We start from the raw sequence: 288,358 nt of genomic DNA on the forward strand, positions 1-288,358 counted from the left end.
GTTTTCCTGAGCTATGATTCTCAGTTTCTCAGGCTCTGTTCACCCGCTTGTCTCCTGGCGGCAACTTATATTCTAGCACACTGGCTTGTTTCACTGCAGCTATTCACAGGCCTGCTTCTCTGACATCCTCTCAGAAGGTCCCAATGGCACCTCATTCTCCACTCTGCACAAAACTGTCACTTACTTCCTGCCCCCTCCTCTCAGTGCACCGCTGAATACCACAACGCTTGCCAGCACCCGTCTCTGTATAGGCCTGCACTGGCACTTGTCCTCCTGTAAGCTAAAACATGGCTACAGCACTACTAGGAACATTTACTATCTGAATTAAAATTGCAGATCTGTCATATTTACTAAGGCCTCATGTCCACGGGTGGGTCGGATCTCGCATATAGGAGCACACAGAGGAATCCGAGCCTGCCCACTACTAAGGACGCTACGTGCCTGTCTGGGTCTTCTATTTTCTGTACTGCAAATGTGTAGGGAAGCAGCAGTCAGCAGGCCGGAGCACATGTGCAGTTCAGTTTTTTGGTTTTTTTTTCACTCCTGCTTTGCCGCAGAATCCATGGCCCATCTGCAATGCGAGTTGCGGATGGGCCGTGGATTGGACGACTTCCATTGACTTCAATGGAAGCCGTCCACACAGAATCCGCCCTAAAATGGAGCATGCTGCAATTTGTTTACCGCATGCGGAGTCCGGAAAACAAATTCACATGTTTTAATTGAGGTACAGACGCCCCTGCTCCCCTATGAGCGGCTTGAATTGCGAATCTACTGCACGAATTCCATAAATCAAATCCACCCGTGGACATTGGATCGAACTGCATAAAAGGGTTAAGTTTAATTCTGAATAAAATATGTGGGCCCATCTGCCATGGCAAGGCAACCTTATGTACATACGACCCTACACTAATAGACTCACCTCTACTTGGACCTAAGTACCCAAATGCTTTTTTGGGAAAGTGGGATCTTGCTATATACTCTAATTAAAAGGCTATGGGATAGATGGGGGAAAAAAGGTACGGCAGATAGGCAAGTTTATCAAGTGTCTAAAAGAGAAACTGTCTGTGCCATACATAGCAACTAGAGATGAGCGAGCGTACTCGTTTAGGCAAATTACTCGAGCGAGTATGGGCATTTTCGAGTACATGCCTGCTCATCCGAAAAGATTCGGGGGCAGGCGGGGGTGAGCATGATCTGAGAGATCTCCCCCCCGTTAAGAATATTCATTGCAGGTTTTCCAGAACAGAAAAACCTGCAGTAAATCCACACCAAATACGCACCTAAATGCTACAGATTTGGCTGCGTCTATCACGACAGATCTGTTGCGGGATTTAACATTTTGAAAATCTCTCCGTGTAAACGCCCCCGCTCAGCACTTCACGCAGAATGAGACATATGTTTTGTTCCTCCCACAAAAATAAAAAAAATATACATTGAAGACAACATAAGATAACTTTCGTAACATGTTGGGCTCAGATACAGCAGCTAGTGTATCTCTAGTAGTGAGCTTAGCACATATCGGTCAGATACTAGTTCTACACAGTGATAGTGATTACAGTGCAGTTACCTCCACTGGTAACATCAAATATGATTAGTATTACTTTCTGTGTACATTTCACCATTTGCGGTTTTTGTGCGTTTTAAGGGCTTATTCAGACTGGCGTATTTTGGTCGGGGTTTCACGTCCGGACAATATATGCTGCCCCTCTCTGCAAGGGGAGGAGGCGGGATGGGCCTGGAGCTAGTGCACTGAGCTTTCGCCCCCTCTACACTGTTTGCAATGGAAGGGGCGGGGCAGAGCGAAGTTCCGCCCCGTCCCACCTCCTCCCATTGCAGAAAGGGGCAGCATATATCGGCCGGGTGTGAAAACCTGACTGATATACGCCCGTCCTAAAACATATGTGTGGTTCATGAAAATGCATATTTTTTTATGGTTTTTTTACTGCAATTCACACCCTGATTTAAATGGCTATTTAGCCTAAGGAGGTCCAGATGTGTTTCTTCACTGAATTTTGCAGCATATCGCGCATTTTTGTGCATAAATGCGTACAAAATAGAGCAGGTGCTATTTTTTTGGCATGGGGAGAAATATCTGCACAAAAAATGTGTAGGAAATGGGTTCTATTCTCTGCATATTGCAGAGAATACGCCCATCCGAAGGAACTGTTAGGCTACCTACACACAGGTGAGCATGATATTGGACCATGAAACTCGGCCTGATATGGTACTTGTGAATGTGCAGTGTACCCGCGGTTGTGAGGCGTTTTTCAGGTAAAACGCCTTGCATCACATCGGTAAAATTTCACGAACGATAGAGGATTGGAAGTATTTCCCATTGATTTCAATAGGAAACATCACATCGCACTCACATGCACATTGCAGTCTGTGCAGCATTAAAGCTCCCATTGAAATCAATGGGCGATGCGTTCCGAGGAATGCGAAATGTTAGAATATGCCCCATTTTTTCCTTCAAAAGAATATGGTTTATATTCATGCAATATTTGTGCATCTTGCAACGCACAAATCTCCTGAAAACTCCTGAAACAATGTAACTTGGGCTAGATTCACATTCATTTCTTGTGTACTACTCCTTTAAATAAATTGCAAATGACAGGGCTGTGCGGATTGATATGATTGGCATAGAATATGATCATAATTCTGACTGTGTGGGCAAAGGTCTCTTTGTGCATAGGTGTCTTCGTTTCTGGTAGGTGTAGACTATAGTGTGTAGTGGGTGTATACCTGTCATAGCTCCAGGCGGGCAGCAGGCTCTTCTGGTTGTGCAGCAGTGAGCACAGCCCAGGGAGGATGAGGACCATCCGCTGCTCCTACACTGCTCTGGTGAGTGACAGCACTGCATGAGCAAGCACTACAAATGCCAGCATTTACTGCAATAACTGCCTGGTGTGATACTGCAGCTGTATGTGTGACTAGATGTCGTGTCGCTGTGCTTTCTGCCTATTATGTAGATTTATTGCAGTTTCTATGTCAACTAGGGAATATGAATAGTATTGAGGGAGCTTGTGAGATCCGTGTAATCAGTTCTAGAGTCCTAACATTAGTCACTGGGAACCGCTGATTGGGGAGCATATAAGGTGGCCATACATATTAGATAAAAGTAGGTTGATGGTTGAGCAGCTGCTGGATGAATGCTTTTGTCGTCCACGCAGCCATACACATTTTAGTCCATGTTGGCCGTAGCTCATACTGGTCATACATGGTCAATAACACCAGGCGAAGCATGATTAATCTTTTTGGGAATGTACTTTCTTGTGGGCAAAAGATCTTACGCCCGATTCAGTGGCTGACTTATCTCCATACAAAGGCGATGTCATCGGTCAAGCAAACCGATCAATAGTTGTTAACTTTCACACAGTTGTCTTGGTTGAAATTGGCCCTTGATATCAATGTCAAGATGCAGGTCTTGGGAATGCAGGTCTTGGGGTGGTCAGCTGGTTGTCTTGAGTCCTGGTCTTGGCACCCCTGGCAAACAACTGTTTTTTGCCGGGAAAAGCCAAAGCCAACATGGCATTTTCCTGCAGTGGCCGTTGCAGGGCAAATGAAGTATTACAAAAATGGCAACCCGGTAGCAACGGAACGGCAGGAGGTCCACCAAAACAGGAGCCACTCGGTTCAGGGACATAGATGGGGTTCCTGAGTGGCAAACTTGCTCTATAATGTTCATATGCCCTAATAGGACATATGAACAGAGGATGCCATCTTGACACAACCCCTTACTTAGAGAACTACATGTCTTCAGTATTGATATATAATTATAGAATCCTTTTACTTTTAACACTATGGGCCTGCTGTTAATGCCGGTAAAAAAAAGTGGCATCCCAAGAGTGCTGGATCTTTGTACTTCCAACAACTCCTGTTCATGGCATAATGATGGTGGTGCATTTTTTCGTATCTTATTTTGCATAGTATATGATATCACTGACCTGTTATACAGTGTTGAAGAATACCAAAGTACCCGTATCGTTACTGTTGTGGGTAGCACCTTGCCCAAAGAGGCATAGCTTGGAGTTCCCTGATGTACCATCTGTTACAGGATCTCCAACTATTACATGCCATTTTATAGAACTGGTGCCACCTTGTGGGACAAAAGGGCACTTGGGCCCACTATCCGCAATAGTGAACCCAGACTTATGAAAACACTGTTGTGTGAATGAGTCCTACGTAATGCGCAGGTTTGCAACAGGGAGAACAATAGGGATGTTGTTTTTCATGTGTTATTTGTATGCATAACCATAGTTATTGTTCAAGTATGCTGTGTAATTTTTGGAAGGGTGCAGCAAAACACCTGCATTACCAGAGAATACGTGGCATAGACCTGTCGAGTATTGTTATAGTCAACGTCTATGATGTCGTGCATCTTGGTGGAAAGAAGCAGCCCGTATGGGGTGGTAGAAAGTCTAGGTTACCTGTAGTGGAATTTATTATGGCCAACGGCCAACTGAGTGGAGCAGGTAAATGCTGCAGCCCAGATTGAGTCTATGTATCCAAATATTGCTTTGATGGTAATACTATATGCAGGGGCGTAGCTAGAGGCTCATGGGCCCAGGTACAAGAGTTTAGCTTGGGGCCCCCTTCCAGACCCCTCCAACTTTTAGCTACATTGCTGTTTTTTTTTTTTTAAATGACCCAATGGATCATTAGTAATCAGGGGTTTTAGCAGAGTTTTAAAACATCCAAAACACAAGCCTCAAGGCATGCTTTGCTTCCCCAAGAAAGAAAAAAGTTAAATTTAAATTTAAATATATATATATATATATATATATATATATACATACACACACATACATACATACACACACACACACACACACACACACACACACACTGGAGACAGCATAATAACAATATATATCAATGGACTGTGTGTAGATATGCAAGAGAAATAAATCCCAGCATGCTCTCTTTCTCTGCGTACCACGCAATGTGAGCCCTGTCCACTTGTATGATACACTGCCCATACGCAATACATTGTTTCCATACGCATTGTCACTCTAAAAAGCGTGGGGAATTTAAAAAAAATCCCACTGTGCATGCGCAGCGCCACACAAAGCCATATGCGGTCCCTACTTGCTGCGTGCATGGCTGGAAAATGTGTGAAATGTTGGTGGTCTCCCACAGCGTTATACGCTTACGGCTGTGGCATTGAACCCTCAGTCACCAATACAGCAACTCAGTTCTAGCATACCTCTAATACTGGTCAGGTGCCAACTCGCTGATAGTGATTACCAGGCAATTACCTACAGTGATCGCTGGTGACGGTCACTTTCAGTTTTCATCTCTAGCCGGCCCAGACCACCATTAGGGCTTTTTCCAGGCACCATTAGTCTCTGCAGAATTCGAACAGACATGTTTAGCTACATGGTTTCCCAACACGCTGCACACTGCTAACAATTCCCTCCTTCTGCTCTTTAACCCATTAAGTACACGGCTTATTTTGGCTATAAGGATGCAATGATTTTTTGGGGTTTCACGTCTCCACTTTCAAAAGCCATACCTTTTATATTTTTCCACCAACATGGCGGTATGAGGGCTTGTTTTCTGCGTGGCAAACTGTAGTTTTTATTGGTATCTTTTGTGTGCACATAAAATGTATTGTAAAACTTTTATTCACTTTTTCTGAGGGCTGGGAGAGAAAACACATCCATTCTGCCATTTTTTACGGCACTAATCATGCAGCATGAATGGCATTATACAATTTTCTGTGGGTCGGCATGATTATAACAATAATATCTCACAGAACACTCCTCGTTGTCCTCCCCCCACTCCCCATCACACAGGTCACCGCTCGTTCTCCTCCCATAACTCCCCATCACACAGATCGCCCCTCAGTCTCCTCCCACAACTCCCCATCACACAGATCGCCCCTCGGTCTCAACCACTACACAGGACACCCCTTGTTCTCCCCCCCACTCCCATCACACAGAACACCCCTTGTCCCCCTCCCGCTCCCCATCACACAGAACAACCCTTGTCCCCCTCCCACTCCCCATCACACAGAACACCTCTTGTCCCCCTCCCACTTCCCATCACACAGAACACCCCTTGTTCCCCCCCACTCCCCATCACACAGAACACCCCTTGTTCCCTCCACTCCTCATCACACAGAACACCTCTTGTCCTCCCCCACTCCCATCACACAGAACAGCCCTCATTTCCCCTCACTCCCCATCACACAGAACACCCTTGTTCCCCCCTACTCCCCATCACACAGAACACCCCTCATTCCACCCTACTCCCCATCACACAGAACACCCCTCGTTCCACCCTACTCCTCATCACACAGAACACCCTGCGCTCCCCCCCCCCCCCCACTCCGGAACACCTCTCGTTTCCCCCCAATCCCCATCACACGGAACACCCCTCGTTTCCCCCCACTCCCCATCACACAGAACACTTCTCGTTTCCCCCCACTCCCCATCACACAGAACACCCCTCATTTCCCCCCACTTCCCATCACACAGAACACCCCTTGTTCCCCCACACTCCCTATTACACAGAACACCCCTTGTTCCCTCCCACTCCTCATTACACAGAACACCCCTCGTTTCCCCCACTCCCCATCACACAGGATGCCCCTTGTTCTCCTCCCCCCACTCCCCATCACACAGGATGCCCCTCGTTCTCCTTTCCCCCACTCCCCATCACACAGAACACCCCTCATTTCCCCCCACTCCCCATCACACAGAACACCCCTTGTTCCCTCCCACTCCCCATCACACAGAACACCCCTAGTTTCCCCCACTCCCCATCACACAGGATGCCCCTTGTTCTCCTCCCCCCATTCCCCATCACACAGGATGCCCCTTGTTCTCCTTTCCCCAACTCCCCATCACACAGAACACCCCTCAATTCACCCCACTTCCCATCACACAGAACACCCATTGTTCCCCCCCACTCCCCATCACACAGAACACCCCTTGTTCCCTCCCACCCCCATCACACAGAACACCCCTCGTTTCCCCCACTCCCCATCACACAGGATGTCCCTTGTTCTCCTCCCCCCACTCCCCATCACACAGGATGCCCCTCGTTCTCCTTACCCCCACTCCCCATCACACAGAACACCCCTCATTTCCCCCCACTTCCCATCACACAGAACACCCCTTGTTCCCCCCACTCCCCATCACACAGAACACCCCTTGTCCCCCCCCACTCCCTATCACACAGAACACCCCTCGTTTTCCCCACTCCCCATCACACAGGAGGCTCCTTGTTCTCCTCCCCCCATTCCCCAACACACAGGATGCCCCTCGTTTTCCTTTCCCCCACTCCTCATCACACAGAATCCCCCTCATTCTACCCCCCCCCCCTCTCTATCATACTGAACACTCCTCGAACTCCCCCATCACACAGGATGTTCCTGCTCACTGACCACAATTACTTTCACTAAGGTCTCTGCGTGGGCGGGCAGCTTCTCCTGCACACCGGCGCTTCCTCCCGGACCTCCGCTCAGACTCCTCCCCTATCTGGTTCTCCTGCACTGAGATCATCAGAGGGGAGGAGTCTGAGCGGAGGTCCAGGAGGAAGCGCCGGTGTGCAGAAGAAGCTGCGGCTCACTCAGAGACCTTAGTGAAAGTAATTGCGGTCAGTCAGTGTGTGGAAAGTAGGCCCCCTGGGCCCCCGGGGGCTTAGGGGTTGGGTCGCCAGCGACCCCTATATGTACGCCAGTGACCATATGATAGTTATGTAATGTTTCAAGTATCACATGCAGCTTGGATTTTGATATCCAAGTCACAGAAAAGAAGAATTATGTCAACTCTTAGTAAGATTCTGTGCTGAAACCATGTCTGGCTTGCAGATTCTCTGGGCTACACTGAATCCACGTGCGGATCCGCATGAAAAGCCTCACATTCCTGCTGTGGATTGTCAGATTCCCACTAGAAAAAATCCAATACGAATCTGACACTGATCATATGCACGAGGCCTTGTTGTTCCGTTTATCAGGCCACATTACCACGAGGCAGAATTTGCTGCAGAATTTCCCCAGTGGACGTTGCAGAGTGCTAAATTCGCACTACTTGGGGTGGATTTTGACATCCGGTAGTTTTTGATCGGAATTTGGTGCAAATTGGGCAAATTCACAGCTAAAATTGACAAGTTGCGGGTTTAAACTCCATATAGTAGGTCTATTTCCGCAGTTTATGTACAAGATTTTGAAAACCTCATCCACATGGCTGCTACTGGAAATGTTGTGGATTCTTTGTGCGGGGATGGACAATTCATGGCAAATCCACCCAGTGTACGCATGGCCTTGTATTTCATCTATTTTAATTCAGCATAAAATCCTTTTTGCTAAAAAAAATGAAAGATCAATGCCTTGTGTACACGACCATATTACAATCCTGTTTTGTATGGGGCTTTAGTAGAGTACCAACAAACATGTGTGACCCTCAAATGGACCTTTGTGCGAACCAACAGGAAAAAACTGTGGTCCTTCGGCGGCATCAAGTTTATTTAAAGATTGTGGCCAGATTTGAAGTGTATTTAGGAGCTAGAAATAGACTCTGAATATGCCAAAAATAACACAAAAAGTTGGAACACTATGCTAAGCTAGAATGTGAGGGACAGGAGGTCTTGTTAACCATGTTGCAAGAATGCCTGTTATTTTAAACTAGGAATATATGGAGATGCTAGGAACATTTAACTTTGCTTATTTAGTAAGCCTGTTGTATCTACCATTGTCTGAAGCAGCTGATGAATCTGCATTTCTGTTCACTCCATGGTTCCCAGGGGTAGAATTCCCAGTTGGTTATTGTAACAATAGAGTAATTACCAGACTGCAGCTACTCAATGACTCCTAACTAGAGATGAGCGAGCATGCTCGTTTAAGGCTGATGGTTGAGCGAGCATTGGTCTTCTCGAGTAACTGATTACTCATCCGAGCAAATGCAGGGGGTAGCGTCGGGGGGTGAGCAGGGGGGAGAGAGAGATGAGTAATCAGTTACTATGGTCGGACGAGTAATCAGTTACTCGAGAAGACCGATGCTCGCTTGAGCATCAGCCTTAAACGAGCGTGCTCGCTCATCTCTACTCCTAAACCAATGAATTAACCACAATTAAGATGTACATCTAAAACGCTGTAGAAATGTAGTAAAACTATGCTACATGTGCCATGTTAAAACCCAGCTTAAGACTTCTTGTAAGCAAACAGGTAAATCAAATTTTTTATGGAAACCTGTCATTAACTATAAGCACCATAAACTAAGTTATGGTGCTTATAGTTTAAGAGATGTGTAGTCCGAAGAACCATTTTTTATACTCATCCGCTGCCCTGTTCCTGAGATGTCACCCGGTGATATCAGCACACGCTCCACAGCTTGACTCTTTTCAGAAGAATGAACGCACATACTCCCATAAAGCAATTTTCTAACTACCTAATGGACACTATGTACTCCTCTCTGATTGGCCAGTACTGATCATGTGAGCAGTTCTAATCAATCAGAGAGCAAGTCTAGTACATTGGTAGTCAAACATTACAATGCACTGTTGTGATTAGGTAGTCTGAAGATTGCGTTGGCCATTTTGGACAGCTAAAAACAGAACCTGGAACCAACAGAGAGGCAGCAGAGAATGACAACTGTAGATAACATATCTTCTCTGGTCATGGGACAGAATTCTATGCTGGAACCAGAGCGCTGCTTTAAGAAATATTATAAAAAACAGATATAAAAAAAAAACAGCCAGATAAATTATGTTAAAGAGGTTGTCCTGCAGAAAAAACTTGACCACACTTGTGGATAGGGGATTTCTCCAGCGGTCCCTCAGAAACGTATGGTACAGTAGTGTGTATGCATGACCTTCGCTCCATTCAATTAGGGACACATGGGACCACGGTTGTCCTGATTGGTGGATGTCTCAGCAGTTGGATCTCCACCGATCACATACTAATGTCCAATTAGGGTATAAATTCATGGGATTATTCCTTCAAGCCTTTGGTGCACCGTTTCTTTTTTACAGATTACTCAATACACAATCATTTTGTCTGACAGCGGACAGTCTGCTGATACCACTAGGAGTCCCATCCATATAGAATTGTATACAGCGCATATTCAGGTCAATAGGAAGTTATAACCAGAGGTACAATTTTCATTGACTGAGCAGCACCTAATCATCTTCTGAGAAAATAATTAGCATCAGTTTAATGAGCCATTAAATGTCTGCTGGACTGAATGAACCAAAATATTTACTAGTCATTTTCCTGTTTAATACAAGACGATACTGTTGTCGTTGGAGCGATAGCAGACCAGCCAGGCTTGTAATCGGAGCTTATCATGTAATAATTTTGTACAGCGCACTATTTACACGACAAGACTGAACATGTTTAGCCAACACAGCGCCATTACAAAATGTGTTTATAGCCACAATACGACAGGTCACTGTGCTAGGGGGAACGTGTTACCAAAAATTCCAGATCTTTTGCTGCGAGGCAAGGAAGTGCGGCGGTGCAGACCACTTTAAAGGGGTTTTCCCACAAGTTAAAACTGCTTCACAGCCACTCTGTTCTTCCTGGTAGCGCTAACCAGGACATGTGACTACTGCAGCCAATCACTAGCTATAGAAGGTCACTGCTGTGGCCACTGATTGGCTGCAGCAGTCACATATCCTGGTCAGCAGCAATCAGATAGGACAGAGTGCTTGTAAAAAGCCCTTTAAGCCTACATATAAACAGCGTCTGAATTGTAAATTGTTCACTACTTTTACCTATGTGAAACAGGATTTATCGTATCTCAAGATATGTTCCAGCGTGAAAGACGTAAGGTACAGTATATCCATTAAAGGGGTTGTCTGGTTTGGGGAAGACCCCTAGACAGGATGATTATGGGGGAACTGTTATTGGAACCAATTCATTTTTGTTGATTTTTAAGAATAGCAATGTTGTAATGTATTAGAAACACATTTACATAAATTTGCTAAAGTATTCATCGCCTTGCTCACCACATCTGAAAGAAATTTGCTGGCTTCAAATGCTTCCAGCAGATCAGAGCAGACTTGCACTCTTCTTTTCTTCAAATCGGGTGTCATCTTCCGACGTACCCATTTTGTACACATTTTGCGATATTCTAAGTCTTTCACCACCTTCCATAAGGCATACTGACCGTAGTTCAGTTGTGCAGCAAGCTCAGAGATTGTCACTTGACTCTCAATCCAAATCAGTTTATCCACTCGCTGATGATTTGTGCGAGTGGTCAACATGGATGGTCTCCCGCTGCGTGGTTTGTCTTCAATGCTGGCTTCCCCTTCTTCATCCATCTGTGCACATCTGCTTTTGTCAGTAGTGTTATCTCTGTAAACATTCTGTAGCCCTCTGTGAGTGTTGGAAGAGTTTCTATAAAAACATGTGCAATTTGAATGATCTTTGTCAGTTCCTAAAAATATTTTAAGCAGTTTTGCATTACTTTTGGCCCAACCCTCATAATAGACATTCCATATCGGGATGAAACTGAAAGGCAGGAGACACAGATTAGATATTTTAAAAAAATCTGACAGTGAGGGTGATCAAGGAGTGGAACAGGTTACCACAGGAGGTGGTGAGTTCTCCTTCAATGGAAGTGTTCAAACAGAGGCTGGACAAATATCTGTCTGGGATGATTTAGTGATTCTGCATTGAGCAGGGGGCTGGACCCGATGACCCTGGAGGTCCCTTCCAACTCCACCATTCTATGATTCATCCTTTAAAAGTGAGCATCATGTAAATTGTAAATGTATATTTTAGATAAACAACCAATACTGCTATCAATAACTTTTATGTATGCACAATTCGTTTTGATATACCCTAAATGATCATTTATGAGAATTTAGACTACGCAATAAGCAATTTGATTGCTCGAAAAGTAACAATTATTGCTACTTACAGGAGTTGTCCAATTAAATCGATTACGGATGTTATGGAGGAGGGTTTCCTGCTCAGGACTGTTGGGCTGTATTATATGGTCTCTACTTCATTTCAATGTATGTCAAGTAATATCACATATTTCATGCAGCAGTCGTCAAAGGAAAAATGTGAAGCTGCCAGCACCTGGTGATGGAGATAGAAATCTGTTTCCCAGGGCTTTCATTCCCATGTGATCAGCTGATAGGACATCCTCTTCAGGCTCTTTTACATGAGCCGGGCACGGGGAATAAACATCCATTTGAACATTAGTTCACCTGATCATTGCCCTGTGGGAATGTGCTGATGGTCAGCCAACAAATGGCAAACAGTTGTTGACAGGTGATCGCATTTCTGTTATGCGGCACCAAAAATCATTATCAGCAGCACATCTTGCAATGTAAATAGGGGATGTGCTGCCGGCAATGATAAAAGTGCATGGGGGCAAACGACTGTATTACAATTTGCTTGCCCTCCATACATTATCCTGTGTGAAGGCCCTTGAAATCCGTGCCAATATCATTAATTATATTGTCATTTGGCAGAAAGGAAGAAGATTTGATGTAAAATCACACTCAAATCTGTGGCAAACTCTATTGTGTGAACAGCGCTTAAAGACCCTTTTACGTGGAATAACTGTTGGGCACTAAAGCATCCAACTGCCGTCCCAGCCATATTCGCTCCTACGCTTTCACACAGGAGCGATCATTGCTCAGTGAGTGGAGGCCAGCGGGCCAGAGATCACCCCATCCCCCTCCCTTTTGCAGTAAATAGGCAGTAGATGTTTAAACAGCTGCCTATTTAGACATAATGATGCAGCGGCAGACCAACGAAGATCTTTAAGTCTGCATGAAAAATCAGATCATCGATCTATCTCTGATCGTTCTTTCACTGCCCTTGTTTACACCTAACAATTTTGGTGCAAACCGTTCGAACTAACGAGCGTTTTGCACAATAATCGTACCGTGTAAAAGAGCTGGTCATGGGCATAAGAATACTGGTGGATACAATGGCTGCTCAGCCGACAGCTGTTCTGCCTGACTTCTCCATGTACAAGAGTCAGCCATTGTTTATTCTAAGAGGTAATGGGATAAGGGGTTGCAGGACATATTTGGGCTTACTGTGTTACGCCTCTGTTTAGCGTGACTTGTCCACTGTAGAACCAACAGATTAAACACCTGTCTGATCCTTCATCATGGGGTAGACAACACACCCGGCAAATCTCACATCTATTTTATAGGAGCAAAAGTCTTAGGCCACTCTCACACGAGCGTTGTTTTTTTTTGCTGCGTATTACTCGCATATTTCACAAGTGAAATATGCAGCAATAGACCTGCATTTATTTCAATGGGGCCTCTCCCACTTGCATTTTTGCACTGTGTATTGTTGCATAATCGCATGCTGCAAGACCTATTTTCGGTGTTTTTGTGCATATTTCACGCACTAAATCGCCCATTAAAATGAATAGGGTGTGTACAAAAACACAGTAAATATGCAATTGCATGCTTAAAACTGCCTTCTTTCACGCAGGTTACTATGCCACCGAGAGGGAAACAAAAAATTGTGCCATCATCAGCTTCCTTGCCAGCGTTGCAAAAATACATTGTAAAAATGCAGGCAAATGTGCACAAAAACGCAGCTCTGCACGCCGTAAAACGCAGCGTTTTTACGAACGCTTGTGTGAGAGCGGCCTTAATCTCAATAGACTGTTTGTTCCTCAGTTTATATACTGCTTTCCACAGTTAGTAGGTTATCACCTACAATCAAAGAGCAGAGGGAAGCAGTGACATAGAATTACACGACACAAAAGGACAAGTAGATAATAATCTTTGTCTCCACCCTCAGTCATAATTTGCTGGTGAATTGCCAACCGCCTCTGCACTTGTCGTAGAAGACTAGCAATGACCGATATCATTATTATGCCTGAAAAATCATATTTAACCCAATACACTGCCACACGTCACTTTTGTTTTTAGCAACAATAAGATATTTTCGAGGCCTTGTGGGGGAAGTTTCTCTAAATTCCCATATTGTGAAATACTATTGGGGGTAATAGATAATTTGACACAGAAAACGTTCTCTAAGGGCTTATTCAAATGGCTGTGATTCTTGTCTGTGTGTGCAATGGACTTCAGATGAACACATGATAGCCGATTTATACTATTTACACGTGATTTTTCACATAGATGTAAATAAGGAAGATGGAACAATACCTCCACAGCGCCACCTATTGGATGGCAGCATTCCTTCAAATCGATGTACGACTTTTAAACAAGTCTGTAGAAAAATGATTGGAAATGGGAAACCAAGCCAGAAAACCATACAGGGACAGCTGTTTCGGGTGTTTGCCCCTCATCAGTGTGCAGTAGGTTTCTGGCTTAGCTGGTGAAAGGCCTGTGATGTTGGTCAAGAGGGGTGTCGCCTCTCCTTAAGGAGAGCACCCAAAAAGTGTGTGGAGACATGTAGGAAGTGATTGGGTCGGGGGATGGCATCGTCTCTCCCCAAGGAAAGCACCCTGTGAGAAGACACCGGAAAAGTGAATGAGGAGACTTATACGGCCAAGCATGCTCCTCTGGGTAATTTAGGCAAATAAGGATGATGGAACGATACCTCTGCAGCGCCACCTATTTTCACATAGACAGATAGTCTGTTTGAAAAAATCGTAGCGATGTCTTATTCTGTGCTGCCGACAATGATAAAAGTATATGGGGTCAAACGATCATAGTAAAATTTGCTTGTCCTTCATACACTCTGCATTAGCCCGTGCGAAGGCCCTTGTAATAAGTGCCAATATCGGTAATTATCACTTGTTATTTGGCTCAAATCAAGCTGTGTAAAAGGACCTTAATGTGATGTTCACAAAGCACCATCTGCCATTATCCCCTATCCACAAGATAGGGGACAACTACCTAATTAGTGGGTGTCAGACTAGTGGGACCACCACCGTTTGCCAGAGTCCTCGTATTCCCCCTGGCAATGAATGGAGTTGCAGCACGCATACTCAGCCACTGCGCCATTTCTTTCAGTACAAGCACAATAGATTTCTGAATGCTGAAACTCCGCTATCTCCAGTGCGGACACTGAAATGAATGGAGATGCAGCGGGCTTGTACAACCATTGCTTCATTCATGCAAGCCTTCAGGATCGGTGGGGGTCCCAGTGGTGGACAAGGGATAACTTTGAGTCTGGATACAACCTCTTTAAGACTTCATTCAGATGGTCATTATGTGCCCATATTTTTCCATCCATATTATGGTCATAAAAGTTGGCCAGACCATGGGTCATGTGACCAAAATCAACGGAATTATAGATTTCTACTGTTATGTCCAAGCCGCACACTATACACCTCATCTGGATAAAATGTAACAGTTGCCCTAAAAGGACAAACATACACACTATATATAAATTCAGAGAACAAAAGTGTGAATAACGAAACATGAAAATGGGAAAAGGGAAATCTCACCCTATCAAACTAATACGGAGAAACCTAGAAGTGGGGCAATCACCCTGACAAGGGCGGCCCCAAGTTCGGAACCTGGTACATCCTAGACTATCCCTAAGTGCAGACAATTGATAGATGTAATTCAAAATTGGCACAACAGTGCTAAGTAGCAAATATTGCTAAACAAATCAATATAAACACCACAGACTTACCTGAAGTAAGCTGACACCAGCAAGATGTTGAACTCCACCATGCAGATGAATAACCAGCGCCCTGTGAGAGGAGGGCCAGAATACATAAACTATGGCAACAGTTGATTGGTCGGCTGGGGAAACCACCTCGCCACTGACCAATCAGTAGAGAGTGTTCACGTCAGTGCCCAGAGCTGAATGATAAGGCGCATGTGCCGGTATCACATAAGCCCGGGCTGACATCATGACATCACCCTGGACCCGCTTCCAGGTTGCTGCAGGCACAATGTAACACCTGCTTGTTACTTCAACCTCAAATCAAAGATTTGCAACCATAAAATGGGTGCAAAAATATGCCTGCATTTTGCTCGTGCCCTCATATGCAGAAAACATAATACTTTATAAAATTCAGTCCTTTTGTGTCCAACAGAACAATAACCTGCATGAAGCAATCTCCAGTGATGACTCTGATTATGATATTATTGATGAATCGGAAGTTAAGAAACACAAAAAAGGATGTGGGAAGCCTAAAGAAGAAGTGGATGAGCCAGTTTTAATCGGAAAAAGCCAAATTCTAGGAAGTGATTATGTCAAACAGGTGAGCAATCATTGTTTTAATGCTAAAAATTATTCTCTTCAATGTCAGTTGGGGGGGGGGGGGGAGAAGTTAAGGACTTGTCCATAACAAGAAATCAGGTTGTGGTCTTCACTTTGCTAAAGTTTTTGAAAAATGAGAAGCTCCTCCCACAACGCGATTGCAGGATACCAATGGTCTAGCATAGCAGCCCGAAGCCGTGAAGGCTCCCATGACTGCCAAGCATTGATGCCTATCAAGCCTTGCCTGTGGCATGGCTTAGTAAGCAACATTAAAAATCAATACATACTGCAATACTAAAGTATCCTGAAGTATTACAGTATATAGTACAAGCTATCAAATGATCGCTAGTTCAAGTCCTCTGTGGAGTCTAAATAAAAATTTACAAAAAGGTTTCATAAAGTAAAAAAAATATAGAAAATATTGAAAGTTCAGGAAAAAACCCTGTTTGCTTTTTTTCCTATAAAAATCTGTGGATAGGGGATAACTGTTAATTTTTGTACAACCCCTTTAAATAATAGCATAAAAATATACAACTTGTCGTGCAAACACAAGCCCTGATACAGCTGCGTCAATGAAAAATAAAAAAGTTTTGGCTCTTGGAAGGCTGAATGAAAAAAGAAAAATAAAAAAAATCTGGTCTTTAATCGGTTAAAGACTTCTGAAAACGAACTAAACCGCATCGCTAAATATATCGTAAAATCTTTATAAATATCATAACGTGGAAAATGTGGCAACTGCACACATGATTATATAAATGCTATTTATAAAGAAGCTCTGGCCACAGAACCTGCGAATGGTGGTTGACGCTACTGGCTGAGCTCCAGTAACTTGTGGAGAACCAGCACTTAAGGCTAGGAAGGGAAAGATGCAGGCCAAGACTGTTTTCACTTTAACATCAAAGTGATTTTCTGGGCTTTTAACTTTTTTTTTCTAAATGAAAATTGCTAACCTTATTCACTGGTCAGCCATATCATTAAAGCTACCAACATATGAATTAAATAACATTGATTATCTCATGACAGTAGATCATGTCATGGGGTAGGATTAGAGCAAGGAAAATGGAAAAGTCTAAGAATCTGGGCAAGTTTGACAACAGCTTAAGGGTGCATTCAGACGACCGTATATCGGCTGGGTTTTCACGCCCAGCCGATATACAGCGTCTCTCTCTGCAGGGGAAGGAGGCTGGAAGAGCCGGGAGCAGTGCACTGAGCTCCCGTCCCCTCTCTGCCCCCTCTCTGCCCCTCTGCACTATTTACAATGAGAGGAGGCGGAATGAGGGCGGGGCTAAGTTCTGGGAAGTAGCTCCACCCCCGTCCCGCCTCTCCTCATGGAGAGGAGAGGCGGGGTGGGGGTGGAGCTACTCCCCAGAAATTAGCCCCACCCTCATTCCGCCTCCTCTCCACGGGAGTGGAGTGAGGAGAGTGATGAGTATAAATTGTATTCTATATAGTTGACAGACAACCAATGCATTGACTGTGGAGGCATCAGTGCAGTGACTGGCACAAGGTGGAGGCATCAGTGCAGTGACTGGTACATGGCGGAGGCATCAGTGCAGTTACTGGTACAGAGCTGCCTCTGATTGGTCACAGTGCTCAGCCAATCAGGGGTAGCCCATTCAGCAGGCAGGAATTTAAAATTCCACAGGTTGCATATAGTATTACAACTCAGTCCCATTCCCTTTAGTGAAGCCATACTGCAACACCAAGCATGAACCATGGATGGCTTTGGGGTTGTTTTTATAGAAGAAAGCAGCCATGTTTTTCAAATCCTGCACAATCCCTTTATGGCCCAGATTTGCCCCATTCTTGAGGGATGACACTAATGGCTGACCTGTCTAGATGAATGATGCAGGATGTTTCTTTATATACTATAATGCCCTAAGGTACAAATACACCGCATTGGAAGCATACAGATGAATAATGCAGAGTTATGAATATGTTCCTTCATTCTGATAAATCAATCTGATTTCAATCTTTTAGATTGCTGAACAATTACCACCTAAAGTCATCGGTCATAACTGGAGACTGCAGTACAGTACAGATAAGCATGGCTTTAGTCTGAGGACCATGTATCGTACTATGCAGGCCATCAGCTCACCGGTATTACTGGTTATCAAAGACAATGAAGGAAAGGTAAGATGTTTCCCAGAGAATATAGCAATATTACATGTTTTGTAATCCAGTATGATTCACGCATGTCATTTACATCAAACATGTTTCATCAAGTTGACCTTATTGAACTATAACTTCTTACCCCATATCCAGTGCTGTTACTATAGGAGAGGCAGAGGTTGTAGCTGTACCTACTGTAAAAGAAAAGAAAAACCCGTCTGGCACATAATAGTAATACAGGGGTAGAGCATAGTGTCCTGATAATTGGGCACTAATGTCATAAGTGTAGACAAAACTATCTTAAAACTCTGAAGACATTATGATTTAAGGCTGTACAGTTCCGATGTTGGAAGACATCTGTCAGGGTTCTCTTACTGTATATTGCCAGCCTCTCCACTGTCGGGGTCTATCCAACGTGTCACCTCATACAGTACTGCCAGCATATAGCGCTGTTTTATAACGGCAGAAAAAGAGTAAGCCCCCCTAGGAAAACCAGGATACAAATTGGATTGGAAAGGGTTAAAGGCTAGAGATGAGTGAGCACGCTCGGTAAGGTCAGTTATTCGAGCGAGCCTCGCTCATCTCAAGTAACTGCCTTCTCCTCCGAGTGGTGTGGGGTAGCGTGGGGGAGAGAGAGATCTCTCTCACTCTGCCCCCCATTCCCCTCCGCCCCGCCCCCCGCTGCCCCCCCCCCCCCCCCGAGCACGCTCGGAGGAGAAGGCAGTTACTCGAGATGAGCGAGGCTCGCTCGAGTAACTGCCCTTACCGAGCGTGCTCGCTCATCTCTATTAAGGGGTTATCTTCCACAACATACCATATCTATGAGGCTGACGGAGACAGACCAGCTCTGTATTCTACTGTCTCCTCATTCAAACTTCCCTTCACTGTGTATTGAGAAGGAATGGAGGCACAGGACCCCCTATTCCAGTGATCATGAGAGATCCTTTTGGTGGGGCTCAAAGATTTATCACCTATCCTGCGAATAGGTGATGTGTCCATTGTGTGAAAACCCCTTTCAATTTAAGACCATGGTATTATACCATTCAAATCACTGTTTTAGGGCTCAGTCACACGGGCGTTTTAATGCACAAATTTTTGTGTGCATAACGCATGCATTCAAAAATTAGTGGGACCGAAGCGGGCGAGATGCAGAAAAAAACGGACCAGGATGCGTTTTTTCGCACAAAAAGTGCGCTCCCGCTATCCCCTGCTGTGGCTGTGACAGTTGCAGCAGGGGATTCCTTGGATGTGTAACCTCTGGATTCTGTCACATCCAGGGGTTTCACCTTTGGTCAGTCGGGCCGGTGGCAGCAGCGGCGGCCCCACTGGCATACAGAGAACATCGCGATCAAAGCTGTCAAAGCTATGGCAGAGGATTTCTTCATCTCCGCGGGGAGTCCCCTTGTCACTGAACACTGTGACAGCATTGTGACAGTGTCCAGTGACAATGGGACTTATCGCAGAGATAAAGAAATCCTCTGCCACAGCTGTGGCAGAGGACCGCAATGTTCTCCCATTGAATTCAATGGAGCCGGCGCTACAGCCGGCTCCATTGAAAGCAATGGGCTGCCGGCAAGCCCTGCAGTGATTTTCAGGGAAGGGCTTTAAATATAAGCCCTTCCCTGAAAAATCATCCTTAAAATGTGTAAAAAATAAAAAAAAATATATATACTTACCTCTCTGCAGCTGCCGAGGCTCAGGCACGTCTAGCCAGGTCTTCTTCTGAACTGCTATGAAGAGCTTTCAGTGGGCGGAGATTTAAAATCCCTGCCTGCTGAAAGGGCTGCCTCTGATTGGCTGAGCACTCTGAGCAATCAAAAGGCAGCTCTCAGCTATCGCATGACAGCAGAGAGCTGCCTGTGATGGGTCCCTGCGCTCAGCCAATCAGAGGCAGCACTCACCCATTCATTGAATTCAGCCATTGATTGATTCACTATTATCTTATCACAACAAAAAGTGATTGAAAAACTATTAAAAGGGCAAATAAACTGTGGCACAAAAAGTTATTTTAATGCGTTAAGCATCAAGCTAAACTTTGCAACATCTACAGTATATGTACAATATATTGTCAAAGTGGATGTTGTGTCATAACCAGTACATATGGGCATAACTGAGGGCACCTGTGGCAAGCCACAAAGCAAACCACTGGTTGGGGGCTATTGGTCTAACATGGATTCTCTTTCAGGTGTTTGGAGGCTTCTGTTCCAGTGAGCTGAAGGTCAGCCCTACTTTCTATGGCACAGGAGAGACTTTCTTATTTAGCTTCTCACCGCAGTTAAAGGTAAGGGAACTACATATAGCTCTTGTCTCTATTATTTCTTATATGTGGGTTTTCTGATCTGAATGATGTGGAGAGAAAAATAGAGTACTTACATTTGGTCCCATTTTATTTTCCACTGTTCCCACTAATGGGACATTTTCCCTTCTGGAGTCTGTAAAATATATTATTGAAGTAGAGCTATCTAGATGTGTTTGTGAATTGATGCTTTGAAGTCCCTTTACTGCTTTTCCGTATACCAAATCCCAGGAACATTCTATGACAAAAATCAATTTCTTCTCAGATATTTCGATGGACAGGGGACAATAATTTCTTTGTAAGAGGGGACATCCAGTCATTGACATTTGGTGGAAGCAAATGGTATGTAATAAATAAAGTACTTCTTTTAAAGTAAAGGGTTGTACCAAGATTGCAAGTCATCCCCTATCCATAGGAGAGAGATGGTTTGATCGCTCCTACAGTATGATGTATTACCATAGTATTACATTACACCACGATCTGACAGGCAATCTATCAATCCATGCCATAGAGATAACTTCTATAGGCTCTGTATCGAAACACTGTCCCCACGCAGGCATTGCGAGAGGGCAGCGTTTCTAAACTGAGACCCGCATTGAACAGATTGGGGAATTAAAAAAAAAAAATCACACTGTGCATGTTCGTGACGCCAGATTGCTGGACATGCGCAGTGCGTACTCGGCCCATACGCAGTCTCCGTATGTGTAAAATGGTGTAGTTGACTGCGAAACAATGCTGTATCAAATAACTAGATGGTGGAAGATGAGCTGGACTAAAAACTAAGCCTAATTGTACTATGAGCAGGTGTGGGGCAGATGATTGGATGGTGAGCACAATATAACAAGACAGTAGTGTACAAGGTACAGGATGATAGCTCATGTGGGTTGGTGAGAAGATCAGCATCACCCCACATCTTCCAACAGTCATACAGCCCTCTGTGATAGTAGTTTTCAGATGTATCACAGGCTATTTTTTTTATCCCCTTTTACTCATGACTTGGAGAAAATGTAATAAACAATTACATGCTGCTTTCCACAGACTGCACTTCCCTGTGTGGAAGACTCATATGAATTTACAAATGACAGACAATGTGCTGCCACCTGAGTGGTCGTCTCTCAGAAATTCCTCAATGTGTAATATACCCTCCCTCATAGGGAAGGGTCTGAGCAACAACCCACCAGTTTACTCTCACTGACAGAGTTTGCTAAAATTGAATTCCTCCAGTCCGCAATGTTTTAGAAAATGATACAAGCATAGAAATCAAACAATCAGAGGTTTTTAATGAAAACTAATTACAAAAAGTCTTGATTTTCAAAAACACATTGTGCAAAGGTGTGCATAGCCTTTAGTGACAACATTTTTTATTTATCATGTCCCTTATTAACTAAATGCATATGCTGTTTTGTTTTTTCTTCTTCTTCACAGTGGTAATTTTGGTCTTTGGTTGGATGGAGATTTGTATAACGGAAGAAGTCAATGGTGTGAAACTTTTAATAATGGCATACTATCCAGCACTGAACAGTTCCGCATTCACAGCCTTGAAGTGTGGGCATTCACATGAGCTTTATCTTCCTATCTTCTCAAGAGACTGTTAACATCTTTTGCAATCTAATAGAGACGTGGGGCGGTCTACAATCAATGTGATGGCCTGGCAGCTTGCAGATGATTCATTTATCAGACAATGAAAAACTTGGATCACATCTTTCATCTGCAGGTGACTGCGAGGGTTAACCAAAAATGTGAACAGAACTGCGAACTTTTACAAAAGGCCGATGAACTAAGGATGTCCATTAAATTTATGTATAAAGATAAGTGTTTGACCCCTTTGTTATGTATCAAAATATAATAAACCAAACCTAAAAAACAAGGCCAGGAGTGCTGATCCCATGTTACGTCATTCACAACGGTATTTGAAACCGGATTACTAATAAGGAATATAGATTTTTTTTTAACCACAATACAGGACAATTACATTAATATGTTTTAGTGATCATTTAATAATATCCATATGGTGCAGGGGTCAAAGCATAACATCCCTGGTGGTCTTGAGGGCTTAATAGTATGTGTGGTGCCCTAGGGTGGTTTTAATTAACGTTTGCACCCTGGGGGTCCGGGGTAGTGTAGGGGTTAATATATCTAGTGGTGTAGTGGAGTTTAGAAATTCATATTAAAATTCTTGGTGGTCTTAATTTAAAGGGGTTGTACCAGAATCACAAGTTATGGCCTATCCACAGGACTGAGGATAACTTGTTGATTTGTGGGGTACTCACCATTAAGACCCCCAGTGAACCTGAGAACAAGAGTCCTTTGTCCTGCTCAGCCTGTCACTGTGGGGTTGCAGAATGAGAAGAGTGCTGGCGGAGCATGCGATTGCCTTTTCACTATCTCTGGCAGTCCCATTGAAAATAAATAGAATAGCAGCACGCTTGTACGACCGTCGCACTGTTCGGTCTCCTCTTTACTGCAGTAAGCCCAAAGTGAGTAAGACGGGGAGGGGCACAGGACCCCTGCTATTGGAATCAGTGGGGATCGCAGTGTTGAGATCCCAATCGATCAGCAAGTCATCCCCTATCCTGGTAGAACACCTTTAAGGATGGATATGATGATGACTGGTGGTCTAGGGAGGGTTAAGAGTACACAAGCAATACACTTGGTGGTCAGTGGTAACTTAGGTGGCTAGTTTTAATGATTCTGGTGGTTCAGAGGTTTCTAATATTCTTTCTGTATTATTTCCTCACTGCTTATAATATCTCTTCTTGCAGTTATTTGATAGCACATTGATGGAATAATCTGTCCTGGTCGTGTTATGGAGTCGCACCGACATGTGCTGGTACCGTACATTTATCAAAGCTGTGCCTTGTAATGAGTTGTGTCCATAACATGACCGGGACAGATATTATCCGCTGGAAGTAAGCAATGAAGATTTGTATTGGATGACAGCAAGCATGGGTCCTCAGAAGATGGCCTCAAGGGCCTAAAGAGCCATCAGGCCGCCATTAGTGCAAGGCTTGTATTCACAACTGCCTGAACTTGGTGGTCGGATTAAAAATGCAACTTGGGACTCCACTACACTGAAGTAGCGGTGGGATGATTGCTGTCAGTGCGTGCGATCATGGAGGATATAGCTGGTGCTCTAGAAATAACAAGGATGGTTACACGCACATTCTCTTGAAAAATCACACATTTTTCCAGCAAAAAAACGCAGTGGCCAGAGGACCACTGTAAGTCAATGGGAAAATATGAAATGCACTACAAAAAGTGCGGTTTTTTGGGTCACTGTGATCTTCTGCAATCGCAGAAAGCTGGAGGTTTGGCTTTCTTTTGCAATTTTTGCATAAGCTTCTCTATAGGTAAAAAAGGAAGAGGATAGAACAAAGTATGTCAAAATGTGTGAATACAGGAAAAAGCCACCAAGAATAGCCTCTAAGAACACATGTAGTGGTTTAAAAAATTGCTGGCTTTTTTTTTTTTTTACATGTGTTTTGGGGTCCAAAGGTGCCCCTAAAAAGTGTGTGCAGGAGGACGAGTCTGGACTGTTTCTGGAGATTTTCCGCACCCAAATTCTGCAACTATGTACAGTACAACGTTAGTGAAAGGGGTTCAACAAACCTTATCCACTAATAGGGAAAAGATTCTGCTGGCACTTCGTAACGTGGAAAGGCTTACCTCCACGTCAGGGTTCCACACGTGGATTTTGCCCATTGAAAGGCCGCCTGCAGACGGCCGGGTCGGATCCCCCGTGAGCATTTTCGCAGCGGGATCCGATCTGCGTCCCTGCAGGGACCAGTGCGACTCTCACCTGCTCCCGCGGCTCCAGCTCTGTGATGTGACGGCTGCCACCCAAATGGCGCATGCGCAGAGCGGAGCCAGCGCGCTGGGAGTGACATTTCTGTACAGGCCTCTGCGAGACCCGCACAGAAATAGAACATGCCGCGATTTGTTTTCCGCATGTGATTTCACGCTGACAAATCACGGCCGTCTGCATAGGATAGCGTTTTGTAATGCAATCCTATGCAGGCGGGCACGGGCGGAAATTCTGCGGGAAATCCCGCCGTGGTATTTCTGTCCGTGTGCAGGGGGCCATAGGCTGTGGATTTTGGAGGCAGAACTCATGCGGAACATTCCACAGTGAATTCCACGGTGCAAACATAGTCTCGGGGTGCTTCACACTGGTGGAGTTAGCCAGCATTATGCACTACAAGACGCGATAAATTCCGCACCCAAACCCACAGCTTTCGTGTGAATTTTGATGAGGAATTGAAAATGGCGTGATTCTGCCGCCAATTTCACATCACAATCCACATGTAGGCCTGCAGAGTTTATAGTGGACTTCCACAATGGCAGATTAAGCTGCGTCTTTTGGTGGGTATTGCAGGCTAATTCCGCCTATGTGAAAGCACCTTAAGGCTACCTACACACAGCGGCCTGTGCAACTCGGCCTGATATCGCGCTAGTGAATGTGCGTTTTTCCCCGTGGACGTGAGGCATTTTGCAGGCAAAAACGCCTCGCATCGCATCTGTGAAGTTCTAATCCTCTAATATGAGTTTCACATGCGATAGAGGATCGGAATTGTTCCCCATTTATTTCAATGGAAAACCTTGCATAACATCCGGATGCAGATCGCATGACATGCGAGGCATTAACCCTTTCCAATTCACTGTCTTAAGTCTTGCAATATTCTGATTGAAGCCTGTACAGCTCTGATGTCGGAAGACGTCCGATAGGGCATTTTTACTGTATATTACTGGCCGCTTTGTTACATACTGCAGTACTGGCTCTAGCCAGCAGATGGCGCCATTGTTAAATGCCAGAAAGAGAAAGCCCTCTAGGAAACCTTGAATCAAAAATTGGATTGCAAAGGGTTAAAGGTCCAATTGAAATCAATGGGTGATATGGGGGGGGAAAAAAAATCACTCAAAAGAATGGGGTTCATATCCACGTGCGATTTGTGCGTCTCGCAATGCACAAATCTCACTCAGTCGTGTGAAACCGCCTTAAGGGGCCTTTTACACAGGCGGATTCTCTGCATGTTTAGTTCCCTTTAGAGCGGATGATTATTGGACACTTAAGCGCCCAACATCCGTCCCAGTGACCGTCTGTCATCTGCTATCACACAGGAGCGATACATGATCAGTGACAGGACGCGGCGGAGACTGCTGATCGCCCCGGCCGCCCGCCTCCAGTCTCAGTAAACAGGCAGTTGTCTAGATGAACGTTGCCTGATTACAAAGGCCGATCATCGTCTCATTTTTATGCTGCAGAAACCGAATGACGAATGATAAGTGAACATATTATGGCGTGCAGCTCCGTCTCCAGCAGCGTTTACACGGAACAGTTACGGTTCAGGTTCGTACGATCCACCAATACGCAGAACCATCATCGTTCCTTGTAAAAGGGCTCTTAATGATTGTCAATATGGCGTGATAGATGAGTCTCAACTGGGAGCTGAGCCTACATCACCAACCGGGCCGCCGCACCTCGGACTGCGCTGCCCGGTATCAGCCGATCAGAGGGGATCCCCATCAGTGGCGGACCCCTATTGATGACCCGTCCTGAGGATAGTAAAGCCCCGGACAACCCCGTAATATGACCAATGATTGGGCCGATGACACGTAAACATGTCCGCAGTCAGCGAGCAAACATGTTTTTTACCTAATCTCATTGTTTATGTAGGCAAAAAAATGTCAGCCTACCAACAGCGCAAATCGTCGTATTAACGATTGTTCGTTCCTACACTGACGAGGATGTGCAGAATGTATACGCGCTAACGAGAATTAATCAACAGGCTATATACTCAATAGTGTCCTTTTACCAGCTTTGTATCTAAGCTCTTGCTGTCTCTAACACGGCCATGTTTAAAACTACAAGGACTACAGAAAACTGCAGCCAAGTCAGCCAACAAGGCGCCCAGCTGTTCTCTTCGCGGCTGCAAATCATTACATGACGTTTCACCACTAGAGGGCAGCAGCGTTTTTCCTAATCAGCCTCACTGCACTGATTGGAAGCTAATCAGAAGAGGCGGCGCTCGCTGATTGGCCGCTCCGCATCTATGGTTTCCTCAGACGTCTGGGAGTTGTAGTCCTGAGCCCCTGGTTTCTGGACAGAAAAGACTACGCGCCCCAGAATGCCTTGCGCAGCCAGCCTTCTAATTGGCAGTTTCAATCCTTCTGCTATGTAAGCGCATACACAAAAGGCTGATCCTGAGCGGCAGGTAGGATTGTCATGCTGGAGTGGACGTGGGCAGATGCCAGTGTGTGCCACCATTGTGCTCGCTGTCTCCTCCATCTTATGTCTGTCATTAGCTGCTGCATTGGGAATTGGGCACTGTGTATAGTCAGTAGTGGTGTGGGGGAGGGGGGCACAAACTGGCATTAAAGGGGATGTATGTACCAGAATGATGAACCCCCCCCCCCCCCCGAAAGCTGGCAGCAAAAATAAGAAACTTTGTAATGAAGCTTTAGGACATTGTGTTCCGCTCTGCCGCCCCCCGGGGTCCCTGATGTTAGAACTGACCGGCAGTCATGTGACCTCATTAGGGTCATCGTGGCTTGTAGGAATGGACAAAAATGATAAAAGTGAATTTCTTACAAAATGTAGTCATTTTGCTGGTTTGCGCTACTTTTTGGGGTTTTAATATTTACAAAGTCTCTGTTCCTTTTAAGAGGGTTTCCTCCAATGCGGTGGTCTGTAGGTCCTGCTGTTGTAGAACCACAACTCCCAGCATGCCCGGAAGGCCTGCAGCTGTCGAGGCATGATGGGAGTTGTAGTTCTGCAGCAGCTGTAGAGCCACGGAGTGGAGACGAAGGCCGGCTTGACACAGGCGTATCTGTGCGCCCAACATTTGCGCATGCCATACACAGAATAGAACTCATCAATTTCAGTGAGTTTGTGCTCATTTCAGTCACGCGCAAAAAAAAATAGAACGTGTTTGCGCACAAAAGGTCTCTATAGAAATCAATGGGAGGTTGCGCAAATGTATGTGCAATACACAAGGAGAGGCGTGAAACGCTGCGTAATTGCGCTGGAAATAATTAGCCGTTTCGAATAAATGTGGGAGCGGAGATACAGTAAAATACGCCGACACGTGACGAAGAGCATTATTTTGAAAACTGTAGCGCAAATGTGCTTATGCCTATGTGAAGCCGACCTTTAAGACGTGTTACACTCAAATTGGAAGGAGCGTGCGACCAGCGGCGCCGCAGCCATCGTATATCATTCGCTAGGCAGCTGTTACACGGAACAATCACTGGCTACTTTAGATCGTACGGTGGATCATGCAGGGATTTCGGGTAAGGGGGTCACCGCTACCGTAGACATAGATGGCGCCATAATGATGTACGGCCGCTCCAGCACTCCGTAGGAGTAAGATAAAAATGGATCCACTGGGTAGGTAGGCTACACGCACGCGAGCGAGAACCTCACGCTGCACAGAGCTCGCACGAATATGAACGCCATTCGTCTGAATGGACTTAATCACACGGGCGATTTTGGTTTTTTTTTCTTTTCTTTTCTTACAGCGACTCTGCGGGGTTAAGATTCGTTGAATGTCCAATTTTTGGGCATTCCTCGAACACCTCACTCATTGTTTTCAATGGGACCTTTAAAGATATCACATGGCTCTCACAGGCCGTATGATGCGCGTGCGACGTGATGTTCAATGGGAAACCCGTGCCTGAGGATCGCAGCTTCACAGAAGCGATGCAAGATGATTTTGAATGAAAACCGCCTTGCACCTGCGTGTAAAATGGCAAGCGTGATATCGGGCCGGGTGTCTTGCCGCAATATTGCGCTCGCCTGTGTGGATGAGCATCGCTACAAAATGCATGTGCGTGAAGCCCATGGGATCTGCCCTCTAGCCCCACCCCTGCTCTAAGGGAAGCCCTGGGAAAGCCCTCTAGTCCCACCCCCTATCTCTCCAAATATGGGGAGATATATGAGATCCCCTGTAGCTCCACCCCCTCGCTCTCCATACTATGGGGGATTCCAAAGCTCTTAGGCTATCTTCTCCCATTGATCTCAGTGGGCCGGCAGTGCTGCTGCCGACCCCGTTGAAAACAATGGATGATATCGCAGATTTTTTTCCTGCAACTTGCAGTGAGTGAAAACATCGCAAATGAGATGTAGACAGGAGGGACCCCAACTTGCATTTCACTTACTTTCTCAAAGGGTGACGGACAAACACTCCCACACCTACTGTTGATGATGTGACAAGAAAATGGCGCTGGAGAAAAGGCATCACATGAGCCACAAATCGGCGCCCGATACCAAGCAGTCAACGGTCCTAGCGGGCGCAGACCATGAGAGGTCACACATGCGCCAAGTGATAATTGAGGCTGGAAAATGAGCGCCCAGGTGATCCCAATCCAGCGCACAGGAAGGGGGATAATTTTATAACCAGTGGTGGTCTGACTGCTGGACCCCCACCATTCCAGACAACAAGGTTCTGGTTGCTCCCGAGTGAATGGGGTAGAGGTTGTGCCGGTACACTGCTGCTCCATTCACGTCAGTGACAACGCTGGAGATCATGGAGTTCAAGCACTTCGGTAATCTCCAACGCTGTCTTTGAAGTGAGTGGAGCAGCAGTGTGCCTGTACAACCTCCATTCACTAGGCCACCAACTGGACCCCCATTCTCAGGATCAGTGGGGGTCCCAGTGGTCGAACTCCCACTGAGCATAAAGTGATCTCCTATCCCATAACTGTATAACTTGGTACAACTCCTTTAAAGTCTTGTCCAATGAACTCATGCGTTGTCCATTTTTCCTTAGTCAAGTATTTGAACTTCAAAGTGGTGTCCCTTGCTCAGGGTTTCTACTATAAGCCAGAACAGAGGTCTACTCTATGACAGTGGCTCGCGCTCTGGTGCTCTCGAGCTGTCCATGTATAACATGGGCAGCCATTCATCATGTAATACTTCATGATGTTTGTGAGGGGTGCCTGCATTTTGAGAGAGGTTGAAGCATCCTGCGACTCCAGCCCCAAAGCTCCGCTCTTGCTATGATGTCTTTACAGGTTGGGGTGAGCATGTGCGCAGGACATCGCATGCTGCTGAAGCCAATCTCGGACCTCAGCGCTTGACCATATGATTGGCTGCAGCAGCCTGTTTACAGAACATATCTACACAGACTCGTCGCGGTGAACACAGGTAGCAGAAATGTTAAAATATATATTATCTCGGACAGCCCCGCTAAGAATGTAACATCTATATACTATATTATAAACATATTCCACACACATTACGCATAGCTTCCCTGCAGAGCTTATCTCTGCAATCCCTCCACCTCCCTCTTCTGTCCTCGCAGAGCTACTACCTGGATTAAAGGGGTTGTCCCGCGCCGAAACGGTTTTTTTTTTTTTTTTACCCCCCCCCCCCGTTCGGGGCGAGACAACCCCGATGCAGGGGTTAAAAAAACAAACCGGAGAGTGCTTACCTGAATCCCGGCGGTCCGGCGTCTTCATACTCACCTGCTGAAGATGGCCGCCGGGGTCTGCTCCCTCCGTGGACCGCAGCTCTTCTGTGCGGTCCATTGCCGATTCCAGCCTCCTGATTGGCTGGAATCGGCACGTGACGGGGCGGGGCTACACGGAGCCGGCATTCTGCACGAGCGGCCCCATTGAAGACAGCAGAAGACCCAGACTGCGCAAGCGCGGTTAATTTGGCCATCGGAGGCCGAAAATTAGTCGGCACCATGGAGACGAGGACGCTAGCAACGGAGCAGGTAAGTATAAAACTTTTGATAACTTCTGTATGGCTCATAATTAATGCACAATGTACATTACAAAGTGCATTATTATGGCCATACAGAAGTGTATAGACCCACTTGCTGCCGCGGGACAACCCCTTTAAGTCACTGACAGACGAAGGAGGGCAAGGCTGCACTTCCAGAAACCCAATTCCTGTGCCTCCTTCGCATCTTTACCTGACTGTGCCCAGAACAAGTGCCCCCCTCCTGGCTGCGGGGAGTAAAAGTTAGTGGCTTTAATATGGACGCTAAAATGCACCTTCAGTATGGCTATGTTAATATGGCCTAAGTGTATGTTCACACGTAGCAGAATCGGTGCAGAGTTTCTGCAATGGAAAATCTGCACCAAATCCAATGAAAAAAAAAAGTGCACCATTGGTGCCAATTTTTTGATGTGGATCCACAGCAAACTTCACCTCTTGATTTACACCTGTCTTAAGAAACCCTATATCTACAGTTCTTACATGACCCAAGTTCCTGATGTTCTATGATGACCACTGTGTGTCAGGGCATTGGTGTGCCTGTAAATAAAATGAACACATTTTATACCACTTCCCTCAAAATGCCGTACAGATATGCATAACGATCACTTAGGCCAATTGAGACCCAATGATTCTCGCTCAAAATTCACTCAAAGCCGTCTTTTGAGCAATAACCGTTGCGTCTAATTGCATAGACATCGTGCAGTTTTCATGCACGATTCGTTCCTCGCTCAATTCTAGTTTTGTTGAATTGTGCGATGAACTCTTATCAGAGGTGCAGGCTGTTATCACAGTTGGCAGCGCTGATAAGATTCTTACAGCCCGTGTCCCGCTGGTAGTTCACAGCGGGACGCAAGCTGTAATTGTAGAAAACAATACAGCTGTTTGTTTATGCAGAACAGCTGTATTGTTTGCTGAGTTATAGCGACAGTGTCTTGCTCTGCCTGCATAGCTTCTAAGTAGCTACTATAGACTATGCAAAGATGATACTTCAAAACTGTCACTCAGACTATCGTTTGAGTGACTTTTGAGCGATCATCTGTCAGTATAAATGGGGCTTATGCACAGCTTTGAGAATGTAGGGGTATTGTCAGAATGTAGGAGTATTGCTTTCAATTACAGTCACCAAACAGTCAGAATTGGGACTCAAAAAATTGTAAAAACATTTACAACTATATAGGAATGCTTTTTTCCATGCAATGACTTTAAAATACATATATGTACAATAAACTTTATTCAGTTTGCTGTTTTTTTTTTTTACCTATTCATGTTCTGTTTGCAGCATAAACCTTTGCTGGATGACATTAGACCTTTCATTCTCACTGGTCACAACAATGGAAACCTCTGATTATGGGACCATAAAGGACTGGGGCAAGTCTAAGTCAAAGAAGATGAGAAGTTCATCCAAAGTGAGCAAATCCAATGGAACGGCAAATCTTGCGCCTGACAGCAAAAAGGCAAAGGAACAGAAAGCAACACAAAAGCTCTCTTATAAAACAAAAGAAGCACAAAGTCGTTTGTCATTAAGAAGTCAACAGAATGGTCAAACAAAGCAATCGTCGGGCAATGTCAAAGTGAAGAAGGAGGTGGATGACTCTGTTTGTGACCATCAAGAACATGCCCTTGAAAAAAACAAACCTTACTCATGTGCTATATGTCAGAAGAGTTTTGCCCAGAAATCCAACCTTGTGACTCATTTCAGGGTCCATACTGGGTCCAGACCCTATATGTGTATGGAATGTGGGAAAAGTTTCAGTACTAGCTCAAACGCTGTGACGCACCAGAGGGTGCACACCGGGGAAAGACCGTACAGTTGTGGAGAGTGTGGGAAAAAGTTCAGCATTAGCTCTAACTTGGTGACCCACCAGAGGGTTCATACAGGAGAAAGACCCTATGAATGTACTGACTGTGGAAAAAGCTTCACTCACCGCTCAAATCTGGTCATTCATCAGAGGGCACATTCAGGGGAGAAGCCTTATGCTTGCGTTACGTGCGGAAAAACATTTACTCATAGCTCTCACCTTGTGGCCCATCAAAAAGTCCACCTTTAGATAAGGAATGAGTATTGCCTACAGTGATCTTCGACATGGTGGCCGACCTTAGTATGATGCTCTCGCTATTCAAACTGGACTGAAAAATGACTTCTATTTTCACTCTGTTCTAAACATTATGACTAATGTGCCATGTAGCGCCAGAGCCTATTTTGTAATCCAATATAGGTGAACATTCAACCCAATGATGGTTATGTTTTAGGAAAAGTTCCACTTCTTCTCGAAAGTGAAGACAATATTAGTTTTCTAAGTATACTCTAGTAGTTTTTCTTGACATGTATGATGTGCACATCTAGCCTTTAGTAATATCAGCCACTTGAACTCCACACTGACTAGCCATTCTATAGAGGACGGAAGCATACTACGTTGTGGAAGAATCCAAGAATGAAGGTAGAGTTTAAGAGAAGTAAACGAGCATGTAGAGTTTTTGTAAAGTGTAGATAAAAAGATAGTAATGTAAAGCTGACTTCAGTGAGAGGGTGAGGATGGTATTAATCTGACAGTATATACAGCCAAGGATGTTCTAGGTTTTGTGAAGTTGGTTTGTACAGTCAACTGCCTTGATTTGTAATTTTTATCTTTTCATACCCAAGAAAAATGACCACTGCAACTTTTTGACTCAATTGCCCAATACAATTGAAGAATGGGCAAATGAATATCTAGTTATTAGTTAATACATATGGGTATTCCCTGGCTGTAGGGAAGACAATGAGTGGAAACCTGCTGAAACGGATAGCGTTGATCAACAATGAAAAATTGAGTTGTTGGTCTTCAATGAATGATGGAAATTAGGTAGGACATGTCTTACTCCTTCATGACACTGTAATGATCATGGAGTGACGCGAAGAGTAAATTACACAGGTTTGTGAGGCCTTATTGAATCGCTCATTAAAAATTATGGAAGCAAAATGATTTGGCCTTGATGTGAATAGAGTAGGTATTCTATTCCTTCCCTTAGATAGATGTAAATTATTGCTTACGTAATTTCCACAAGCACTTCTGACCATCTTCATAAGAAGGATGAGATCTCTAGGTTTGATATAATGCTCATCCTCAAATGTGAACGATGTGACTTCTACTGATGAAGGGAAAATGGACAGGGAAAAAAAGTAAAAATGATTTTTTTTGAAGATGCATATGATATGACCAAATGGAAGAAGGATCTACTACTCTACCTATTAGCACAGCGTCTTTGGAATGCTCTAAACCTAAACCACAGCTACAGTGTTAAAAAGTTGGGGCCCATAGCTATAAAATATAGAAATCTACCACTGTGTAATGTATATTAATTACCTCTGTTGCTTCCTCAGTCTTGTTTTACTGATAGGTGTATTTGGTCAAGTGTGCATGTGTTCTCATAATGCTTTCGGCAGAGGGGAATAAGCTGGTGCCAAACACCTCCTGGAGGCAGTTTATCTCCCTTGAGAACAAAAGTATCGGGCATGTTGTGCTTCAACCATTGTTTCCCCCTTACATCTGCCATCAGGGAAAAAAATGGGGCACTTCTATATATACTAGATGGTCAGCTGAAACTGGCATGCTCAGCCAACATTCATCTAGTGTGTGTATAGCCACCTTTACTGTAGGAGAAAGCACCCTTGTACAATAGTGGGGGTGTGAAGTTTGCATTAGTATGTGCTACAATACAGTTTGCTCAAATCCTAGGAGGGTGCTCTTATGTCACACATCGCTGAGAGGGAATGCTCACTGGGCTCTCATTTTGAACTTCTCTGAGAATACATCCTTAAAAGTAGGACATGCAGAAAGTCAGATTTGCAAATGAACTCCTAATGCATCCTTAAAAAGGTACAAATACTCTATAATCCATTCAAAAGTGACAAAAACTGATTCTTTTTTTACAGTCTTACTAAACTTTCTGAAAACTTCTGACATGTCCTAAGTTTTGATTGTGTGACTGTGGGTGCCAAAACCCCAATCAGTCTCTAAAATGAAGGTCTAGAAGTGCTTATCTAGGCGCTGTGCCCAATCGTGGTGTACAGACTCAATAGGAAATCTTGAGTCTGTATGCCACTTGCAGTTCATAGACAAATGGACACCGTGCTCGGCTCATATGTGCAAGTTTGTTTTAGCGATTAGTGGGATTCTTGGTCATCCACAGATCAGAACTTCACATAGAATCACAGAATGGTAGAGTCCTGGAAGGGACCTCCAGGGTCCATCGGGTCCAACCCCCTGCTCAGTGCAGGATTTACTAAATCATCCCAGACAGCTGTCTGTCCAGACTTTGTTTGAAGGCTTCCATTGAAGGAGAACTGACCGCCTCCTGTGGTAACCTGTTCCACTCATTCATCACCCTCGCTGTCAAGATAGTTTTTTCTAATATCTAATTTGTGTCTCCTCCCTTTCAGTTTCATCCCATTGCTTCTAGTCTTTCCTTGTGCAAATGAGAATAGGGCTGATCCCTCTGCACTGTGACAGCCCTTCAGATATTTGTAGACCGCTATTGTCTCCTCTCAGCCTTCTTTTTTGCAAGCTAAACATTCCCAAACTCTTTAACCATTCCTTATAGGACATGATTGGTAGACCGCTCACCATCTTGGTAACTCTTCTCTGAACTTGCTCCAGTTTTCAATGTCTTTTTTAAAGTGGGGTGCCCAGAACTGGACACAGTATTCCAGATGAAGTCTGACTAAGGAAGGGGGGTAGAGGGGAATAATTACCTCACATGATCTAGACTATATGCTTCTCTTAATACATCCCAGAATTGTCTTTGCCTTTCTTGCTGCACCATCACACTGTTGATTCATGTTCACTCTGTGATCTATTAATATACCCAAGTCTTTTTTCACATGTGCTGCTGCTTAGCTCGATTCCTCCCATTCCATATGTGCTTTTTTTTCATTTTTCTTGCCCAGATGTAGGACATTGCATTTCTAGGTCATTTACAAAAATGTTGAACAACACTGGGCCTAGGACAGAGCCTTGTGGTACCCCACTTGAGACGTTCACAATTACATGTTGGAAGTTTTCTGAAAGTTTAGTTACTTTTAAGATTAGTACTGACTTAAGATGTGAAGGTTCACAGTTTATACTTAATGTTCTGGACTGTATTAATAGACTTGACAGTTGTAAGTCAGGTAATCTCATTGTTTATGCAGACAGAAGTGATACAACTGTAATCAAAATTGTTTCTGTATTTCTGGTTAAGTATTCCAGTATGTTTATGCTCTGCTTTAGCACATTTACTTAATAGAAGTTGGTACCATTTGAGACAAAATTGAATTGTTCACAAAAATGTTGCTACAGATTAAATAAAAATCAACAGATTTCCATTTGAACACTTGTCAGAGAGTAAAGTTTTACTGGAAAAAGCTGGGTGGTGTTTTCCTTATTTTCGGTTTAGTTTTATGTTGGATGTTATTGGATTTTCGGTTTTATTTTTTATTTTCCTTTTCCTTTAAGTATGTGGCCCTTTTTTTTTTCCTATCCACTTTCAGAAATTTTTTAAATGGAGTGAAATGGAAGAAAATGCAATATTCGGAATGGGGTTTGTTTTTATGGCATACACACTGTAGCAAAAATTACATGATAACTAGTGTTGCTTGTAGTGATCGGCTGGGCGATAAAATCGGAACGATTTTTGCTTAATTGGACCATATCATGATTCAATTTTTAGCAAAACTCGACAAAATTTTGGCTCTCTGCTTTTAGCAGAAAGGACAGATGTGTTGTTTTTGTTACTGCTGTCTTGCAGTTCTGAAGTTATGGGTTTGAATCTGACTACCTCAGTGCTAACCATTGGGCCGCTGTCACCACCACCACCACCACCTCCTCCAGTGTTATTCTAGTTTTACTCCTATAGATTTTAATGGAAGTCTGACTCGAGAGTCTGGATTCACAATTCTTTTTTTAAATTGGGTCGGTCACTCCCGACGCGATTATTTCAACAATCGCTTGACACTAATGATAACTTGCTTCTGTGGGTCAGTATGATTATAATAATACAAAATTTTATATATTTTTTTAATTGTTTTACTTATCTAAAAAAATCCTTTTTTTTTTTATCGCCATATTCTGACTACCATAACTTTTTACGTTTTTGGCGATATAGCTGTGTAAGGGCTCTTTTTGGTGGGATGAACTGTGGTTTCAATTGGTACCATCCTAGTTACTTGTTGTGAGAGGTTCATACCTTTACAGGAATAAAAGACTTAGTAATAGGAGAAAACCAAGGTGGCTCAATAAAGATTTAAAGGGGACAATAAACGGCAAAAAGAAAGCGTTTAAACTACTAAAACAAGAAGGTAGTGAAGAAGCACGAAAAACGTATAAGGAAGAAAATAAATTATGTAAAAATCAGATAAAAACAGCAAAGATGGAGACAGAGACTTACCGTCAAAGAGTAAAACTATCCCTAAACTGTTCTTTTACTATATAAATAGTAAAAAAGTTAATACTGGAAGCAGTGGCCCTTTAATAAATGTAAGAGAAATTGTAGAGGGTGATGAGGAGAAAGCAAACCTATTAGTTTTTTTTCTTCAGTGTATCCACAGAGTAAAATGAAGTGTCAGATAAGATGCAGAGTGATAAAGTAAACTACACTAAATGTCACCAATCTAAAGGCCCATTTACACTGGGTGAATGTCAGGCAAACGATGCCCGATACTCGTCTCCGCACATACTCCTGCGCTGCTGCACACGAGAGAGTATTGCTGGCCCTGACAGAGCCCGACAGAGCCCAGTGTAAATGGGCCCTAACCAAGGAAGAAGTGCAGAGTCCTCTTAAAAAGATTAAGGGTGCCTGCACACGAGCAGAATTTCAAGCGCGTGATTTTAGGCACATAATCCGCCCCAGACCGCAGCCAATATACTCCTATGAGGATCCGCAGTTGTCCCCAGACGGACGGATGTGTATCGCGTTTTTTCACGCGCGTGAAAAAATCTGCGACCTGTTCTAATTTTGGTCAGATCATGCGCGTGAAGCCTCCAATACAAGTGAATGGGTGCGTTTTTTCACGCAGTACATCCGCAGTGCAGCTGCGGATGGAGTCACTGGTTGCTATGACTACAGGAAGTAGGCATGGTAGGAGGCGTCCCAACACACAGCACAAAGCTTCACAGGCACATTTCAACTGCAGATCTGTCCTTTCAGTCCCCTCATCTACCAGAGAGCAGCCAGCAGACACCAGCCTGCCACAAGCCATAATGATCGACATGGGGAAACTTGTGGCAATCATGCAGGACTTTCCCAGCCTATGGGACAGTAACTCCCCAGAATACCTCGACAAGAACAGAAAGGAACAATCCTGGCGTCTACTGTCCGCGCAGGTTTATGGGGATGCGTGGACGAACGCAGTAGAAGCAGAACAGAAGAACTTGCGTGAGTATTATTCGCTATTGCGTCAAATGTACTTTTTTTTTCATTTTAACCCCTTAGTGGCCAAGCAGTTTTACTTTTGTTTTTATTGTGCTTTTTTCCATCCCCACTTTTAACCCCTTAGTGACGGAGCTTTTTTGCTTTTTTCCTTTTTTTCCCCCTACTCCCTAAAAAATCGTAGTTCCTTTATTTATCCATCGACGTCGCTGTATAAGGGCTTGTTATTTTTTTGCGGGACGAGTTGTATTTTGCAATGGCACTATTTATTGTACCATATAATTTACTGAAAAACCTTTAAAAATTGTAATCGCAGAGAAAAAAAAAGACTTTCCACCATCTTTCGGTGCGTCCTGTTTCTGCAGCGCGCAAAGTGCAACAAAAACAACCCGATATTTTTATTCTATGGGTCAGTACGATTACTACGTTACCAAACTTATATAGTATTTTTATAGTACGTCCGAAAAAAGTTACATGGATCAACCATGCCCACAAAGACATCTGCTCACCGGGTGAAAGCATGTTGCCAGAATAATTTAACAGTGCTCGCACAAGCAAGAGGGACAAAACGGAGTCCAGGTGTTGGTTTTTAAGCTGTTTTCCAGGGAATGGGCAGTTCTCTAGGGGTTGGGTTTACAATAAGGGTGTCTTCCGGATTTTTCTGCGCGTTTTTTTCCGCAACACATCCGCGTATATCCGCGCGTGATTTTTCACGCATCTGCACCTATCCGCAAGCACATTTAGGTACCATACGCGCGTGAAAATCCGCTAGTGGAATCCGGAACGCTCGTGTGCAGGCGGCCTTAAATAGACAAATCGCCAGGTCCTGATGGCATACACCCCTGGGTTTTAAGATATTTAAGTAATGTGATACACAGACCCTTGTTTCTTATATTTAAGGACTCTATAGTGATGTGGTCTGTTCCTCTGGATTAGTGCATAGCTATCGTGGTGCTGAGATTCAAAAAAAGGGTCAAAAAGTGAACCTGGAAACAACAGGTCTTACTGCTATTGTGGGTAAAATGTTTGAAGGGTTTCTAACAGATACTATCCTGGAGTACTTCAAGGAAAAGGGCTGTATAACTCCACATCAGCATGGGTTTGTAAGAGATCGCTCCTGCCAAACCAACCTGATCAGCTTCTCCGAGGAGGTAAGTTCTAGACTGGACCGAGGAGAGTCACTGGATCTTATGTATCTGGACTTTTCCAAAGCGATTGATACTGGGCCGCATAAAAGTTTGGTGTATAAAATGAGAATGCTTGGTCTGGGGGAGAATGTGTGTAAGTGGATATGTAACTGGCGCAGTGATGGAAAGCAGAGGATGGTTATTAATGGTACATACTCTGATTGGGTCACCGTTACTAGTGCGGTACCACAGGGGGAAGTACTGGGCCCTATTCTTTTTAATAGGTTTATTAATGACCTGATTGAAGGGTTGCAGAGTAAAATATCAATATTTGCAGATGACACAAAACTATGTAAAGAAATTAACACGAGAGGATGCAAGGAGATTACAAGAGGATCTGAATAAGTTGGGGCAGGAAAGTGGCAAATGAGGTTTAAGACTGATAAATGTAAAGTTAAGAACATGGGCAGAGGAAATACTTGTTACCACTACACACTAAGGGTGGCTTCACACGAGCGTGTTTTTGTGTGTGCATAAGCGCATACAAAAACATGCATCTATTAGAACCAATGCATTCCTTATGGTGTGTTCACATGTCCGTGTTTTACAGGCGTGCGCCTGCAAAGATAGAATATGCGTGCACCATAGGGAATGCACACATTGTCTCCAATAGAGCTGCGGCTTCTGCCGGCGGCTTCATTGAAGACAATAGGCTGCCGACACCCCGTAATTGTTTTTCAGGGAAGAGCTTTAAATATAAGCTCTTCCCTGAAAAACAACAATTTTAGTGTAAAAAAAAGATTATATACACACACACATACCTGTCCACCGCTGCCGTGTACTCCATGGGTTCTTCATCCCCGCGGGGAAAAAGAATTCCCTGCTGCACCTGCCATATCTGTGACAGATGCTGCAAAGGAATTCTAAATCCCCACGGGGAATAAAGAATTCTCTACCACAGCTGTCACAGACAGCTGCTTCTGATTTGGCTGGGCACCTCAGCCAATCACAGGCAGCTCTCGCTGAATAAATGACAGGCGAGAGTTGCCTGTGACTGGCTGAGCGCCTCAGCTAATCAGAAGCAGCTTTTTCAGCAGGGGGGGATTTTAAATCCCCACCTGCTCAAAGAACTGCATTGAAGAGCCGGGGACAGCGCAGAGAGGACGCGGCTAAGCCCCGGCAGCTGAGTATTTTTAACACTACTTTGCCTTGCTTTTCAGGGAAGGGCTTATATTTAAAGCCCTCCCCTGAAAAACAATTACAGGATGTCGGCAGCTTGGTCCTCTACCGCAGCTGTCATCTGTGACAGCTGCGGTAGGAAATTATTCCCCGCAGGGATGAAGAATTTCTTTGCCGCATCTGTCACAGATGTGGTAGATGTAGCAGCAGGAAATTCTTTATTCCCCGCATGAATGAAGAATTTCTTTGCCGCATCTGTCACAGATGTGGTAGATGTAGCAGCAGGGCGGACAGGTAAGTATGATTTATTTTACACTAAAATTGGTGTTTTTTAGGGAAGAGCTTATATTTAAAGCTCTTCCCTGAAAAACAATTACAGGGTGTCGGCAGACCATTGTCTTCAATGGAGCCGCCAGCAGCAGCCATGGTACTATTGAAGACACCGTGTACCTGCATACACGCGTGTTTTTGCACGTATAGGAGTGCGCGCATATATATGCGTGCACACACACACACGCTCGTGTAAAGCCACCCCAAATGGGAAACCATTGGGTAACGCTGACATGGAAATGGACTAGGAGATTTTAGTTAACTGTAAGCTTAACTGGCGCAACCAGTGTCAGGCAGCTGCTGCCAAGGCAAATAGGATTATGGAGTGCATCAAAAGAGGTCTAGGGGCACATGACGAGAACATTGTCCTTCCTCTTTATAAGACACTGGTTAGTTTTGGGCACTGGTACTCAAGAAGGACATATCAGAGCTTGAGAAGGTACAAAGGTGGGCAACAATACCCAGAGAGGTTATCAAAATTGGGATTATTTAGTTTAGAAAAAAGACGGCTGAGGGGCGACCTAATAGCTATATATAAATATATCAGGGGACTATACAGAGATATGTTGATCTTTTTATACCCATGACTGTGACTGTAACAAGGGGGCGCCCTTTACAACTAGAGGAAAGAAGGTTTCTACACTGACATAGTAGGAACTCTCTGCCGGAGGACATGGTGATGGCAAATTTGATGAAAGAGTACAAGAGGGGCCTGGATGTCTTTCTTGAGCGATACAATATTATATGTTGTAATCATTAATAACTTCAGAAGGGTCGGTGATCCGGGGATTATTCTGACTGCAGATTGGAGCCAGGAAGGATTTTTTTTCCCTTGAATGGGGAAAATTGGCTTCTATCTCATTGCGTGTGTGTTTTTTTTCCTCTCCCCTTTGCTCTGGATTAACATTGGGGTGTATACTTAAATGTAATAATTCTCAGTGTTACTAAACCAAGTGTGCATTAACAGGGCGGATTTCATATGTGGTTTCTGTACGGTAGCGATATTAACATGCTCGAATTCCATGCATAACACATATCTCGCAAGAAATCGCCCATTATAATCTGTGCGATCTTGAAAAAAATCTCATCGCACTTCCATGCTATGCTATTGGCATGCGAGTGTGTTGCGACTTTTACCATTGAAACTAATGGACCCACTTGTGACTTTTTTTTTTTCAAAAATGCGCATGAAAAATCATAAGTGCATAGATAAATGTGATGTGTTTTTACAAGTGTGACGTCTGTCCGAGTTTCTCTGACTGGTATTGCGCTCGCTCGTGTGAATGCACCCTAAAGCAGGCAGCATTAACAAACTCCATTCACATATAGTGGAAAGGATCTGCAGCGGGTTCTAGGCATATAGTGGATTTTGAGATCCTCAATATGCGCCATCTGGTGTGGCACGGTCATTCATTGTAATGCAATTTGCGGTTCTGTCCGCCACGAAATCAACAGCTAAATTCGCATGTTAAACATTTAGATTTCACTATGAAGTTTTAGGCCGGTTCCACAAGTTAATCTTTACATTATGTATAAAATCAGCCCAAGTGTAATCTTGCTGAATATACTCTTTGTACGTTATATTGTATCCTGTTTCTTGATGACTGATTTTTCTAATTTTTTTTGCGTGCCTATTATAGCATTGGTTTCCTATGAAGTGTTCACATGCCCAATTTTTAGAGGCACAAAATACTCACACCTGCAAAAGAAAGGACATGCGTGCCTATAATGCGCGCCGGTAGTGTCTGTGCTGCGCGTAAAGACATCATGCAGAGACGACGGGATGAGGGGACTCCCGGAGGGTTTCCTTAATCCCCGCGGGGAGTCCTCTCATCAATGAACACTATGACAGCACTGTCACAGTGTTCAGTGATGAGGGGTCTGCAGCAGGGACAAAAGACTCCCCTACCACAGCTGTCACAGAGTACCGCAATGCTATCCCATTGCTTTCAATGGTGCCGGCGCATTGAAAGCAATGGGATGAAGACAGCCCCTGCAGCGATGATTTTCGGGAAGTGGCTTGAAATATAAGCCCTACCCCGAAAATCATCCCTACCTGTTAAAAAAAAAAAGAAAAATATTAGCTCACCTAGAAGCGCTGTCCGATTCTTATCCCCGTCAGTCTTCATCTGTATTCTGGTGGCCGGGATTGAAAAATCCCTACCTCCAGAAAGCACTGCTTCTGATTGGTCATAGCGTTCAGCCAATCAGAGTATTCATTGAATGATAGCTGAGTGCTGCCTCTGATTGGTCACAGTACTCAGCCAATCAGAGCAGCGCTTTTTTAAATTTCATATCTTATTCATTCTAAACAGGTTTTGGTGGTGAAAAATATGTATTTTTTTAATTGGACTTTTTTCCTTTTAAGTGTTTCTTATGCTTTTTTTTTTTTTTTTTTTTTTTTTTAAAGTCCCTGATGGGGACTTGAAAATGTGATTGCATGGTTAGATAGAACACAGCATTATTTTTGTAGTGCATTCTACTAAGCCTTTGAGAACAGCCTATTAGACTCTGTGGGAGGCGGGGCCTAATAGGCTGAGTTACATAGCGAACATCGAGGCCTTTGTCAGGCTTCGGACTGTCATGGGAACCCATTGGTACCATGCAATCACACTATGGGGTGCTGACGGGTCACAGAAGCAGCCCCTCCCTCTGTCATTTGTTTACATGCTGCAGTTGCTATTAATTGTGACATGTAAGGGGGTAAACTACCAGGATCTGAGGTTCCTGACTGTTAGAGCAGAAGCCTGACATCAGTAGTAGACTGGCAGGGGTTCGTTTTCTGGGTATACTACCGAATAGCTGTTCACCTGGACAATGCTTTCATGTGCAGAACAGAATTCTACAGGTAGCAGACAGTGCCGTTCTAACTTCAGTGGCCAAGCTTGGTATTGCAGGCCCAGTTCCCATTAAAATAAATAGGAACTTTGCCTGCAATACAAGGCTTGGCCACTGCAGTAGGACCTAAGAAATCGGCTCAGTTCACAAGCACACTGGCCTCACAAATAGCTGATTGATAGGGGTCCCAGGCAGTGGACCCCCCCCCCCACCACCACCACCAATCTACTATTGATGACCTACCCTGAGGATAGCCCACCAATACATTATAATCGGACAACCCCTTTAACATCATCTGGGTTTATAAATGTAGACATTCTAAATGCACCTCTTGCCAGGTTATATCACCAGCCAAATTTTTTTCATCATGTGTTCCTGGCAAAGTGTATCAAGTTAGGATCCTTTTAGACGGAACGATTATCATTAAAAAAAAAAGTTGAAACAAAAGTGAATGATAATCGTTCAGTCTAAATGTGAGCCAATGTCTGAATGAAAAATGTTCCCTTTTCGTTCGTCACTCATTTTATGCAGGCATAGAAACCACTGTTGGCTCGTTTGCTTATCGTTCGGTTTAAACAGCAATCGTTCAGTCCTTATATGTGCTTATACGATTCTCACTTGAACGAGCCAGCAATGCCTCTGCCTGTCTAAACAGACTGCACGAGAGCGAACGCGCTAGTGATGCCCTCACTCCCTCGTTCAAACGAGAATCGGCTCATCTAAAAGGACCCTTAAACAGTACTATATGTGAACCCCTTATGTGGTTTATTTGATCATATGCATCTCTTGTACGCTTTAGTATGTTGGCCATATGACTATAAGCTTGAGGTCCGTATTAGGCGACCTATTTCAGACATATCACATAGAATGGAAAGAACCGTATCTACGATTTCTGTGCTCTTTTCTATTCACGGTGGAGATTATTTCTCTCTTAGCGCGAGTGGCATTGAACGGGTTAATGGCCCGTCTCGAGGCGAGGACTATAACCATAAATTACTGCAGAGAGAAAGAGCTTTTGGATGTTGGCTTTAAAAAGCTGTCTACCTCTAGGATTACATTATAAATTCGATTTAATTTTACATCAATAATATGTTTATTATTACATGCTTATTGTTTATTATGTTTATTTTGTATTCATTGATTGTTTGTAAACTCTATGTAATAATAACTTATGTGTTAGCACTAGAGATGAGCGAACGTGATCGGCTCCGCCCCTTTTTGCCCGAACACCGAACTTTGCGAGCAATTCCGTGCTCGGGCGAAAAAAGTTCGGGGGTCGCCGTGGCAGCGCGGGGGGTGCGGCGGGGAGTGGGGGGGAGAGGGAGAGAGAGAGGGCTCCCCCCTGTTCCCCGCTGCTGCCGCCCGCGCCGCCGCGCCTCTCCCCGCCCCCCGGCGCCCCCCGAAGCTTTACGCGCGGACACTGAAGTCCTCGGCAAAGCCGGTGTCCGGGAGCGTAAGTGTTCGTTAAGAACACGTTCGCTCATCTCTAGTTAGCACCCATATTCTACAACTGGTCAGTGGGTGGGTGCTTTGTATCTCTGTCCTGATGGGAGTTTATGCATTCACATAAAGGACAAGTATCTAATGGATGCTGGATTTACCCCGTTTGTGCCCGCTTTGAGCCCAGGGGTCCCTGCCATTGGCATTTTCCCCCAGCATGGCTTGCAACATGTTACACAAGATAATTAGGAGTATTTTCCCTTTGAACACTATATGACAAGGCTGTTAATCCATAATGCTTCTGAACCTGAGAATGGCCCCTATGCAGGCAAGATGCACTAAGAATCTAAGGAGAACGGCCCCTCTCTGCAGACCCCCCATCACTTTATGATATGCACTGCAGCTTATCTCTCCGCTAATAGTCTATGCAGCTGTAGAAACTGCTTTTGAGCAGAAGATGCAGCAGAAAGCATTCTGGGATTTGCAGTTTTGGAGAATGTGCTTGTTTGCATCTGCCAGGGCATAAAAAGACCATCATCCCAGAATGCCCCTGTGAAGAAGCTGGGCATGAGCAGTATGATTTAGTGGAGCAGATCTCCAGCCTGGGTTGTGTAGGTGATTGCTGGTATGTCTGTTTCTCTCTGGAGTGATGTAGCAGTGTGCAGCATGCGGCTGAGTCACAGCTGGATCTTGCAGCACTGCAGAGGTATTATTACACTGCAGACCCCTCCAGGCACCCACTGATTACATTACGTACACGCAGTATGAATTCTGGGGCGCAGGTTGAATCGTAATATCAGAAACGTTACTCTGTGTCTGATGAGAGCTGCGGGAAGATCTGGCTGCTGTTTACTCAAGGATGTCCATTGCCTGAAGGCACTGTGAGCCTGAGAAGGTGAGTTGATACTTACTAGCGGGGGTCTATTATATGTTCTATCTATGTTTTCTAGTCTTTAAATATTATGCTCTTTGAAGGCCGAGATCACAGGTTGTGTTTAGTTGTCTGTTTTCTTTGTCTGTTCTTTGTTTGCTTCAACAAGAGGCAGGAATGGATTCCAGAGAAGAGTGAAGAATAACCGTTTTAAAGGTGTATATGTAGACAAAAATGCACCGTTTAAGGCTGAATGCACACGGACGGCTGGCACGCCGCCGCACATGTGCAGTGCAGAGAATGACATGCCGGCGATGATGCAGATCCGCGGCGATTCGCTGTGGGACAGACGGCCTCCATTGACTACAATGGAAGACAGCTGTGCGAGGTTCGCACTAGAATAGGAAATGCTGCCATTTTTTTCCCCCTGCGAGCGGAAAAGTTTTTTGCAAAGTTTTGTGTGGGCAGTATTTGCTGCGGTATCCTGAGGCGAACGCTTGCTCCGGATCCCACAGTGCAAGTACGGCCATGAGCATTGGGCCTAATACAGGTGTTTGAAAGCAGTTTTACCTATATATAAAAGACACTGACATGCAAGTTCGGATGATAATCTCAATGATAAATTACATTTTGTCGTTTCTGAATACAATATTTCCCGTACTTTAAACATTGTATATACTCAATAAGAGGTAAGAATAAAAGTGACAAGGTCATGCAATTACATTACTTAAGGTACTGGGCTGTAGTACTTAATTTGTAGCTTTGCATTTTTACCTGATCTTTCCTTAAGGCCTCTTTCACATGAGTGTATATCGGCCCGCCGTTTTCACAGTCAGCCGGTATACGCTGTGATCTGATGCATTGGATTCCAATACATCAGATCACATGGCTGTATTCCCATGACGTAAAAGCGCCCGGATGGCCAATATAGCGCTGGGCGTTTTTACGTTGGGCCCAAAAGATAGTTCTGTAACTATCTTTTGGGCCGGAATGCGTCGGGCGCTGCATGGGCTCCTATGGGAGCCAATAACAGAGGCGGGAGAAGGGAGGTGGGAGGGAGTTTAGCAGCGTGACTCCGCGACCCATGCCACCCCCTCCCATTGCAATCAGCCAGAGGAGAGAGTAGGTGAGCTGGGGAGGGATGGGGCAACGGCATGGCGGCCTCGACATACATGCGTCGGGGCCCATGCCGTCTGAACGGACACACAAACGTTAGATTTGTGTGCCTGTTCAGGAGTTTTAACTGCTCAGATTGTAACGTATATCGGCCGCCCGTGAAAATTGCATCCGATATACACTCGTGGGAACAATGACTTACCCCTTAAAAACCAGAGTGCTTTGGTCCTAAACGACCAGACACTTTTAAGCTATTTTTACGGTGGTTTTATGACCCTATTTTTTTTTTCCTGGCCTGCCAGAATTATTTTTGCTGAATTTTTTTTTCAATACATAAGAAGCTGCTTTTTAATACCTTTTTTTCACTGAATTATTTTATTTTATTTGGGCTAATGTGTACAGTAAGTTAAAAAAAATAAATAAAAAAAAATTTTAGTTCTTCATTTTTAGAATTCAGAGTTAGGCCACCTGCACACGGGCAGATTTGCATAGCGGAATCCGAAACAGGCGTCTGCCTCCGGATTCCGCAACAAATACCAGGCATAGCATGCTCTATTTTTAGGTGGATTCCGTGCGGACAGCCTCTATTGAAGTCAATGGAAGCTGTTCGACCTGCGGCCCTTCCGCACTCATCATTGCAGAAATGTCACAGGGACATAGAACGGCAAAATCTGTACTGCACATGTGCGCCAGCCGGACCATCCACAATACAGATTAGAAAACTCCAGACAGGTGTGCAGAGATCACCAGCCGGACACAGGGTCGGGTTCCGCTGCGGAATCCAAGCCGTTTGTGTGCAGGCGGCCATAGGGACAGCGCTCTAGAGATATTAGAAGATATATATGTAGGTTTTGGGAGGGGGACTCGTCTGGTGTTTGTGGCCGAACCCAAAAGTATCGGGCTGACTGCAAACTTTGCCTGGGTCCCAGTTGCAAATAGACAGATCTTAAACCTTATGTACAGCGTACCTCCACCAGGGATGGAGAGCAGCCAGACCAGCACCAGGCGACACATAGGGTGATCCAGGAATAAATGCGTATGCAAAGGAAAAAAGGTTGGTCCTCATAAATTATGGTATTTGGAGGAATAATTAAAGTAGAAGAACTTACTTAAGGGGCGGTCTCTTTGCCTGAGACATCCCTAAGCGGATTCCAAGTGAGATATCTAAATCCAGTCCATCAGTTGACTAGACGTATTTTAATGGTCCAATTCGAGGTACATATAGATGCACAGAGAAACATAGAAGTTCTGTAGGGGATGCAACGCGTTTTGGAGCGATTAAAAGCCCCTTTATCAAGCCAGACATGCTGCGAAAAGAGATTCCACACCACATGTGAATTTCCACACTAAAAACAGATTCTTTCCCACAGCATGTGGGAAAGAATCTACCTGCAGCTGCTCTGGGTACCTATGCTGTACAAATTGTGCAGTCGCTAGGCGATGAGGTGGATTCTGCGGCCTGTCCGCAGAGCAGCGGATGCCCACTCCGGTTTCCGCAATGCAAATACGCCCGTGTGCATTAGGCCTAAAGTGTCCAGCACTGGTGAGAAGCTGCACTGGTTCTTGGCTGGCTTACACAATCACAAGTATAACTTTGCTGCCCGTGTGCAAAAAGATGTGGCCCGTTTGACTGGGCTACTTGGCATGTGTGACCACCAGCTCTTCTGGATGTTCCAAAAGGAAATCAAGAGAATACCACTTATTCTGATGCATGCGCCTTCGTACAGTGTGGGAGCCTTACTGTCTGATGACCGCACGGCCCCTGCTCTAATAGTCGGACTGCTAATCTGCCCTTTAGCCATTTACATGCCACCGTCAATGCAACCATGGCATGTAAAGGGCTGACAGAGGAAAGTGGCTCCCTCTGTCATGCATCGCCCCACCACCCTGCGATGTGATCACGGGCTTCCCATGGGTTGCTATGGCACCCGGAGACTTGAAGATGGCCTCCAGGTCTGCTATCTAAGGTAACATATTGATCTCAAATTTTCAAGTATTGTAGTGTATTATATAAGCAATCACAAGTTGTAAAATTCAAGTCCTCTAATAAAATGGCAGAAAAATAAAAAAAAAGGCAAAACCCCACATTTCCCCATTGGTATGAAAAAAACCATGGAAAAAAAAAATCGCCACAAATTTGGTATTGCCGTGTTCGTAATGACCCATGTAAATAGTATATTATTTAATCCATATGGTGCAAGCTGTGAAAAAAAGAAATGGTCAAAATAACAAATTTTGCATAGCTTGCCTTACAAAAATAGAAAAGAAAGCTATCAAATAGTAATGGATCACCAAACAGTAGAAGTAAACAGAACAACTCGATCTGCCCAAAAAATTCCCTTGAACAGCACCAGTAACCCTTTCCAATCCAATTTGTACCCTGGTTTTCCTAGGGGGCTTACTCTTTTTCTGCCGTTATACAATAGCGCTATCTGCTGGCTAAAGCCAGTACTGCATGAGGTGACACCTTGGATAGGCTCTGACAGCAGAGAGGCTGGCAATATACAGTAAGAGAACCCCGACGGGCGTCTTCCAACATCGGAGCTGTACAGCCTTAAATCATAATGTCTTTAGACGTCAGGCAATGGATTGGAAAGAGTTAAACATAAAAAAAAAGTTAGGGGGTCTTTCAATGTGGCAATAGAACAAAAATACTTTTTTTTATATCTATGATATTACAGTATTAAAGGTAATAGTAATTCTTTCCTCTTCCTTTCCAGTTCTCCACCCGGGTCACAATGGGCTGTCAGGAGGTGCACGCAGTGACTTTATTTGCATTTGTATGCGGGACGGCCTCCATAGCTGGTCTCTTTGCCGCTACTCTTCTACCCCAGTGGAGGCTGATGAAACTTTACACATTTAACAGGAACGAGAAGAACCTGACAGTCAGCATGGGGCTCTGGGTGAAGTGCACTCGGCTAGAGTGGAGCAGGGAGTGTATGATCTATGACACTGAGTGGTACGCCAGCGTAGACCAGTTGGATATTCGCATCCTACAGTTTGCTCTCCCCTTCAGCATCCTGACAGGGGCTTCCGCTCTCATCCTGTGTTTGACTGGGATATGCAACACCACATTTACCTCTAATGTGCCCAGTCTGAAGATTGCCAAGTGTCTCGTCAACAGTTCCGGCTGCCATCTAATAGCGGGCATGCTATTTATTTTAGCGGGTGTCATGAGTATTACCCCATCTGCCTGGGTCATATTTTACAACCATATCTTAAATAGCAAATATGGGCCATACTTCACCTATGACATTGCTGTGTTCGTTGCTATTGGAAGTGCTGGGGGGATGTTCTTCACAGCAGCATTGCTGTTTGTGTGGTACTGTAACTGTAAATCTTCATCCTCTGCTTACTGGCAGCCCCTCTACTCACATATCCCAAATATGCAGAATTACATCCCCCCCTCTTATTCTTCTCAGTCCCACCTGTCAGCCATTGACATAGACTTTCCGGTCACCTACACAGTTTAGTTTGCAACATTAAGGATTAATTTCACACATGGTGCTCTACGCGCCTGAATAAGAGGGATTGTTAAATGGGTTTTCCGCACGAATACAATTGATGACCTATCCTCAGGCCAGCAATAGTTGATCTGCTAGGGTCTGCCATTCAGGACCCTGGCCAATCAGCTGGGCGGGCGCCTACTGTCAGCACCGCAGTACACAGGGGTCATTAGCAGAAGTAGATGGCTCTGACCCGTGTAGTGGCCGACACTTGTAATTGCAGTCTGGGGTCTTGGTAAAATAAATGACAGTTGCACCTGCAATACAAGCACCAGCCATTACACAAGGGTTGTGGCTATCTGCTTCTACTCCGACCCCTGTGTATTGTGGCACTGCTCAGCCAGGGTCCCATCCCATCAGCTATTGATGACCTATCCTTAAGATAGGTCATCAATAATATTTGCCCATAAAACCCCTTTAAATGGGTTCTTCTGGACTAGAAAACGGATGGCCTACCTCCAGGCCAGGCCATCAATATTAGATCAGTAAGTCTCCCACTCTCAGCGATCCCGTGTCCCCTTCATCGTCTGGTAATGAAGGGGTTGCGGCACTCCAGCACTTTTAATTAAACAAATTGCGTTGCGTGTAATTTGGATGGCAGAGCAGCAGGAAAAACAAAATTCTCTGCTGCAGCTTCTGGGTCCCTGTAAAGGGGACAACACATTAGTAAAATATTGGTGGGTGACGGGGGTAAGAAAAATAATATATATCCCAATACTCGCCGCACATACTGCCCTCTTCTGGTCTGTGCTTACACTGGCTGCAGCGATGATGTATATGTTTACCCATGTGACTGCTGCAGCCTAAGACAGAACTTTATCAAATGATGATGGCTTCTACAGCCCATGTAACTTGTATACAGAAGCTCTCTGGGGCCAGAAGAGCCAGTGATCAGGGGCGTAACTATAGAGGATGCAGGGGATGCGGTTGCACCCGGGCCCAGGAGCCCTAGGGGGCCCATAAGGCCTCTCTTCTCCATATAGGGAGCCCAGTACTATGAGTAAAGCATTATAGTTGGGGGCCCTGTTACAGGTTTTGCACTGGGGCCCAGGAGCTTCAAGTTATGCCTCTGCCAGTGATGTCATGTGACCTGATACCAAAAGGGCACTCTAGTTGCACAGTGTGTAACTTAAGGTTTAGATTTTTTTTAAAAAGTAATTGGAAAACCCTTCTAAAGCAGTTCTGTCAGATCTCCTTTGGGCTAGAGATCCAAAAAAAAAAAATCCAGAAAAATCACATTGTCTAAATTCTATATATTTATTTGCATTTTGCACAGAGAAATAAATATTTGATCCTTCTGGCAAACAAGACTTTATACTTGGTGGCAAAACCCTTGTTGCCAAGCACAGCAGTCAAACTGTTTTTGTAGTTGATGATGAGATTTGCGCACATGTCAGAAGGAAATTTTGGCCCACTCCTCTTTGCAGATCATCTCTAAATCATTAAGATCTCGAGGCTGTCGCTTGGCACCTCTGATCTTCAGCTACCTCCATACGTTTTCTGTGGGATTAAGGTCTGGAGACTGGCTAGACCACTCCATGACCTTAATGTGCTTCTTTTTGAGCCGCTCCTTTGTTGCCTTGGTTGTATGTTTTGGGTCATTGTCGTGCTGAAAGACCCAGTCACGAACCATTTTTAACCCCTTAATGACGCGGCCACTTTTTTTTTCCATTTTCGTTTTTTCCTCCCCCTCGTAACTTCTTTATTTATCCATCAACGTCGGTGTACAAAGGCTTGTTTTTTGCGGGACAAGTTGTATTTTTCAATGGTGCTATTTAAAGTACCATATAAAGTACTGAAAAACTTCTAAAAAATTCTAAGTGGAGTAAAATGAAAAAAATTACATTCCGCCATCTTCCGGTGTATCTTGTTTCTACGGCGCACAAACTTCAACAAAAGTGACATGATATCTTTATTCTATTGGTCAGTACGATTACTATGATACCAAACTTGTATAGTTTTTTTTTTAACTGTACTTTTTTTTTTTTTTTTTTTCAAAGACATTGAATTTTTAAAAATTATTTTCTGCGTTTATCTTGTGCACGTAATAACCTTTTTATTTTTCTGTCAACATAGTTGAGTGAGGGCTCATGTTCTGTAGTTTCCGTTAGTACCAATTCGGAAAATATACAACTTTTTGATCCCTTTTTATTGCGTTTTTTCTGTGAGACAGGGTGACTGAAAAAGTGCATTTCCGGCGTTCTTTATTTTTATTTTTTCAGACGACATTCACCCTGTGGGGTAAATAATGTGCTACTTTGATAGATCGGACTTTTATAGACGCGGCAATACCAGATATTTTTTTTTTTACTTTACTTTTAAGTCCCCCTGGGGGATTACAACATGCGATGCTTTGATCGCTTCTGCAGTATGGCGTAATGATACAGCATTACGTCATACTGCAATTTGACAGGCAGCCTATCGAGCCACCCAATGGGGATAGCTTGATAGGCAGTCTGCTAGGGCAGCCCTGGGGCCTTTCAGAAGGCTCCCGGCTGCCATGACACCTGCACTGCTCCTCCGATCTCACCGCGGGGAGGCCGTACGGGACTCCCGAACATCGTTTGGGGGATTTAAAGGGTTAATAGCCGCGATCGCGGCTATTGCCTGCGGGTGTCAGCTGTAATAAACAGCTGATGCGACCATGCGGTATGAAGAGAGGTCGCCCCGCAACCTCTCTTCATACATACCCCGATGTTTATGTCCTGGAGCGGGAAGGGGTTAATGTCCTGGTGGAGGGAAGGAGGTTGTCACTCAGGATTTTACGGTACATGGCTCCATCCATTCTCCTGTTGATGCGGTGAAGTAGTCCTGTCCCCTTAGCAGAGAAACACCCCCAAAACATAATGTTTCCACCTCCATGCTTGACAGTGGGGACGGTGTTCTTTGGGTCATAGGCAGCCTTTCTCTTCCTCCAAACACGGCGAGTTGAGTTAATGCCAAAGAGCTAATTTTTTTTGTCTCATCTGACAGCAGCACCTTCTCCCAATCACTCAGAATCATCCAGGTGTTGATTTGCAAACTTCAGACGGGCCTGCACATGTGCCTTTTTGATCAAGGGGACCTTGTGGGCCAGCAGGATTTTAATCCATTATGGCGTAATATGTTACCAATGTTTTTTTTGGTGACTGTGGTCCCAGCTGCCTTGACATCATTAACATGTTCCCCCCGTGTAGTTTTAGGCTAATCTCTCACCTTCCTCATAATCAAGAATACCCCACGAGGGGAGATTTTGCATGGAGCCCCAGATTAATGCCGATTCACAGTAATTTTGTATGTCTTCCATTTTCTTACTATTGCACCAACAGTTGTCTCCTGCTCGCCCAGCGTCGCCCATGTTGTAGAGGTTAGAGTCTGACTGAGTCCTTTATACCAGTGACCATTTTCGGCAGGTGGCTTTAGTGCAGGTAAGAAGTTGATTAGGAGCGTCTAACGAGTCTGGAGAAGGCGGAACTCTTGCTGGTTGGTAGGGGATCAATACTTATTTCTCTGTGCAAAATGCAAATAAATATATATAGTTTAGACAATGTGATTTTCTGGGTTTTGTTTGGGGGATATTCTATCTCACTGTTAAAATTAACTTACGTGAAAATTATAGACTGTTCATGTCTTTGACAGTAGGAACACTTACGAAACCAGCAAGGGATCAAATACTTATTTCCTTCACTGTATGTCACATCTCATGATTGCCAATGATGCCACTTTGCAACCTCTGACCTAACACAACTGCAAAATGACAGTCACAGAAAATCCAAATGGGGTGGATTTCATTCATAGGTCCAAAAGGCACATGCAACATTTCCATTAGAAACATCAATGTAAGTCACGTATGACTGTGTCTTGCCTCTAATTTGGTTAACAGCTAAGTGTTTGTTTAGACTGGCCTTCAGCCTTTGTCTCTGTTCCATTTTCGGAAAAGACAGATGGAATTAAAATATATTTATACAGATTCTTTTTTTTCTGCATTGATTTCAATGGGTTGTTAAAGAAATGGAAATCTTTCAGTCTGCTTCTGTTCCATTTGGTTTCTGTTCTTTAATGGAACAAATAAAGCTGCAGATTGTGCTATTTGCTCCGTTAAAAAAAAAAAAACCTACTAGAACTGAAAAAAAAACAGGTTTTTAAAAACGGAAAAGCTTTATTAAAATCAATGTGGGGGAAAAACAAAACTATTCAATTCCATATCTCTGCTCCAAAAATGGAACAGACAAAGCCTGATTGCAGACTGGACGGCACTGTTAACAAGCTTTAACCCTTTGCAATCCAATTTTGGATTCAGGGTTTCCTAGGGGGCTTTCTCTGTCATTATACAATGGTGCCATCTGCTGGCTAGAGCCAGTACTGCGATATGGGACATGCTGGAGAGGCCTCCCAAAAACAGAGCCGCTAGTAATATACAGTGAGAATACCCTGCCGGATGTCTTCTGACATCGAAGCTGTACCGCCTTCAATCAGAATGTCTTCAGACAGTGGATTGGAAAGGGTTAAGTTAGTTCTAAAACAGTCATATCACAGCAAGTGGCACAAATGTTTTGGTCACAAGACTATGTTGCATGCGACATGCCACTTTTTGACATGAATTTGCCCCATTGAAACGGGCTAAATCTGTGTCAGAAATCCACATTACCCTTCATTTTAATCATGTGAACAAAGACTTGAGAATCAAGTCATGGGAAAATATATCAGAGTTCAAAATCTCCCCTTCTCTTTGCTAGGAGACCCGAGGGAGCTGTTTTGTCCTAAAAATGCATAGAGGCACTTACCCTGGGTATTGTAACAGTTGTTCAGCTCTCCCTCTATACCCTGGGTATTGTGACAGGTGTTCCGCTCGCTCTCTATATCCATTAGTTCTGCCGTGGACTTACCTTTACAGCATTTACAGTACAAGTGGAGATTTCAGAAGAATCCTTAACATGCAAAAATTTTTATGCTGTGGATTTTAACCATTGAAAGGGTTAAAATCCATAAAGGTCTCAAGTAAATGCATGGCCAAATACACTCTATTTAGGTGTGGATTTGGCCGCAGTGTATGCATTGTGGGTTTTCCATTGCAGAACGCCCAAAGCAATTACATTTCGTGTGAAGATGGCCTTCATGTTCAACCTAGAGGTGTTTAGTTCTTCCAGAATTAGTACAAATGACTTACTATCCTACTACATTGTATCTCCTTGGATATTTTGGGCTGCTCTGACAATGTGAAAACGTTTGAACTGTGTAGCCTCCCGCTGCTCCCACAATGCACTCCGGTCACAGTGGTTGTTGACTAAATGCAAAATTTTGTTTTATTGTTGAAGGCCAAATAGCCGATAAATCAAAGTTGTTAAATGAAATAATCTGATGTTTTTCTGTAAATGTGAAATGTTGTAAATTGTTGTTTGTAATTAACTATTCTTTATATTCTGTTCTATACTAACGCTTTGCAGCAAGAGTAGCATTTACACGGTACAGACCAGATCTCTCCTAGATGTAAACAAATCATTTGTATTGTTTTTAGAGTTTTGTAGATAATTTATGCATCTGATACATTAAGTGTCTTAGTCATTAATTTATTTTATCTGTAATTATGTTCACCCTCAAATAAAGATCTCCCTGTTGTAGCAGAAATCGTGAGTTCTCCTTTGTACTCCTTTAGATTCTGATATTTTATAGTGCTTAAAAGGGTCCTCTAAGGACGCAGCTCCCTATGGGCCACAGCATGTTTTAGCGCACCCCATCATGGTGATGGGTGAGGCGGTGCGTTAAACTGACAACTATAGAGTAGACTCAGTTTGAAAATGTGGGAGTGCATGTCTGCGAGGCCCTGCCGATTTAAATGGGAGTGTTATACCGAGATTGACGCGGCATTCAAAACGCTGGGTCAATTGTGGTATTAAGCGCCTCTGTGAGAGCCGCCTTACAATTAAGGACCTGAGGGCTCACACACATGCATTTTGTACCGCGACATTTTGAACACAGCCTTATTCGCGATAACATTCCCATTGAATTGAATGGGGCCTCACCGACATGCACAAAACTTTCGAGCGCTGCCTGCTCCATTTTGCCACATTTATGGAACCTCACCCATCACAATGATAAAATCATGGCGTTTTTCCAGGCGCATGTGTGAAAGTAGTCTGACCAAAGATTATTGCACCTATGCTTTCACACAGGAGCGATAATTATCGTTCATTGAATTGAGGCACAGTGTTCCAGAGCTCTTACAGCCGCCCGCCTCCGTTCACAGAAAACAGGCAGCTGTTGATAGATTAAACAACTGCCCTTTCATACCCAGGACTGTGACTAACAAGGGGGCACCCTCAACGGCTAGAGGAAAGAAGTTTTCTACATAGACATAGAAGAGGGTTCTTTACTGTAAGAGCAGTGAGACTAGATAGTCCTCAGGCAGAGTTCAAAATTCTACACAAGTACAGTATTCTATGTTCTAATCATTAATAGCTTCAGAAGGGTTGGTGATCCAGGGATTATTGTGATTGCCAGATTGGAGTCAGAAAGGATTTTTTACCCCTAAATGGGGAAAATTGGCTTCTACCTCATTGGTATTTTCTTTTGCCTTCCTCTGAAACAGTTAGGGGGACAGCATGGACATGTGTCTTCTCTGCCTTACATACTATGTTACCATCTTTTACACAGACCACTTATGCAGGCATAAAAAACAGCAATGATGAATGATAAGCAAACAAGTTAGCATTTGATAGTCAGTATTTACACTGATCATTCAGTTTTGCTTAGTGCACTTAACGATAAATTGCTCTGTGTAAAAAAGGACCCCAAGAGCTATATTCTTAGAAAGCGAAAACCTGACAGAATACATGAATGACGCTACATTGTGTGCATTGTCTACACTGTTAGATCGTCATGTAAGTGGTGCCGGCTGCGTAGCTTTGTAGATGCAGACCTGCTGACTAGGTCTTTCCCACTACTCCCTCCTGTTCCCCCATATGGGCTCTTTGGGTCCCTTTAAGGGAAAAAAATTAAATAAATAAGCTGTTGGGCACCTAAGCGCCTGACCGTTGTCCCAGTGATTATCTCTTGTGCCTTCACACAGCAATAATCGCTCAGTAAATTGAGGTGAATGGAGGTGGAGGAGCTGAAGATGGCTCTTGCTATCTGCTTCCATTCATAGATTACGGTCTGCTTGTGTTTAACAGGCAGGCGCTAGTTTTATTTTTATGCACTAACTGAATGATAATTTGTTTGCTGATCATTCAGTCACTGGCAGCATTTACACTGAATGATTATTTTTTTGAGTTGCATGATCCAGTGAGATTCAGTATAAAAGGATCCTTAGTCTCAGTGTGAACATGTCAGATGTTTGAGGGAGCAGTGGGGATCACCCAAGTCTGACATCACCCATTGCCAGTGAGGATTGCCCACTAGACACATCCACAGCTCTGGGAACTGCAACAGAGACACTTTAGGCCATTTTCATGCTCACATCAAAAAAAACTGAAATTTCTGCAGTGGATTTTGAAGGGAAAAAAAAAGTAGCATTTATGAGTACAAGCGACTTGGAGATTTCCAAAAATTAGATGGTGCAGAAATGTTTCACAACAAAGCCTCTACAGATTCAAAATCCACAGCATGCCCATTTGTGCTGCAAATGCAAGGGTTTAAAGTCTACAGCAAAATCTGAACCATTTTAGAGTAGATTTACCCTAAAACAGAAACTGAAGGGAATGGTGGGAAAAGACAGAGCTGAGCAGGCTGCAAAGCCATGCAGCTGGCCTCTCCAACATGACCCCTTTAAGAACAGCGGGGAGTGCTCAGATGGAAGCGTATGTAGTCTGGTTGTGAAACCGTCGGCCGATATACGCTTGTGTAAATAAGCCCTTAATCATTACAGCAAAAAAAGGGCATGTTTTTCTGTTGGTCAGTATGACAAGATATTTTAGGGTTTTTCTATAAAATAAGCATTCTGCCTCAGTTTTGTTTTTTTAACTATATAACCTGAACCATAACCGCTAGAATACATTGCAGGACTTAACCATTGTAAGCAATAAGGCATTGCAGTACAAATCCTAGACAGTGGCAAGCCGTGATGCCAATATCTGGCATCCTGTTGCCACAGCAACCCATCAGTGGTCAGATGACGTCAAAGCGCACACTCCCTCTGTGAACCCTTTACATGCTGCAGTGTACATAACCACCTGCATGCTGCGATCTAACAGCAGGAATTGCTGTTTATACGTACTCGTGCTGTTGCAGCAGGATGGCCATCAGTAGCAGTTGGCTACCGCAGCGGAATGGCATGGGCTCAGTTTCTGATCCCGCACCATCCACATGGCCCAAATTTACATCCTGTTGCGTTAAGTACCCTGCAGCTAGTACGGAAACCAACGTCCTGTGGTAAGGGTTTAAATCCTTTTTACTGGGGGCAAAAATCATGAACAAACCTTTTGCCTAATCACTGCCATTTATAAGAGGCAATTGTGCTGAAAGATTTTTGATGGCACATCTCACTGTATTGAACGATTGTCTGTACATGGAATGTATTGCAGAAGATAGTATACGGGGAGATGAACAATTGTCTCCTTTGCAGTCTGAATATCCATTGTCACATCCTCCAGCTTGTATCTACGTATGTAAAAGCAGTTTGAGCTCAATTACTTCCTACCACCTACATTAAGCTGCCAATGTCAGTCTGGTGAGGGGAGATTTCCCTACACAACAATCAGCAAAATAAAAGCCATTCAGCCACTGATGATCAGAAGGCCTCACATAACCCCATTTAAAAAGCCCTTTCCAATCATTCCCTTTTAGAGAATGGAGGCCCGAGTAAGGCCTCTTTCACACGAGCGCTATCCATGTGCAGTATAGCCATGTTAAAGGGTTAATTCCTGCTACTTGAAGTAACCCATTCACATGATCAGAGGTGCGTCCTTTCCAGCTTCCATAGGAGTCTATGGAAAGCACACCAAAGATAGGTCGGGTCCCATCTCTGCGTGCACCATGAAGCTTAGATGCCAACTGCAGTCACATGTCCTATCTTTGTTAGGTGTGCGAATGTAGCGCACCTAACAATTGTTCATGTTAAGACTTCTATAGGAACCCATTGGTTCCTGTAGAAGCGCATCCTGTGCGCGCCTTTAATGCGTGCAGACAGCGCTCGTCTGAACGAGGCCTTATCCAAATGTTGTCAGAGATCAGCACAATGTTTCACAGTTGTAGAAGTATGGTGTAATGGTTGCCAAGCTGCTTTTTCTGCTAGTTTACCATCAGAGCAGTGCCAATCTAGTCTTGAAAACAAGCAGATAGCCAGGCAGCTTAAATGGGTCAAAAAAGCGCAAATCCTTTTGCAAATGCCCACTTCTGGCCCGATTCTTATACTGGGTCACATGGTATAGCCCCTCTGTGCAATCAAGGGGGCTGGTTGTTTGGCTCCTCTTGACCAAGCCAGACCTCCATCTCTGTATTGGTTGTAAAGGAGGGAGATGGTTTAGTTTATCGTGCTTCTAGTTGATGACCTGTTCTCGTTTAATAAGTTCTGGAACCTATAAATTTAGGAGACATGGAATCTGGGTAGCCCTTTGCATACTCATCTGTTCTTGTGGTGTTCCCCAGTAAAGTCAGCGCCGTTTGTTCCCAGGAAAAACCCTAGCTTTTCCTCAAATTACTCGGATGTTCTAAGGTTTGATTACAGGCAGAAAGGATTAGGAGGTTTGGTAAAAACTAAACCATAATAATGAAAATCTGAGAAGTCATTTCTTTTTCACTTTAATTGACTAAAGTGTTAAGTCAGTCAACATTCAATTCTGCCACTGCACAATAAATAACGAAAACGTTATCGCACACCGCACCCTTCTAGAAACAGAAGAGACCTCACTGTAAAAACCGGTCTAGTTTCTTCTGGATGTTATCAAAAGAATGCCTTCCCATGTAATCGATATGCCCTTCTTCCCATTTCCTTCGTTCTTCCTCAGCTTTCAGCACTTCTTCAGCTTCTTGGATGGCCAATTCTGACACAGACTTTGAGACATGAGGCTGGATAAAACAGATATTCATACATTAGTTATATAGCCATGATTGTTTCCACAGTATGTTCTACACAACAGGCTCCTCAAATTTGTGTAGAAGAATAAAGTTTGGTACAAAAACAGCATATTTATGAGATGTGCAATAAGGCATCAACTGCAACTCCAGATGCTTAACAGCCAAGTACTCCTGAAATGCTCATTTGTCATTACTCATCATCCAGGTTGTACTAGCATTGGCTGTAGAATGCAGCAGGGTAACTTATTCCTGCCTCCCAATGCTTACTGTATGGAGCTGGAAAGTTAGACTGTGCTCTATCCATACTATTGGCAAAAGTAGAGCCTAGAAATAGGAAATTGGGCAAGCCTGTGGGACACTTCCTTCCTTGTCCTTCAAAGCAGGGGGCAGGAATCTGGGTCAATATAGACATTGCCCCTTGCATTAAAAGGTTTGTCACATGACAGCTCCTGTCCATACGGCTATATGGACACTGTAGATAGAGGTCTCTCCATGAGCCAGAGCAGTGATCCGCTCTACAAGCTGCTACTATTCTGGCAGGCTCAAGACAGGCATTTTTCTGAGTAGATGCCATGTAATACTACACTTCTACTAGAGGAGCCACTGCAGGTGAAATGCCTGGACAGCAGTTTCTTCTGGGAGAGATACCCAGGGTGAACAGCTGATTGCCCCAAGGCTGCCCCCTTTTGTAGGAGAAAGCCTGTGTATGGGCTCTGTCTGGCATTGTATATCAACTAGTCATTAGAAATTCAATACCAGACATGGCTCATTATATAAGTGTATTAAAAGGAATATTCTTTAGGATTACGTTATCCCACATCCACAGTATAGGGAATAACTATCTGCTTGGTGAGAGGCCCACTAATTGCCAGAAAGGGTGATCTGTATACCCCTGAGAGACTGGCAAAATAAAGGGAGCGCATGTTTGGCCAGCGCTCAATTAGACCACTGGAGTTAGTCGAGTGCTTGAATTCTGCCATTTTATGGCCCTCCAATTGCAATGAAGGAAGCAGTGGCCGAGCACATGTGCTGCTGCTTAAAGGAGATGTCCCGAGGCAGCAAGTGGGGTTATACACTTCTGTATGGCCATAATAATGCACTTTGTAATATACATTGTGCATTAATTATGAGCCATACAGAAGTTATAAAAAGTTTTTTACTTACCTGCTCCGTTGCTGGCGTCCTGGTCTCCATGGTGCCGACTAATTTTTGGCCTCCGATGGCCAAATTAGCCGCGCTTGCGCAGTCCGGGTCTTCTGCTGTTCTCTATGGGGCTCCGTGTAGCTCCGTGTAGCTCCGCCCCGTCACGTGCCGATTCCAGCCAATCAGGAGGCTGGAATCGGCAGTGGACCGCACAGAAGAGCTGCGGTCCACGGAGGAAGAGGCCATCTTCAGCGGTGAGTAGAGAAGTCACCGGAGCGCCGGGATTCAGGTAAGCGCTGTGCGGGTGGTTTTTTTAACCCCTGCATCGGGGTTGTCTCGCGCCGAACGGGGGGGGGGTTTAAAAAAAAAAAAACCCGTTTCGGCGCGGGACATCTCCTTTAATTCATTTTACCAGTATCTCAGAGTTATGGAAGCCTTCATTCTGGCGATCGGTGGGGGTCCCAGTAGTTGGACTCCCATCAGCTAGTTATATTCTATGGATAGTGTTACTCTTACGGAATACTCATTTAAACAATCCTGCTGCTATGTGTTATAATATGTATTGACAATTTGGTATATTTGATCAATATTGTAGTGCAGCAATAAAAGTCACTAAAAGAAAGAATTCAAAAGCTCAGCTTTTCCCCGAAACAGGGTTTTATACTTTTTGAACTGAACGCACAGGTCCATAGGACTGCAGTATGGGTGTGCATAAGGGGTTGAAGGGAGGGGAGGGGAGGAAAAAAAAAAAAAAAAAGTTTATAAAAACTTAGCAGCTGAATGAGAACATTCAAAAAAATAAAGTATACCCCACACCAGCTAGAAAGGCATGCAGGCATAAAAAAAAAAAAAAAAAATTTAAAAAAAAAAAACCATATCAGCACAACCTGTAGGTAGTTTTGGTAAGATTAAGGTTTTTCATTATAGTACGTTATGCCAATCCTTGCATTGTTGGTGAATATAAACACAACAAACCCTCCCCCAAAAAAGCTCAGAAGCCAGACACAGAAAAACATGGCGAATATACACATTATCTGGTTTTCAATTCAATCTTTAAAGGAGTTTTCCCCACTATAACTACCGCCTCATTGGCCAATGTGACTGCCAGGATCTCCACAAATGGGACCTAGAACAGCTTCTTTGAGTAGAGCAATGTTCAGTTCTCTGCATACCGCATTTCCCCGAAATTAAGACAGTCTTATATTATTTTTTGTTCAAAAAGGTTTAACTTTTTTACATGTATAGCTGCCTGAACACTATTTAAATTGACTTTTAATTAACTGTTAGCAGGGCTTAATTTTGGAGTAGGGCTTATATTTCAAGCATCCTCAAAAAGCCTGAAAAATCATTTTGCATCCTCAAAAATCATGCTAGGTCTTATTTTCAGGAAAACAGGGTAGCAGGCAGCTGGGAGCTTTGAAAAACAGATATGCAGAAGTGATCTCTGGCCCTTTGATTTGAGGGTTCTGATCCTGAAAACAAAGTAGTATATACAAAGTGATTATACTGGCTATATGGCTTAAACTTTTTTAAAATGGTAGTAATGCTGATTAAGTTATTTTATTCCATGGTGTTACTGCATACAGGAGAGAGCTACAATGGAAAGAAGCATAATTATACAAAAAGAATCATAATGCAGAGGCAAGATACCAAGGCCGAGTTCATCTAAGTAATTCTGAAAGCAAAGAAAATTAAAAATGATATATAGAAAGAGTGCAGAAGAAGCAGGTGATGATTGAGAGCCAACGGAAATACCATATGGACGGAGTCTTCTTCAGTTACAGGCTGAGGGCTGAGCTGGGAGGGGAGAAGGTCTTCTCCATGAAGGTGGTCATCAAGTGTACGTTGCTCAGAGCTACTACTGGGTTGCTAAAAAGAAAGTAGTTAGATGCATAACCCATTTCTACAAGCCATCTTTACATTGTATTCCATGTAGTACTGTGCAGGTTCTAGGCAGGTGTAGAGCAAACGCCGCAAAGCAAGAATGCCTTCAGAGAAAGTAGTGTCAGTTTATCGTCAACTAACAAGATACAGCGTGAACAAGAGAAACTTAAAGGGGTTGTCCCGCGGCAGCAAGTGGGTCTATACACTTCTGTATGGCCATATTAATGCACTTTGTAATATACATTGTGCATTAATTATGAGCCATACAGAAGTTATAAAAAGTTTTATACTTACCTGCTCCGTTGCTGGCGTCCTCGTCTCCATGGTGCCGACTAATTTTCGCCCTCCGATGGCCAAATTAGCCGCGCTTGCGCAGTCCAGGTCTTCTCCTGTTCTCTATGGGGCTCCGTGTAGCTCCGCCCCGTCACGTGCCGATTCCAGCCAATCAGGAGGCTGGAATCGGCAGTGGACCGCACAGAAGAGCTGCGGTCCACGGAGGCAGAGGATCCCGGCGGCCATCTTCACAGGTAAGTATAGAAGTCACCGGAGCGCGGGGATTAAGGTAAGCGCTCCGGTGAGCTTTCTGTACGTCCCTGCATCGGGGTTGTCTCGCGCCGAACGGGGGGGGGGGGGGGGGGGGGGGGGTGTTGAAAAAAAAAAACCCGTTTCGGCGCGGGACAACCCCTTTAAGTCAAATCAATTTTTGGTGTGACTAGGGGTTTTGAAGGAACTCTGCAGGGAGATTCTTCCAAAATATATTGGAGAACTAGCCACAGATCTTCTGTGGATGTAGGTTTGCTCAAATCCTTCAGTCCCTTCATGTAAGACTTGATGTTGAGATTAAGGGCTCTCTGGAGGCTATATTACTTCCAGGGCTCCTTGTTCGTTCTTAAGCTTCTTTCCCACGAGCGTATATCAGCCGGCCGAAATATGGTACGTTGGGAGAGCTAAAACTGGTGATCAAGCGTTTGTGCACCTATTTAGACGGCATGGGTCCCGGCGTATATACGCCGAGACTACCATGCCCTTGCCCCTTTTCACTTCCCATCACAGGCTCACCTGTTCTCTCCTCCCCGCTCGTTCTTTGCACTGGGAGGGGGTGGAGCTAAGCAGTCCCATCCCGCCTCCTACTATTGATGGCTATGCCTTTGCCTGTGAGAGACCTTGCCGAGGCAGTATAACTAACTTGTGTTGCTGAGCTCCGTCTTGCCATGATGAATGAATGCCCTGTGGCATGAAAACAGTCCTCCACAACCTCCCCTTTGAATTTGACTGTTCCTCACACATACAGCTTATTCACATGAACGTATATCGGTTGGCTGATACACACTACCATCTGATGCATTGGAATCCAATGCATCAGATCCCACAAGCATATTCCTGCAGTGTAAAAGCACCGAGCCGGCACATCTAGCGCCAGGCGCTTTTACACCAGGCAGCAGAGATGGTCCTGGAACTATCTTTGTGCCAGGAATGTGTCAGCCGCTACATGGGCTCCTATAGGAACCAAAGACAGCGGCTGGAGAAGGTAGGTGGCATAGAATTTAGCAGCGTAACTGCTAAACTCCCTCCCCCTGATCTCCGGCTGTTTGCATGTGAGGGTGCGGAGCTAAGCTCCACCCCTGCCATTACTGGCTGCGGACAAGGGGTGGGTGCTTAGCTCCACCCCATCCCACCGACTCCAATTGCAAACAGCTGGAGGGAAGGAGAGGAGGTGAGCCGGCGAGGGAGGGAAGGAGAGGAGGTGAGCCGGCGAGGGAGGGAAGGAGAGGAGGTGAGCCGGCGAGGGAGGGAAGGAGAGGAGGTGAGCCGGCGAGGGAGGGAAGGAGAGGAGGTGAGCCGGCGAGGGAGGGAAGGAGAGGAGGTGAGCCGGCGAGGGAGGGAAGGAGAGGAGGTGAGCCGGCGAGGGAGGGAAGGAGAGGAGGTGAGCCGGCGAGGGAGGGAAGGAGAGGAGGTGAGCCGGCGAGGGAGGGAAGGAGAGGAGGTGAGCCGGCGAGGGAGGGAAGGAGAGGAGGTGAGCCGGCGAGGGAGGGAAGGAGAGGAGGTGAGCCGGCGAGGGAGGGAAGGAGAGGAGGTGAGCCGGCGAGGGAGGGAAGGAGAGGAGGTGAGCCGGCGAGGGAGGGAAGGAGAGGAGGTGAGCCGGCGAGGGAGGGAAGGAGAGGAGGTGAGCCGGCGAGGGAGGGAAGGAGAGGAGGTGAGCCGGCGAGGGAGGGAAGGAGAGGAGGTGAGCCGGCGAGGGAGGGAAGGAGAGGAGGTGAGCCGGCGAGGGAGGGAAGGAGAGGAGGTGAGCCGGCGAGGGAGGGAAGGGGAGGAGGTGAGCCGGCGAGGGAGGGAAGGGGAGGAGGTGAGCCGGCGAGGGAGGGAAGGGGAGGAGGTGAGCCGGCGAGGGAGGGAAGGGGAGGAGGTGAGCCGGCGAGGGAGGGAAGGGGAGGAGGTGAGCCGGCGAGGGAGGGAAGGGGAGGAGGTGAGCCGGCGAGGGAGGGAAGGGGAGGAGGTGAGCCGGCGAGGGAGGGAAGGGGAGGAGGTGAGCCGGCGAGGGAGGGAAGGGGAGGAGGTGAGCCGGCGAGGGAGGGAAGGGGAGGAGGTGAGCCGGCGAGGGAGGGAAGGGGAGGAGGTGAGCCGGCGAGGGAGGGAAGGGGAGGAGGTGAGCCGGCGAGGGAGGGAAGGGGAGGAGGTGAGCCGGCGAGGGAGGGAAGGGAAGGCAACGGCATTGCGGCCTCCGTGTACAAGAGAAAAAAAAAAAAGCCTACAGTCATGGGAAAGAGCCATTAAGCTTCCTACACAGCAGTTTCAACCTACATATGAAAATGAGGATCACCTGTTTGGTATAATTGGTTACTCATACACCTGACTACAATCCTACTAAATCCCAGACTTCTGCAAGAGTACCTAGAAGAATTGATGCAGTTTTGAAGGTAGAGGACGGTCACAAATATTGATTTAATTTGGATTTTGCTTTTGTTCACTTTCATTTTGTTAATTGACAAAATATTACCCATTACCATTTTTTGAAAGCATTCTTACTTTACAGCATTCCTCTCCTCACCCTTACACCGTACTGTACGCCAGATTAAAGGGGTTATTTGAGATTAGAAGAGACACTTATTTATGGCCTTCACTGGAATGGAGCTGATCTTCAATACCGATAGACAAACCTTTTAATAAGTATTAAGAAAGATTCTGCACTTGGTAATTTAATATTAAGTTTCAAGACACTGTGGGCACATTCCAATATTAACCTGTGGAAAACTTCAAATCCCACAGTTGCCCAGCAGACCAGTGGATTACTGAATGCCCGCGGATGGGTCTGCAAGCAAGAAGGAAGGGCAGCTCTTAAACACAGCCCTGCATTCATTCTGTGCATACAGGGTAGTTTCCACAGAACTCAACCATCCCGACCAGTTTAGTTTACTCCAGTGGCATCACCCAATGAAGCAGGAAACTGGTTGGATTGACATTGGGCTGCTGGTTGTGTAAATTTATATGCTTTACCTTACTATTTGTAAATAGGATGAAGGCCCAATGTCCAAGGGCATTCACGCGGAAGATAAGCATTTCAAGCCACCCATAGGGAAGCATGGGCATCCGCACTTCAATTTACACATGCAGATTTGTTTTCTGGATTCTGTAAGCGGAAAACAAAAGTTGCAGCATGCTCCATTTTAGTGCGGTTCCCACATGGACTGTTTCCATTGAAGTCAATGGAACCCGTCCGATTTGCGGTCGGGCCGCGGAGAAAGCAAGATTTAAAACAAAATCACTGTACAGCGTATGTGTGCTGGCCAGCACTTCCTCAGTACGGAATACATGGACAGGTTAGCAGGGTTGCCAGTGGATTCTGTGGGATTCCCCATGCAGAATCAATGAGTGCCTGTGGACATTAGGCCAAAAGTAAAGTGAAATTTTATCCTAAAAGGTGCTGCAGTGTCCTGTTCTCTATATGCACAAATGCAGTAATCTTCTCACAGTAGTGCAGGACAGACCAAGAACTGGTGGAAAGAGACGTGTTTGAGATGAACAAGCCAGGCCACATACCAGTTTCTAGAGATCTGGAAAACACCACTATTGGTGACAGGACACCACAGTAACCAGATGGTGCAATTCTCTTGTGGAGGAGTGTTGCACTACCTATATATAATCCAACAGTGAGCATATAACTGCAGTGTTGTATTAAATACAAGTTGCCCTGGAGCTTCTCCTTTGCAATATATTAATCAGTGTGTCCCAAGAGTCTCTTCTTACCACATCCAAGCCATCATCGTTTGCCAGATCAGCTGGCGCAGTAATAGTCTCATAACATTCTGACGCAACAGTCAAGGTTTCTTGGATGCAGCTCTTCAAAATCTGTCATAAGGTCGCAAAACATAAAATTCCTGCAGGTGTTGAATATGTTAAGCACAATACAGCATTACATCACCGGCCTATTTCATAGACGTGTCCCATTGTATTAACCCAGCTCATATGTGTGACACAGTAGGGTGCCCAGAAGGGCATACGATAAATAGGAGTTCTTGAAGAATTTTTCCACTTGCTAACAAAAAAAGGCATTCGGTAAACATTATAGCTGTCCGGATTACACATCAGAATTTCATGCAATTCCTTTGTGCAAAACACACACAAGAACTTACAGTGTTGCTTGGACTGTCCGAATGATCTTCCTTGGCGCAGTCAGAGGACACATTGTCACACTTCATCTGAAGTTCAATTCTTCCAAATTGATGCTGCAGAAAATAGCAGGTCATTAATGCGTATAGCACTTTTGAAAACTTATGTGGAGGGGGGGGGGGGGGGGGTAGAAGGGATGTAAAACTATCCAACCTAGCACTGAAAAGGGAAGGCGAGAATGCTAAAACAAGACAAACACTAGAACCTTCATACAACTACATCAAAAAAAAGAAAGTTATGGTCATCAGGAGGCAAAACAAAATGCCCACGTTCTACAATGGCTCAGCTCAAAGCAGAGCAGTACACCACGTGGATTTACCTTGTTTGTGCAGTCAAGCCCCTCCTGTTCCGTTAATAAAGGCAAGATATCAGTAGTGTAGATCTCCCACCAGTGTACGAGGAATAAAAGGTGCTGATTTCCACTAAGTGATTCCTCCTCTACAATGCATTTAGTTTGTGGGTTATATTTACAATTCCAGGGCTTTGGTGTACCTATAAAATGAACCACCTTTGCCTCTGACCCAAACCTAGAATAGAGAAAATTTGAATTTTATATAGGTTTGAGACACACAGTTTTAATACGATTTAGCATTGGAAGAAAAAAAATATAAATAATTTTTAAATGGGATACCCATTGTCACTGAATTCATCATCTTATCACTTAAAAAGGTCCATGCCCATCTTGTAGAGGGATATGGCAGTATATTACTAGAATGTGCCATTTCCTTAATTGGTATAAATCTAACCTCCGAGACATCCATGATCCTGAAAAGTGGTCTATAGTGCTGGCTTACTGCTATGCACCCTGCAGTTATTCCCTGCACAGCAGCTCCCAGCCACTGAATCTGCAAAGAACCGCAGCCCACCAGCTTCATAGTCATTCATATCCAAATATGGGAGAGCAGTATGGCCATTTCAATATCACATGTGGTTGGGGGGGGGGGGCGATCAGCCATAGATTTTGCAATTTGCCACATTACATATTTTTATAGTCCCGATGAATAGACATTTGTGTTCTCCAAACATACTTCTGTCCAACATCAACGTGCAGATCACCGAGTCTCCCTGACACTCCAGTGCAAAGGATGAGCCGACACCCCTCACAAATAAGGCTGGACCTGACCACTGTTTCTTACCTCTCCAAATTTTCCAGGGGTGGAGGTAATAAGAATATAATCAGCTATAAGCTCAAGGTTTGAGCCCATAAACAATCAAAAATTGTAAGGGATAGAGAGTTGTGCCATACAACACAATCAGCTCTGTCGCACCTGATAAGCAGTATCAGTCAGAACATTGGTACTTACTGTTTAAAGGCAGGTATATAAGTGTAAACAGAACTTATGCTCAAGTTATAGATGAAAGGCAAATGTTTGCTGATGTCTGCTGTCGCCCAGTTACTGAAGAAGCTGTTTAGCAGGCCCTGGTCACCACCTGAAAAGTAATTGGAAATCTTATAACAAGCTCAACAGCAGATGGGTATGGCTGCATACAGCATAAGGGTGCATTCAGACGACCGTATATCGGCCGGGTTTTCACGCCCAGCCGATATACGGCGTTTCTCTCTGCAGGGGGAGGAGGCAGCAGTGCACTGAGCTCCCGCCCCCTCTGCCTCCTCTCCACCCCTCTGCACTATTTGCAATCAGAGGAGGCAGAATGGGGGTGGGGCAAAGTTCCAGGAATTAGCTCTGCCCCCATCCTGCCTCTCCTCATTGAAGATAGTGCAGGGGGGTGGGGGGTGGAGAGGAGGCAGGAGCTCAGAGCACTGCTCCAGCCTCTTCCCCCTGCAGAGAAAGACTATGTATATCGGTTGGGCGTGGAAACCCAGCTGATATACAGTCGTCTGAATGCACCCTAACGCTCAAGATTTTACAGTGGAATGAAACGACAACACAAAAACCTCAATCCCCTGTGACCATTTGCTCTGCAAAGTGTGAAAGTTGCATTTTTGTTGTAGAATATAGAGACATTTGATATTTTTCTGTGGCTGTATCCTAAGTGCACATTTTTTATTTCCACCAACATACATGCTCTAGGTACAGCTTAGCTATAGAGTTTGTCTAGGCTGAAGGGAGACAATGTCCATCTTGTTCAGACTATTTCCCCCCCCCCTCCTTGTTGATCCAGAGGAAGGTAAAAAAAAATAAATTCCCAGTGAGGCAGAAGTCAATTTAGGCTATTGGGGGAAAAGAATTCCTTCCCGACTCCATAATAGCAGGCAGAATAATTCCTGGATCGACATTTTGAAACTTCCTACCTGACTCCAAGACCCTGAACAACCCTGTTGATTATTTATAGTCTATATCCTGTAATGTCGTAGCGCTCTAGAAACGCCATCAATTTTGCCATCACCGCATCCTCGGGCAGAGAGTTCCACAGTCTCACCGCTTACAGTAAAGAACCCCCTTCTATGTTGGTGATGAAGCCCTTTTTCCTCTAGACGTAGATGATACCCTCTTGTTTACCGTTGCATACTGTAGTCAGAGAACATTTGTACTGAAATAAGCCTTACCATCAAAGCTGCCATGGTCTCTTGCATACTGTAGAATGTACTTGAAAGTGTCCAGTGAAGGTCTAAAGACAAATACTCCACTGTTAAAACAGTCAGGCCAGCCAGAATCAGGAGCAGCTGAAAGTTCTTCCCGATCAAATAATTCATCAATATTACGAAGAGCCTGTTAAATGCACAAAAAAGTAACAGTCATGCTTTAATACAATCTGGTCCTATTAAACCCTGTCCACTAGCTTTTTATTTTGCCTTTTCAGCGTTTTTCTTTTTTTAATTGCTGCTTTCAAAAATTCATGATTTCCTCGATAACATGACACACACACCAAGTCATTATCTGACAGCACCATTTGATGTATTACATAGTATTGAGAAGCTTGATGTGTTATCTTAATCCTGTGGGCCAGTCTGATTATAGTGATCCTAACGTGAGGTCTCACTGCTTTAAAATACACTTTGACTTTCGTCTCCCATAACTTTTTCCATCCAATTGATGACGCTGTGAAGGTTGTGTGGGGCAAGATATAATTGCCATTAGCACCATTTTGGGGTATTTTTAATTGAGCAGACTTTACAGATGCAATGCTACCAATTCTGTTTCTGTTGACTTTAGACTGGGATTTTTTTTTTTTTTTTTTAACTTAAGATTTGTTAACAAAACCAAAACCTTTTTCCCCTTAGTCCTGTTAGGGAACCTGAAATAGTCTGATTGCTTATACAATATACTGTGACAAGCAGGGCTTAGTGGGCAGAAATCCATTGTAGGCATGGGGGCCTTCACTAGATCCCAGGCTACCGTGTCAATCCTAAAGGCACCCCACAATCATGTCCAAGGAAAGAGGATACATGCTCATGGGACAGATGGACCTCCCTCCATCTCACCATATAAATGCTATGGTCATCACTGATCGTGGCATTTAACTAGTTCAATGACCAGGCATCAGCTGTGTTTTATAGCACTTTCCACATATGGATTGGAGCTGAGCCCGCTCCATACTTTGCAACCTGACACTTGCTGTACATATTGTGAAGGGGCTAAAACCCCTTGGAAAAAAGGGCAGTTTACAAAGTACATGAACACACCAACATCGAATACCAGGTAGTAAGAGTGCACTTACAATTGTGTCAGCATCCATATACACACACTTCGTATACTGTGTGAGCGTCCAGCACTGAATTTTGGTAAAGGTCACCCCAAGCTCTGGACGTTTGAGTAATAGCAACCGCACCGAATCAGCACTGTCTAGAAGGTCCACCTCCAAGACTTCATCAAAAACTTTACCAAGACTTGTCCTTAAAACAGAATATATTGAGACTGATTAATGACTGCTGTTCCTTTAACATGCTTGAATTATGGAGCACTTTGGGCAGAACTGATGTGTTATGCCTAGTATTGTGCCTGAGGAAGAACAAGGCTTTTCTCTAGTGTTATCCAGGAATCTCAGGCACTACACTGACCATAACAGTACATGTGTTATCCAGAACGCCCCTTTACAACTGAACAGTGCCTTTAACACTATTGATGGCCTTATCCACAGGCCAGACCATTAATAGTGGGTCCGATGCCCAGGATTGCTGCTGATTAAATGTTCACCAGGCTAGTGCACTGAGCAGATTATCACTGCAGTGACCAGACTTGGTATTACATGCAGCGTTTCCATCAAAGTGAATGGGAACATTGCTTGTAATACCAAGTCTGGCCACTGCAGTGAGAGCAGAGCAGTTTGCTTCCTGCAAAGTCAGTAGAGTGCATGGGTGCACTGACCTGACATACAGCTGATCAGGGGTCCCGAGTGGCAGACCCCCACCAATCTAGCATTGATGGCCTATTCTAAGAACAGGCCATTAATAGTTTACAGCCCCTTTCAAGACAAATATTCTGATAATGAAGTCACATGACTGCTCATCTGATTAGGGCAAGTCTTTGGCCGCCATTACAGAGCAGCTCGTCGCCGCTAAACACAAGCAGAGAAACTCGATTGCATCTGGCACCTTGTCTGTTCAATCACGCTGCAAGTTCAGATGCCGTCCGCAATCAGCATAGCTCTGCCTGCACTTAGAGGGGGAGAAAAGCTTGTGTAATAATACTCTGTGTATGCCTGGTCTTACCTCATATGACTGGAGACTTGAGGTGTAATCATTACTACCAGCTGCCGGGAGGTTTCATGGTTCCTTAACGACTTCCCCAAAACCAACGCACCTTGACAGTATACGTCGTTTGTGGAAAGGGTCACAAATGCTTGGTCTGTGACTGGAAAATAAAGCCATAAAATATTAAACACTGTGGGGAATCACATAATCAACTCATTTAACCCCTTCCTGCTCCATGACGTATAGGCAAGTCATGGAGCGGCGGGGTATGTATGAAGAGAGGTTGCGTGGCAACCTCTCTTCATACAGTGCGGGCGTCAGCTGTTTATAACAGCTGACACCCGTGGGCAATAGCCGCGAGCGGCCGATCGCGGCTGTTAACCATTTAAATGCCACTGTCAATTCTGACAGCGGCATTTAAATCCCCCGAACGATGTTTGGGGGTCCCACACGACCCCCCCGCGGTGAGATCGGGGGAGCCGTGCAGGTGTCATGGCAGCCGGGGGCCTAATGAAAGGCCCCAGGGCTGCCTTAACAGACTGCCTATGAAGCCATCCCCGTGTGGTGGCTTCATAGGCTGCCTGTGAAAAAGCAGTATGACGTAATGCTATAGCATTACGTCATACTGCAGGAGCGATCAAAGCATCGCATGTTAAAGTCCCCCAGGGGGACATCAAAGCAATGTAAAAAAAAAATAAAAATCTATAAAGTTTTTTTTAATTAAAAAAAAAAAAAGTTGCAAGTTTAAATCACCCCCCTTTTACCATATCTATTAAAAAAATCTAAATCATAAATTAAAAATATGTATTTGGTATCGCCATGTCCATAAAAGTCCGATCTATCAAAGTAGCGCATTATTTTTCCCACACGGTGAACGTCGTCCGAAAGAAAAAATAAAGAACGCCAAAAATACACTTTTTTTAGTTACCCTGTCTCCCAGAAAAAACGCAATAAAACGATCAAAAAGTCATATGTATTCCAAATTGGTACTATAAGAAACTACAGGACAGCACGCAAAAAATGAGCCCTTGCTGAACTATGTCGACGGAAAAATAAAAAAGTTATTGCGCGCACAAAATGACAACAGAAAATTGAAAAAAATTTAAATGTCTTTGAAAATAAATAAATAAATAAATAAATAAATGAGTATAAAGGGATTAGAAAGGTAACCCAATACTTCATCATGCAAAAATAAATACTTGCTTGTACAGGCAGCTTGTTTTCTATAAACTTTATTCCTACCCTAATAAGACGTCTGTTAATGAGAAATAGGGCCAAGCTGCCATTTACACTCCATCAGGATGACCATCTGACTTGTGCCAAAACCTGCATGTGTACACCCAGCCTGATCAAACATCCACTCCCAGACTAGTGACGGAACACTTACCAGGCATGCTGTGGAGTCTAGGAATCAGTAACTGCAGAAATATATCCCACCAGGCAACATATAGGAATCCGATCGAATGTCTAAAACAAAAAGTCATACAAGGGTTAATGACAAATGGCATTCATCTCAAGGTCACATGACAGTTTTCTACTTTTCTGTGCGAAATTCCATTCTGTAAATCATTACCAGTGAGTGGGCATACGAGGCTGGATGCAGAACCCGTTTTACTAGTGTGGCATTTTGGGGTGCTGATGTGCCACATATAGCTATATCTGCTAGACGTGGTTTAGCAGTCATGAGCCATCAGTGTGGGGACACTTGGGAGGGGACGGTAGCTGTTGGCACCTCTGCGCCGTCATAGGCTTACAGCAGAGAACACTTTGCAGCCAAACAAAGCTGGCATCCAAAAGATCCTGTACCCCGCCCTGCATTAGCAGGGTGTCACTTCTCCATAGAGGGCAAGTCCCTAGCATAACAGTCCTGGCAATCGCCATAGTTGGCATTCATGTGCCAAGAGCAAGACCAGCATCTCCTTAATACCAGCTGGGACTAGAATGGTTCAGTTCAGTGGGGGCCACAACTTCTGGACTATCACCAATGTGTCCGCTTAACATGTCAAAACTAGTGGGAAGAGGAAGAGGTCTGATATTTCCAGCCATCAACACCTGTTGGTAAACAGAGTCAGCTATTATCTCAGTGGAAACAGTGGATTCCTTTGCAGTTTCCTATGTGAAGGATAAACAGAGCATGAATGGCTGGTAGGAGGCTGGAGGTTATTGCACTGGTCTGAGGGTCCTGAAGACCTTTGGCCGAATAGAATACCAGACTAATGAAATTCAGTGGCTCAGAAACATGTATTATATATCCTGCTCCCTGACCACTCAGCCAGTCCCAGGCTGGCTGAGTGGTTAGGAGCACAAATAGTGGGAACAGCAGCTCCAGCACTGGACAAGGAACAGCCGGAGCAGAAAGTACAGATTTTTATTTTCCATTTTCTGAGCCAGTGAATATTTTATTTATTTTAAATGTTTCAGAAACCCCCTTACCGACATGCTAATGAGGTCAGCTAGCCCATCTACAGGGGGTGGCATTTATTACCTCCAGCACTAGCAGTGTATAGAGTTTAGTCCAGTCAGTAGTGGCGCCTGCGCGTACTTGCTGTCACCATCATTTCTAGTGCAGATGGACCCGGCAGGTCACCGTCGCACAGTACCGTTTTCACCCCCCCCCCCCCCCCCCCTTCATGCTCTATAACATGCTGTATGCAGTTTGGGCTGACAGATTCCCTCTAAAAGGTCTGTGCGCCCTCCTTCACTGAAGACCTATCCTCTGAATAGGATGTCTTTCGCCTGGGACCCAAACATCCATTAGATTGTCCAGCCCGCTGTCCAGTGTAGCTTCAGTCCCTTTGAAGTCAGTTGGAGAGCCGCGCTGCTACGGCACTTCTTGCTTCTCTGCTGGTCAGGACCGTGCTGTCCAGAGAAGCAGGAAGTGTCATAGCAGCGCGGCTCTCCCACTGATTTCAATGGGGCTGCAGCTAGTACCAGTACTTCCTACCCTGCCACCGATATCCTCCGACCCACTGCACTAGACAGACAGACAAGAGCGGTCCTAAGCGGCAGGCGGAATCTCGCTCCGGATTTCACAATGCAAATCCACCCGTGGGAAGGAGGACTAAGGCTACCTACACACAGGGGAAAGCTAGGACATACCACGATTCCACCCCCACTCTGACACTGCAATTCGAGAAAACATAGCTCATGTACAAGACTCCATTCAAAAGAATGGGGTTCATATTTGCACAAGTTTTGCGAGTCTCACAATGCGCAGCGTGAAACTGAAGATTATGGATTAACCCATTCCAATCCACTGTCTGCCATCTAAAGACATTAAGATTTAAGGCTGTACAGCTTCAATGTTGGAAGATGTCCGTCGGGGTTCTCTTACTGTATATTGCCAGCCTCTCTGCTGTCTGAGCCTATCCAATGTGTCACCTCATGCAGTACTGGCTTTAGCCAGCAGATAGCGCTGTTGTATAATGGCAGAAAAAGAGTAAGCCCCCTAGGAAAACCAGGATACAAATTGGATTGGAAAGAGTTAACAATTTTGTCAGTCCCCATTGGGGACTTTAACGATCAAGATATGAGTGATCGAAAGTTCGGCAGTCATGGCAGCCTGAGGTCCTCCTGAACACCAATGAGGGCATTTAAGTGATCAGTACCGATAACTGCTGTTGTGGGAAGTATAAGCTGTCAGACAGCCGGTTCCTGCTCCTGCATGCCCAAGACATAAGCATACATCCTGGGGTGTGAAGGGGTTAAAGGCCCATACAGACAGGTGCACTGTCAGTCTACTTACTCCACAGACAGCAAACAAATCCGTAAATGGCATAATAGGCTATTCACAAGGACTTTACCCCCCACATAGGCAGACGGCTCATAGTAGGAGAGAAGAAAAAATCTACATGTCCTAGGTGAATGTAACCAAGAGAGAAGCGGCCACCAGGATGGACTCCTTTAGGCAAGACCACCCCTTCGCTATGTCTTAGCACCTCCTTGGCAGGTCTACAGGTCACATCAGCCGCTCCTTACAAGATAAAGCCGCTCAGCAAAAGGAGTTCACAGTAGGGCGCTGCATTAGAAGGTGTGGCTTTACAAGGGACAACTATGGGCCAAACAGTTACACGAGAAAGCAAAAATAAGCGAGAGTTCTGTACAAACCCGGGCACCAACCGGGTGACCAGCGGGACTTCGTTCACTAGTCGCTTCAGCTCACCGAAAAATAGTCAGCATTTCACCGTCGATGTCCGGCAACGCCTAGGTGTGCGCTTGCAGGCAACTACAAGAGACCGCAGCAGCGACTTCACTCAGACTGCTTGTGTTCGGTGAACTCCGTAGCCGAACGGTAAGCATCAGGGAGGGGGTCTAAAGACATCTGCCAAAGACCTTCACTCCCCCTAACTTGTCAGCGAAGCGCATTTCTGCCCATGCAAGCGCTCCCAACAATTCATTGCCAGGGCGGCATCTGCGCTCACGGGCGTCACCTGACAGTTGTTGGGAAAACCCATAAGTGCCAGTATGGCAGAACCCAAAAGGCACTATTAAATGAGTGCTGTTACTGCTAGTGGTTTACCAATCATCACCAGGCTGCGCATACAGGCATCCTAGCAATTAGCGCCATTATACACCATTAACACGTGCAATAGCGCTAGTTGCCAGCAGGTGCAGCCTGGCAGCTGCCACCCAACACTTAGAGCCAATTTCCGAGCACTGTCTGCTCAACTTTAGCGCAATTAATGTACTACACTCATCAGAATGATCGGACAGCGAGTTTTGATGCAGCCTAGGCAGGAACCGGCGTCCGAAGACAGAAGGAAAATCGCAGCAGAACGCAGTGATCAAATTCGTGGCGGTCTGCCGACAGCAGATGAGAGAGAGGCCTGAGGCTCTAACCACGGAACAACGCCAACGATTACAATGGGACCGAGTGGACATGCGCTCACATGGGGCTTTAATGCCACAAATTTAAAGCACTTTCTGTTCTATTTTTGTGCACCTCATCACAACGAGGAAGGGGGGGGGGGTGTCTTAATGAAAGCTCCTCCCCCCTTTAAAAATTTTACCTTACAAATCGTGAGATTTCTATAGAATTGCATTGATGCCTAAGAAATGCAAAGTACTGCAGCGGCCCGCACTCTGCGGCGCCCCGCGGCAGCCTGCACTCTGCGGCGCCCCGCGGCAGCCTGCACTCTGCGGCGCCCCGCGGCAGCCTGCACTCTGCGGCGCCCCGCGGCAGCCTGCGGCGCCCCGCGGCAGCCTGCACTCTGCGGCGCCCCGCGGCAGCCTGCGGCGCCCCGCGGCAGCCTGCACTCTGCGGCGCCCCGCGGCAGCCTGCACTCTGCGGCGCCCCGCGGCAGCCTGCACTCTGCGGCGCCCCGCGGCAGCCTGCACTCTGCGGCGCCCCGCGGCAGCCTGCACTCTGCGGCGCCCCGCGGCAGCCTGCACTCTGCGGCGCCCCGCGGCAGCCGTATGCACTGTAGCAATGAAGAACAAAAATAATAAATATATATGTCAAGTATAAGGAAAATGTTAGAGAAAACAAACAGCCCCCCTCTGCCCCCCAGGTAACCCTGCCTGGACTCGGCGTGCACTTTCTGCCCCCCAGGTAACCCTGCCTGGACTCGGCGTGCACTTTCTGCCCCCCAGGTAACCCTGCCTGGACTCGGCGTGCACTGTGAGGGGCTGCCCTCCTGTCTGCACGGTCACACACGCTGCAGTGTATAGCGCCTGTATGCCGGGACTCCCCGCAGCACATGAGCTCTAGAGTCCACCAGCAGCGGGGGACGGGGCACAGTACACGGCGCCATTAGTCCGGGAGACCTGCTCAGTGACGAGTCCTCCAGCTGCCCTTGTCGTCAGGCTTCCTGGCGGGGACGGTGACAGCACGGCGCCGGTCACACGGCTCTCCCCGGTTCTCTGACGTCTCGGCGTGGAGCTGCAGGGAGGCGGGAGCCGTTATTTAAAGGCGCCTCCCACTAGTAGCCCAGCAGCTGTGCAATCACCGGCTGGCTGCAGGCATTGGGAAGGGGGGCAGCCGGTCACATTTCCCCTCACAATTTTTTTCCCAGAGGTCCTATGAAAAATGGAAGCAGAGATGTGACTGGTTGCTACGGGCAACCGCTGCTCTCGCCCTCCATTCAGTCCCTTCAGGGTGGTCTCTGGTGGCCATAGAAACAATAGTAGGAAATGACCGGTGTGTTCAGTCGGTGCCGCTAAAACCACGTTAAAAAATGGAATAAAGGTTTTGCTAGTTTATCCGGGTTTTTGGTGTGTTTTTTACCTCTACCACATCCATAATGGTGTCAAGTTGTGGCGAAGCTGCTGCCTGTGACTAGACCCCAGGGGTGGCCCTCCGGCTCCTTGGGGCATTCTGACTGGCATTGGGGGGCACACTTTAGCTGGACCGGTTTGGGGGTGTTCAGGCACACTTCAGAGGGCACTATAGTATAGGCAAGTTGGCAGGCCGCCATTTTGGAAAAGCATAGAAAGGGTCAGGCTACCTTCACACGGGCGAGTGCGATATTGGGTTGTGAATCACGGCCTGAAATAACGCCAACATGCGAGGATTTTTATATCAAAACCGCCTCACATCACTTCGGGGAAGTAGTGATCCTCCGGTGTGGCTGTGAGGAGTTACTCCCATTGTTTTCAATGGAGAGACATCATATTGCAAACGTGTGCACCTAGCATGTGGTGCGCTGCTGCTGCCGCCGGCGCCATTGACAACAATACAAGATGGGATGTGAGGGCACACCAAAAGATAGGACGTACTGTGATTTTCCCCAAATCGCAATGCAGGAAAAACTCGCCCATGTGTATGACCCCACGCAAAAGAATGGGGTTCATATCTGTGCAAAATGTGTGCATCTTGCAGCGCGTAAATCTGGCCCATGTGAAGCCGGCCTAATTTATTGGTGGTCTATTGTATGGCGCCACAATAACGAGGGAGCGTCTTGTTGCTTTGTCCTTGTACCCGGCTGTGGTTAGGGTGGGAGGGCTGCAATGACCGGGAGGTGGCTAGTGCCGGTGACAGACAGGTGTCCCAGGCTGGCTGCAGAGTTACAACCCAGCCGGTGAGTCACTGTCTCGGCCAGTAACTAAAGGCCCATTTAGACACAACGATTATCACTCAAAATTCGCTCAAAAGCCGTCTTTTTAGCGATAATCGTTGTGTGTAACTGCACTGACATCGTTTAGCTTTCCTTATGCCATCGCTCATCGCTGTCTTTCAGCATGCTAAAAGACAACGATGAGCCTTATCAGGGATTCACAGCGGAATAAGGCCGCCTGCACACGGGCGGAAATCCCGCGGCGGGATTTCCGCCGCTCAAAGCCTGCATAGGAGTGCATTACAATACACATCCTATGCAGACGGACGCAGTTTGGCCGCACGAAATCTCGCGCGGCAAACAAACCGCGGCATGTCCTATTTTTGTGTGGGGCTCGCAGAGCCTCGCACAGATACCTCACTCACCCGGCCGCCGGCTCCGGTCTGCGCATGCGCCGGCTGCCGGGCAGCCGGCGCATGAAAGAGTCGGGGCCGCCGGGCGCGGGTGAGTACGCGCTCGTCTCTGCAGGCGCTCAGGTCGGGTCCCGCGGCGAGAATTCTCGCTGCCGGATCCAACCCGCTCCTCTGCAGGCGGCCTAAGGCTGATACTGTGGTTTCAGCTGTATCCTGCTCCCTGATGACAGGTCCAGCTCTGTTCTCTGTACCCTGCACAGACCACTCGGCTGTAAAACAGCTGGGCGCTACGGGACACCCCGCTTGTCTTCTGCATCCTCTGCTGGCAGCGCAAAGTGATCGCTCATGTGCCGGCAGCCGGCGCATGCGCAGACCAGAGCCGGCAGCCGGGGAGTGACATTTCTCTGCGGGGCTCTGCGAATCCCCACAGAAATAGAGCATGCCGCGATTTGTTTTTTGCGCGTGATTTTGCACAGACAAATCGCAGCCGTCTGCATAGGATTACGTATTGTAATGCAACCCTATGCAGGCGTGTATGGGGCGGAAATTCCGCCCGTGTGCAGGGGCCTATGACTCCTTATTTACTAGAGGAGGCTAGTGCAGCTTGTTATTCATTACTCAGGGGCACTGTGAGCTGAACTGTTCTAGAATATTTAGGGGAAGCTATGTGTGGCACCAATAAACGTTTATCTTCATATAGGTATTAGGGTGCCTTCACATTGGCCATGAAATTGCACAATTTCCCAGCGCTGCGAGACTGCGAGAAATCACAAAAATATGAAGCTCCATGCACATGTGCAATGTTGTAACGCTTGCAATGCAGTGTTTAACGCTTGTGACAGCAGTGGCAGGGGACTTCCTGTGGCAGAGATTTTCGGGGGGGGGGGGGGGGGGTCTTGAAATATAAACCCCCCCTGAAAATAATCCATGAACTGTAGAAAAAAATAATATATTACTCAAGCACCCTTTTGTCTTGCCCAGTAGCTGACTATAAGTATCCTGACCCGAACGCATGCCACGCACCTTGTACACAATGACATTATGTACTGTCTGCTTCCCGCCTACAGCCATGTACTATCTTGTGTACATAAGCATATATATATCTATATATATAAAATTGAATGTATGTCTGTCTGTGTGTGTCTGTTTGTCCTTTATGCGCTACTACACCATTCATCCGATCGCCATGAAACTTTGGGAAGTTGTTGAGTACACTCCTGGGAAGATTATAGGCATAGTACATTTATGCTATGATAAATGGCGCGCGTGCAAGCGCCATCGACAGTTACGCCCCCCCCCCACGTAGATCGTTTGATTTCCATCATTGCCACTAATTCTCTCACTTCCCGATGTCGTAGAAACTTGAAATTTGGCATGAGCATTGATTATGTCATAAATAGGAAAAGTTAATGGGTCCTAACTCGATTATTCAATTTTAAGCGCCAAAGAATTAGCGTCCAAATTTTACGTACGGAATCTAATTTTCTCGCATCTCAATGTCATAGAAACTTGAAATTTGGCACGAGCATTGATTATGTCATAAATAGGAAAAGCTAATGGGTCCCAACTCGATTATTTAATTCTAAACGCAAAAAAAAATTAGTGTCCAAATTTTACGTACGGAATCTAATTCCATCACTTCCCGATGTCATAGAAACTTGAAATTTGGCACGAGCATTGATTATGTCATATATAGGAAAAGTTAATGGGTCCCAACTCGATTATTTAATTCTAAGTGCTAAAGAATTAGCGTCCAAATTTTACGTAGTACGGAATCTAATTCTCTCACTTCACGATGTAATTTGGAATGGGCATTGATTATGTCATAAATAGGAAAAGCTAATGGGTCCCAACTCGATTATTCAATTATAAGCGCCAAAGAATTAGTGTCCAAATTTTACGTACGGAATCCAATTTTCTCGCTTCCCAATGTCATAGAAACTTGAAATTTGGCACGAGCATTAATTATGTCAAAAATAGGAAAAGCTAATAGGTCCCAACTTGGTAATTCATTTCTAGCGCAAAAGAATTAGCGTCCAAATTTTACGTACGGAATCTAATTCTCTCACTTCCCAATATCATAGAAACTTGAAATTTGGCACGAGCATTGATTATGTCATAAATAGGAAAAGGTAATGGGTCCCAGCTCGATTATTTAATTCTAAGCACCAAAGAATTAGCGTCCAAATTTTACATATGGAATCTAATTTTCTCACATCCCGATGTCATAGAAACTTAAAATTATTGAGCATTGATTATGTCATAAATAGGAAAAGCTAATGGGTCCCAACTCGATTATTCAATTCTATGCGCCAAAGAATTAGCATCCAAACTTTGCGTAGTACGGAATCTAATTCTCTCACTTCCCGATGTAATTTGGCACGGGCATTGATTATGTCATAAATAGGAAAAGTTAATGGGTCCCAACTCGATTATTCAATTCTAAGCGGAAAGAATTAGCGTCCAAATTTTACGTACGGAGTCTAATTCTCTCACTTCCTGATGTCATCTATATATATATATATAAATGAATGTATGTCTGTCTGTCTGTCCTTTATGCGCTACTACACCATTCATCCAATCGCTATGAAACTTTGGGAAGTTGTTGAGTACACTCCTGGGAAGATTATAGGCATAGTACATCTATCCTATGATAGGTGGTGCGCGTGCGAGCATCATTGACAGTTATGCCCCCCAGACAAAGATCGTTTGATTTCCATCTTAAGCACGAAAGCAAAAGGCATTACGAGCAAGCGTGTTCAACTACAAAATGGTGCATCTGCCGAACGTTTCGCAAAACAATTGCTGGATATTGAGAATGCTAAGGTAAAATGAATGCTGTGCTGTGATTGGTTGCTATTTCTTATACTGCTGAGGTAACTTGGAGGTTGTACTGTAATTGGTTGCTATTTCTTATACTGCTGAGGTAAAATGAATGCTGCGCTGTGATTGGTTGCTATATATTATACTGCTGAGGCCACATGAAAGTTGTGCTGTGATTGGTTGCTATTTCTTATACTGCTGAGGTAAAATGAAAGCTGTGCTGTTATTGGTTGCTACTTCTTATACTACTGAGGTTACATGAAAGCTGTGTTGTGATTGGTTGTTATATATTATACCGCTGAGGTAACTTGAAAGCTGCGCTGTGATTGGTTGTTATCTAGATATATAAAAACGAATGTATGTATGTATGTCTGTCATCGCAGCAACGCGCGACGGGTACGCTAGTATATATATATATATATATATATATATATATATATATATGGAGTATATCGCGCGTTCTAAGTGCCAAGATAGAACATGCTGTGGTTTTTCTTATACACATATTTCACGCATTCGTGTGAGCGGCAACATGGCCGTCTATGGTGGAATGGTACAGCGTATTACACGGGCAAGACCCACGTGTGGATTACACAGTACCAACACGCTCATCTCATAACTATACAGCATATGCTGAATGTTAAGGTTTAACATGGTGTGAAAAGACCTCTAGTGAAAGGCTCATGGCAGGAGGCATTTTAGTTGGCACTGAAGACAGAGGGAAGGAGTCTGGATCCTCTGCCAAACCAGTAATAGGCAAACAACCTCTATTCATCCTGGTCTGAGAGACTTCCTTAGTGTTCTGGCGTGTAGGACGTGTAGTTCATAGTAAGATGCTGAAAGAGTTGGGAAAAACACCTTCATGCCATGAATCCCTAAGTATCACACTGCTGCCATGGTGTGAGTACAGTGATGGTATTAACTCAGCGGGGTTTATAGTAGAAATCTTCAGTTTTTGGTTCACACTTCCATAAACGCTATAAGAAGACTGAAATCTTACACTTTGATGTGGCGGCCATGCCTCTGAAGTGATAACAGTTGCTCCAATAGAAAAGTAGTGGTCAGTCACCACAAGTTCCTGCTGGTAAGTAAGGTTCTAAGGTGACAGATTTCTATGGTTGGTTGAGGTGCCTTGTATAATTACTAATTCAGTGGTAACTATGGCTAATCCAGTAACACGTAGACCTCTCTCACTATGTCTTCAAGATGCTATTTTTTGACACAAGTCCCTTTATGGCCCTTAACCCCTTCCCTCCATATGACGAAAGGGTACGTCCTGGAGGCGGGGTACTTCCTGCAACTGGATGTACCTTTACGTCATAGGGATAGCGCGAAGTCATAAGAGACCTTGTGCTATCTGGCAGCAGGAACCAGCTGTCACTGATACTGCTGCAAAAGTGGGGGTGCATCGGAGATGCACCCCCAGCTGTTAACCCCTTCCCTGCCGCGATCTAGATCTGTAGATCACGGCATGGGAAGGGTTCACAGAGGGAGCGCGCTCCCTCTGTGACATTGCTGTGCTCTCGCGATATAATGGCAGAGAGCCTGGCTGGTTGCCATGGCAACAGGACGCCAGGTACTGGCATCCTGTATTGCCATTGCCTATGATCGTTGTAATAAGTGATAAGGCATTGCAGGAGAGAAGTCCCGCAATGCCTTATCTTAGCGATTAGAGCTGGTATGGTGCAAGCCCCTCAGAGGGATACAAATGGTGTAAAAAAAAAGAAAAGAAAAATGTACAAAAAATAAAAATGTAAAAAAAATGTAGAAAAAAACCTTTTTGGCGGGCTTTTTCTTATATTAGCATAAAAATAAAAAAATTCAACATATTTGGTATTATTGTGTCCGTAACGACACGTACAGTAAGTTGAACACACTTTTTTAAAAATTCAATAGTTTTTTTATTGAGAATGTGCTAGGTTACAAACAAGGTATATATTTAGAGATACATTTCCAAGAGAAATAGGTCTAGCATTAGGATTATAGCTAGAGATGAGCGAGCGTACTCGGAAAAGCACTACTCGCTCGAGTAATTTGCTTTATCCGAGTATCGCTGTGCTCGTCCCTGAAGATTCGGATGCCGCTGCGGCTGACAGGTGAGTCGCAGCGGGGAGCAGGGGAGAGCGGGCGGGAGAGAGGGAGAGAAAGATCTCCCCTCCGTTCCTCCCCGCTCTCCCCTGCAGCTCCCCGCTCCGTGCCAGCACCAGAATCTTCAGGGACGAGCACAGCGATACTCGGATAAAGCAAATTACTCGAGCAAGTAGTGCTTTTCCGAGTACGCTCGCTCATCTCTAATTATAGCATATCGCAGTAATGTATTATCAAAAAAAATATACTCAAAAATACAATGCACATAACACTGTTTCTAAAGGGGAAAATAGAGGGATAGAAAGGGCAGAGAGAGGATGGGCCAATCACACTTGGGGGAGGGGGGCGATAGGATGGTGAGGAGGGGGGGGGGTAGGAAAGGGGGGAAGGGAGTACAAGTGGGTGTTATGGATGACATAAGTCTTAACCTGAGAGCTTAGCAAGGTCTATCAAACGTTGTATGTTTAACAAGAAAGATATTTAACATGGAAAAATATTTAACCACGGATTCCACATGTCGTAAAACTTTGTGACAGAGTTGTTGCGCATGGCTATAATTCTTTCAAAAATACTGTGTTCAGATACCAGTTGAATCAGATCTGTTAGGGTTGGTATTATATTAGATTTCCACTTTCTGGCTATTAGGTTCTTTGCACTTAGAAGTATGTGTCCTATGAGTTTTTTAAGGGGTAAATGTATTGCGCCAGGGTCTAAAAGTAGTAAGGCCAATTTTGGTGAGAAGGGTAGTTTAATGCCTGATACTTTGTTGATAAGATTAAATGTATCAATCCAGAATGGGCGAAGGATTGGACATGATCAAAATATATGTATCAAAGATCCTGTTAGTCCACATCCTCTCCAACAGTATTCATCAGTAGATAGGCCTCTTCTAGTCAGGATCGTTGGGGTGTAATACCAGCGTTTCAGGGTTTTTATATGAGTTTCTATCAGAGAGACTCCTTGTGATGCTTGACCCGCCCACCTGAAGGCTTGTAGCCAATTAGCTATGGGGATTTTTTGGTTTAAATCTTTTTCCCAATTAATAATATGACATTTTCCTGGGGTTTTTACGTTTCCCGAGAAGGTGTCATAGAACAACCTGGTGGGGAATTTTTTGTTAGAAGAGTTTAGGAGAGAGTGGATTATGTTAGGGGGTTTGATATTCTGAAGGTTGTGAATGCGTAGGAACGATGTCACTTGGGTGAACCTGAACAATTCGCTTTTTGGAAGGAGATAAATTGTCTCCATTGATTTGAAGGTGTGAAGGGCGTTTTTTAAATACAAGTCAGAAATGTGGGTTATTTTGTGTCCTGACCATGACTTTAGTTGCAAGTTGGGGATAAAGTATTCTAGAGTTTCCAGAGGGATATCTATAGGAGTATCATGTAGATCTTGGTTGGCATTTCGTATTAGATCCATCCATGCCTCGAGCGAGGCCTTCATTGGCATTGAAATAGGTAGAGTTTCCAAAGATTTCAACAGAGGAGATATGTGGGTACAAATAAGGGCTGCGAATAAAAGAGATTTTAGCGGTTTTTGCCTGTTTAGTTCTTTTTCTATTGATGGCCAGTTAAGTTTTGGGTTTCTCCGTATCCAGGGAGTTAAATGGCTTAATACGGTGGATTTGTGGTATGATTCTATGTTGGGAAGTCCGAGTCCTCCTTGGTATCTATTTAAGGTTAGTATGGAGAGTGCTATCATAGGTTTTTTGTTTTGCCATATGTATTTAGATAATTGTTTCTGGAAACTGGTTAAAGTTAGTTTAGGAATTGGTATGGGGAGTGTGCGGAAGTAATGGAGAATTTTAGGTAAAATTAGCATCTTATATAATGCGACTCTACCCAGCCAGGAAAGGGGTTGAGATTGAAATTGGTCTAGGTCTTTTTGGATATCCTCAAGAAGCTGGGGAAAATTGGCCAGAATCAGATCCGAAGTAGGGAAGGACAGATTGATTCCTAAGTAGGGAATGTTTTTTGTTTGCCACTGGAATTGGAATTCGGATTGTATGGCTTTTTTTGAGATTTCATTGAGATGAACTCCAAGGATTTGGGATTTGTTTGCATTTAGTTTATAGTAGGATGTTTCGGAGAAGTCGGACAAGATCTTTTGGGTGGCTCTCAGTGAGTGGATAGGATTTGTCAATATGAGAAGGACATCGTCGGCGAATAGGCTAATTTTATGTTGTCTATGTGCTGCTGGAATGCCATGGATGTTTGGGTCGGTTCTTATCTTTTCGGCCAGGGGCTCCATTATTAGTGTAAATAGTAATGGTGAAAGTGGGAAGCCCTGCCAAGTACCATTTGTTATGGGGAAAGGGCTAGATAGCATGCCGTCCACCAAAACCCTTGCCGATGGATTCGTATATAACGCTTTAATCGCGCTGAAAATGTTGCCCGAGAGTCCGAACTTACGAAGGGTGGCGAATGCATATTCCCAGTGGAGTCGGTCGAATGCTTTTTCAGCATCAAGTGTGACCAGGACTGTTGGGTTATTTTCGTGTTCCAGTTTGAATAGAAGATTTAAAATTCTTCTGGTTGCGTCTGAGGCTTGCCTGCCCTTCGTAAATCCCACCTGGTCTGAATGTATTATTTCCGGCAATATCTCTAGGAGTCTTTGTGCTAGGGTTTTTGCATAAATTTTAATGTCACAGTTTAAAAGGGAAATGGGTCTAAAGTTGGATGGGGTGGTAGGGTCTTTGCCTGGTTTGGATTTGGTTACTATTGTTGCCTCCAGGGATTCACTAGGGAAAAAGCCATCTGAGAAGCCATCGGGCCCAGGGGATTTTTGAGCCTTTAGAGTCCTGATAGTTTTAATAATTTCGGAAGGAAGTATTGGGGAGTTTAGAGAGTTTAGTTGAGTTTGAGAGAGAGTTGGGAGTTCTATGTCGTTGAGGAAGTTGTTAATAATGGGGATAGATGGATGGAGGGGTGTTGGTATCTTTTTTCAGGTTATATAGTTTTTCGTAGTATTGTCGGAAGGCATCTATGATCTGAGCTAGATGGGAAATTTTAATTGAGGGATTTTGAGGGTCCAAAATACAGGGAATTTTAGATTTTTGGATCTGTTTTTTAACCATTTTGGCCAACATGCATGTTGGTTTGTTGTTGGAAGCATAGAATGTAGCCCTAGATGATCTCATTTCTTTGTCGTAGTTATCCATTAAATTTAGTCTTAGGGATTGTCTTAGGTTGAATAGTTGTTTGTGCAAAGTTTCGGATGGGTCTTTTAAGATCTGAGATTCAGTGAAGGCTATTTGGTCAATTAGATCTTTAGTGAGTAGAATTTTTTCTTTTTTGTGCTGTGCGCTGATTTTAATGAGAACTCCCCTAATGAAAGCCTTGTGGGCGTTCCAGATTGTTAAAGGAGAAACTTCAGGAGTACAGTTGTGTTTGAAATAATCTTCCAGAGCAGACGAGATAGTACTAGAATATTTGGGAAGTTTTAAGAGGAAAACATTGTTTTTCCATTTTTTGGGCTGTGGTGTTGTTTCTGAAAGAGAAACGGAAATCTCGACCGGCGCATGATCAGACCATGTGATTTTACCAATTTGGGCTGATTTGACTAAGGATAGGGTAGATTTATTCACTAGTATTAGATCTATTCTAGAAAACGATTTGTATCTATGTGAATAGAAGGAGAACTCCTTTGAAGAGGCATTCAAACATCTGAAAGAGTCTAGTAACGCTTCTTTGTGTAGCCACGGCGCTAGCGAAGGGGTTGATCTTTGAGGGCCTCTGGTGGAGTCTAGTAGATTGTCAGGTGTTACATTAAAGTCACCGCATATAACAAGGTTACCCACCTCACATCTTCTAATCTTTTTGATAGTTCTGTTTAAGAACCGTATTTGACCTCTATTGGGGGCATATAAATTAACTAGTGTAAATAGTTTAAGATTTAAAAGGCCTGACAGAATCAGGTATCTGCCTTTCAAGTCTATTTCTTGATGTTTGATATCCAATTGGATTGAATCTTTGAATGCGATTAATACGCCAGCTTGCTTTTTGGTCGAGGAAGCTAGAAAGATTTTTGGGAAGTTCTTGTGGGAGAATTTAGGGGTTGCAGAGGATGCGAAGTGGGTTTCCTGAATGCAAACAATATCTGCTTTAGATCTTTCCATAGGGAGGACCTCTTATATGGTGAGTTTAAACCGTTGGCGTTTAGGGATAGTACTTTGATCGTCATTATGGTATTTAATTTTGAGGATACGAGTATGTGGAAATTCCTGTATTAGGAAGAGAAAAGTTTGGTTGAACTTCAAAGGTTGTTAGAACAAGTATCGGAACGGGAGCTACCGTGTACGATAACCTGTTTTTTTGTAGTTTAGTTTTGGTGTGAAACAGTGGTAAACAGTTGAAACAAAACAACTATAAGTATACTGTTAGTAGTAACAATACGGTGGAGAAACTAAAGGAGTGACAACCGTTCAGTCCTGTTTCTTTTGAAGAGGGGGGACAAAAAGTTCGCCTGGGAGGGAGATTCCCCGAGTCACCCGAAGTAGGTATCATTGGGTTCAATTTCGGGGTGAGAGTTTATTTTTGAGACTATTCTTGGAGTTGTTTCCTTGGAGTTTTGGTGGCCCTCTGGGGACGAGGAACTGAAGGCAGATCTATTCCCCATGTTTTGAGTAGGTGAGCGGCATCTTCTGGCTTGAGTAGAGCATGAGTTGTGCCATCTTTATGAATCAAAATCTTGATAGGGAATCCCCACCTGTAAGGGATATTAGCTTGCCTCAATGCGGAAGTGATTTCTGAAAATTTTCTTCTTTCCGCCATGGTTGCTTGGGATAGGTCTGTATATAAGCGGATGTCTGAGTATGGAGATGGGAGTTGTTTTATCTTCCGAGCTGCAGCCATAAGCGCATCCTTGGTATGATAAAAATGAATTCTAGCTATTATGTCCCTTGGGGTCGATTCAGTGATAAACTTAGGTCTGGGAAGTCTATGCGCTCTGTCGATAATTAGGTCTTGTAGGGGCGCTTCAGGAAGAAGCGTGCGCATTAGTTGGTTTAGATATTTGGCGATTTCAGGTGTTGTAATAGACTCTGGAATGCCGCGGAACTTTATATTATTTCGCCTATTTCTATCTTCCAGGTCTGCGAGTTTTGATTTAAGCTGGGAAACTTCATCTGCCAGGTCGTAATGAGCGTCTATAAGAGAGTTGTGAGACTGCGTGATCTCGCCCATTTTATTTTCCGTATGGGCCACCCGTTCTCCAATGGACTCTATTGTGGCTGTGAGAGAGGTATTAAGCGTAGAAAAGCTTGTGTATATTGAGTCGCTTAAGGCAATAATCATATCTTTTATGAAAGCTTCAGAAGCAGGTTGGGTTGAAGATGGTAGTGCTTTAATGTATTCCTTTATGAATGGGGTTTGAGGGGATGAAGGATTTGTGTTTCCCTTTCTGGGTTTTTGCTTGAGAGGGCTGTCAGAGGGGGAAGAAGCGCCCCCCCCCCCCCCCCACACTAGGTGATGTTGAGATCGCCATTTTAGAGGCTATAGTAGCTGGCTGTGAGCTATGGCGTTCTCTTCCTGTATGCCCGTGTGATAGGGGAGACGAATGAGCACTCACCACCTCTTCTGCTCTTCTCTCCGGAGGGGAGCCAGCTGCAGAGTCGGAGGGCGCGCTGTCACTCTCTCTCTCCTCCGCTTGTGCTGCAGGGCCGGTCTGGCTGTTCTCCTTCTGGGCGCGCAGGAGCTCCGACGCTGAAAAGAACTCCTCCAGGCGCCGCAGTTGAGAGCGGGATGGTCTGCAGCGAGACATGGTTAGCTGCAGGAGAGGTGAGAGGCTGTTTCACAGCTGTTTAAGTCCCCGATCGCTGTTGTGAAGTCGCTAAGGGTGAAGTCTCGGATGGAGCTCTAAGTTTACACCGCCATCTTCCCTCACGGCCAGGCCACGCCAGTTGAACACACTTTTTATCCTGCACACCAATAAGCGTAAAATTTTTTTTTTAGCATTATGCCTCCCAAAAATGCAATAAAAGTGATAAAAAAGCCATATGTACCCCAAAATGGTACCAATAAAAACTACAACTTGTCTCGCAAAAAAATAAGCCCTCACAGAGCTCTGTCCATGGAAAAATAAAAAAGTGATAGGACTTTGAATGTAGCGATTTAGAAAAAAATAATTCCAAAAGAAGGGTTTTATTGCAGGAAAGTGGAAAAACCTAAAAAAAATAACAATTTTGGTATCACTATAATTCTACCGACCCGCAGAAAAATATATATTGTGTCATTTATGCTGCATAATTTAAAAAAAAACTCTAGGGCAGAATTTATGTGTTTTCTCTACCTGCAGTTATAAAAAAAGTATAAAAGTTTTACAATATAGTCTATGTACCCAAAAATGGCAACGATAAAAACCACAGTTCGCCACGCAAAAAACAAGCCCTTATACGGCCGCGTCAACGAAAAAATAAAAAAGTTATGGCTTTTGAAAAATGGAGATTAAAAAAAAATTGTTGCCTCCTTAAGCCATGTCCTTAAGGGGTTAAAGGGGTTGTACCAAAATTGCAGAGGGGATAGTCTGCTGATTGGTGAGGATCTCACTGTTGAGAACCCTGCCAATTTCAAGAATGGGGGTCCCGTGTCTCCCGTCCTCCTCATTGTAGGATTACTACACCCTCTGCAGTGAGGAGGAGACTGAATGGAGAATAACTTGCAATTTTGGTGCAACCCTTTTAAATGTCCCTGTTTTTGACCCAGGAAATAGATTTACATTACTAAACTTGTATATTATTGCATCATATGACGCAATTTGGGTACTTAAAAATTCTATATTCTGATGACTTTGTGCTAATATTTAAATTAAATGCATTCAAGTACATAGCAATGGATCTGTTAAAATGTGAAGCGTAAGTTACCCTCTTTGGGAGGTATGCACACTACACTAGTCTGACACCGAAGTGTATTAATAAATGATACTTTGCATGCTGAAATTTGGGGTCACAGACCTTGTAATGGTGGGTAAGAAATAATTAAGTATGATAATTAATTACATTGATAGGTTTTCACCAAAGAAAGAGAAGATGGCAGGGAAATCTCTTTTGTCGCCGATTGATTTTCTGAGGCTGGCTGTAAATACAGGGACATAGCTACAAAGGTTGCAATTTTGTCACTTGCACCAAAATTATGACTTTTCGGGCATCTATGCCAGGTACTGCCATTTTTTTTAAAGGCCTAGCATTAGGGGGCATGGCTGTGTGTAAGCTGGCACATTTAGTATAATGTATGCCAAAAAGTGGTTGGCACATGAGTATTAGGAGGGGATCCGGTTAAGTCATTCATTTATTTTATTGAGCCTTGTTTCGCTTCAGTTTGATTCTGCTTCATCTGATTTACGTCTTGCGATGAAGAAAACACTGACTTGCAGGACTTTTTTTGTCAAAAAAAGGAAACTGGATAGAACAAATCTTTTCACTTTTTTTGTACTCTATGGGGGACGGCAGAGGTGTAACATTAAGCTTCTGGGCCCCGATGCAAAGCCTGTAACAGGGCCCCCAGCTATAATGCTTTAGGCCGCCTGCAGACGGGCGGGTTGGATCCGGCGGCGAGAATTCTCGCCGTGGGACCCGACCCCAGCGCCTGCAGGGACGAGCGCGTACTCACCCACGCTTGGCGGCTCCGGCTCTTTCATGTGCCGGCTGCCGGGCAGCCGGCGCATGCGTAGACCGGAGCCGGCGGCCGGGTGAGTGACGTTTCTGTGCGAGGCTCTGCGAGCCCCGCACAGAAATAGGACACGCCGCAGTTTGTTTGCCGCGTGACATTTCGCACGGCCAAACCGCGGCCGTCTGCATAGGAATGTGTATTGTAATGCACTCCTATGCAGGCTTTCAGTGGCGGGGGATTTCCGCCCGTGTGCGCGGCCTTCTTCATAGTATTGGACTTCCTATAAGGGGAGGAGAGGCCTTATGGGCCCCCTAAGGCTCCTGGGCCCGGGTGCAACTGCATTCCCTGTATCCACTATAGTTACGTCAGTGGGGGACGGACACAAAAGGAAACTATTACATGTGCAATTGTAAAATATGGCTACATTTCAAACAAAACAAACAAACTTTTGAAAAAAACCCAAACGGATCCATTAGAAACAGACCATAACGGATGTCTAAGTGACAGAAACAAACTATCCACTTTTTATGTTCAATCAATTTTATTGAGCATTTTCAAATAAACAGCACCAGTGCAGTAAATCAAACGGAAAACGGTCAGTCAAAATTTGGACTTTTCACAACACTTAAAGATAATATGACTCATTAACAAATAAAAAATATTAAAGGGGTTGTCTCGCGGCAGCAAGTGGGGTTATACACTTCTGTATGGCCATATTAATTCACTTTGTAATATACATCGTGCATTAAATATGAGCCATACAGAAGTTATTCACTTACCTGCTCCGTTGCTAGCGTCCCCGGCCCCATGGATCCGTCTAATTCTGATGTCTTCTGGCGTTTTTAGACGCGCTTGCGCAGTCCGGTCTTCTGCCTGGTGAATGGGGCCGCTCATGCCGGAGAGCTGCTCACCGCGTCGTCATCGTAGCTCCGCCCCATCACGTGTGCCGATTCCAGCCAATCAGGAGGCTGGAATCGGCAATGGAACGCAAGGAAGGAGAAGAAAATCCACGGTGCACCGTGGGAGAAGACCAGTGGCGCCATCTTTAAAAGAAGAATAGAAGAAGCTGCAGAACGCTGATGCAGGTAAGCGCAATGTGCTTTTTAAAAACTAACCTATGCTTTCTTTTAACAGGGCAAAATGCGGGGGTAAGTGAAAAAATTTTTTTTTCGCTTTCGCCGCGAGACAACCCCTTTAATTTTTATGTGTATCCTGAACAAACCCAAATAAGGGTGGAGGGGGGGAACAAGCAAAGAGACGTAAAGGGAAAGAAATGGGAAAAAAGAATGACCTTGCTCAAGAATACATTAAGGCTGGGTTCACACAGGGCGGATTTGCCACGCGGAATTCAGCCGCGGCAAATCCGCCCGCGGCTGCTAATCTCGGGATTAGCCAGCCATGTGGACAAGATTTCTCAGAAATCTCGTCCACACAGGACGGCCAATCCGCTGTGGTAAGTCCGGCTGAAACCGCGGCTGCATATTTCAGAATATGCAACATGTCTGTTTATCTTTTCTTTCCGTCGCGGCCGCGCTCTCCTCTATGGGAGCGCCGGCCGCAATGGAAAAGCGAGCGGCCGGGCCGCTTCAAAGCCGCCGCGGCTCTTTCTGCGGCGGTTCTCCCGGCGGAAATCTCGCGTTTTTTGCTGCGGCCAAACCGCGGGATTTCCGACGGGCATACGCCCTGTGTGAACCCAGCCTATGGGTCCAGTCGACCAGACTCCAGCCAAGATTTAAAGAAATCTGAAGCTCGCATTGGAATCCCAGGGCTCCAATGTTCGTAGGTGCTGGTCCACTCCTGTTCGTTCCCGGACCCCTCATCTTCGTATCTCATGAGCATATCCAACTTCTCTGTCCAGATGATTCTTGTTGGCGGAGAGGTAGACCGCCATAAAACAGGGACAGACAACCTTACCGCCAGTATGACCTGCCACAATAACTCTGCCTTAATCTTGGCAACGGACCCAGAGAGCATTAGGAGAAGGGCCATCTCAGCTGTTATGGACACCGTGGACCTGGTCATAGCGTTATACAATAGCTCCACATTACTCCAGAGATTCCTGCCGGCGGAACACTCCCACCAGATATGTAACATTGTTCCAGGACTCCTCTGGCACCTCCAACACACCGAGAAGGTCCGGGCATCCATTTGATGCAGCCTCAACTGGGTCCAGTACCAGCAAGATAAAATTTTGAAATTCTGCTCCTGTAGTCTACCGAATTTAGTACTCTTGTGATACAAGAGGAAGGCCCTCTGCCAGTCTGATCTGGAGTAATTCCTCCCCATTTCCGATTCCCATTGACCCGTGTTACTAGGGAGCGTGTCCCCCGTCTCAGCAGCGAGCAGCAACTTGTATATTACTGAAATCCCATGTTCAGTAGGGGCCGGCGACATACACAAGGATTCAAATGGCGTCAACTGTCGACCTCCACAACCCCCGGTCATCGGGGACTCCACGAAACCTCTCACCTGAAAATAGCTCATCCAAGCCCCGGGGGTAGTCTCGAGTCACTGTAAAAATCAGGGGCTTCACCCCCAATTGGGTTACCACATCTCTAACTCGGGAGATCAGGGAGCTAGGGAGTCACAATAAAGTGATAAACTATCCACTTTTTGACAGATCCACTTACTTAATGAATTGCGTATTCCGGAATCGAAGAAAAATCGCAGCAGACTCTATTTTGCCATGAACTCCATGCGAACAGCCTCCATTGAAGTCAATGGAGGCATCTGACTCACAGCTCATACAAAGAAAAAAACGTATTGCCCAGTTTACTTAGGCATGCAGGGTCACCAGCTGGGCTTACAGACGGAATCCGCTACGGATCCAACTCGTTCTAGTGAGCCCAGCCTTATTTTTTTGGTTTGAAGAGAAAAAATAAATGGATTCATTAATGGTGTATATTGATGTGGACCCAGCCTTAACTATAGGTGTGTTTAGATGGAACGATTATCGTTCTAAAATTCATTCAAACGAGCGAAAGTGAATGTTTATCATTCGGTTAAACGCGAGCCAACGACTGAACGACGAATGAGAATCATTCACTTCTCATTCATCTTTTAGTTTCAGCTGGCATAAAAATCATCATTGGGTAACTCATTTGTCATTGCGTTTAGACAGTTTCTCGTTCCGTGTTTCACATGGGAATATGAAACACTGAATGAGAAGTGAATGATTCTCAATGATGAATCTGCCTGTCTAAACAGGGTGCATAAGCGCGAACGAGCTGATGATGACATCACCAGCTCTTTCACTTGTGCAAATGATTCTCATTCTAACGCTGCCATTTTCGAAGGTTGCCTGCTCTATTTTAGTGTGTTACAGTGATTTTTTAAGACGCCTCATCAGCCATTGCAATGATGGTGAGTGTTAAATGCACAAACCATTATACACGTACTGACAGCTTTACTCATGAGATAGCTGCTGCAGTCTGGTCCACCGTCATCTCACATGACCTGTTTTGTGACTTACTAAATCCTACAGTATTTTGTGTGTGGAGCGGAAGTTATTTTCTCCATTCGTTCGTATGAGAGCCGCAATGTGAGTCTCATAGAAATGAAAAGATGTGATGTTAAATATTCTTGTATAAAAAGATACAAAATTATTGGACATCACATAATTTTTTCTGGCTAACACAATAGCGCACTATTTTTTGCTGAAATTAAAAATGACTGGAGAAAACGACTTCTTGTCCGCTGTAAGACTTGGCTCAAAACAGGGAGGGGTTCACATAGGACAACAAGGAATCTGAGTGGAGCTACTCTCTCATGAATAAAGCGATCGGAAATTGCATAAACTGTATTACCATACACTTTGTCTAAGTTGCACACAGAGTATGTGATAGCACTGTATTGCATTGTAATTTTATAACAGATGTCCATTATGATGTCACATTATATAGCCAGCAAGCGATGGTATTCAAGACTCCATTATGATGTCACAACATATGCACAGCAAAAGATGGTGTCCAGGATGAAATTATGGTGTCACAATGTATAAGCAGCAAGAGATTGTACAAAGTACTCCATTAAGATGTCAAAATGAAAGCATAGCAAGAGATGTTATCTAGGACCGCACTATGTCTGCATAATGGTATCAATGTCTCCATTATGATATCACAACGTATGCGTAGCAAGAGATGGCACTCAGGGCTCCATTATGATATTGCAATGTATGTATGGTAAGGGATGGTGTTGGGGACTCCATTATAATGTCACAATACATACATGGCAAGAGACTGTATCCATTACTCGATGGTGATGTTATGATGGCATCCAGGACTCCATTATGATGATACAACGCATGTGTAGCAGTAGATGGTGTTTATTGTCATCATAATTTCTAATGTTTTATTTCCTAAAAGCTTGCACATTAATATACAATACGGGCGACATTCATATAAATAAAAAATAAAATCTTGGTATTTGTATAGCGCCAACTTATTCCGCAGCGCTTTCAGGTAATTATTACTAATTACCCCCCACCAAGCTGGGTTCTCATTTTACCGACCTCGGGAGGATGGAAGGCTGAGTCAACCCTGAGCCGGCTACCTGAATAATGCGGAGATTGAACTTGCAAACTTCAGGTCATAGGCGAGAGCTTATACTCTGCGCCACATGAGGCTCTGTATAGTTTTTTGCAATAGTTTCTGGCATAAAAAGTCCCAAGTAGAGATGTAAAAATGTCCACATTTTTGGCTTTTTGTGCTGGCCTTGCCACTTTTGAAAAAGTGGGTGGGGCTTTCAGTAGAGATAATTCTGCCTAATCTAGGGTATATTTTTACCGTGAGGATAATAAAGACAGAAGAGCTTCATTGTCCTTTGATACTAGCTAGTGTCATGTGTCAGTGATTTGTGTACACAACTTCTCACATATAATTCGGAGCAGGCAATGAAACACTGCATGGAGTTCCTTTGAAGCTCCGACAACAGCGCGTTTTGATCAAGCAAAAAAATACGCAGCTTGCTCGATTTTCCTGCGCGTTCGCACAGGGAAAGAGCACATATTGAGCTAATTACACTAATTGCTCTTTTCAATAAATGGGACCATGAGTCCGTGTATTTTTTACACGCTCAAATGCACATAGCTGAAAAAATCATGCGAGATTTGTGCGTTGCTAGAAATCTTACAGAAATATGAACACCATTCTTTTGATTGAGGTCATACACAAGGACGTTTATTTTTCCTGTATCGCATCAGGAGAAAAAAAACAAACAGAGCATGTCCTATCCTTAGGTGTTCCCTAGGAACGCCTTGCGGCGCATGGCCCATTGTTTTCAATGCGGTCGGCACAGCATTGCACGGAGTGTTAGATGCACCCGAGTGTAATACGATGTGAGGTTTACCCATTGAAAACAATGGGAAGCAGAGACATAACCGTTCAGCCGCGGGTATTCCCCTTTCCTGCTTCCCAAATGGGACAGGAACATGGAATCCCCAGCAGAAGTGTGAAGTCACCCTAAGGCCTTAGTCAGACGGGCGTTTTTTGCTGCGATTTGCGGATCGCATGACGGATGCGCATCCGCAAATCGCGTGACCGGTGCGCGCAAGTCGCCCGCAAATCGCCCGAAAATCTGCTCCTAGCCGCGTTTCATTAGAAACGGGCCGGAGCTGTCCAGCGCATTGCATTCAATGGAGACGGCAATACAGCCGTCTCCATTGAAAGCAATGCGCTGCGGGCGAGCCCGGGATGAATTGTCGGTAAGGGCTTAAATATATAAGCCCTTCCCTGCAATCCATCCTAAAATGTGTTAAAATAAAAAAAAATTGCATTCTCACCTTCTGCCTGCAGCTCCGGGCAGCCGTCCTGCAGTGGGTGTGAGTCAGACCTGCCCCCTGATTGGCTCAGCGCTGAGCCAATCAGAGGCATGCCTCACTCACACCCATTCATGAATTCATGAATGGATGTGAGTCAGACCTGCCCCTGATTGGCTCAGCGCTGAGAGGCAGCACTCACTCACCCATTCATGAATTCATGAATGGGTGTGTGAGTGAAACCGGCCTCTGATTGGTCAGGCTGTGACCAATCAGAGCAGATCATTCAGCAGGCGGGGATTTTAAAGCCCCGCCGGCTGAATAGTGCCGAGAAGCAGTTCAGGAGAACTGACAGCGGCCGCGGCTGGACTCCGGCTGCAGCGGAAAGGTGAGTATACAATTTTTTTTTATTTTAACACATTTTAGCATGAATTGCAGGGAAGGGTTTATATATTTAACCCCTTCCCGACAATTAACCCCGCGCACGCCGGCAGCCCATTGCTTTCAATGGAGCGGCTGTATTGCCGCTCCATTGAATTCAATAGGCAAACATCGTTCTTCTCTGCCACAGCTGTTACAGCTGTGGCAGAGGAGAATGATTTGTCTTCTATATGTTCTCAATGGGGTCGGCGCTGCTGCCGGCGGCCCCATTGAGCGCATATACAGAAGCGAACAGGAATCGCAGATCGCAGATAGGTGCGATCTGCGATTTTTTGTTCTATAATTTTTCGGACGAGCGCATAAAAAGCGCTCATGTGTCCGATACCATTGCAAAGCAATGGTTTTAAAAAATCGCCGGACGCATGCGCAAATCGCGGCTAAAAACGCCCGTCTGACTAAGCCCTCAGGGTGGTTTCACATGGGAGAGCAAATCGTGCATTTTTCGCCTGATGCGAGAGTCAGTAAATAAAAAAGCAGATTAGAATGTTAACATTAGAAAGTTCTATTGACTTTGATGTTAAAAAAACTGCGATTTTAATGTGGATGGCAGCGATGTGATAAGAGATTATCCTCCAAAAAAAAAGCAGCGCTGACGATCAAAAATCATAGGAACAAAGATGCAATTTTGCTGCGATTTTCTTGCACCCAAATCGTGATCGCCCATGTGAGACTAGCCTAAGTCGCAGAGAAACCCTTTAAGCAGGTTTGAGAGGCAGGTTTTTTTTTTGTTTTTTTTAAAATTGAATTTAAAAAAGCCATGCATTCCAGGAGATTTCGTGTCAATAGCAGGAATGACAGGTTTTTGCCCCTTTTCATTATTTTTATTCTCTCTTTCCTCTCCGCCCTCGAAGAACCATAACTATTTTATTTTTCCATCAACATGGCTTGGTTCTTCATGACATATTGGATTTTTGTAGTACCATTTAATGTATCATATAAGGTGCTGAAAAACTGTTAAAAAAAGTCATTTTAAGTGAGGTAAAATTAAAAAGATAGAATTATGTAATTTTTTGGGGCCTGACTTTGAACCCCCACAAGCTCCGATGTATCCTCCCAAAAATCTTTGATGCTAGAGCCATGTATTCTTTTTTTTTTAAGCGCGGTTTTTAGTAGTATTGATGTTTGTGATTTTTTTGCAGTATATATATTAATATTCTATATATATACCCTACATATTAATTACTGAGCAGGTTTGCTATTGCAGATGGTGGTTATGTTTTTGACAGCATTTATTACTAGTTGTGACATGGTGGGGGGGATTGACTGGCCTGGGTGCTGTTTTCCTAAATTCTGTCACTGTATATTCGAAGACTTGAAGCCCTATGATGACGACAGCATAGCTTTCATGTCATGATGTGATGGAGGCATTAGAAATTATATGCATGGGTTTACCGCCAGGCATGAAGACTTCATTTGAGAGTAGTACTGAATGAAACAAGAGCTGAGTTCTGTACCACTCCTCTGCTGTGGAACTCAACCTGGGTGAGACCTACTAGGTTTAGTTGCCACTTAGAGTCTACACCCTAACCTGTGCATCATTCCGGGTGAGTCCAAAAAAGGTCTGTGTGTGTAGATGCTGGAAAATGCAGCCCATGAGAGCAAACTCTGAAGACCAAGCAACCTAGCTCGATTGAGAGTTATAGACAAAAAGGGAGAACAGAAAGCACTGAAGACCAACTACCCAGTGTGTGAGTGAGAGTGTGAGTGTGTGTGAGTGTGTGTGTGTGAGTGTGTGTGAGTGAGTGAGTGTGTGTGAGTGAGTGTGTGTGAGTGAGTGAGTGTGTGTGTGAGTGAGTGAGTGTGTGTGTGTGTGAGTGAGTGTGTGTGTGAGTGAGTGTGTGTGTGAGTGAGTGTGTGTGTGAGAGAGAGTGTGAGAGTGTGAGAGTGTGAGAGAGTGAGAGAGTGAGTGAGTGAGTGAGTGTGTGTGAGTGTGTGTGAGAGTGTGAGAGTGTGAGAGAGTGAGTGTGTGTGTGTGTGTGTGTGAGAGAGTGAGAGAGTGAGAGTGTGAGAGAGTGAGAGTGTGTGAGTGAGTGAGAGAGTGAGAGTGTGAGTGTGTGAGTGAGTGAGTGTGTGTGTGAGTGTGTGTGAGTGTGTGTGAGAGTGTGAGTGTGTGTGAGAGTGTGAGTGTGTGTGAGAGTGTGAGTGTGTGTGAGAGTGTGTGTGAGTGAGTGTGAGTGTGTGTGTGTGAGTGTGAGTGAACTGCCAGTGAGTGACCGTCACCAACCACCATACAGAACGATACGAGGTTTTGGACTTTCCTATTAAACCACCAAAATGCTGCCCAACATTTTCTGTGCAGACAAGCAGGATCGGCTCTAGGCTTATGTGGTCCCCTTAGCAGCGTGTCACAACACTGCATGCAGTGACCATATAATGGGAAATACCAGCTCTACACAGGTATTTTGCAGACTATATAATTACAATTCTGTATATCCAGTGATCATAGGTGACGTCCTCTCTGACTGGAGTCGTTCAGTTCACTTTTTGTCCTGTAACCGGCCCAGACCACCATAACAACGTCTCCCAGTCAGAACCTGTCTCAGCGGAATTTGTCACCCTGACAGATTTGGCTCCTCACTTTTCCAACACCCTCTGTTAGCTACATTTTTACACAATCTCACCCTTTTACAATATCCAAGATAGTAATAATGCCAATTTTTGTTCCCCCTGTAGTCTCCAGGCAGTAAGTGCTGTTTAGAGTGATCATCACACAGTAAAAGTGCTTCCACTTAGTAATAATGACTTATTTATGTGCCCACTTGGAAATACTGCAGTTTTTGTTCCTAACACACAATATGCATTAGGTAGTCACAGAAGCACCTGGGTCATCGTTGCTTGTCCAGGTCCGGACGGTTGCTTTAAGGTACTCCATTCTTCTGAGGTGTGGCAAACCCAGAAATGGCGACACAGCACACCATTAGCACTAGTATGTAGTTGCTCCTGAAGTGTGTACTACTACTTTTCTCTCTGACATGGAAATATCGCAAATGAGCCTTTATTATTTCAGATGGTTGGGTGTGGGCTTCATGTGGAAGCCCAGACATCTAATGGCTAGGTCACAAGCTTTTTGATTGATTTTTATAACGTATCCGCTAAATGGATGCTATTGTAACTAAGTGGTGACAGGTAACAGTTTTACGCCATCTAACAGTGGCACCCAGCACCTGCTGGCTAGAATGGCATCTGTGTAAAGCCTTTTTTTTTTTTTACCTAAAAACACAATGTCATTATAGCCTATGGCTGACTGATATGGACTGCACTGTTTTATTTGGTAAAAATAATAGAATGGAAACTATTTAAATAGAGATCAAAGCTTACACCATTGGTCTCAGTTTGACTAATGAAAGACCATGGTTCGGTTTCAGTATGCTTTCCGGGGATTCAGATAGAACCCCATGACAGAAACCATAGACTGCGGTAGTAATGTTATGTGAATCTGACCTTCAGCATCTGTTAAACATATACATTGGGAGCTTTTCCCAGCACATGCGTTTAATGGAATCCATTAACACAGTGTGAGAAGAGCCTTACACTAAGGGCTTATTCAGACGACCGTATATCGGGCGCGTATTCACGCTGGCCGATATACGGCGTCCCTCGCTGCAGGGGGAGGAGGCTGGAAGAGCTGGGAGCAGTGCAGAGCTCCTGCCCCCTCTCCGCCAACTCTTCACCCCTCTGCACTATTTGCAATGAGGGGAGGTGGGACGGGGTGGAGCTAATTCCCAGAACTTAGCCCCACCCCGTCTCGCCCTCTCTCATTGCAAATAGTGCCGAGGGGCGGAGAGGAGGCAGAGAGGGGGCGGGAGCTCAGAGCACTGCTCCCGGCTCTTCCAGCCTCCTCCCCCTGCAGAGAGAGACGCCGTATATCGGCCGGCGTGAATACCCGGCCAATATACGGTCGTCTGAATAAGCCCTTACTCTGATAAGCCCTGCTTACAATAATTAACTCACAAATTAAATTTTCTTCTATGAGTATTATGTATTCTTACTTTAGCTGTGTCCCAAAACAATAAAACTAGTTTTACACGGGCGATTGCGATTTTTCTCGCAAAAGCATTGCTGCTGCTTACGATTTTACCGCTATTTTTAAGTGAAAGTCAATAGGGCTTTCTAATGTTAAAATCGCATCACATTGCAAATTTGTTGAGTTGCGATAAAAAGGGAAACATGGGACAAAAATAAAATAAGCAAAAAAAAAACAAAAAACAAAACCAAACAAAAAACACAGCAGAACGATAAAAGCATGCAATTTTTGGTTCTCTCAATAGTACATCAGTGAAAACATCGCAGTAGGAAAGGAAACCATTGAAAATCATTGGTTTCATAATCTGCTTTTTTTACAGACTCTCGCATCAAACTGCATGTTTTTTTCTCGCCCGTATGGAACCACCCTCGGGGTATGTTCACAAAGTAGAATTTACTCTGAAATTTTCTAAGTGGTCATGCTCTGAAAACTGGCAAAATCTTTTTTTTTTTTTTGTGGCAGGTCCAACCCTGTCAATTGGCAAAATCCGCGTGCGGAATTCCAACGCATTTCTTTGTCAAGAAACAAGTCACTTCTTGAGGCAGTTGCTACAACTTCTCCAAAACCAACATGTCATTAATCCTGCCACAGCTCCCGACATGTGCCCCCAGCCAATACGGAAGAAGAGGCCCTTTTAGCCTTGAAACGGGTATATGTGCTGGTTTTAAAATAATAGAAGGTAAGCAATAATCCTATTGGTGGGCTCATATGTCTGCCTTATGTCTAGTTTTTAAAACCCATTTGTAAATTCTAGGGCACATTGGCAATCAGTGGTTGCATCTGGAGCAAGTGCTAGTGTGGTTCAGCTAGGAGGTGTAGGGCAGCCTATCTGTTGGCACTAGAGTATTTACCATTGCTAATGTTTACTTACCTAACCACACATAGGTACCCTTCCGTGTCCTGATCTTGGAGGTGCTTTCAAGATTCGCAATGGACTCACAAATAATTCTTGGTGGGGACTTGAAGCTATGTTTTGACCCTGAGGTGGACTCTTTAGCGGGTAGGTCTGGAGTCTCTTTTGCATTTAAACTTAAGAAGGCCCTGGCTTCCATGAGAATGGTAGATTTATGCAGGCTTTTACACCCAGGAACGAAGGACTTTAGCTATTACTCACTAGCTCACAATAGCTACAGTCGCTTAGATCACCTTTTTGTATCACACAATCTCCGAGACCTGTCCCCATCCAGTTCAATTGGTTTTTCTGTGGTCTGACCACGTTACAGTCTACGGGGCCCACAGAAGTTTCCCTGACAAGAGGGCGAACCATACCTGGCGCCTTAATGACAATCTTTGCAATGACCCACTTTGTTTGGAAGCGGTGCGACAGGCGATACACAACTTTGTATCTGACCAGGAGTCTGACACCACACCCCATCCACACAATGGGAAGTTCTGAAGTACATTATTAGGGGAATTTTCGTTTCTTTCGGAGCTAGACTGAGAAAGGAGCATGCGCAGGGGCTGAAGCGGTGGCTGGTGAAGCTTGACGCTCGAGTCCTCTAATAAAACGGTTCCACCAGACGATATCAAAGCAGACATTTCTGACACCTGGAGGAGAATTCTCTCTATCCTGGACCAATACACACTTTGTTCTAGAGATAAAAGATGAGGGGACTTCTACGAGCATGGCAATAAATGCGGATGATGGCTGGCTAGGGCTCTCCATCCCAGGACATCCACCCCCTCTGTAGTCTCCCTAAAGTCCCCAACTAAAGGAGTAGTCCATTTAAATGCAGACATACTGTAATGCTTCAGATCATACTACCAAAACCTTTATAACCCACAGGACAGAAACGGGGAGGGACAAACAAGGAATCTGTTGGACATTGATGCGTACCTATACAGATTTGCATCGGGAGCACTTTCAGAGGGGGACTCATAGCCTAGAAGAGAATATCACTGAACAAGAGACACAGGGTGTGATCAAGGACCTTAAAATAGGCAAAAGCCCAGGCCCAGATGGTTTCACCCCCAGATTCTATAAATCTTGTGGAGACCTGCTAGTCCCACGTCTATCGAAATCCTTTAACTGAATATCTAGATCTTGCCCATTCCTATACCAAGCCCTACAAGCCATAATCACAGTTATTCCCAAGCCTTGGAAGGACCATTCATCCTGCGCCAATTACCGCCCTATTTCACTCCTAAACAGACACTAAGTTGTTCTCCAAAATTCTGGCATCATGTTTGAAGCAGTTTATCCTGGTCTTGATCAATAGAGAGCAGGCTGGCTTTATTCCGGGACAAGAAGCAAGAGACAACACTATCAGATTGGTTGGTCTCCCTGATCTCACAGAAAACCCATGTGCCTATTGTTGGTGAATGCCAAAAAAGCGTTTAATAGGGTTCACTGGGGGTTCCTGGAATCGACCCTGTGGAAAATTGGCCTGGGTCCTAGACTTCTGAGTTGGATTATGACTCTATACCACAACCCGACAGCCTGGGTGCGGGTGAATGGCTCTCTTTCTCCTCCCCTTAAAATTAACAATGGAACGAGACAGGGCTGTACACGTTCCCCCTTCCTCTATGTCCTGGTGATGGAGTCCCTGGCCAATACCCCTAGGAACAATATTGATATTCAGGGGTTTAGGACGGAAACATCTGAACATAAACTTGCCCTGTTCGCGGATGGCCTGCTTATTTACATTACAAACCCAAATGTTCCCCTCCCGGTTGTATTGGCGGAGTTTGAGTGCTTTTGAAGAGTTAGTAATTTTAAAGTTAATGTCCATAAATCAGACATCCTCAATATAACAATTCCGCCAGACGAGGCCTCGATCCTTGGAACATCTTTCTCGCTAAAGTGGAGGGACAACTATATTAAGTACCTGGGGTTAATCTTACCAGTGATCCTAACAATTTATAGGACATAAACTTCAGACTGATGCTTACCAGCTTTGGGAGGAATCTCAAGACGTGGCGCTCTTCACCATCTTATGGTGTGGGAGAATTAACGCTCTAAAAAAGGATTCTCTTCCCAAGTTCTTATACCTCTTCCAAACACTGCAAATGAGACTCCCCAAAGTGTACTTTTTTAAGATGCATTAACTGTTCCTTGACTGTGTAGGGAGGGCCCAGGTCCAGGGTGAGATTTAAGACCCTTATATGGCGGAAGGGGGAGGGGTTACCCAGCTTCTCCTTATATCACAAGGCCACCATATGCAACTACGTTTTATATATCCTCTATAACAGACTCACTAAACTCTGGGTGGAGTTAAATGTGAGAGCACCCCTGCCCACCTTCATGGCTCATTCTGGCTTCTGCCTTCAGTGTCTTGAATATTGCCTATGATGACCCCCTTCCTGCAACATCTCTCGAAAGTTTGGAATGGCTTTGCCACCCGCCTAGGGCTGGTCTCTCGACCGGGTCCCCTTACCCCTCTGGTCAGAAACCCAGATTTCTCTCCACCGTTAGGGGGTCCTTCCTTCCTGTTGGAGGGGGTCACCCTCCCTCCGTGGATCAGAGATGTTGTCTCGGCCTTGGGAATCTACCCGCTGAGTGAGTTGCGTGGGGAGAGGGGCTCCCGGACCGGAGTCTGGTTCCAATATTTTCATATTTGACATTTTATTTGTTCTCAGGGGCCCTTAACTTCTCTCATGTCTCCTCTTACTCAGTTTGAACTGTGCATGTCCTCTATACCCATAGCGGGAGGGGGTTCAGTTTTGTATTGCCTCTTGTTGGCAGCCAAGACATATGACAGGATATGATGCGTGGAGAGCTAGAAGAGAGAGATAGTCCAATCCTCCTCTGAGGAGGATTTCTCCAAGTCGTTGACTTTAACAAGCTCGCTAGAGATTTCCTCTAAACTCCAAGAAATGAACTACAATATATTATCACAATAGTATAGGACCCCTACACAACTAGCCAGGATGTATCCTCAGACGCCTGCTGGAGATGTTCGCAGGGGAAAGGGGGGGGGGGGTTCCTCCACATTTGGTGGTCCTGTCCACTGATGCTTTCTCTTTAGCAGATCACCAGCCTATACAATGCAGTCTTTAAGAACTCAGTAGTCCTCACACTGGAAGCTGCCCTACTGTCCATGAACCCGGGACCCATATCATAAAGAAAAGTACCCACAAATTTTTAAAATTCTACTCAATTTGGACGGCTTGGATTCTTTTCCGTAATTGTAATAATCTGAAAACCTGGCTCCAAACAGGTGTTGTACCAGCATAACTTAACTAACTCTATTGTTCATGCTGCTCTTAATTAGCGCTGTGGTCTTGGCCGCTGCCGATACCAACTCCTTCCCCTATTCCTGTTTTATCTGTCCTTTCCCTTCTACACTTTCCCTGCATCACATTTTTTTTAGCCATAATTGGTCACGGGGTTCACTCATGTAGTCGGTGGCATTGATAGGGTCTTCGATTTTGACCATGGACTCCCTCGCCAGCTAGCGTATATGTAGAGTTGCAATGGACCTGGTTTAACCCTTTCACTAAGTTGTATCTGTGAGCAAGAATGGCAATATGTTTTTGGAATGATGCTATGTTAACGTAACGTGAAACCTTGATAAAGATATTTTGAACGATAAACTGAAATCAAAAATTTGGGTTTTGCAACACAAATAAGACACGGTTCTTAACGTTCTTTAATTTAAAGCTAGAATATCAAGACAGTCATACAAAATAACAATAATATACACAATTTACAGAAAAAGGCTCAAAAAACAATTTGTATTTTTTTTTGCTTTTAATTGTGCCAAAATCTGAATAATTCACAAATCAAAAACTTTTATATGGTGTCTGTTTAACTAAATGGGAAATAATCATTGTGGTTTTAGGATTCAGGGCTTGTGCGGATGCGGGCACTGGCTGCGTATACAGGCAACACATTGATTTAGTGTTTAGGATGGAACATAAGGTCACTGCACCATAAGACTCAGAGGTGTTTTATTCAACAATCCCTCCAATGTCTCCAGTAGAACTCCTATAGGATTGGATCAATGTGGGCCTATGCAGGCAACCAAAGCAAGATACACAAATCTGTAGTTTTGTATTTATATAATAATGCTCAGTATACTAGCTGTGTTCTACTTTGCGCCAATGGCATTTTCGGAATTTTGGGTCAATGGATAATTCTAACAGTATTATCAAAATTCAAAAACACTGTCTCTCCAATTAAAAACTTATTTGGGGTGATGTTTTATTAGGAGAACACCTTAAAAGGGAAAATGCAGTTCAAAATTTTTTTTTGGTAGCTTGAAGATACAGTAGGTGGTCAAACTTGTTAAAGACTGATCTTGGACCACCGTGATCTCTTCAGAAGGTATCCATGACGTACAAGATTTTTTTGACTGGATTTCTCCTTAGAGAGGATCTGTCAGGTCTTCTCACAAGTAAAACTGGCTAAATACCTTTATAACCGTCTCTTCATAGATTCCAGTACTGTTTTTTTTCTTCTTCTTGCTTCCCAGTTTGACCATAATCGGTGTGGTTAGTTTCAGAGCCCACTGCTAGTAAACGGTTGGGTGGCCTCCACTGCCCAGAATTAATAAATCACCACCTCAGTCAATAACATTTGGTGGTGGAGACTCCCCACACGGCAATTTACTAGTATCAGGCTCCAAAACTATGGTAGCAGCACTGACTGTAGCCAATGGTGGGGGCTAGAAGAAAGAAAAAATAGTGCTGAAATCAGTGGAGAGCTGGCTGGGAAGCTATGCACCTGTTTCTTTAGTGAGAGGACATAACAGGTCGTCATTAAAGCGATTCTCTTTTTGTAAATAAAGGTGGTTGAAACAAGCATAGAAAGTATTGCATTTTAATTCCTGTATCATCTTGGCTGATAGTCCTTTAACACAGCCTGAGTGCTGGGGGAACAAGCGGTAGGAGAAACGTAAAGGCCCAATAATCATCCCATGTAAAAAAGCTCACCTTTAAGCCACATGCACACGGGCGGGTCGGATTCCGCATGCTGGAGCCTGCAGCAGAATCAGACCCTGTGCCCAGCTGGCATCTGCACATACCTGTATTTTCTTTTTTGTGTACTACGGATGGCCTGCACGGCTCGCCATTGGACATGTCAATTGCAGACGGGCTGCGGTTGGACGGCTTCCATTGACTTCAATGGAAGCAGTCTGTGCGGAATCCGCAGGAAAATGGAGCATACTGTGGTTTTTCATCCACAAGCAGAAACCGCAATTTGTATCCGATCATGTGCATGAAGAATCACTTTTGTATTGCATGCTATGGGCGGTATTTGCTGCGGAATCCAGAGACTGTCACCCGCTCCGGATTCCACAATTAAAATCTGCCTGTGTGCATTCACCCCAAGTCTTGATGACATACTCACGGGAAAAGATTTATAATCGAAAACCGTGATCACTTCCTGTGCTCATTTCAATCAACTTTATTTAGAAAAAGACACTTATTTGATTTCTAGTAACAGATATCTAAAGCAATTTAGTCTTACACAGCATATTCCTTGCATTGTATTAGCGGCAGATGTCGTAGTAGAAAGGCCATGGCCCAACTTGTAGTAATTCAAACATTTAAAACAGCACTCAAAATATAGATGAATAATTTTTTAACTGGAAACCCAGACCCGCTGAGCCCATTATTATATTTAGAAAAACCTACTTTACAAATATGTTTTTTTCCCCCAGCATATTCTAAACTTTTCAGAACACAATGGAAATCCACTTCCTACTTAAGGTTTCATATATATCTTTTGAAAAGAAAAAAAAAAAACTCTAAAAACTAATTTGGAAATACCAAATTTTTTTCTTATAAAGTACTCAAATGATTTCTATCCTAGACTATAAAGAAAATTTTTTACATCTATGCTTAAAAGTTTTAACCCTCCCCACCCAGCACCCAAAAAAAAAAAAAAAAGTTTAAGAGGATTTCTTGCTTATACACAGTGGAGGCGTCCAATTCTATAGGGAGGCTGCTTACGAGGATCACAGCAGAGGCACTGCCTCTCTAAAGTTGGCCCTACATATTACATTATTGCCAGCCATTAATAACCCCTTGGCATCTCGTTGACTATCCAGTAGGCCAAAACGCACATGTTGGTCACTATGAAGGTGACATTTTAAGCCCCATTCAGATTGTAGCATCTTGCATCAGTAATTGGAAGTCAAAGCCAGGAACTGAACCTACTGAGAAAAGGTATAATGAAAAGATCGGCATCTATTTTGTATTTTAGACCTATTTCTGGGATTTGCTTCCAATTACTAATGCAATATAATCAAATACCGCCGTCCGAATGGGACCCCATGCCAGTATTTTTGGGGGAAGCAAACTCCAACATGGCTAATCTAATTCAATTCCCAGGAGAGTAGCCCCGAGGCTGGATTCACACGACTGTATGTGTTGTGCCCGAGAAACTCAAGTGCAACAAGCATTGAACAGCAAATGAACCCAAGTCCGTGTGAGGTCCGATCTCCATCGACTTTGCACATTGCATATCCTATTCTAGTCTGTGAAAAGAAACGAGAATCGGACATGCAGCGTTCTTCACACAGATTAGTCTTTGTGAAAAATCGGCTCTCTGAATAGATTCATAGGCTATTATGGGGCTGCATGCAGTCATGAGAATGGCGGACAGCACATGGCTCCAATTTATGACCATGTGAATGGGCTCTTAGTATGTCTGGTAGCCTCATTAGATACTGCCCACAGAAATCTAATGCACAAGTACCCGACATACCGGCTACTAATTGACAGGGTAGATTCCCATTAATACTAGTACAACCCCAATAATGTCTGCCTCTGCTGTGTGCATATCAGAGATCCACTTTAACTTACAGTAGACATGTTGATTTTTTTTGTTTTTCAATTTTAACTTTTTTTGCTGTTTAAATACAATCTTATCAAGCTTAATGCAAAAACCAGACATATAATCAAGCAATCAAAATGCCTCTGAACCCAAAAATAAAACAAGTAGTACAGAAAACCCTCCCCTCATGGAAATTCTTAAAGGGAAAGCCACCAAATTATTTACAATTAACATAAGACCACAAAAAAGTTAAGACACAAAATATATATTTTTAAAGCAAGATTCAAGACGATTTAACAAAGTACAAATATATAAATGTCAAGTGACAAGAAAATCAGTACAAGCGTTTCATTTTTTTTTGTCTCCCACAGTTGCATTAAGTTGTGCAGGGTACGTATAAAGCTTTTGAAACAAAGCAGAATGACTGACAGGCAACTGCTGAAATTGGTTAGACTTTCCTTTCTATATGGTTGCCGGATTCTAAATAAACAATGTCGCTTGGGCTATGATGGAAACATTAGAAGCAAAAAAAAAAAAAAATGTTAGAAAAATGTAAAAAGTGTGTCGGCCAGGCTACAACATAGTCCCAGGTCTCGGTGTTTCATAGTGCAACATATCTGAAGGATTTCGAAACTTATCAGAACTTTTTTTTTTAACCTATAAAAGAGGATGGTGTTTCGTGGGGAATAAGAGTCTGGTTCAAACAGTGAATCTAGAAGGTAAAAGGCTGTAAGGGTATATATATAGCTCCGCCGGTCAGTGTTATATATAGCATTTTATTCATGGCCTTCAAACTGAACTTTAACGGCAGCACAGAAAGGCTTCACCAACTTCTGCACGTATCAGGCCTGCATCTAACATAGTGACACACTCTGCCATCAGTATCCTATAATACAAGAAAAAAAATCAGTAATCCCATCCCCTTAAGTTGCATTCGAGAGGACTCAAATTTAAACGGGCAGAAAGGAAGGGTAACATAGCATTAAACCACTGTAATAAGATCAATTTTGAGTGTATACCAACTTTTTACTCTGTATACATATATATGTGTGTGTGTGTGTGTGTGTGTGTGTGTGTGTGTGTGTGTGTGTGTGTGTGTGTGTGTGTGTGTGTGTGTGTGTGTGTGTGTGTGTGTGTGTGTGTGTGTGTGTGTGTGTGAAGTATATGAAGTACAATAGTTCCGGACATAAATCAGTGTGGCTAAAAAGTTTGCACCTGACTGTTACTCCTACAATGGTTATTATAGCCAAAATAATACTGACATGGTGATTAGCAGGTATTATATGAGATAGTATCTGCTTATTTTTGGCGTACTCGGCAGGATATGAACCTGCATGCTGATAGAACTGCATTTACAATTACATTTTTTTTTTTTTGGTCGTTACCAGTTTTAACCAGCAGGGAGCCAAAACTAACTTGAACTTTGTAGATAACAGACTGGTACTTAATGCCGCTATGGCAGCCATCTCTTCCGACGACATAACTGAATTCTCACCATGTTCTGACCCATTCAGCAGTAACCTATTCATCAGCCCTGCTTAAATAAACAGTCTTGAGCCAAGAATATTAAAGCTCACATTGTAGATACACCTACTACTACAAAGCTATGAATACCATAAACTGAGTGGCATAGCACATCAGCCATATATATATGTTCTGACGCTATTAAAGCCAGCACTGCAGAAGTACAAGATTTATAGGTAAGGGTGGTTTTGCGTATATCCAAACAATAGGAACTTGTAAGATGGATACAAGAAGCCCCGTTCTTGCATCTTGCTTACACGTAGCGACGCATATAACCCCGTCAATATTAATCTTCTATGCGTTTTTGCACAAAAACGTGAACGGATTCTGGAATCTGAAAGTCTGATCTCTGGGTAGTTCCAGCTGCACAGCACCACCCTACAGATGAAATCAAATTGCTGTAGCCTAAAGATTACGAAAAGTAGTCTGCGTGTATATTAAATAAGAATAAAGTAACTCTATTAAATAAATAATTCTGCTTTACCGTGTTGCATATCTGTACAAAGAAAAAAAATTGGCTACCCATATGCCTGCCAGTATTCAGCGTCTAGATCTCCTCATTCAAGTGGAATGTTGGCATCGAATTTGTGTGCAACACCAAAAAAAAAGTGTCAGCTTTTTCCTTGCTGATAAAAAAAACAAAAAACTACAATGCCCAGAATGCTGTGGGATAAATACAGTCCTGCATTAGTATGGCATGGCCATAACCGCTGGCATGCCTTAGAGGTTTACTATGCCCTCTTCAAGTCTGCTCATTCGGGACTGCAGGTAGTCAGTGCTAAAAACTGCATCATTTCTAGTTAAAGGAAAAAAACCTAAAAAGAGAAGGAATACGTAAAAGAATAAAACTGTGTGTTGGATACGGATAAAGACAGCCTCTAAGACTTGAGACTGCACAGAAGAAAGACCGGTTTCTAGAACAGAAAACGTTTTGGGTCAAGCAGAGACAAACCATGTACGAACTGCTTTACCTGGGTCAAGGCACTTTGCCATCACAGCTCTGGCCTGAAAACTAAAAACGTGATCCAAAGCGAAATAAATCTAAAACATAGCACTAAGATAAAAAGCAGGCTAAAAAGAAAATTAAAAAGAATCCTGGAAGATGTGGGTAAAAACAGACCGAGAGCGAACAGAACCTTGCATAATGGCAGCTAACTGAGCAGATAAACAATCAGAACGCACACGTTTACATCCTATTAAGTCTTTAGAATAGTAATAAAAATATTGTCTCTTTAACTGAAGCAAACGAAGGGCAAATGAGGCGACCTGCTTCACTTCATCTGCGGGGCCGATCGATCGTTGCTGATGGTTTTTCTAAGCTTCACTCCACGCCTTATCATTGAGAGCATATCGTCTTTTTGTACGACCGTTTCGTTATTGCTGATGCTGGTGGGTTCCGCTTCATTCGTGATTGGAACGGTTGTAACGGGTGTTGCTGTGCCATCCATTGGTCCTGGGCTGCTTGCAGACGCTTTCTGAGGGCTCAAGAACTGCGGATTGATCCCTTTAGAATAGGAAAAGGATTGCTTAGGTATGAAGGCACAATACGTTGTTTGTATGGCATTGAGGCTTTGAGCGGAGGAACATAGCCCTGGCTTTGCCTGGGCAAGATCCGATCTATGATCCTGGGTATAATGGTAAACTACGCTGTTCGTCCTCTCACCAAAGGGATTTATGGGAGCATCTGGTACCGTTGGGGTCTTAACTGGCACCATGGGAGTTCGGATGGGTATCGGAACACCGCCGATTGTGCCTCTCCTTAATGTTGGCTTGTTGGAAGGTTTCCTTTTTATGGTGGCAACATAAGGTGATCGGACGAGCGGGTCGGGCTCAGCTAAAAGACTGACGGTCGATGCTGGTCTCTTAGCTTGAAACATTCTCCTATAATTCTGGCTTATGTCGCTGTTTCTGGGAATTGTAGAGGACTTGTCAAAATCCAATTGATCGGTTTCTTCTTGTTCTCCGTGGAGCGAGATATAATCATAGTCTGCAACTAAAGACAAAAAAGGAAATTAAGCAGAGAAACACAGAAAAGTGAAAATGGAGAAACTGCTCAATTTCACACAAAGCGGTGGAATTGGAGCAATCATTCAAGTTACAAAAGGATATAAATCACTACATAGAAGTGGCTACTTAAAGGGCCTTCCTGCGTAATCATGAACCTTTATGTGCCTACGAATGTCCCTGGTTGTGCAGTATTGCATTTGTGATCCAGACTTGCTCTGCCTACTCTATCTGGAGTAAAGGAGTTTAAATTACTTTCCACCATAACAGAAGCAATGGAGAATTGTTCTATTTTCGCCCTACAGAGCGCTGCCCTGGCCACCCGCTGTGGAGGGAAACTACGACTACAGTTCTCTGCATGAACAAGGCCTGGAGCACCACTGTGTGGGAAAAGGCAGTAAGTAGCACAGTGATACATCAGTGCTGCGGTCCCTTCATTCTCAGGATCGGTGTAAATCCCATAAATCAGACCCCCCACCGATCAAGGATTGATGGCAGATGCCACTACTTTATCAGATGGGAATACCTCTACGTTTTACTGCGGTCCCTTCAAGTTTTACCATCTCATATGATGATCTACGAGTAAATTGGTACAGTGGCAGTACAGGTTTATAGCAAATCTGTGGAAGCAAAATGTCTGCCCCTGTAATTTACCCATAGGCCAAGCTTAAAGGGGTTTTCCAGTACTAAACTATCAGTGACCTGTTCTCAGGATAGGTAATCAATTATTGATCCGTGAGCGTTTGTCGATCATAATTCCCAATTGAACTTGCAGCTGTGATTGGGCGAGAACCACTGTTCTTACAATCCAGGCACAGCGCCGTAAAATGTATAGAGGACATGCCTGGTATGGCAGCTCAGTTCCATTCCCTTGAATGGGATTGAGCTGCTCTTGGGCCACATGACTGATGAACGACATGTCACGTCTGAGAAGAGGCCTCAGTGCTCACCTGAGTGCCGCAACATCTTCGATGAGCTGATCGGTGGGGATTCAGACTGACGGACCTCCCTGCCGATCAGCTATTGATTACTTATTATAAGGATAGGTAATAGTTTAGTGCCGGAAAACGCTTTTAAAACACAGAAATGAAGACATGATGCAGACCTAGGTGACAACACATGGGATGGGTCACAATACTAGGTAAAATGTAGTATTGATGAAAGTACGACACAGGGAGAATACCAGCTTGGATTTACAAAGAGCCGTTTCCACAGTGAAAGCTTGAGGCAGAAAACTGCAGTAGAAGCAAGGGCTCAATTAACTATTAATATATACAAATTTGTACATTACTGTGGATACCATTATATCGGTGACCACAAACTACCAACCACCATAATGCACTACTAATTATTCACGCTCTCAAAAGGAGTTCTCCAGTTGTAAACTACTGGCGGCCTATCTTCAGAATAGGTCAGCAATACTTGATCAGCGAGGCTCCGCCACCCTGGACTGGCTCTGATCAGCTGTTCACCAGGCAGATTTCTGCAGGAAGCAGTTCCGTTCTTACTGCAGTGGTCCGGCATTACGGGTCAAGATTCCATTCACTTCAATGGGACTATTATGATTGCATGCAATACCAAGCCTGACCACTGCAATGAGAAGTGAGTCATCTGCTTCCTGCAGAAATTAGCTCAGTGCAGGAGCACACTGACCTGTCAACAGCTGGTCAGTAGGGGTCCTGGGCAGCAGATCCTTGCTGATCTGCTACTGATGACCTATCCTGGAAATAGGCCATCAACAGTTTATAACTGCACAACCCCTTTAAAGGAAATTTGCCTAAAAGTGTTAAATGGCAAAGAATAACACCCAGCAGTAGAAAACTAGAGTCCCTTGAACATAGAGCTGTACTGGGAGGGGGCCGAACACAACAGTTGTAGCACATGACAGGCACAACACCACATTATACATGATTGGAGCAGCCCAGTCCAATCGAAGGAAAAAGCAGATTCTTACCAAAAAGAGAGGGGTCCTTCTTTAAGGCTGTGGAAAGAATGCACATATGTTGGTTGAGACACCAAGGAACTTGTGAGGTAGATGCTTACAACATGCTATGTGCCGCCATCCTCCCGTGTAATCAGAAAATCCCTCTTCAAAACAGGGGCTTTATGCTCTTTACTACGATAAACCTAAAAGGGAATGTACTCTACCCATCTTTATTATGTAACTTTTTAAAAAGAGGTGGGTTTTTTTTTTACTAATTAAAACCAGATAGTGAAGCATCCTTTATTTTTCTACTTTGTAGATTTTCTTTATTCTACTTCCTGCACATGACTATGGGGCAGCAATTGGCCTGAGCTGCAGCTAACGGTATTGAGAGATTATGCTTTACAGTTGCCTCATGGGCCATAGACACAATGGACTTCAATGCTTCTTGACATGCTCTATGACATGTGCAGAGGTCACTGTGCAGGGCGGGGGTGAAGGTGAGCTGTGATCACCACCTATTGTGAATCATGGATCTGGTGTTATCTATATAATGCTAAGGCCCATTTACACCAGCCGATGATCGCTTAAAAAAAAAAAAAAAGAAGAGTAAATCGCTAATCGGTGATCATTTTAGCAATCGGCGCGTCTAAACGTGCGCCCATCGTGTGCTTTTCGGGCACTGCTAGCTGATCGTCAAATTCAGTCCAAACTAAAAATCGTCCTTTAGCCTTATCAGCAGTTCTTCATGAGGAGTGCTCATAGCATTGTTTCCCCGTGGAGAACAAAGGATCTGAGCGCAGATAATAGCCTCGGGCTCTTAACTGCATTCAGCGAAGGCTTCATTTGCACATCTAATTGCTCTTAGGTAGCTACTTGATAGTTTATGCAAAATGATCGCTCAAAGCTTTCACTCAAACGGTCATTTGAGCGATCATTTGCTGGTGTAAATGGGCCTTTACTCTTCATTGCAATCTTGTCTGTGCTGATAAGATGACTGCTGAAAAGTTTTCTCTACAGAACAGGAAGTAGCAGTCTATTAGGCTTAGTGGACAGTGTAAAAACTACAGAATTCTAGGATTAAAAAAAAAATAATAATAATTTTATATTATATATAAATCTGACGCTTATCAGCATCCGTGTGTGCTCTCCTATACAAGTCTATGGGAGGGCACACACACAGGACTCCGAAAAGTCAAATTTTCTTGCCGCACGCCAACTTCAACTAGTGACTGCACTGGATCGCAGGAGTGAGTGAGTATATAAAAAAAACATACATCACCCAGCCCATTGTCATGTCCGCCAACAGCACCATAACTTAGTTTATGACAGGTTCCCTTTAACATAAAAGCTCAACTTCTGCAATAGCTCATTTTCTGATGATGCATTCCCTTTAACACAGGTAGTGCCATTATATACGATGGACCTCATGTAACACATCTGCTTTGAGAAATGTTCTCTTTAAAGAGTAACTGAACTTTTTAAAAAACTTTTGACATGTTAGAGCAACATATCAAAAGTTTTCATCAGTGGGGTCTGGCTGCTGAGACTCCGATGATCTCTGAAATGTAGGGACTGTGCTGCTCACCCAAGCACTGTGCCCCTTCGGCTGTCTTCACTGCCCGTCAGCTTCTCTCAGCCAATGAACACAGATGTATCGATATCTATAGAAGTCTATGCGCCTGTATGCAGCTGTCGACAAGCAATCAAAACAGCTGAAGGATCCCAACACGCGGGTGAGCACTGCAGCACCTTCATCTCAGCACCCAGACCCCCACCGATCAAAGCTGCTCACATCCACCGATCAAAGCTTTTCACATGTCCTGATACGTCAAAGGTTTTTAAAAACTACAATTACTCTTCAACAGTCTGAGATAATTACAGGTGATTAAACTTATGATGTAGATGCTAATCCCTAAATACAGAGTTCAGTCACAGAAGCAGTGCCATACATTAGAGATGGGGTGTTGAAAAATCCTTAGAAGCTAGAGTAGGGAGCGCTATGGAATATGTTGGTGCTATAAAGAGGTTTAATCTGGAGCAGGGCAGCTGCAGGGCATTCGTAAAAACACAGGAGCCACTTACAGCACTTGTAGATTTTATAAATACTGAGAAACATAAGTATCCATTGTGACCTCTACATGTTCTTTCAATAAAAGGGACCTATATATTAGGACTGAAAAGCTTAATGTGGCCAGCCACAACGAGTTTAACCTGCCCATAGAGGTCCTATATTACTACCTGAATTGCTCCCACTTGCAAAGTGAAGATTTTAAGGGGTTTTCCAGCATAAAGAATTAATTACCCATCCTCAGGTTAGATCATCAACAGCTGATCAGCAGGAGTTCGCAGCTCCAGCTTCTTGCCAAGCCACTCTCATAGTGAATTAAGCAGGAAGCAAACAGCTCCATACATAGTGCAGTGGCCAGAGTGGTATTGCAGGTAGAGGTACAGCTCCCATTCGCTTCAGTAGGTGCACTGCCTGCAATACCATGCCTGATCACTGTACAGTGACAGTGGCCCAGCAGACAGCTGATCGGCGGGGATCCCAGGCAGATCAACTATTTAGGAGCTACCCTGAGAATAGCTTATGAATTCTTAAGAGCTGAAAAACCCCCTTTACTCATGCAATTCTCATACAGGATCATTCAAAAAGAATGGTGCAAAAGTAAAGCTGACTTATTCCTACATCAATTGATATAGGCCAGCCAGAATTGCATGAAAAGATAAAGATTTCTTTAAGTTCAGTGGAACCGCTAACAGAGGATATGCTGGGACACGTCTGGGCAGAACAGGACTGTCGGTATGCCATCTGTTGTGTTACCAGCTGTGCCCACATTGCACATCTGTAAGGTGCATTAAAACTTGCAGAGATCACCCTGTATAATGTGGCTCCCAGCTGTGCATACAACACGGATCTATCCTGATGCAACGCAGAACATCGAGCACCAGCACTTCTCAGTGCATTAGATGAAGGAGCAGCATATTCTGTAGTGAAAGCCCAAATCCCTATTATATGGAGAAGCATCCACAGTGTGACATAGAATGACGCTCATCAATAAACAATATATCCAGGGCTTCCAATGATACTGATACGGTACATGCGGAATAACTCACCATGAGAGGGAATGGTGTCGTCCGAGCAGGAAGGGGTCGTTGTCTGTGTGCTGTACCCGCTGGAGCAGTGCAGAGAATCACGGCTAAGCTGGATTTCTGAGTTCAGGCCTTGACTTAAAGCCAAAGCTAAGTGATCGCGTGCAAGTTTTGGCTGCAACATCAAGTATGCAACATTAAAAACCAATAATTAAATAGTAATAGTACTAGCATGCTGTGCTATTAGGGCTGCTAAAATGACAGAAACACAACTGATCCCATTATAATCAATGGGATCTGTTATGTGCCGGATCCAGGGATGACGTTACTTTCCTTGTTCGGCTTCTGAAACGGAGCCGGGCAACGGAAATGGGGAAATACGAACAAGTGCAGATGTGAGCAAAGCCTAAATTATTATAAAAAAAGTAATACGCATCGCAGCCACTTGGCTCTGCCGGTAGAGATCATGTACGGGCTGCGATTGGCACTGCGCACGCCTGGGAATATGAGGTCACAGACACACGCAGTGTGCTTTCTCGTTTACAAAATTCATTGCTCTGTTCAGAGCAGGGATGCATATCGAAACGCTGCCCCTTCGCAATGTCTGCTTATGGACAGCGTTTCATACGTAGCCCTTGCAAGGGCTGAGTTTCATACACATTTCATACGTATCGATACACAGTGCCCACACGCAGGTGTGAATGGAAGAGTGAAAGCCCATAGACTTTCATTGCCTCCATTCACCGCGTGTTGCATAAGACATGGTGACAATATGCCCGTGTGAATGAGCCCTAACTTGGACTATCGATCAGAGAGAAGAATCTCGTGTGAATTAATCCATTCAAATGAATGAGTTCTTTTCCAATGCAAGCTCTGCCCATCTTGGAATAGACGGAATTTGCAAGGGGAAACCCACCCATGTAAATTCACCCTAATGCATATTAAAAATGCCCAAACGGTGTCTGATCCTGAAGGCCCAAATACAATGGGCCTGAATCATTGCTCATTATTGGTTTGTGACTTCTATCTCATTATGGAATGGTAACTAGTGAAGTATAGGAGACCTGCCTTAGCCATGACTTGTGGTGGAGGAGGCTTAAATCCATCGTTGGTCAGGTTTGATCTCAAAGTGCCATTTTCTCCACTGGGCCCGCTAACTGGAGATATCTGCTGATTGCTGTTCATCAGTTTAGGATCCTGTAATCAGAAGAGTAAGTCATAAATTCCAATGATCATAGATTTAAAATGGTTACATCTCTGTTTTTACGTCATCAACATGAAATAGCTCTTCTATCTCTGTATAGAATGTGTGAACTGTCTTCTACAAGGCCTTCTAGACAAAGTACAGCAACCACTCATCCATGGAAAATATGGAAACAGTAACTTTGGGAGGACTCGGGCATGATAAGCACCAGGCCTGGATACACACTGCCACAGGGGTCTAAAATAATAGTTTGCATAGCTCCACCCACTGACCTAAAGTGAAGAACAAAACCCAAGTTTTAGGGATTTCAGGTGATATTTACTAGGAGATGTAAATCCCTTCCCTTTTTAAATGGGTGATGCCATGTAGTTTTGGTTCTTCTCATCTCACCATAACTTTACTGGCTATCTCAATGAGTTAAGTCATAAATTCAGAACCAGGACAGGCTGAGGTTCGTCCGCAATATATCCACGTCCTGCAATTATAACGTTTTCTGGCTCAGTGAACAATCTGTATTTTCCCTTTTTAGAATGAAGCGTGTGTATTTAACATCCAAGAGAAGTACAACCAGTGTAAGTATCTTGAAAGTCTTTAGTTCAAGGACCAAATGTCAAGAGGGACTTCAATGTGAAGGACTTCCTCTACTGCTCGCTGTTCTGTACCTGGCAGAAAAAACGTGGGTTGGCAGCTACTGACGTGGAGAGAGGAAATTACTCTCTGGTCAAGAACCATTGAGGTTGCTTCAAGTAGTTAATAAAGAGATTTATTTCTACCGAGTGCCCTCTGTCCAACATCAACGTAGGGGTCGGATGTGTGTCACGCTACAAAGAGCAAATGGTCATTGCTACAGACAACTAAAAGTTGTCATGTTGTGTGAATGCGGGGGATCAAACATCTCAAGTTTAGGGTCAAATGATACAAATTAAACAAATCAAAATACAAAATTAAAAAACTCCTCAATTAGCTTTTTTGTAGACTACGTGAAGCGAAACACCAACAGAGCCATCACCATGCACTTTACAACTCACTGGAAGTAGATCTACCCAATTTCACAAGAAACAGGGTATGTGTTTTTAGGCACATGAAATGGGGAGAGTTGACTGTAGCACCCCTGGTAGAAGGGACTGATGTAATTAAATCCTCTATGTAAAACACTGTTGCCTCTTGAGGATAAGCAGTAAATATGACGTATGGCAGCTTATCTCTAGTCCTCTACTGAAACAGCATCTGCAATCTACCGCAATTATTTTTAATGAAGGATCTCAGATCTTCTGCTGTGGAAATCCACATGCGGAATCCAAACCGTGTGAGCTTGGCCTTACACTGACTCACGAGCTGCTAAGTTAACCATGCATCCACTTTCTCTGGAGAAACAGCACGTTGCACCCCGTAATGCACAACATTTTTGCATATCAAGAGGAAAAGGGGCGCATGATTACCTTAGGGTAACTCATGAATCAGCCTGACTCTACTTGGCCAGATGACTCCTCTCTCCTCATTTGTATATAGTGTGGAATAACCTTGGAACCCAATCGCAGAGGTACATGGGCTCATTAGGAAAAGAAGGGCATTAAAAGCCATTGTGCTTTCATCCCCTACTGGACCAAGCTTTAGAGATGAAATGGTGGTGAAAACTTCCCTTTGAGTGAAGTTCAAAATCTTCAGATTGGCCACCCTTCAAGTGCAACACATGACGAGGATTAAAGTGAGCGTTCATCTTTTTCTTTTGACAAGGCTTTGAGAGCCACAGGACCCCAATCAATTGAAATAAAAGGGCCCCCATCATTCAGCTTATAAAAAAGGAACAGCCATGGTGGGCTCTTCTGCCTCTGGGACACCATATATTAACGCTGTGTCCCAAGAGTAGGCCACTGATGCATTATCTCAGAAAAGCCCTTTAAAGGGGTTATCCACAGAACTATACGGACCTGAATCCAGTCAGAGTTCAGCGGTTAAAGTAACTTACACTTCCAGCTTGGTCACAACACAGGGAAGATGGTGGTAGTGGGTGAGGGGTCAGTGACATCGTTGCAGGGGACTGGACTGGCTGACTCATTTCAATAACTAAGCCAGCCCCCTTGTCTGTCAGGCTGATGTAGTGGTCTATACTGAGTGACCTGTGTCTGTGCCCGAACCAGGCCAGCGGTGGAGGTGCAAACTCCGCTTGAATTGGACTGGATTTAGGTAAGTATGTTTCTCTGGATGACCCCTTTAAGCTACAGGGACATTTCGGTCCCCTCACTCCAGCGGTGGACAGAATCTCTGCTTATGAGCCCTCCCCCACCACCAATGCCACCCTCATATAGGCATAAAGTTACCATTAGTCTCTTAACCCTTTCCAATCCAATTTGTATCCTGGTTTTCCTAGGGGGCTTACTCTTTTTCTGCTGTTATACAACAGCGCTATATGCTGGCTAAAGCCAGTACTGCATGAGGTGACACATTGGATAGGCTAAAACAGCAGAGAGGCTGGCAATATACAGCAAGAGAACCCCGACGGACGTCTTGCAACATCGGAGCTGTACAGCCTTAAATCATAATGTCTTTAGACGTCAGACAGTGGATTGGAAAAGGTTAAGACACTTGTGCTCTAATTACCTGGAACAGAGTCTCCAGCATTATGGTGGAAGACGGACGAAGATGAAGGGTTTCCATTGAGCTTGAGATGGAGTCCATAGACGGGACGTGCCTTATTGACCCATGCAGATAATTACTGTTGACAAATGAAAGAATACAATTAATTTCATCATTTTATTAGTGAAATGTGCAACGACACTAATGACTAGAACCTGCTGTACAACCGGCTTGAGATCACTGGTGTAGATCCTTCCAGCAAGGTACGAACAGTCACATACATGAAATGCAAGCTACCTCGGTGTAAACCTTGGACAATGCAGTCAGACTAATACATTCTGAACAAGAAGCCCTTTATTCCAGCAGCCCTCGGTGACTGATCCTCCTGCTCACAAGAGGTTATTATTTCACCCAGTCAAACACCTTTCTATTGGAACGTAAAAGTAGACGGCACCTGGGAACGGGAGACATCTGATAGCTAGCAGACTACGTACCATGCCGACCTATGGTAACCCTAAATGATTGTGGAATCCAACCCCCCCTGATGAAGAGGCTGGGGGATTCTGGCTAGGGATTAAGATATTGATGGCCGGGTGAAGTTACAAAACCTCCGAGTCCACACTGATGGTCTGTAAAAGGCTTTGCTGATGTCCCTCTATTCAGTGACAGTAGCTGCTGACAAGACACAAATAGCCGATCATGCCAGAAACGTTCCAGTTCACTAGTCGGAGCAGGGCGATGACTCCATCTGACCACTAGATGGCACTCGCATTCTATTCCAGCCTGGTGCTTAGATTCCATAGCATAGATGTAGGAAGAAACCTGTGGTTCCCCAGCTTTAGTGGAGCTACAAGTCCCGACTTCTTCTGCCAGCAGCTAGGTAGAAGAACGAGTTTCTTGTCACAGTTCCTGGAGAACTCCATACTGCCAAACCCTGCTGACAGAAGCATCTGTACCGCACTGACGTGCATCTATGAGAACACCGCTGAGACAAATAGTTTTTACTAGTCGTCACAGAAAATAATGAATATTCAGACTTCTACAGTTTAAAAAAAATGTCTGGCTACAATCAAGATGATTTTCACACAGGACAATTGTTTTGACTGCAGCAAAACTGGTCATTATTTTGGCAAATTCACAGTCAAAAATAGTTTGTACAGTGGTTCATATTGCTACTGCCATATTGGCTTATCGCCCTGAGAATAGAAGAATTCGGCAGATGAAATCCAACTGTCCGATCCTTACTTCCTCCAACATCTGCCACTGTGGGGAAAGTCAGGAGGCCCCCATACATATAAGATCATTGGCAGGTTCGGCTGAAATCTAAATGTGTATGGACAGACTAATGTCCCATTTAGACGCGATGAGAGACGTCTAAAGAACCGCACAAGCACTGACGTCACGGCTGAGGTTGTTAGCACTCATGCAGAGCGTTTAGACAGGCAGAGAATGCTGCCGGATCACAGGCTTCTCGCTCAGTGTTTTACCTTCTATGGGAAGCGCTGAGCATTTACAATCAGCGAGAAGTCCGCGATCCAGCGATGATTTTTATGCTGGCTTACATGGGATGGAGATTATCACTCCTATGTTTTTACACAGGAGCGATCATGAATGGCAGTGAAAGGCATCACAGATCTCTTCTGGCCTCCTGGCTCCATTCTGAGTAAACAGGCAGTCATTCATAGATGAATGACTGCCTGTTTACACGAGCCGACAGTCGTTCATTAGGTGAGCTGAAACGCAAGTGACTTTGCCAAATGAATTTCTTGATCATTTGCAGTGTCAGGTCTGATGTTTACACTAACCAGCAGTCACCTGTAATCAACTCTTGAGCAATTATTCAGGCGACCAATTATTGATCCATGAAAAAGTACTCGAACCCTATCGTATCTCACCATACAGCCACCATTGACTGGCTGCACAGGAAGATGTGCAGCTGACCAGCGAGTATTAAATGAGCTGATCAGCCAATGAATGAACGTTTGTTCGTTCGTCAACTGATCACCGGACCTTTCACACAGCTCAAGTGTTAGGCGAAGTAAAAATTTTATACTAAAAAAAAAAAAAATATATATACATATATTTTTTTTATTTTAATGAGAAATGCCATGACCATGATCAATTTAATGGGTCAGTAACTGAAAAGGTGCGATTTTATAAATGATGCCAAGCATAGGCAAAATCCCTCAGAGCACAGCGTAATGAGCAGACATATACATTTCATGGGTCATTTAGTAGCAAAGATAATAATTATGTTACTACGACTGTTTCACAGGGTGGGCCACGAAGTAGTAGCCCGGTACTACGCTCTCATGAAAAGAAAATCTGTCTGTTGCCCATTGCAACCAATCACAGCACAGGTTTCATTTCCTATACTGCTGAGTTAAAATAAAAGCTGTGCTGTGATTGGTTGCTATTGGGGACAAAGACAGATTCATTTCAATGAAGCCAAGCTGCAATGCCAGACACAACCCATGGGCAGGTGTGGTGCCGTTTCCAGAAAGTAGCCATGTTTTGAAAGCCCTTAAAGCGATCTTCTGAGCCTGGAGAAACAAAGATGGCTGAACCACTTCTCTGACTGACTGATCGGCTACTGATGCATACTACGTGCAAGACAGTACATGTCGACCTCACTGGTCCATGCTGCTCATGTGGACGGCGCTAGTTAATCAAAGCAGGTGTTGAGCCTTAGCCTAGTGTCCATCAGGTAGTCAGAGAAGCTGCTGTGGCCACCTTTGTGTTTTCAGGCTTGGAGGGTCTCTTTAAAGCTAAGACTACAAGGCAACTTTGGTTGCGTGATATCAAGTCAGGACATTGCAAGGAATGACTGTGACTGTGGTTGCGTTGCTACATGTAACCGCGAGAGAAGTTAAAAACTAAATACATTTGAACCTGCTGGATGTTTGAGCACAGGATGCAAATCTCAAGTGACTTTCTAGAAGAGGGATCAACGTATTGCAAGTCACGTACAACTGTGATTCACTTGTGACATACCAGCAATGTGGTGTTGCAAACCCCAAATCGCACCCCAAGACAGTTGTGCGACTCCAACATAAAGTCAGATATATCACGTTGCAGGCAGCCTTTTGGTTGCACAATTTCATGTCATGCGCCCAAAGGTGCCCAGTAACCGTAGTCTTAAGGGACGCCACTGTGATAAATTCGGCGCATCTTCTGCCTGCCTAGTCTAGTTGCAAGTGGTTTAAATATAACAGGATAATAAAATACTCCTGTTGTTCACATGTTCTAACCCTGGAGGGGACGAAACGAATGTGAAATTTACCTTTATACAATGTGACACAGAAGAGGATCAACAGAGTCAAAAAAGTTGTATTAACTTTGAAACATTTAGAAAGCCCCACTGTAACTTCCCAGAAGGACCTGCTCCACAACACGTTTTCCTCCCTGAGTCACCTTCTTCCTTACTGCACTGATGAGGCCCTTAGAAATCTGAAAACATTCATCGTCTATAAACAGCCTGTAGGTTTCTTCACTAATCCTAACCGCAAGAAGGAGAAACTCTGCTCTGCCAATTCCGGCAGTGCTGGAGGATCCTTACATGGCCATATAGAAGGAGGACAGTATAATCTAATAACTAAAACATCTCCGGGGAAGAGTCTCCAACATGTTACTACACGGCACAGGCGATGAGTCTCGGCAATCTCAGCTTTGCTTAAAGGTTCACCTGTTCGTAGACGCCGGATATTTGTAGTCATGAAGCTCCAGAATCCGGAAAACCAATTAGATGCTTTTTCCAGTTCTGATTATAGCTTTCTATGGGTATAAAAAGATTTAGGTAATTTGTGGCCTTCATCATGCTACAGGTTCCAGCATGTCTAGCCAACCTGCTATAATTCCTCAATAAGTCAAAACCATTACATAATGTTACCCTCTCATATTCCTTGACCGGGACCATAAATTTTCAAGAGTGGACCATTTTGCGCTACAGAACAATTGTACGCCTCAGGCGCTGGCCAACAATTGAAGCACTTTCTTCCTCTAGGACTTTACACTGATGACCTATCCCAGGTAGCCCCTCCACTGCACCATTAATGCACCTGTCACCCGCTATTGCAGCTTAACCCATTCAAACTAACATGTTTACCTATCAGATTTGGCTGATCTAACTAGTAACCAATGTTAAAGCTTAAGTGTGTCTATAATTTAATTCTTTGTACCTTAAAAAGTGTCTTTTATTGGAAAACCGGTATTGGGGTAGTTTTGAGCCAAAGCCAGACGCGCACACAAAAGAAATGTGAAATTAGAAGGACTTCTATTTCTCCTTCTATTTCTGGCTTTGGCTACAAAAAACTTCAATAAAAACTGCAGCGCCCCTCACCCCACCTGAAAGATGTTGTGTAAAACCACCATTAGCCTGAACTATCGGACCGACCACTTGTGCGTGTAAATGGGCCTCCTGACCCACTATAAGGAATTGCCCTGTATGCTACTGCCTAAAACTTTAGGACAGCTATGAACTTTTCCATCGTCCGCCCACAATATCAGTTTCTACAACTACACACAACTCGCTATGCGTTAAGCGCGGTGATTATTTTTGCACGCTAAGCGAAGCACATCTTGACCTCCCCCCTTCCCTCTCTACGAGGAGCATCCAGTCTTTGACAAAAGGGTCAGATGCTATTTTTAACAGCTGCTAAAAAAACGCCTTTCCATTTGCTGTGCTGCTTTCCAACATCTGTTAAATCTCTTCCTCTCGCAGAGCTCCTCGGTTAATTGGCAGCCTGTCAGGACGCGCTGCCATGTGCCTGCATCTATGGGCTTGGATCCCAACAAAAATACAAAAAAACAACAACACACACAACAATACCAGAAAACCCCACAACAAAGGCGAAGCCACACAATCCAGAAGCCGGGAGAAGGACGGGAGATAAAAGCTTTGTCCTCTGTTCTGGAGGGAGGGTAAATGACAAAGGCAGCGCAGCTCCCCGGCCGTCATAGAGGGGCGGAAATTTAACTGTAGCAATATCCAATATAAGCAAGTTACTGCGGTGTAAAGTACACAGAATGAAACCCGCATTATGAACTGCTCTCACCATGTATTTACTACCCGCTTATTAATAACCAATTAACCGTAATTACACCGGTGGATTTACAAGACAATTTACAATCTACTCGTTACCCCCGTCCGACGCTTCTGATCTCGTAACATCTATAATGTTTTATAGTCCCATCCTGCAGGCAATGCTGGACTAGCAGAGTTTCTGGATTATCAAATGCCATACAGAAAGTCTGTGCACATATAAAGCCAGTAGCACCAGAGGTGTAACTAGAAGCTTGTGGGTAACCTGAACGCCCCTTGTACCACCTTTTTGGATGAAATCTATCCACGTCTTTCTTTAAGCGCTGTTAACACGGACGTAAGTGAATTTCGTAAGTGAAAGTAAAGACGCTGCGTATTTACGCAAACCGAAAACCACTTATGGCGGCGTATTTTGCTTGCGTAAATACACGGTATATTTGCACATGCAAGAAGAATGCCCAAAATTGCACTGATTTAGTGCATAAATACAGTGAATACGCAGGCTTCCTGCTTCTTTATACACGCCCAATGACTTCATTGGGTTCCGGCGGTGTAGAATACGTACCAAGATAGGACACGCTGTGTGTTTTTACGTGAGTGCATATCATCTGAATAAATACACTCATGTGAGCAAAGACATTGGGACAGACCAAATGATTTGCTTGCACTATAGTTGTGTACGGACAACATGGAAATACAGCAAGTTTCACATTTCCAAGGCCTTGGGGCATACATAACGGGGGGAACAAAACCAGCAATGTTGTTGACCATCTTGCCTGAGCTGCAGTTAAAGGGAACTGGTCGCCAGGTTAATGCTGGCTGAACCACAAGAAACATGAACCCGGGGTAGCATGCCTATTGCCCCTGGGTATGTGACATTTCAGAACAAACATACTTTGAAGTTTGACACACAACAGAGCTCTGAGTCAAAGGCTGTGCTGCCCTCAACCTGCCCGTAGCATGTAGATTGACAGCTCTCTCTCTGCTTCTGTATAGGGAAAGCGGTCAATCTGCATGATTGGGATTGGAAGAGGTCGTTACAGCAGCATTTCAGAATAGCACATACACGGGTAATAAAAACACCGGTTCCGAGTTCATGGTTTGGACAGCATGAACTTGGTGACAGGTTGCCTTTAAAAGAATTTAGAGATATGATTTACAGCAGCTTCATGGGCCATAAACACAATGGACAGGAGTGGACTCGTTGACTTCTCTGGGAGAATGATGTGGGCATGCACTGTGACCTGTGCAGGAGGAGGAGGTGAGCTGTGATGTCACCTATTGTGAAGGGTGGATCTTTTATTATCTACATATAGGTGTTCTCTTTCATTGTAATCCTGCCCGTCATGATATTGAGATGACTACTGAAAAGTTCTCTCTACAGAACAGGTGGCGTCAGACTATTACGCTTAGTGGTCAGTGTGAAAACTGCAGGATTTTAGGACTGTTTTTTTAAATATTGACCAGCAAAAATCTAAAAAGAAAGGGAATTCCTTAAAATGTGGTTAGACAAACTGATTTATACATGGGTCATTTCCTGATGGCAGAATCACTCTAAAGGCAGTGAAGAAAGTATACATCCAGCTACGGAACATATGAGGACGATTTGAACTTGAAACAATACGAAAAGCATTTTCTATGTTGAGCCATTGTAAGGCTCAAGTATTCAACTATCAATAATACAAGACAATAAGACAAAGCTAGGGTGTGTGCAGCACTAAAATCATTCCCCCTGGATACACATCAGCACAAATGCTGGAATCCTTTGTGTAGTACCTGTTGGTGCTGGCCTTTCGTGATAAGGTTCCACTTGGTGAAGCGGGCGGGGTCTGATAAATGAAATTGTAATCCGAGTTCTTCAGATCATGTATCACCTGTGAAGGAGAATGAAAGAGTTCTGAGTCACCGCTCATGTTCTTTATACTCGTTGGGGTAAAGATTAGCCGCTGCATTGTTAATACATATTCATTGCCAACATGAAAAAGTATATTGACTAGACACAAAGGAATATTTTTAACAGGAGAGGTTCACCTGCCAATTACAAGGGGTTGTCCAGTCTAGATCATTCATTTTCATACACCCTATAGGGGAATACTAAATTAATAGAGAGGATGGTCCTATGTTTAGGATCCTTATCTCTTAGCCAGAGTGAAGAGTGATGGGAAAGAGTGTCTCTCCTTCGGGAGGACTTGTGCTGTCCTGCATTACTACACAGACAGTCCACTGATTTGAATGAGGATTGTGTAATGTTTAATTTCTCCTGAGGTGGCGCTGCAGTGAAACTGAACACTCACTGACAAGTTTCCTCATCGATTATACTTTTTGGTATACTTCTTGTCAAGGGACCTTCTAACAAGTAAAAATTGCCCAAATGGAGAATCCTTTGAAACAGTGAAGCCACTTACCATTTATTGTGCTAGATCATCATCTAATCAATCATCGGTGAAACAAAAAAAGCAAGGCTCTACAAATTATTTCTTGTGGCTGCTCGCTCACACTACAGTGAACAATCAGTGCATTAGGAACACCTACTCAATAATGGGTTGGTCCACCTTTTTGGGTGATCACAGTTTTCAGACATAGGGAAACACACTGCACAGGGTGGCAAACATCCTCCATACTCAACTTGCCCCATGCCCGCTGCAGCAGCTCCTTCAGTTGGTGCACATTATGCAGATAAGTGGAACCAACTCTCGCAGCCCTTTCCAGCATATCCCAAACATGTTCAATGGGGTTACAGTCCGGTGACTTTGGCGGCCAAGGAAGTGTGAAGAATTCAGTGTTCTTCCAACCACTCCCTAGTGATCAGATTTCAACGATGTGGAGCGCTGTCCTGTTGAAATATGGCACTGTGATCGGGGTAAGACTTCCTGAAGATATGGTCAGTTTTAAGTCCCTTTAGCACTTAAGATTCAAAGATACCAGTATAAAAGATCAAAGGTCCTAGGCCAGGCCAAGAACATGTTCCCTAGGGCATGACACTGCCACCACCAGACTGTTGAACCCCCACAGTGCACAGGTGGGTTACGGCTTCATGCCGTTTATGCCAAACGTTGACCTGGCCATCCATATGGTTCAGCAGGAAATGGGATTCGGCAATCCAGAGAACATTCTGCCAAGTGCCCAAGGTCCATTTTACATCTTCTCTGGGTCCAAGTGAGGCATTACTGTCGAAGTGGAGTCATCAGAGGAACCCATCAGCCTTTGGTTATTGAACCCCAGTTGACTTAAGGTACATAGCATGGTTATTGTGGAAATTTGACTAACTTCCCTGCTGTTGTAGTGCTGTGTCAGCTGGTTTACTGTGTTGAGGTACCAATCGTGCCACCAGACTCCCTTCAATGATCAACCCACATGGTTTGCTGCTGTGTGATCTTCTGTTGAACGTCTGTCCATGGTTCAACCAGCCTTGGTACACTCTTGAAAACGTGGTTTGGGAACAGCCACCAAGTAGAACGGTTTCAGAAATACTGGCACCCCACATCAGGGCACCAACAATAGGCCCGTGGTTAAAAAAAAAAATCACTCAAGTCACCACGTTTACCCACGACTGCCAAATGTTGCCTTCTCAGAGAAGTCAGCACATTATCTGAGAGGAGATCATGACACGGCCATCACGTGGTACTCGGATCACAAAATATCATGCACTAGCTGTTTCCAATGCAGTGATTGCTCAGTATATATAGTTACTACATTGCGCAGCGATCCTTGGGGATCAATACCATTTTTGAGTAGAACGTCAGATCTGTATATACGGTTAAATTACCGCGGGAATTTTAAACAGCTGTAAAGGAAATCTTTGCATAGAGGTTTCCTTTAACACATGGAGGATTTGTAAGCTAGGAGAGATAAACAGGATATAAGCTACATTAAACTAGTGGAAACAATACAGTGAAGGACGCAGGGTCACAAACCTTCACGTAATCTAATATGGTGTATAGCTGTACCGTATGTCTATCCATGAGGATGCCATTATTAAAAAAAAGTTTCCGAAACTGACTCATTCATTAGAGAACTTTATGGTTTTCAGATGACCCCTAGAATTTCAGGTTAAGAGATAATTCGCGCTCTGAGTATTGAATGTGAGGATAGTGTCCTGTGAAATTTCTGCAGATTACAACGTGCAAACAGCGAGGAAACGGGTCAGAGGAAGGAACTAGGAGTGAGTTCATAATACAAAGGGCTGTTGGAAGCCAGCACTGTTCATATTCCCTGGACACCACGTGGATATCTGCAGCGATAGACTCCCAATTCCTGCCATGAATGAACTTGGCCGGTCATGATTACAGTTCTCCAGAGGATACTGACAAGCACACAAGGGACCTTTGATTCGAAAAGCCTACTTTAATGAAGACTACTTTCAAAACTACTAATTTACTTTGACTTTTATCAAGTGTTTTGCCTGGTACTGCTGGATGTAACTATCAGTATTTTCAATGCAGGCATTCTTCATGGTCGAAAAACAAAGAATACTTGTTGGATCAACCGTACACTTATGTACGTACGTACAAAAAACATCGGAGTAAAGCTGCTCTATACATGAGAGAAAGGCTACTTTAAATGGGCAATTTTGGGCGACTATTGGTTGAAAAATTTAAAGAGGTTGTGCTAAGATCCAAAGTTATCCCCTATTCACAGGATAGGGCATAACGTTATGATTCTAGGGAGTCCAACTGCCGAGACTGAGACCTCCACCAATCCTGAGAATGGTGGACTCGATGGCCCCTGCATTAATGAAACGGAGGTCATGCATGCGCGACTCTACTTCATTCGTTTCAATTACAGCGCAGAGAATTAGATTACAAATGCTCAGCAATGTCTGATACAGTCACTGAAACTAAGGGAGTGGTAGCACAAATGTGTGAACTCCGCTTCAGTCAAGCAGGGATCGTCAGGACCCGTGCTCTCAAGTTCGGTGGGAGTTTCAGCAGTCAGCCTGCCCCAATCGCAAAGCTATTTCCCATTAGATCTTGGTACAACTCCTTTAATGGGGTTTTCCAAGACTAAAATACTGATAACCGATCTTCAGGATGGGTCATCAATAGTTGATCATCGGGATCTGTAATGGTACAAATTTATAGATAAACTGGAAGGTCACCGCTAACCTATTGATCAGCAGTAGAATGCTTCAAACAAAAGAGCTTCTTTACCAGACCCATCTGCACAGACATTGACTGCAATGTACTATAGCACTCCAGGGAGCGCTATTGCCTCTTCTTCCTGACTTCCACAGATTCAAACAGTGATGGCCAATCATAAGGTTGTGTTGCGAACCATGCTAAAAGCTGACAATCCCATATAACGTTTCCGTGACATGTGCTAGTAATGCTAATTAAGGACATTGAAATGCTGGTTACAAGGTATAGTAGATTCTGTACAATCATAGATGTGGCTGAGATTAGCACGCCGAGCCCAGTGGTCCTATTACATGGTAGATAATAATCTACCCGTGCTAAAGACCACTGGCAGACAATCAGCATGTCTGTCAGCGCTTGTTCTCTCCATGTACATGGGCAGATTATCTGCTATATGGGGACAACTGATGGTTAATCTACCATCCATCCTCATACAGCTGTCAATCAGCTGTGCGTCTCCAGATTTACATGGGGAGATGTGCAGCCCAACAACAAGAATTTTTACGCTTGCATAAACAAGCCGATCACTTGATGAAGGAGTGTTTACTTGCTTGTCAGCCAATTGTTGGTTCCTTTACACTGCATGAATATAGGGCCAGTGAGTGTTCGGAGGAATTCTCTGCCCAATAATTTGTCCCTTCCAAAAAGAACTTTAACACAAACAACCCAATCAAAATGCATTGGATGATTTTCATGTCTATTTGGGTATGCAGATATGAAAAAAATAAGTTAAAAAGCAACATGTCCTATTCTGGACAGAGTTCTCCAATGACATGACAAAAATGTGTGTATGCGCGTGTGTATGCAATCAATATATATATATATATATATATATATATATATATATATATATATATATATATATATATATATATATATATATATATACATACATATACATATATATATACACACATATACATATATATATATATATATATATATATATATATACATACATACATACATACATATATACACACACACACACACACACACACACACACACACACACACACATATACACAGTGTTTCCCCCAAAATAAGACCGTGTCTTATATTAGTTTTTGTTCAAAAAAGGTTTAACTTTTTTACTTGTATAGCTGCCTGGACACTATTTAAATTGACTTTTTAAATTAATTGTTAGCAGGGCTTATATTTCAAGCATCCTCAAAAAGCCTGAAAAATAATTTTGCATCCTCAAAAATTCTGGAAAATCATGCTGTGTCTTATTTTCAGGGTATGTCTTATTTTCAGGGAAACAGGGTATTCTCTAAAACAATTCCTTGTGACTTGACTCACTTTGGAAACACGCTCCTGAATATTCCCCCTCTATGAGAATAAACTTTACCTGCTCACTCAACGGGGGCAGTTTATTTGGTTCTGTCGTCAGATTTGTCAGATCTTCCAGGATGGTCTGTAAGTGAGTAATTTCTCCCAGCATGCCGATCTCCTCATCCTATAACACAAGAGCATGCCATGATTAATCAAAAATCAGTTGTATGACCACATAATTCCAAAACCCTATTTCACTTGTAGATTGGATCTTATATTACATCACTGATGAAGCACGCAACTCAATCTTTTTTCCAGAAACAGCACCACTCCTGCCTATGGGCTGTGTCTGGTATTACAACTTGGCCGGATTCACTTGAATAGGGCCGAACTACAATGTCAGACACAGCCCATGGACAACAAATACAATGGTATGCGAATGGCTAGCTTCATTCAAAAAGTTTTTCTGACCTTTACATGGACTTCATGGTGCCTCCAAAAATTAACGGGGGAACCGAAGCGAGATACTTGTAAAGTAGGACACAAATATTAACTCTGTTTTAGAGCAGTTCTCCCATATTGCTGTATCAGCATGGCTGAAGTGAACAATCCACCTTCTACAACAATGGTCTCCAATCTGTGGTTCTCCAGCTGTTGCAAAATTACAACTCCCAGCATGACCTTCCAGGACTTACCAAGACAGGCTTGAGAAAAGACACAAACATACAGAAGCGTCCTCGTTCTTCCACTAATGCTCGATAAACAGCCTTCTTCTCAGTTTCTTCAAGAAGCATGTATTTGTCATTGACGTCCTGCAAGACACTGTCCAGCTGCATGCGAGCATCATCTTTGCCTATGGGAAAACAAGAGATTGACCTTCAAGACTTGACCTTAACAAGCAGAGATCTGGTGTACTCATGTGTTACCACTAAACATCTTATCTTTAGTTTACATATTGGAACTAAGCATCCAATAGTGTAACATAAGGAGCAGTAATATTGATAAGTAACCAAATAGATAAGATTAAAACATGTAAACAGTAACATTCCTACATGGAGAATGGCCTTAAATCTGGATTCAGGACAAAGTTTTCAAAATCTCTGGTCATTACAGAAATACTATGTAGCATTGAACATTCATCAATACGATTTTTGAACATGGTGCAGAACCATTTTTAACCTCCAGATATCACTGTTGCAACCATGATTTGCCGATTAAAAGAAAACTATATAATGTATAGAAGCTTCAGAGGAAAGACTCAGTCATTACCTCAAGGGTATAAATTCTATTTATGATCAAATTAAGCTGAAGTCATATCTACACAGCTATTAAGGAGAATTACGCTGACTAACATTTAATAACCGAACAGCTTTCCTGGAAGATGACGATGATGATGAACTCTACCATGTAAGGCTGTGGATTAACACTTTGTAGTGTTACGTTCGATCCAACTGCAAATACCTAATCAATTATAGAGATTATGTGGAGGGGTGCAATCATCCCAGACTATCTGATCTGAAAACCATCCAACCCCAAACTCACAAGTTGTTCTATACAGTCATCACTGCTGTGAACCTGCCAAGGTACTGTCCCATACAGTCATTATCATCCCAAGTCTGCTGAGGCGGTGTCCTATACAGTCATCACTGTGCATAATGTGCTCAGGGGGTGTCATGTACCATGATTTTTGTCCTTAATCTGCTAAAGTGGTCTATACAGTCATCACTGCTGTGAAGCTGCCCTGGTGGTATCCTATACAACCATCAGTGGCCTGCACCTGCTCAGAAGGTGGACTACTTAAGTCGTTATTGGCCTGAACCTGCTCAGAAGGTGAACTACATAGTCGTTATTGGCCTGAACCTGCTCAGAAGGTGAACTACATAGTCGTTATTGGCCTGAACCTGCTCAGAAGGTGAACTACATAGTCGTTATTGGCCTGAACCTGCTCAGAAGGTGAACTACATAGTCGTTATTGGCCTGAACCTGCTCAGAAGGTGAACTACATAGTCGTTATTGGCCTGAACCTGCTCAGAAGGTGAACTACATAGTCGTTATTGGCCTGAACCTGCTCAGAAGGTGAACTACATAGTCGTTATTGGCCTGAACCTGCTCAGAAGGTGAACTACATAGTCGTTATTGGCCTGAACCTGCTCAGAAGGTGAACTACATAGTCGTTATTGGCCTGAACCTGCTCAGAAGGTGAACTACATAGTCGTTATTGGCCTGAACCTGCTCAGAAGGTGAACTACATAGTCGTTATTGGCCTGAACCTGCTCAGAAGGTGAACTATAGTCGTTATTGGCCTGAACCTGCTCAGAAGGTGAACTACATAGTCGTTATTGGCCTGAACCTGCTCAGAAGGTGAACTACATAGTCGTTATTGGCCTGAACCTGCTCAGAAGGTGAACTACATAGTCGTTATTGGCCTGAACCTGCTCAGAAGGTGAACTACATAGTCGTTATTGGCCTGAACCTGCTTAGAAGGTGGACTACATAGTCCTTATTGGCCTGAACCTGCTCAGAAGGTGGACTACATAGTCCTTATTGCCCTGAACCTGCTCAGAAGGTGGACTACATAGTCATTATTGGCCTGAACCTGCTCAGAAAGTGTCCTATACAGGACTGTGGAGTTGGGAAGCCAAACCTCCGACTCCAACTCCTTAATTTTCCCAGACTCCAACTCCTTTCTATAGGACTCATGTTTTCTAAGTGATAAAGTAACTGTATTAATATGGCTTTTCATCAACAATTTCAGAACATAAAACTTTACTAAAAATTGTGAATGTGCAAATTCCTATGAAAGGAGAGCAAAAAATACATATCACACACAACTTTTTTTTTCTTTTTATAAGCTGAAGTTGGTATATTTCTATGGACTCAAACTCCACAGCACTGGTCCTATACAGTAGTCATTGTGCAGAAATTGCAAAGAAGGTGTTTTATACATTCATCACTGTCTTGAGTCTGCTAAGGTGGTGTCCTATATAGTAACTGTTGTTGGTCTTTGTGGTATAGAGATATTGATAAAGTGTTCTCCAACTATCCATAGCAACCTGCCGCTCAGGATACTGGGAAAGATGGATTCAATGTTCTAATCTCCCCTTCCCCCCCTCACATCCCTGATGTGCAGTCTCCCTAAGGAAGCCTTTTGATCATGAAGGCAATCAAGTTAAGGCAGTGACTGGTAGAGATTAACTGACCGCCTGCTGGTGAGGGTTTACACCTCGGATATAACAGACATGCTAGTGTCTGTATCAAAGGAGAATTTAATATTGGAGATTATGAGTCACACAGAGGCCACAGCTCAACATCAGCTACATTTTCAGAATGCGGACTTGGCGCAGTCACTCCCATCTCTGTGCGACCCCCAGAACCTCCAGAATTGCCCATAGGTGTAGCCGATCATCTGCCCCATATCATACATCATATCTATGGATAGATAAATTCCTGATATTAAACATGATAGCCATAACTTCCCCATTGGAGCACCTCCAGGGGAAAATATGGCCGAAATATTAAATCAGGGTTTCCTACAGATCTTCCCTGCATATACTCAACCCGCCTTGACGTCAAAAAGGCCGACAGGGGTGTGGTCCTGTGGAGGCTTAAAGCTAAGAGGGTTTCTTATCCAAATTGTCAGACCATCGGACTTTCCCATTGCTTCAGTGTCTGCAAAGATCAGAATCCCAAATCTGATCTTATTTTGAAATACTATCTTGCTGTGTATACCCTTATACTCCAGTGGCGAGAGCACTCGATCAGTCGATCTGTGGCATATTGGCAACAGTAGCGGGATCTGTTGGGGTTCCCCCTCTCCCATCCATGACAGTCTATACAGTCATCACTGCCATGAACCTGTCAAGGTGGTATCCTATACAGTCATCACTGTCCTGACTCTGCTAAGAAGGTGTCCTATGTAAAGTTTTTACTGTCTTGAATCTGCTAAGAAGGTGTCATATACAGTCCTCATTATCCTAAATGGTATAGGAAAGCCTAATTACTAGTGTTAAGCTTGGGATAAAGCTTCCCCAATAGCAGCGTGAGCATTTAAAAAAAAAGAAAAAAAAAAAAAAGAAGGTTTTAGAACTTTTTAAAGCCCTTAAGAAATAAAGAGAAGAGTCTGCAAATGCAGCTGAAGAATGTGGAGGAACAAATGGCTGGAACGTCAGACTCCCCGCATGCCCTCACACAGCTGACACGCAGCAGCTGTACAACCATATGTTCTACAAAGCATTACTGAACAGTAAAAATACTCCGCAAGACCCACAGAAAGACCCATGTGAACGTACCATTAGGGCTTGTTCACATGGAGCATTGTGGTTTTCCGGTAGCATTTAATTCCGGCAAAGGACGAAGCAAATGAAATACTACATAAGCCGGCGACCTTACGAAGAAATAAAGGAACAACTATAATATATACAGATCTTCTAGCCAATACAGTGAATACGGCAAGGCATGAGGAATTATACAACTGCTCGATGGGATGTGCACACGCTTTGATTTTACCATCCTGATAGACGCTGGGAGGACTTCTAACAGCTACCAGCAGAAATATCAATGTTTTCATTATACAGCCTGTGGCCATTAGTTACTCCTGAGAATCACGACTTGAAACGTGTCTGGAACTGCGGTAGAGATTTCAGGTGAGTTAATTAAATCTCTACAGGGAACATAGAAAATGTGCGTCCTGAAAAGGAATGATCATCGCTTTCCTAAAGATTCCGTTTGGAATATAGATGAAGGGTCCTCAGCTCCTGAACCTGCACACAATGCACAATGCATTGCTCCGTAGAGCGGGGGGATTCTGTTACAATGCTGCCACAGACAAAGCAAAAAATGTCAGACATTGCCCCTTAGGGTATACTGCACGTGTGCCCTACTTTACCTAGAGGAGGGGATAGAGAAGACAGCTCACCGTAGAGATTATAGCTAGCGAAAAGTACACCTGAGATTTCGTTTCTTGGGGCCCAAAATGAAAACGTCTCTCTAAACAGATACCAACCAGGCAGCTGTATATAAAAATGAAGTATTAACCTTAAAACTACATGTTAAAGAAAATGTGGGTAGTGGTTTCAGAGAGACTTCAATGCACCATGGGAAAAAAAATATGTAAATTAGCAATCCTCTGAAAGGAAAGAAATCTTTTCATTCCAAACAAACCAGAGACAGTTGTTTTGGGGTTCTTGCACCTAGTCGGTATAAAGCAGGGTACTACATGACCGAATTAGATACCAGTGATGCAGCTCTAGGGGGTACTTTTTCCTACGAGGCATTACCTGAAGTCTGCATACCCTGTTGGATCTTTTGTAGTCAATACCCCCTAAAGCAGTGTTTAAGACATCTCATTCAGAAAACAAGTACCCCGCTTTGTACCATTGAGGGGAAAGAAATCCAAAATAGCTATTCACAGATGAGTGACACTTTTCTTTTTGGAGGAGTCTTTGATTTGGCCATGAGGTAGCCATCTTCCTCTTTTGGAAGAGAGCTACCGTATATACTCGAGTATTAGCCGACCCGAGTATAAGCCGAGTCAATAAGTTTTACCACAAAAAAATGGGAAAACTTATTGACTCGAGTATAAGCCTAGCTATACTTAAGTATATACTGGGTAAAAAAACAAAACCAAAAAAACCCTCCATACTTACCTCCCAGCCGGCATCTGTCTGTGCGGCAAGGTACTTGAATTCTCCCTGCTGTCCTCTCTGCTCGGCTCTGTCATCTCTGTCAGTGCTGTGTAAGTAAGAGCTGTGAGTGGATCGAGTGCCAGCCAATCACAGCCGGCGCTCGATCATTCACAGCCAATCAGTGAATGTCATTCACTGATTGGCTGTGAATGATCGAGCGCCGGCTGTGATTGGCTGGAACTCGATCCAATCACAGCGTTGACGGTGGGGGATAACAGAGCCGAGCAGAGAGTACAGCGGGGGATGACAGAAGGGAGAATTCAAGCAGCTTACCGTATCGCCGCCGGGAACAGAGGAATTCAATCAGCTTGCTGCACCACTGCTGGGACACAAACGCCGGCTGGGGAGGCGAGTATGTAGGTGTGTTTTTTTTTAACCCTTCCCTGACTCGAGTATAAGCCGAAAAACTGTGATGAAAAACTAGGCTTATACTCGAGTATATATAGTAATTTACAGACTTACAGAAACCATAAATAACCCCCTAACATGCTATTATCTGAACAGTTGACAACATATAGGACTCGCAGGAATTTTGTATTGTCGGTCAATGAAATAAAGACTATAGTTATAAAAACAGTCTGTGTGGTATGCAAATGGGTCTACACAGCAAGATTATTTTGTATGCACCCTCTTGAATAAGTGCACAGAGATAATTTACAGCTGCTTCTTGGACAAAGGGCATTACGTGGTAACGAGTCTTAACGGGAACACTTAAGAAATCTGAAGATTGACAGGTTCTCAATCCAATATATAAAATAAAAAAAAGTTCCCAAATCTCTCTGGTTTTCCTGACACAGTATGGGCTGTAATGCCCATTGTGTGCCACAGCACCTTCTGAATGGCATTATAAAAAGCCAGTGCTGATGCCACTCTACTGGAAAGTCTCTAGCTCGCATCTTTTTGCAAAGTAGACATTGACAGAGGTGGGTGATGCTTTGATTTAAAGGATTATCCAAGGTAAAAGTTATCAGAGGGTGGAGTACTGGTTAAAACGGGTATCCCAACCCTACACCTATATCTTTACATTATAAGCCTTTGATCTTAACCCCTTAGTGACGGAGCTTTGTTCCATTTTTGTTTTTTCCTACTCCCTTTTAAAAAATCGTAGCTCCTTTATTTATCCATCGACGTCGCTGTATGAGGGCTTGTTTTTTGCGGGATGAGTTGTATTTTTCAATGGTACTATTTATTGTACCATATAATTTACTGAAAAACTTTAAAAAAATTCTTAGCGGAAAGAAATGGAAAAAAAACGACATTCCACCATCTTTCGGTGCGTCCTGTTTCTACAGCACACAAATTGCAACAAAAACGACCTGATATTTTTATTCTATAGGTCAGTACGATTACTACGATACCAAACTTGTATAGTATTTTTTTTGCTGTAGTCTTTTTTTTTTTTCAAGATATTTAATTTTTTTCAATTAATTTTCTGCGGTCATTTTGCGCGCGCGATAACTTTTTTATTTTTTCGTAGATGTAGTTGAGCAAGGGCTCATTTTTTGCGGGATGTCCTGAAGTTTCCGATAGTATTAATTTGGAATACATACGACTTTTTGAGCGCTTTTTATTGCGTTTTTTCTGGGAGACAGGGTAACTAAAAAAGTGTATTTCTGGCGCTCTATTTTTTTTCAGACGACGTTCACCAAGCGGGAAAAATAATGCGCTACTTTGATAGATCGGACTTTTACGGACGCGGCGATATCAAATACATATTTTTATTTTATGATTTTGATTTTTTAATAATGGATATGGCAAAAGGGGGGTGAGTAAAACTTTTATTAATTTTTGTTTTTTTAACAATTAAAAAAACGTTATTGATTTTTTTTTTACATTACTTTGAAGTCCCCCTGGGGGACTTTAACATGCGATGCTTTGATCGCTCCTGCAGTATGACGTAATGCTATAGCATTACGTCATACTGCTTTTTTACAGGCAGTCTTTCAAGCCGCCCTGTGTGGATGGCTTGATAGGCAGTCTGCTAAGGCAGCCCTGGGGCCATTCATTAGGCCCCCGGCTGCCATGACACCTGCACGGCTCCCCCGATCTCACCGCGCGGGGGGGGGGGGGGGGGGGGGGGACCCCCAAACAGCGTTCGGGGGATTTAAATGCCGCTGTCAGAATTGACAGCGGCATTTAAAGGGTTAATAGCCGTGAACGGCCGAGTGCAGCTTTTGCCCGCGGGTGTCAGCTGTAATAAACAGCTGATGCCAGTGCTGTATGGAGGGAGATAGCGCCGCTACCTCCCTCCATACACGTCCTGCAACAGCAGGACGTAGTTTTACGATAGGGCCGTCACTAAGGGGTTAATGGTAAGACTGTACATGTACACATGGCAGCCAAGAAGAGGTGGTAAAATTGGAGAACTTGCCTGGAAGTCTCCTATTCTTTTTGCCCATCTCAGTACCCGATTGTGTGCTTGGGTCCCAATAGGTGGACCACCACCAATTCCCATCCTGTAAATAAGCCATGCTTATGATCACAATATTTCCTGGAGATAAAGAATCCTTTTTGGCTTGTGATTTTATTCACAGTGGGTGCCAAGTTGTACCCCACCCAAACTGTATAGATGAAAGATTAGGAAAGCACAGCCTACGTGTGTTTATATTGTAGGACTATTCTACATAGTGTTACAGGAAGACTTTCTTATGCATTCGCAGCATGTCTGCAAATGTGAACTTTGGAAATGTTGGATCCAAGCTAAGTTCAAGAATGCGCCTTAACTCCTGCTCTGGAACATTTCATAACCATCTGACCAACGTCAAACATTTTTCACAACAATCTCTAAGCAAACAAATAAAAATAAAAAAAACTTTAAAAAAAATCTTTCCAGCTTTCTCAGCTGTTTGTCTTCTTTGAAACATACTGGATCATAATGCTGCGCAGGTGCAGAGCTCATATAATACATGCATATCTTCCAAGATTGTTTAGAACTCATGAAATGTACAGCCAAACGTTAGATACCAAACAGCAAACATCATGTACCTGCATGAGCGGCTATATATAGCTGGTATTCATCCGAAATGGAAAATTCCACACTGATAGTTTGTACTGATCCTCTAAGCCCCAAAATATAGCTTGTCTAGAGTATACGGCCGTAAGATATTTTTCCTGCTCATTAACCCCTTCCCCCTGCAGCCTGGGGGGAAAAAAAACGCAAAACTTTTTTTGTAATCCAGGAAAGCCCTTTAAACTTCTTCCTTTTAAAGCAGTGATCTTCTGTCAACATAGGATATGAAGTGGTGTAAAGAGTTCCCCAGTGCATACTCCATACCAAAAACTGAAGACCAATTGCCTGAGCTTTTATTTGCTGCCTTGCTTGTAGCCAACTCCACATTAGCACCTGCCAGGTCAGATAATTTAACTCACGTAGGTGACCTTCAAGGAGACCGCCCTAATATATTAATGTAAACTATGCGATTATGCATCTTTTAGGATAGTCATATTGGCCATATTACCTACAACACCTTGTCTGAAATGTGCCATGTCAAGAATTGGTAGAAGTTATGTGTTACGCTCAAGGATGAGGATATGATTATCCTTCGTCTATGACATATACGCACTACCAGAAGATGACAACCATATTACTAGGACAAGAATTTTATGTCGAGTACAAGTTGGATACAGGGAAAACTTCCTGCTTGGGTTATATTGAGACCCGCTAAGGGGTTTCCCATTGGATGCTGGCAGGCATTTGATCTATTCTGCAATCGAAATCAAGTCTACATCTAAAGGATGCATGCGCACTATGACTCCAATACAGCCGAACCTTCGCCCAATGGATATGTATATGTCGGGACACAACGGTCAAGTGGTTCTTATAGCTATTAAACGTTCTACAGTTGTATTTGAGCACCAATGAATGGAAGGGACTTTGTCGAAGACGACCTAGGAATGAATAATGACTGAAAGATGCTGCTATAATGGGATAATCTTGAGGAGATGGTGGACATCTGTACCCTAAGAGAGATGTTGTGGTCATGAGGTGAAACGCCAGGTATGTGTTGTATACACATGTATTGGTGATTGGATACATGACTGGCTGTTCATATATGTGGTATACGTGATGGTCCAAGTGGCATATTCTTGACATAATTATTCTCTTGGAGTATGTTTGGACGAATAATTTTGGAATGGGCCACCAGATCGCCGTTGTCAGAGTGGGTTTCCCCAAGATTGATAGAAAGCGTCAGAGTAGGGATAGCTTGACCTTTTTTCTTTCTACCTCTTCTTTCTCCCTCTCCTTTGTATAAGATTATACACTATAGAATTGAATATTTTAAGGTTATAGTAAAGGTTAAGTTTTAATGGTAGTCCATCTTACAAACTGGTTATTCTTAAAACTTACATTTCTGGTTCACCCTGTGATTTTCAAGTTCAGGGAAACCTTCCCATAAGACATTTTCCCATTAGAAGTGTGAACATTTTTGGCTACAGGCATGCTATATTCACAGGCGGACAGAATTCCAGCATTTTGAGCCGGTATCCGAGCGGACGGCTTCCATTGACGAGCCGCAGAATAGGTGTCATCACCTAGCAACGGTGTGGTGTCATCTGTACTGCGTATGTGCCGGCCAACACATCTGCAGTACAGGTCCGCAGTGGTCAACGGGTCGAATTCCGCTGCAGAATCCGACCCGGCGTGTGCGTTGGGTTTTAACGTTTGTCCTAATGGTCGGGTGAACGAGCCTCCTCAGAAACGTTAAGGCCTAGTAATTGGCCCATGTAGAGGGACCTTCGCTCCTTTATGTCAAACACTGGAATCCAGTTACAGAATTAACAAAGAGGGGAAGAGGCGGCGCAAAAGTTACTGATGGGTTCTACCGACCAGAGCAGTTTCATGAGCTGGATGGAGTTGGCATGTGAGGCTTTGCAGATCTTCAGACCAGAGGGGTTCCATATCCTTGGGGTGTTATAAGGGCATGCTAGCTGAACGCTATTACCTGCCTATGTTAGACAGCAAATGTTGGTTTCCATAGAAACAGCATTTTCTTCAGGGATGCCCTATATGTGTAAGGAAACATAATATATTATACTGATGTCACACAAGATGGCAGCACTCTAGTACATGCCTGGACTGGGGTAGGAAAATGCCTTGTGGTGGACGAGGATTGGTAGTAAATTAACCGAATATTCACGTAAATGGAAACACACATAGGAAAAGCTCCGGCGCTGACAATGTGGTTTTCGGAGATGTGATTCCTAACACAAACTGGGTGGTTACTCACTGGATTTTTTATTTTCCAGGGAGAAACACATCCATCTTTATACATATAAACTGAGGAACATCTTTGTGTTTGGGATCTGACCAGTAGCGATGCCAAGAAAAATCCACCATAGTGACAAAACCCCCTTTCAGGAGAAAACCCGTGAGGTAACTCCTCAGGATGGCTGTGGGAACACGCGCTCTCTGACCAGAAAAATACGAAAGCAGATGAAGACCGCTGAGAATAGGGCCGAAACATTCAAGGAGACTGAAATCTGGATTAGTGGTAAATCCCAGTACCACCAATAAAGTGCACAAAACATTGCAATTGTGGTCACATATGTATTTCCTGGCCTTGAAAAACTGCAAAAGTATTCTATCAGTTTTACTAACTGGAACGAGTGATGGCGACTTTATAAGCCATTCAGCCAGATCTTAGTAGGCTTTATTTTTTAGGAATTCTGGGTGACAACCAATATGGCCAAAATGACAGCAAGCTAACCTGGTGTTACAGCGCTACAGGAATCTGCACATAGGCACCATGAAGGTGATAAGGAGGAAAAGAAATATTCAATGGTTTCCAAGTCCAATCTGTTTCTGGGAAAGCTGGGAGGTAAACAAAGCCACATCTGCAATTACCGCAAGGGTTGTCAACCAACTTTCTCAGTACTCTAAACGGCACATCTGCCTCTCAGCGCAGGGAACAAAAGCCTAGCAAAGTTGGGTGACAGATGGATCTCCGCTGTCAGCCTATCTGACAGATAGGCTGACCGCAGAGAATCGCGGTAAATTCGCAGCATGTTGCGAATTGCCGCCCGCAAGTGGAGAATCGCAAGAATTCTCCGCTCGTAGACGGGGGAAAGCGCTCTCCATAGCAACACTATGGAGAGCTTTCACTGTGTTCCCCGCGACCGGATTATCACCGCGGTGAACGCAATGAAAACCCGCCTGTGGACAGGCAGCCTTAAGGACATGGCCTATTTTGGTGTTGAGGAGGCAACGATTTTTAGTGAATTTTCACCCCCATTTTTTAAAAGCCATAACCTTTTGTATTTTTCCGTCGATGCGGCCCTATAAGGGCTTGTTTTTTGCGTGGCGTACTGTAGTTTGTATTGGTGCCATTTTTGAGGACATAGACTATATTGTAAAACTTAATTTTTTTATGATCGCAGGGAGAGAAGACGCATCAAATCTGTCATTGTTTTTAGTTTTTATAGCGTTAATCATGCAGCATAAATGACAACACATTTTTTTCTGCTGATCGGTACGGTTGGAACAATACCAAAATTGTTACTTCTTTTTTTTAGGCTTTTCCACAATACAAACCCCTTTTTTGGAAAAAAATTTTATTGCTAAATCGCTGCATTCAAAGTCCTACAACTTTTATTTTTCTTTGTACAGAGCTCTGTGAGGGCTTGTTTTTAATGTGATGAGCTGTAGTTTTTATGGGTACCATTTTGGGGTACATGCGGCTTTTTAATCCCTTTATTGTGTTTTTGGGAGGCAAAATAAAAAAAAAACAAAAAAAAACAGCTTGCCTACATTTGTAGAGGTTTTTTAACACTTTTTGCCATGCAGGATAAAAAGGGTGTTTAACTTGTACGAGTCGTTACGGATACGACGATACAAAATGTGGAATTTTAAATATTTTTTTAATAGTTCTTTAAAAAAAAACCAAAAAAAAAAAACCAACAAAACATTTTTTATGTCCCTGTAGGGAACTTAATGCATAACACCTATGACCGCTATAATAAAGCATTGTAGGACTTGTGTACTGCAATGCCTTATTGCTTGTTACAGCGATCATAGGCAATAGCAAAGCAGGACGCTAGTATCCGCCGTCCTGTCGCCATGGCAACCGGTTATCTCTCCGTAATTACATAGCGGGGTTCGATGACGTCACAGAGGGAGCGCCCTCTCTCTGTGAGCCCTTTACACGCTGCAAGCTACATAGATAGCGGCAAGTAAGGGGTCAACAGCGGGGGTCGCTGTCCTGATGTTGCAATGGGAGTCCGGCTATCGGCGACAGCTGACTCTTGCTGTTGGATGCTGCGGGATCTCTTCTGATCTAGCAGCATCCACATGACGTAAGGTTACGTCATGTTTAGAGATGAGTGAGCATACTCGCTTAAGGCAAACTACTCGAGCAAGTAGTGCCTTATGCGAGTACCTGCCCGCTCGTCTCTAAAGATCTGGCTGCTGGCGGGGGGTGGGGGAGACCTCTCACTCTCTCCCTCCCCCGATCCCCCCCTGCTCACTCCCGCAACTCACGGCTCTCCCCCGCCGGCACCCGAATTTTAAGAGACGAGCGGGCAGGTACTCGCATAAGGCACTACTCGCTCGAGTAGTTTGCCTTAGCGAGTACGCTCGCTCATCTCTAGTCATGTTGCATTAAGTACGACCCTTATAATATAACCTTCTGTCATGTGGCGTTAAGGGGTTAATACTAGGTGTCATCCAGCTTTCCAGGGAACAGATGTAACTAATAATCTGCTAACAACTGACACCATCAAATACGCAACATGTTGGGAGGTGGTTGCTGCCATTACTGACGTCACACCAGCAAATGTCTTCACCAATGTGCAATTTGTATACAAAAGTGTTTAGATGCTGGAAGGGGCAACTTTCAGCATCTGCCCTAGACTGACCTTGTTTAGCAGCATACAAGGTAAATACAGATCGATGTTCATGGGGAACCACACAAATTAAAAAGTTAGTGAGGAAGGTTTGGGTTTCCTTGTGAGAGAAATCACCCCACCGAATAGAAGTCATCCAACAATACTGACAGAAGAGGGTGCAATGATACGTGGTAACCGATGTTACATTGTATATATCACATTATTAATAATGTGTCATTATATACACAACCCCGATTCCAAAAAATTGGGACATTGTACAAAATGTATTATTTTTTTCTTCTTTACAATGACTTGAAAAATATCATAAAAGTTGAAAGTGAAAGTTGAGATTTTCTTTATGAAATCGAAAAATAATCAGAAATTGATGGCAGCAACATCTCAAAAAAGTAGGGCCAGGGCCATGCCTACCATTGTATATCACCACCTTTTCTTTTTACAAGAGTTTGTAAACATCTGGGAAGCGAGGAGACAAATATGTTGGAGTTTTGGGAGAGGAATGGTGTTCCATTCTTGTCCTATGTAGGATTCTAGCAGCTCAACAGTCCTGGGTCTTCTTTACTGGGTTCTTCATTTTATAATGCGTCAAATTTTTGATTGGTGGAAGGTCCGGACTGCAGGTGGCCAATTCAGCACTCGGACTCTTTCTGCGAAGCCATGCTGTTATGACGGTCACATATGTTGTTCTAAAACCTCTGTATACTGCCCAGCATTGATAGTGCCTTTCAGGATGTGTAGGTTGCCCATGTCATAGGCACTAATAAGCCCCCATACTATTAGAGATTAAGGCTTTTGAACTGTGCACTTGTTCCTCTTCGATAGAGTCTGCAGAACACTGTCTGTGGTTCCCAAAAAGAACTTCAAATTTTGATTCATCTGACCACAGAACAGTTTTCAGTTTTGCATCAGTGCATTTTAAATAAGCTTTGGCCCAGAGAAGACGTCTTTGTGTTTCTGGATTGTGTTGATATATGGCTTCTTCTTTGCATGATGCAGCTTTAACTTGCATTTGTGGATTGCACAGCGAACTGTGTTCACAAACAATGATTTCTGGAAGTATTGCTGAGCCCATCCTGTGATTTGCATTACAGAATCATGCCTGTTTTTAATGCAGCGCCGCCTGAGGGCCTGTATATCTCAAGCATCTAATATTGACAGTAGGCCTTGTCCTTGTGCACATGAATTTCTCCAGATCTCTGAAACTTTTGATGATATTATGTACTGTCCGTGGCGGGATATTCAAAGTTTTGTCAACTTTACATTGAAGAACATTTTTTCTGAAATTGTGGAACAATTTATGGAAACCATTTTTACACAGATTGATGAACCTCTGAACATCTTTGCTTCTGAGAGACTCTGCCTCTCTAACATGCTCTTTTTATACACAGTTGTGTGAGTTAGCAGAAACTTGACCTTCTAGTTGTTAATCATTAGGACCACTTACTTTTCCAGTCTTTTGTTAACCCTGTTCCAACTTTGAGATATTCAGCAATTGATGGCAGCTAGAGATGAGCGAGTGTACTCGTTAAGGACATATACTTGAGCGAGTATCGTCATTTTCAAGTGCCTGCCTGCTCGCAAAGATTCGGGGGCCGGCGAGGGAGACCGAGGGGTGGGGGAATATCTCTCCCCCCTCCCTCTTGCTCACTCCCGCTACACAGTGCTCACCCACACCGGCACCCGAATCTTTGCAGGCGAGCAGGCAGGTATTAGAAAAGCATGATGCTCGCTCGAGTATCTGTCATTAACTAGTACGCTCGCTCATCTCTAATGGCAGCAACAATCGTTAATTTTTTAAAAATGAAATTGAAAAAGGTCCCACTTTCACCTTCTGGTATGTGTTCTGTGTTCTATTGTAAATAAAATATGGTTGTATGAGATTTCCAATGTTTCTTAACATTTACGTAACGTCACAACTTTTTTGGAATTTGGGTTGTAATATGTATTCCACACAGTTCAGGGTGTACGAGGAATATCCAGCACATTACTGGAGGAGTACGATGAGAACTTTTATTCCTTCTCCCCATACAGGTCTCTGAAAGGCCCACAATTTCCTGTCTTTCCGATTTCCTCTGTCAGACTTCCTTCCCCACAAAACAACTCTATCAATCTAGCATGTATTTACAGCAGGAAGTTTCGTTTTGAGCCATGAATCCTGTGAATTCTCATCAGCCGAGATCTGTGGCGCTAAGACTTTATATTTCTAATGCAAAAGAACAGACAATTCTATCAGAAAGTAGTTAAAACTACGTAAAAGTAATATGAATGTAAGCCGGACTACAGAGCTGACTCTTTGTTAAAAGCATTCAATACGATGCAGGTTCTTGAGTAAGGCCACTGTGAAAAATGTAGCCTCTCCCGCAGGAAAATTAGGGAAGGTGCACATGCGGCGGATAAACCTGCTGCAAACTGGCGCAAAGTAAATGCATGTATAACATGCAGATTCAACAAGCGATTTACTACTCTATAGCGAAATCCAAGGTGAAGGTTCACAACAAACTTCGACCCGCTACTGATTATAATAGTCACACCACAAATTCTGCAGCATCTTGAAGAGATTTGCTCAGATCTTACCCACATGAATGGTACTGTAATTTGTTGCAGTCTTTGGTGTGCACAGATGCAGTTCTACAAGAGTATGTTGCATGTGGTGGAAATTTTGCGGATTTTCCACAGTGGAATTGACTGACAAAAATCTGCAACATTTTACAGTACCGGCAGCGTGAAGGAAATTTCAAGAAATCTCATCCATGTGCTACGGACAAAATCTACAGCAAAACTGGACTTGTGAAATTAAGTACGCAGCATGTTGATTTTTAGAGTAGATGTAATCCCTTTAAGGGGATGAAATCTGTACGTTACCGGCTGATTTTGGTACAGATTGATACTAGAGATGAGCAAGTATACTCGCTAAGGCACATTACTCGAGCGAGTAGTGTCTTAGCCGAGTATCTCCCCGCTCGTCTCTAAAGATTCGGGGGTCGGCGCGGGTAAGAGGCGAGTTGCGGGGGGGAGAGAGATCTCCGCTCCGTTCCTCCCCGCCCGCCACCGGCCCCCGAATCTTTAGAGACGAGCGTGGAGATACTCGGCTAAGGCACTACTCGCTCGAGTGATGTGCCTTAGCGAGTATACTTGCTCATCTCTAATTGATACGACTCTACACCAAAGTTTGCAACATGTGAATGCAGTCTGCTACCGTCTGCGCAAGAGCATTACCATTATGGGAACATGTAGGACACGATATTACGTTACCTTTCTTCACTTTCTTTTGCAACTTTATTGTATCGGAGGATTTCTTCTTAATCTCAGCTCGGGCCTTCTTATACTCTGAAAGGGGGACACGGAACAGGAATTAGTCAACATGGAACACATCGAATAAGTCCTCAGGCAGTTCTAACAAAATGTACCACCGCAAACCATCAGACTGTAGTACAGACATACAAGTCCCCGATTGACTATCGTGCGACCTTAAGGTGGTGTTCTGGCATTTTTTAGCTATAGCCAAGTGAAAACCAATTCTGCTATTCCATCAGTTAGTTACACTTTGGCATAACTAGCTGCAGGCCAGCTCACCAACATAAACAGGAATTGGCTGGTCATGAATTTTTTCATGTTGACTATGGGTCCGTGTTAAAAGACATCCATGTTTATATCCCATAGGCTATAATGGGGCTGTATGCGGTCTGTGGAATTATATGGACAGCACACAGCCCAAAAAATACACTAGTACCGTACCGCTAGTGATCATACATGGGTAGCCACGTCTCCTCTGCAGTCTACACTTATTACTGCTTGACCAATGAGAATCCCCAAAACTAGGATCTTAAGTCCCACATTTGCAAAGTTGACACATGGACCGGTGTACTGAACAAGGGAAGGAAGGGTGAGAACCCGAGGGCCGCTGAACTAGATGGGGCTCAAAATGAAGCCTCGAGAGCAATAAAAGTAAACTTCCCTCTGAAGACATTTCAATTCCCTGAAATGTCCGTATTGCCAGCCAGGCAGTTTTCTGAAGCTCTGTTGGGAAATGGCCTATAAAATATTAGGAAATGACCATTTATGTAGATTTTTTTTTTAGTGGTGAAACTTCGCTGTAAACCGCTGTCTACAAGAACGATCTCCCGCGTGCCGGCGCATGAACCTTTGCTGCTACTTCTCATGTGGAATTTGAACTCCGGTAACTTTTGTAAGGCCGTTCCTTGGACACAAGTATACGTCTCAGACATAGCACAGAATCAGCCATGTATGATAAAGCAGTAAGGAATATAGAGCACCGCATTGTATTTAGGCAACAACCACACTCACATTGTCCCCTTTTTAGGAGAAAGGCAATGGAAAACAATTAAAGGGCCAGGACTCTGAATTTTCTCATTTCGGACTGGGATTGAGCAGGAAGTCTGGAGCATGTTTTGGACATAAAACTCCACTAGCCGCAGCGCCAAATCTGTCTTTATTTAAGTTTGGAAACTCAGCAAATATTTAGAGAACAGCTCAAGCAAACAGAACATTCAGGTTTCCATGCAGCAGTATTTCATTAACCAATATTTGAGATACAGCAGGATCTACAATAGATGTGACATCAAGGACTCTGGTCACTGTCACATTTTATTGGTTCGCTGAAAACAAAAATATTCTTTATTAGGCAATTAAGAAAAAAAAAAAAGCAAAAAAACCCACCAATCTTTTCTTTGGAATGGAAGGATGACTAAGAATGACGGATACTTCATTTTAAAGGGGTTATTTCATTACTAGGATTTGCCATCACTCATTAGGTGACCGGACCAACGCTGACGGCCCCTTTACACAACCGTATTTGCGTGCGCGATGCGCATAAAACTTGATTTCAATGGGCGCACACTCAGACGTTTTTGCCAGTGCAATCCATGCATGCGAGGGGAAAAAAACGCAGCTTGCTCTACTTTTGTCCACATTAGCACACCAAAAGCCCATAGAAGTCTATGGGATGTGCGCACTCAATACCCGTGGAATTGCGGAATACGCTGTGCAATTCCGTGGGGAAAAAAAAGTATCTGGAACTAATTAGGCTAAATAGACTTTAAAATCATGGCACGGGTGTCTCTCGTGCCCATGTGAGCTGGCCCTGAGAGTGCAAATAGTAGAGGAATGCACACAAAAGCGCATCGTTCACGGCACAAATGCGCTGCGCTTACACAAACATTTTTGGGCATATGCTCATGTCAAGCGGGCTCTGACTCTGAGAATGAAGGTGGTGCAGCTCTGGTTTGGAACGGTGTAGGCTTCCAGATTTCTCCGGCACGGTGATGCTCCGGACCACCGGCTGGACAGGAAATTTCAGCAGTCAGATTCTCGGAGATGAGAAAACCACTTTAAAAAAAGGAAACACTGGGGCATATACAGCAGTTCTATAGATAATCAGGAAATGCATGTTTAGAATAGAGGAATTTCTATGCTACTTGCATTTTCTTACTTCTCTTCTCTTAAAGGGAACGCTGCCTAAACTGCAGGCATCGGGGTACAGAGCAGGAGGAGCTGAGCAGATATATAGTTTTATAGAAAAAGATTCATTATAACTTGTGTTTTAGTCATTTCTATCTCTGCTCATTCTGGTCTTAGAGGTCCAGTGGGCGGTCCTATCAGTCACTGACAGCTGTGTAGGATTGTGTACACAGATATAGCTGTCAATCACCGATAGGACCATCAAGCTCGGCATGTGCAGGAATATAAACAAATACAATACAAGTTATACTGAATTTGTCCTCCTAAAACTATATATCAGTCTGCTCAGCTCCTCCTGCTCTCATATACCATGATGCCTGCAGTTTGGATTGCATGACCCAGCAGACGGACAACCTTTAACCCTACTAAACATGCTGACAGTAAGTGTAGGCAGCGGGTGCGTTAGGACAGGCTTAAGCTTTGTAGACGTCACATGAGATCTAGCTGTAACAGAACAAAAACAAAAAAACTAAAAAGTCACTTTTCTCAATTGAAATTTAGCTCTGCGACCCCGTCCTTTCTAACTTCGCAGCAAAGTCTTCTGAAATATATTACACACATTTCCCAGAACACAAGCTCTTAAATCTTCTTTACTCTTTCACGACCAAAGCACACTGAAGAGCTTTTGCCCAAGTCCGACTCTGCAGTTCTGGAATTCCTTCTTTTGAAGAAACAGAAAAAACTCTAAAATTTTTACTAACATATCTAAACATGGGCTTGTTTTTTGGGGGCAAGTGCTATTTTTTAGTAGTACCATCTAACATACCCTATAACATATTGAAAGACTTTTAAAAAAAGTTTCTAAATGAAAGAAAATGCACCATTCAGGATGGGGGCATAGGCCAGCCCTGCCCTGGGGGGTTTCAGAAGACCCCAAACTGCAATGACACCCAGATGGTATCGTGTGCAGGTGAGGAACCTATCCAGGACATTTCAACACCGATCATTGTCCTGACAGTGGCAATTAAAGGGTTAACAGCCACGATCGGGTTAACTCTCCGACCGTGGCCGTTGCGGGTGGATGTCAGAAGTCAAAGACAGCCAACGCCAGCTATGTATGGAGCAGGTTTGACTCCTGAGCCCTCTCCATACAAAGCATATGCTGTGGACACCTATACAACGTTCTAGAAGTACGGCCGGCCTCACACGAGCGTATTTGAGTTGCATTATACGAGGTGCATCATGGCAAATCCAATGCATTGGATTTTCGCTGTTCCACTCACACCAGCATTTATTCATAGCATATAATACGCGTGTAAAAAAAGGACGCAGCACGTTCTATTTTACCGCGATTTACAAGCCCTATTGTTCTCTATGGGTGAAAAAGACGCCCCAGAAATGCCGCTATTGTTTTGGGGTTTTTTTTCACGGCGTTCACCATTCAGTAAAAACAACATAAGAATTTTCTTGCCTGGATCAGCACGATCACTGCAATACTAAGTTTACATATGTGGTCAATTTTTTCTACTTTTACGCAGTAAAAAAGAAAAGAAAAACAATTGAACCTGCATCGCTGCATTCTTCCAGCAGCAGAGCTGTGAGAGGTCTTGTTTTTTGGGGAAAGAGTTGCAGCTTTTTATTGACACTTGAACAGATCAGCGGCAAAAGAAGACCCGGTGGCCAAAAGGACACGATGGCCGATACTGTCAGAACTGATACTGACATGGATATCACACAACCGAAAGAAGCAGCGCAAAACCGAAAAACATGGAGGGAGGGGTGGAAGGAGTCTTTAGGGCCACGAGCATCTGAACAGCTACGTTTACATTGGTACCATTTTGAGGTACATGTGGCTTTTGGATTGCTTTTTATTTTGTGTTTTTTTTTGGAAGACTAAAATAAAAATAGGCATTACTTTTTAAAATCATTTTTATGGTGTTCACCGTGCGCGATAAAATATTTTCACTGTTTGAGGCATTATGGACACGATAATACCAGTGTTGGGTTTTTTTTGCATTTTATCCACTTAAAATGGATATTATGGAAAAAATGTGTATTTATTTTTTACACTGGATTTTTCCCCCCTTTATTAACGTTATTTTTTAGTCCCTGAAGGGGACTTGAGGATGTGATCGTTCAATCCCTTGGATGGTACCAATGGATGTGAAAGATTATAGGCCCACTTACAAGCAAAGAATCTTTCAAACGATTGAAAGATTTTGCAATCTATTTGCATCAAGTGTTAATGGGCAATTAACACTTTATCATCTTCATTTGCATGTAAAAGGGCCTCCAGGAGCTGTTTGCAAAGCCTAGCCTGTGATTAATCACACGCCCAGTGCTGTTCTACAATGTTACCTGCCGACTCCCCGGAAGATAACAGCGTGCGTGGCCTACTGAGAGATAAGTGTGTTTGCTTTATCTCTTAGTAGCTGAACAATTGATGTTAAGTTCACCTTAAAATCATTGTTCAAATGAAAAGTGCAAGATGCCCTGTTTACATTTAACGATTATCATTCCTTTTCGTTCGTTTGAACGAATTTTGAGCGATAATCGTTATGTGTAAATGGGCCTTTGCATGGCAGACATGGAGGCCTTTGTCAGGCTTCTGGCTGCCATAGGAATCCAATGGTACCTTGCAATCGCATTCTGGGGTCCCCTTCCCTTGTTTTCTGCTCAAATGCGAAAGTTGCTATTGATTGTGACATGTAAGGGATTAAACTGCCAGGATCTGAGGTGTGTCTGCTCCTGGCTATTATAGCAGAAGCCTGGCTGTCAGTAGTAAAAAAATGTATGTGCAGGTTTAACCCTTTCCAATCCATTGTCTGACGTCTGAAGACATGATTTAAGGCTGTACAGCTCCGATGTTGGAAGACATCCATTGGGGTTCTCTTACTGTATATTGCCAGCCTCTCTGCTGTCGGAGCCTATCCAACGTGTCACCTCATGCAGTACTGGCTTTAGCCAGCAGATAGCGCTATTGTATAACAGCAGAAAAAGAGTAAGCCCCCTAGGAAAACCAGGATACAAATTGGATTAGAAAGGGTTAAAGCCCATTAGTGAATACATTAAAAAGGCGCATTGGTCGTCACTAAGAAGAACCAGTAAAATTACTACCAAAAAAGATAATTTTAATTCAGTTTATTGGCATTTGCAAGCGATTACCCTTTCTTACAGAAAGCAAATCTTGTGCAAGAAATGAGATCTAAAAATAATGTCTTTCAAAAACACCCCATGCCGTGACAAATATTCATGTTGTCTGAAAAATCAAAAGATCGCATTACACATGTCTACAACATATTTGCAGTTCCCATGAAGAACACATTCGGGCAACTCAACAATGTGAAGTCAAGGTTTCCTACCTTTAGCGTGGTCCTTATCAAGTTGGCTTGCGATTTTCTTCCACTCCTCAATTTTGCCTTCTAGGGGGTTTATTAAGCTGTCGCTCAGCGCTCTGCAGAGAGGAGGAACAGAATTTAAAAACCCAATGAGCAACAGGAGACCTCATGAAGTAATGAGGCAGACTAGTCATTATCCAATTCACACTTGGAAACCCCCAAGACGCAAGTCACCACAACTAAACAAGTCGAAAAGCTCTATTGAACGTAGATGAAAATTTGAAGTCATTCTGGTCAATATTTTCATATGAGGGTCAGTGGCCAGCTCAATCATTATAATTGTACCTCACTGCAACCACTGTGTAAAGTTTTCCGTGTCCCAGAAAACACAGATTTTATTGATTTCAGCATTTACGCAGGTCGATTTTGAGAAGCCCTCTTCTCCCAAGCTATTAGAAGTTTGGTGCCCCTCACTAGAAAAGGAGGAAGTACACGCTGAAGGACTCTGCATTGTAAAATGTCATTGCTCAACTTCTAATACTGCATACGTGTTGCAAAACGCATGACATCAACCACAACGTATGAATGAGGCCCAATGACCTTTCCTGAGGCTTTGCATGGAGATAGAAGACCTAATATTCTTACCCAATTCTTGACATGCACGTCAATCAACACTCGTTGAATTAACTTTCAAACGGGCTGAAGACCAGAAGATGACCAACTGAAGGTATGTTGTTCATCTCCATGTGCTGGCTGTACATGCCCCCATTTAGATAACGCGATGTATAGAGGGTCAGGAAACAGGTTTATGCTTGCTAAAAGTCACCAATCAGTTGACGAACCAGTACTTGTTGGCAGTTTTACATGGCCCGATTTTCGAGGTGGAGAAAAGTTTGGAGGAACATTCATGTCTGGTAACTAGGCCGTATAAAAGGATGCCTCCTTACTCCGAGATGAGAATAGCTTTTGATAGCACTTCTAAATCATTGACCAGAGGGCTCAGACATAACTAGTTAGGCCCTTGAGTGAGATGACCCTTTGCTGCGTTGGCTTTAGAGCTGTCGGGTTTGTAGGACGTGTTGAAAGAGACCCTTGAAAGTTGCATCTCATCAATACACAAATAAAAGGGCCGTTGAACACTAGACACAGACTCGAAGATCTATTCATGATACTACACTGCAACCTATAAAAGAAAGAAGTACTGTAAATAGTCGAGACATTTTCAAGCAGCAATTTCCTCGAGATCGGTTGACGCCAGAAGACTCCAAACAATTACTGGAGGACATGACGGGGAGAGCGCCTTTTAAGTGGGTAGACAGCATTGTTGGCTCAGAAAGTCACTCTTCATTGCCTCCTCTATAAATAGATGGATCTTTATGTAAAGCTGATGGTTTATGAATTCCCTTTGCAGGCACATTTAGCACGATCGTTATGTCACTCAGTATTTCACAGCATATTATGTCACACAGTGAGCCGGGCAGGATGCAGACGCTTACCATGGCTCGGGGATCCAAGAGAAGTAAGACAAGTCCCAGTCTACATTGTGTAGGTGATACACGTGGGTACCATAGAATTGAGCTAAGTTGTCACATTGACAATAAAAAAATAAGTAAAGCCGGAAACCCTATATATCCACCAGGCCTATTAGTCACTGGAGGGTTGTCCAAGGCAGATTTGTGGTTTCTGGCTATGACTGGACTGCCGATGCTGAGTGATGTGCAGACATGAACAAAAAGACCTTCTGTGCCTGCTAATCATATGACAGTCTCACATCATGAGAGCTCATCCATGACTATCCAGACAAGGAGAAAACCATAACATTAAGGCGTAAAAATAAATGTATATGCTTAAGGAGGCAATGCATTTGGGGAAATCATTTATAATATTGATCAAACGGTTATTTTATATTTCTGCTACTTTAAAGACAGAATACAGGCTACTGTGGCAGGGCCTGGAATATGCTGGTGCTGTTTCTCACAAGTCCACCACAAATGTGCATGCCTGACCCGGTGTGTTTTATTTAATGGAAATAAGGAGAGAAAAAAAAAAGACCCCTCAGACTGTAGCTTATTTCCAAAGCGAACAAAGGGACATGCTGAAATACAACATACATGATCCATCTAAATGCCCCATTTACACGTAAAAATAATCTTTCAAACGATTGAAAGGCTGAAAGTTTTAGCGATCGTTTTGGATAAAGTACTAATGGACCCATTAGTACTTTATCAGTTTTATTTGCATGCAAATAAGCCTCCAGGAGCTGCTTGCAGAACTCATCAGGTGGTGTGAGCTCTATAATTAGCTCCATTGTTCTGCCAAGGGCTGCTAAGAGCAAACAATGTTATCTCTAGCTCCCATGCAGAACACAGCCTGCGGTCTCTATGATAGCAGCATTTATACACAACGATTATCGCTCATATGCCATCATTTAAACAAATTTTGAGCGATAATTGTTACATGTAAATGGGCCTTTACCCCTAAATCCCCAACACACATGCATGCTGGTTGGGTTTATATGGGACAACTACCATTCGAATAGTAGCTTAAAAACAGTCGCCGTTTGCATATGAATGATGATTTGTGTGCTTTTAGGCCCAATGCACACGGGTGGGTTTGAATTGTGGAATCCAGAGCGGGCATCCGCCTCTGGATTCTGCAACAAATACTGCCCACACACATGCTATTGAAAATCCCTTTTCCATGTCCTTGAGTGAAAACAAATCGCAATTCTCCGCTTGCGGATAGAAAAAAAAATCGCCTCATGTTCTATTTCAGCACGGATTACTCGTGGACGGCTTCCATTGAAGTCAACGGAAGCCATCCGATCCGCAGCCTGTCTGCAGCTGTCACAGCAGACGGGCCACGGAATCTGAGTCATCGCCTAGAGACGGTGTGGCATAATCTGCGCTGCACAGGTGCCGACAGGCCCGGCCATCACATCTACAATACAGATTATGAAGAATCTGGACAGGTACGCAGGGGTCACCGGACAGGCACAGCGTCGGATTACACTGCGGGATCCCACATGCAGAATCCGACCTGTTCATGTTGGCAGTCGCTGAACCGCACACCTCCCTGCAAAGTTGATTGGCTAGTTATTAAAAAACAAGGATTACCTGTTTTCAGATTAATTGATTAACCAGCGACTATTTTGAGGTCCTGAAACGAAGCGGTTAGTAAACGAATTCTCACTCGTCACCCGGTTGGTGGCTGTGTTTACACGATCGCTTACATTTGCTCTATCGAGTGACTATTCGAACAGTTGTCCCATGTAAACCCAACATAAGCCTATATGTGTTCTGAATAGGGAGATGGGTATAAGGCATTACCAAACACCCCCAACGCAGGTTCTCTCTTGCGTGAACCAGGGATTGGGCACGCAGAAATCCAACATGTCCAACCTTTCCACTTCCAACCTCCCTCCAACATCTGCTGTTGGGGGGAAGAGTCAGGAAAAATTCATACATATCAGATGGTCAGCCGGTCCCTCAAAATAAGTGTTATAAAAGACTTATTGCAGTTAGTACAAGTCATCTATTTTATCACCTTGTTTTCATGTTATCAAGATTACACACCCATGAAATAATCAACTTTACTGACCTCATGCAGTAAAAGTTTGTCTGTCAGAGATAACATCCCAGACAATTAATATCTGAAGGTGTGTATTTTCGATATGCAAATTAGCCCTATTTCTAGGAAGGAGGAAAACAGTCTCTCTAGTGCCACCTATTGCAAAGTAGCCAACCTACAGGTCAATGTCCATCCCAAGGCCTTGCAACACCACTAGGGATACAAGTTAAACCAGAAATTTCTACATAAGGAAAAACACCCATCTGAAGATAGCTGTTCGGGATTCTTGCACCTCGTCAGTGCAGAGCAGGGTACTGCATGGCTGGCGAGAAGCCTGGAAACACATTCACCACCCATCAAGTATAGTCAACTAAAGATATTCCTTGTAGACCTACTCCTACCAGTCTATTGTATGCACAAAAAAATGTATTCTAGTCCCAATATTTAACGCATTCACTATTATTAGCTTGGTGGGTCAAGCTTAATAAAACCTGAAGATTCCCAATTACAGTGAAACTTCTTAAGAGACGAGCATCTAAATTGCATTGAAAATTGGTCTTCTAGGGAAATGGACTTTACAAAGACTATGCCAGTATGTACAGTAGAATACAGGCTGGAACTAAAAATCTGGTCAGGATTAGGGGGTGGCCTTTAACAGAATTTAGGGTTGGTGTACATCTGCCTGAAGGCTCCAAAACAGATCAGATACAACACAACATAATGCAGCATGCTGCCCTATTCTGTCTAGTAAGATCCTTGGCAATATGACAAAAATCTGATAACCCCAACTGTAGTCATTTGGGTCCATCAGACGCCATTTATGTCTGTCGAGTAATTGATTTGGAACTTTGGTTATTTTCGTCGTTTGGCTCCAGTGACTTGACAGAAAAGATAGCATATGTACAGAAGAGGCCTTACATCGTACTTGCAGGAGTTCTAACGGTCATGGTGATGTTAGATTAATTCCCACTGAAAACAGATGTGGTGAACATCATAAATTACAACATTAAAGGGGATCATTTGTCTTAATATTTCCTGACAGGTCATGATGCTATTACATCAGTGGGGTCCAGGAAGTTGAGACCTTTAAGGACACAGTGAACCAAGGGTTCCAGTGCTTATTAATATCATTAATCTTCTACCCAATGGAAGACCACCTCCTGCACTCATACATGTCATTTACAATCAAGGCTACACTTGACTTCTGCTGGTTGACTACTTGAAACCATATGCAATGCCTTGCTTCTTGACAGGGGGTCCAAGAATACTCAAAGTACATAGCAAGAACCTTAAGAAAAGCTGATGTGAGGTTCAGATGCCTGAAAGCTTCGAAGCATTTTAGAGGGGGAAAAAAACGATATTCCAGGAGTTCCTGACAATTTATCGGACGCCATCACTTAGATTTACAATGTACACAGATACTATTTTAAGGCGCGCGGACTAAAGTCGACGAAAATTCACAATTATAACCAAAAAACCTAGTTTGTCAGGTAAAATTTAACAAGCGAGCTGTCTGATGACAGGCCGTCGTTGTCTGGAGAGACGTTGTGCACATTTGACGTTTTCGGCTGATCGTCTGTTAAAAAATGTTAGGTTCTTATGAAAGATCTTTCGTCAAACGATCTTTCTTTGAAAGAATGTTCAGCCTTCGCTCAATGCCCTCTAACATGATCATTTACCAGACGGTGGTTCATTCGACAATTGGCCTACTTCTATGTAATGTGAATGGCCACCTTTAGAACGTGCATAGAACAGGTATAACGCGCAATGGTAGTTCTAACACTACCGATACACTATGGGCAGTTAGGTAGTCTAAAGATGGCGACGGCAATCTTGGCCACCCAAAAATGGAAACCCAAACTAGCAGAACCGAAAGACAGCTGACAAAATCAACTACAGGTCGAGGTTTTGAACTTAAAATACTGTCAAGGAACTGGAGGGCGATTCATTGTCTCGAAACCAGAGGGTCGTTGTTTTCAGTCGTTACTATTAATGAATGGATTGCTCCCGTTTAGCAGGGAGTTCAGGCCTTCCCACATAACTCATGCTGTGTAAAGCCAACAGCCACAAACATCAGCTTCCTTAACATAATATAGACAACTTTGGGCTCGTTCATATCAGCACTAGCGGTTTCCGTTTCCTGCTCCGTTTGAGCAGTAAAACAGTAACCCCTAGCCGAACGCAACAACCATATGACAGAACCGAATGGACCCCACTGCCTATGAGGTCTATTCCGTTTATCTAGCATTTTGTCAAATTTGTAATTTACCTCAAACTGGATCAATGATCCCTTTGAGACACAAGTATTACTCAGAATGCAACCTGGAAGAATGCAGAGAACATTGCAGACAACGTTATAAGGCAGGAACGTCTACAATACCTGCATTTCTCCAAGTAGTCATGAGTTGCACCCATTTGTTCTTCAAAGGAATCCCAGGTTCAGTTGATCAGGGTGTAAGACTACATCAATATACATAGATCAATGCATAAATAAAGGTATGACCCATTGTTCATGTTGTTCTACAGTATATTATTTCGGAGCCATTACTGTTCGTATGCTGCTGCCTAGCTAAACTGACTGCCATAATTCTGGGCGAGCTGGGTGACTATCCCCAGGGATCGGTATTGGCAAACCATAATGGTTGACCCCCAACTTTCTGAGAAACAAATATATTTCATAGCTATATTGAACTTAGAAGACCCTCATCAGATTTCTAGAGAATGTGTGCTGGAATTACATAGAAATAAGTATCAGACACAAGTAGAAAACCACTTACACTGTTAGGTGCTTCAGCCGAGACTCAATGTTCCTGTGTCTCATACACATCCTGGTGAGCGCAGAACCGATTTCCTTCGTAGCGCCTGGAAGAGAGGAGAAATACAGTTCAAGTTTTCCCAAGCCATAGATTGTGTCTGTCAAACACATACGGTACACATCTTGTATGCAGACCGAATATATGTGTTCATGTAACCAACATTGCCTGCTAGAAGAATAGACCTTTCCAATTGCTTTCTACATTGCCGGGAAATAAGAATCACTTTTATAGCAGTGATGACAAACTGATTAGCAAATAGTCAAAGCAGTTCAATATTGGAACAAATAGTTGCAAATTCTCATCCAGATCATAGTACTCAAAGAAATTCTGGGAAGCTCCGGTTGCACCCCTACACCAAGCTTCTTTCTGGCATGGGTATCGTTTATATGCGGAATAAAACTTTTTTTTTTCCCTCTCCTGACGGTTGGTGGCATCTAGGACCCTATATCACTTGGCAACATAAGAAAAGGCAGTCCTTTTACATGGGCTGAATTCTCGACCTGATGTAAGCAGCACCGATTGACATGTATGTTGATTGGCGCTTGTTTCATTTTCTTTTACCCCAGTGGAGAATCGATGATGAACAAATCACAAGTATGGTCATTTGTCCCCATAGGTTGGCTGGGTATTCGTGCAGTATGCCTCCACCGGAACTAAGTTTTAGCAGGGCTGACCTCCAGGTAACACTCAGGTCATGGCCAAATCTGATAAATTTCCAGAGTGAAGAAATACTGCTCTAAGGCTGCCTGTCCACAGGCGTAGCGAAATCCCAAGACTGAGCATGAGCCGGTAGACAGGCTGACCGCGGAGAATCGTGCCGCAAGCACGAGGACAGGGGGCGGTGCTTTTTATAGCAACGCTATGGAAAGCTTGCATTCCGGCCGCGGGGAATGCAATTCAAAAAGGCCTGTGAACAGGCACCCTAAAGGGCCGTTTACACTAGACGAATGTTGGGCAAACTATGCGCAACACTGGTCCCTGTGTGTTCTGCACAGGAGCAAGTATCGCTGGATCGCCGAGCAGGGAGGAGGGGCGGCTGGAGAAGATTACTCTCCTTGCTCTGCCCCGTCCCTCTCCATTCACTTTAGCAGCGGCTGTCCAGTATTGAATGGCTGCTGTAGGAGTTGTCGTCTCCTCCCATCCCTCTCTATTCACTTTAGCAGCGGCTGTCCAGTACTGAATGGCCGCTGCTAAAGTGAGTGGAGAGGGACAGGGAGAGAGCGGGGAGAAAAATCTCCTCTGGTTGCCCCTCCTACATGCTAGACGCTCTGTGAGCGAGCCAGCCAGCGATACTGTAGTATGTCTCTAACGCGGTATGTCACAGGACCTTAATCTAATATATAATTTATATTAGGATATCAGCTGCTGCCTGACATCGTTTCACATACATACGTACATCTGATGTACAGCCTGATGTGGTGCGGTTTGTTATGAAGACAACTAAACGCTACGCCTCTCACTCACTCATCATCATCACCACAGCATCTACAAAGTGGGCTATGAAGAAGCAGGCCAGCAGTACACTGTTATGAAAGCTGTCTAAAAGAAAGTCTTCGTTACCCATTGCAACTAATCACAGAACCACTTTAATCTTACCTCAGCAGTATAAGAAATGAAAGCTGTGCCGTGATTGGTTGCTGTGGGCAACCAAGTTTTTCTTTTAAACAGCTTCCATAAGATTGTGCTGCCAGGCTAATAGTTCGTGGCAGGGGCGTAACTAAAGGCTCAGGGGCCCTGATGCAAAACGTGAGCTGGGGCCCCCCCTCTACTGTATCTGTACCCGTACCTAAACCATGCTGCACATAGACATAACTTGAAGCTTCTGGGCCCCAATGCAAAACCTGTAACAGGGCCCCCAACTATAATGCTTTATTCATAGTACTGGGCTCCCTATATGGAGAAGAGGCCTTATGGGCCCCCTAAGGCTCCTGGGCCCGGGTGCAACCGCATTCCCTGCACCCTCTATAGTTACGCCCCTGGTCCGCGGCCCACCCTGTACAAACGTAATTGAAAATGCTTATCAGGAAATTAGATGTGCTAAGAAAGAAAAAAAGCCTGCAGATGTTTTAGAAAAATCCACGCCAGTGTCTACAAAAGTAAGCAACACGCAAAGGGACCTCCACGCTGGTTTGCTGCGGGTAGTCCGTGTATACGAAATAGCCGTTATAATATAAAGAAGTCTATTTCCGAGTTTCTGAGCATGGACATATCTGTATATATAGATTGCCGGATCGGCTTTCTACTACCATGGTCATATAGCTTTACTTTACATGCTTGTAAGATAATCCCCAGCATCCGTTTTACACTGGATCAACTTGAATTGCCTGTTTAGTAGCTAAGCAAAGCCAAAGCAGGAAAAGGGAACTTTTCCAGCGTCTCTTCAGCCGGTACCTTACATATTAAAACTGCAATCATCTACCAGCAAACATTCCCATAGTCGGACATATAAACACAGAGGAGACACACAATGGGGTTTTGTGCCTAGCAGCTTTCATGTGAAATAGCCTAAAATAAAAGCAAGGGCATGATGAGCAAACAAACAGCATAACAAATGGTTTGGCAGAGCCCGTCTCACTCAAATACATCGGGCAAGGGCCCAAACTGCATCTGCTATTGTAATTTACCTGGGTGCATTGCACAACCTCATGACAGTATATAAGGAGCCATCCAAAATAAAGAGCACTTAATCCAGAAATCAATTTCATGTGCTAGCTAAATAAATCGCCCCAGAGACAGAGGTCGGAGCTCCACAATCTGCTCATTTGTATTATGGATGGACGGAGCACAAGCTTAAAGGACTTCAGATCTCTAACCAACGGCGGGGTACCGATCACAAGCTTCATCCTTCAGAAGACTGGGGGTCACCACACATTAGGCTGCCAATTGTGGTGGGATCTAATGAAAATGTAACATCTGCTGGATCAGGCCCGTTCTACAAGAAGGATGCGAACAGTGGATTTCTGCTGCAGAATTGGACAATGATTCTGCATCAAATTCCATAACAAATCCTCATCCAGTTACGGTACTTTCAATGGGACTCTACGCCATTGTCTAAACAATGTGGAGTTTTTTTTTCAGCACGCACCATATTGAAATCCGCGTGCAGGCAAAAAATAAATAAAAAAAATTGTCATGTCACTTCTTGATGTGGATTCTGAGCCGTTTCCACACGGAATCCGCCTTGGAGATTCCGCAGGCAGTTTTGTTTGTTGGAAGAGGACATGTGTGGCTCCGTGGCTGAGTATCAGCATAGCTGCCGATTTCTGCCACAGTTTTCATAGCTGGAAATCTGCATCGGATTCCGCCGTGACAGGAGTCGGGCGTTATTCGCCGTCAACTTACCATGGCAGAAAATGTCAGTGAATACGCAAAGGCCAAATCTGCACCTAAAGGGTGGGATTTTTTAGCGCATTTTGATGCAAGTTTCAACCTTTGTATTTCAAAGGTTGAAATCCGCATAAACTGACATGCTGAGGATTTAGAATCCACAACGGATCTCAAATATGCTGCAGATTCCATGCAGAATTTTTCCACTTCGTGGATGAGATTTTTTTAATTACATGGCTTGTACTGTAAATGCTGCGGATCATTTAGTCCCATGTGAAGGCACCTTTAGGATGGATTCACACAGCATGGAATATTTTTTTATAGCACGCTGTGGAATATTCCACTAGCAAAATCCGCTGGTTTAAATACAGATTTTGGCCTAATACAAATAGATAAAAGCTGGTCCTCTTGGATACCTACTTTATTTCTCTGCCCGTGTACACCCCTTCACCTTCCCTTACCCACTTTACTTGAATTCTATTTCCTATATATCCCCCCCACCCCCACCCACCCACCCACCGGGTTCCTGATTTAGGTTACTGTCAAAATAATACCTATAAGGAAGAAAACACTGGCATGTCTGCAAATAGTGTTTTCATGTTGATTCATGGATATACTGCCTATTTTACTCGAATGTCGTGACATAAGTTTGAATTTCATAGTGCCAATTGTGTAGAAATTTAAAATAAATACTGCATCAAAATGTACACGTTAGACATGTGGATTTTGGTGCGGATTTTTCCATACAGCGCCTGCTAAATATTCTGTCCCATGTGAGAGTGCCCTGTCAAAAGGTGTCAGACAGCTGCTGGTAAAGCTGATCACACACATTATGACGCCAATCAAAAAGCTAATAATTTCCAGCCAATGTTTGTCCTATATAATTATCCTACATCCATCACCAGCGTCATACGGTCTGGAGGCCACATGAGATCTGTCGTTCACCACAGATTAAAGGGCCCCACAGATTACAGCACAGGTGCAGCATTGTTTAGTGATGACATTTTATCTCAGGTTGTCATTTTACCATTTGTATTTTCCTTTTTGATATCCTCAGGCAATCTCATCCTGAGCCTCCTGGTTCAGGCATAGACCAAGCTTTTGTAAGTGTGTGTATTCCGATGCACTGATGCAGAAGAACTGAGGCTTGCTATAGCATCACAGCTAAACCAACTATCCAGTGTTATAGAGTTGGTAAAACTGCAGAAAATTTTTAAGTGACTTTTGGGGAGTAGAAGTCATCTGTCAGAGGTGTTTCTGAGTCGTCGATGCATCGTTTTCCGTTAAACAGTTATTCAGGTACAAATAAAACAAGCCCTGTATGTGATTCACGCTCAACCGCCAACATTTCCATGAATAAATAGAGGGAAATTCCAGTCTGGTAGATTCGGTTCCTAGTATTACTGGAGTTATGTTTTTGAGCTGCAAACAGAATTTCCATGTCTACCAGCTATTTTTATAGTGAGAGGTACAGCAGCTTAACAGGGAGATCCCGCCTGATGATAAAGATATATATTTTTATAGGCAGGTATGTAGGTTTTGAAATGTAAGCAAAATTCTTGATCGCCATCTATGCTACCAGTATTGGCACGGGTAAAAGACGTTTCCCAAACGGTTCCTCTGAAGTCATTTTTATTGGCCGTTTCAAGATAATGTTCATAACCAGCAATCTAAAAAAAAAATTGTGAGTGGTGACCGGAATTAGAATGCCACAACCATGTTGCTACTGGATGTGGGGAGTTGAGCCTCAAGCTGTCCATAGGTATCGGATAATAACCAGCAGGAGGAAGTCCACGGCTTAAAGCAGATTTTAACGTTGCAAGGACATCCACTATACCCTTTATCAGTTCTCCCTGAACTCTGCTGCAAAGTGGGTAAAGACTAGTGGTATTATTGTATCTTGACGCCCCCGGGAGCTAGGGGTTTGACAGAAGGAACGCCCCTCTCACACTCCTAGCTCCCGATTGGGTCAAGCCTTGAAGGTTCTAGCAGTGTGGGAATTTAGTTAATGCTGCGATAGAGCCTTAGACTTAGGCTAGTTTCAGTATTAACCCAAACACTAAAATAAGCCCTCACCCTAACCCTCCATGTCAGCCACACTGTGACCCAGCGCTGTCCCCGGAGTGTTATAGCAGGGTCCCCGCTCCCCTCCAGGCTCGGTGTCTCCCTTCCTCCCTCTTCGTTCCTTCCCTCTCCCTCCCTTTTTGACTCACTATAATGCCAGCGCTGTCACTGGAGTCCTATAGCAGGGTCCGCGCTCCCCTGCAGCCTTCGCGTCTCCCTTCTTCCCTCTCCCTCCCTTTTTTACTCACTGTCATGCAGTGGTGTACTGTGGCCGCCGCAGGTCCCCTGCTCCATGAGTGTGCACCGCCGCTGGCCAGTGCAGGGAGGGCAGCGGGGAAACCGCTCTTCCGCCACTCCCTCTGTGTCAGCAGCCACTGTCCAGTGGAGGGAGGCCGCCGTGGAAGGTGCTCTGCCGCCGGCGCTCCCTCACAGTTTGCAGACGCAGGCAGCCCGCCGGAGAAGCTGCTCTGCCAGCGCCGCTTCCTCACTGTAGGTCCCAGGTGGGTACTGAAGGGAGTAGGCCGACGGAGAAGAAGGTGCTGTTTTGCTGCTGAAGCTGCGGGTAAGCCTCCATAACAGTGTGTTTCGCTGGATTCCCGGGTAAAGCTCCTTTAGTGACTGCCAGGACCTGAGAGGAGGGCGTGGCCGGTTTGTCAAACAGCCCGTATCTTGTCACCACCCACACTTCCGGTGGCGACAAGATACAAGAATACCGAGACTAGCTGCCATGTCCTCTTCCATATGCAGCACAGAAGAGGAGAACTCGCTCCCCTATCTCTTTGTAGCACATTCCAACATCAGGGCGGACATTATATGGCAGTACTGAGCAGTGTAGTTGTGAATCTAGCACTGGGCTGAGACAGTAAGGTACCTTTCACAGAGGTCAGAATATTCTGCAACAGCATCGCGAAACACGCTCTCCTATGGAATATTCAGCTTTAAAGTTTACATTGCTTACGTGTGGAATTGAAAATAGTAGAATCCTGCAGTTAGTGTGGAATTCAGGGACGGAATATTTTGCAACGCTGTTTTTCCTTCTTAAAACACTTACTAGAAGCAGCAGCAGAATCTTCACATTTCTGCTCTCTGTTGACTTCTATGGGCAGTTGTAACATTATTCCTCAATGAAGCTGAAAATATGTCTTAAGTTCGTGTCTAAAGACAGATTTTAGCAGCAACATTGAGTGTGTGATCAGTGCAGGAGGCATGCAAGGTTTGTTGAATTATTAATTCAATACACTGACACTACTCCCTCTGTTTAGTGTATATAAGTACATGTGTGTATATGCATATGTGGGTATAGATGCCAACTGTGAACCACTCCCACTGACATGATCCAGCGTATAACACCGATTATATCACCTGATATCGCCAATTATAATGTAATCAACTAGTTTAGTATATATATTGTCCAGATTATTTCAGAAGCGTTGGCAGATTAAGAAACGACTTAGGGAACAGTACAGGCATGGAAATAGTAAATTACTTTGAAGAGAACGCCATGTTTGCTCTAGTGTTCTAAAAACTGCAAGAACACTTTAAATATACTGTCAGTATTGATTTCATGGCTTCACTGTGACCGCTACAATATCCCATCAGGTACAATCAGTAACAACTGTCGTTACTGCGGAATGATCTGTACCCGGCAGAACAGGCTGCACAGTTTTCGCTTTAAATCAAAGCTCTAACGAAGGCGCTGCATAAAGAATGGCTCAACAGTCCACAAGGGCACTTAAATAAATTTCTTCATACACTTAAGGTCCTTTTACACGGAATGATCATCATTCAAAAAAATAAATTAAAAAAGGAAAGAAAAAAAAATTTCGGTTAAACAAGAAAAAGAAATGATTAGCGTTTAGTGTAAATGCAGCCAACGATAATTTGCTTTTCATTCGTCGTTCATATTAAGAAAATAATCGTTCGTCATTTAAACTGAACGATTAGTGAACCTGCGATCGCTGAATCGTTCACATTCACTGTAAAAGCGAACGATGTATAGACAGGATTGCCAAGTGAACTCTGACATTGTACTCATCTGCCGGTTGTAAAGTTTACAACTGTTCAAGTTAATCTAGGTAGGTCAACAGGATTTCCCCGTTGTGAACTGCAGCTCTTGTACAGCCATCACACCCTGATGGAGATCCGCAATTTTAGAAAAATAAGTGACCCTCAAATTTAAGGATTTCTTGGTTGTTTTTTTTTTTTAGAATGGAGGTTCTGTAGCGGATGTCCGGCGGCACCACACCCCTGGGGCTTTTCCATAACTCCTGTTCTGGCTTGTAGCACGGTTTCTCGGTGGTAGCTTGACAGCAGGTCTGGGTGCTGCACCGATGGTGAGAGGATGTAACACGCCTCCCTCTGTATAAATATTTCACTACCCTGTTAAATATGACACGAGCTTGAAAGAACGTTGAGAAGGTGTAAAATAGGTTATGTCATTCCCAGACGGCCTAGTATAGATTATACTTTCTGGGAAGACTTTGTGTAAACGGCTATTTTTACATGTGACGATTTCTCCATATTGTGATGGAACTGTAACCATAGACACATTGGGCAGAGGTGCAGCATCAAGGACCAATGGGTAGGTGAACATTGTTATACAATACAGCGCTCCTTACTGGTGAGTTTATAAGATTACACCTGTAATTATATTATTTATTACCCAATTACACGAGTATGACTTTTATTTTAAGCGTCATATCCACATTATTAACATTCATGACTTTTTATGCACCAAAACATTATATTTATTTTATCAATTTCTGTACAACTAGTCAGTGCTCTGCAGGTCACTTCGCTTAGATGTATTTTTTTTCATACTAGAAAGGAAATGAGCAATGGTCTCATGCTTGAGGGCATGCGAGTTATCTCACCACAGATGAGGATATGCTTCAAACAGATTTCTAGCCATTAAAAAACATCTTGTAGAAATATGCCTCAGGGTCCGCGTCCTTCCACATCATATGTAAAACATACACAGAGCGGGAAAGTGTTTGTGGGCAACAGATAGGTGACCAGGGGCTCCCTTTTACCAAGACACAGCAGTTCAAAAAATTAAAGCAATGGAAACAGCTCAAGGTGCCTTTACACAGGCCGATGGTGACCTGAAATTACTCATACGAGCGTCTGCCTGCGTACATACAGCTCTGACTTGGCGAGAAGTCCTCCTTAATAGAGCGTGGGGCTGCCCTTTTCGGGGCAATCACCCCGCTGCATAAACAGAGCATATTAGAAGACCGGGAGAACTAGGGATAGATTTATGGGCCAGTATCCTGTTATAGACGCCATAACAACTTCTGCAACTGGAACCTCTGTGGAATGGGGAAGGTCCGGGTGAGTGCCTGAACTACAATGACAGCGGTAAGATGCTCCATGCGTATCTGTGGCTGCCTACGCATGTGAACCTTCACATGTAGGTCATCTGATACCATATATTGACCTCTGGAAATACGGAGGGGGTATCCGCATACTGGCATTGAGTGGGCTTCCTTTGAAAGGTTTGCATTTTAAAACATGTTCAACCTTTATCTTAATACAGAAATAAAAGTTAAGTTTTAATAATCACATGACCCATTCCAGTACGATTATTCTATGCTGGTTTATGATTGGGTGACAGACAGTTTATTTTGTGCTTAAAAATTCAATTTAATATTGAAGAGTATTTTCCTTCCACACTTTTTCGTGGTGGTTTTCCATCATGAGAAGCTAGACAAATATTTTCTAACTAGTTTGGCTCAGTTCACAAGTCAGATCGTTTTGACTAAGTGTACACTACATAATTACATAGAAACATTCCGTCTTAGCACTGAAGGAAGGAAGGGGAAAAAAATAATCTAGAAACTTATTTTTCAATGATCTTAACGGGCTTTTTCTGAAACTATAATATCTTATCCTCAGGATTGGTTTATTAATATGAGATCAGTGACAGTCAAACCCAGAATGCCTGAATTATCCTGGAAAAGCAGAGGGGTAGATATTCAGATACTGCTACCCTCCCGATCTGCGGATTGGACCAGGAAGTTCAATGCAGCATGGGCAGTAAGGGCAAAGAAGTGCAGGACAGTGAACTACTGGCAGAATGGTACACGCTCCCTCTTTGAAAGTGGATCGCAAAACGTCTGTGTGCCTTGATTTGGATTTTCTTCGTTATAACTTCACTCTACAGGGGAACTATGTCCACCTGGACAGGTGTATCAATATGTTGCAGGGTATCCAGCAAAAAGTAATTTGCTCTACAGTTGACTGGATCATGATCATGTTGAAATAATGTTGTCTAATCTCCCTCCTAGCCACAGTTTGCTTACACATGGCTGTGCAATGCAGAGGTGATGGCCTGCTCCCTCTAGAGCAGGATGTCCACTCCTAACTCAAGTAAAGAATACTGTACATTTTAAGGTTTTGCTTGTAGTTACACAGTCTTCATCCACATGACACTAGCAGACAATGAATGTAATCATGTTAGGGGGAAATTATTATTTAGCTTAGAGACATACTGCAATGTAATTAGTACACTGCAATAATAAAAAAGGGATTACGTCCATAGCTGTAACAGACATCTGGATTTGTACCCGACTGTGACTAGGGTGAATTTTGCAGAGCTAAAGAGAACAATCCATGATATGAACAAGTCACAGATGAGGTTGCCTTCTCTCTGCTGCCTAGTGGTCGTTATAAGTTCAATACCAATATTTTCCAAAATGACAGAAGCAGATGGTCCAGTAGATCTGTTCAGGGCTGTGACCACATTTGTAAGACATCAGAAAACATTCCCAGAAACCAAAAAGATCACATGCAGGAGTGCCATCATGTTAAGTCAAAAGAGGTTTAGCAAAATGCTGTAATAAAAAGTAACAGAAGCATGTAAAATACACATAACTGAGCTTTGATAATGAATTAGGCTCCTCCAGGATTTCATGGTGGATGCATTTTTCTTTCAACATGGAATTACAAAAGTTTAAAGGGCCACTCCGGTTATTTCACCTGAGACAGGGAGACATGCACTCATGTAATAACTACTGATGATGATCACACAGCTAATGTCACACAGGCATAATAGAGGAGATCACAGCTCATCCTCCTGACTGTATACTTACAGGCTGTATCTTATTTAGAAGAATATAGAAGGAAATGCTAATTAAACTGACCCCCTTCCCTGCAGAGAGATTGGTATAACCCTAGTTAATGCTGGGCTTATTGCATCATGGGATAGATATGAAACTGAAAGTAAAAAATCTTAACTGCCAATATGGTCGCTGCATTGCTTGGAAGTGGCTGGAATACATACAGGAGACTTCAAGAGTGTGACAAGCAATCAGGTAAGGGGGGCAGGCATGGGGAAAAAAAATGAGTTTTTGCCGCAGTGTCCCTTTAACACCTGGCTTATAAGTTACATTAGGCGTTTTCAGTGACTTAAAAATTAATGCTAAGAATAGGTCATTAAATGTTTGGTGGGTAGGGGTCCAACCTCCAGGACGCACGCCTGACACAATAAAGGGTCATGGTTCTTCCACGAGTGCCGCTTGCTTTCCATCATTTAGACATGCACAGCAGCTTGTCCTATTCACTTGAAATGAGTTTTTCAGCGACTGTTCTGTGAAAACTCAAAAATTGGACTGCAAATGCGCGTTGAGTTCTCTTCTACCAAGAGGTAAAAATTCCATTCACGCATATGAGATTTCCATCATATTAACTGCTCAGCTGACAAATTCACATAGCAGTTCGAAGCCACCTGGACTACAGTTTGGTGTACTTTGTGCCCACTAGTTTAACATCTCCGGGTAAGGTAGGCGAAGTAGGTGGCCACCAAGGGCTTCATTGGTGGTGATTGGGGAGTGCAGTTGATATACAAGGAAAAATAAATGAGGAGCACTTATTATAAGTAAGAACCTGATGGGCGGGTAAAGAGGCATTAGAATTAAAAGGGTTATCCAGCCTTTAAATATTAACCCTTTCCAATCCACTGTCTGACGTCTAAAGACATTATGATTTAAGGCTGTACAGCTCCGATGTTGGAAGACGTCCGTCAGGGTTCTCTTACTGTATCTTGCCAGCCTCTCTGCTGTCAGGGCCTATTCAATGTGTCACCTCATACAGTACTGGCTTTAGCCAGCATATAGCGCTGTTTAATAACAGCAGAAAAAGAGTAAGCCCCCTAGGAAAACCAGGATACAAATTGTATTGGAAAGGGTTAATCCTGAGGGTAGGCCCTTATTATCTAATTAGTGGGGATACACCTCCCAGGACCCTACCAATCAGCTAAGGACTGCGGCAATCACTTGAGCACTACAGCCTCTTCAAGGTTTACATCCGAGTAGGATCTTGTGGGTGCTCAGAATGTTGCATTTTTATAGCATATGTTCTAAATACTACAGGATTGTCCCATTCGCTTCAAAAGGAACCGTCCTGCAGTACTCCGAACGGCCATTAAAAGATACAACGTTCTGAGCACTCACAGGATCGTACTTCGATGTAAACATTGAAGACGCTGTAGAGCTCACATGATCGCCATGGCCCCTTTGTCAAACGTTAGACGTTCGATCGGTGGAGTCTAGTTGAAGAGTCACTCATTAATTGCTTAAACAAAAAAACAAAAAAAAAAAAGAGAGGGGGGCCAAGGTGGTCAGCTAAGCAATGTGCCCCTTTAGCAGTTGTCGGTGTGTATGGGACTTACTAGTTTTTCTGTTGAGCCCATACACCAAGTAGTGAAGAACCAAAAAGTTAACTGAGTACAACGATCAACTGAATGGTTCTGCCCCTTGGCTTAGCAACTGGTGGGGTCAGAACACCTGGACCCCCCATCAAAGCTACGGGCAGGTCATTGTGACAGCCAAATTATTATTATTTTTTTTGTAAAGTTAATTGCCCTTTAAAAGGAACTGTGGTTTGTGGAGTGCATTTTGAAACCACTTTTGGGTATTAACGGAGCTTGTCCAACCCCTGCAACATCTTACAGAAGCCCTTCTTTAAAGTACACCTGTACACCGAAAATAAAACCTCCCAAAATAGGAAACCAAGCTAATAAAATGTTCGCCGTCCTGAAACATCTTGGTTTATAGATCTAGCTTGTAGCATATAAAAACACCCATAGCCGGGTGTCATACGGTGAAGCCGTGCTCGGTAATAAATAGCTTGAATGTACCATTATTAAGATGGCTTACTCTTGATTTATTCCTATTAAAACCACGGGCTGTGTTTAAGTGACTGGGTCAGATCTCTTAGTCACCTTTTACCGACTCGTAAGGGCTTGGAATGATAAACAGATGACTAGGCCCCTTGTGCTATAAATTGCCACGTGTTGTGAATTCTAGAAGAAGAACAGAAAATACATGGAAACAGAATGCGGTGGGACACCCATACCAAATTTCATATGCTGCATTCCATGGAAAAAAGACATTTTGTACATTTCCTAAGACAAGTGAACAGCTCCAAGAAAAAGCACATTTATATGCAGACTGGTGCGGATGCCTGAACTTCAGACAGTTCAGCAGAGATTATATACGGGAGCCGAGTCTGATCTTACCACCTGCCTACTAATTGTAGGTCCTAAACACCCAACAGTACTTCTAGATGACAGAAAGGGTCATCACCGATTCTTACGAAAAAGCCACAATTACTTTTGCTACCCAGAGCCACATTTTCCTTCGACCGTTCACAATTCATTGTAGTCTATAAACGTATGAAAAAGATATTCAACCCTTCCCATTTAAAATCCATACAAATGTAATAATTTGACAAAAATGTAAGTTTCCGAGAATATAACTTGAAGTGTGACTAAAACAATTAAAAACCACAATGTGGAAGCATTTTCAATAGTAACCAGATTGGATAAATTCTTCACTATACATGCACTACGTTTCATCCACGAGGCCGGTGACTTCAGCAGAACCTCCTGAAAGAGCAGTGGCTAATAAAATGCAATGCTCAGTCGTAAGACATTGGAAGTGGAAAAGACCAGGTGAGAGGAGTCTTATTGCGTAATCTGTCTTTACTGTAAACACAAGACGTCTCAGCTATTTTCTCATGGAATTAAAAAAAACAAAACAGTAGTCACATGTCACTCTCCTACATGTCAGGAGACAAGCAGCAACTTGTCCATCAGATGTAGATAAATATATATTTTGCATTTCCCGTATAACATTGTTCTACCTTATCTATAGACCATCACATTACCCGAGGGCTCTGTATAATAGAACACACAGTGGCGTGTGGGCTACTGATGTAGAAGTCATGAGCTACTAAATTCGAGCTTCCTGAAGTACCAAACGTACCAAACGTACTTGTGTATTAATAAAAAAAGACTAAAAATCTATCATAGAAGGACAAACTTCTTGGAGTATGACCACCTGTGACTTTTGTGCTACTTCCCCTGGAGTGGGTCAAGCCAGGGGCCAGCACCTTCAGCCGGCCGTACACAGGGTTGCCAACCCGTTTTACTATATTTTTCTAGACAACCTCTATAAGAAAGTTACAAAAAATAAGGCTGGGCAATTTGACCGAAAATTTAAATCTCTTCTCGATATTAATCTAGATTTTCTTCTTCTAGAAATACCAAGACACCTTTTTAAAAAGGTAAGAAAAATCTCACACTGCAATTCCCTAATGCATACTTATCAGAATTGAATGGGACAATTCTGATAATCAGTACTTTTCAAAGAGCTGCCATGCATGCAATTCCCATATTTAAAGAGTGAGGTATGAACGTTATATACACATGAAGGATGGTGTTCCACCCCCGCAGTCCTCCCAGTCCCCCATGTACTATGCGCAAATCCCAGTCACCCAGCCCCCCCATATTCTATGCACACACCCCATCACAATCTCCATATATGGTCCTCTTCCTCCTCATCAGAACCCCCATGAACTTTCCTCCCTCACGTTATCACACACCCCACTTTTTCCCAGGCCAATATTGGTCTCACCCACAGGGGTCACGGCTAATTTCAATTTCACGATTCTGACTATTAAGGTTAAGAATTGTGCCTCGGCAAAACTACAATAAATTAATTTAGTGAAGTGTCCAGCCCTAACAGTCAGCTTTTTTTTTTTTTTTAAACGGACATATCTGAAAACTATTATGAACAATAAAGACTGAGTCATATGTCTACAACTCAAACTAGTGATGTGAATAGATAAGCAGACTCTACTTTGACCTGTAAAATAATTACAAGAATTGGTGCACAATAATAAAAAAAATAAAGTTTTCCGGGCACTGTAAAAAAAAAAAAAAAAAAGGGGTCTATTTTTTACAAACTATCCAAGAATGCCAGACCTTTACTTAGCTTAAATGGAAGTGATGGCAATTAATCTTAGACAGCAGATTATCAGCAGAATCCACACTGGAAATCTGCACATAAGGCAGCGTACAGTGTGAATGAGGTTTAATAGAAATCAACACACTGCAGAAACAATCCACAAGACTTAGACGGCATGTTGTGTGCTCTGAAATCTGCAGTAGGGTTTTGTTCTGGAATTCAGGTTACTTTGCGACAGTAGAAACAAATATACATTGTGCCTGGCATTCAGCTGAAAAGGTCACTTGGGAGTGCACAGTCTCAGAAGGCGGCCGATTGGCTGAGAGCTGGGCTCTCCTCACAATGCTCCTCCCAGATTTCCTTTTCAGATGAATGCCAGCTGCAGTACCCAACACACTGCTGACAGCAGCAAAGTGGCAGCTCTTTGATTCTACCTTTATTGGGGTAATAGTTTACCATGCCTTTGTCTATGAGGCGCTTTACACAGTAATCATGTGAATATCTCACAAAAATGGTATGGTATTTATTACCACAAGGAAAAAGACTAAATTATAGTGAAACGGGAACGCCGCCGATTAAGTTGAAGTAAAGAAAAATTCATTCTTGTATTAAAACGTAACATCTGCAACGAGACTTCATTGAAAATATTCCGAACCACAACTCAAATAGGGTTTAACAGATTTCCTGGTGGCATGTGCCCACACAGAGTAACCAGAGCAACCACGTGATATTATGAAAACACTGCTATTACAGAAGAATCACCCCGGGGAATGCCGCTCACCGGGCTTCACCACTTCCTGCAGCCCAATGTGTCATCCTCAAGAAACTGTCATTGTGTCATGCTACCATAAAACTTTCAAAAGCTACTTTATGAAAGACTCTGCCACCACCCGGCAACGTGCTACTTATTTTTAGTGGGTTGGATAGATAAAATTGGCCAAAGGCAGCAGGATTTTCTGCAGAGGGTCTTTCTAGTATTAAGATGCTAGATGTTGATGAATGTAATACAATACCTATAGTTGCAAGGAGGCCAGTCATACTCGCTGTTGTAAGTATTCTTCATATGTTGTTGTCTGTTGACATGTGCTCATTGAAACACATTTGATGGGACTTATCCATATATGTGAGGTACGTGCAGAAGCGTATGCATTAGCCAACGTTCTACAACGTCTGGTATGACATTGGTGGAGGGAGGGGTAAGGGGGGAACTAATGGGTCTTTTACAAGGGCTAATCACTGGGCCCAAAAGTTCCTTCAATTCCTTGTTCCCACAACATTCGGGAAGTGTAAACGAACCAATGATCCGCTGATAAACGAGAAGTCGACCAGTCTAAAAACCATAACACAGAGGCTGGACACGAGCAACTCAAAGCCACAGCTTTTCTTCTAAAGGTGCCCCTACACATTAGATGATCAATGGCCGAACTAGCTAATGCGTATGGCAGAGACCAGATACTGGATTTATCCCGACTTGGAAGGAAAGAAACATGACCGATCCTTTGTTTTAAAGGAAGATAAGCAACTGGCGGTGGCTTATTCCTTCTCCAATTGTGAGCATACGCATGCTCATGCATGTGTATGAGAGGGTGTTGCAGGAGGAAAGGTGTACGTCCGTCTTAACCCATGACTTTACGAAAATCAAACAACTGGTGGAGAGCTCACAGATCTTACTGTACTGAATGCAGGTATGCGCCAAGAGTACAATTCGCTCTCGCTGGCGGTTAGCCCGCTGTCCTAGAACCTCTTAGCAAGGGCACATTGTGATACATTAATCGGATCTTAACCTTTTCCAATCCACTGTCTGACGTCTTCCAACATTCTGATTAAAGCCTGTGCAGCTCTGATGTTGGAAGACGTCTGGCAGGGCATTCTTACTGTATATTGCCAGCCGCACTGCAGTACTGGCTCTAGCCAGCAGATGGCACCATTGTATAATGTCAGAAAGAGAAAGCCCCCTAGGAAACCCTGAATCCAAAATTGGATTGCAAAGGGTGAAATGTGTGTTAGCAGACCACAAAAGAACCAAGAGACTTCAGATTTAGAGAGCAACTATGGCCTAGATAAATCACAGCACCAAGAGAGCCAGAGGAAATTAATAATTGCTTAGCACCTATGACCTCTTAAAATATGGTCGGCTTACTTCCATTTTAAATTGTCAAAAGGGGATATTCCAGATTTACAAACAAATAACTGTTTTTGTCAGAAACCCGTGCCACACCTGTCCAAGGTGAGTTTGTGGTATTGAAGCTCAGCTCCATTGAAGTTAATGTGTTTCCAAACTGCAATACCGCACAACCGACCTGTGGCGCTGTTTTCACCTTTTTTTTAAATCCTGAACACGGGTGTAAAAAATATTTTTTGTGATAATATACAACCTCCTCTCACTTAGAATGTCTTACACCGATGCAAGCATACCAATGCAAGACACAATGAAAGAGGATCAAAATGTTTATTTCAACCACATCAATGCAGGAACCAAAGTCCTTCGTTATTTCTTGTCAGACTTAATTAGTAGTAGATGTATATAGACAATACCATTGCTGCTTGTCTTTAAGGTTACTTACTTGCAAGTAAACAAGAAGTCATAATAAATCATTGGAGAGTTTGTGTAAAGTGCCATGGAATCCATCTATGGCGTACCAAGAACATTGGTATACTATAGCGTAGTCCAACATAGCTAGCAGGTCCGAAGACATGCCAGTAGACCATGGGGAAACCCTCTACTCCTCCAGCAGGTTAAAGTCTTAGAAATTCTTAAAGGGGTTATCCAGGAAAAACAAAAGTTGTAAAAGCAGCTCAGAGATGTGGAAAAACAAAAAAGTCTTCCCTCCTCTGTTTTCACAGCGCTTCCACTCTGCCGCTGCTCTGTCCTCCACTGCTCTCTACTTCCTGCGGCCGCAGTAAGGACATCCGGCCAATGGGCTATATGACCACCAGCCAAACTGAGCCAATAACCATCACCGGCAATCATGTCCCTTGTGTCAAACCCTACACAACAGGCATATTTTCATACACAAAACATTAGGCCTCCATTCCAGCAGCGCTCTCAGGGCATGCACCATTAGGCAACGCTTGCCTGACAGCTCATTCTGTCTAAATGGGGCATACATTTCTGCGCTCCTGGGATTTTGGCACCTAGACTGGGTGGAAGAGACGTCCCCCTCTTTACTACAGCACAAGTATTGCTAAAGGACTTCTGTTTTGTTGATGTGATGGCATTAAGCCTGTAAGACAGGGCCAAATATACTGTATAGTTAGAGGCCAGATGGCCAGGTGTTGATTTAAGCACCAGGTTTAATATAAAGCGCTGTGAATCATTGTAGTGATTTAAAAAAGTAATGGCAGATGACAGATATGAAAAAAGTTCCAGCTGAAAGGGAATTCCTGAGAGGGTCATCACCATCTTGTGAGGAAAACATGGTGATCCTGATGTGTGACTAATCCGCTAGTGTCATTATTATATATGTTTTTTATAGATTATAATTATATACACCCAATAATTCATAGCTTGGATTGGTATGCTTCATAAAGACCATTATGGTCAAAGCTTTGGTGGTAAAAGAGGAAGCATTATATTTGTGCACCCTGTATGCTGTCGCAGACTACGCCGCTAGTGTCAGTGACGTCATTGCCGCTGCAACTAACAGAGCAGAGGAAGACCGCCACCAGAAGAACTGTAGAGAGTGAGGAAAGATTGTATATATCCATCTACCACTGAGCCATGTTCAAAACTTGTGTGTTGCCTGGCATAGCCATTTATTTCAGGGTAACATCAGCAGCGGCCATCTTGCTACATTTCATAGACTATTTTAAAGGGATATTAAGATATTAGTGAAAAACAGGGTCTAACTTTCCCAGATACAGGGCAATTCTGGTCAAGGTGCCTGCTGGCCGCTACTGCATCTCAGCTGTATTTACTTGAATGGTACCGAACTGCAATACCAGGTACAGCCTGTGGACATGGGTGGCGCTGTACATGGAAAAAAAAAATACCCAAATCACCATTTTCCCCAAAGCTTATACAAAACAGTGAATGAAAAGAGCAAAAAATACATGATAATCATAAGAAAGATGCATGAAAATATGACTTTTTTTTTACGGATTGCAATCACCTGTATGAAAATGGCAGGGAGTGACTGCCCTCTGTCCCATTCACTTATTCAGGGTCCATTGCATGACTCTACATTGTGATGGGGGCCATCACTGCCTGCATCTAAAGTCGCCAACACGCACAGCCTTCTTTATAACAAAATACGAAAAGACTCAAGATAAAAACAGATTTTCTGCGCAGAAGTAATAAAGTAAAATATTTACCTCTGGTATTTATAGCCATATCTGCAATTTTCTGAAAAGCGTCCAAAAATGATCCAGTTACAATAGTTGTAGTTCTGAAATACACATAAAAAAAAGAAGAAGACAGCAGTTAGTGTGTGCAAGGAATTACAAAGCAGACTGAATTTAAGAATTGGGCCAAGGAAGCAAAACGCAGGCCAAGATGAAACTCGCTGGCAAGGAAATTGACATTGCTTAATTTTCCAGAGACACAACAAAAAAAAAATTAAAAAACAAAAATCTACGCCTGGCGGAGGGCCGCCTGGTGAAAATGACAGAATTGCAAAATGTTATCTACAGACAGATTGTGGGTTTTATACATATTCTGGGGAAATCCAGCATGGTATGAATATGCGACCAGGAGTCTGGGGGGAGCAGGGTGACCCCTCCTGTAGGAGGTATGGTGCCAATCACTAGCCAACCAGGTATGACACAGAATGGCAACCGCCTTCATACAGCACCAACATATTCCAAAGCCGACTAGACATCGTGCCACCGTATAATCCTGCAACAGCGCTAATTATGTCCAACAGCAACAACAACTGAAGCCGATTTGCTGCGGCCACTCTTCACTTTTTTTTTTTTACTTAATTTTTTTTTGTTCTTATTGGGGATGTCCAATAGGCGAAAACCAGTTGATATAACCTAAATGTGGCCATCATACAGTCCATTTATCAGACAACTGGTTCTTAATATTCTCCTAGTCAAGAGGGTGACTCCCTATACCCTGAAACTGCTCAATCACCGATAACAAGCCTCCATTTAGTCATACATTTCCAAGAGGAATAAAAGAGGAATTGTACACTGCAGTGTTTTCTATTGAAGGGTGCTTCAGCATAGTCATTACCCGCGGAATACAAGCATCTCAAACAATCTCAAACATGTATTTTATAAACAGATCCTCTTTATGGACTTTGGTGCAATCTATTTATTTTTCATTTTGACTTATTCAACTTCTGGTACCAAGAGTGCTGCCCCCTGGTTCACAAATTACATAAAAAAGTATATTAAACTGCAACATAAGATTCTGCAATATCTTCTGCCTTTTAACAATAAAGCCAAGACTATAGGTAGATTTTTTGTAACAGTTTTGATCAATATAAAGTCATTTTCCGAGTAGTTTTTTTTTGTTTTGTTGTTGTTAAAAGTCGATCCCCCATGCAGTAAGATAACTGACCAGCATATACCCACCTTTCCCTGCTGTGTCCCACTCTGCCACTCCAGGTCTCCCCTCTGACATCATGTTTACAGGCTGAACCCGAATGTTTACGAGAATTCTCAGGTGCTGCAACCAATGACAGAGCTGAGCAATCGATCACTGAGCTCTATCATTGGCTGCAGCAGCCTATACACAGGCGGTACTGCAGCCTGTAAACCAACACTGCAGCGGAGGACCGAGCAGTGCTGCAGAACACAGTGGGGAGAGGAGAGTATGTGCTGATCAGTTATCTTATTGCATGAGGGCTTTTAACAAAAAATAAATAAAATTAAAAAAAACTCGGAAAACCCATTTAAAACAATTCAGTTATAGCTGCAGCTCAAAGAAATACATGGAGTTGCAGGCAATCTTATGGACTCTTGCAGTCCTTCAATAAACTGTTAAAGCAACTCCAGTTCCGGGACAAAATTCTGTCCCAAGACCAGAGAGGGAGGAGGACATTATCTCTGCTGCCTCTCCGATCTGTTGGTTTCAGGCCCTGCCTTCAGCCATCCAAGATGTTTGCAACAATTTTCTATCTACTTGACTTAGGTTGCATCAGCATGGGCTACAAAATTGAGATTTTGTAGCGAGGTGAGATTTTGTAGCCCGTGTGAAACAGGCCTAATGCTCACTGTGCACTGCTCTGTTCGGTCAGTGCTGCTCACATGAGCAACTCTGGCCAATCAGAGAGCAGGTATAGTACGTAAGTAGTCTAAAACTACCATTGCGCTATGGGGATTAGGTAGTCTGAAGACTGCAAAGGCTATCTTGGATGGCCTAAAACAAGACCCACTGTCAATGAATAAGAGAGACAGCAAAGAGGATCTCCTCCAGGTAAACAGCCCCCCCTCCCTCCTCTGGCCCCAGGACCAACTTGTCCCAAAATCAGAGGATCACTTTAAAATCAATCAGTACTACACAAAAGTCTCTGTGTACGCTGGCCTTAGGCTCCCGAAACACTCGCATTTACTTGTTCCATTGTTTATCTCAGTCCTAAGAGCTGAACGAGGAAAAAAGTGAAGTAAAGCCGTGGAATAAATTGGCGCTCTACAAATAAAGACTACCATTATTTCCGGGTGCAACATATTCGTCCAGTCCATCCTCGCTCTGTCAGACAAATCTGGAAACAGTCTGTGGATGACCGATCGTTTTTTTTTTTGTTTTTTTTTAAAAAAACACAAAAAGAACGGCAAATGTGCGAAAAAGGATCTTTATGCCAGTATAAAAAAAAAGAACGATAAACAATTTTCATTCATTGGTTGGTTCTGTTTATACTGAACAATAATCGTTTATGTTCACAAGATTAAACGATGATTTGCACAATAATTATGTAAAGGGGCCCTTTGTTTGAAAATGCACTCCAATTAGCACAAACATATCTGAAGAGAACTCTTTGGAAAATAACGGGGATTGTCTATATAAAAGTTGATATTGCCTGCAAACTACCCTGACCCTGTCAAATAGAAAAAAAGTTAGAGTTGTTTCCTTTCCAAGTAGTTAAAAACTCTGGCGCTTTTCTCAAGACTGGTGCAGCGATTATATAGACATAAATACAAGCACCCACACATGTATATACATCAATTCCACTCAAACTGGCTAAGAGCAGCGTGTGGGAGGCCATCACACCGTATAATGCTACCACATCCCAGCTGGGAATACAGAAAGTACGCGCCGACAGCACTGATGTCATTTACAGGCTCCTGACAAGGTATCTGGTCTGCTCAGGGCCCGAGGCACAATAGGACCCTGCAGATGTGGTAAGGGAGAGTGGTCACAACATCCTATCACCATGACAAACACTCAAACAGTACTAGAAAATAACAGGAAATAAAAAACGGTCATTTGTAGATCATCACTAAGCGCTAAAGGAAAAACAAAAAAGAAAAAAACACTAAAAAAAATAGTTGGCAGTAATGTAAAAACTTTAACAGATCATATTGTACTGCCATATTCACCATAGATCATAATGAAATCAGTACTTAAAGGGGTTGTCCTGCGCCGAAACGTTTTTTTGTTTTTTTTTAACCCCCCCCGTTCGGCGTGAGACAACCCCGATGCAGGGGTTAAAAAAACAAACCGCTCAGCGCTTACCTGAATCCCGGCGGTCCGGCGTCTTCATACTTACCTGCTGAAGATGGCCGCCGGGGTCTGCTCCCTCCGTGGACCGCAGCTCTTCTGTGCGGTCCATTGCCGATTCCAGCCTCCTGATTGGCTGGAATCGGCACGTGACGGGGCGGAGCTACACGGAGCCGGCATTCTGCACGAGCGGCTCCATTGAAGAGAGCAGAAGACCCGGACTGCGCAAGCGCGGCTAATTTGGCCATCGGAGGCCGAAAATTAGTCGGCACCATGGAGACGAGGACGCCAGCAACGGAGCAGGTAAGTATAAAACTTTTGATAACTTCTGCATGGCTCATAATTAATGCACAATGTACATTACAAAGTGCATTAATATGGCCATACAGAAGTGTATAGACCCACTTGCTGCCTCGGGACAACCCCTTTAATTGGGGTTTTCTGAGATTTATTAACTCTTAGCATACAGTAGATTAAAAAATACCCACCCAGCAATTAGCGCTATTACATGAGCGTTAAAAGGGGCATTTACTATAGATGACCTGTCCTCAGAATAGGTCACCAATAGTTGATGTGCAGGGGTGCACTGCTCAGGCCCCCCTGCCGATCAGCTGATTCTCTGGCCCACTGTCAGTGCGGGGGGGCCCAGATATCCGCAAAGGTGGTCAGAGTACAAGTGTAACAGAAGGCACTGTTCCAATAGATTTTAATGGGAGTAAAGCCTTCTGGCACTGAGCATCAATGCAGATGTCCAGCACCGTTGAACTGACGGCGGGCCAAGGGATATCAGCTGAGATCCCAAGTGGCAGATCCCTACCGATCAAGTACGGCTTATTATCCTGAGGATAGGTCATCAACATCAAATGCCTGGAACACCCCTGTAACGCTCATGTAATAGTGCTTTTTGCTAGACTGCACCTGCAAGTGTGGCATGGCAAGCAATGTAAAAAGGCAAGCGCTTGTGGCATCCTTGTCACCAGCACATCCACCATTTCTACATGGAGAAACGCTGCAGATAATTTTTTGTGCAGTATAACCAAGTTGATCAGTCAACGAACAAGCGTTGTACCATTGTGGGTACACTTGCATAGCCTGATGGGGCGAACTAACATTTGCACCCGATGATAATCTGGCCGTTTAAAGGGCCGTTAACACTAGTGCCTATCAAGCCATAAATGTGCGGTATGAGTATAGGACTGCACTCCAGCTTAGAGATGTGCGAACCTGCTCGGTTTGGGTGTTTTTGAACTCGAGCACCGCTTTTTCCGAGTAACTCAGTACTCGGACAAAAAGATTCGGGGGGCGGCGTGGTGGTGGGGTAGCAGCAGGGAACAGGGGGGAGCTCTCTCTCCCCCTCTGCAACCCCCCAAAGCTTTTCGTCCGAGTACTGAGTTACTCGGAAATGGCGGTGCTCGAGTTCAAAAACACCAGAACCGAGTAGGTTCGGTCATCTCTACTCCAGCTCCATGCAACCATACAGATGTGATGTTTGGTGCCGTGGCACATCCATTGTTGTCTATCTCCACCCTTGTTCTACACGAAGGTTTCCGTAAGCAGTGCAGAGTCTGCAGTGATGGGAAGATGGCTCTCATGACAGTCCCGGTATTATTGTATCTTGACGACACCGGAACACCCCTCTCACACCCCCAGCTGCCGATTGGGCCGAGGCAGGAAGGTCCTAGCAGCACAGTGTGCATGGATTTTTCCCACTGCTGCAGCCCTTGGCTGAGGGTTACTACAGTTCTTAAGCTTATATTATTGCCTGTAAATGCTGCCATGGTACTGCTGTAATGTGGCAGCATTTACATGTCACAATGCAAGTCTAACAACTGTAGTAAGTCTCAGCCGAAGGCTGCAGCAATGGGGAAAAAAAATCAATGCACACGGTGCAGCAACTCAGGTCTGTCCCGGATGCCATTTTCACCCAAGCGTGGTATGCTGGCGTCCGCTCACCTCTCTGTCGTAGCCTGACACCTCCGTCCCTGCTGCCATTGCCGTCGTCTCACGCGTCAGTTCCGGCCAGCGGCTGGGATATGTATAGCGGCGGCCGCATATCTGCTCTGTGATAGCCGCTCCCGGGAAAGCAGTGACACTTCGGTTTGCGCTCCCTGCTGCCGACAGCGGCCAGCTGTTCCACAGAGGGGGGGGGGGGGGGGGGTTCTGCCTTCTGGGCTTGCAGCCACCGCGAAAGGAACTTGCTCCTGGGGCTGCGCAGCGCCAGCCGCCGCTGCTGCATGGCTTTTGTATGTTACTTTTGTGCCCTTGTGGGACCGAAGGCGGCCGCCGCTGCCGCCGGGGAGGTCACTTGTTCCAGATGCTGCTCACTGGCGGGGGCGGCCGCTGCATGGCTTTTCTAATGAACTATAGTGGGCTTGCAGGACCTGCAGCCGAAGACTCTCTGCAGCCAATCACATTCAGGGGGCGTCACCCCCTGTCAATCTTGACTCCACCAGGAATTCCTGGTGGCGTCAAAATACACTAATACCGAGAGTGCCTGCTGTTTATCTAATCTCCACTTCATAACAGCACATATACAATAACTGCGTCTAAGTGTGGTCTACTCCAGCACACGCATGCTATAGTTAGTCCTCTCATGTACAGGGGATATATATATATATATATATATATATATATATATATATATATATATATATATATATATATATATATATATATATATAGTCTTCATCTCTTTTCTCTTTGCACGGAGAGCAAACCAGCAATTTACAAATTTAATTCCCCACAAAACCATCCATCAATCTGCCGAGCTCTTACTACTCTGCAACAAGCTTCTGCAGATCAGACACCATATTCAAACACCACAGGCGCTACTAAAAGGCTATGCACACATTTACACTTTTCTCTTTAATCCATGTGTTTTTTAAAAGAAGACTTTTTGTAATTGGGTTTCATAAAAAATGTGATTGCTTGATTCTCAATGCTGTATTGTTTTCTAAGGCACTGCAGACTGGAGGACTCAAATCTTAGCAAATTCTGTCAGACTAAACGGACGCCTGCTCCCTTGTTGTGAAGGGGCATTCACCACCTTTCCACTAAGCTATTCTAGAGGGCTGTATGACAGTATGTGGGGATGGTGTAAGAAATGAGGACAGAGAGAAAAAGAAAGCTACTGTAACAGAGGGCAGTAATTCACTCCAGGTGAGTTTTCTGCTCTTAGCAGTGAGAGGGAAATAACCAGCAGCTACTCAGAGATAGCTGTGTAGTATTGAGTGGGCATGGTTATGCTACACAGCCTCTGAAAGAGAAGAGGGGAAGCCCAACTCGCCCATCATGAGAGAGGCTAGCTGCTCAGTGCTGAGAACACCGCTGAGCCAGAAACTTGAACACAGGAAAGCCTACAAACCAAATATGAGGTTTTCTAAATACATGAGAAGAAAAACTCAGTGCAAAAAAAAAAAAAAGTGCAGCATTTTTTTCTCCAGGGACTTGGTAGGAAGTGTGTACATTAACTTTTCCTGCACAAATATTTCCATAAGCTTTAATCCCTTTCCAAAGCAGGACATACTTTTATGTCACAGGACTTCGCACACTGTGCACTTACATCACAGCGATGGCATGAGCACAGGAGCTGAGCTGGCGCTATCGGCACTGGGATTTTGCTGTATATGACAGCCTGCTGCAACGTCTGGGATTGGAAAGCACCCAGCAATTAAGGGATTTAACAGAGGCACATTGCTCCCTGTTGAGACCCTACAACATGATCGCGATATTTAAGAAGAGCCATCAACACTTTTACCACTTCAGGCTTTGAACCTTCTCAAATCAATAGGCCAATCCTTCCCTTTACCATGACAGCATATTAGAAAACTCCAAAGAATGTTTCTTATCCATGTAATTGATGGTTATCGCACTATACTAAGGGTGCCATTACATGAACGCTAGTGCACGTGACTTACCGATAATTGTTGGCCTCGAGTTGCCAGTCCAGTTACAGCAAGTACCAGTAAATCATGAACATTAGCGGAGCTTGTGTAATAGCACCCAAAGGGTTCTTCTACACGCAACAAGCACCTACAGCACCGTTTTGGCAAACGTCTGCATGAGCCAATTTACTTTAGTGTTGGCACAAGTGGATGTGCTGCCGACCAATAATTTCTGAATTTAATGACCAGTAAGCATCCAATAAGTTGTTGTTTGATTGCTAGGCAATGATCGGGAATAAGCGATCGTTCACCTGATCATCGGCCTGTGTACAAGGCCCTTTAGCCAGTTGCGGTGTCTGGTATCAGGCTGAAATATTAGACCGTCAACGGCCCAATACGATAACAATGTGAATACGGATATCTATAATAAAAGCACGCCTTCTTTCTTGAAGTATTGATTTCAATATATCATTGAGCCAACCAGTCTACAATGAACTGTGAAAATAGGTTTCTATATGTAGAGAAGTGGCCAATTTGGGGTCTGTGCGCAAAACGCAAGCGTGAGATATTCCATTCATTTGGAGATTCAAAGAAAATGTGGCTAAAAATTCTATCAAAACAGATAAATATTCTGCAAGGTCTCTAATCGTTTTTCCATCTCTGAGCTAATCCTAGTCAAGATGCTGAAGGCTGTGGGCTGTCATGGGATTCCTGTTTTGGCGGACGGTGAATGACTTTCCGCCTGACCCACTTAATACAGTGCCTGTATCCAATAAACACTGCTAACTTTGTTAAACCATTAGTATTGTGGGGACGCTGGTTCATAAACATTTAGGAGAATGCAAAAACAATGCGGCTTGACTAGTCAGATACCAAATCATTTCATATCCAAATGCTAAACTGGTGGACTACCGTCACATATATAGGGGGCAGAAGTACTAATAACACTGTGCAACACAATTTTTGTAACAGATAAGCAGATAGGCGGCTCATAGTAACTTTAGTGCACTGAAGTCAAATATGATATCCGTTTTTTTTCTGACACAATTATGGGGAATAAAGTAATCCAATTGCCGTTTTATTGTAATTTTTGGAAATGTGCCTATAGAATTAATCCAGTCGGCTCGCCATTAACCTTGCTTAATAAAAAGAACAAAAGTGATTGCACAACTATTTTTCAATCACTGTTAAACACCTGTGCTGACTGAACACTATAAGGGTAGGTTTATGTAGAATATAGGGTATGTTTCCATGTGGAGGAAACCCTGCGGATCATCCACCAGTAAGTTGTAATTAATGAACTGTGTTTTTACGGGTCCAAAGACTAAATAAAAGAATCAAAATCCTAAAACAAAATTAAAAAACCATGTTTGGTATCGCTGCATCCGTAAAAGTCCGATCTATCAAAGTAATGCATTATTTACCCCGCCCGGTAAACATGGTCCAAAAAAAACCCCAAAAAACCCCCCAAAAAACTAAGGCCAGAAATGCGCTTTTTTGGTCATTCTGTTTCCAAGAAAAAAAAAATGCAATAAAAAGTGATCAAAAAGTCGTAGGTATTCCAAAATGGTACAAAAGCAAACTACAGGAGGTCCTGCAAGAAACAAGCCCTTCATAACTATATGGACAGAAAAATAAAAAAAAGTTATTACGCACAGAAGATGGTGGCAGAAAAAAAAAAAAACTACATAAGTTTGGTATCGTAGTAATCGTACTGACCCATAGAATAAAATTATCATGATTTTTGTTGCAGTTTGTGCGCCATAGAAACAAGGCGTACCGAACGATTACGGAATTAGTTTTTTCCCCCCCTTTTTTTCTCCATTTAGAACTTTTAAATGTTTTTCAGTACATTATAAAGGTACATTAAATAGTGCCATTGAAAAATACAACGCGTCCCGTAAAAAACAAGCCCTCATACAGCTATGTTGCTGGATAAAGGAGTTACGATTTTTTAAAACGAAAAAAAAAAAATACTTGGTCACTAAGGGGTTAAATAACTTGAAACTGAGACGTGCTGCTATTATTCAGTTTTACCAGTGTAAAAAGCATATTTTAATTTTACAGAATCATCAATTCCTTTGTTACGAATTTTTTTTTATTTCCATTAGTAATGTTGCAGAAAAAGCTGAATCATATACAAGAGGTTCAGCCAAAATTTCCAAATTCATGAATGCACAGTTGCCAACATTCCCCGATTCTTGCAGGTTCGGACTACTAAATTGGGACCGATTTATACTTGTCGTTTTGGGGTGCTCACAGGTAGGGTTCAAAATGTCCAGAAATTAGTTCTTCTAATCCTGTAACGTAGACTCATAGTTTAGGACTCTTCAAGATTGGTTATCACCTGGCTTACAGAAACTACTAGAATTAAAGGGGCTTTCCCACCAAATACAACCACCACCTATCTACAGGACAGGTGATAAATGTATGATTACTTTGGGGTTCAGGTACTGGGACTCCCAAGGATCATGAGACCCTAGTAGTGAATGGAGCGACGGTCATGTGCGCCAGCACTCCATTCACTACAGGGACTTGGGAGACCAGCGAGTCCTGGGAATACCAGCGGTTGGACCCCCAGTGGTCATATATTTATAACTTACCCTGTGGATAGGTGAAATAATGTATTTAGTGGGAACCGTTTTTAAGTGAAAAGGAAAAGTGGAGTGGTTGCACATAGAAAAATAAGAGGTAGAAAGCTATTGGTTGCCAATGGAAGTGCATTGAATAGTTCCATTCGGCAGCCAATCACACCAATTGTTTTTAGATCCTCATGGTAGTTATGGGCATCGCCTCCACTTTTCCTCTCAACCAGTTCTGATAAATCTCCCCGAGTGACTTGATGCAAGTGTTTCTTCTTCAATTGTCAAGAAAATTCTGTTTAATATGCAGCCGACCCTAAAAAATGTATCATTGCCTCTGCAAACTGGTTTAGGGAAGTGAAGAGCAGCTGTCAAACACCAACACAAACATCATGCAAATGGTAAGACAACACCGGCTGCTCTTGTGTGAGCGGAGTGAGAAAACATTAGGTTGTTTGTGCATGTGGCCGGTGGGGCCTGGGAAGCAAGCGGCCAACAATCTGCCAATCCGGTAGCCGTTTTAGAAATCAGTAATCAATTATAATGATTTTTAAGCAAGACCACTGAAATAAGGGCTGCGGATTTGGTAAACACTCCGACTTTATAAAGGGCGTGTGTAAAATAATTAGTACTACATTAACTGTGGTAAAATAGTGACATCAAGCTTAATACATAAAAGGGATTTTCTGAGACCTTCACTACTGATGACTTTAGCCTCAAGACACGTCATTAATATCTGATCGGTGATCCCCACCGATCCAATAGTCAATGCAGTGAGCGCTGTCTGTATTGCAGTGGACAAGCTTGGAACTGAATTTAGTGAGAGCTGCGCCTGCAAACCGATGCAATACAGACAACGCTGTCCACACTGACAAGGGCATGGGGTTTCAGCTGATTATTGGGGAGCCTGAGAGACCGACGCCTCCTGATGAACTATTTATGACCGATCCTGAGGATATGTCATGAATAGTAAAAGTCACAAAGTACTCCTTTAAAAAGGAAAATACATAATACTTAGTATTTTTATTTCGAAGAAAGGAATTAAAAGGGTTTTCTGACTTAAAAGGAAAAACAAAGACAAGACACACTTACGGAGGGCAGAAAATAGTTAAAAATAAAGTTCTACTCACTGCTCCAGTTCACTGCTCCCAACCTCACTGCCATTCTGTGTTTGGACTGGCTGCAGCATTCTGTATATGCACACACATGACTGCTGCCGCCAATAACGGACCCCCGCTTGTATATTACTTAAGACCGCTGAGGCAAGTAATTGGCTGGTGTGATCACATGTATTCAGAATGCCACTACTGGAGAGGAGGCACTAGACTGTTGGGAGATCGAATCTGTGTCTATAGCAATTTGCTATATTTAACGATTTCCTGCCCTGTAAGTTTTATTTATGAGCTGGAAATCAAAAGGGTTGCCTGCTTACTTGACAGGTTTAGTGCCCTCTGTGCTAAGAGCAGTGCTTACCAGGTTCACTGCTGCCACGATCCAATGATCTAGCCCGCTGTGCCCCTGGCGTTTGTGGTGACAGATGTCTTCATTGGAAGTCGAGTGACCGCTAGTTCTCCTGGCATCAGTGCTCACATCTTGAGCGGTATGATGCCAGGAGTAGGGCACCGCAGCCTCTGATTGTCACCTGAATTTGGGTGACATCTGTAACAACAACTAGGACCACAGAGGGGTAGCAGTGCTGGATTGCAGTGGCAGGGAACAGGTAAGCACAGCTCCTTTTATATTAGCACATTGTTAGGTGATCCGTTGAGCCTGGGGATGTAACGCTTTATACTTACCTTCTCCATCGTTCCCCCTATGAGAGCGCTGAAAGCCCACCCCTGCAATGCATTGAGCAGCGATGCCAAGTAGTCCACCCATTATAAAATCAGAACAGGTGGACTACTTAGCGCGTCGCTTAATGTATTCAGTGATCGTTATCGGCGCTCACACCCATAAGCTTAGCTTATAGAGCTAAAAGTAGGTGACAGATTCTCTTTAAATGCAATCCGTCAGCTGGAACATGTTGTCCAAACTACAGGCATCAAATTATAGAGCAGGAGCCGCCGAGCAGATTGATCTATATATTGTTTTATAGGGAAAGATGCAGTATGACTTGTATTTTATTCATTTACATCTCTGCACATTCTGAGCTGAACAGTCCAATGGGCGGAGCTATTAGTGACCAACAGCTGTGTATGACTGTACATATAGGAGTAACCAGTCACTGCCTGTTCAAGCTACTGTAGTAAAGAGTTTCAGGCAGCATCAGATGAGTTTAAAATACTTTTATTCCTCCATAATAAAAAGATTGACTGGCAACGTTTCGACCTACATACTGAGGTCTTTGTCAAGCTCCTTGTATATTTGTGTAAGGATACCTAAATCTTCTTCCCAAAACATACCGGGTGGTCACATGTACCCTGTTGTACCGCCTCTAGCTTGGATACAAGATGGGATAGGGGTGAGCATGGAGGCTCTGTACCCTGTTGTACCGCCCCTAGCTTGGATACAAGATGTGATACGGGCAGCCATGGAGGCTCTAGTACCCCGTTGTACTGCCTCTAGCTTGGATACAAGATGTGATCCAGGCAGACCTGGAGGCTCTAGTACCCTGTTGTACAGCCTCTAGCTTGGATACAAGATGTGATACAGGGGGCATGGAGGCTCTAGTACCCTGTTGTACAGCCTCTAGCTTGGATACAAGATGTGATATGGGGGAGGCTTTAGTACCCTGTTGTACCACCTCTAGCTTGGATACAAGATATGATACAGGTGGGCATGGAGGCTCTAGTACCTTGTTGTACTGCCTCTAGCTTGGATAAAAGATATGATACGAGCCGGCATGGAGGCATACAGGTTCCATACGATATCCTGTGGCATATCGCTTTCAATTTGCTATAACTGAGCCTCTAGATTGTGCAAACTTGTAGGCTGTTGAATTTGGTGTACCAGATGGTCCCATACATGCTCTACTGGTGATAGGTCCGCTGACCGGGCAGTCACGGAAGTGTGACAATGTTGTGGGGACATTCCTGTGACCCCCTTGTGTGTGCAGTCGAGCATTATCCTGTTGGAAAATGCCTCTTGGAAGCCGCCATGAGAGGAACACATGTGGCTGCAGGATGTCCTGAACATATCGCCGAGCTGTCATTGTCCCTCGTACCACTACTAGGGGTGACCGACTGTCGTATACGTTGGTTTCTCAGACCATCACGCCAGCAGAGGGCAGTGTACTGCTCCACAGCAAGGGCAGGATTGAGGTGATCACCCCAAGGTCTCCATACATGAGCACGGTTGTTGTGAGGGCCCAAAGTGAACCTGGATTAGTCGCTGAAGACAACCCAGTTGCACTCCGTAGCAGTCTAGCTTCATTGTTCACAACGGTGGGTGTCAAAGGCCATACATGTAATGGGCTCTGTAAGACCAAGCACCTAGAAATGGTTCAGACAGACACAGGGGCCTGTAACGACGGCTTCCCCCATCTCTGGATAGCAGACAACACAACAGTTGGAGCTGCTCGTACTTGTTGGACAATCCTCTCTACTGGTGGTCTGTTGGGGGCGTCCTCATGCATCCACTGGTCCAAAAGCCTCCTAACAGTCTGATAAGATCAGCCCAAGTAGCGGGCAAATCATTGATACGACCATCCAGCTTCTCACATCCCAATAACGCTCCCCTCTCAAGCTCTGTTAACTGGGCGAAATCTCTTCTCTGCGTCATAGAGGCGTCTAGTGGTCAACAAGCTCCACACAAGCTGAAGAAGAGGTCACTACACACAAGGAGCCTCTGAGGGCATCTCAGTAGGCCAAGCATGGAACCACTTTTAGGGCCTCAGGTGGCTAGACCATTCATCTAATCACCACAACTGTAGTTACTTGCATATCTGCCTGAGATGTAACTGCATGCAGAGTTTTGCAGAAAAACGACAACTCCTTGTAGGCGCTTGATCTTTTTTTTTTTTTTTTGGACAAAGTGCAGAAGTCCAATGAACCCATGGAGAAACATTATACGCACAGGGCGGCAACCCCTTCCGATATCCGGAGTGTCGTAAGCACCGTATGAAGTTTTCATGGGATTGCAAGGAAATGACACAAATACAAAATATAACCAGGAAAAAAGTATAGTAAAAACTATGTCCTACAGGAAAAAACATGCATTTCGTAATTACACAGAGACTTTTACTTGTCTCCAGAGAGAGAACATCAGTTATGTCGATCTGCTACATGGAGTAGAACACAAACCATAATTCTAGTGTCACAGGAATTCCCTCCTTTTACTGGCTGACCGCTGGTCTAATTAGGGAGCCTAACTATACATCAGAGAGAAAACGAGCTGAAAATAGCAAGGTTCGGATCCCTGGAATGCCTGTGTCAGGGCAAATGTAAGACACAAAATCTTTTCCGGTGGATGATTTCTTTTTCTTCCACATATATTTTGAGATTTTGGTCTTACATCTATAGGATAATTACCTTCGAGGAGGAACAGCTTTATTTTACGCTTTACGGCTGCGACAAAGTAAATCAGCAGGCAGACAGGTTAGGCATATTTCCGGTGTGCAAGTTACCTTGACCATGCCATACTAACAACGTCCTGAGTCTGTTGTGTTAAAGAACACCATGAAAGCAGAAGTTACCAATCAGCTATGGGCACTGGCTGTGTTCACAGCAGTGTTGGAGGCTCGGCCATGCAACGTTATTCGTCCCGCCCGATTTGGTGAACCCCACTGGAAGTCATTTATGTTCATTGGACCACACTGGTAGCCATCGTAGGTTGGATCTCGCAAAGCGCCGAGGTTTAAAGAATTTGTAGCAAGATAATGTATCACCTATCAATAAGTGATAAGTCTGATGTGTGTATGGCAGAAGTCACCGCTAAGGCTGGGTTCACACTGGGTGGATTTGCCGTGGAAATTCCATCCGGAATTTTGCCGCAGCGAAACCGCTTGCGGCCGCTAATCCCGAGATTAGCCAGCCATGTGTGCAGCATGTTTTTTTTTTTTCCTTCCACTGCGGCCGTGCTCTCCTCTATGGGAGCACTGGCCGCAGCGGAAGAGTGAGCGGTCGACCTGCTTCAAAACCCACGGCTAAGGTTTTTTTTTTTTCGAAGCTGGTTTTGAAGCAGCAGATTCCTGGCGGAAAGCCCACGTTTTTTCGCTGCTTCCAAACCGTGAGATTTCCGCCCGGAATCCGCCCAGTGTGAACCCAGCCTAAGATCCCCACCGATCCTGAGAATGGGGGACCCGTTTTCCCCATCTTCCTTACTGTGGGCTCGCTGCACCCACCTCAGGAAGGAGCAGACTGAGTCTAGCTATGGCCGGGCATTCTCAGGGCTGCTCCATTGCTCTTCAACAAGACTGCTGGATATAGCAGAGTACATTGGCTATTTCAGTCAGCCCCATATAAACGAATGGAGCAGGGACTGTTCATGCACATTCTGACGTCACTGTGGGTGGAAGAGGAGATCCTGCAGTGACAAAAAAAAAGAAAAAAGGGGCGCCCCGTTCTTAGAACCGGTGGGTGTCTCAGCAGTGTGAGAGGTTCTTAGGTCAAAACTAATTGACAAAAAATATACGTAAAATTAGAAGCGATTAGCAGATTATTATGACCGTGGCGCTTGGGTGAGCGCTGTTATCACTTTAGTCCATACCACGCACTGTGCCGTACATTGTATAGTGGTTGTGCCTGGTACTACAGCTCAGTCCCATGTGACTAACAGATGTGACATCACAGACCCGAGAAGTGACCCCTGCAGTGACAAGACATCAGAACAAGGGACTCTAGTCCTCACTACCGAGACCCCCACCGATCAGCAAGTTATCTGCTATTCTGTGGAGAAGGAGTAATTTGAAATTCTGATACAGCTCCTTTAAATTAAATGTGAGCCATTTGTATTTTAGTTTTTTTTTTTTTTAAATCAGATAATTGTTATTCAAACTTTTTTGTATAAAAATCACCGTAAACATAAAAACAACCCAACAAGATTTAGATGTAAAACCTGCATTTGCCAAGAGCCAACGCACGCAGTTCTTCATATCCGCTTCTGTTTAAGAACGTCCTCGCTATTCTCCACTACTGTAACAAGTTTTATATTAACTGCTATCAAAAATAAATACAGAAAGAACAGCCTGACATTTTAACAAAAGATAAGCAAATCTCCATTTGTTCCGTCCTAGAAGCGGCTGGAAATAATACTAGAGGCTCCGGGATATTGTCACCCTAATCACGATCCCGCACGTCAAAAAGTTCTTACAGCATCTCTTGCCTGTTGCTAGGGGTATTCTCCCTCACACAGGAACTCACCGCACACCTCAAGCAGCCGTTTATAGCAGGGTGGAGTCGTAATAATGGTGTTATACAAGATGATTACTTCCTAAACAGCCGGCTTGATGACTGTAACATAGCTTTATGTGTGCAGGATATCCCTTTCCCAGAATTCATTAGTAAGGCCAAGTGCACACAGCGTTTAAACAGTATGTTTAACAGACTCTGGGAAAAAAAGCCTCTGACATATACAATGATGGTGTAGTCCAAACATTTAAAGGGGTTGTCGTAGCAGGGACCCCGCCGATCAGCTGTTCACCAGACTAATGCACTTGTGCACTGAAATGATTTCTGAAGGATGCAGACAGCTCCATTCCTACAGTAGTGGCCAGCCCTGGTATTGCAGGACAAGTTCCCATTTATTTCAAATAGGAACTTGGCCTACAATACCAAACTTGGTCACTGCAGTAGCAACGGAGCTGTCTGCTTCCTGCAGAAATCGATCTTGGTGCATGAGTGCATCAGCCTAGAGAACAGCTGATCAGCGGGGGTCACTGGTGATGGGCCCCCATGGATCTACTATCCATAACTCACCCTGAGGAAAAGCCCAGAAATAGTTGATTGGCAGGGGTATTTAAAAAAAAAAAAAAAAAATCAATCAGTATTACCAAAATACATCAAACATGAACAGTCATATACTCACTTTAGCTGAGACTGTAACTTTACAGCTTTGCTGATGAAGTCTTCCCATGTTGGATAACTTGCCTACAAAACAAATAAAGACAAATATAAACATTCAAAGTATTCAATATTAATGTGTAACAACAAACCACAAAAGAACCAAGAGACTTCAGATTTAGGCTGCCTGCTGACGGGCGGAAATTCCGCGGCGGGATTCCCCGCAGAATTTCCGCGCATACACGCCTGCATAGGATTGCATTACAATACGCAATCCTATGCAGATGGCCGTGGTTTGTCTGCGCGAAATCCTGCGCAGAAAACAAACCGCGGCATGCTCTATTTCTGTGTGGGGCTCACAGAGCCCCGCAAAGAAACGCCACTGCCCAGCCACTGGCTCCGCTCTGCACATGCGCCGGCTGCCCAGCAGCCAGCACATGAAAGAGCCGGAGCTGCGGGAGTGGGTGAGTTCCGCACTGCTCTCTGCAAGCGCTCGGGTCGGGTCCTGCTGCAAGAATTCTCGCAGCCGGATGTGACCCGGCCGTCTGCAGGCGGCCTTAAAAGAGCAACTATGGCCTAGATCACCACAGCACCAAGGGAACCACAGGGATTATTAATGATGGCTTAGCACCTATGACCCTCTAAAAAGACGGCCACCTTATTTCCATTTTAAAGAGTTAAAGGGGATATTCCAGATTTTAGTAAAAAAAATTAATTAAAAAAGGCAGTTTTCCTCCAGAAGCCGTGCCGCATCTTGTGGTATTGAAGCTTATCTCCACTGAAGTTAATGTGTTTCCAAGCGGCAATATCGCACAACCAACCTATGTCGCTGTGTTCTAAAGAAATCAAGCACGATTTTTTTTTTTGGGTGGGGGTAAATCTGTACAAGATTGCAAATGTTTAATAGTAATCACATAATAAAATCACCTCGTACATCGCACATTGTACATGTGATTTGCAGAAGCCTGGTATTGCAGGCACAGCCCCCACTGAATTGGAAGCGGTACCACTACAATGTTGACAGCGCGATCTGCTTCCAGTGCTGACAGCGGCCCTGGCGATCAGCCGATCCTAAGCAGCAGACCCCATCTGATCTGTCCTGAGGATCGATCATCAGTAGAAAAAAGTGAGAAAACCTCTTTAAATATTTAGGAGAACTCTTAAGAGGATAATGAATAAGTTTATCAGGGTACAGTCACGTGTAGTGGCCGCCGGACTGTCTGGTCATGGCTGCGGTGCAGGGCCAAAGAAAAAGTGCCAATGTGCGCGTTGGTGTAATTTTTCAACGGAACATTAAAAAAGTAGTTCACTGTTGAGTGCTGATGGCTGTGGGGTTTGCAGGTCTACTTGCAAATTCGTGTGGCCATTAACAAGCAGTTTCCATCCGTTTGGCGACCACTGCATTGGTCTGTGCCTTTATAGCTAAGGGGAGTGTATGGGATGTTATAGCAAAACATGACTGCGTTCCTCCAGAAATTGTGCTACATATGTCCAAATGGTGGAAAACTCCTTTAAAGAGGGCATCTCATTGGATAGTCAACAGGACTAACTCTATGGCTCTGCGACAGCAGCCCTAATTTAAAAAAAAAAAAAAGGCATGGAGTTATCCCATATTCAGTCTCCTTCGTCTTGGCAGCCGCTTCTAAGAGCCAGTTCCTGGCGCAGTCAATCTGTCAAGTGGGCGGTACCCACCGATCACTCTCAATGGCGATGCTGGATTGTCAAGCAAGTCCAATATTACCCATAACAGTGCCATGAACAGATTTTAAGTAAAAAGACCGTCTGATTGAAAGGAAGAGTATAGAATAAAAGGTATGGAGATACAGGCAGAGGGGCTGCGGCTGCTACGCGTATATAGTCAGCCCCTTTGACTTTCCCATGACAGGTCCTCTTTAAGCCTAATTTGGATGACAAGAATGAAGAAGAAATGGGGAAGATGGAGTATTTTTCATGCTTAGATGATGAGTAGCTATCTCCAAAACATGGTGGTCTCATACATAACAAGTCACTAATATTGATCTGACATCCCAGGCTTTCCTATGACCGATGCTGCCTTATGTTCGTACTCCAATATTAGTCGCAACATTAAACATTTTGCACATAGTCTCCCAAAACTCAAACTATTCCAAAATCAGCAAGTCACCGCTCTAAGAATTTCCAGAGAGAATTGGGTTAGGAGTTGCCCAATCTGCAATATGGTGTCATACGGTCAGATGAATGTACCACACCGGCCATAAGACAGCAGCGTTACTGGACTCGTCCTTGTTGGAGCCTATTAATAGTTTTTAATAGGACTTTTAATTAACTTCAGATCAGGATGTGATTATTTTTAACAATCACAGATAGACACCAAACATTCTACATACAAAAAAGCCTCTCCAAGTCTCTGCGTGTGAAGATGCGCGCTACACCAACATGTGCGCAACACGAGAAAACCGATAAAAGCCTCAAACATCGCTATCCAGCCTCAGAAGATCCTTTCATCCATTCTCCAGCAGTTTCCAACAAAGAGAGCATACATGTTCTAACGGAAGAGGCAGCGGTCCTGGCCAACAAGCAGTTAACTCGGCGGTTTGAGTACATCATAGAAGACAATAAAATGCTTGAGTCCGTCGTACATTCCATCCTATAACCAGAGTATACAGTACAGCGGCCAGCAGCCATCTGCAGCTGCACTGCATTCCAGTATGGAGGAAAAAAAGAATAAAGTTTCCAACTGTCATTTCCTCTTTCTAATGAAGACCTAACGCCGTTCTAAAAATGGAAACGAGGATTTGTTTTCGAGCCCTCAGAAGAAGGATTCCCAAAAGCTAACTCCGGGCTCTCGCAGCTGCATCGCATGGAATTAACTTCTCATGGACCTTTCGGGAGTGCAGGGCAATTGTTCATTTCCATAAAACTGGAAGCGATAACCCAAAAGTTCAAAGAAGGTTTCCTACACATGCAACTAATCGGCGATTTCCGTCTTGATTAGGACATGAGCATCAAAAGCCATCTTTTCATGTAATTTTAGGCAGCTTGATGGGCATTACAGAAGGAGCAGCGGCATAGAGCGATCCAGTCAACTCATCCATAAGAAACGCATCACATATCAAATCACATTAGAGCCCGACATTTGGCGCATACTCCGGAACTCCGGCCAAACTTTTCCATACTGACCCAATAAATGGCATCCATGGTCATTCTGAATGATATACTTGAATGTGCCGTGAACAGAGACTCAACTGTACTATGCTATGTTCACGTGGGGATTCTGTGCCGGAAATCTTTAACCTCTTAAAGAGGCGGCCATTTTAAATTTTTTTTTTTTTAAATTTTGGTTTCTCATCCCCTTATCAAAAAAAAAAAAAAAAAATCTAAATACTTATTTTTAGGGGGTCTTGTTTTTACAGCATTCAAACTGCGGCAAAAATGACAATTCTATTACGTGGGTCAGTAGGATGACAATTCCTAATTTAGTTTTTTCTTTACCTGTACTACTTTTATTTATTTTCCGTTGCCATCTTCTGATCATGTATGGAGTGGACTTGGTTACCATTTAATACTCTGACGTTTTTCTGTCGATTAGCTCCTATTCATGTCAGCTACCATTAAGCATACACATCCTGTCTGCACAGACAATACAGGAAGGAATGGGGAGGGGGTGTCCAATATGGCTGCCACCCAAAAAGTTAAACTAAAAACATTTTCTCTCATGTAGACTTACGTCTGATTAATAAACTACACTGCCCTTGTGCAGAGATGAATTCTTGGAGGGCCCAATAAGTTTATTTTAACTCTCCCAACTTTTCATGTCTGGTCAATTGTGTGATCTCCATTTACTACAGTGCGAAAACCCCTTTAAAAGGTGTGTCGAGTATTACAGGCTTCCCCATGCAGACTACATAGGAGTGCGCACATGACCCATTACAGTGTGCCACGATAAGGCTACATCCAGCCAACCGCAAAAATGATTCCTATGTTTGGCTCAATGAACCACAGGTCTAAAACCGGTATTGTTTGATGGCTGCAGGCAAGGGGTTATAATTTACCCATTACCCAATGTATACAATTTGGAGTCCACAAAGCGCTTCTAAAGGAACGAAAACCACAAGGAATTGATGTGTGCGTCTATTCCTCCATTCACCGTACGCTAATCAGATATAGAAGGTATTATGTGAGCGTATCACAATCTCCAACCGCTGCCAAAGTCTGGAAGCGATAACATCTGTACGTTCCTCAAGTATGGTTTAAAGTAAAGAAAGAGCAAACTGTGGATCAGGATCTGACAGAAGTCTTCAGGTTCGGTTGTCCAATATGAAATCAAGTCTGTTGGAAACCACCTGTTGTACGTGCTTGAGCAGCAGCCTACTGGCACCTAAAGAAGTCTGTCAGCATAATTTACCATATCCAGGTATTCATTACACATACGGCGCCTAAAACAGAGGACTGCAATGCTACCTTTGTTTTTATCCTCAATGCCTCCGATTGCCCAAAATCCGGTTATGCACAGCTCTAGCACGGTAGGTAAACAAGTTTCAGACATCAATATGCATGCGCTGAAGTCGGAAATGCGGCGCATGCTCAGTACGTCAATTACACACGGTACCCCCAGCATCAATCAGCAGTTTTTGGGTTGTGCTTCAGAGCGTGCAGAATAAAGTTTGGAAACGTTATGCGGTTATGGGCAGTCTGAGACTCATTTACATACCACATGAGAATTACGCAGAAGCAGATTTTGGGCAACTGGGAGTCAAAAAAAAAAAGGGGGGGTATTGGTAGGGTGCCTTCACATCCAGCATATTTTATTGCAGATCCAAGCCTAAACCCACAGCATATTTTGCGCTGCAGATCAGACCATTTGGGGCATATTTTGATGCTCTTCCGAAGCAGATTTCACCTTCCAATTGAATTAGCGCTATCCGCTTTTGGCCTATATTACTTGGAATGGATATCTGGTTCTGGCAAATTATTCTGAAGAACTTCCTCTAAACCAGGGTTAAGCATGAAAACGGGCAAATGACATTGAAAAATGGACAGACGTGCTGAGGTTTACTGACTCTTAAATGGGGACTACTACACTACACAGTGGTATTTGGATAAGAGAAGGGACAACTCGGGACACAAAACGAGGATGGGAGAAAAAAACTGGGGCACGTCACCAAAAAGGTGTGCATTTGAGGAGCAAGGAGACGAGTGAGCTATGAGTGATGCCACACCGATAGCCAACAAGGGCATGCAAGTTTGTTTTAAGGTTTTCACACCAACAAGCAGAAAGGTGGTGCATGAACAACGGACCACAGGCACCATGTAGGGTGAGCCCGTTTCAGGGGTACACAAACATTGGTATACTAATCTTTGATGTGGTGGGTGCCCTGACAATAAACACAACTACATACTGACTACGGATGAACTATGAAACACCCCATGGAGGAGTGTTGCACAAACAATGGCACACCAACACTTGGTTCCCCGAGTGCCAAGGCGGCTAGTAGAATCATTTAATATCTCAGTAACTGAATATTTACCATTGTTACAATCATGATATGTTTTATCACCCCGTTGCCAACTTCATATCAGTCTCATTAAAAAGCTATGATTCATGGGCAGAACCTGACAGCTGTAATAGATAGCCTCCCACTCACGCACTGCACCCAAATCTAGGGAGGTTCCAGGCTGACGCCTTGTAGTTGGGTTCTGCCATCCACCTTCTATTGCAGTCCTACGGCATTCCTGTACACCGCTGTACAATAACAGAGCTCAGCCCCAGAAAGTCAATTAAGATTAAAACAGCCTCCTATTTGCATACCGATCAACAAAATGTTCTGCATCGTGCACTTATGTAATGTAAATGCCGCCTTGTAGCAGCTTGGAAGAATCGCCTTATTGTCATTTTCACCTGCGGAGTCTGCAAAAAAACCAAACTTTTTATTGCATTTTTTACTTTGAGGTGGGGGTGACCAAAGCATTGAATATTTTGGGGGGATGGTCATCACTGTGTAGAATAAATAATGTTATTTTAAAAAAATCAGACATTTACAAATAGGGCGATGCCAAATTATATTTTGGGAGGAGACAACAGGAAAAGACGGGGTCTAAAAGTGATTCTTTCACATTTAGTATTAAAAAATAAAAAAAATAGTCCCCATAGCGGACAAGCTTGCCACTGTCCGACCACACGTACAACACACTGCAATACTTTGACGGGCAGGGCTTGATAGTATGAAATCCATGGCAGTCCTTGGGGGCCTTCATAAGGCCCAGCCTGCGAAGGCAACTCAACACCACTCTGCAAACGTGTTGTAGTGGGGCCATTTAGGAGACAAAGGGAGCCTCCTCTTTGTCAGTCCATTTCAATGCCACTAGCAGTACTGAAAGCTGCATTCAGGTTAAGGGAGCCTGTCACCGCTTGTGAGGCTATTAAACTGCCTACATCTATACAACATTGAAGTAGTGCCCATTATAAAACTTAATTTTGCTATAAATTACTGATTAAAGCATATATAGAAAAATAAAAATGTTAAATATTTCCTGCCCCATATGCTAATACTGTCACAGCGGTCCGGTGGGCAGGCCAGACCATCTGTTACCCTGGCACACCCAATAACATTGCGGACCAGCACATGTGCGTATTAGCACACTGAATCTGCCCACAAAAGGGCCAGATGAATGTGGATGCGCCAGGCCACGATCCCACAGCACACAGGCAAAGTTTTAATTGCCCTGTGGCCGGCGAAGGATAAGGGTCTCATTTTAGGAATGGTCTGACCAAAAAGGGGCAAGTTGATATGGATTTTTTCCCCCAAATGTAGTAAGCAAAAATCATAAGTTGCAAATAGGTCATCAAACCTCATGCCAATGCTTTTGCTATTCCGGGTCGGCCAGTTAAGAGTGGTCATACTGGATATGAGTGGATCGACATCAATGTTCATCTAGGTTGATAGCTGCACTAGATTATAGAGGCCAGTGGGAATTCTGAAATGTACCCAATGAAAATGCCGACCGAGCTGATCCAAGGACAATGATCATCAAATCCCGGTCTACAAAGCACTTGGATCTTTAACGTATAATTCCTTCTGAATGAGGTTTAGATTTGGAGAATATTGCAGAGTGGCTCTTCTACAAACCTTTTTAGGAGAAAAAGGCCTGAAAGTAGTTGTCATCAGGCTTGGGATGGAACAGACAGTCCGGAGCGCGGCATGCAACAAGAATATTCGGCTTGATACAACCAGTTCTAAAAATACCGTAATTAAATGAGTCAGAACAAATCAAATATTAAAGTTCCACAAATATTCACTGCCTAGAGTAGACATATCCTTCAGAATAGGACATGCCCTCGGCAAAACAAGCTTGTTTTTCTTTTCAAAGTTTCGGAAAAATAGTGTCTAACTTTCATATATTACAAAACCCGCATACATGGCCAAGTATAACCAACTGATATATTGTGGATGCCAACAACGTTACTGTAGTTGGATATAGATTCCGTATAGGCTACTTTTTACAGATTGTATAACCTATTGCTATAGAAGGAAGCACAAAGCTACCTCATCTAGGAGAAGGGTTTGCCATTTCCCATTCCCAGTGGAGCTAGCAGGCAGGATGACTGCTGCCCAAATAAATTGTATGGGGTGAGCTCTGGAAACTACAGGTAATGCTGGCTGTATAGAAGAATATTGCTAAACTTGCCATTTTTGGTGAAACTAGCTGATCATCTAATGTATACGGAGGCCTCCCAACTCTCCCCGATGGCAGATGTTGACCAAGGGCAAGCGCCATGACTAACAGCTAACCCGTATGGGCCAGCCCAAGCATCATTGACCTGGTGAAGGTCTTAAAATAATTATAGCAGGTACACACTAAATAAACTAGTAATAAAAAGATCTGGCATGTCTCCACGTCAGTGTGGTGAGCTGCAGAGCATTGTAACCGCGGCCCAACCGCCCCCGATGTGGTCACGGTATTCTTCATACTTGCACTATGTTCTACTCTGCAGCCTCGTCTTAGATTTCTGGCGCTATGAACGTGTTAAGTGGGCAGTCCCCAACGCTGTCAATCAGGTGGTGACACTGGGAACGCCCACTTGAAACATTCAGACATAATGGGGGAATAGCACAGGTGTAAACAAAAAAGACATCAGAGTCAGCAGGGCCGCAGCTGTAATGGCATGCAGCCAGCACCCTTGATATGAGGACATAACATTTCCTCCCTAAGGTATATCCACATTGGCAATTTTCCCGCGCGAGTTCTGTCCAATTCCAAGATGGCCACAATTCGCACGGACAAAGAACCCGGTTGAAAGGGTTAATTCATACAAGTGATTTTTTTTTCGCCCATTACTTTCTATGGGAGCATTTAAAAAAATGCAGGTAAGATGCGTTAATGCCGGTTACTATGGCAACCACATTAAAAAAAAACAAACGAAGTTCAGAGCAGATAAACAATACGCAATAAAAACTTGCATTTTTTCACAAGCTCAAAATCACAAGCAAATAGCATGAAAAACGGTCAATGTTTGATGGCCCAAAGTCACACTGACCCATGCGAATACAGTTTTAAGTTACCCCATAGTCTATATTCATTTATCATTGTACGTTGGCTCATGGCACAAGTGTGAACCCCATTGCGGTGCCCAATATGTTCTATATGTAGCCTTTGCATATACACAAGAATCATTTGAAGAGGTTTCATCACATTGTGCTTTTTAGCGTTCAGATTTTTTTGTAACTTAACTGAAGAATGAAAACTAAATTAAAGAGAAAAAAAAAAAAAAAGGGTTTCCTTCCTCAGGAAAAGCAAAGCTTATTTGCTTGACAAAAAAATAAAAAGACACGATGTGAACATGAATTCCGTCATCTGGAATCAGATTTAACCAGTAGCACAGGGCTGTTCTGTACATGGAGAAAGCAGAACGCGAAGGAGTATTAAATAACCCCTCGATGGGAAATCTCTCTCCGAGACAAATGTAAAATTCATTCACCTCCAGAAATCTACCTCCAGAGACCAGAGTGCTGCATAACGTGTTATGTAAGAGGAAGGCGTATAAATAAAAGCAACCGCGGTCTACAGATTAAGTGGAAAGGACTGTACCAAACAGATGACAAACCGCTTGTTTGGGGCTCATGCACAGGGCCAGGTTATCGCTCAGTTTAGGCTCAGAGTTGTACAGAGCTGTAACATAGCGCCTATAGAAATCTATAGAACCATAATGTACCTTACTATGCCTCCAGATCACCAGTGTAACAAACTGATAGAGAGGAAGGTAAAAGGGAACGGTGCAGGTGTAATGCAGCAGCAATGGTGCTACACGTCGAATGCCCACGGACGGAATTTCCGCCTGTGCCCGCTGCCATAGCATTACATTAGTTTATGCAATTTTTGTGTGATGCGTTTTTAATAGGGAGAGAGAGATCTCCCCTCCGCCGCCGGCAGCCGAATCTTTGCTCCCGAGTGGGCAGGTACTTGCTAAGGGCAATGCTCGCTCGAGCAATTGCCCTTGGCAAGTATGCTCGCTCATCTCTAGTTTTTATAGTTTTTAACATTAGAAAGTCCCATTGACAAATTGCGTGAAAAAAAACGCAGTGATCAATGCGTGAACAAAATGTGCAAGAAAAACGCAAGTGGATTAAACGCAAGAGTTTAGTCCTGGATAACCCCTTTAAGGACACTGGAGGTGTAATCTTTCAGAGTTTAGTCTCTCTGTGTAAACAGTGATAAGTAGCAGTGTCGTAATTAACCAATATGAAACCACATTGCCTGGTCAGTTGGTGCAGGGCTTGTGCTTATACACAGCAGCCAACATGAACAGGCAGAGCTTCAGTAGTGAGGAATGTAGCAGCTTGAGCTCACTAGGAGACGAGAAGATCTTAGAAAAATACAGCCACTCGTTCATAGCAACGTTGGAGGTTCCATACGAAACTTCTAGCGCAGTTTCTGCTAGAGAAACAGCAAAATAGCGTAGCAAGCTGCGCTAGTTAACCCTGTAAATTCCAGCAAAATGCTGGCTGAAAATCGAACGAACCCCATTATAGTCGGTGGGGATCCATTCGGCACGGTCACATGACTGATCTGTTGGGCCATGGGTTGAACTCCTGAACGCCGATGCGAATGAACCCCAAGTAAGCCTGGAGTATAAACGGGCTGTCTGAGATCTAAATTCAGCATAAGGAAATCCCTTATACTTGCCTAATTAACAAGATCTGTACATGTACTACATCATCAGCAACCCAATTTGACATGCAAGAATTATTATTTGACATGTAAGACACTACAAGCCGATGAGGAAGCACCAAGAGATTATTTTAGATAACTTTCACAATGTCCATGCATGAAACAGAACTTACAGAAAAAAAAAAGAAAGAAGTGTTTCATACCGACTCAACAAAAATTATGGCTTCAGTCTCTTACAAGGAGGTGAATGCCACATGATTTTTACCCAGGGTGGAGAACATCATCTTTCTGCCACATGACTCATTGCTATCTGTGAGCAAACATCAAACAGTACAGTACAGTCTTCTGAGTCACATTTAGGAACCCATGATCCATATATGAGTAAGCCAAGATTAATGTCAAAATTATGAGCCTGTTGCGTTAGCAATCGTGTCAACATTACTTTGGGTTCCCCGCCAATATAGCGCTTGCTGGTAAAGAAAAAAAAAAAAAAAGAAGAAAAAAAAAGAAACCAAGTTGAAAAGTTTATATTACTTATGCAGTATGTGCTACTGGTATTAGGATTCCCCTATGGGCACGTCTAAAGCACGGTGATTAGCACTCGTGTCTTGAAGCCCTGGAGTCATGGAAGACATGCCCAGCAAGATCTTTGTGGAATTTGTAATTTTTCTCCACGCTTGCATGTATTCCCTTGGAACTAGTCTAGAGGACTGCTGAAAAATAAGAAAATGCTCAATAACTGGTATATTAGGCACGAAAATGTACAAACGGTTAAAGAGGTCATCTTAGCCCCGTAGAAGACCCGAAATATAAAAAAGGACAAGTTCACACGTTTGTAGAGTTGTTGGAAAATTTCTGCTACCTGTGCATACCCTAAGAGCGGGCTCACACAGACGGGTCAGATTCCGCAGCCGACCACCTGCAAGCAGTTGTGGAAAGTAAGTGATCGCGAAAGCGTGATGTACGCGTATGCACAGTGTATCGTCCACATGGAACAAAGAGGTCCCCTCCCCTCGAACCTGCATTCCAGCTTTTCTATTTTCCTCCGCAATCGTGAGCGTTTCCGCAGCTTCCACGCAATGTCAATTGCGTATGGGTGACGTAAAATCATCCAATGACTTCAATGGGGTTCGTCCGTGCGGAATCAGCGCTTAAAAAAAAACAACAAAAAACCAAAAAAAAAAACCAAACACACCTGCTGTGGTTTTTCTTCTGCTCATGGAATACACAATTCGTATCTGTGAGTCTGAACAAAAAAATCAAAAATGCATGCCTTTCAATCCCTGCGTTTTAGTTAACCCTGAGACGAGAAAGTAGACTAGAACTTCCATCACCAAGGGGAACATATACACACAAACAAACGTTAAACTTGACGGGGTCTTGCAAACTTCACTTGTCATACAATACTGAAACGGAAGTTCTTGCAAACTTTTTACCAATATTTTTGGCAGGCTAGTGGATAAGAAACTGGATATTGTAGAGAGCTGATTTATATGGAAAGACAACGAGGCAAAGCATGCATCAGTCATCCCAACAGGAAAGCAATGGTGGAAAGTAAAACACTCCAACACTCGCTAACAGAAGGTTTCAGAATAAAAAATTCCTTTAATGACTCATTTAGTACATTCCACTCAATGGCACCTCAACCAGAGCCGCCCAGCATAACGGATGTAACGCCATGTGTACTGCTCCACGGATTAAGGCTGCAGGCGGTAAGAGGATGATGCCAGGAAAAGATCATTAATGGAACGCTTAGATATCATTATGTGGGAATATTAGATGGATAAACTAGTAGCTTCATCCTTGAACGATTCTCCAAATAAGGATAAACTACAATCCACTAATGATCTACACTCAATAGGCCTCTTAATTAGAGGCGCCGGCCCTTTTATGAAATTTTCCGTATGGAAATTAGACACGTGATCCCGAAGTGTAGCATCAAGTCAAGTGAGCACGTTTCCAGCCGTTTCAGTGTGGATCTACATCAGAATGGGAAGATCCAGTGATCTGAATGACTTCCAATGAGGCCGGTCACTAGTGCTAGACTGGATGAGGTCAGTACGTTCTACACCGCCAACCTCGTGGAGTTTTCTTGTGAAGCCGTGTGAAGGATATTCAGAAAATGGTGTGATTGAGGAAAAATATCCAATAAAAGGGGATTATGGCAATGGTTGGTGCTTCAACCAACGTATCCAAACTTGTCATATTACAGATGAGCTGTAACAGCGGATAACCAGAAATTATAGCTGAAAACAACAAATTTGGGCAATAATCATCCCGTGTACAAGCGGTCGCCGACAGGGCGATGAGCGACAAACTGCTCATTTGGTGGAGTTGCTTGGTTTTTAGTAGAGCGGTCAGGCTGTGTAAACAGCAGCCGGTCAATGTTTGGTGTGAATGGTGGCTGGAATGAGCCTTGACTGCTCCGTCACCATTCACTTGAACAACTATCGCTCCAGTGTAAAGTATAGGAGCGTTAGTTGGACCGCTGTTGGCCACTTAGGCTCCGGACAGTTGTGTAAAGGACTTTAAGTAGTATCATGTGTAAATAAATACTACTTTTGATATTTACTCGGATGTCAAATTACTTTTCGTAGGACGGCATATATGAACCATATTACTATAGTTCATCACACCATACTTTCCAGGAGGCCAACTTTTTGGCACATTTCATATACTTTCAAGAACCATGATCAGGTGTAGTATAGCAAAAATGTACAACCTCGTACACAAACTTCTCATACACATGAGATCATTAAAAGCGGAGCCACCAGACCGTCGCCCAACGTAGACGCTCGATAAGGATATTCCATGCTTCTTGCTTGCACAGCCTTGGTCCACCTAGGATTGTTCTAGCTGATCCCTCCAATGATAAAAAGAAGTGTAGAAATCAGGGTATGGAAATAGCAGCACAAGTGCTGACTGGCCAATCTCCGCTGCCACAAGGGTTTCTTTCCTCGGAGCAGGGTACACGCCTGTATTGTTCATAAAGAAAAGGAAGTGAACCATCGTCTGGAGCGCCGCCAAGTAAAATGAAACCACAATGTGCAAACATTTTAAAGCTGGCCGATGAGGACATGATCTGATGCCTGTTCTCTCTGCCACCTTCAGTCACTAATGCCACCTGTAAGGATCGTCAGCAGTAGCCATCTCAAAGGACAGACAATACCAAACTGCTTATGTTAAAGGATGCAACGATAATTGGCCCGCAATACAAAATGTAAAAAAAAAAATTACAATCTGAATTTTCTTTAAATTCCACTATTTTTAAATTTTTGCTTGCTAATAGAATAAAAAAAAAAAAAAAAGAAAAAAAATGTGAAAAGCCATTGAGACCAAATACTTCACAGCTGAGGGTTTGCTACAAGTCTATCCAATCTAGGTAATTCATTGCAAACGATCAGCAAAGGACAGATTGTATTGCTACTGGGCTCAGCTCACAGAAGATTGCCTAGCTGGCCATCAACCTATAATACGTATACCCTGGTGGTACATGCCAAAGTACCAGGGGTACACTTGGACAGTCTTTTTTTCTTTCTCCAGCAGTTCTTCATCGCTGGTAGCTAAGGCAATGATGTATGAGCCAATGTGCTCTGAGCATGCTATTACATGTGCGTTTTCCCGATGATTGTTGGGCTGCACTTGTAATAGTACTAATTGCGAGGGCTGCACTTGCGTGACTGTTATTACATGAGCACCGTTAGCACCCTATTTAGGTGGGATGACAGTTATCGAAATCAGCGTTTCTCAACTGCAGTCCTCAGGAACCCAACAGGTCATGTTTTCGGGATTCCCTCACTGTTGCACAGGTGATGTAATTCTTGTCAGTGCCCCAGACATCGCACAGGTGTTCTTACTGTAGGATTATCCTGAGAACGTGACCTGCTGGGGGTCCGTGAGGACTGGAGTTGGGAAACACTGGTATAAAGGACTGCACAAGTGCTGACGTCACCGCTGAGGTAGTAAGGGCTTGTGCAGAGTATTAAGACGGACAGGCTTCCCCGCTGAATCATGGGCTTCTCACTCAGCGCTTCACATAGTGACGCAACGACAAGTCGTTACTCAGCCAGGTTTTTTATGCTGACTGAAAGTCAACGATAATGAATAAAAAACAATTTTTGTGCATTTACACTGGACGATTATCGCTCAAATTGGTCACTGTTGTTCTCTTCTGAAGGGAGCTCATTACACCGTTATATCCATCATATGGCACAAATGGAATAGTTTGGCATGCTGCGCTATTCTTCCTCACCCAATTTGTAGGAACGGCCAACAGAGGCTGCCAACTGGGCCTTATTTTGTGAACATTTACAGCCGATCACTTCCTTGGGGGTACTCGGCTGGGACTTCTTCTCATTAGGGGGTAGTTTGCTTGAAAGATGAGAAATACTGTCCTAGACTGATGTGCTGTTACAACCCCATCTGTTGTCTAAAAATAAGGTCGCTTTCACATGGGTGACGAGATATCGCCGTGAGAAAAAAAAAGCAGTATCACATCGGTGGTCCGTGCGATATTGCTGCATTTTCTCACTGCGATAACACAATTGGTGTCGCTACAAAGTCGCACGTGATGCAACAATGCCACGTGACTTTGCAGCACTACGTGCAAGGATTTTTGGGAGAGGGGGCATGAAATATAAGCCTCAACCCAAAAAAAGCCCTAGCTGCATTAAAAAGAAAATAAAAAACAAAAACACACATACATCACCTAAGCAGCGGTGTCCAGCTCCACTGCATCTTCTCCCCGACACTTGTCTTCAGGCATCTCTTCCTGGCCAGGGATTTGAAAATCCCCACCTCCAGGAAGCGCTGTCTGATTGGTTGTGCCTCTGATTTGGCTGAGCACTGCGGCGCTCAGCCAATCAGAGCCAGTGCTTCCTGGAGGCTGGGGATTTTCCAATCCCTGACCAGAAGTGATGCCTGAAGACACGTGCCAAGACCGGGGAGAACACTTGGCCGAGCAGACAGCACTTCTTAGGTGATGTATGTGTTTTTTTATGCAGCTAGGGTTTATTTTTGGGCTTTACAGTAGCAGTTCCTTCTGTAAAAGTTGCATCGCACGAAAACCACATTGTCATGTGATGCAACACATAGGAAGGGTCTATAGGGGGAACAAGCTACAAAACCTCACAAATCGCAACTGTATAGAGCATGATGAGATTTTGCTGTCTTGCAATGTCACAGGCCACAAAACATGGCTCATGTGGAAGGACCCATAGGAAAGCATGGGCTCTATATACATGCAATTGGTCGCACTGTTGCATTCTTAGAAAATCGCCCGTGTGGTAATGGCCTTAAGATGAATTTTCAGACACTGCTTACTCTGAGTAAATGTGAAGTTTCAGAGATCCTGAGAGCAATTACTAATTGAACGTATATCAAAAGTTGCAGATATTTTAATTAAGCTGGATTTAGCCCGAGTTCTTATGAATATGGATTTCCCCTTTAAGGACATTGTGCTTGTGACGGGCTCTGATTATTTCCCCAGAAAGACAGCGAGCGCCTGGTGAAGAGCACTAAGACAATGGTTTTTCCAGAGAGTTGATTTGTGTGTGGGCTTATGGACAATCATCATAGGCAGAAGGCCATCATTAGACCGCCGGCACATTGTCCAATACGAGGAGACTGCAGCCTCGCTCTCTTTCAGCTTTTGACGTCTTTTGAAGTATTTGGGTTATTTCAATGCGATACGCAATTTTTTTCTTTATACATCTCCAGCAATTTAATAAGCTTATATTAATCTAATAGATCAATATAACTAAAGACAGTAGAAACGGCAGCTGTATTATAAATCCTGGATTAATGGTCTCTGAAGGCCAGGCCTGGCTATATGGGGCCAATTATAAGTCAATCATTCAGATAGATGGATTGCTTGAGGTTTTCGACCATTCAAGGTTTCATACGACCAAAATGTATTTCGTATTGTATTTAGTTAGCAGGAACATAGGGGATAGAAGGAAGGTGAGAATATGTTCCTGCTAACTATATACACTATTCTAGCAAAGCATTTGGACACCCAAGCACCTAGATGCTAACACAGGATGTTAAAATTATGGCCCTTTTACACGGACTGATACAGAATCTGAATGATTATGGCTCAATGTAAATGCATGCTCGGACTGAAGGATAAACAGGCAGTCACTCGTTTATGGATGACTGCCTGTTTACTGTGAATGAAGGCAGGCGGGCCAGAAAGATTCTTATTACGGTGTAAAAACACAGAAACTGTAAGAACACAGGAACAATAAAAGGGCCCTTAACCGGGTCTCCTTTAAGCCCCAATGACATCAAATACTCTCCGTGGCATTCGTCCTACTACAATCCGATACACAGCAGTTGGTATTTCCCTCCAATCATCCTGCAAACATCTGGAGAGTTCTCTAAAAAACAATGGATGCTGTTTCTATTCCCTGATTCGACGTTCCAGTTCATCCCAAAGATGTTCAGTAGGGTTCAGGTTGGGGCTCTTTGCAGGCCAGTCCAATCGTGTAACATCCATGTCCTCAAAGCAACGCAAAACAGGATTGAATTTGTGACAAGGACAGCTGCCTTGATGGAAGAATTGCTGACCTTTCCCAGGGTATAGTCACATTGTTGACAGCATATTATTGTCTACAATGTCAAGGTACACCTCTATGTTCATGGTTCTTGCAACCACAACTAAGAGATTGAGACCATGCCACATAAAATATCCCCAGACCATAACAGAACCTCCGACACACTAACTGTTGTCACAAGATTCTCAGGCAAGAGGTGTTCTCCAGAATCCTCTACAGATGGACGCACCTGAATGATCTGAAGATGGAGAAGCATGATTCGTAACTCCATGGAAGAACGTTCTATTGCTCGATTCTCCAATGAAGACGCTCCTTGCACTATTATAGCTGGGCCAATGAATCATCTTTGAGAGCACTCACCAGACGTTTGCAGGATGAATGGAGGGAAATACAAGTTGAAGTGTATCAGATGTTAGTACAAAGTATGGCACAGAGTATCCGATGTTATTAGGGCCAAAGGAGGCACCACTAAATATTAACATATGGAAATAAATACTGCCAATTGTGCAGTAAACTTGGATAAACAAGCACACTCTATTCGGGTAACATGGATATTTTTATTTCAATAGTAAAAAGGGGGAATAAGGTGCTGCAAGTTTGGTCTGCCAGCACTTATTTCCTAGAGAAACTAATCACTGGCATGTTGAAATCAAGCATACCTCATTCTTGTTGCCCCTGATGTTGGAGACAGTCTGAGTGCCCTCATACGCATTAGGTTCTGTTCAGATCAATATCTAGCTCTCCAACAAGGGGTTACATTTGGCTACCTAGTAACAGTATTCAGAGGTATCCTATAATAGATCCATTCACTCTAGTGAGGCAAAGGAGTCCAGAAGGGGCCAACGTTGGACTCAGACCCGGTTTCTGTTTACATCTTTTTTGGAGGACTCAACCTGGTAGACTACGCTACTGTGTCCTTCAAAAATAAGGTAAACAAACAAACTAGTCCGTGTCCAAACTTGGAAATTCTTCACGATTTTCCTCAGGGTGAAAAGATTTATTATGGCAAAATCAAACATAACCCCCTGCCAGAAAGCTAAAACGAAATGTAACCTGAATCAATTCTTAGATTGATAGTAACATAGTATGCAAGGCCGAATAAAGACATGTTCATTCAATTCAGCCTATTATCCCCCAATGTTAATCTACAGGAAGGCAAAAAATAACCCTAATAGATGTAGAAGCCAATTGCCCCCCTTTAAGGGGAAAAAAAATTAAAAAATTCTCAACTCCAATCTCGAAAATCTGAATAATCCTTGGATCACCGACCCTTCTGAAGTTATTAACAACATATAATATTATATCAGTCAAGAAAAGTGTCCAGGCCTCTCTTGAACTTCCATTGATTTTGCCATCACCACGTCCTCAGGCAGAGCGTTCCATAGTCTCACTGCTCTTACAGTAAAGAACCCCCCTTCTATGCCTGTGTAGAAACCCCCTTGCCTCTAGAAGTGATATATTATAAATATATAATTTCGCACTACAAGATCAGTTGGGCATCATCTAATGGATTCTATTTAGACTGCTCCAATAAAAGCGGAGGGAATAGAAGAAAAAAATAATCTTTGTTCCACCGGTCGCGTCGTTATCTGTGCACACATCAGCAGTCGGTGCACCGCATGCTCTGTTCAGGAGCAGAACTACTGTCAGTAATTATTTTTTGTAACATCAGCAGAGTACATTCATAACCCTGAAACAAATCAAGGGTTCAAGCAAACAAACGTAGCAAACGGCAGTACAATGACCCCCATGAAACCACACTAGTTCCAAATGAAATGAAAGAAGTCTTCAAGGGAAAACATTTACAAGTGACCCCATTAAACATCTGAGGGAGTCCTTTAAATTGGACGATGGAAGGCGAAAAAGAAAGGAAGGGCAAACAGATCTGTTATAGAATTCTGGTTGTTAGAAAAACGCCAAAAGAGCCAGTTGTAAAATCTCACTTTTTAAGATCGCTGGGAGGGAGATATTTTAAGAATGCAACCTTTTCTAAGGGTAAAGTCCGCCTGGCTTCAAAGACTGAGGAGATGAGAAAACCCAAGGATTTGTGGGAAAGCAGATAGATGGAGGACGGATAAGAAAACTGTGACAATAAACAAAAAACAAATACGACACGACTTCTTCGCGTAGGTTCCTGCCGGTGTCGCACTCTCTTGTACAATACTGAAAAATTCCCTAAAAATTAATCTGCACTTTATTTATTTTTTTTTTTTTAAATATACCAATTTTGTTGCCCTTTACAAGTCCCACTTACCTTACAGGTGCCATTGAAGAACATCTGCCCTTCCGGTGGCCGTTGTAAACTCTGCATGCATCCCTCGCGTATATTAGGCAACTGTACGATCTGCAGTTGTATAAGGTATCAGATAAGCAATCGGAACAAGCAGGGTTCAAGGCTAGAAATGGAGAACTACTGTGGTCTGATTTTAGGTAAAACCTGAAGTTTCTCTATTGTGATGGGACATTTCCAATGTGCTCAAACCTGGCAGCACAGGGTCACCCATAGGCTTTAATAGAGGGTGACTGCCCATGGGCATCCAACTCTCTGATACCACCAGACCGTTCGAGACTGCTGGCATATCCAGTTAATAGATGCTGTTCGCGTTAGGGATGTACCTTAAGAAGGGTTTCCACATTCTGCAAATAAATGTCCTGGACATTATGGGAATAAAATGCCAATTCCTACCCAAATGATCCTCCCCTGCAATCAAACCTTCTGTTGCTGTAAGGCATTTAAAGCAAATGAATCGCCTATATAGGTGGCCATCTTTCATGAACTGCACTCAGCTACATTCAGAGATGGGCTTTACTGAAGAATTCATGGATCAAAGACAAAGACAGGTGGAGACCCATTGACTTCTACAGCAGTGTTCCTAGCATGTGCTGTGACAGAGGTCAATGTGCAGGGAAGGGTAGGAGGTGAGGGGTTACCATCACCTATTGTGAGTGGTGGATCCAGTGTCTGTCCTTGTTTTCCAGGGAAATCCTGATGACTCGCATCATAATCCACAACCTTTTCCTGCATCATCGCCTAACAATGACGTGGAATCCACGACCTTTCCGCAATGTCAATTGCAGAAGGGTCTTGGATTGGGCTGCTTCCATTGACTTCAATGAAAGCCATCCGCACAAAAATGGAGCATGCTGGGAAGAATTTATGCGGGATTAAGCCAACGTTACAGGCAAAACATTTTTAGTAAAGCCCCTTCTACACGGGACGACTGTGAGGCACTTCAGGGTCCCATAGCCATCCCAACCAATGGTGGCTCCATTGACAGTAAACAGGCAGTCGTTCACAGATGAAGGACGGCCTGTTTACATGGCATGATACAGCGGTAGACCAATGATCAACTTTAGGTCTGCATGTCACTGCATGCGTTCACACTGCACAATTATCGCTTGATCTATAACAGGAGCTGAAGTCTGATATCCAAGTCAATGGACACAGTCTCAGTTTTACTACTGAGAATTTTTTAGTCATTCTCATCCTTGTACCACCAAGTCTCTGTTTAGCCTTCGAGTTTTGGTAAAGAAAAATGTCCGTCTCATACAGATATATATTCTAGGTTTAGAGAACACAATGGCCAATTACTGATTTTTGTTAGCCGCTGTGAGCTGGACTTTGACTACTTATTAAGCATATGACCCCAAAAATGACCTCTATTACCCCAGAAGAATCATTACCAGACACTCTGCTAAGAAGGGACAGAAGAGAACCGTCTCTAGCCTCTACACGGAGTACTAATGTGTTACATTAAGCTGGCTATAGATATTAGAACAGTTTGCTGGCTTATGGGCGAGTTGTTCCGCCAACATCTCCAGGCTTTATTTGTTGAAGATGTCCTCTGACATCTTACGTAATCGAGATGATCTGAAATTGTCCAGACAGACCGGTATCACCAAATCAAAAACAAATCCAACCCGGCCCGCTTAAACCGGAGGTCCATGGCTCGCTTCTGGAGTGAGGAAAGCTAAAACCATAACTGTGTGAAGACATCCAATATGACCAAAGGCAGTTCAAATTCTATCTGCTCACCGATCTGGCTTTACTAGAACCAATGGGAAAGAAATATCCCTTTAATAAAAGTTATGATTCACTTTGAAACAAATGTAGTTGGTTCTGCAGTTTACATACAAGAATCCGTTCACACTGGCATTTAGGGCTTCGGGTCCATTTCTGGAGCAGAAAAACGGACTTAACAGAAAAAGACCTTTATTCATAAATCGCACGTATATATTAGGCAGCACCTTACATCAACTGATATTATAGGTCCTGTCTGGAGATGAGCGAGCGTACTCGCTAAGGCAAACTACTCGAGCGAGTAGTGCCTTAGACGAGTATCTTCCCGCTCGTCTCTAAAGATTCGGGTGATGGCGGGGGGAGAGCGGTGGGTTGAGGGAGTGAGAGGGGGGGGGGGGGGGGGGGGGAGAGATTAAGAGAGAGATCTTCCCCACTCTCCCCACGTTCCTCCCCACTCTCCCCCGCCGGCACCCGAATCTTTAGAGACGAGCGGGCAGGTACTCGAATAAGGCACTACTCGCTCCAGTAGTTTGCCTTATCGAGTACGCTCGCTCATCTCTAGTCCGGTCCCAATTGGGGCTTGCAATTCTTTAATTCACCTATGACAGGTTTTTGGAGTGTGGGAGACACAAGCACCCAGAGGAACCGGCACAAATGCCGGGAGAACAAACTCCTTGCAGATGTTGTCCTTGGACCCCAGCGCTGCAAGGCAACAATGATACCCACATAAACCTGTTTTTTCCCCATTCATAAAAAAAAAAAAAAAATGCTTTGTTTGGTTACGTTCAATTCGCTTTCTTTTTTTTTTTTTTGCAGGAACAAAAAAGTCTGCAGCACCATTTGTTCCTTTAAAAGAAAAAAAAAGGAAAGAAAAAAAACTGAAATTTAACGGAATGGAGGCAAACAAAGCTTCCAGATGGAAACCATAAACAGGTGTGAAAAATTGACTCGTAAACAAAGTTGAGAAGATTTGTATATGCATTGTTTTTTCTGTATGAATCCTGAACTGCAGCGCCAAATCTGTAGGCCGAGTCAACATATCGGTGTCACCCCCTGCTGGTTCAGTATCTGGGCAGAAGAGTTCAGAAGTGAACAAACTCTTTAAAAATATAGGCATCATGTTATAGAGCCGGAGGGGCTGAGCAGACTGATATATAGTGTTATGCGAAAAGATTCAGTAGAACACCTCTGCTTATTCAGTGGTGAACAGTCCAATGGGCGGAGTCATCAGTGATTGACCGCTACCCCTGTATGTACAGTCATTCATTGATCGCTCCGCCCATTGGACTGTTCTGCTCAGAATGTGCAGAGATCTAAATGATTAAAATATAATTCTACTTTCTCCAGAAAACTATATATCAGTCTGCTCAGCTCCTCCGGCTCTATAACATCACGCCTGTGGTTTGGACAGGGACCTCAAGCTGACAGATTTCCTTAAAGTTCTACAGAAGTAAAAACAAAAAAAACAAAACAGCTATTGCCCAACATCCCAGCTGTCCCCGCAGGCACACCCAAGTGACAAGTCCGGTGGCAGTTTTGCACAATCTCAGCAACTGGTGAGATCATGTAGATAAAATTAAAATAGAAAAGCCCACAAACTAGCAAAAACAAATTTGCACAGAGGAACTTGAGAAATAAAGCTGGGTGTCCATCGGTCAATTGTAATACTCTTATTATAGGGTCATGACTGGAACGACTGATAAAACCGGACAGAAATGAACATTGGGCAGCATACACAACTGTGCGAAGATTTATTGTCCACGTACGGGACCTTCTACTGGAATGTAAATACTATTCCGTGCTTTGGTTCGTCGTCAATTGTCAAAAATATCTGCAATCTTTATTGTCTTGTCAGAACTGCTGTTGCAACAGCCAGTACCGCCACCACCACCACCACCACCACCGATTCCGGCTGCGAGTCCGGCCAGTGACCCTGCCTACCTCTCTAAACTGTACTGTGGATGACCACGGAGGCTCGCTGGCGGTCATGCACAGTACGTTTTTTTGTTTTGTCCATTTGTACTTCCCACGCCATTGCATAGCGATGACGCAGGTACCCACAGCCCATACACAATGTGAATTGTGTATGGGCTGCGGGTCGGACAGCCCCCATCGACCCCAACTAATGCAGGCCGTCCACGTGGATTCCACGGCAAAATGGAGCATGCTGCGATATTCTGCGAGAGTGAGCAAAAATTTGAAAGTTAATGCTTTCCAATGCCTGTGGTTTACGGTGCATATTCTGCGCAGATAGCAATTGCGGAATCCGCAATACCAATCCGCCCACGTGAGCCCGGCCTTATCCTAACCATATGACAAATTAAATATCTCAAAGGCCATGACTTCCAAACTTTTTCCCACATGGGGCCTCCAATGCTCAACAACCACTGCTGTCATGCAGTCCTCGGGGGTAACGCTTCAGTTAAGTAACACTGAGATACCAGAACCCTCCTACAGAGCGTAATAATATTCCAGTCAATGTTGTCCAGTAAAGTTAGTTTTGTAAAACTAAAATGTGCCGCCTCCATTTGTCATAGCCACGCCATCCTGAACCACCAACCGCGACACACAGACAAAACCGGAAGACACGTACAGCACATCTGCTTTATACATCTCAGAGTCCGTCAACTCATCATTCCCTGCATTAAAGTAAAGCTTACTGCTATATTGCTCTCGACTGGGATCCATGAGATCCTAGTTGGGAAACGCTGTCCTTATGTCACAACAGATCGCTTCAATAAGGAAGATGGAACAATATCTCTGCGGCGCCACCTATAGGAAGGCAGCATTCCTGCAAGTCAATGTCAGACTCTCTAGACAAGCCTTGTAACAAAAACTGGGAATTGAAGAGCGAGCCTTGATACCATACACAGACAGCTGTTTCGGGGTTTTTGCCACTCATCAGTGTGCAGTAGGATCCTGGATTGGCTAGTGAGAGATACGCACACCTTAAACGGCCACATTCTTAGCAATGCACGATTGGCACTTTCTTGTATGGAAATTAAGACATGTGACTCCCAGAGTGCAACATAAATTCAAATGACCAAGTTTTACGAGGATCAGTTTCATTACAAATCCACACTAGAACGTGAAAATAAAGTGATATGCGCTGTTTTCAACTAAGCCTGGTCATCAGTGCTAGACTAACCGGATTTCATACCCTGCCAGTCTTCTTGGGTTTTCTTGTGCAGCGGTGTGACGAGTGTACAGAGAATGGTGTCATTGAGGAAAATATCCAGTGAAAGAGGATCTTGTGGGCATAACTTGTCGACAAAAGGGGTCAGAGGAGGATGTCAAGAATCCTTTTAACATCGGTGCTCCACCTAAGGTGTCCAAATGCACAACTTCTCTTTCCTTATCACAAATGGGCTACAACAGCAGAAGCCTTTTTTGAATGCCACTCGGGTGGGCAAAAAAAGCAAAAATTGTCTCACTGAGCAGTCGAAAAGCATTGCCTGGTCAGATTAATCTAGATTTGTTGTATGAGAATTTGGTGCAAGCAACATGGTGCATGCACCATTGCTGTCACATTTCCAGCTGGTGGAGGTAAAGTAATGGTGTGAGGAAAGCTTTTTTTGACACACCCTGGGTCCTCCGATACCTGATCATCATAATGACCTGGTGAGGCTCACAAGTCCAAAGGAGGTGCAAACCTATTAGATAGGCGCCTTTAATAAAGTGACTCTTGAGTTTATTTCAATTCCAATTCTATCCATTCAGTCGTGTCCAACCCTTTGGATACTCTGTAGGCCAGTCTTCTCCATGCCTCTATAGTCTCTACAGCTGATTCTTCATGGTGTCCAGCCAACGTGTCTCTTGTCTTTATGGTTTCCTTTTACCACGGACCATTCCAAGTAACATCTCTTTTTCCAGTGAATTTGCCCTCAAAGTAAGCCGGTCTCTGTCCCGTTATCTCACCTGCCAGGGACGCCTCTGGGCTGATACAGTCTATGCCAGCTTTGTTGGGGATCCATAGACGTTTTCTCCAACACCACAACTCGAAAGAGTCCATTTTTCTTCTGTCCGCTATGCTCAATATCCACATCTCACAGCCATGTGTTGAAATCGGGAAGACGATGACTGATTCTGTCCCTTCCCACTGTCCGCTCAAAGCGCAGCGAGGGTCGCAACACATAAAACATACCAACAGTGGCAGTCACGTGGCTATGGGTCGGACAAAGACCGGGTGTCCAACCCCGTAAAACCTTCACCATCAAGCTCTATGGATCAGAATCAACATTAACTGTATATCAACATGAAAGCTATAACATTTTAACCCTTTCCAATCCAATTTTCATCCTGGTTTTCCTAGGGGGCTTACTCTTTTTCTGCTGTTACACAATGGCGCTATATGCTGGCTAAAGCCAGTACTGCACAAGGTGACGCATTGGATAGACTCCGACAGCAGAGAGGCTGGCAATATACAGTAAGAGAACCCAGAGGGACGTCTTCCAACATCGGAGCTGTACAGCCTTAAACCATAATGTCTTAAGACGTCAGACAGTGGATTGGAAAGGCTTAAAGCCTTCTCAGAGAGGACACCAAGCTTACCACTAACAGAATAGGGAGCGGAAAAGTAGGCCGCACCAGGGTCTTATAAGGAAATCTGTCTTTATTGCCCATAGCAGCCAATCACAGCACAGCTTTCATTTCTTATGCTGCCGAGGTAAAATGAAAGCTGCACTGTGATTGGTTACTATGGGCAACACAGATAGATTTCCTTTTAGACAGCTCTCATAAGAGCCTTGTGCCGGCCATCTTTACGGCCCTCCCTGTGTCTTTCAGCAACCAAAGACGGACACTCAACGGATGGCGGGTAGATCTTAGAGCTCGCCCAGAGAATCTGCAATTAATCACAGCGGAGGAATATAAAGTTCATAACTGTAATACACCTTCTGGACAAAACATGCAAAATATCCATATACCACAGCAGACTAATAACTTGTACTAGCGGCCATTAAAGCGGTATGGATGGTAGTCGGTTACACCCACTGGGCAGAAGACTGAACATATTCCCAGCACGGCTTGTGGCACAACGTAAGCTTTACACCTCCAAGAGGTGCAATGCAGACGGCCCATGCCTCTTATAAAGTGGCTAATCCCTACTGATATATTAAAATTGCTTTTTAATTAGGTCGTGAATCCGCGCCTGTTTACTTAATTTAGCCTGCGACTCCCTTCTGTGGGATGTGTGCATGTTCAGCAAGTGCCTACACCGGCAAAGCAAACACGCCACCCTCCACGAAAACGCATGACGCGACACACTGCGCCTACACACAACCTGTCCCGTATGTACACATAGGGGGTTAGGGGCCGGTGACATCAGCATTACAGGTGCATCTGGGAACCTGCGTCGCCAAGTTCCGTTAAACAGGATGCCGAACGTCATTAGGGCCTATTTCGCTTTATATTCACAGACTCGCCCAAAAAAGTTAAGTCTATGGGTGCATAGAAAAAATAAAATACATACAGCATAGGCATTCACATCCATGTCCGTGGGTTTTTTTTCCGTGCACCCCATTTTCTGGGGCTTGTGAGAAAACGGACATCACTTGAGCCCTCTTGTATTTAAATTTTTTTGCACACGAACAAATGACAGATGTAAAAGACCACGCAAAAAAGCTTGTAACATGTACACATACACACACAGCAAAGGCTGTTTAATGGCTGAAATTTACATGGGCATATGCAATGAGCCCTCAGGCCAAGTTCCCACGGGACGGAAATCTTGTGGCTTGGCCGCACCAAAAAGCCGCGAGATTTCCGCGAACTTTGGAGCGGAGCAGCCACCGGCATTCCATTGCGTCTGTCTCTCCCCATAGAGAGGAGCGAGGCCCCAAGGGAAAAAAATAAAAAAAATGAATTTACATGCTGCGGCTGTCAATTCCGCGCGGCTTTGCCACAACGGATTGGCTGTCCCGTGTGGACGAGATTTTTACAAACTCTTATCCACGTGGCTGGCTAATCGCAGGATTAGGAGCCACGAGAGGAATTGCCACACAGAAATTCCGCACAGAATTTACGTGGCAAGTCCGTCCCGTGTGAACCCAGCCTTATAGAGAGAAAACGCAACCCAAAAGTGTTAATGAGCCCTAACATATTACAATCTCATGAAGACAGCACTTGGCTATATGTCCTATTAGGGCATATGGACATAATAGAAGGGGCACACCGCTTGAGAATCCCCTCTTGAAGCCAATCTATAAGACCACCGCCCCACTCTGGCAGACCCATCATGCCCATACATTACAAGGCAGCTTTTGAGGATGTGTCCAGCCAGAGGCAGCCTACCCCTACGATAACTGAAAACAAGTGGTCTTCAAACAGGTTGTTTCGTTAAAGGGGTTTTCTCGGAATAGGTCATTAATAGCAGATCAACAGGTGTCCACCGCTTGGGATTCCCAATGAACAGCTGATCTTCTGGCTTACTGTCAGTGCAGCGGGGCTGGACATCCACATCAGTGGTCAGGGCTGGAAGTGTAACACTGCTTCGCTCCCATTTTGGCCTCAATCCTAAATGGGAGCGAAGTCGCTTATTATGCTTCCAGCCCTGACCACCAATGCAGATGGGCAGCCCTACTGCATTGACAGTAGGCCAGAGGATCAGCCAATTGTCAGGAATGCCGAACACTGGACACACCTTGATCTGTTACTGATAACTAGAGATGAGCGAACCTACTCGGCCATGCCCCTTTTTCGCCCGAGCGCCGCGATTTTCGAGTACTTCCGTACTCGGGCGAAAAGATTCGGGGGGCGCCGTGGGCGAGTGGGGGGTTGCAGCGGGGAGTGGGGGGTAGAGGGAGAGGGCTCCCCCCTGTTCCCCGCTACTACCCCCCCGCTCTGCCATGCCTCCCCCCGCCCCCCGAATTTTTTCACCCGAAATCGCGGTGCTCGATCCAGTAATTACTCGAAACGAGCAGATTCGCTCATCTCTACTGATAACCTATCGAAGCAGAGTGTAGAGTGTTGCAAGAGTGCAGAGTCATGTAGTGCATGGTTTACAAACAGGGTCAGCAAATAGTTAAATAGCACTCCGGGAATGCTCATCATCGGTGACCCCCTTTGTAGCCTAGATTAGGTAAGAGCCAGTGCCGGAAATTCTCTTACCAGTGGCTCTTCTTACAGAGTCAACTCCGGTCGCGGCCACATTTACATCCGATGTTGTGTGTACTGGATGTCAGTCTCTTCATCCAAACCTACAAGAGCCTTGATGCGAGACTCATAGGCCCGCACAGAGAGACTGAGTTCTGATGCACACTGCAGGTGCTGTAGGACTCGAGAGTAGGGTCATGTGGTGGATGGGACCAGGGCCGATTATTCTGCAACAAAGGCCACCGATAACAGAACTTCCAGCACACTCTTACCCAATTTAGCTTACAAACGAGGGCACCAATAATAAAAAAATTCCCGGAGTGCTTCTTTCTAAGCTACATTATCTGGCATAACCTGCTTGTTCAACTGCTGCTCATTAGGATTTGTAGACCTCTAATAATACATTACAAAACTAGAGCAGATGCCACCTCGTCTACGCACGCCTGGAAGCCTTACAGCAATGCCCATTCTTTCTTCATGAAGGTTAAAGAGGCAGATTTAGGAATTCACACTTCATATCTTTAGTTTGGGAGCCACTGGGTTCGAGAGGGTTTTATCTGTAGCAGACGGTACAAGGGCGCTGCAGAAAGGTTACTTGCGGGCTACTGCTCGGATTGTTGACTGTAAATCCAGAGCCTTGTGTTGTTCCAAGCAAACAGACCGCTCAAAGATATGCTGAGCAGATCCTTATCACCCATCAGAGGGAAACATTACATAAGTAGCATGTTATACTAAAGGATCGCCCAATACATAATATACAAACATAAAGCATCACAAAGTTGGTGATTCTCCAACTGATTCTGAAATGTAAAAATTTGTTCACTGGGCCAAACTTTGATAAAAACTTCAAAATGTCTTGATCCATAATTACTAAGGTTATTAGCGCTACTGTTGGCTTTCAATGTCAAAAGGCCTTTTAGACAAGTAGAAGTGATCATGAACGTTCACCTGATCTGCCCACGTGAAGTGACCACTGACTGCCTGACGTTGGTGATCGCATCTTTTATGTGGAACCAAAAATAAGCTGTTGGCAGCACATCCCCCGTTTACGCGGCAAAGATGCCAAGTAAATGCCCATTCAAATGTCCGAGTGCAAGTGGCACAAATTGCATCATACAGCACATGGACACGTCTATGTGCAGTCCGATTGCATATCCAATTATGATCTGTGAATTGGACCACAAAAGGTAGTCATTCGCTCAAAATGCTCATGTGAAATAGCCCAATTGGCTACAATGGGTCCAATTGCTGTTCATGAAATAGACAGGCAGCACTCGGGTAGGAAAAATCTGCAACCTGAATGGGCTCTAAGTGGCACGTCCATCATACAAACGATCGGTCATCTTCTATACGGTTTGAAACGCACTGCATGATGGTCACTTAGACCTCTCCTGCTCAGTGCAGGATTCACTAAATCATCCCAGACAGATATTTGTCCAGCCTTTGTTTGAACACTTCCATTGAAGGAGAGCTCACCACCTCCCATGTTAACCTGTTCCACTCATTGATCACCCTCACTGTCAGAAAGTTTTTTCTAATATCTAATTTGTGTCTCCTCCCTTTCAGTTTCATCCCATTGCTTCTAGTCTTGTTCTTCCACTATTTTGTGCTGGATCGGCAACGGAACCTTCAACCAGATGTGAAACCACCCATACATAACTAAACGTATAGAAGCAATTAAGGCTGCAATCCCCTGTTGAAATGAAACCAACTGACTATAATGGTGTCCATTCGGATTTCGCTCATCTGTCCTTCATTTAAGCGAAAGAAAAAGCGCTGCATGCGCTGGGTCGACACGGGACTGATTTCCAGCGCAATATCCACATTCCCCCGCAGATCAGCCGCGGAATGCCTACCTCCACACCTGCACCATTTGATGCGGGTTTCATTGCGAATTCCAGTTCCTCGCTCGCAGTAGAGACGGAGATAAAATTTGATACGCCGTGGAGTCCATTTCCGCACGGGTTTTGTGCGGGTTATTTCCGCAGCCTGTGGATGAGATTTTGTAAACAGAGCAATTTCCGTGAATCTCTGCGGCAATGCCCCCATCCTAAGTGTTTTGTAGTTTCTTGCTTTGCTTTTATACAAGTCTTTTTTTTTTTTTAACCCACAATTTACAGCCAACCCCACAAAATGGTTAGGCTACATTTTCCATGAGGCCCTGCAATAAACGTGAATGCACCAGAGTAGAAGTTTGGAGGTTCCCATGCTCAGATTAATATCCCCGGCTGGCATATCATCACACGAGAGATCTTACTCCTAACAGGATGCAACAAATCCCGTGTGTCACCTGCCTCTCCGCCTGCGGGCTCCCCGCAGAATAGACAAAACCGGACCAACCAGTTTCAAACTTTTTTTCTTTAAATATCTGACAGACAAACCCGAAGTCCTGACTACACGGCACTCAAGGCCTCCCGCGGTAACAACCCCTCTCCGGAGTCAAAATAACAGGTTTAAGAGGCCCCCTTATCATTAGCTTATGTGCCTTTCTTCTTGAGAACATATTAACAAGCACAATCTAGAGAGGCTCGGTAGACAGAAGGAAGCCATGCCATAAACTACTAGTATTATCAAGCCATAAATCAGTCTTATCTCGCCTGCCTCACAGCTTCATTTTCTATCCAATTATTACTCGCTGTTAACCCCAAGCAAGGCCAGCATAAAAATGCAAACAAGATCTGGAAGATGTCCTACCATGAAGAAGAAGGAGAATCACAGATAAAAGCGATTGGATTCACTAAACAACTCTGCAACACGCTAGAAGTACACATAGATGTACTATGGATCCGCGCTGTACGGATCTCATATACTGTATGTCATCCATATACACTCATAGGACAATACCTCATCCCATTCATATGGAATCTGCAATTGCAAGAAGTTGACCCTTTAGAATGGCCTGGATTCATGTATTGAATACTAATTGTAGTCACAATTACAGACAAAAGCAATCTAATACCAATAACAGTTATATGGTGTTCACATCTAATTAAAGGACAAGGACTAATCATCCACAGTTCCAAGAGAAAAAAAGTGAACCTACGTGTTAATGAATTCTCCAAGAGCCATTTGGCAAAAGGTGTTTCAAGGAAGATAATGAGATTGGAAGTGTGCATTTCATAGGTGCATGGACCATTAAATAAAGGAGCACAAAGCCTGGTTACTGATAAATTGGTTCTCAAGTAAGATTTGCTAATGTGAAATCCGTCTCAATGCAAAGAATTTTCAGAAGACGTACTATGGAGATGCATGAAGCTGGAAAAGCCTACAAAAGCATTGCTAAAGACCTGTCTGTACGTTCATCCACAATGGAGATGTACATGGCCTGCACAGACATAAAACTCTACTCACATCGCTCGTTGTTTAGTCGTTGGCCGTGTTTACGTTGAATGGTTATCGTTCAGATTTGCACAATCTAACGATAATCATCTTGCATAAAAAAACAATAAGCGTCTGACAGTCATCCCAGCGATGATCGTTTAGTGAAGGGACGCACGGCGTATCAGAGATCTCTTCCGGCTGCCCACCTTCATTCAAACTTGACAGACCTCCCCAAAGGACTTCAAGCGTTGGGATAACAAATAATGGTGTATAAAAAAAATAAAATATTGAAAACTCAAGGACCACCCCTGTATTTTAGTTGCCAATTTCAACCAATCACAGCCCAGCTTTCATTTCTTATACTGCTGAGGTAAAATGAAAGCTGCGAGGTAATTGGTTGCTAGAGACCAGCTTTTTGGGCGATTTAGGACCACTGCAAAATGCCTTAGTAACATCAGGTATTATGTAAAAAAAGGAAAAAAAAAAATTTTTGAGAAGCCCGACTTTCAATAACCAATCCCTGCTCAATGCACTGGTAGATTACCTAGGGAGTCTACATATTATTACAAAGAGTGGCCATCTTGCACATTTTACTGTGCCCAAAAGTCTGAGATATAAATCAAAAAATTTGGTTCTTGGTGACCTTTGAAAAACTTAACCCCCTTATGTATTCCTTGACCCCATTTGATATTTTATATACATTCTAATAATGAACAAATACGTTTCGTTAAAATAATTATAAAAAATTAAATCCGAGATGGTCAGGTATTACCCATTGACCGATTTTGGGGATCTGTCCTGGAATGACCCGAACGTATTGCTTAACTTTAGTTCCTACGGTTCATTGTCCCATCTCTGGAAGCTAGCAAGTTCTAGCGAGGACAAAGGTTATAGGTCTCTGAGCCGAGATGACATAGAAGCAACTTGTTGACTTAAACCTTGATACATTTTATTAGTCAAGCAAATCCTTCCTTACCTGCCTGAATAACCACTCCCCGTAAACTAGCTGATGCAAGCAAAGAAAACCGGAATGCGACTCACAAGAGGCCAGATCTTCATGGGAAGTCAAAACTAATCAATCATGAATAATGGAAACCGATGAAGACCACCATACAAGTTCTATTGAGGAAGCCCACCACTACTTGGCACACAGCACCTCTGTATCACATTCTGTAGCAGTTACCATGACAGAAGTCATCAGGCTTGAGGGAAACTTTGCTAAAGTTCATCCAAGAGAAACTTGTTGTCAACAGCTCCAACCTTGCGAGAGTCACAAGCGTGATTACAGAAGCCGATGACCCCGTAGAAGTGCGTCTGCTGAACTGTGCTACTTTCATCTTACAGACGAGCACAAAAACCCATGTCTACTCAACAAATGTCCCGCCAGCTGTCCTCCTGGTCGGGGGTCATGATTAACACTCACAGCTGCACCGCAGCTCACATTAGTGTTACAACGGGGGGGCCACAGTCAGCTAAGGGGTCCAGTAAGGGTGCCTTCACACTTGCAATCGCGATATCGCTGCGTTTTTTTTTACGGTGAATTTCAATAGGAAATATGTTTAAAAAAAGCATTAAAATGAATTACCAAAAAAAAAAAAAAAGACCAAAAAAGAAAACACAACCTGATGCAAGTGCCCCAGAGTTTTTGGCTTACACGCATACGTCCGTCTGAATCCAGCCTTAGGCCAGTTTAACACGAGCGATAAAATTGCGCGATTCAAAAGTGAGTGAAAACGGTGAATTATGAAGCCAATGCTTTTTTAATGGTTTCCTTAATATTTGCAAGGTTTTTACTCATGCGATGTTGCATGAAAAAAAATAATCATGGTATGTCCTATGTTTTTAAATCGCCCCCATTTCTCTATGCAGCCTCCTTTTTATCGCATCACAACGCACAAACCTGCGAAGTGTTGCTTAAGTCTTAATAAGAAAACTGTATTTGTAAAAAAAAAAAAAAAAAAAAAAAAGGCTACTCGCTGCGACTGCAAAAAAGCCGCTGACCCCAAAACAAGAAGGGAAAAGGCACAAAGAATGTAGTTTGTAACGGGTTTAAGATTTCTCTTTTAGCCGGCATCTTACTGCAGCAATTTCTTGCAAAAAGGAAAAAAAAATGCAAAAGAGAAAAAGCCAGGAAAAACCCCAGTAAAGACGTGGCGTTCTTCTAAAACAAAAACTGTATGTTGCCCATAGCAACCAAGCGGAGCTCAGCTTTCATTTCTGACCCTGCTGTGATTGGTTGCTACGGGCTACAAGGTTTTTCTTTCAGACAGTTGTGATCAGCGAGGCCCCTTGTGTGCGGGGTCTGGCACACTTGGTGGCAGGTTTGGGGCCTGTAGAACACACCATGACACTTGGGCATTTGAGAAGCATTTTTTCTGCACATTTTTTACATGTTTTTTTCCCTATAGAGAAGTACAAACAAACAAAAACAAGACCCCATTATGCAGTCTGCTTCATTCGCAAATACATGTCGTAAATGACCCAAAAAACACCATCCAACGATGAATCTATGATGTTAAGGGCAAGCTCACATAGGCGTAATGACATCGCCGAATACACGGTGAACGGAGTCAATGACAGTACAACGATTAATACCCACTCAGACTAGCGTTTTTTTTAAAATAGCGCATAATACGCACGTAAAAGAGAACGCACGCTCTATTATACAGCGTATTACGCACAATAGATCCCTATTCTCTATGGGAGCGTGATAAGTGCGGCGTTTATACGGAACGTTGCTAAGCAACAGAACGGGAAATTTAAAAAACAAAACGAAAACAAGTCCGACTGCGCATGACAGCGCGCGCGAGATATGCTGTCCGGTACAGTGCAAAAATCGCTGCCCTACGCAGCAATATGCCCGCTCACCGCCAGCTCTCATAGTGATAAAACGCTGCGTTATACGTGCGGCGTTTTAGGCATACGCACGTTCAGGTCAGTACACGCCGCGGTGGGGCTGGGATGCAGAGATGCGGCTGTAACGCACTCGTGTTAGACAGGCCTTATTAGGGTTTTAACAGACGACCATGGTTTTCTCACGTTTCGCCGAACGATTCTGAACGAGCCAACGAGAGCGAAGGAGCTGGCGATGATGTCACTCGCTCGTTTAAACACTAATCGGCTGACCTTCTAAAAAGACCCCCAGGGTTCCCCCCCCCCCTCCTCTCCTGCATACCAGGACCCCCCTAGTCATCCCTATGCAGCAGCGATGGGACGTTTAGGTCATATCCCACCGATGTGCCAGAAGTGTTTGGGGAGGGGGGGGGGACCCTTTAAATAGAGCTGACGACCCCATGAAATATGTTTGCAGTCACATTTGTGGATTCTAAGCAATGATTCACTTTGTGGGCTCGCGGCCGCCGTCATCCGTCTCTATTAACTAGGCGGCTGCGCGGCGCTCGCTGATGCTCTGATTTCACTTAACATCGACATTTCTCCCAATGAGCTGTACAAAAAGAAAGAAAATCCTAAATTTAGTGCGGTTATGTCATTCTGGCTGCAGCATTGTGTCGTTCTGACAGCGGCGGCGCACACATGGAGCTCAGGAGAATTCGCTCATGGCTGAATCACAGCGCAGACTGTTTATCCAACAAGAGTGCGTGAGACCCAGACGTGGAGTTTATACGTGAAGACGGCGAGAGAACAGGGATGGGAAGGGGGAAATAAGACGCCGCACTACGGGAAGGTTATACTCTACGGTCATCATGTGAGCAAACGGCGACCGCAAACAGCGAGATGACGGCCATTGATTGTCTTGCTGTAATCACCAGACAGGCCCTATTGTGACGATTTCCGTACGTTGACACGCGGCAGATGACTGGCTGCAGTTTCTGCGACCGCAATTCCGTTTCGTATATTCGGACAGGGTCGCTCCAGCAGCACGCGCGCGGATTTCTGCAAACGCCATCGAAATGAAGGAATATTTGCAAAAACAAATTACTGCATGTGCGTATGCCCTAAGAACGCATTTCACACTGGTGAGGGTGATAATCGGGCTGCGAATCACAGTGCCATGCGGGAAAACATCGCTAATTTGCGCAAACCCATTTAAAAAAAAAAAAATGGGGTTCATATTTGGGTGAGATTTGTACGTCTCACAATGCACAAATGTCACACAATTTTCGTGCCAGTGTGAAGGCGCACAAATCTCGCACAGATATGAACCCCGTTCTTTTGAATGTACTATATTTTTGTGATATCGCCCATTAAAGGAGAAGATCGCCATCTCCTACCGCGGCGCGGAATTCCTTCAGCCCCGCAGTGATGTAAGGCGGTTTTCAGGTGACAGCGCCTCACGTCCAGGAGATTCACATGCATTGCGAGGGCGATATCGGGCGTGATAGCGCCCTCGCTAGTGTGAAGGAGCCTTAAGGTTGTGTTCAAATTTGGCATTTTTTTTTACTGCGTCTGTAATACGGACGATTGTCCCAGCCTGACCCGAAAGCAAAGCATCAGGATTGTCGCCATCAGGCAGGGCACTCAACCGTATTGCCGATGCGTAAAGATGGCTGAAAGTGGTCATCGCGGTGGTCATGTACAAGTGTCACAGCCCGCGGTTCAGTAGCGTAAAAAAATATGGCGTGAAAAAGATACGTACCTGTGAACACACACATTGAGATCAGCGAGTTCTATTCACTACGCAGAGCAAATCCGCCCGTGTAAACGAGCCCTTGGGGTTCTTCTACACGGAGGAATAAATTGTTGGAACGCACAAACGACTCATTTCCTTTCAAACGACGTCCTTTTTTTCCGCATTTTTACGTTCAGCTTGTTCACACCATCGCTGTCCGTCAGGGACATTGGAAACGCCTGCGAACGGTTTGCGAATGACTGTCTTTTACATACCACAGCAGGCAAGCGACGGTGATCGTTCTGCCCGCGACAAATGAATAATAAGCGATACGTTTAATAGCTTACCGCGTTTATACTGAACAATTATTGGTCATTTTCACACAATTCCATGATCTGAACGCTCATTGTTCCGTGAAAAAGACCCCTTATCTGCAGCCGGCCGCCCCCGCAGATTTCTGACCAATGACACTGGTAATACACATTATGACATTGGTCCAAGTTGGCCGTTACTGAACAGAGATGTAAGATAGAACCAGATCTTATCTATAAGGAGCGTCCTAAAGCCCCTTATACAGTGCACGATTATCGCTCATTAGATAGAACGGATTGCACGATGATTGTGCCGTGTGAACGCATGCAGGGAAGGAACAATCAGCAATAAATCAGATCTTTCATGGAGACCTAAAAATCACCATTGGTCCGCCGCTGCACGTTCCATGTAAACAGGCCGCCGTAGATGGACGGCCCGTCTACTGCGAATGGAGGAGGGCGGCCGGAACGATCTCCAGCCCGCTCCCCCTCCATTCACTGCCCGATGATCGCTCCCGTGTAAAAGCACAGCAGCGACCTTCCCGGGACGGCTCTGCGGCCGGGCTGTAAAATGAAACCCTTCTATCCCCTACAACAGAGTTGATCTTTCACGCTACAATCAATGTGATCGGCAGACAATTTTTTTTCCACACATCAGATGAGATTTCTGGCAGATCAAGTAGCCGTTTACACACAAGCTTAGGCGGATATTGGTTGGAACGCAACGAACCGCTCAGACATCTACGTGTAAAAGCAACCAAATCACAATGGAAACCACCAGACTATAAATCAGATCTTCATATAATCGGATGGAAACGTCACAAAGTGCCGCCATCATACCACGCACGGACAGTCACCATTAGCTCAAAGTCTGAAGGACCAATCAGATCACTGAAACGATCGATTGCGGCGACACATTTCACAATGTAGGGATTCGCGAGCGATACATTCATCAGAATGCTGGTCATACAAGGAATAAAACAAACCTAGAAGTGTGGATCGTTGGGATTAACGTGAATGTGCGCCCCAAATTCTCTGAAAACAGCGGACTCAAGACCCCCTTTCATGAGTCTCAACAGTGCGACATTTATGGCACATCCTGTCTACATGACGACAAAACCCCTCTAACAGTTGTGACAAGGCAGGTTTAAAGGTCCATTTCCACTGCCTGCTATTGGGTAATAGATCAGAATAATCGCGTGGGGTGAACGCGTCCGGGGAGTAAACGACGGCTGAGAATTTGCTCGCTTGTTGATGATCGCATCTTTTATACCATTATAAAATTCATCATTGCTTGGCTGCAAATCAGCGTCAAATCATTCGAAGAGGAGTGCGGAGGGGAGGGTCAACTCTTCCGGGGCAATCCAAAAACCCACCGTAAACGCCTGATTATCGGCATGTGTAAAGGACAAACATGCAAACACATACACACAGGCTTTCTTCCATTTAGCCTTATACATAAACCCAGCTGGTTTCAGTCGGGCGTATTTCAGCTCCGTATTTTTGGGACCGCAATATGGAGCCAATACGAACCTATTCGCACGGCCGTATTTTCCGCGTTTCTGCCGGCAAATACGGGTCAGTATGTGCCCAGTAAAAAAAAACAGGAGGCAGAAATACTGATGACACACTGTAGTACCGATGGCGCACTGTAGTACCGTCATCTAGAACACGAACGTATTAAAAGACAACTGTCTGACACCGGCAGAGTCTTGTTAAATTGTTGGGCCAGCTCATCCGGCTAATGCATACCCAAAGTTATAGAACACAGCAGATACGCTGCCCTAATAACCGACAGATGGGGAACATTCTGGCAAAGTCTAGAACCCAAAAGACAATTCCAGCTGATGCCCGTCAACATACCGTGCCCCCAGAATACGGTCAAAGGTGCCATAGAGGTAAGAGTGGCCACAAGTACTTACAGGTGGAATGCAGGATTCTTCACCCACTTCACAACCAACCAAACCCTTAAAGTCATCCAAGTAATGGCAGAAGACACCCAACTACTACCGTACGGTACCACTTTTATTTGCCATTGCCGTGAATTTGTGCCGAAACGTCCCCAGATGTCTCAATACGAAGTAACAAGTCTCTGAACATCCAGCAGAAGGGGACAAGAATCCTTCAGTATTGTAGACGTCTCGGGCGAGGATGACCAACAGGCAATGTTCTGATGGCACGTAGGTGGTATCCCACCTGCAGGAGGACTCTTAGGAACCATTTCGGTGGGCCGGTGGTAAGCCATCGTGGACCAACCTACAGTGCAGATGGGCACCGGTGGGTCAGTGGCACTGGTGGTCATCAACAAAGCAGCCCAATCTATCGCTGGTGGCACAATCCATTGTGGATGAGCAGGCACCCGCTGCCCACTTGCCATGTTTGGGCTAGCACTACATGCTTGTCATGGCTGGATGGCTACATGTGACACATGCTAGTACATGCATGTGATTGCAGCACTGATGAACAGGTTGCACCATGCGCCCCCCGCATCCCCGTCCCTGCTCTCTCCCCTTTGTTATGGAAGTTTCCCCGGACACGCCTGGCAGACATTCTCACCTTCATATCGTTCATTATGGTTTGGAAGAGTCCTCCCAGCGCGCTGCATTCCTTCTCCATGCCCGCGTCCATGGTCCCCGCTCCTGCCCCGGGCAGAGCCCCGTCTCACTGCACGTATCCGGTGTGTGGGCTCCTGCCAGCAGCAGACGACAGACAACCACTGATAATAAGCAGCGGAGCTCACACTGATCTCATGCCGCTGCAATGCACTGGAGCGGGGAGGGGACGAAGAACCTGGACACCGAGAATACGCAGTTTACGCAACGGAATAGAGCCCCCTAGCGGCCACACACCGCCTCTGTTGCTGCTGCTGTTGCCACATAGCCACGCCCCTCACCTTCTTCTCAGTCTACCGTAAACCACGCCCACTTATACATCCCTCCTCTATAGATTGTCTCCGAGGAAGGAAAAACTAAAAGGGAGGGGTTTGGCGTGACGTCATGCACTGCTGGGCGTGGTTTTTTACCTAGCGACGTGTGCTGCTTTCCGTACAAGTTTCCGTACAACTCTCCTTGGGAACGAAGGGCGGGGCTTTGGTGTGTGTACATGGGCGGGCTTGTAGCCACGCCCACAGGTGTGTGAGGACGCCTTCACCTCTTGTCCTGTGGAGAGTGTCCTTGAAGAGAAGGAGCAACATGTGTCTGTAGACAAGTGCTGAGATAATAATGTCCCAGGAACGTGTAAAACCTGGCATGGCGGTGTTATTCACACCATGGCCGCGGCCGGCAGCAGCAGTATATACAGTTGTACACACACACAATAAAGATGCATACTGCAACATTACCTCAGGTTTCTGTGGTAAATAAACGTGGATTCTGTGGCTCTGCCATAAATGCTGCAGATAGGAACAAGCGTCTGTTCACACGATGTAATCGATGGCGCAGAAAAAAAATTGCGCCAAAATATGCCCCAGTGAAGCGCAGTTTTTAGGTGCGTCCAAACTGCGCTGCGCATTTAGAAGTCACTTCTTTGCAAACCAAAACCGCGTGAAACGAAAATAGAAGTGTACTGTCACGTCTTTTTCTTCCGCAATGCGTATTTTTAGTACGCATCATCAAGGCAAGGTCACGGTTTCCCATTACAAACCAAGGGAAGCGTATTGTAAGCATGTTTGGCGCAGAATACATGTCACAATACACCATGCGAACAAACCCTAAGCCTTGAGGATACTTCACATGTAGCGGAAATACTGCGGATGCTCCGCAGCGGAAAATTCCGCGGCATTACCGCATCAAAAATAAAGTCAATATTCGCCCTGTTGGCGTGGATTTTGACTTAAAATCAGCTGCGAATCCGTACCTGATTCCGGCCTGCTGTTCTTCACAACCTGTAATTGAAAGCCCCTCACCCGGCAACCGTTACTAAGCGCCACGGCCGCGGTTCAGTTGGTGCGCCCACTTCCATATCACCTGACTGGTGGCCACACCAATGGAGCGCAATTTGAATCTGTTTTTGATGTGGAAACGTTGCCAAATTTTCTGCTGCGGCGAATCTGCTATGTGTGAGCACGCTGCAAGGGCGTCTGCAGAAACGTATTGTTTACAGAGTATTCGGCGCACGGGTTTTGCGCACAGAATATGCTGAACCCATCTGCCATAGGCTTCCATGTTGTCAATCACACATATCGCGTGAAATACGCGCGCCATAAAGATCGCAGCAAGTTCTACCTTGGCGCATATTACACACACATACACGCAAAGATAGCACACAGTAATCGGCGGCAGTCATTGCCTACTTGTTGCTCGGCGCACAACTGTCCCATGTAGGCGGCACGCAGCGAGTTACACTCATATGAAGCCGCCCTTAGTCTGCCTCCACACTGGCGATGCAAGAGTGAAAACGCAGAATCATGACAGCCATGCCTTTCAATGGCTTCATTCACATCTGCGCTATTTTCTCACATGCGATATTGCCAGATATGAAAATCACTGCCTGCCCTAGCTTTCTGCATTTTGCGATTTTTTTCTATCGCCCATGTTTCCCTATGGAGCCTTCGTTTTATTGCATCACAACGCACACATTAGCGATGTTCGTGCGATGCGTTTTTAACATTAGAAACGCCTGTTGTCTATCGCGCGAGAAAATCGCATGCGGCGGCGATGCACAATTTTTTCCAGGAAAAAGCATCGCTGACGCTCAAACATCTCATGAGCATATATGCGATTCTGCCGCGATTTTCTCGTGGCGATATCACGAACACCATTGTGAAGGAGCCCGTAGGCCACTACGACACGGCCGATGAAATGACGCGAGGTTTGTGTGTTGCGAAACGTACAAATCTTGCGCGAACATGAAGCCCATTCTTTTGAATGGAGTCGTGCACATGAGCTGCTGGTACTGTCTTTTCACTTTCCTTGGAACGCATCGCCCATTGTTTTTAGTAAAACATGTGAGCGCACTCGCGATGCGAGGCTTCCCAATGAAAACATTAGGAAGCACTTGCCGAAGCACTCCCGCGGCTCAGCACCACGCCAGAGGACCGCTACTTTACTGAAGTGATGGGAGGCGTTTTTGACATAAAAATGCCTGATTACAGTAAAAACACATGTTGGTGAGCACAATATAGAGCCGCAAAAACAACAGGCGCAAAAAATAGGGCCTGCGCTGTCTTGTGGGTTTGCACATCAAAGAGGCCCACAGAGGTCTAAGGCCGCCTGCAGACTGGCGGAAATTCCGCGGCGGAATTCCTGTGGAAGCTGCCATAGCATTGCATTAGCAAATGCAATCCTAGGCAGATGGCCGCGATTTGTCCGCGTGAAAGCCCGCGCGGCAAACAAACCGCAGTATGTTTTAATTCTGTGTGGGGCTCGCAGAGCCCCGCATAGAAATGTCACTCCCCGGCCGCTGGCTCCGGTCTGCGCATGCGCCGGCAGCCGGCACATCAAACAGCCGGAGCTGCGGAAGCAGGTGAGTATGCGCTGCTCTCTGCAGCCGGATCCGACCCGGCCGTCTGCAGGCGGCCTATGGGAGGTGCGCAAACACGTACATCTGTCCGTGTTGGTATGCACTAAACTCTGCCCATACCCACAATCACCGGCACCACGTTAGGCTAATTAGCCATTTAAATCATGGCGGAGTGATTCCCCCATCCGTGTGAATGAGCGGTACCTGCACAAAAAATGCAACTTTTCACTGCGTCTGTATGTGCGTTTTTGATGCATGTATGTATTTTTTTTTACATCTGTGTTGTATCCGTTTTTCATGCAAAAAAACCAAGAAGGCCCAAGTGGATGTCAAACAACGTGCGCAGAAAAAAAAAACGCAGTGAACACGGATGCTAATGAATATTTCCTGCATTGTTGTATGCTCCCATAGACTTTAATGGGTCATTTTGCTCCGTGAATACAGACCAAAATAGCACATGCTGCAACTTAAAGCCAAATTATGGCCAGCTGTCTTCTTTTCCCTGCGTTGTCCAGACCATCAGCTAATCGGGTTCCCATGGTCAGCGCTAAGATACACAGGGGTCGGTGCGGAAGCTGCTGCTTGACCCTTGTGTAGTGGCCGATGCTTCTGATTGCAGGCGCATACCTCGTTGATTTCAATGAGACCCCAGCCTGCAGTTACAAGCACCAGCCACTACACCGGCTTCCACTCCGACCTCTGTGTATCCCGGTACTGATTGTGGGTGTTCAATCAGATGATTGGCCAGGATCCCAAGCGGTGGACCCTGGTCGATCTACTATTGAAGACCTTCCTGAGGATCGGTCATCATGGAATCTTATGCTTTAACCCTTAACCATTCAAGCTATAACAACCTAAAATCATATAAGGACATAGATTTGCATTAAAAGGCCGCAGTATTTATTTAACAGAGTTACCAATGGGAATGAAATAACTATAAGACTTCAACAGAGACTCTGTCCTTCATACACAAGTCTATTACCTTCCCCAAATTACCACCCAGTTTTTCTGTCCACCTGCATGAGGCGGGTGACAATCCCCCATTAAAAGATTGCTGCGACAAAATTAGTGAGGGACGTTGTTTTTTTGATGCTGATGCCGCACAGTACCCAGTGGCACCTCATTATATCTTTTTCGGCTTCTTCCCACCCGCCACTGCAGGCCAACCACCTGCTGTTGCTTAGCCACCTGACTTTGCCCAACATCCAAGGACCCTTTCCCCCTTTTTGTCAGCCACCAATCAGGTACTGTTACTGGGGTTTTCATCTCCAGGCAGAGTCCTATTTCTTCCAGCTCCAACATCTCAGCTAACACTGCAATGACCTTAATCAAAATAAGTTAGATAACACAATCCTCATATTAGAGGAGAACATACCATCAAACCTTTTGTTAAACTTATAGTACTGCTCTCAGATTCCTTGAGGCTTTCATTCCAGAGTGTCTCTCAAGCCTTACATTAGTATTTCTGCCTGGGAAACCCTTTTAACGCAAATAGAACTACCGTGGCTATTTTAGCTATTTTTGGTGAGGCTTGAAATTTAAGCCCTACCCTGAAAATAAGCCCAAGCTAGACTACATAAAAAAAAAACAAAAAAAAACATTATCTCGCAGACGCAGTCCGGATCTCTCCCGCTGGTCTGCGAAGTTCCGGAGCTATGCCAGGCATCCTGCACTCCCCCACAGAACATCACTTCCTGCTTGCGGTGTTCATTAGTCCAACCTCTAGGAAGCCATGGCTCTGATTGGTTGAGAGCAGCGCTCACTGGCCAATCAATGCAGCGCTTGCTGAACCAACGTGACAGCTCTGATTGGCTGAGGGACACAAACCGCAGCTGCTAGGTAAGTATTAATAAGACATCCCCTGAAATTAAGACCATTGTTTTCAATGGGGCTGGCGTCAGTATCGCTCCACGTGCTAGGTGCATACAATACGATGCAAGGTCTCCCATTGATAACAATTCTCTTCATCCCAAAAGTGATGCAAGACTATTTTGACATGAAAACACCTCGCATGCATGGGGAATCCACATGGTGGGGAGCACAATATAGGGCCATGATTCACGGGCCCATATTGCGCTCGCCAGTGTGAAGTTAGCCTAAGGCCGCCTGCAGACGGCCAGGTCGGATCCGGCTGCGAGAATTCTTGCAGCCGGACCCCATCTGAGTGCTTGCAGAGAGCACCGCAGACTCACCCGCTCCCGCTGCTCCGGCTCTTTCATGTGCCGGCAGCTGGCGGATGCGCAGAGCGGAGCCAGCGGCCGGTGAGTGACGTTTCATGCCGGGGGGTCATGTCGTTTTCATCAAAAATTGCTTATGGCCCGCTGTCCACGTCATAAATAGAAGTACCAAAACCACGCTGGTCTCCTGCTCGTGCAATCCGCGCCCATAGGGAATCATTGGGCAGCCGCAGGTAATTAAATACCTGCGGATGTCATTTTCCCCAGGCCTGCGGATTGCACGCACAGGAAAACACCTGCAGCATGCTCCATTTGTGCGATTTTCCCACACGGATGACTCCTACGTCTTGTATTGAAGTCAATGGAAGCTATCCGCCCCCGACACAGATGCAGCTGACACTGCGCTCGTGCCGTGAGACCGCGGGAAAGCAGGAGTTTAAAAAAAAAAATGGACGGCACGGCACACGCGTCTGGCATGCCGCTGGCGTCCCGAGTGCATCCGCCAGGCAGAAGAAAAAAGATCCGGCTGCGACGCAGGAAAGCCCTGCAGCGTCTGGACAGGTGAGTATACTGTATATTTTGGCCTCATGTCTGCGGGCCAGGTGGAATCCGCTGCAGGATTCCGCATGGGGAAACAATGCGGGCACGTGGGCATGAGGCCTAATACTCAACGCTGTGTGGGCTGGCGTGTTGTCATCATGGAAGAACCAGTCACTTGTTTGCCCATACAACGCTGAGTATTAAGCAATGTTTAATGAAAAACGATACGGCACCCTCGCCTCACCCTCCAGATTCACCTGCTCTTGTTTGGTACGTCTGTTTTTATGAGTGCTTTGAGCAGTTGAGAAGGAAACAAAATGTCATAGCTGAACGTTGTACGTATGAAGCAGCCATCACAAAATAGGCGAAGAACCGAACAACTTGTTGAAAAATAAAATCACTGGATCTGAAAGCAACTTTCCCCAACAACATTGGCCAGCATACCACATTAGAAGGGTTCCACAGACATTCACCTTAGGCCTCATGTCCACGGGGAAAATCAGGCCCGCTACGGATTCTCCATGGAGAATCTGTAGCGGGTCCCTCCTGCCCCGCGGACATGAGGGCTGAAAATAAGAATAAACTCACCTGCTGCGGTCCGTGCGTGTCTTCCTTCCTTCGCGGACGGATCTTCTTTCTTCGGCCCGGCGGATGTGCTCGGTACACTGGCTGCGTGCCGCGCGCATGCGCCGGGCCGATCCACCGGGCCGAAGAAAGAAGTTTCCGGCCGTGAAGGAAGGAAGACATGCATCGCCCGGAGCAGGTGAGTTTAATTCAGGCGCGGGTCTCCTGCGGATCCAGACGGCTTCCATAGGCGTCAATCGAAGCCTGCGGGAGCCGTCCCCTCGAGAGACCCGCACCTAAACGGAGCATGTCCGGATTTTTTTCCTGCACGCGGGACCCGCGCCTGCAGGGAAAAATGACATCCGCAGGTATTTAACTACCTGCGGGTGTCTAATGCATCCCTATGGGGCGCGGATCCGCGTGCAGGAAAAACGCTGCAGATTTAAAATCCGAATTTGCTGATAGACATGAGGCCCAACAGTGGCCTGTACTAGTAACCTCCTGCCCACCAGAAGAAGATTCCTGTTTTTTGGTGTACCCCTCGTAGGCCTAGGGATGTGGAGCCACTTTGTATACCACCCAGCTAGTGAAGTGAGATTGTGACAAATTTAGTGACTTTTCAAAAAGTCCAATGTCATAAATATCTCTAAACACACGGCTCCACTCAAACCCCGTCCCTTTATCTGGACATTTTTCAAAAAGCAGAGTGAGAGGTGTAACATGTTCTTCATGCCACAAATCAACAGTAAATTTGTGTAAACTGATTTGCACCAAAATAATGCAACTTACCCCAGAATTGTGGCTTAGCACCAGTAATAAATGTGCCTCATTGTATTTAGAGCTCTTATTTTCATTGTGGTAAGCCTTCAGAGCCTTTTATATTACTGCGTGTCCCCAGGGTTACAGAAATTGTTACATTTAGTGTAAACGTTTTACCTGCCCTCATAATTGTAGCATTGCTGATGGGACATTGTGATGTAAGAAGAAGGTGCAGCACTTCATTTGTCACCATAGTAATTCCACTGTTTTTACAGGGTACACATGATGACATTTCCATTACCTTCATGAAGTAGAGACAAAATGCTAATGATATGACACATATAAGGTGTGATCAGGTAGGTCACCCAGTATAATGGATATAGAGCATAACTAAGGTGTTCTGTCATTAAGAAAGTAATCACATAATGACACTGAAATACGATTCATCCTGAATATGTACCGTACATCCTCAGTAACAAAACGAAAGTTCCCTGTGACGATTGTTCAATATGAGTAATCCTGCTTCACGGTAATGCATGAAATCCTGTGTAAATTCTCATCTTGATAGTTATGGAGTCTGTGCCAGCTAGTGTCACAAGAACCTGTCTTCCCAGTTTCCTCAGTACAAGTTGCATAACTCATACAGCAGGTCCAAACAATGCCAAAGTAAATGCATAGCCTGAGAAACAGTATATCTTACGTGAATGGATGATTAGATACACTCCACATTTGTTCTCAGAGTTAGGTCATAAACGTAACGCATTGCAATCAGAGCATTATACAAGTGGGGAAATTTATAATGGATGATGGATTGAAACCAAGCCCGCAAATCAGAGCACTGCAGATGGCAATGCTCTTCTGGTTCCAACAAAATAGGAGGGCTCCCATCAGTAGAGAATCAGAGGGGTTATACCACCAAAATCATTTATCACCTATCCACAGAATAGGTAATAAATGATTGATCATTGGGATTCTGATTGCTAGGACCCCTAGGGATCACTAGAACAGTAAAAAGGTGAAAGGACTGGTAATGTGTATTTTTTGCCCCCACTTTATTCGGCTATGTTCAGTCTCACATCTGCGTTGGAACCTCTGGTCGGAGATTCCTCCACTGATCTATCTCAAAATACTGGATCTGCAGCCAATTTTCTGCCATCTAAAAGGCAGGCAACTGAACGGAAACCAAACAGACCCTATTATAGTCAATGGGGTCCGTTTGGCACAGAGCAGTAAAGGTCCATTTAGACGCAACGATTATCGCTCAAAAGCCGCCTTTGGAGCGATAATCATTGTGTGTAACTGCACTAATATCGTGCAGTTTTCGGTATGCCGTCGCTCATTGTTGTCTTTCAGCGTGCTAAAAGACAAAGATGAGCCTTATCAGGGATTCACAGCGGGATATAGCTGATACTATTGTTTCAGCTGTATCCCACTCACTGATCGCAGGCTGGGTATGAAGAACAGAGCGGCTGTATAACAGCCGTGCGCTCCGTGCAGAGAACAGCTGGATGCAGAAGGTAAGCAGGGACACCCCGCTTGTCTCCTGCATCCTCCGCTCCGAGCGCTCGGCTTTATAACAGCCGGGCGCACAAAGCGGGGAACAGCTGGATGCAGAAGATAAGCGGGGACACCTCGCTTGTCTTCTGCATTCTCCTCTCCATTCTCCGCTCCGAGCGCTCGGCTGTATAACAGCCGGGCACTCAGAGTGGGGAACAGCTGGATGCAGAAGACAAGCGGGGACACCCCTCTTGTCTTTTGCATCCTCCGCTGGCAGCGCAAAGTCATCGCTCATCTTAAGGGATCATCTTGCGCTGGGTATGACACAACAATTATCGCTTAAAAGTCGCTTGAACGACATCTTTTGATAATCGTTGTGTCTAAATGGGCCTTAAAGCGCAACCCTGATTGCAGGTGTGAATCTACCTTCTCTCTGTCAGGCCTATAGAAGTGAGTCATGGTCAGGCATGCATACTGCCAGTCCTATGGATAGGTGATACATGATTCTGGTGAGACACCCTCTTTAAGTAACAAGAATCTTTTTGCCTTTGTTGCTACTAGGGGGATTGTCCTTCAAAGTTATAAAGCTAATACTGAGTTCAAAGGGAGCTGTAAAAATTCTTCTACAAAAAGCACCTATGCAGGCAGAAAAAATATTATTACCTGCGCAGGAGATTTGGAGATCCGTCACAGAAAATGGAGTCCTGTCTTATAAAAAGAAATTATTACCTTAACCAACAGAGAACTTCAGACCAATTTAGAATAAATTAAAGGAAACTATTGTTAGACTTTCGCCTCTTTCCTACCTTGAACCACAACAATTACCCAAATCCTTCCCATTTAGCCCCTTAGTGACGAAGCCTGTTTGCACCTTAATTACCAACTATTTTTTCAGCTTTTTTCATTGTTATATTCCTAAAACCATAAATCTTTAATTTTCCCGGGTTGATTCATCGTTCAGTTTTTATGCATACAGAAACTGGACAATGAACTGATTTATTGTATTTCGCTCAGTCGTGCATGCATTTAGGCTGAACGATTTCACTGATCACGGAAATCTGAACTTCTGAACTGAAGGGACTCCAAAATGTTATCACGTCTAAAGTATTAAAAAAAGTGCATATAACAAAAAGGTGCCAGCATCATTACCTCAATCTCAGGTTAATGTATAAGGGCTTATTTACACGAGCGTATATCGGCCAGTGTTTTCAGTACTGAACAGCTGCTGTTTACACTGAACGATCATCGTTCAAGATTTTAAGCTGCATAAAATCCTGAACGATGATCGTTCAGTGTGAACAGCATCTGTTCAGTATTTTCATAAAGTTCTCCTCCAAGAACCCCCAGTGAACTCCATCGAATGCTTTTTAAGCGTCAATGGCTAGAAGGCACAAAATGGCTAGAAGGATACAAAACCCACTTACTCTTTTTGTATGAGTGTTGGGATGTAAGGACTCGATCTAAGCGCTGTCATTTTTGAAAATAGTTTGACATCCACATTATTTAGTGAGATGGGGTGAAAGCTGCGGTACTGGTGTATTATGTCTCCACCACAAATATGGGTGGAGACGTAGTGAAGGCTGTATCTGCCCAGTATATGCCCACAAGATGGTGATTGGCTGCCTGCAGGAAGGTCCAAGCAGCGTGGGGATGTAGTTATGGCTGGGATGGAGGGTTAGGTTTAGTTTCAGTGATAGGCTTACAGTATTAGCTGTAAATGCTTCCATATGAAAGCTAATAATGTAAGCCTAACACTGAAACTAACCCTAACCCTCCATCCCAGGCATAACTATATCCCCACGTTGCTAGTATCCTATCACTCACCCCCTGCCGCCTTCTGTCACTGGACCAGCCGACTGGCCCTGCTGGCAATGCTCCCGGCTCCTCTCACTCACCGCCTGCTGGCTCCTGTCACTGCCCCTGCCGGCGCCTTAGTGGTTAACTGCTGCTGGCTCCTCTCACTCACCCCCTGCCGCCTCCTGTCACTGCTCCTGACGGTGCTTTAGCGGTTAACCGCTACAGGCTGCTGTCACTCACCCTGGGCTGGTGAACATCTTCATGGCGTAGTGGAATGGTGAGTCGCAGGACCTGAGGGGAAGTGAGACATGCAGTCAATCATGGCCTGGGGGCTTCACCTGGCTGTCAAACAGCCTTACCATTGTTGACACCCACCACTTCCGGTGTCGACAAGGTACAATAGTACCGTAAAATGCTACGGGTTTAAAGATCTTTTGCTGGCTTTGGGATAACAGTCACCAGCCTGCAGGGACTGAGAAGGAAAAGGGCAGCCATGGGTAACTGTGTTGAATGCCTGAAGTAAAGGGCTATATAATAGTTTACCATAGAGCTTATAAAATCTGGGTGTAAACCTGTCAGATCCCGAGCTCTTTCACACCTTCAGCTCCTGAATAACAAGAGCTAATTCAGTAGAGAAATCCTGATCTAAAATAGGGGTAACAATAGGAGAGATATTTTCCGGGGCATTGACCTCTAAATAGTTACTAATATCTTTTTGTGATGGAGCTGCAGAGGAATCGTGTTGTTCATAAATATTATAAAGCTTGCAAGATCTCCTGGGGAGACTGTACCATCCCTTTAGTGGGAGAGTTAATAGAGTAAATACAAGATTGGTGTATTCAAGGGTGGAGTGCCCTGGCCAGTCACCTCCCACATTTGTTCCACATAATAACCAGCCATCAACTTATCTCTAAGGCAGAGTGATTTTTGGTTGAGGGTCATTAGAATTTGGTGTCCTAGTGAGGATATTTCAGCCCTTAGTAGGTTGGAAGATTGTGCCCAATTAGAGGCTTCTTTTCGCTCAAGCATATAGAGCAGTCAGTTTAGCAGTGCTTTCTTTTATTAATCTTTTGCCCTGGGATGTAAATATGCATCTGACTACAAATTTCAAGGCTTCCCACTGTAAAGGGGGCTGGTGAGGGATCTAACTGATGGTCAGTCAAGAAATTTTTCATGGCTTGTTTGATATCTGCAAGGAATGGCACATTATTTAATAATCATTTAGACACCAAGTATGACATTTTGTCTTACCACCCGGGCCCTCCAAGAAACTGTAGCCCGAAGTATGGTTGGACAATAAAAAGGTGTCCATAGAACACCTCAAGTTTCCATTTAAGATGGGATATAAAATATGATTGAGCCTACTATAACTATTGTGAGCTAGAAAATGGAAAGTAAAATCCTTAGGGTTTAATGTAATACCTGCCATAAGTCAATGAGCTTTAAACTCACCAGGGTCCTCTTTAGCTGTCGAATAGTGGAATGGGAGTTGAAGACCTGCTCACAGATATGTCCACAGAAGGATCAAACACTAGGTTGAAATCTCCACCCAGAACAATATTGGATCTATTTGTGAAACGTGCTAGCCCTTGAAGAGTATGAACCCCAAAGAGGGCCTGGTCCTGATTGGTAAATAAATATTAGCAATCACATATACACAACTTGAAACAAGTATTTTCAGGAAGATATACCTCCCAGTAGTGTCAACCTCCAAGGCTATTAGGGTGGGTTGAAAAGATTTATGGGACGCTATTGAAACTACTCAAGCTTTGCGATTTAGGTGGGGGTTATGAAACCAAGTGGTATAGTATTTATTAGTGCATTCAGGGATGTTAGAGGCTGCAAAATGGGTCTCCTGAAGCATAGCTATCATTCTTCATTTCCTCTGAAGTCTATATAAAATCTGACTATGTTTTCTGTTAAGGCCTCTAGCATTATAGGTACATAGGGTTAGGGAAGCTATTACTTTTTGATGTGCGCTTGCATGTGAAAACAGCCAGAGCACCATTATAGGAGCACCAAAGACAAAAAAGCAAAGAGGTAATAAAGAAAAAAGAGAGAAGCAATAGAAGAACTAAAAGAGAAAAGTAAATACAGAGGTTGCATGTAGAGCAACAAGTACCAGCTACTGACTTACAACTCGTGTCTACAACAACACTAAGTGCGGTAGTCCCTAAGAGGAAGAGAGAAAGCCAGTGACTAGGACTTCAACCTGTACTCACCCCAGCATCAAAATACACCTCTCAAGTGGGTGAAAAAAGTGATAAAGCTAAAACAGTAAAATGTAAGCAATTAACCAGACAACGTGACGATAAATGTGCTCTTGTATGGGTGTCCCATGTAGCAGGGAGTAGGATTAGAACATAGGGAGCATTGTATGATGTGAAAATGCGTCTGTATATGAAAAGAATACAAACAGAACTTTTGTCTTATTTATTAATAATGTAAGGGATATTTGGTCTAAGCAGGACAAAAATAATATAAAGTTCACCTGGACTACCATAGCAGGAAAAATTAAAGAATAATCATGGCAGAAGGAGACTCATGGTTCAACAGCAGATGCGAGACCAAGCCCCATCTCCGAATGTTTAGGTCAAAGAGGAGCGAGGGCCTTGAGTATTTTGTGTAGAAAACTTGGCAGGTTGCCACCTCTCCCAAGGCGGAATAATTGGAGCCGTAACCGGAGTAGACCAATCTGGGAGTACAATTATAGGTAACTTGAAAACACTAGAATATTTAGGGAGCTCTTCCAGAGTCTTGAAGATTGATGATTTGCCTCCATGTTTAGCTAGAAGCTGAAAGGGAAAACACCAATGATAAGGGATCCCCCTCTCGTATAGAGTAGTGAGCAGAGGTCTCAAGACCCTGCGTAGTTGGAGGGTTCGCTTGGCCAAATCAGGTAGTATAGTAAATGTAGTACTCCTGTCCAGAGTTGCCTTCAGGATGGCCTTGAAAAAATGAATGCAACAAATGATATCTTCCCAACTAGATAAATCCCAGTCCCAGTGATCTTTGTAATCTATTTATTATGATAGGTTCCTTAAAGGGGTTGTCCCGCGCCGAAACGTTTTTTTTTTTTTTTTCAATAGCCCCTCCGTTTGGCGCGGGGTTTTAAAAAAAAAAAAACGGATAGTACTTACCCGAATCCCCGCGCTCCGGTGACTTCTTACCTTGCGAAGATGGCCGCCGGGATCTTCACCCACGGTGGACCGCAGGTCTTCTCCCATGGTGCACCGTGGGCTCTGTGCGTTCCATTGCCGATTCCAGCCTCCTGATTGGCTGAAATTGGCACACGTGACGGGGCGGAGCTACGAGGAGCAGCTCTCCGACACGAGCGGCCCCATTCAGAAGGGAGAAGACGCTGAAATTAGACGGCACCATGGAAACGAGGACGCTAGCAACGGAGCAGGTAAGTGAATAACTTCTGTTTGGCTCATATTTAATGCACGATGTATATTACAAAGTGCATTAATATGGCCATACAGAAGTGTATACCCCCACTTGCTTTCGTGGGACAACCCCTTTAAGGGATCTCTGTAGAAGTTCACAGAAGTATTTTGGGGCCCATTTTTCTAATTGTGCAGGTTCAATTTCTTCACTTAAACCACAGTTACAGATGTTATTGCATCTATAACAGTTCTCTATGTTGCCCAAGTGACTAAGACTGTCAGAAATCTGATGTGAATGTGCCTATAGTGCTTGAGTGAACACCAAGCTGATCAAATATTTATTCTTGTGCACTCTCAGTCTTCACCAATTGGTGACCCACATGGTGTATTCCTTTTAGCAAAGACTCCATATCCAGTTTATGGGAAGCCTCCAAATGGTTAAGTACACTAACTATTTCTAGCATAGTTGGAAGAGCTTTAAGATGGATCCTCCAGTCTCAGTCATCATCATCAACTGTGGCAGATGGAGCAGTAGCTGCCCTTTGTCTCAGTGGGAAGGGTGGTGTGATGGAAGGGAACCACTGTGAGGCAGGTGTTTGTACCATAGATGGTGAAGGTGTGGAAGGTTTCAGCACTCTACTTACCTCATCCACAGGAGGAGGACAAGCGTTGTCCCCAGCTGCTACTGTCTGGCCATTAGAGCTATATGGTTGTAGTGGCCAAATCTCTAAATCCACAAAGGCGTACCTAAGCCCCAATGTCCTCGGGCTTACTAACCACTCTTGCCCACTACCCTTGCTGGCATGGAAAGACCTTCCACCACCAAGGATATGGCATATCTCCTATGACGCACTCCGCCCACCCCACCAGCCTGCACTATGCTGCTTGCAAGCCTTCCTGCAAGTCTGATAGAAAAATGTCTAAGCCCATGTTGTAAAGATGCACCACCTTCTCCCTCAATACCTCCCACTCTGTACCCTTTAATTCCCAATGATGAAACCTCTATTCTCCCAATGATTGAACGAACTTTGCAATCTTCGCATTGCCCACTTTCCTGACTTAATTAATAGCCTCTGTATTTTGTGCACCTCTCCACTCTTCTCCTGATATTGCCGGACCAAACCAACACCACATCTTCAAACTGTCGCGGCATCTCAGTATATCCTGCTCCAAGATGTCCAATAGTTTCCCTCGTTTAACTCTTCCCAGATCAATGCTGCCAGCATGTATGAGCAGTATCTCTCTACATGGTGTCCAACTGCTGATTCGCTCTACCTTGTATAACAGCTTGGACTACTGCAATCCTCTAATACCATGCCACTGCACCATCGCTCTGTCCAGGCCCAGATTCCTTCCAAATGACCGAACCGCCACCCGTCTTCCAGCCCTATGCATGCAAGTGCCTGACAATCCACACATGCCATGTTACGCTCTGTAATCATCAAATATGGCCGCCCGTAAGACCTGTATGCCTCCAACTTCCATCTCCCAAACTCCAGAAGCATCTGCTATTGTAGCTGCCCCTATTCAGTATTCAGTCCCAGTTTAACGAAAACACATAATGGTAGACCCGAAACATGCGCTAAAAAAACGTTCGCATGCCACGTGCTTTGCAAATATTTAGCAGCTAAAGAGACAGGGAGCGAAACCAAAACATTAATGGACAGCCATACGCCTCTCCCTTAAATACTAGTCTTTAACTTTTGCACACAAACTTTTAAGGCTTCGTCTGTCGCCACTACGTCTAAGCGCAGCAAACCACCTGCCTTATGCCTGCTACCGGTACCAGCTTACTAATCCAAAGTGACATGTAAAAAGCCAGGGGAAAAAGGAATCCAAAACAGCAACATGTTTCTTCTAGCATGTCTGACAAATGACCTAAAATAGAAAAGGTGATCGTACATGTCCCTGTGACACTGCGCTACCATGTGGTTCCCTCACTCCACCGAACGGCCCACATCTCTGCCGCTCCTCTCCTCACCAGTGCTGTGTCCTGTGCCCGAGTGCACGCTGAGTGGACCTGCCGCGCCTCACTGCCTCCAACACCACTTGCTTCCTGGCTCCCGGACGATGCCTGCATCTTCCCAAGCCACGCTTAGCAGCCGGGCTTGGACTCCTTTTGGCAGGAGGGTTTCTTCTCCATTGCGGCCTTCCTCTCATGGCACCGCCATCCCTCGCTACCTTCTCCAACCTGCATGCTGAAGAAAGCTGCTCCAGCCATCTGCTTCCATCCTGCTGTACAGCCACCCGAATCTTCTGCTGTAAGTCTTCCATAACCAGCAATTTCTTCTTGTCCAACTTTGTCTTCCACCCGATTCTTCTCCACCGCTATCCCCCTCTTCCTTATTCTTCTTTCTTCTTCTGACTCGCCACCTCTTCCTATCCTAACTTCACCTCTTCCTCACCCAGGGTCGCTTCCCCCTAACTAACTTAACCATTCGCCCTCCAGTCACTGGCAGCTTCATTATGACATTCTGCTGCCTTCAAGTACGTCTGTATTGTTGTTGGTTTTGGTGTTATGTGTATTGGCCTGCTCAGGGTTCCAAGAGGTCAATATCTAGTGTCTGTGCTACCAAACTTCAGTGTGTCTGTACTCCTGTCATCCTAACCTGCTTGGTGTTGTGTGGGTAGTGAGTGTTGAGTTTAGGGTTGGGGTTAGAGAGAGGGAGAGGGTGAAGTGACATGTAGTCGGAGGAATAAGATGTGCAGAGGGGACTTAGGTTTCGACGATGCCGTCCAGGCTAAGCTCAAGTCTGCCCCACCTGGCTTGAAACAACGCTTTGACTACTGACTCGTTGTTTTGTTCTGATATTACATCCTACTCAGAGGCACTGGCGTCACAATAGACTTCCTTGCTGTGGCCATCAACCATGTTTGTGTGAACCGTTAGTTGCACAGACCTTCGTTTCCAGGCAAAGTAACAGCCCTTGTGACGAAGTGAAACAAACCCCTCGGGTTATCCCTGCCGACTTAAACTCGTTGCATGGCGAGGAAGAGAGAGAGGTTGGTCCCGTCATGGTAGTCTCGCTGTGATCCGCGGGAGAACGTGGTGGAAACCCCAGCTCCATCTTTTAAGGCAGCACTTGATCTAGCTGCGTTGTGTGAGCGCTGAAGAAGCATCTAATAGAGCCTGTATCTCCCTCTGCCACAAACCCATATATTATCCCACCATAGGCAAGCCACACCCTAATTTTAAATAGGACAAAAGTCCCAAGTATTGGATACACAGTCACTTTAAGAGAAGCAGATGTCCAATAGTACAGTAAAACCTAAAGCCCTCCTAACAGTGCGTTTCGACATAACAGGTACCTCTGGCAGCTGAGACACGGCTGCCAATGGAAGAGTGATCTTGCCAATAAGGTCCACAAGATTGTGCGCCCATTGGCAGCTGCACGGAGTCTCAGCCACAAGTGGTACCTGTTATGTGTGAACGTACCGTAATGGAGATTGTCCGTCTCTGGTAACAGCAATGCTACCAATTGTACATATATTATCTTACACATAACCATATATTACTTTATAAAATTAATTTATGAAGATGTATTATGTTAGTTTACAAAGTTTATTCCAAGATCTGCCCTTATTTATTGTACATTTACATATATTTTTTTGTACTTTACAGTCACATTATGTAACTTATACAACCCACATAGCATTTCATAGCATCTGGCAGAACATGTCATCACTGCAGCAGGCTTTCTTATTTATTGTTAGCACTCACTTCTTACAGCCTTTGAATCGCTCTCAAGGTTTATTGTTTTTTTTCCTTAATGAAAAGCATTAAATGAACCTTTCATGTTGCAGGAATGATTGCTGTATACATTCTCTTCATTGTATGAACATTGAGGGATTTATATTCTAGAATGTAGAAGGTCTTTTTATAGACATCGTCGTGATATTTAGCATAGTGAATGTGGTCCTACCCAGGAGCGATACATGTTTACTTGCCTATCAGATGGTCTAAAGTAATTTCAAGCTACTTTTGTGGGTTGAGATTAGTCAATCTCAGTGGAATCATGAGCAATCTAACCTCTAAGCAGGTATAATAGCCATCATCACGTGACGGCTGAAACTCCGAAGCAATATAAATACGTCATAAGATTACATAGCAAAACAATTCGCTTTAGGCCGGTCTCTCACAACTGGATTTGAATTGCGGATTCTGCGAGCGTATGATCCGCGGGAATATGTGAATCAATCAAATGCATTGACTTACACAGTTGCAATCACCTTAGCCTGTCGGAATTGCGTAATGCGCAAGCAGAAAATAAAGCGCAGCGCGTTCTATTTTACCGTGAATATCCATGACATAGAAACCATTAGTATACCTGCAGCCCATACGCCATTACATTGCACATGGGCGGCGGGTATCCGAGTCATCGCTAAGTGAGCCCAGCCATAGAAAAGGAAGCAATTCTGAAATAACCCCCTTTGTGTTTACACATTCATTGATTCACGCTGCTTGTGCCCAATTCTGTACCTCCTGTCGGAAGGATGCTAAAGAAATCTGGATTTATCTGACCAGAAGATGTTTTTCCTCGGCTCAGTGGTCCACTTTTTGTGCTGTAGCCTTGTATTACAGTAAGGGCTTATTTACATGAGCATATATCGGCTGGCGTTTTCATGGCTGGCCGATTTACGCTTCCATCTGAGCAGTCCCCCCCTTCCCTCCCTATCACCGGCTCTCTGCCTCTCTCCTCCCCTCCGGCTGTTTGCAATGGGAGTGGGCAGGATGGGGCGGAGCTTGGCTCTGCCCCGATCCCGCTTCTCTAATTGCAAACACCAGAGGGGAGGAGAGAGGCAGAGAGCCAGTGATAGGAAGATAAGGGAAGAACTGCTCAGATGGAAGCGTATATTGACCAACCGTGAAAACGCCACCCGATATATACTCGTGTAAATAAGCTCTAAGGGTCCCTTTAGATGGAACATTTATCATTCAAAAAATTGCATGATCCTTCCAATTTCAACAATAATCGTTCAGTGTAAACACAGCCAACGATTGAATGATGAACATTAATTTGTTTGCTTATTGTTCACTTTATGCAATCATACAAATCGTTGGCTCGTTCGCTAATCGTTTGAATTTAACATTGATCGTTCAGTCGTTCGCATTCACTGGTACAATGATCTGAATGACTGAATGATCATTCATGTTACCAAAACCTAAACAATTTACCTGTGTGCTTAAGCTGGCCCATGAGCGAACGAGCAAATTATACCATTTGCTCGGGTGAACGTTTGCTCGCGCTGTGTAAAAATAAGCCTTAAGGCTTAAACAGACAAACAACCTTTAGTCCCATTATGTAAATCATGGCTGCATCACGGGACAAAACGAAACCATTGATTTCAATGGCTTTGTTTTCACTAGCTCTTGCCCTATCTTTCCAGCACGTAGTTAATACTATGTCTGGGAAAGATGGGGAAGGACCTATCTTCCTGCAGTTTTTTTCAAAATCCTATGGCTATGGCGCAGAGTTTGAACGGCTGGAGAAAAAAAAAATCAAAAAAAAATCTGTTCATGCGCAACTACGCTCCATGGTGATGAGCGTAGTTGCGCATATGGCTGTCTGAAACCACCCTCAGATAGTAATGGCACTAGAACTGACCCTCTGCTTATAGCTGTGATAAGAAACGACAAGTTGTGTGTTTGGACATATTAGTTGAAGCACCAGTGCTATGTGCAGCTCAACTGTACACAGCCTGTTCATCAGAAGAATTCTTGGCACCCTTCTTTGACCCCTTTCATCGACAAGTTATTTACTTGCACAGGATCTTCTTCCTCGATCACATCATTCTCAGGATACTCCTATGAAATCCTGGTCCCGGCTAGTCTATGACCAAGTCTCGTTTGACCTCGCTCAGATCACTGGATTTTCCCATTCTAATGTGGATTTGCACTGAAACTGATCCACAGAACACTTGTTCACTTGATATATGCTGCACTCCAGGGTCATGTGTCTAACTTCCATACAGGGAAGCTTTAAACATTAAAGCACAGTCATCCCTAATAAAATGGCCATTCAATGTACATCCAGTATACTTTATATTGAAGCAACCGGATCCCCAATTGTTCTTCATTTTCATCTTCTACTGTACTTCCTCCAAAACAAGCCAGCTGAGGTCAAATGCAAACTGCAAAAATATGTCTGGTGATTTTGCCAATTTTTTTCGCTGTTTACTCTCTTTTATTTAACACAGATGTTTTTTGTGTCTCGTGTTTTTTAAAGGCAACCTGTCACTAGGTTCATGGTGCCTGAAACACAGGTAGCATGAACCCGGGACATGTATGTACACTGCGCCCGTGTATATCTCATTCTCAGATACTGCAGTCTTTCAGAATAGGCATATCTTGAAGTCTGATTCAGAATGGTGATTGCGGGCCACACAATTGTATATTCTCCACCAGGCATATATGACAATCGATAGATTATCCAATCTTTTCCTGATAAACGGGACATTCACTGGCGTAACTATAGGGGATGCGGTTGCACCCGGGCCCAGGAGCCTTAGCGGGCCCATAAGGCCTCTCTTCTCCATATAGGGAGCCCAATACTTGGAATAAAGCATTATACTTAGGGGCCCTGTTACAGGTATTGTATTGGGACCAGGAGCTTCAAGTTATGTCTCTGCGTTAAGGGGTTAAGAGAAGCTGGGGGGCCCCAAGATAAACTTTTGCACCTGGGCCCATGGGCCTTTAGCTATGCCCCTGGGGACATCTGACCTAAGTATGTTGCGGAGGCTGGGCCTTTCTACCATTTTATCTGGCAGTTCCCCTATATACAAGGCGAAAGTTATCACATCTCTAAATGACTTGATGGGAGTCAAGGTTAAGTAGCATGAACTCCTCCCTATCCTATAAAAAAACACCTTTACCTTCACTGGAGAGTTGGATACCGGATAAACACTATGCGATGTGACTTTCCTGTGTTCACTCCCCTCACACAACATGATTTCATTTTGGGGTTGCTGCTTGGCTCCACCTCTGTGTTCCCACTCTCTGTTGGATATCCCTATTCTCTTCTGGTTTAAGGTTTCTTGGGTGGATCCTGTGTGTTGACACTATATTAACTGCCCAAAGATATCTGCCTTGGCCCTGTTACCAATGGGATTGGGGTATTCAGTGCTGCGCGATCGTTAAGGTTACTAAGTTTATCTATTCCATCTTGTCCCTTGATCCTTTTGGCAAAGCTGTTAAGCTGTCCTTATAACTGGTCACTTGGTCATTTTGGTAATCATGTAAAGTTTCTAGGGTTTGCTCACCTATTTGTTCTATTGTTGAATTGTGTGTTTTTATTTGTATATTTCTGTGATTGTATTTTATCCAGACTGTTCTATCTGGCGTGTACTACTTGCATTGTTGCATCATCTTGTTATGTAACGAGTACTTGTTTTATCCACGCAATACTATTATGACACAAACTCCTTTTTCAGTTGAATATACCGTTTTACTGTTTTGGATTTCCATGGATTTTTATGGATATTCAATGCTTAAAACATTAAAACCTATTTTACTTTCTTCGCTTTGTCTTGATAAAGTTTTCCTGAATTAAAAAAAAAATACACACACGGTAACAGGGAAGCTAGACATGCGAAGTAATATAAAAGACAGTCGGGAAAAAGGAAAAAAGTCTAGGATCTTCACCTAGAAGCCCCCTGTATGTACCTGCCAAGGAAATGGTGCACCTGCCCTGAAAAAGGTGACCCCTATTACGTTCATGTGCAAGTCTTGTTTACCTTGCCTGCACAGAAGTAATATTTTTAAGGTTGGATAGAAGGGATTAATACGCACGGTTGGATACTGTTCACACCAAACTTCCTATCACCTAAGGACTAAATTCCAACATACAACATAATACATAACACCATCTAGCAGACCCTGAACAAGACCTTGTTCACACAAGGAGTCTGCACACCATCTAGCAGACACTGAACAAGACCTTGTTCACACCAGGTGTCTGCACACCATCTAGCAGACACTGAACAAGACCTTGTTCACACCAGGTGTCTGCACACCATCTAGCAGACACTGAACAAGACCTTGTTCACACAAGGTGTCTGCACACCATCTAGCAGACACTGAACAAGACCTTGTTCACACAAGGTGTCTGCACACCATCTAGCAGACACTGAACAAAACCTTGTTCACACCAGGTGTCTGCACACCATCTAGCAGACACTGAACAAGACCTTGTTCACACCAGGTGTCTGCACACCATCTAGCAGACACTGAACAAGACCTTGTTCACACCAGGTGTCTGCACACCATCTAGCAGACACCGAACAAGACCTTGTTCACACCAGGTGTCTGCACCATCTAGCAGACACTAAACAAGACCTTGTTCACACCAGGTGTCGGCACACCATCTAACAGACCCTGAACAAGCCTTTGTTCACACCAGGTGTCTGCACACCATCAGACACTGAACAAGACCTTGTTCACACCAGGTGTCTGCACACCATCTAACAGACCCTGAACAAGCCCTTGTTCACACCAGGTGTCTGCACACCATCTAACAGACCCTGAACAAGCCCTTGTCCACACCAGGTGTCTGCACACCATCTGAGGCCTTATTCACGCGAACATTTCTTTGCAGCTATTTTGCTGCGATAAAACATAAAAATTGCGACCATCTGAAGCATTGGATTTCAATGCATTCATTCAAATGGGCAATTTTCCTAGGGGTGCACCCGACAAAGAGAGGAGGAGTGAGTTTAGCATTGCTAAAATATCTCCCCCCCCCCCCCCCCTGCCGACAGAATTCTGGGCTGCAGCGTATATACATGGTCGCAGCTTTCTCTCATTCATACGCTTTTTGACTGCAATGCGGGCAGTTAAAAATCGCAATGCCCGTGTGACTAAAGCCTAACAGACACTAAACAAGGCCTTGTTCACACCAGGTGTCTGCACACCAACTAAAAGACACTGAACAAGACCTTGTTCACACCAGGTGTCTGCACACCATCTAGCAGACACTGAACAAGCCCTTGTTCACACCAGGTGTCTGCACACCATCTAACAGACCCTGAACAAGCCCTTGTTCACACCAGGTGTCTGCACACCATCTAACAGACCCTGAACAAGACCTTGTTCACACCAGGTGTCTGCACACCATCTGAGGCCTTATTCACGCGAACATTTCTTTGCAGCTATTTTGCTGCGATAAAACATAAAAATTGCGACCATCTGAAGCATTGGATTTCAATGCATTCATTCAGATGGGCAATTTTCCTAGGGGTGCACCCGACAAAGAGAGGAGGAGTGAGTTTAGCATTGCTAAAATATCTCCCCCCCCCCCCCCCGCCGACAGAATTCTGGGCTGCAGCGTATATACATGGTCGCAGCTCTCTCTCATTCATACGCTTTTTGGCTGCAATGCGGGCAGTTAAAAATCGCAATGCCCGTGTGACTAAAGCCTAACAGACACAGGACAAGGCCTTGTTCACACCAGGTGTCTGCACACCAACTAAAAGACACTAAACAAGACCTTGTTCACTCCAAGTGTCTGCACACCATCTAACAGACACTGAACAGGGCTGTTAGGTTGTGCTGCTGGAGTTTGTTGTTCTATATTGTTCCAGGAGCACACCTGCACAGATGAGGGTTAATTGAGCTGGCTGGGTGTGGTTGTTCAGGTCAGCCAATCCCCTGGGTCTGGGTGTAGATATATACCCCAGCCCCTCTGCAATGAGGAAGCTGTATTTCCTCAGTTTTGTCTTTTGTGTTGGTGTCTGGTCAGCTTGCAGCTTGCTGTGTGTGTAGTGTCTGGTCAGCTTGCAGCTTGCTTTGTGAGTAGTGTCTTGTCAGCTTGCAGCTTGCTGTGTGAATAGAGTCTAGTCAGCTTGCAGCTTGCTGTGTGTGTAGTGTCCTGTGCTGCCTGTTTAGTGTCTTGCTAGAGTAGGGACTGCAAGACACAAGGAGCCTTGTTGGGGCCTTGCAGCTTAAGTTCATTGGCCAATGTACTAACTAATCCCTCACTTTTATATTCAGCTTTACCATCTGCTTTATTGTGCGAGGTTGTGTCGTAAGTGAGTTTATGCACACCAACTAACAGACACTGAACAAGACCTTGATCACACCAGGTGTCTGCACACCAACTAACAGACACTGAACAAGACCTTGTTCACACCAGGTGTTTGCACACCAACTAACAGACACTGAACAGGTCCTTGTTAACACCAGGTGTTTGCACACCAACTAACAGACACTGAACAAGACCTTGTTAACACCAGGTGTCTGCACACCAACTAACAGACACTGAACAAGACCTTGTTAACACCAGGTGTCTGCACATCTACTAACAGACACTGAACAGGACCTTGTTCACACCAGGTGTCTGCACACCAACTAACAGACACTGAACAGGACCTTGTTCACACCAGGTGTCTGCACACCAACTAACAGACACTGAACAGGACCTTGTTAACACCAGGTGTCTGCACACCAACTAACAGACACTGAACAGGACCTTGTTAACACCAGGTGTCTGCACACCAACTAACAGACACTGAACAGGACCTTGTTCACACCAGGTGTCTGCACACCAACTAACAGACACTGAACAGGACCTTGTTAACACCAGGTGTCTGCACACCAACTAACAGACACTGAACAGGACCTTGTTAACACCAGGTGTTTGCACACCAACTAACAGACACTGAACAAGACCTTGTTAACACCAGGTGTCTGCACACCAACTAACAGACACTGAACAAGACCTTGTTAACACCAGGTGTCTGCACACCTACTAACAGACACTGAACAGGACCTTGTTCACACCAGGTGTCTGCACACCAACTAACAGACACTGAACAGGACCTTGTTCACACCAGGTGTCTGCACACCAACTAACAGACACTGAACAGGACCTTGTTAACACCAGGTGTCTGCACACCAACTAACAGACACTGAACAGGACCTTGTTAACACCAGGTGTCTGCACACCAACTAACAGACACTGAACAGGACCTTGTTCACACCAGGTGTCTGCACACCAACTAACAGACACTGAACAGGACCTTGTTAACACCAGGTGTCTGCACACCAACTAACAGACACTGAACAGGAGCTTGTTAACACCAGGTGTCTGCACACCAACTAACAGACACTGAACAGGACCTTGTTCACACCAGGTGTCTGCACACCAACTAACAGACACTGAACAGGACCTTGTTCACACCAGGTGTCTGCACACCAACTAACAGACACTGAACAGGACCTTGTTAACACCAGGTGTCTGCACGCCATATAACAGACACTGAACAAGACCTTGTTAACACCAGGTGAACAGGACCTTGTTAATACCAGGTGTCTGCACACCAACTAACAGACACTGAACAGGACCTTGTTCACACCAGGTGTCTGCACACCAACTAACAGACACTGAACAGGACCTTGCTCACACCAGGTGTCTGCACACCATCTTGCAGACACTGAACAAGACCTTGTTAACACCAGGTGTCTGCACATCAACTAACAGACCCCGCAAAAGAACTTGTTCACATCAGGTGTCTGCACATCAACTAACAGATCCTGCAAAAGAACCTGTTCACATCAGGTGTCTGTTCACTATCTAACAGACACTGTTAGATAGTGCCTTTTAGTGTTGTGCGACAATGAAATAAAGAGTCAAGTCCAAGCACTTTCGTGAAATCAAAGGCACACGGTTTACTTTCACCTTGGAAAACAGGTCAAAATCCAACATGAAAAACTAGATACATTTCTGATGCACTCAATGGAGGAAGAAGTGAGGTAGCCAGAAAGAATTAACGGTTAGCGGGATTAGGAGGTTGTTCGTGAAGCAATGGAGGGAACAAGACAGCCCCCGCTTGTGAACACTCTGACTTTCTAACTGAACGGGGACAGATTAGACTCACGATTGCGGTGGCTGTTTTCCTTCATGCTAACAAGAAGATCTTCCCTGGATATAACTCTACAGGGCATGTTAAAGAAGACTGTTGACAACTGAAGACTCCCCGCTGTCCTGCTGTACTCCCCTCCTGCGTACTCCATGGCTAGCTTTCCTCTATGGCTGGCCTGCAGGCCTGGGGCAGGCACGCCCAAGCCCTGGGGTAGCCTCCTTGCCTCACTCTCCAACTCTCTGTCACTCTCTTTTCCTTCCTTTTTTTCACTCCAAGCTCTGATCTTTTATGCCCTTCCCATCAACCAATCATGGACTATGGGAAAACATTCTACCCAATCCTAGGACTTAATAGGGATGACTGACAGGTAACAGAATGGGTTAGGGTACATTCTGCATAATCATGCAGAGTTAGACAGAGACAACATCAGACATTAAAGGGGTTGTCCCGCGCCGAAACGGTTTTGTTTTTTTTTTCAACCCCCCCCCCCCGTTCGGCGCGAGACAACCCCGATGCAGGGGTTAAAAAAGATCACCGGACAGCGCTTACCTGGATCCCCGCGCTCCGGTGACTTCTTACTTACCCGGTGAAGATGGCCGCCGGCATCTTCTCCCTCTGTGGACCGCAGGGCTTCTGTGCGGTCCATTGCCGATTCCAGCCTCCTGATTGGCTGGAATCGGCACGTGACGGGGCGGAGCTACACGGAGCCCCATTGAGAAGATAAGAAGACCCGGACTGCGCAAGTGCGTCTAATTTGGCCATTAGACGGCGAAAATTAGACGGCAACCATGGAGACGAGGACGCCAGCAACGGAGCAGGTAAGTGAAAAACTTTTTAAAACTTCTGTATGGCTCATAATTAATGCACAATGTACATTACAAAGTGCATTAATATGGCCATACAGAAGTGTATAGACCCACTTGCTGCCGTGGGACAACCCCTTTAACACTTAGGGGTCCAGAAAAGACTAATATACATTAACGCTAATACACATACACAACCATTAATACACATAGACAAACATTAAGACAGGGACGAACATACACACTCTACAAGAGGTAGCTGGCAAAGTGCTTTGGGGCCCCAACTCTGGGGCACTACACATGCATACATACACCAAAACAGACATAGTTTAAACGTCTACACACACGAAAGGAGTAGACATCACCCATCTGAAAGCATAAAGGACATCCGATGGCTCTTTACATCACAGGGATAGGTTCCTTTTAGTGTATCAGAAAGCAATGAACTCCTGATAATAAAGATCCTCAAATTTGGAGTTTGTCTGTAACACAGCAGGGAAGGGACTAGGAATATGACTCTCAGGTGGTCATCCTTGTGTAGGGTATGATGAAGTTTCCTTGCAATTTTTCTTACTACATCTAGCTGTGAATTGTAGGTCACTACTAGAGGTACACGATTGTTTCCCTCTTTTTCTCTGTATTGGAGCAGTTGATTTTGGGGTATTTCCTAGTTGCTCTGGTGGTTTGGCCTTTATTTGAAGTAGAAAAGTGACCCTAATTTTAAAAAGTGTCCTTTTCACACCGTTTAAATGTTCATCCCTGGCTTTTGAGCTGCAATGAGGAACATCTGATGGCCTGGCTGTAGATGTAGCATAATAATCATTAATGATATGCTATAACATCTAAGGAATCTACTCCACTGATAGTTGGGGGCACCAGATCCGTGAACTAATATCAGTTTAGAGATAATAAAACTTGCATATTCTTATTTGTGAACTAATTAAGGATTTAAAGCCGTCTTTTGAGCGATAATCGTTGTGTCTAACTGCTCTGACATTGTGCAGTTTTCATTAAAGGGGTTGTCTCGCGGCAGCAAGTGGGGTTATACACTTCTGTATGGCCATATTAATGCACTTTGTAATGTACATTGTGCATTAAATATGAGCCATACAGAAGTTATTCACTTACCTGCTCCGTTGCTAGCGTCCCCGTTGCCATGGTTCCGTCTAACTTCGGTGTCTTCTTGCTTTTTTAGACGCGCTTGCGCAGATGCATCTTCTCCCTTCGGCTGGTCTTGGAAGCATCGGCGTTTTGGCTCCGCCCCCTTTTCGCGTCATCGCGTAGCTCCGCCCCCGTCATGTGCCGATTCCAGCCAATCAGGAGGCTGGAACCGGCACACGTCATGGGGCGGAGCTACGCGATGACGCGTACAAGGGGGCGGAGCCAAAACGCTGATGCTTCCAAGACCAGCCGAAGGGAGAAGATGCATCTGCGCAAGCGCATCTAAAAAAGCAAGAAGACACCGAAGTTAGACGGAACCATGGCAACGGGGACGCTAGCAACGGAGCAGGTAAGTGAATAACTTCTGTATGGCTCATATTTAATGCACGATGTATATTACAAAGTGCATTAATATGGCCATACAGAAGTGTATAGACCCACTTGCTTTCGCGAGACAACCCCTTTAAGCAGATGCTGATCGTTGTCTTTCAGCATGATGAAAGACAGAGATGAGCCTTATCAGGAGTTCACAGGAGGATACAGCTGATACTATTGTTTCAGCTGTATCCCACTCCCTTAACACAGCCGGGGTATGAAGAACACAGCGGTCCAGCTGTGTTCTGGATACTCTGCTTGGAGCGCTCGGCCGTATAACAGCCGGGCGCTCCTAGCAGAGAACAGCTGGATGCAGAAGACAAGCGGCCACGCTTGTCTTCTGCATACCCCACTTGGAGTGCTCAGCTGTAAAACAGCCGTGCGCTCCAAACAGAGAACAGCTGGATGCAGAAGACAAACGGCCACGCTTGTCTTCTGCATACCCCGCTCAAAGCACAAGGGGATTGCACAATGTTTGAGCGATCACCTTGCGCTGAAAAGGCACACAATTATCGCTCAAAAGACATAATTTGAGCGATAACTGTTGTGTCTAAACCAGGCTTTAGATAATTTTGATAAATGAGGCAGATTAGACAATTTTGATGAGGCAGAGAAACGTGTTTGTCCTGTTTTGTCACACATTGTTGAGCAAAAGAAGGGACTGGGATAAGGGAGTAATATAGCAGTGCAATTAGAATTTGGACTACAGCTACAGGGAGATGCTGTCAGAAGTGGCACAGTTTGCCTATTGAATTAAAGGAATACTCCAGGCTTTTACTATTGATGACCTATCCTCAATAGTTGATAGACAGGGATCCGCCGCTTGAGATCCCTGCCAATCAGCTGATTCTCCCTCCGGCTCAGTGTCAGTGCAGCGGGGCCAGACATCGTCATCAGTGGTCAGGGCCGGACGTATAATAGGCAATGGGAGCGATGCGTCTTATTTCACTTTTAGCTTCTTCAGCCGGAAGTGTAATATGAGGCACCCATCCCTTTGACTGAGTTAAGCCGCTTATTAAACTTTTGGCACTGACCACTGATGGCGATGTCTGGCCCTGCTGCACTTACAGCAGGCTGGTGAATCAGCTGATTGGCAGGGATCTTAAAGGGGTTGTCCCGCACCGAAACGTTTGTTTTTTTTCAATAGCCCCCCCGTTCGGCGCGAGACAAACCCGATGCATGTGTTGAAAAAAAAAACCGGATAGTACTTACCCGAATCCCCGCGCTCCGGTGACTTCTTACTTACCTTGCGAAGATGGCCGCCGGGATCTTCACCCTCGGTGGACCGCAGGTCTTCTGTGCGGTCCATTGCCGATTCCAGCCTCCTGATTGGCTGGAATCGGCACACGTGACGGGGCGGAGCTACGAGGAGCAGCTCTCCAGCACGAGCAGCCCCATTCAACACGGAGAAGACCGGACTGCGCAAGGGCGTCTAATCGGGCGATTAGACGCTGAAAATTAGACGGCACCATGGAGACGGGGACGCTAGCAACGGAACAGGTAAGTGAATAACTTCTGTATGGCTCATAATTAATGCACAATGTACATTACAAAGTGCATTAATATGGCCATACAGAAGTGTATACCCCCACTTTGTTTCACGGGACAACCCCTTTAAGCGGCATACTCCTGCCTATAAACTATTGATGACCTATCCCAAGGATGGGTTATCAATAGTAAAAGCCCGGAATAACCCTTTTTGTGTCCTACCTAATGTATGATTTGTAGCAGCCATGAATGATGCATCTCTCACCTGTGCAAATGGATGTGGCTTTTACATACCATACATATTCGCTCTATGCAGTATATCAAAATGTTATTGTAGCCTCTTTCAGTGCTATAGCCTGACAACAGTGTCCTCAGACTGAAAAAGATTAAGCACCTCTCATCTAAGTCCACCCGATCATGCCACAGTCATCCAGACACAAATGGATTTCTGCAGACTATATTCTTTTATACAGTATTAAAGGGAACCTGTCATCAACTATAAGCACTATAAACTAAGTTATGGTGCTTATAGTTCAGATGCTGGCAGGGGCGTAACTATAGGGGATGCAGGGGATGCAGTTGCACCCGGGCCCACGAGCCTTAGGGGGCCCATAAGGCTTCTCTATTCATATAGGGAGCACAGTACTCTGACTAAAGCATTATAGTTGGGGGCCCTGCTACAAATTTTCATTGGGGCTTCAAGTTATGCCTCTGGATGGCGGGGAGTTCGGGAAGCTGTGTCTCCTACTGGCCTAGTACCCCGTTCCTGAAGTGTTCCCTTTCCAGATCACTGTGCACAACCATTTGACTCTTGCTTGCTGTAACATCATGCATTTTTGTTAGCCATTAAAAGGTATCATATCTACAAGGTTACATGGTTTCTTGCTCTGAGAACAATCACGAATATTCTGGAGAAACACTATTCATATAGTCCGCAGGCATCCAAAACTACTACAACAACAGTAATAGCAGCACATTATAAAGGTTAATCTTGGACCTATTTTCGTAATTTACAGCAGTGGTTCTTATTACTGGCACTATAAAAGCTGACACAAGCAAAGAGTAGTGGAAGTAGCCTGTAAAACAATATTCAATTTCACCACTTGGGGGCGATATATGTACAGATTTTCTGTATGTAGAGGCATTCTCTCCATAGGCATTAGTAGCACAAAGAATAATAGGCTAATTATAATGTACTAGCCGCGGTACCCGATACAGAACGCGTGTAATACAAAACGTGACATTTTAAGTAAGAAGAGATGATATCAGAATGTATGCATAAATACAGCGAAGGACACCTATGCTGATTAATGCTATCTTAATGTATTAACTTAAAATAAACCAATTCAGTGATCCTTGCATTTCACATTATTATATAACTTTTCCTGCAAGGCCTTTTAATGCATCATGTTTCTGGTTCTTCCATCTGGAGCGTAAACAATAAAAAAAATGTTTCCATTCTGAGCTTGGAATGGGGGGCATACTGTGCTTTGTCTGTTTCTACAATTCGAGCGGCCGTTTGTCGCTTGCGTTGATTCTCGAGTCGGCCATTAGTTTGCTCCACCGTCTCAGCTAGATGAGCGGTGGCTTGTCTAGTGCGTGGATTCTTGAGTCGGGCGTCAGTTTGCTCTGGCGCTGCAGCTACTCGAGCGGCTGCTACTTTAAGTGCGGCTGTTGTCCAGCCCAAACAGGTCCTTCGCTTGCTTGGCATCTTATATCTAGAACACAAAATCTGTTTGTTTGTGTCATATACAAATTCATAGTTCTGGTCCGATTTAAGTAAAAATTGTCATTTTTTGTTACCAATAGCAACCAATCATAGCTCAGCTTTCATTTGTTATTCTGCTCAAATAAAAGCTGCACCGTCATTGGTTGCTATAGGCAACAGCATTTAATCCTCTTGGTCCTGAGGAAAAAAGAAACCTGTGCTGTACTTGGTTGCTATGGGCAACAGTATTTAATCCTCTTAGTGCTGAGGTAAAATGAAAGCTGCTCTGCGATTGGCTGCTATTGGCACCAAAAACAGTTTTTTACTGTATGTTGATTTCCTGTTAGACAGTTTACATAAATGAGGGCCGGTGTTCATAAATTTGCTCCATGTATTCCTGGACATCTAGGGTGAAATTAGGAAGGGCAAAATGGGAAAATGATTGGTGGCTCCACCAGGGTTAGACTGGGACTGAAAAGCAGTCCTGAAAAACAAATTTTCAACACTCAGTATGACTCGTCTAGTGGGAATTACTTGTTGGAAATAACCAGGAATACTAAATCGAGTATGCCACCTTGTCAAATCTGTTTCCTGACATCTGTAAGACATGATTGCTCAAATAGGTGGACCAACCCATTAGAATCCATTGGTAAAGCAAATTTAGGGGTGGCTGCATTAAAACACACACAAAGGCAAAAAAATGCAAATAAGGTTGCCAAGACAACAACATTTATGATTTTTTTTTTTAGCCTATAGCCTTCTCCGGGTCGAGATTATACTGTGTGCAAAATTTCATGTCAGTTGGTCATACAGTTTGTGCTTGATGCTCCAACAAACAGACATTGATAAATATATAGAAGATTGTTCTATTGTGTGTTTTCTAGAGATGAGCGAGTATACTCGCTAAAGGCAATTGCTCGAGCAAGCATTGCCTTTAGCGAGTATCTCCCCCGCGGGGGAGCGTTGAGTAGCGGCTGTCAGCAGGAAGGAGCGGGGGGGGAGAGAGGGAGATCTCCCCCCCGTTCCGCCCCGCTCTCCCCGGCAGTGAGCTCCCTGCTCACTGCCGGCACCCGAACCTTCAGTCTCGAGCGGGGGAGATACTCGCTAAAGGCAATGCTCGCTCGAGCAATTGCCTTTAGCGAGTATACTCGCTCATCTATAGTGTTTTCTTAAATCTATGAAGGTGTGCATCCATTGGTTTGTTGAAGTCTTTTCTCTTTATATACCAGCGTCCTGAATTGGTGTAATGACACTGTGTGTAACAGGATAGTTTAATGTGTGTTCCAGTATTGTGTAAGTAGAACATAGCTGTTAACATGGAGGAGGTGAACTGAGGACAGGCTTCAGTGAAGAACTGTTTTATACATCTCCCTATTCTTGTGTATATCAATTCAGAAGTCTTTCATTTATCTTTAATACATAACAAGAAACTACATAAGGGACTGATTTCAGAAACAGGCCTTATACGGTGTCAGACTGATATATCTGGGACCACCAGAGTGAATGATTGAGCTTTGCAGAATAAGCGTATCTCTAATTTTATTATGAACTCTGTCTTTATCATTCTCCCACAGATCATGTCATCAATCATATCTTATAAGAGATACCAGGATGAATTTATATCTTTATTAAGCCTTACTATTTTACTATCTATCTGAATGCACTGTGCTTCAAACTTGAAGGGGAATTCTGGGACTTTTACTATTCATGACTTATCAATGGTACTAATGCCTCCTATTACATTTCCAGCTCCTTATTGCAGTCACAGCTGGAAGTGTAATAGGAAGCATCACTCCCATTGATTTCAATGGGGCAAAGTTGTTTATTACACTTCCTGCTCTGACCACCAATGACGACTTCTGGCCCGCTGAAATGACAGCAGGCTGGACTATCAGCTGATCAGTGGGGATCCAGAGCAGTGGATCCCCACTGACTAACTATTGACAGTCCTGAGGAAAGGTTGTCAATAGGATTTGCCTAGAAAACCTCTTTAAGCTTGCTTCGTTTAACTTTTTTTTGCCTCTCATTGTTTCTCGGGGTCAGTGTTTCAGACACCACTGTCATTAGGGATGTCTCAGGGTTACTTAGGGACAGTGGTGTCCAGTGTTAGGGTCAATGTCAGGGGTAGATTAGGGAAAAACTAGGGAGAGCTAGTTAGCTTTAATTTTAGATATTGTCAGGTTTTTCTTTCCATTTCCATTAACATTCTCTAACAGTCACTATCTTCATCTGATTATCATCGCCATTCTGTTCTTTTTATCTATTGGTAAAATCCGAGTCATTAATTTGTGTTTCCAATTTGTTGAAGCCGTCTATTACACTTTTGGCCCTGACCACCGATGAAGATGTCTGGCCCAGAGTAGGGTATGGTAAATCTCTTCCTTACTCCTAAACTGTACTTAGACAAGAAAAGTTTTGAAGCTCCTTTTCCCTGGGGAAATCTCTCTCCATAGAGAGAAGAGAGCCTGCGGTGGGAACGGCGATACAATTGACGTGTCTCAGATTTGAATTCGGCGCCACCTGTCAGTTTCTGCGTAGCTTTTTTGCAACGTACTGTCGGCAGCATGCTAACCAGAGGCGTAACTTGAAGCTCCTGGGCCCCAATGCAAAACCTGTAACAGGACCACAAACTATAATGCTTTATTCATAGTACTGAGCTCCCTATATGGAAAGAGAGAGGCCTTATGGGCCCTCTAAGGCTCCTGGGCCCGGGTGAAACAGCATTCCCCTATAGTTATGCCAGTGATATGAACGAGATTTTGGCAAATCTCGTCAACTTTGCTGCTTAGTCTCATGTTTAAAAATGCCGATGGAATTTCCATGCGGAGAGTCCACACGGAAATTCCACGGCAATTTCGCCTCATGTGAACCCAGCCTACATGGTAAATCCTATCAGGGCTCCTAAATGTCAAATAATTCTGCTCAGCAGTGTTTTTTGTATAGCTTGTAAGTATAGACTGTATATAGCGAGACAACCAGTTCTGATATAGTTTTGTTAGTGAAGCAGTGTCTAACGGAAAAAAATAATATTTTTTTCCTCTCTACCAGTAGAAAATCCAAGCATTTTCAAATTCTAGTCAGCTTGGAAGGAGGGTGAATGGGGAGTATCCTCATCTGTAGATTATGGACTGCCCATGTGTCTGTCATATTTGCCTGTTCCTTCAGGGTGTATTTCCACAAGCAATTTTCCCATGCAAATTTTGTGAGTTGCAAGAAGCACAAAACTTGCTCAGAAATAGAACTCATTGTTTTCAATGGGTGTATTTATGTTTAAACTGTTCTATTTGTTTTTTAACAACATGTAAATACAACACTCTATTCAAAGTTATAGCACTATCTCAACATTTACATAGCTAGCAGAAAAGCAATCAGCACCTTATGTACATCTGAGTAAGTAAAGATAAATGATAGTCCATTAAGGCCGCCTGTCCATAGGCGGGGCGGATTCTCTGCTAAAGTCACCGCGATGAACCTATCATTTCGACAGGTTCATCGCGGCAATCGTGATTTCCCGCTCATGTACATCGGGCTGCGCTTTCCATAGTTATCCTATAGAAAGTGTTTCAAGCGTGATCTGCATTGCTGTGGATCAAGCTATGAACTTTCGACCGTGGACAGCCAGCTTAACTGTAGGGTTCTTGAGCTGGAACCGTAGAAGGGGACCTCCAGGGATTCCACTGCTGCACATAGTGCCATCATCTATGCAAACTCAGTGTTCAATATGTGTATTTATATGTGCGTTTTTCCTCCCACAGTGATGTTGTGAGATGGGATAAATGCAGCATGTCCTATTTTTCTGTGCAATTACAGAAAACTTGTCCATTATTTGCTGTGGGTGAGTTAAACCGCATTGCAGTCATATGTACATAGAATCATAGAATCATAGAGTTGGAAGGGACCTCCGGGGGCATCGGGTCCAACCCTCTGCTCAATGCAGGATTCACTAAATCATCCCAGACAGATATTTGTCCAGCCTTTGTTTGAACGCTTCCATTGATGGAGAACTCACCACCTCCTGTGGTAACCTGTTCCACTCATTGATCACCCTCACTGTCAGAAAGTTTTTTCTAATATCTAATTTGTGTCTCCTCCCTTTCAGTTTCATCTCATTGCTTCTAGTCTTTCCTTGTACAAATGAGAATACGGCTGATCCCTCTGCACTGTGATAGCCCTTCAGATATTTGTAGACCGCTATTAAATCTCCTCTCAGCCTTCTTTTTTGCAAGCTAAACATTCCCAGATTCTGAATATATGCAAATTTCATGTGACTAAGATGCAATTTTTACATTTTCCTATTGAAAAAAATGCGATTTTCAATCGCATGAAAAACTATGTAAAAATCACGTTCAGCTATGTAATATGACTTTCTTGCAAATTGCATCATGTTCGCAGTGAAAAATCACATTTTTACAAGCGTAATATCGATTCAGGTTTCTCGGACCGTTATCATGCTAGCCTGTGTACATATGGCCTTATTGCGATACTACTCAGATGTTTATTTATTTGTACTATGTACATACATATGTATATTCGGAGTATATGCACTGAAGGATGACTGCATTAGGAACACCTATTCAATAATGGCTTGGCCCACCTATTTGGGCAATCATGGCTTACAGATGTCAGGGAACAGATTCCACAAGGTGGCGAACATCCTCTATACTCAATGGCCATTAATACTTTATCATCTTCATTTGCATGTAAAAGGGCCTCCAAGAGCTGTTTTCAGAGCCCAGCGTGTGATTAATTACACGCCCAGCTGTGCACACAGGTGCGTCATTCTCTTCACAGCTGCCTGCAGATTACAATGTTATTTTACAGCTCCTGTGGAGATAACCGTGTGCGGTCTATTGAGAGATACTTTAGCTCTCACTAGTTGAACCATGGATTTTAAGTTCACCTTAAAATCATTGTTTAAGCGAAAACTGCATGATGCCTGCGTTTACATGTAAAGATTATCGCTCATTTTCGGTTGTTTGATGGAATTTTGAGTGATAATCGTTATGTGTAAATGGGCTTTAAGTCTTTCCCTAATCTTCTCCAATGCTGACCCTAACACTGGATACCACTGTCCCTGAGTATCCCTGAGATATTCTTAATGATAACCATGTCTGAAACACTGACATTGAGAAACAATGAGAGGGCTTTAGGACCCAGAGGCAAGAAAGTCAAGCAAAGCAAGCTCAACTATGAAATAAGACTAGACAGATACAAAAAGGGAAGGGACAGACAAAAAAACAAGACTAGGAAGCAAGGACTGGACTAGATATAACTTTAGAAACAAGACTACACCGACGAAGCAAGCTAGGCCAGAACAAGATATTAGAAGTGTAAGGGGGTATGTTTATTGCTGTTTAATGTTCGTATGATGTTGTTTTCTTTCAATTGTACTGTCTCTTTAAGAGGGGTAAGAATGAATGAACAGAACTGAGCTGAAGAAACAGAACATTTAGAGTGCAGTGTGCAGAAAGGGGTGCTAAGCTGTGGACAGAGGAAGAAGAAACTCTCTCCTGGTTTGTGCTACAGGGCTGTAGCAATTGTCCTATGCACAGTTCTCCTTTAGTGAAAAGGGAAAGGAGTTCTTAATAGTGAAGTCAGGGCCAATTGGTTACTCTGTTTCCTCCCTTTCAACAACATTGAACCTGTGCTGGTGGGCTGGAGAGCAATTGACCACTGGTCGACTGGGCACAGTCCTACTATTGGTTTTCCATGCTGACAAGTCTAAACACTGTGCAGCATCCGAGCAGGGCACATCAAAGTAGGGGATACCATGGGGAAGCAAGATGAAAGTCACGTTTGGCTCTGCGATCTTTCCCGGCAATGGCAGCAAAGGTGCCTTACTCGGTCGCCGCATAGTGGCAAAAAGGTTTTACAGTGTCTGGATATTAAATGGTGGTTTGTCATGTGACACCAGCACTTCATCTGGGACTCCAAGAGCTAATGGCGAAATAATTGACATGAGTCCTGGTAGCTTTGATTTAGTAAACTGGAAGTGCACAGTTTTACTTATGCTCGAATTTGTACAATAACACAACACAAATGGCAGTCTTGCAGCAATTGGCAGTAGATAATAACATTGCTCTACACTTTCATTTATGATGCAAAGGCAATTGAAAACTTCAACGCTCTCTCTCTCTCTTAGAGGTTACTCAGAGCAATTCCCCCAGTCCTAGTTCTCTGTAAGGAGGCTCTGGCACTTGTTATGCAGTTAGTGAAGATAGGTTTAGCTGTTTGAACACTTTACACTTCCCTGACTTCAATGTTACAGGGGCTTTTGCAATTCACTGTTGTGTTGTTAGATCCCACAGTTTATCCTCCTTACTGCAGCTTCTTATTGAGTCCTTGCTTTCTCTGCTGGAGCTCGCAAAATCCTCTCCACACTACTGCACCTCCTTTCACATCCTACTCCGACGACTGCTCGCTACCAACTCCTCCCTCCAACTCCTTCTCTTCCTGTCTGTTTCCTGCACTTTTTCTAACCACTCCCACATCTTGTCCCCCTCTGCCATTATTTTTTCCGCTCTAGGCTCTCACACCATCCCCCTCCATTAGTGGTAGCATGACAAGCAGCCAATAAGCAGCCAGCTGTTGCCAAGCAGTTTAGCTGTAGCTTGAGAGGAAAGGGGAAAACAGGGGTTTTCCAATGTATGGCATCTTCTATGTCTCCTAGAACCACATAGCTAGGCGTTACAGGACTGGATGACTACCCTGTAGGACTCCCGGGCCACTACAACTGTTCGGTAAACTCAGTAGCACTCATTGTTGCTTCTAGTTAACTGGTCCAGGACTTTGAGTAATGACCTATTACACAGATTTTTGGATTTTGTTGTTATATGGACATATTCTGGGTTCCCGGATTAGAAGTTATCGCATTACTATTTATTGTTAATAAATCCATTGTTTAACCAGCTATGACAATTCCCAGTGGCACTGCCTGTGGCCTCCCTTACGAAGCAAACAAGAAGTGCTGGATTGAAATGCACATAGCTTACACTATCACCAGCAACATAATTCAGAAGCCAGAAATATTTAAAGAAAGGCTAAACAATCAAGAACTCCTTCCTAAATAAAACTAGGCCGAGCAATGTGGTCAGCTGACCAATTTTAATGGATCAGCTGAGGGACAGTTGACTAGCAAATGTCCCAAAAACAAGCCGGAAAATAGGAGATGAGAACACAGCAGTAAAATTTCTGCTGATCATCCCAATATGCCCTGTTATTTTGCAGGTCAGCTGGATGACAGCCCGCAATACACTGTGGCACCATTGGCATATGTATTTCTTTAACCATGTTAGGGAATGAGAGTCTTCTGGATGACAATTGCATGGGAGGTACAGAAAACTGGATGCGCCACGGAAGAGGCTGGTGGTGGCTGGGGTTGGAGTGTGGTGATGCTGATGCACTGCGCCACCATGCTACCCAAGAGCCCATAAAGGGAAGAGGATGCCATCCTGGGAAAATGTGGATCGCTTGAGGTGCTAGGCCTGAATGCTGTTAGTCTGTGTAAGAACTGAGGTCAGAATCTCCTCTCTAATGAGTGCAGGCTCTTCTGTTTGCAGAGAGACAGAGTAGATTGGAAGTTGAATCTGTGAAGGTGATAGACCAGAGCTCAGGGGTTGTGTTGGAAGCCCCTTGCAGAGCTTTGAAGGGATTTGTATGCCAGAGAGCAAGCAGGGAAGTGGTTTGACTGTCTTGCCAAGTTGGGCCTGGAGTATGTGTCATAGGGTGGCTGGTGAACGTACAAAGTGGCCACTAGAGGTTTGGGGTATAATAGATTCTGTTCATTGAGGTGGTGAACCTACTGGAGTGCAGTGTGGGCTGCCACTTAAGTGGTGATGACTGAGATTCTCCTTCAGCCTGAGCAGTTAACTTTTGGAGAATCCACTGGGGAACCAGTTGTGGGTTGGGTTGATAGCCTCAACCAGTGGGGAGGATATAGTTAGGTCAGGTTGAGGAGCTAAGGGAGATCCCCATCTTAGTGGACTGTAAAGATAGCTGCAGTGAGTCTGACTGCTCTGCAGGCCTAGGATGTGGTTTTATAGAGCACACCTGAACTAGATTGGACCAGGTGGAGTAGACAGCAGGAGGGGTGGCGCAGGGTGAAAGGGAGAAGACTGTCTTAGGGCATGTTCACAAGGGGTGGATTTGCCACAGATTTTTTGTTTGGAGTCTCTGCACGGAAACAGTAACAGCAATTTGCAGTAAGGTTTTAAAAATCCTGCCCACATGCTATAGAAAAATTCAGCAAAAAAGCCAATATGAAAATTGACCTACGGTGTAGATTTTTATTCTAAAGCATGTCAGTTATAGCAGTGGATCTGCAGTGCCCATTCAAGCTCTTTAAATAAGAGGGTGAATTCCACACCAAACTCCGTGTCAAAATCCACACCTAATGGTGCAAAGTTTGACGCAGATTTTGCGCCATGGAATGTCTGCCCTATATGAACATAGCCTTACTGTTGGGGTGAGTGAATGTAGAGTGATCTTGGAGAGTGGTCTGAGTGTCCCGTAGTGAGACTGCCTACTGGACAGTATTGCTGGAGAACTGTGACAGAGAGGCAGAATAATTCAAAACAGGGCCTAATAGAGGGAGAGTTTGTCTCTAGATATATAGTAGACATTGAGAGCCTGGCATGAAACTATGTGAGTTCATGTAGTCTTGGCGGGGGTCTCTGTGAGGGGTGGTCCCTGTAGGCCACCTTCACATGTCGCTGTGGCCATTCCACTGCTATGTGAATGCTGATTTTGCAGGGGCACTGCAGGAACAGGGGAGTGGGTGAGTATGAGACACAGTTCCCCAGACCCCCCCTGTCATCTTAACTATAAGCAGCATACCTTCATTTATGATGCTTGGATTTGATGACAGGTTCTCTTTAAGAAATGATGCTGTATTGTGTATATTAAAACTGCCAAGATTCTTGTATCTCATGTCAATACCAAAGCCAAAATGGTTTGTGTGCTGCTGTGTCTGCAGTAATGTTCAGGGATATTGAACTGATTGAATTTCATTTAGCTTGTGATTGTCTTCCTTTTAACTAGAGATGAGCGAACACGTTCGGCCCCGCCCCTTTTTCGCCCGAACACCGAACGTTGCGAACACCTCGGTGTTCGGGCGAAAAAGTTCGGGGGCCGCCGTGGCAGCGCGGGGGGGTGCGGCGGGGAGTGGGGGGGAGAGGGAGAGAGAGAGGGCTCCCCCCTGTTCCCCGCTACTGCCGCCCGCGCCGCCGCGCATCTCCCCGCCCCCCGGCGGCACCCGGACACTTACGCGCGAACACTCCAGTGTTCGCTAAAGCCGGTGTCCGGGTGCGGATGTGTCCGTTACGGACACGTTCGCTCATCTCTACTTTTAACCCTTTAAGGACCAAGCACTTTAAATTTATGGTGCTTGGTCCTGGGCTTTAATCCCATCCAATAGTAAAAATGCGATTAAAGCTCCTGCTCCTGCAATCTAACCGTATCTGCCTTCTCTCTTGCAGGTTACATAGTGCTCAATAACAGATATGAAGTGAAGATCATGTGACTGCCGAGTGCCCCCTGCTACGGCAAAGCTGCAGGGTCTTATGCAGACCGAGATCAGCTCTGTTAGTGACTACTTTCACTAGAGGGGGATGTTTTTGCTCCTATGGATGCCCCGGCTGCCCCAGAAAAGTATGAAATTAAAAAAAAAGATAATGTGAATGACCCCCAGAGGTCTTATATGATATCATGGGGTCAAAGATGGTGAAAAAGTAGTTACAAAAATAAGTTAAAAAATGACAATAAAAATATACATATAAAAAGAAATGACCCACCACTGACACTAACCAAAACCGTCACCATATGCGTCCTGTAATCCGAGACTGTAGAAATTATGTATCAAAATGCCTGAAACAAAATGAGGAGCCCATTTCTGTACTTTGTTTTAGTGTAAATATACTAATTTTAAAAATAAACATTTATAATTTTTTAAAAATCTGTATTTTTTTTTAGTTTTTTGCCCCTAACAAAACTAAAAAGCGGAAAAAAGGGAAAAAAGATGAAAAAAATAGCCCTATATGTTACAGGAAAAAAACCCACGGCAAAAATAATTTTGGTAGCTGAAGAAAAAAAAATAGGGCAGTAAAACCACCACATGGGTAAAATCCCTAAAAAGTGTCCGGTCCTTTAGGTACAAAACAGCCTGGTCCTTAGAACTCGTTCAGACGAATGTAATTTTCACGCTGCTAGCAGTGCATAGAATGCGCTTCTATTAGGAACCTCCTATAGAAGCGTTCACATGAGAGAATGTTAGGCACGCGAAACGGCGCACACCTAACAAAGATAGGACATGCGAGTGGAGGTTGCATGTAGCTCCGTGGTGCCCACAAAGGATAGGACCTGTGCTATCTTTGCTGCGTGCAGCACAGGACTTTCCATTGAGTCCTACTGGGAGCTGGATAGTGTGCAGCACGTACCTACAATCATGTGAATGGGCAACTTCAAGTAGCTGGAAGTAGCCCTTTCACGCAATCTTTACACCGCTGGTAGCAGCGATTTTTATGCGCTGCTAGCAGCGCGAAAACTACGTTTGTCTGAGCGAGCCCTTATGGGGAACCTTACAAGGGATGATAACAATTCCCAGGTTACAAGAAGTAAAACCTTCTTCTGTATCAGGCGTCATGTTGCATGCTAAAAACACCTTTGGCAATATTGCACAATGTGTGGTTTTGACTGCCACGTAGTGGACCCAACCAACTATTAAATCATTTGGTATTGTGGGCTGGCAGTCTCCTGCATCCGAATATAGGCTTATTTTTAGTGATGAGCGAGCATACTCGCTAAGGACAATTGCTCGAGCGAACATTGCCCTTAGCGAGTACCTGCCGCTCGAGAGAAAAGGTTCGGCTGCCGGCGGGGGAGAGCGGGGAGGAATGGAGGGGAAATCTCTCTCTCCCTCTTTTCCCCCCCGCTCCCCCTGCTCACTGCCGCAACTCACCTGTCAGCGCCGGCAGCCGAACCTTTTCTCTCGAGCGGGCAGGTACTCGCTAAGGGCAATGCTCGCTCGAGGAATTGCCCTTAGCGAGTATGCTTGCTCATCACTACTTATTTTGCTTACAACCCATAGGAATGGAAGCCATAGTGCAGACCTGTGCCACTGGCAAAACGTGCAGTATTCTAGATGAAAGTCAAAAAAGGAAATCTAGTGAAATGAGGCCATTTATAAGCCATAGATTCTGTACTAGTTAAATGTTCCGATCTGAGAATGTGCCTTGGTGTTCCCGGGGAGTATAGGCAAGTATGATTATAACTGTGTGTACACACTGACACAAACTCCATCGCAGTTTTATGTGAGGCCATAAATAGCGCCCCTGTTATTACTCCAGCAGCAGCCACTTAAGTAAATATTCCCCTTTTCATTTTACTGCAGACTTATGTGAGGTCCTGTGAGGTTCTGCACACAATTATTAGATTTCATGCACATTTCTTGGAAAATTTAGAAAGCTATATTTCATCAGAAATTGCTTTCCGGTCAATTTAGCAATAATGGTCGCATCAAGCAGATATTTATTCTTTATAAAATCTTCCGGCTTTCAGGAAATGTTTAATGGTTTCAAAAGAAAGTGGCTGTGAGGAAAAACAAAGTCATTTCACAATTTAATAAATTCATGTTCTCTTTTTCTTAGTTAGCATAAATACGAATAGCCGCTACATGGGCAATTTCTGTTGGGCGCCTATACATTACTAATTCGAGACCACGCAATGATGAAACTAATGGCGTAAAATATTCAGATATACTGAGAAGACCAGCGTCACCTATAGTCTAAGTTTATTGTCGTAATTGCACACACATAGCATATTTAGAATTATGCTATTTGCAAAATCCAGGTTTATTTTTTTGCTCACTGCACCATTTTAATATGTTTTATAAGGCCTGGCTCACACGACTGGGTCAGAGTCCAACTGTGTGTCTGGCCGGTGACCCCGCGTACGGTGCGTAATTGTATTGCGTATGACCGCATACACATGCAGGTGGTCATGCGCAGTACAGTTTTTTTTTTGTGTGTTTCCCGCGTTGTCGTTTAGTGATGACCTGGTAACCGTAGCTCATACGCAATGTATTTGCGACCATAGAGCACAATGTGCTCTATGGTCACGGATTCCGTGGTAAAATAGAACATGCTGCATTTTCTTTAACGCAAACGGATTACGCAATTCCAACCAACTAATGTAAGCGTAATTGGGTAATCCCATGTATATAATTGAACTGCGTATTGCCGCGGATCATACGATCGTGAAATCCGCAATTCAAATCCGGTCGTGTGAGACCGGCGTAAGGCAGTGATGATCAATCAATTATATTATGGGCGTCTCAGATTCGTCTCTTGATTATATTCTGCAATAGTATAAGCGGTTAATGATGTGGTATGTTTTGTAACTCTTTTGGGCCTCATTCACACGAACATATGCGTCTTTATACTGGCCACATTGCATCAATGAAAAATAGCCGTGATTGAGTCCCAAACTTAATTAGCGTTTTCTCGTCCATTCACAGGGGTGTATTGCGGGAAAAATATACAGCAGCGAAGAAATTCTTCGGACGTCAGAAATCCGCATGACTAGCTTTAATAGTTTAAATAACGGCAGCTGTCTTCTTTTCCGAGTGTTGGACGCAAGTAAACTTCCTCCCCCTCCCCTTTTTTTAGCTCCCATAGGAGTCTAGGCAAGGATGCGTTTCCTTGTGGAAAATCGCACATTGCATTGCTGCTGCTGCCCACGATAAAAGGGAATACTTATCTAAAAGACTCCCCCGCAACACCCGCAGCGATGATTTTCGGGTAAAGGCTTAAAATATAAGCCCTTCCCTGAAAATCATCCCTAGTTGTAAGAAAAAAAATTATACTCACCTAGAAGAGCTGTCCGGCTTTTCTCTCTGGCACGGCATTCTTCTTCTGTGTTCTGGAGGCTGTGGAAAACCCCGCCCCCAGAAAGCATTGGTCTCATTGGCTGAGTGCTCAGCCAATCACAGGCAGCGCTCAGCCATTCATGAATTCAATGAATGGCTGAGTGCTGTCTGTGATTGGTCACAGCGCTCAGCCAATCACAAGCAGCATCCAGCCATTCATTAATTCAATGAATGGCTGAGCACTGCCTGTGATTGGCTGAGCGCTGTAACCAATCACAGGCAGCGCTCAGCTGTCATTCAATGGCTGAGCGCTGCCTGTGTTTGGCTTAGCACTCAGCCAATGAGACCAGCGCTTTCTGGAGGCGGGGATTTTTCAATCCCCAGCCTCCAGAACACAGAAGGAGACTGCCGTGCCGAGGGGGACGGCTCCTCTAGGCTTATATTTCAAGCCCTTCCCCGAAAATCATCACTTCAGGGGTTGCCTGCAGCCCACTGCTTTCAATGGCGCTGCAGCCTTGCTGACCCCATTGAAAGCAATGGGATAGCATCATGGATTTCTGCCACAGCTGTGGCCCCCACGGGTATGAAGGAATCCTCTGCCAAAGCTGTCACAGCTGTAGCAGAAGTCCACCATGTACTGCATATGCTTTCAATGGGGTTGGCGCTGCTGCCGTCGGCCCCGTTGAAAACAATGAGCGATATCGCAGGGTTTTCTTTGTGCTGCGAGGCTTTCACATCGCTAGAAAAATATCGCTAGTGGGTAGGCACCCTTAGTATATTTTTCCCATAGTCAATATGGCGCAAAGTATGTATGACAGTTTTCTGGTGCAATTTACGCCAAAAATGTGTTGACTTTTCAATAGTACACAAGACCCTATGTCTTTTGTTACCATCCAAGAGGGGATCAGACATATTCTGTTAGTGTCCACTGTGTAAAAGTTACAGCCACAGGACCTCATACATCAATACCTACCCTTTTCTAAATAAGATGTTAACTACAAAACCCCCAAATACAGATCCAGCCTCACATGCCCTCCTTAAGAAAGCCTTAGACCAGGCTCATATGTACAGTAGTGTATGGATATCTATAAGTGCCATACAGGATGGTGCCTAAATAACAGTGCTGTAAATTTAACTCATTGAGACCAAGCACGATAAATATATGGCGCTTGGTCCTGGGCTTTAACATGCTGCAGATGTATGGTGCAGCTCTCCTCAATGAGCGCTATGTACTGAAAAGTGAAAGTGGAAGTATTACTTTCACTATGTGACCCGGCTGTCACATGACCACTGGGTGCTCCTTTCACAGCAGGGGCCTAGCAGACCCTAATCAGCTAAGTTAGTCACTATTGTCACTACAGGGGCATGTTTTCCTCTGTAACTGGGGCTCCCATTGATGCCCCAGATACAGTGGAAAAGTGTGAAATAAAGAAAAAAAAAAGAAATGTGAATGACCCCCCAGAGGTGTTATATAACATCATAAGTCAAACAAATTACAGAATGAAATAAAAACATATACATAAAAAAAAAGAAAATGACCCACTGCCAACCCCAAACCATCACCGTATGCGTCCTGTAATCCAAAACTATACAAATTATATATCAGAACATCGTTAAACAAAATGTGGAACCCATTCTCATACTTTATTTTAGCAGAAATATACTAATTTAAAATAACACAACTATAAATTTTAAAAAACTATTTTTTTTAGCTTTTTACCCCCAAATAAGTCTTTATATCACGAAAAAAAAAAAAACATAGCTAAAATAACTTTGGTATCTGAAGGAAAAAAATAGTGCAGTAAAATCCCCATATGGATATTTACGCAGTTATTCAGCCACATAAAAAAAAATTGCCCAAAAATCGCGACCATCTGAACCATAGAATTCCAATGTATTTATTCTAAAGAACAATTTTTGGCCACATAAAAATTTTTTGCTGGAAAAAATAGTACATACGCTATTTTCGGTCGCCGATTTTATACGCCGAATGAAAAGATAGGTCTTTCCCCATCTTTTTCCAAAACAAGCAGGAAACCCCTAAAGACTTAAATGGTAACTGGAAAAAAGGGAGGGGGAGGGACTTAACGCCTGATTTAATCCTTTTTGGTCATTCTGAGCATTTTACATCGATCGATGGTTTTCATCACTTCTGTGTATTTTTTTGCCGATACACAGCAGTGGTCTGTGTGAATGGCTGAAAATATGCAAATTAGGGCTCTTTCACATGGGCGCTGTTCCCGCCCTGGATAGGAGCACACAGAAAGCGCTGCTACAGGAAACAATTGTTTCCTATAGAAGCGTTCACATGTAGGAATTGTAGCCAAACTAAATACTCGCATGTCACAAAGATAGGACATGCGTGTGCTAAGCATGGTGCGTGTCCTAGACATGGACATGCGCGTCCTAGCTTCATGGTGCGTGCAAAGATAGGACCTGTCCTTTCTTTGCTGCTTGCTGGAAAGCACGCAGCCCGCACCTCGGCTTCAATTAGCCCCGTTACGCAATCTTTAGAGCAGTGTGACCGCGAGCTATGCACGCAGCTAAACTGCAGGCGGACAGCGCCCATATAAAAGAGCCCTAAAGATTGTGACTCGATCGCGGCAGTTCCTCATTTATGCAATTATACAGTGTGTACACGCGAGCGTATATACGCATATGGTCGTGTGTAGGAAACTTTATGCTGGGTTCCCATGGTTTTGCCGCAGCAAAAAAATGTGTGGTTTCCGCGGGATAAGCGCAGCTTCAAAACCCGTGGCACTTAGCCGCGGGTTATGGAGCTGCTTCGCCACATGCTTTTCCATTGCGCCGGCTCTCCCATAGAGAGGAGCGAGGCCGCAATGTAAAAAAAAAAAAGAAACGACATGCTGCATCCCAGGAATCCGTGCCGCAGTCCCGGCTAATGCTGGCTTTGCCGCGACGGATTGTCCACCCCGTGTGGACAAGATTTTTGACATATCTCATCCACATAGCTGGCGAAATGCGGGATTAGCGTCTGCAGGCAGATTCGACGCAGCGAAATTCCACAGAAAACTCGCCCTGTGTGAACCCTGTCTTAAAGGGGTTAATAATATCAAAAAAAGGCAAGATCCAAGCAAGTTATACCTGCCCAAACCACCAAACAGAACATAAATATGCCAAACAAAAAAATCTCTACAACACAAAAATGAGAATAAGTAAAATATCATCTTTATTAATACAGAATGAACCTAAATAAATAAAAAGGAAAGACAGATACAAAAACAAATCAACAACGCTAGGCAACCCACTCATGGATTTGTGAAAGTATATAACCACTACATATCAAAGTATAAAAACTGACAGGGCAGGATATAAAAAGTATCAGGCAAGCCTGAAATTGTGTTATCCCTGAGGCCTAAAATAATAGATATACTTCCAAGTGTATGTGGGTATACAGAGCAGGAGACCTGCTTACCCAATGTGCGTTTCGCCAAGTGCTTTGTCTGGGAGATAAAAGATGATTTAGGAAATACCTCTTTAACTTTTCAAGACCAGAGATTTTTCAGGTTTTTCCTTTTTTTTCATCTCAGCCTTCCTAGAGCCGTAACCTTGTTATTTGTCTATCGACAAAGCTGTATGAAGCCTAGTTCATTGCAGGATGAGTTGTATTTTTTAATGATGCACCATATACTATACTGAAAAACTTTTGGCAATTTTTAAGTGAGGTGAAATGAAAATAAAACAAGTGAGCAATTTATTTATTTTTTGAGGGGGCCGAGGGGTGGTTTCATTTTTATGGTGTTTACAGTGTACCAAAAATTACATATTCACTTTACTCTGCAGGTCAGTACTATTTTACGGCGATACTAAAGTTATATTGTTTTTTGTAATATTTTGCTATTTTTTTTACTTTCAAATAGCATTTCTGTCATCATTTTCTGAGATTCATAAGTTTTTTTTATTTTTCCATCAATGGGGCTGTGTGAGGGCTTGTGTTTCTGTGGTATGAACTGTAGTTTTTAGTTGTATGTAAGAGTTTTTGATCACTTTGTCTTCAATTTTTTTTTAAAGAGACAGGGTAAAAAAACTTGGGTACTAAATGAATAGTTTGATATTTTAACCCTTTCCAATCCACTGTCTGACGTCCAAAGACATTCTGATTGAAGGCTCTACAGCTCCGATGTCGGAAGACGTCCGGTAGGGTATTCTTACTGTATATTACTGGCCGCTCTGTTGTCAGGGGCCTCTCCAGCATGTCCCATACTGCAGTATCGGCTCTAGCCAGCAGATGGTGCCATTGTATAATGACAGAAAGAGAGAACCTCCTAGGAAACCCTGAATCCAAAATTGGATTGCAAAGGGTTAATAGTTCGGAGTTTAACAGATGCAAAAATAAATGTTTATTTATTTTTTTATATTTTAAAAAATGTTATTAAACGTTTTATTTAGTCTCCATTGGGGGCTTGAACTGGCTACCACTTGACCACTTGTACTATGAAGTGCAATAGGTCTATATTGTAGTATATAGTACTTTCCAATGCTGAAACGGAAAAGGCTTAAGGAGCTTGTCTGAGATTATAAAAACAAGTCACCTGTGTGGCAAACGTAATAAATCACTTATACTCACCTCTCCCCACATGTCTCCCACCAGGTGCACCAAGTCTTCTTGCTAATGTAATGTTTACAGGCTACAGTCAGCTTGCACCGTCCCATAAGCAGGCTGCTGCAGCCAATGACAAGCTCTGTCATTAGTTGCAGCAGGAAGTTTACAGGATGTCACAGACTGACTGCAGCCTGTAAGCAATATGTCACCAGGGAGCAGCTGCTGGGGAAGAACCCCTTTAAAATTCATCAATGTATGACAGCCCTGGGAGCCTTCACTAGGCCCTGATTAGAAAACAATAGCTTAGAAGTTCTGCAAGGGTTACAAATAACGTGACCAGATTTTCCATGGTCAAAGCAGGACAAAGGGGTGTGGCCAGGGGGCGGAGCTTATCACAACATATGATTTTACCTTTGGCATTATAAAAAAGGCAGGTCCGCTTAAAAAAAAAAAGGCAGGAAGCAAATTCTGCAGCATTTCTGCATCCAAAAAACAGTCTAAATCTGTACTATTGCTGCGGATTTTGACGGGAAATCAGCCGAGTACCCGCAGCCGATTTCATACGATGCGGTGCTTCCCCTGACCTCCTCCGTATGCTTCCCACTGTCAGCGCTCCCCGGCTTCCGGTTTTTAGGTGCGTATAGTGGCCTCACCTCACCAGCGGCGTCGCACCTGACTAGGCTGCTGGGAACTGGAACCCGGAGAGCGCTAAGTGTGGGAAGTCTTCAGAGGAGGTGACGGTGAGCGCCGCATAGTATGAAATCACTTACGGATACGCGTTTGATTTCAAGTCAAAATTCGCAGCAATGGTGCAGATTTTGATTGTTTTTTTCTGCGAACATTCCACAGCATTTCCACCATGTGTACACATCTCCTAAGTTAGCTTGAGGTATGCTGCTACGTGGTCTCAGAAGTAATAGTGCCCCTTATATCAGCCCCAGTAGTAATAGTGTCTTCCACAGTAGCCCCAGTAGTATTAGTGCTCCCCTATACCAGCTCTAGCAATAATAGTGACCCCCACTGTGGTCCAATAGTAAAAGAGCTCCCTTATACCATCCCCAGCAATATTGGTGACCCACACAGTGGTTTTGTAGTAATAGCACTCTCCTATATCAGCCCCCAGCAATAAGAGTCATCCCCACAGTAGCCCCAGTAGTATTATCACTCCCCTATACCAGCCCCAGCAATAATAGTGACCCCCACAATGGTCTAGTAGTATTAATGCTCCCTTAAGACACATATACTTACCCTCCCCCTGGTCTTCACAGTACCTCTAAACCTCTCAGTGCAGCTGCTGGTGAAAGTGTGTATGCCCACAGCAGCGCCTCCTCCCCTTGTGGAACCAAAGAGGAGAGGTCAGGGGAGGAAGATCCCAGATGCACACACTGCTGTCAGAACTGCAGCACCCCAGCCTCCCCTCACTGACACATTGTTATGGGCGCAAGGAGGAGCTGTGTATACAGTTGTTATGTGTATCCCTCTGGGAATTTGTGTACTATGTCTCCACCGGCTGCAGGAGCCAATTGGGAGCTCTGGGCGTGACCTGGGTGTTACCTGTAGCTGAGCCCGACCAACCCATATACTTCCGGTGGGGACATACTGCACTAATACCCCTGGTACTGGTGTATGTTGACGCCGCCAGGAAGCTAGGGGTTTGACAGTGCAGGGATGTAGGAACGCCCCTGTCATGACCCTCGCTCCCCATTGGCTGCTTTCCTCCAGGTCCTTGAAGGTTCTTTAGCAGTGCCTTGCATGTCCCCTAGGTGTGGGGTTTTGCTTCTGTTCAGTCTCTGCTCTTGGCAGCATTCCTCCTGCTCCTTAAGCTGCGTCTTACATGTCCCCATTACCGATGTGATTTCCAGCCAGAGAGCCGCGGCACCCCGGTTGGGAATCACTGATATATGCTAATTATGGCTACTATATTATGCATGTTATGAGGCAAACACAATACATTGTGGAAAAGAGTTTTTTTTAATAGTATTGTAACAATTGTGCTAATTTTACTTTAGATTTCAGTATGTTAAGTAAAGGGAACAAGGACATGTTCAAGAAAAGACGGTAATTGGTAGAAGTACAAACATCTATACTGTGTAGTACAAGGCAATCTAGACAAGCAACTGCAGAGAGGTCAATCTGCTATGTAAGAAGAACTAGTGAAATCAGCAGCCGTGTTCATCTTGGGAACATACCTGTATATAAGTGACTGATTTGATTTACTTGCTGTCTCTTCCATCCCCATTTGCTTCTGTGTTTTGTACATGTTGTGCACACCATCTCAGTTTTTGTTTTATCAATTACGTTTAATTATTTATGTATGGTTGTGTGGGTGGCCTATCATATGCTCAATGAAACCATTAATTTTATCTCTCCTACAGAGATGAGCTCAGTACACTGAGTGCAGACGTCTGCTTCATGTATCCTGAGATAACCTGCAACTGGAGTAATTAGGGTGAGGGGAATTAAATATAGGATTTTATTGTGTCCACCACAGACAGAAGCTAACTGTTCTCATAAATCCTCTAATGTATTGTCCAGATAGTTGTCAAAGGCTTGGCTGGCAACTTTTTCAATGTTACTTTAGAATTTCCAGGTCATATCTTAATAAAATGTTCTTGTCAGTTTTGAGTTTGACCTTCCTTATGGGATATTAAAGGCTTTGGATACCTTTGGGGGCAACTTTTTTTCACTTAAAGGGGTTGTCCCGCGCCGAAACAGGTTTTTTTTTTTCAATAGCCCCCCCGTTCGGCGCGAGACAAACCCGATGCAGGCATAAAAAAAACAAACCGTCCAGTACTTACCCGAATCCCCGCGCTCCGGCGACTTCTGACTTACCTTGTGAAGATGGCCGCCGGGATCTTCACCCTCGGTGGACCGCAGGTCTTCTGTGCTGTCCATTGCCGATTCCAGCCTCCTGATTGGCTGGAATCGGCACACGTGACGGGGCGGAGCTACGAGGAGCCGCTCTCCGGCACGAGCGGCCCCATTCAGAAGGGAGAAGACCGGACTGCGCAAGCGCGTCTAATCGGGCGATTAGACGCTGAAGATTAGAC

General features: G+C 44.2%; 4 protein-coding genes across 8 annotated transcripts; 2 read left to right on the forward strand and 2 right to left on the reverse strand.

The window, feature by feature from the left end:
* Positions 1-2,742: 2,742 nt before the first annotated feature.
* TLDC2 (TBC/LysM-associated domain containing 2) lies at positions 2,743-22,395 on the forward strand. Of its 2 annotated transcripts, none has more exons than XM_066586708.1 (6): positions 2,743-2,841; positions 15,954-16,121; positions 18,101-18,253; positions 20,418-20,513; positions 20,794-20,870; positions 21,954-22,395. In XM_066586708.1, exons 1-6 carry the CDS (start codon positions 2,809-2,811, stop codon positions 22,087-22,089), a joined length of 663 nt encoding a protein of 220 aa, XP_066442805.1. In that variant the 5' UTR covers positions 2,743-2,808; the 3' UTR covers positions 22,090-22,395. The 2 variants fall into 2 exon arrangements, with proteins under 2 accessions (XP_066442805.1, XP_066442806.1); XM_066586709.1 differs by lacking the exon at positions 2,743-2,841 and adding an exon at positions 10,660-10,779.
* A 22,931-nt stretch (positions 22,396-45,326) lies between these two features.
* On the forward strand, positions 45,327-50,073 carry LOC136587944 (claudin-12-like). The gene is made up of 2 exons (XM_066586793.1): positions 45,327-45,447; positions 49,260-50,073. The coding sequence occupies exon 2, from the start codon at positions 49,278-49,280 to the stop codon at positions 50,010-50,012; it is 735 nt and encodes a 244-aa protein (XP_066442890.1). The 5' UTR covers positions 45,327-45,447; positions 49,260-49,277; the 3' UTR covers positions 50,013-50,073.
* Positions 50,074-59,743: 9,670 nt separating this feature from the next.
* Positions 59,744-78,217, reverse strand: LOC136587603 (glycogenin-1-like). 3 transcript variants are annotated; one of them, XM_066586296.1, is made up of 11 exons: positions 78,088-78,217; positions 73,709-73,788; positions 72,340-72,481; positions 71,349-71,523; positions 70,237-70,399; positions 69,032-69,158; positions 68,047-68,254; positions 67,691-67,783; positions 67,305-67,406; positions 62,934-63,047; positions 59,744-60,026 (listed from the first exon to the last, which is right to left on the reverse strand). In XM_066586296.1, the coding sequence occupies exons 2-11, from the start codon at positions 73,713-73,715 to the stop codon at positions 59,865-59,867; spliced, it is 1,293 nt and encodes a 430-aa protein (XP_066442393.1). In that variant the 5' UTR covers positions 73,716-73,788; positions 78,088-78,217; the 3' UTR covers positions 59,744-59,864. The 3 variants fall into 3 exon arrangements, with proteins under 3 accessions (XP_066442393.1, XP_066442394.1, XP_066442395.1); XM_066586297.1 differs by lacking the exon at positions 67,305-67,406; XM_066586298.1 differs by lacking the exons at positions 62,934-63,047; positions 67,305-67,406 and having other exon boundaries at positions 78,088-78,214.
* Positions 78,218-111,303: 33,086 nt separating this feature from the next.
* LOC136588018 (protein MTSS 1-like) lies at positions 111,304-237,083 on the reverse strand. 2 transcript variants are annotated; one of them, XM_066586908.1, is made up of 14 exons: positions 236,862-237,083; positions 198,313-198,374; positions 181,589-181,662; positions 162,594-162,678; positions 156,271-156,362; positions 150,743-150,817; positions 134,660-134,817; positions 134,041-134,148; positions 129,331-129,428; positions 122,538-122,652; positions 119,804-119,932; positions 118,760-118,910; positions 115,673-115,699; positions 111,304-113,707 (listed from the first exon to the last, which is right to left on the reverse strand). In XM_066586908.1, the coding sequence occupies exons 1-14, from the start codon at positions 236,931-236,933 to the stop codon at positions 112,986-112,988; spliced, it is 1,968 nt and encodes a 655-aa protein (XP_066443005.1). In that variant the 5' UTR covers positions 236,934-237,083; the 3' UTR covers positions 111,304-112,985. The 2 variants fall into 2 exon arrangements, with proteins under 2 accessions (XP_066443005.1, XP_066443006.1); XM_066586909.1 differs by lacking the exon at positions 115,673-115,699.
* Between the last annotated feature and the right edge of the window lie 51,275 nt (positions 237,084-288,358).

The sequence above is a fragment of the Eleutherodactylus coqui genome, chromosome 13, assembly GCF_035609145.1.
Source record: "Eleutherodactylus coqui strain aEleCoq1 chromosome 13, aEleCoq1.hap1, whole genome shotgun sequence".
Classification (NCBI taxonomy): Eukaryota; Metazoa; Chordata; class Amphibia; order Anura; family Eleutherodactylidae; genus Eleutherodactylus; species Eleutherodactylus coqui.

Excerpts from the sequence above, each read along its gene's own strand:
- TLDC2 (XM_066586708.1), top strand. The coding sequence starts at position 2,809 with ATGAGGACCATCCGCTGCTCCTACACTGCTCTG. Across the intron at positions 16,122-18,100 it reads GAAGTGATTATGTCAAACAG|ATTGCTGAACAATTACCACC; the intron begins GTGAGCAATCAT and ends TCAATCTTTTAG. Across the intron at positions 20,514-20,793 it reads GCTTCTCACCGCAGTTAAAG|ATATTTCGATGGACAGGGGA; the intron begins GTAAGGGAACTA and ends ATTTCTTCTCAG.
- LOC136587944 (XM_066586793.1), top strand. The coding sequence starts at position 49,278 with ATGGGCTGTCAGGAGGTGCACGCAGTGACTTTATTTGCATTTGTATGC.
- LOC136587603 (XM_066586296.1), bottom strand. Across the intron at positions 70,400-71,348 it reads ATATGGATGCTGACACAATT|GCTCTTCGTAATATTGATGA; the intron begins GTAAGTGCACTC and ends TGCATTTAACAG. Across the intron at positions 60,027-62,933 it reads AAGAAGACTCCGTCCATATG|CCTCATGTCTCAAAGTCTGT; the intron begins GTATTTCCGTTG and ends TGTTTTATCCAG.
- LOC136588018 (XM_066586908.1), bottom strand. The coding sequence starts at position 236,933 with ATGGACGCGGGCATGGAGAAGGAATGCAGCGCGCTGGGAGGACTCTTC. Across the intron at positions 150,818-156,270 it reads TGATAAGGACCACGCTAAAG|AGTATAAGAAGGCCCGAGCT; the intron begins GTAGGAAACCTT and ends TCCCCCTTTCAG. Across the intron at positions 122,653-129,330 it reads CGAAAGGCCAGCACCAACAG|TAATTATCTGCATGGGTCAA; the intron begins GTACTACACAAA and ends ATTTGTCAACAG.